Below are 288,358 nucleotides of genomic sequence, written 5' to 3' on the forward strand. Positions count from 1 at the left end.
TTCAGACCAGAAGACACGTCACTGCCTATGCAAGAGCACTGGATGTGGGGTTCCCCTTTCGTCACAAGTGCGAGATAGACAAAGGGCGCGCTCCGCGTGCAGCATGCATTTTGCTAGTACAGTCTGATCCACTTTGATGTTATTTTACAGCATGAAGCTCAACTCTCCCAACCGATACACAGTATCCTCTTAACTAAATACAACAAGAAACACACAATAACACATGCTGTCCTGATAGACTTGAATGTTTTTTTTATTATTAAGGCGGTAATGTGAAGTGGAGGGGGATCAATTGCGCTCCGCGGGGCTGCGAGCTTCCTCCCTCTCGTTCCAACTCCCTTATTTAGTCAGGATAGAGGACACAGTCACGCGGTAGTCTCGTGTAAGCGTCCCCCAGTGAGCTCTTCCAGCCTGCCTTCCGTTGTGAAACGCTTTCTCTCTCTCTCTTTCTCTGTGAGACCTCTTGTTTAAATATTACACGCCAATCTTTATAGAGACATGCAAAGGATATGTGCATATATTTACCAAATCTACTGGTATAGATGTCACATTCAGCAGCAAACATAATATTACATCATCTTTAAATATATATATTTTACAGAATAATACATTGAAACAGAAATGTTTTAATAAAAACCACTAGTGATTTATTAGAAAAGTAGCAAAACACTGTACAGTGCAAAGGATCTGAGAGTTTCAGAAGGCACTCTATGATTGTTGATACAGTGTAAAGGATTTGAGAGTTTCAGAAGGCACTCTATGATAGTTGATCTAGTCATATAATGACTATGGACCACAGGAAATCATGACACCTGGTCTGTCCACCCGTCTGTCTGTCTGTCCCTCTGCATACACACATCACTTGGCCTATACACACACACTCAGCGTCTGGACAGATCTCCCCCTGTGTATGAAAAGAATGCAAACACACCCATGAAATAAGAGGTATTGAAGATAATTGCTTTGTAATAACAATGCCAAATTATCATATATCGTGCTTCTACATCTGCATTGCTTGCAGTTTGGTGTTTTAGGCTGGGTTTCTGTATAGCGTTTTGTGACATCGGCAGATGTAAAAAGTCCCGCCTCTCCCATCTCCTCATTGGTTTTCAGGAGCATATACCCACGTGGGTGATTGAAAGATGGACTGAGGTCCACACTCCAGTCCAGTTGGTGGTGATAATGCACCTTAAAGTGTGTTGTCAATCGCCATATAAAGTCCAAAGAAGAAGAAGAAGCCTGAGGGAGGAGAGATTACCGGAAACAAACTCGGTTTACCTTTTTATCTGTAGATACATTTTCGGAATAGAGGACCTTGTGTACATCAGTTAAAATAACAACCCAATGTTAATATCCCAGAACAACAGCAAGCTAGCAACAGCAAGCTAGCTGGCTAAATTTCCATAAATGTTTAATGCTTTTCGATCTGTCCCCAAATCATTATAGTTGGTTCAGAGTTCGTTTTGATATTTCAAAATACATGTCCTGATCGTGTCTGGTGTGGGTGGACAAAATAAACATGCGTGCGATGCAGTGTGGTCAGCATGTAAGGCACTGCATCGCAGTGCTTGTGGCTTCACAACAGATCCGGGTTCGATCCCAGGTTGTGTCGCAGCCGGCCGCAACAGGGAGACCCATGAGGCGACACACAATTGGCCCAGCATCGTCTAGGTTAGGGGAGGGTTTGGCCGGCCGGGATATCCTTGTCCCATCTAGCTCTAGCGACTACTATGGCGGGCATGGCACATGCACGCTGACACAGTGTTTCCTCCGACACATTAGTGCGGCTGGCTTCCGGGTTCAGACAGCAGTGTGTCAAGAAGCGGTGTGGCTTGGCAGGGTCGGGTTTCAGAGGACGCATGGCTCTCGACCTTCGCCTCTCCCGAGTCCGTACGGGAGTTGCAGCGATGGAACAAGACTGTAACTACCAATTGGATACCATGAAATTGGGGAGAAAAAGGGGTAGGGTGAAATGTAGTCTTCACTGAGAATGTATTATATACATTATTTTATTACACATGTTAAACATGGAATTGCCCAATAAAAAAATCTGTCAGCAGACAATGCCATCCAAACTATATTATTGAAGAATCTGAGCGCTTTAAATTGCCTTGTGATATAAATATCAAATTAGCTAATGCAATCAGCCAGGTTGATTATGGATAACTACAATATTTGGTTGTTGTAACTGGGGTCCTGATTGAATTATGCATGTTGGGAAACGTAAACATACAGTACGTTCAGTGTGGGGATGCAGTCATCATGGCGTTTAAAGTGCATTAATGGAGAATGACAAAGAGCGGAAGAGACAGTGAGGGACAGTGGGACTGCAACTGGGTATGAGTGACAGAGAGAGTGGCCATGACAGTTGGGCGTGATGGGCTGATAGACAGCATGACTAACAGCATGGGCGCTGGCAGGAAGTGGGTGGGTGGGAGAGAGTGTGGAGGGCTGTTTGTGTTTGTGGGTGTGTGCGTGCGTGCGTGCGTGCGTGTGTGTGTGTGTGTGTGAGTGAGCAAGCATGTGTTTGTTTGCACATGTATGTTCGTTTGTGTGTGCACATCAGCTTGTGTGTCTGTGCGTGTCTGGTCATGTACTGTAGGCTATACATTTGTCTGTCGGTGTGGGGGAGGTTTAAAGAGGCTACTGATGAGGTGATAAGCAGGGGTCAATGTTTGCGTCAGAGTGTACTCTACCCACCTTGGCAGCTGGTGCACTCACAGCTGTGTATGACAGGCAGGACGACGGGCTCACTCTCCCCACTGTCACACAGGAGGCTAAGGAAGCGCACGGGGCTCTCAGGGTCCAACCGGTAGCTGCAGCAGTCACACAGCGACAGGAGGTAAGGCTCCTGAGAGAGGGAAGGAGGGGAAAAGGAGGAGAAAGAGAGGGACAGAGAGGTAGAGAAAGGAAGGGTGCACACGCGTGAGAGAGGTGAGAGTTCGAGTCTGAAACTGACACCAATCACCAGCTATTTTTGCTACCATGGTAACGGAAGGTAGTGAAACATTTAGCTGAGATCATGTTTGTTTTTACTTGCTCACATTTTCACAGTGATGCCATTACATTATTTTTCTACCACAGGAGTTTAAGAGTAAAACAAAAAATCACTGGGATGATTGGTCTAGGATCTCTCTGTTCTGGATGAAGTGCCAATACCTCTACATTTAACTGGTGAAAAAAGCACACAAATGGGGACTATTGCAACATTACAGAAAATTCCCATAGAAATGTATTGTAGAATAGACATGGTTCTTCTCTATCTTACAGGATATGGAATCAGGTCCACTCTACATATTACATTTCTGTCTGCAACACTGCATCCCAGCCCAGTGCATAAGAGTGGGTGAAAGCCGGCGACATCAGCAAACCTCCAAAATGACGTCAATTTTGGACAAACAGCGCCCTCTACAGTAGCTGACTTCCACGTTGTCAAGACGACAGTCTCCCTTAGTGATGTTCCTGACCTCCGTGTGACGGCGACACTCCGCTACGGGCTCCCCTGGTAAGATGAGAGGAGGAAATAGGACAGGGCAGGGAGATAAAGGGAGAGCGGGAGATTAAGAGGAGCGGTGGAGGAAGAGGATAATGATGGGGGCAGCATGGGGAGTTGAGAAAATAAAAGAGGGTTTTGTTTTGAGTTAATGAATGAAAGAGCGAGCTCTAGAGAGAGAGAGAGAGCTCCAAAGGCACATTGACTTTCAATGCCCCCTCACCAACTGTGCCATTATACAACATTGAAAGAGATAAATGCTGTCTTATTGTACATGCCTTGTGGACAATTTAGGACCTAAAGCACTATGTTTCACACTAAACATTTGTATAAATACAGGAAGAGAAGGACTAAGCATTGATTATGTTGAACTCTTACCAGGGAACTCCTTCCTGCAAACTGGGCAGCAGCTGCCTGGTTCCTCCACTTTCACTTGCCCCTGATATAAGAGGATAGGAGAGGAGGAGAGGAGAGGGGAGAAGAGAATGGATGGGAGGAAAGGAGAGGATGAAAGGGGATGGGAGGAGAGGGCCAAGGGCAGACAAGAGGGTAGGAAAAGGAGAAAAGACTTGTCACTATCTTAGCTTACTAATTGAGTCCCCATCATGTCTCGCTCTGAGAATAGAATAAAGCTGTTCCAGGAATAAATCATCTTCCAGGAGGGGTCTGCTGACAGGAGCAAGTGCATCACCACGCCCCCCACAATGCACTGCTCCAGGCCTGCCCCGGCCCCAGGGAGGCTGAACTTGAGCTCAGCCACTTAAAGGGGAGGTAAGTGGGAGCCTTGGTTATCTAAAGTGGAGGTAAGCGTGATCCCCAGTTATTTAAAGGAAAACTCCACCCAAAATCTTTTGGTACTTGTTTCTTTAGTCCATTGATATAGTCCCAAAATGTTTTACATGTCAGTGAGTATTGAAGATATATAACTTTCAAAATACAGAAATACAGATGGTAATGATGCATTTTGCATCATATGATGCTGCGTTTTGCAGTTATATACAGTATCTTGAAAACTTGATCGCTGACATGAAAAACATTTAGGGACTACAGTATATCAACAATGGACTAATGAAACCAATACCAAAAGATAGCTTTTGGGTGGAGTTTTCTTGTAAAGGGTAGATGCAGGTCTGATAGATGCACCCATTTTGTTTAATTTTCCTTGCCAAAGCTCACATCACAACTTTGCCGGTGTCGCAAAGGGGCAAACTGACAATATCACTATTATTGACCTTTGTGCTTTTGTGAATTGTTTGTTAGTATTGTTTCATCTTTTATTCTTTGAATTTGTTGTTCATAGATGTTATGTGCCTTGTCTGCCACCAGGTGGCATGTTATGTTTTGTCTTGCACAACAAAAAAATAAGCAAAACTCAAACAAAAATATTGAAACAAAGGGGAGGTAAGTGTTATTTTTGTAGCTACTTAAAAAAGGGAGGGGCAAAATGGAGGGTGAAACCAGTTATTTCAAGGACAGGTATCTATTGATAGCCAACTAGCGATAGCCTCTTAATCTGGAGGAGAGGGTGAACCCAGTTATTTAAAGGGCATGAGAACAGTCAACTGAGAAAGGGAAAAATATTGACTACTTTGTTTAAGTACTTTCATATCTATTTAGCTCTGGGCTTTAACTCACACAACCCCCCAAAACTTCTGGTGTTTTCTGTGAATTTCTCCAGCTGTAAGAATAACTGAGATGTCCGTAAAGTGCTGTTTCTTATCTCTCACCTCTTCACACTGCAGCAGTGGGCATCCTGATTGGCACCACTTCTGCCCGTTCACACAGCGGCACACCAAGCAGCCCTCCTCCCATTCAGAGCTAGCCTGTGAGACACATACACGTATGCACGCACACACACAAACACACACACACGCATAAAAGCATGCATGCATACACGCACACGCATGCACAAGCACACACACACCAACAATAAATATACTGCATTTGCAGTGGCTATTACAGTGCTATTGCCACTAATGATTGAGGTGGCTGATTATAACCCAGGTCTACTGTACTGTAGTAGAGAAACCTGAGGTCTATAATGCATCCCAAATGGCACCCTATTCTCTATATAGTGCACTACTTTATACCAGAGCCATATGAGGACTACACGACATAGGGAATAGGGTGCCATTTGAGACACACTCCAAGAGAGTTTATGGGACTATAAGGACAAGAGAAGACACTTCTAGAGCTCTACAAGATCTTCATGGACATTATTCACGACAACTAAAGAGGAAGAGGAGAAACCGACCCCCTGTCATCACATGATTAATCCTTCCTATAATATATTCTCATTAAATATTCCTATTATGCGTCTTTAAAGAGGTGGTTAATTTCTGTAGCACTATAATAGCTTTCAACAGTTCCCTGCGTTATTGATAGTGGGCCATTGTACTTTAATGTGGCCCAGGGGGCATGTCCGTCATCGTTACTCATCCCCACACACACACACACACACACACACACACACACACACACACACACACACACACACACACACACACACACACACACACACACACACACACACACACACACACACACACACACACACACACAAAACACAAAACACAAAACACAGACTCACACAATCCATCATCATTACTTAGCCCTCCTTTATGTATGAACACACAAAGGCATTGAAAGGAGTGCAGGTAAACAGACATGGAATGGAAGGATGTGAGTGAGAGTCCAATGGAGGAAAGACAATGAGGTACAATCTGTAGTGCAGGAGGGATAGGAGTTTATGTTGGGCCCTTTAGTTGTGTGTGTCTGGTGTGTGTGTGTGTGTGTGTGTGTGTGTGTTTCTGGTGTGTGTGTGTGTCTGGTGTCTGTTTATATGCATAGGTGCATATAATTATACTCTTTGATGTAACTTTGTGGGTGTATGTAAGTGTACATAAACATACTAGTTTGTTTGTTTGTCTGTGTGTGTACCTCTCTCAGCACCCCCTGGTCCTCACACGGGCAGAGTGCGGGGATCACACACAGGCCCTCTGCGTTTCTGTAGAGCCCCTCCTTACACATACACCCCTGGGTGGCGCTGCAGTTGAGTGGGGAGGTCAGGTAGATCTCTCCACAGCTCCTCTCACACACAGACAGAGCCTCCGATACACTCTTCCTCCATCTCTCTCCATCAGGACATGCTACAGGGGGAGGGGCAGGGGTAAGTAGTGAGAGTTGTAGGAAAAACAAGAAATAGGAGAGGGGGAGACAGTAACATTGTTTAATTATAGCTCCTACTCACCTGATTCAACAGATCAACTTAACATCAAGTGGTGTTTGTGCTGCATCAGAAGAAATAAATGTAACTGCCAAAATAAAGAAAACACTTCAGTAAATGAGGGATACAACGTATATTGAAAGCAGGGGCTTCCACACAGGTGTGGTTCCTGAGTTAATAAATTAACATCCCATCATGCTTAGGGTCATGTCTAAAAATGCCTCGTTGCCCATTATTCTAGCTACCATGGCTAGAAGAGATCTCAGTGACTTTGAAAGAGGTGTCTGAAAGGAGAATAGGGGGTTTAAAGTGTGTGTGTGTCTCAGTCACCAGATCTCAACCCAATTGAACACTTATAGGAGAGTTCCAGACACTTGCTGAATCTATGCCGAGGCTCATTGAAGCTGTTCTGGCGGCCTGTGGTGGCCCAACCCCCTATTAAGACACTTTATGTTGGGGTTTCCTTTATTTTGGCAGTTACCTTTATGCGCAACGAATAGGGGTCCCAGAGGACTGGGTTGGAAAACACTGCCCTAGAATGAAATGCAGCCCCAGTCTCTCACTTAGGGCCTACATACTAGACCTCAGACACTCACCACAATCAGGGGCCCTGCATAGCGCCGTACGCTGGGCCGGGCCCTCACACTCTGCCCCCTTGTATTGCTGAGGCTGGAAGACGGTCCGCCTGGAGTTCCGCTGGCCAGAACCACAGCTCACTGAGCACTGACTCCACTCTGACCAACTACCCCACTCACAGTCAACTGGAGACATGCATGGAGGAAGAGAAGCATGTGAAGGAGTGATGGAGGCAGAGAGAGGCATAGAGGAAGAGAAAGTGTGCGAGAAAGAAAGCAAGAGGAGGGAAAGATATGTTTGGTCTGACACATACTGTCCATTATAAAAGAGGTTCATTTCACAGAGGGATTCGGGCACTGAAATCCTTTGGTGATAGTCGGTAGTTGATAGTCTAGTAGGGGACATATCATTTAATTTGATAGTTTTGCTACAGTGGGAAACTACAGAGTTATCATATGCCACATGCTGGCACGTGCTGGCAGAGCAGATTTCTAGTTTCCTACACGCACTGGCTTCTGTATCAGGTCAACACTGTACACAGCTACTTAAACATGGTTGAAGAGCTACACTCACCATTACATGGGTCCTCAGTACAATTGAATACTCCTCCTTGACAAACACTTAGGAAGAGAGGGAGAAAGGGATTGATAAATACCTGACACATTAGGATCCAAAGATGAGAATCACAAAGAGGCAGTTAATCAAACAATCATGCCTCTCAGTCCCTCAGGCTTTTAGCTGTGTATCAAAACCCTGGGCTGAAAGATGAAATTACTTAACTCATGTCTGAATCTGACAGTCTCTCCATTACATAGTCTCATGTGACAGACATAAATACTGTACATAAATGTAGCTGGCCAGCACGTACGCAAGATCTGGTTTTGGGTGCCGAGACGATCAGTTACATTCCAAAGATGTGTAATACTGTACAGTATTTCAGGTCTAGGTACTGTACAGTTGAAGTCAGAAGTTTACATACACTAAGGTTGGAGTCATTTAACTTCTTCGATATAGGGGGCGCTTTTTAAATTTTTGGATAAAAAAACGTTCCCGTTTTAAACAAGATATTTTGTCATGAAAAGATGCTCGACTATGCATATAATTGACAGCATTGGAAAGAAAACACTCTGACGTTTCCAAAACCGCAAAGATATTGTCTGTGAGTGCCACAGAACTAATACTACAGGCGAAACCAAGATGAAATTTCATATAGGAAATGCCCCAGATTTTGAATGCGCTGTGTTCCAAATTCTCCTTATATGGCTGTGAATGCGCCAGGAATGAGCCTACACTTTCTGTCATTTCCCCAAGGTGTCTGCAGCATTGTGACGTATTTCTAGGCATATCATTGGAAGATTGACCATAAGAGACTACATTTACCAGGTGTCCGCTTGGTGTCCTCCGTCGAAATTATTGCGCAATCTCCAGCTGCGTCCACTTTTCCATTTAGTTCGGAGGAGAAAGGCAACTGCCACGAATGATTTATCATCGAATAGATATGTGAAAGACACCTTGAGGATTGATTCTAAACAACGTTTGCCATGTTTCTGTCGACATTATGGAGTTAATTTGGAAAAAAGTTTGGCGTTGTAATGACTGAATTTTCGGGCTTTTTTCTTAGCCAAACGTGATGAACAAAATGGAGCGATTTCTCCTACACAAATAATCTTTTTGGAAAAACTGAACATTTGCTATCTAACTGAGAGTCTCCTCATTGAAAATATCTGAAGTTCTTCAAAGGTAAATGATTTTATTTGAATGCTTTTCTTGTTTTTGTGAAAATGTTGCCTGCTGAATGCTAGGCTTAATGCTATGCTAGCTATCAATACTCTTACACAAATGCTTGTGTAGCTATGGTTGAAAAGCATATTTTGAAAATCTGAGATGACAGTGTTGTTAACAAAAGGCTAAGCTTGTGAGCCAATATAATTTATTTAATTTCATTTGCGATTTTCATGAATAGTTAACGTTGCGTTATGCCAATGAGCTATGAGGCTATGATTACGCTCCCGGATACGGGATTGCTCGACGCTAGAGGTTAAACTCGTTTTTCAACCACTACACAAATGTCTTGTCAACAAACTATAGTTTTGGCAAGTCGGTTAGGACATCTACTTTGTGCATGACAAGTAATTTTTCCAACAATTGTTCCAGACAGATTATTTCACTGCATCACAATTCCAGTGGGTCAGAAGTTTACATACACTAATTTGACTGTGCCATTAAACAGCTTGGAAAATTCCAGAAAATGATGTAATGGCTTTAGAAGCTTCTGGTAGGCTAATTGACAACATTTGAGTCAAATGGAGGTGTACATGTGGAAGTATTTCAAGGCCTTCAAACTCAGTGCCTCCACAAGTCTGCTTCATCCTTGGGAGCAATTTCCAAACATCTGAAGGTACCACATTCATCTGTACAAACAATAGTACGCAGGTATAAACACCATCGGACCACGCAGCCATCATACCGCTCAGGAAGGAGACGCGTTCTTTCTCATAGAGATGAACATACTGCGAAAAGTGCAAATCAATCCCAGATCAACAGCAAAGGACCTTGTGAAGATGCTGGAGGAAACAGGTACAAAAGTATCAATATTCACAGTAAAATGAGTCCTATATCAACAACCTGAAAGGCCGCTCAGCAAGGAAGAAGCCACTGCTCCAAAACCGCTATAAAAAAGCCAGACTACTGTTTGCAACTGCACATGGGGACAAAGATCATACTTTTTGGAGAAATGTCCTCTGGTCTGATGAAACAAAAATACAACTGTTTGGTCATAATGACCATCATTATGTTTGAAGCAAAAAGGGGGATGCTTGCAAGCCGAAGAACACCATCCCAACCGTGAAGCACAGGGGTGGCAGCATCATGTTGTGAGGGTGCTTTGCTGCAGGAGGGACTGGTGCACTTCTCAAAATAGATGGCATCATGAGGAAGGAAAATTATGTGGACATGTTGAAGCAACATCTCAATACATCAGTCAGGATGTTGAAGCTTGGGTGCAAATGGGTCTATCAAATGGACAATGACCCCAAGCATCCTTCCAAAGTTGTGGCAAAATGGCGTAAACACAACAAAGGCAAGGTACTGGAGTGGCCATCACAAGCTCTGACCTCAATTCTATAGAAAATACTGAAAAGCTTGTGTGTGCAAGGAGGCCTACAAACCTGACTCAGTTCCACCAGCTTTGTCAGGAGGAATGGGACAAAATCCACCCAACTTATTGTGGGAAGCTTGTGGAAGGCTACCCAAAATGTTTGATCCAATTTTAACAAATTAAAGGCAATGCTACCAAATACTAATTGAGTGTATGTACACTTCTGACCCACTGGGAATGTGATGAAAGAAATAAAAGATGATCTCTCTCCTACTATTCTGACATTTCACATTCTTAAAATAAAGTGGTGATCCTAACTGACCTAAAACAGGGAATTTTTACTAGGATGAAATGTCAGGAATTGTGAACAATTGAGTTTAAATGTAATTGGCTCAGGATTGTGTAAACTTCTGACTTCAACTGTATATCTGTCAATCAACCGCTATGACTTCTTAACACATGTAATAGGCTAGCTACATATCCCAATCAAATCTACCAATCATGGAATTGGATTGGGTGCAAATCTATCTTTACAACCGTTTTGAAGATATACTTAAAACTTTAGTAAGTAACTGTAATAATGAGTAATAATAATGAGGTGTTGACTACCATGTGTTGCACTGGTGTTGTAAGACCGTCCCAGAGGCCACCTCTCCTTCGGGGTCATCCAGGGTCATGTTCAGGGTCCCCGGGAGGGAGTGCGGAGAACAGGGACACGCATCATGAGGGACACATGATCCGTTGTACAGCACCTGCTCAAGGAAGACGATCAGGTGACACATAGATGTTGCGTGGTGGTTAGATTAGATTAGTGTCCTTTACAGTCATCTCTTGACCTGGTAACTACATAACATCTTTTCCCATTGTATTGAAATGTGCCTTACTCAGCAATAAGCAGACTGTCACTGTCTGACCATGCCTGAGTGTACTGACCATGCCTGAGTGTACTGACCATGCCTGAGTGTACTGACCATGCCTGAGTGTACTGACCATGCCTGAGTGTACTGACCATGCCTGGGGGACAGGTGCATCCAGGGATACAGGGTCCAGATACACACTGGTTCTCTGGCCAGAGGTCCTCACAGCTGTAGGGGCAGGAGCCAGCACACTGGCTGAACACCTGGCTGGATGGACACTCTGCACAGGGACACATGTTTCATGTCAATACACAGGACCAGTACGCTTCAGTTCAGTGCTTCAATATGTTAATAGTAAGTTATTAAGTGTACCAGGTATGTATGATGATATATGTCTCTACTTTCCACCTGTATAGTTCAAAAATAAAAGCATGCTCAACTTCAAGTTTTTGTGTTACCTGGTGTCATCTGTTTTACCTGGTGTCGTGTGTGTTACCTGGTGTCGTGTGTGTTAACTGGTGTCGTGTGTGTTACCTAGTGCTGTGTGTTTTACCTGGTGTCATGTGTGTTACCTGGTTCCGTGAGTGTTACCTGGTGTCGTGTGTTACCTGGTGTTGTGTGTGTTACCTGGTGTTGTGTGTGTTACCTGGTAGACAGCTGTTGGTTTGACAGGCAGTATGTTGTTCTAAGGGTGTAGGACACTCCTGTCCCCCGGGCTGGGGCTCCTGTAAGACGGTCTTGATACGCACTGACACCCCTCCACCACACGAGGCGCTGCACTCACTCCAAGACAACCACTCACTCAACACACACCCAGCTGGAAAGGAGGGAGGGAGAGAGAGAGAGAGAGAGAGAGAGAGAGAGAGAGAGCGAGAGAGAGAGAGAATGGTAATTTATTAAACTAACAAACAGATCAACTCCAACTTGTTTAAATGTTGACCATCTTCAGGTCATCTGTGTGGGACCAGCCATATTATTTGGTATCATGTATTGTATGTCACTGACCTGGACAAGGGGGCAGCACACATGTTTCAGTGTGGACCGTCTCAGCACAGGGTGGCCCTCCTTCTGTGTCATTGCAGGGACGTATCCTCATCCTCTGTCCCATCCCACAGGACTCTGAGCAGGCGCTCCACTGTCCCCAGGGGCCGTAGACGGGACACAGCAGGTCAGTGCACACCAGGGTGCCATTCTCACACACACTGGAGCACACAGGGACAGAGTAGAGATGGATAGATTGTTAATTAACCTCTAAAAGTCTTAGCCTTTTGGCGGGGGTTCTACTAAGCTAGCATATGGAAAATGTTCACACCATGGATCATATAGCTATTTGATTTTGAAGTGTCTATAAAGGAGATATTTGAAAGCTCAGGAAATATCATAGTCTTTTGGGCACAGATTTAACCCCTTTTGTTTTGTTGGCACCAAACTACCTCCATACCTCCATATATTTTTTGAACTGGTACCAGGTTAACTTCAGACGAGTTCCGTGACCCTTGTGGGGGTCGTAGAGCAAAACAGAGAACAGCTGTGTTTTTGTGAGAGTCTCGTCTTTCCACAGAGTGGTCATATTAGGCCAAACCGTTCGGACGCTAGAGACGTTTTTGTGAGAAGAACAATTTTCAGGATGTCTCATGGTCTGACAAACACGATGTAGCTTGGCCACTTTCCACCACAGATGCGGAAGGCTGACACAGGCGGATGTGGTGGATTGAGACGCAGCCCATGCAAAACAAACTAGATATCTCTAGCTTAAACTGACAGATTTTGATAGGGATATTTTTGCATTATGTTACTTAGATTGATGCACCTGTGCGTCAATAGACTATTAAGGTAGACTAAAACAATAGGTGTTGTCAATGTGAGGAGATGCCTCCACGAAATAGGCCATACAAGATGCAACAGATCACTTTACCTAAAGTTCTTCATCGGTCATGTCAGATTATCATATTCTGATTATGACTGTGGGGAAATCTGGCACCAAACCGTACTCATATAGTATGCAATAACTTGTATGTGAAAGTAATGATAGATGGCCAAATTCAAACTTGAGATCCACATGTGTAACTCACACATACAACTTCCATTGATGTCAGTGGGAGATATGTACAAAAAAAGTTACACATAAATTAAGATTTGGCCTATAATAATGATATTTCTAGTGTTGATCATTTTGAGGCTGTGTGGATATGAGGCTCCTACAGGTTCCTAACCAGGTTCCTAACCAGGTTCTTAACCAGGTTCCTAACCAGGTGTTGCAGTCCAGATCCTCCAGGTTCCTAACCAGGTTTCTCACCAGGTGTTGCAGTCCAGTGTGACTTTCTCAGCAGGGCTGATCTCCAGGGTGCCGTTGCCCATGGGAACCCCACAGCGACACTCCGTCACCTCAACACAGTCCCCGCCCTGCAGCAGCCAGCCCTTTGGGCACCGACACCCTAGGAGAGAGAGAGAGAACAACCGGAAGATAAAAATGGAGAAAGAAAAGGTTCAGATGGATATCCTCTTCTTGTTAGGGTAGCACACTGAAAGTCACAAAGTATGCCAGTATGTCACACTGATATAAGGGACACAGTGGCATGAGGTCATAGGTCCATTACCTGGGTGACAGACTCCCTGCAGACACTGCACATGCTCCCAGAGGTCAGTGCAGCTCCGGGGACACTGATTGGCACAAGACGCCTGGTAGACCCGCCCCCTGTCCTCACAGCGCTCGCCTAGATCACACAAGAAAGGAGTCAATCAGTACTGTCTCCTTGGAGACCACATTGTAAGATGTTTTAGGCACATACATTATAGGAACATTGTTAACCAGTTAAAATGTCCAGTAAAGGGTTAAAGTGTACCTGGACAGAGGCCAGTGTTGCAGCTCTTGGTCTGGGTCTGCTGTTTTTGACACTGGGGTCCTGGAGGGGAGGCCTGGGGCTGTCTGTGGCGCTGTCTGACCCCACCGCTGCACGGCTCCTGACACACACTCCACACACTCCACACACTCCACTGGCACAGGTCTGGGCAGGAAATGACATCAGCACGAACATCGTAATCATCGTCATCATCATCATCATCATCATACTGCAGAGTGTCAAGAGTCATGCCAGTTGTTTAGTACTGACTGAGTGTAGTGTATTCTTAGTGTACTGTACCACCCACCTCTGCATGCATTGGGGTCTGGGCAGAGCCTCTCCTCCTCCAGCTCCCCGGTACACTGTGCCCCCTCTTCCTCCCCTGAGACTGGCTGGCCTGAGTCCAGGTCCAGACATGCTCGGTAGCGCCGCTGGACAGACACCAGGGCAGCAGCGCCACCCTGTGGAGAGGAGGAGGACTGCAGGGAGGAGCCGGGCACACACGGAGAGCAGGGGGTCCACTCTGACCACTCACTGAGAATGACTGAAGGAGGGCGGGGGGTTTAGAGGGGTACATATATAGAGAGGGTGGGAGGGGAAGAGTAAGGTAGAGAGATGTAGGAGAGGGATGAAGCTTAGTGTTGGTCTAAAGTCAACTTATGTCAAACTCAAACTGTTCTAAGATCCATAAAAAGTACTCTCTCTAAACCCAGGAAATTAATGTACTACAGCAGGGTTTCCCCAACTGGCGGCTCACGGCCTGAATTGTAAGTGGTTTTAACTTCATTGGGATAGGGGGCAGCATTGGGAAGTTTGGATGAAAAGCGTGACCAGAGTAAATTGCCTGTTACTCAGGCCCAGAAGCTAGGATATGCATCTAATTACATAGAAAACACTCTTAAGTTTCCAAAACTGTTAAAATAATGTCTGTGAGTATACCAGAACTCAAATGGCAGGCAAAAACCTGAGAAGAATCCAACCAGGAAGTGGGAAATCTGAGGTTTGTAATTTTTTTTAAGTGATTGCCTATCCAATATCCTGTGTCTATGTGGTCAGATTGCACTTCCTAATGTTTCCAGTAGATGTCAACAGTCTTTAGAAGTTGTTTCAGGCTTGTATTGTGAAAGGGGATCGAATAATAGCTGTTTCAACAAGTGGTCAGGCTGAAAGCCTTTAGTTTCGCGCGTGGCCGTGTGCGTGATGCTCATTCTCTTTCCTTTCTAATGACAACGGAATTGTCCGGTTGGAATATTATTGAAGATTTATGATAAAAACATCCTAAAGATTGATTGTATACATTGTTTAACATGTTTCTACGAACTTTAATGGAACTTTTTTCACTTTTCATCTGGACTTTGTGCCCGCGCTTTGTGCATTTGGATTACTGGACTAAACGCGCAAACCAAATGGAGGTATTTGGACATAAAGATGAACTTTATCAAACAAAACAAACATTTATTGTCTAACATGGAGACCTGGGAGTGCCATCAGATGAAGATCATCAAAGGTAAGTGATTAATTTTAACGCTATTTCTGACTTTTGTGACACCTTTCCTTGGTTGGAAAATGGCTGTATGGTTTTCTGTGGCTAGGAGCTGACCTAAAATAATTGCATGGTGTGCTTTCGCCGTGAAGCCTTTTTGAAATCGGACACAGCGGCTGGATTAACAAGAAGTTTATCTTTAATCCTATGTATAACTCTTGTATCTTTCATCAATGTTTATGATGAGTATTTCTGTAATTTGATGTGGCTCTCTGCAATTTCACCAGATGTTTGTTTGAGACAATGCATTTCTGAACATAATGGGCCAATTTCAAATGAGGTATTTAGACATAAAGATGAACTTTAGCAAACAAAACACACATTGATCGTCTAACATGGAGTCCTGGGAGTGCCATCTGATGAAGATCATCAAAGGTTAGTGATTAGTTTTAATGCTATTTCTGACTTTTGTGACACCTCTCCTTTTTTGGAAAATGGCTGTATGGTCTTCTGTGACGAGGTGCTGACCTAACATAATCTCATGGGGTGCTTTCACCGCAAAGCCTTTTTGAAAACGGACACTGTGTCATGTCTTGTTATGTCTGTTCCTGTCCTTTCTCTTCACTCTGTCTCTCTCTGCTGGTCTTTTTAGGTTACCTTCTCTGTCTCTCATTCTTCAGCTGTTCTACATCACCCCTAACTAGCTCATTCACTCTTTCCCACCTGTTCTCTCTTCCCCCTCTGATTAGGTCTCTATTTCTCTCTCTGTTCCTGCTACTTTCAGTGTCTGATTCTTGTTTGTGTTTTTGATGCCAGAAGCAAGCTGTCGTCCCGTTTGCTTCCACCTTGTCCTATCCTGTCGGAGTCCGCCTGGCAGGTGCATCCTGCATTATACTAACGTTCTTTTTGTTCCATTGACTACGTTGGAAGAGGATTTATGCCATTCCTGTTTTTCATTAAATAACTCTGTTTTCTGTTAAAACCGCTTTTGGGTCTTCACTCAAGTACATAACAGAAGAATCAGACCAAGAATGGACCCAGCGGCTCCGGACCCTTTTCACTCCGCCGTCGAGATCCAGGGAGCGATGCTAGGCAGACACGAGGAGGAATTGTCTGCTGCTCGACATGCCGTTGAGACCCTGGCCGTCCAAGTCTCCGACCTCACAAGACAGGTTCTCCAACTCCACCTCGATCCACCGCCCACTTCCAGGGTTTCCGAGTCTCCGGAGCCCAGGATCAACAACCCGCCGTGTTACTCTGGGGAGCCCACTGAGTGCCGCTCATTCCTCACTCAGTGTGATGTGGTGTTCTCTCTCCAGCCCAACACTTACTCCAGGAGCGCAGCCCGCATCGCCTACGTCATTTCTCTCCTTACCGGACGGGCGCGTGAGTGGGGCACGGCAATCTGGGAGGCGAGGGCTGAGTGTATTAACCAGTATCAGGACTTTAAGGAGGAGATGATACGGGTTTTTGACCGTTCTGTTTTTGGGGAGGAGGCTTCCAGGGCCCTGTCTTCCCTATGTCAGGGGAATCGATCCATAACGGATTATTCTATTGAGTTTCGCACTCTCGCTGCCTCTAGTGACTGGAACGAGCCGGCTTTGCTCGCTCGTTTTCTGGAGGGTCTCCTCGTCGAGGTTAAGGATGAGATCCTCTCCGGGAGGTTCCTTCCAGTCTGGACTCCTTAATAGCTCTCGCTATTCGCATAGAGCGACGGTTTGATCTTCGTCGCCGAGCTCGTGGAAAGGAGCTCGCGTTCTCCGTTGCTCCCCTCTCCACATCACTGCCACCTGCCGCATCACTGCCACCCTCCTCCGCCGGCTCGGATGCTGAGCCTATGCAGCCGGGGGGTATCCGCATCTCGGCCAAGGAGAAGGAACGGAGAATCACCAATCGCCTCTGTCTCTACTGCGGCTCCGCTGGTCATTTTGTCACCTCATGTCCAGTAAAAGCCAGAGCTCATCAGTAAGAGGAGGGCTACTGGTGAGCGCAACTACTCAGGCCTCTCCTTCTGGATCACGCACTACCTTTCCGGACCATCTCCGCTGGCCCGGTTCATCTGCTTCCTGCAGTGCCTTGATAGACTCTGGGGCGGAGGGCTGTTTTATGGACGAGACCTGGGCTCGGGAACATGACATTCCTCTCAGACAGTTAGGGGAGCCCACGGCCTTGTTCGCTTTAGATGGTAGTTCTCTCCCCAAGATTCAGCGTGAGACGCTGCCTTTAACCCTCACTGTCTCTGGTTATCATAGCGAAACCATTTCTTTTTTAATTTTTCGTTCACCTTTTACACCTGTTGTTTTGGGTCATCCCTGGCTAGTGCGCCATAACCCTTCTATTAATTGGTCTAGTAATACTATCCTATCCTGGAATGTTTCTTGTCATGTGACCTGTTTAATGTCTGCTATCCCTCCTGTTTCCTCTGTCTCTTCTTCACAGGAGGAGCCTGGCGATTTGACAGGGGTGCCGGAGGAGTATCACGATCTGCGCACGGTGTTCAGTCGTTCCAAGGCCACTTCTCTCCCTCCACACCGGTCGTATGACTGTAGTATTGATCTCCTTCCGGGAACTACTCCCCCGGGGTAGATTATACTCTCTGTCGGCTCCCGAACGTAAGGCTCTCGAGGATTATTTGTCGGTTTCGCTCGACGCCGGTACCATAGTCTCCTCCTCCTCTCCCGCCGGAGCGGGGTTTTTTTTGTTCAGAAGAAGGACGGGTCCCTGCGCCCATGCGTGGATTATCGAGGGCTGAATGACATAACAGTTAAGAATCGTTATCCGCTTCCTCTTATGTCTTCAGCCTTCGAGATCCTGCAGGGAGCCAGGTTTTTCACCAAATTGGACCTTCGTAACGCCTACCATCTCGTGCGCATCAGGGAGGGGGACGAGTGGAAGACGGCGTTTAACACTCCGTTAGGGCACTTTGAATACCGGGTTCTTCCTTTCGGCCTCGTTAACGCTCCAGCTGTCTTTCAGGCACTAGTTAACGACGTCCTGAGAGACATGCTGAACATTTTTGTTTTCGTTTACATGGACGATATCCTGATTTTTTCACCGTCTCTCTCGATTCATGTTCAGCACGTGCGACGCGTCCTCCAGCGCCTTTTGGAGAACTGTCTTTATGTGAAGGCTGAGAAGTGCACTTTTCATGCCGCCTCTGTCCCTTTTCTCGGTTCCGTTATTTCCGCTGAGGGCATTAAGATGGATCCCGCTAAGGTCCAGGCTGTCATTGATTGGCCCGTTCCTAAGTCACGCGTCGAGCTGCAGCGCTTTCTGGGCTTCGCTAATTTCTATCGTCGTTTCATCCGTAATTTCGGTCAGGTGGCAGCTCCCCTCACAGCCCTTACTTCTGTTAAGACGTGCTTTAAGTGGTCCGTTTCCGCCCAGGGAGCTTTTGATCTTCTTAAGAATCGTTTTACATCCGCACCTATTCTTGTTACACCTGACATCTCTAGTCAGTTTGTTGTTGAGGTTGACGCGTCAGAGGTGGGCGTGGGAGCCATTCTTTCTCAGCGCTCTCTCTCTGACGGCAAGGTCCATCCTTGCGCGTTTTCTCTCATCGCTTATCGCCGTCAGAACGTAACTATGATGTTGGTAATCGCGAACTGCTCGCCATCCGCTTAGCCCTAGGCGAATGGCGACAGTGGTTGGAGGGGCGACCGTTCCTTTTGTCGTTTGGACTGACCATAGGAACCTTGAGTACATCCGTTCAGCCAAACGACTTAATGCGCGTCAGGCTCGTTGGGCTCTGTTTTTCGCTCGTTTCGAGTTTGTTATTTCTTATCGTCCGGGCTCAAAAACACCAAGCCTGATGCTTTATCTCGTCTCTTCAGTTCTTCTGAGGTCTCCACCGACCCCGAGGGGATTCTCCCTGACGGGCGTGTTGTCGGGTTGACTGTCTGGGGAATTGAGAGGCAGGTAAAGCAAGCACTCGCTCACACTCCGTCGCCGCGAGCTTGTCCTAGGAACCTTCTGTTCGTTCCCGTTCCTACTCGTCCGGCCGTTCTTCAGTGGGCCCACTCTGCCAAGTTAGCCGGCCACCCCGGCGTTCGGGTACGCTCGCTTCCATTCGCCAGCGTTTCTGGTGGCCCACTCGGGAACGTGACGCGCGTCGATTTGTCGCCGCTTGTTCGGTCTGCGCGCAGACTAAATCTGGGAACTCTCCTCCTGCCGGCCGTCTCAGACCGCTTCCCATTCCCTCTCGACCGTGGTCTCACATCGCTTTAGATTTTATCACCGGACTGCCTTCATCAGCGGGGAAGACAGTTATTCTTACGGTTGTCGATAGATTCTCTAAGGCGGCTCATTTCATTCCTCTCGCTAAGCTCCCTTCTGCTAAGGAGACGGCTCAGATCATTATCGAGAATGTTTTCCGAATTCATGGCCTTCCGTCTGACGTCGTTTCCGACAGAGGCCCGCAGTTCACGTCTCAATTTTGGAGGGAGTTTTGCCGTTTGATTGGGGCTTCCGTCAGTCTCTCGTCCGGCTTTCATCCCCAGTCTAACGGTCAAGCCGAACGGGCCAATCAGACTGTTGGTCGCATTTTACGCAGTCTTTCTTTTCGTAACCCTGCGTCTTGGTCAGAACAGCTCCCCTGGGCAGAGTACGCCCACAACTCGCTTCCCTCGTCTGCTACCGGTCTATCTCCTTTTCAGAGTAGCCTCGGGTATCAGCCTCCGCTGTTCTCATCTCAGCTCGCCGAGTCCTGCGTCCCCTCCGCTCAGGCTTTTGTCCAGCGTTGCGAGCGCACCTGGAAGGGGGTCAGGTCGGCACTTTGCCGTAATAGGCGCAGACTGTGAGGGCCGCTAATAAGCGTAGGACCAAGAGTCCTAGATATTGTTGCGGTCAGAGAGTATGGCTCTCCACTCAGAACCTTCCCCTTAAGACAGCTTCTCGCAAGTTGGCCCCGCGGTTCATTGGTCCGTTCCGTATTTCTCAGGTCATTAATCCTGTCGCAGTGCGACTTCTTCTCCAGCGCTATCTTCGTCGCGTTCACCCGGTCTTCCATGTCTCCTGTGTTAAGCCCGTTCTTCGCGCCCCCGCTCGTCCCTCCCCCCCCCCATCCTTGTCGAGGGCGCACCCATCTACAGGGTTCGTAAGATTTTGGACATGCGCCCTCGGGGCCGTGGTCATCAGTACCTAGTGGATTGGGAGGGGTACGGTCCTGAGGAGAGGAGTTGGGTTCCCTCTCGGGACGTGCTGGACCGTTCGCTGATCGATGATTTCCTCCGTTGCCGCCAGGTTTCCTCCTCGAGTGCGCCAGGAGGCGCTCGGTGAGTGGGGGGGTACTGTCATGTCTTGTTATGTCTGTTCCTGTCCTTTCTCTTCACTCTGTCTCTCTCTGCTGGTCTTTTTAGGTTACCTTCTCTGTCTCTCATTCTTCAGCTGTTCTACATCTCCCCTAACTAGCTCATTCACTCTTTCCCACCTGTTCTCTCTTCCCCCTCTGATTAGGTCTCTATTTCTCTCTCTGTTCCTGCTACTTTCAGTGTCTGATTCTTGTTTGTGTTTTTGATGCCAGAAGCAAGCTGTCGTCCCGTTTGCTTCCACCTTGTCCTATCCTGTCGGAGTCCGCCTGGCAGGTGCATCCTGCATTATACTAACGTTCTTTTTGTTCCATTGACTACGTTGGAAGAGGATTTATGCCATTCCTGTTTTTCATTAAAGAACTCTGTTTTCTGTTAAAACCGCTTTTGGGTCTTCACTCAAGTACATAACACACTGTGGCTGGGTTAACAAGAGGTTTATCTTTAAAATGGTGTATAAACTTGTATGTTTGAGGAATTTTAAGTATGAGATTTCTGTTGTTTGAATTTGGCACCCTGCAATTTCACTGGCTGTTGGCGAGGTGGGACGCTCACATCCCAAACGATCCCAGAGAAGTTAATTGGCCCTCCAAGTTTTCTGAGCTAAAAATGTAAATGATTTAATTAAGTGATTTTAAATTTGAAAATTGGTTCCGAAGCATAATAGAGAGACTGTATATAAATATAAGCAAGGTTCAAAACTGTTATGTTCTAGTCAAATGTTTTATCTCTTTGGGCTTCTTGTGATCAATTTACAGTCTACAAATGATTTGTAATTATGTTCCGGTCCCACGGCCATCCACCCAGGTAAAAAATGACCACGCGGCTAAATCTAGTTGATGATCCCTGGACAACAATATGTCTTACCTTCACACTCTCGCATGTCACACTGCAACGTCCCATTATGACAGAGGCTGGGAGGGAATCAGACAATACAAAGAGAGTCATAATACATTTACCTCTAAAACCATCTCATTGTACTATGCAGACTATTTAATTATATATAGACTACATCTTATTATTCTGTGTATGGGTCTATCTACAGAGGCCACAGGGGGAAAATGTAGCTTTAAAAATGCACATCTATTTAATGGTCTAGCTTAGTGTTCCTCTCTCTTGGCCTTTGCTTCCTTGTTATTATCTGTGTATATTCTGAAACTATGGGTACCATATTGAAACTTTGTATAGTTTCTCCTTCACTTGTTAAAAGAGTTAAGTCACTTACCAGGTGCTGCAGTCTATAGTGACCATGGTCCCCTGTGGCACAATCACAGAGACAGGTCTCCCTGAGGCCTGATGTTGGAGGTGTACACAGCCACACTGCTCTAGGGCCACACAGGTCCCATTCTGCTGCAGCAAGCCCTGAGGGCAGTAGCAGCCAGGGGTACACTCCTGTATCCCCGCACACAGTGCCTTCTGCCCCTGCAGTGCACACTGCTTCTCACAGGGGGAGCCACACTCAGAGTACTGGAACGGTTTCTCACAAGAGTCTGAAAGAGAGAAGATCTCATGTCACACACACACACACACACACACACACACACACACACACACACACACACACACAGACAGACCAGCTGGCTGGTGTGTTTACGGATATATTCAACCTCTCCCTATCCCAGTCTGTTGTCCACACATGCTGCAAGATGGCCACCATTGTTCCTGTACCCAAAAAGGCAAAGATAACTGAACTAAATGACTACCGCCCCATAGCACTCAATTCTGTCATCATGAAGTGCTTTGAGAGACTAGTCAATGATCATATCACCTCCACCTTCCCTGCCACCCTAGACCCACTTCAGTTTGCATACCGCCACAACAGGTCCACAGACGATGCAATCACCATCACACTGCACACTGCCCTATCCCATCTGGACAAGAGGAATACCTATGTAAGAATGCTGTTCATTGACTACAGCTCAGCATTTAACACCATTGTACCCTCCAAGCTCATCATTAAGCTGGAGACCTGGGTCAACAACCCCGCCGTGTGCAATTGGGTCCTGGACTTTCTGACGGGCCGCCCCCAGATGGTGAAGGGTGGAAACAACATATCCACTTCGCTGATCCTCAACACTGGGGCCCCACAAGGGTGCATGCTCAACCCCCTCCTGTACTCCCTGTTCACCCATGACTGCGTGGAAGTCAATACAACAGTAGTGGGCTTGATTACCAACAACAATGAGACAGCCTACAGGGAGGAGGTGAGGGCACTCTGAGTGTGGTGTCAGGAAAACAACCTCTCACTCAATGTCAACAAAACAAAGGAGATGATTGTGGACTTCAGGAAAACAGCAGAGGGAGCACCCCCCTATCCACATCGAAGGTACAGTAGTGATGAAGGTGGAAAGTTTTAAGTTCCCCGGCATACACATCACAGACAAACTGAAATGATCCACCCACACAAACAGTGTGGTGGAGAAAGCGCAACAGCGCCTCTTAAACATATGGAGGCTGAAGATATTTGGCTTGTCACCTAAAACCCTGACAAACTTTTACAGATGCACAATCGAGAGCACCCTGTCGGGATGTATCACCGCCTGGTACGGCAATTGCACCGCCTTCAACTGAAAAGCTCTCCAGAGGGTGGAGAGCACAACGCATTACCGGAGGCAAACTACCTTCCCTCCAAGACACCTACAGCATCCGATGTCACAGGAAGGCCAAAAAGATAATCAAGGACAACAACCACCCGAGCCACTGCCTGTTCACCCCGCCACCATCCAGAAGGCGAGGTCGAGAGACTGAAAAACAGCTTCTATCTCAAGGCCATCAGACTGCTAAACAGTAATCACTAACTCAGAGAGGCTGCTGCCCACATATAGACTCCACGTTAATAAATTGATCACTAGACACTTTAAACAATGACACTTTAATAATGTTAACATATCTTACATTACTCATCTCGTATGTATATGCTGTACCTCATACCATCTATTGCACCTTGCCTATGCCACTTAGATTTGTGTGAATAAGGTAGTTGTTGGGGAATTGTTAGATTACTTGTTAGATATTACTGCATTGTAAGAACTAGAAACACAAGAATTTCACTAAACTCGCATTAACATCTGCTAACCATGTGTATGTGACCAATAACATTTGATTTGACAGAGAAAACCCACTGAAAGCATTATTATGTGGCCTCACCATGACAGTGGTCTAGTGTGCAGGTTCTGCTCTGGGTGTCCAGACTGGAACAGTGCTGTCCCTTGGTGGCTGGTGAGAGTGGTGCACGGTGACGCTGCTGCCTCTGGGACACACAGTAGCAGGCGGACCACTCGGTCCACTCTGACATGGGACATTCTGGACAAACACACAGGGAAGAAGTCAAAGATGGAGAAAAGTATAGCCTTACTGGAAACTGTATTGTTTAGCCAAGAGAGGCTGCGATTGGCTCTTTGGGTTTGTGTCCTAATTGTTTACTATGTGGCAGAGCCTGGATAGCAGTCTTTCCTGGTCAGATTAAGTAAATCAAGTTTTTTATTATAGAATGTGCTTGGTGTCTAAGAGTATACATGAATACAGCCAGAGATATTATTGAGGTCATGCTACCTGGACAGGGTCTCTTATAGCACAGCTGAGTCTCCTCTCTGTTCCTCTCCGCCTCTACCTCAGGGGGGCAGGCACCCTCCCCCTCTCCTTCACACACACACACCCTGCGTCGCCACACCACCCCCGCGCCACAGCTGCGGGAGCAGCGGGACCATAGTGACCAAGGGCAAAGGTCATCTGGAAACAGGAGACGTGTGGTTCATAACAACAGTCGAAAACAAGAAGAGGGATAGAGGGATGAGAGAGGAACAGGTGTGTCCCTGTAGACCTGTACGATTACAGTTTCTACACGTGTCGAGTGCAAACCACTCCCATTGGTTCAGAGCCGAACCAGATGGAATAGGTCAGTTTTTGAGTATTATTTATTATGAATGAATCTGAATGGTGTCATCAACATGGTCCAATTCTGTCAGATCGACATTAAAGGCCTACAGGAAAGTGTTAGGGTTGGGTTTGTAATTGATCGACAGTAGTCTGTGTTACCGAGGCAGGGAGGTGTGTGACAGCCTTGACCGTCTCTCTCCGGTCCGCTGCAGACTGTCCCGTTGTTACGGGGAGGAGGGTTGATACAGGCCCGGCTCCGAATTTGAGTGCCCCGCCCACACGTCACAGGACAGTCCGACCACACCGACCAGGGCGTCCAACCACCATCCACTGTCAACCAGAAGAGGAGTGATTGGCAGGCTACACAGCCAATCACAATACTTGGAACGCAATTCATTGTTTTTATCATAAGTGAGAGGCATTCTCTCTGCAGTGATATGGTTGTATGTGTATTTTTGACTGATCAAATTCGATTTCGCAATCCATCAAAGAAGAACAAATTGACGCAAATGCATGACACCAACTTCATCAAATGTGCAGGTAGGTATAAGAACATATTGAACACACCTCGACAGTCAATATCTTGGCAATAGTCTCCCTCTGGGGTGCATGTGCTGAGAGAGAACAAACGCGGAAAATGTTCAAATTCAAAGTCAGTACAAAAATCTACTGTACCATTAATGCCCCTATAACACTATATCACTGAGCTATTTCATCATCTATATTGTAGTTCTACGACCTCACCATTGTTTACATTCTCCCTGCAACCACGTGTCTCCCACGGTCAGCTCCTGGTTGTCATGGACACAAAGGGGTGGGCAGGGCCCGGGGTCACATGACTTGTGCTGCACCTCCTCAAACTGGCAAACCGCTCCTTCACGCTCTGGTATTAGAGATCTCATAGGACACACACACACACACACACAATATCAATATCTGACATCCTGTGTATGTGTGTGTGTATGTGTGTGTTTGTGTGTGTCTCTTTTCTTCTTTTCTCACCTGAAGCGGGTTCTCTGGCCCCGCCCACAGGAAGTGCTGCAGGGCGCCCAATTAGACCAGGAGCTCCATGTGCAGCTGGCCTCTCGGCAGCTCTGATTGGTGCAGGAAAGCAGTCCGTCTGCGCAGCTGCAATTGTTGCAGTCCACCTGGTGCCAGCTGCCTGCAGCCCAGCTCTGACCCAAAGAGTCCACACAGTCACACTGCCATACCTGCACACACACCCCGTCCTGCTGCAGCTGACCTGGAACAACACACATATTTATAGTGTTATTAGTAGATTTATACATGCAATGGAAGACATCTGATCTGTGTACAGTACTTAATATAGCTCAGTATAATAGTTCATGTCAATTCATGACAGAAAGAATAGTTGACTGTGAAAATGTAACCGGTCACTCGCCTTTTGGGCAGCGGCACCCAGGCTGGCACTCTGTGTTGCCCTGACACTGGATGCCCTGCTGGAGGTCTGAGCAGCGCTGAGGACACTCGTTGGCACAGGGCACAACCTCCTGGCCCACTGGGCAACCCTTCTCATCTGGGACACATGTATGATAGTACAGCATGGTTAAGTATGTTTAAAAACACTTCTCCATCCATCTTTTTTTCTATCCAAGGGACATATTTTTTTAGTCTGTGACTGAGGTGAGAGAGATACAAAGAGAGAGAGAGAGAGCAGAGAGAGAGAGATGGAGAGAGAGCAGAGAGAGCAGAGAGAGAGAGAGATGGAGAGAGAGCAGAGAGAGAGAGATAGCGAGAGCAGATAGAGCATTGAGAGAGATGGAGAGAGAGTAGAGAGAAGAGAGAGAGATAGAGAGAGCAGATAGAGCAGAGGGAGAGAGATGGAGAGAGTAGAGCAGAGAGAGATAGAGCAGAGAGAGAGATAGAGAGATAGTGAGCCGATTGAGCAGTGAGAGAGAGAGAGAGATGGAGAGAGAGAGAGAGGGAGAGGGAGCAGAGAAAGAAAGAGAAAGAGAGAGCAGATAGAGCAGAGAGATAGAGATAGAGATATCGGTCTTACCACAGGGTTTGGTGTTGCAGGGTTTCACCTGGTTCTTCTCTCCCTCACACTTGCGCCCGCCATTTTTGGGCGGGGGGCTGAAGCAAGAGCGGGTTCGGATGGAGCGCCCGCCCCCACAGCGCTTGTCACAGAGAGACCAGGGGCTCCAGCGAGACCAGCCTCCGTCCACTGACACACAAAGAGAGGGTCCTTTAACTATGCCGCCACACTGGGGAACAAAATCAGCCCTACACCCCGTGCTTATCTATCAAATGTTTTCAGATATATCAGTGGCTATTAAGAAGTGATTCATTTCCACACATTCATATCAGATTAAATTAGTTTTAAATGGCATTTAGTGGACAGTAAAAATCCCAAATGCAAACAGCATGCAGAGTAGCTGCGTCTATTACAGTGTCAGTGCACCAACCTCGACAGGCCTTTATGTTACAGAAGCGATTCTCCAGGTTACCCCCCAGTATGTCTTCACACCAGGAACCGTTGACCCCGGGGGTCAGGAAGGTGCGTAACCTCTGCTGCTGACCCACGCCGCAGGAGCGCGAGCACGCCGCCCACTCGCCCCACTCCATCCACGTGCAGTTCCTCTGGGCGCAGTCGTCCCCTACACACACCCCACCGCCATCTGGTAACAGACAGACATACATGATAGCGAGGACTGTGGTATTTCAAAATAAGGGACAGTACTGACATGAAGGAAATGAAAAAGGAGCACTGAGGCCTGCAGCATGGTTTACATTATACATCTATGCCACAGGAGGTTGGTGGCACCTTAATTGGGGAGAACGGGCTCATGGTAAAGACTGGAGTGCTATCAGTGGAATGGTATTAAATACGTGACATTCCATTCGCTCCCTTCCAGCCATTATTATGAGCTGTCCTCCCTGTCAGCAGCCTCCACTGACCCATACTTAAAATGTTTGTCTTTTTTCACTTCCCTACTGTACTGAAAAAGGACACATTCAACCTGACAGAAAATACACATGGGACTACTGCATTAGAGCTAAGGGAACAGTAGCTGGACATTAGGATATGGGATTGGAGAAGAAAGGGGACATTACCAGGACACTGGGACAGGTTGCAGGCCTTCTCCTGACGGGTGTCCCCTGAGCAGGGGGGTCTGACACACCGCCTCTGACGGGACTTGAGGGCCGGTGTCAGGGAATCGCTACACGACCGAGAGCAGGAGGTCCACGACGACCACTGAGAGAAGCCTGCATCCTCATCTACAGGGAGGGAGGGAGATCAACTGAGCCTCAGCAAGTTTTTATTGTACAATTAACAAGTTCCTAGAACACAATAGTTCATACTGTAGATAGAACATTTAAAGTGGGGAAGTAATAAGTGAGAGTGAGTGGGGAGCCTCAAAAGTGAGAAAGAGGTCACTAGGGTAAGGAAGCCCTGTGGTGTGTGGAGTGTTACCTGGTAGAGAGGGCTCTTCTGTGGGGCCGATGATCACTGTAAAGGATTACACAAGGATTACAAAACATAATAGGTAACGTCATATTTTAGTATATTGCGTACCTGATGCTATTACATTCCTGGAGAGTACAGTTCAGTACCTGGGCAGTCTGTAGCCTGGCAGTAGGTGCTCTCTTGCTGGGGCCCCAGGCAGTCTCGTCCCCCGTAGGCCGGTGCCGGGTGGCTGCAGGCTCGGTTGCGGGTTTTCAGGCCCAGGCCCCCACAGGACAGGGAGCAGGGGCTCCAAGGGCCCCAGGGGGACAGACCCCCGTCTACGGGACACGGTTCCAAGGAACAGTTCCACAAACCATGTTGGCACCCGCTACAGGCAGACAGGAGGGTCAGAAAATAACTTAGGCTGTGAATAGTTCAACTATATATATATATATATATATATATATATATATATACCCCTTGACCTTTTCCACATTTTGTTGTGTTAGTCTGAATTTAAACTGGATTAAATTGAGATTGTGTGTCACTGGCCAACACATAATGTCCCCATAATGTCAAAGTAGAACTATGTTTTTAGAATCTTTTACAAATGAATAAAAAAATGAAAAAATTAAATGTCAATAAGTATTCAACCCTTTCATGGCAAGCCTCAATAAGTTCAAGAGTAAAAATGTGATCAACAAGTTACACAATAACTTGCATGGACTCACTCTGTGTGCAATAATAGTGTTTAACATGATTTTTGAATGACTACCTCATCTCTGTACACACACATACAGGTAATTGTAAGGTCCCTCAGTTGAGCAGTGAATTTCAAACTCAGATTCAACCACAAAGATGACATTGAATGTTCCTGAGTGGTATAGTTACACTTTTGACTTAAAACAATCTATGGAAAGACTAGAAAATGGTTACCTAGCCAGGATAAACAACCAACTTGAAAGAGCTTGAAGAATTTTAAAAAGAAGTGCAAATATTGTACAATCCAGGTGTGGAAAGCTCTTAGAGCCTTACCCAGAAATACTCACAGCTATAATCGCTGCCAAAAGTTGATTCTAAAATGTATTGACTCAGGGGTGTGAATACTTATGTAAATGAGATATGTATGTATTTCATTTTCAATAAATTTGCAAATATTCTAAAAACATGTTTTAACTTTGTCATTATGGAGTATTGTGTGTAGATGGGTGAGAAAACATCAATTGAATCCATTTTGAATTCAGGCTGTACCACAACAAAATGTTGAATAAGACCAGGGGTGTTGATTATGTAACAACATTTCCATGTTACAGGCACTGTCTTAGTATAAGGAGAAATGATATACCATACATACCACAGTTTATAACAGATTTACATTCTATGTTAAGGATAGCCACTGATTATACACAGATGTGTGCTTGATTAGATGTAACAAACATTTACATTCTATGTTACCAGTATACCTCTCAGTCCCATTGGTCTTAGTTTACAAGTATAGGAGAAATAACTGATGATAACAGATTTACATTGTGTACCAGTCCCATTGGAGGTTGATACCACTGATGATAACAGATTTACATTCTATGTTACACAGTATACCTCTCAGTCCCATTGGAGGTTGATACCACTGATGATAACAGATTTACATTCTATGTTACACAGTATACCTCTCAGTCCCATTGGAGGTTGATACCACTGATGATAACAGATTTACATTCTATGTTACACAGTATACCTCTCAGTCCCATTGGAGGTTGATACCACTGATGATAACAGATTTACATTCTATGTTACACAGTATACCTCTCAGTCCCATTGGAGGTTGATACCACTGATGATAACAGATTTACATTCTATGTTACACAGTATACCTCTCAGTCCCATTGGAGGTTGATACCACTGATGATAACAGATTTACATTCTATGTTACACAGTATACCTCTCAGTCCCATTGGAGGTTGATACCACTGATGATAACAGATTTACATTCTATGTTACACAGTATACCTCTCAGTCCCATTGGAGGTTGATATACCACTGATGATAACAGATTTACATTCTATGTTACACAGTATACCTCTCAGTCCCATTGGAGGTTACCACTGATGATAACAGATTTACATTCTATGTTACACAGTATACCACTCAGTCCCATTGGAGGTATACACTGATTTTTACATTCTATGTTACACAGTATACCTCTCAGTCCCATTGGAGGTTGATACCACTGATGATAACAGATTTACATTCTATGTTACACAGTATACCTCTCAGTCCCATTGGAGGTTGATACCACTGATGATAACAGATTTACATTCTATGTTACACAGTATACCTCTCAGTCCCATTGGAGGTTGATACCACTGATGACAACAGATTTACATTCTATGACACAGTATACCTCTCAGTCCCATTGGAGGTTGATACCACTGATGATAACAGATTTACATTCTATGTTACACAGTATACCTCTCAGTCCCATTGGAGGTTGATACCACTGATGATAACAGATTTACATTCTATGTTACACAGTATACCTCTCATCCCATTGGAGGTTGATACCACTGATGATAACAGATTTACATTCTATGTTACACAGTATACCTCTCAGTCCCATTGGAGGTTGATACCACTGATGATAACAGATTTACATTCTATGTTACACAGTATACCTCTCAGTCCCATTGGAGGTTGATACCACTGATGATAACAGATTTACATTCTATGTTACACAGTATACCTCTCAGTCCCATTGGAGGTTGATACCACTGATGATAACAGATTTACATTCTATGTTACACAGTATACCTCAGTCCCATTGTCCACTGATGATAACAGATTTACATTCTATGTTACACAGTGATACCACCCATTGATGATGACAGATTTACATTCTATACCACTTGACACAGTATATGTTACACTATACTCAGTCCCATTGGAGGTTGATACCACTGATGACAGATTTACATTCTATGTTACACAGTATACAGTCCCATTGGAGGTTGATACCACTGATGACAACAGATTTACATTCTATGTTACACAGTATACCTCTCAGTCCCATTGGAGGCTGATACCACTGATACCTCTCAGTCCCATTGGAATACAGATTTACATTCTATGTTACACAGTATACCTCTCAGTCCCATTGTGTGCCACAATGATTTACAATGTTACTATATTCCCATTGTGAAACTACAGATTTACATTTATATGTTACACAGCACCTCATGTGATTTACATTCTATGGTATACCTCTCAGTATTGGAGAGTGCACTCTAAATTCAATAAACAGCTTTTAGAGAACATATGTGCTTATTTGTGTGATGTGGTGTATCTCTCTCACCCACCAGACACTGCAGTCTTGTATGAACGTTTCCCCAGACTGGAACTCATCCCCCTGGGTTAGGTTATGGTGGGCCAACAATGGGGTCACAGACACATTCTGTAGTGAGGTCAAGAGCTCCTTGTCCACCAGGCACAGTATACCTCTCAGTCCCATTGGCCACTGATGACTTTACATTCTAAACATGAAACACAGAGCTTTACATTCTATGGTTTACCCATTGGAGCTCCACTTATTCAATACACATTAAGTAATTGTTTATTCATGTGGAATACATAAGAAGTAACTGTTTATACATGTGGAATACATATGCATTAACTGTTTATTCATGTGGAATACATATGAAGTAACTGTTTATTAATGTGGAATACATAAGAAGTAACTGTTTATTCATGTGGAATAAATATGAATTAACTGTTAATTCATGTGGAATACATATGAAGTAACTGTTTATTCATGTGGAATAAATATGAATTAACTGTTTATTCGTGTGGAATACATATGAAGTAACTGTTTATTAATGTGGAATACACTTGTTATAACCTTTTACTTATCTAAAATACACTAACGTAAAGTTTTCATTCATTCGGAATACGCTTGAAATAACTGTTTATTCATCTGAAATTCTGAAGAAGTAACCTTTCATTAATCTGAAATACACATTAAATAACCACTTTAACTGACCTGTACACAGGCTCTGTTGTGCTGGAAGGTCTGCAGGGGGCAGTGGCACCCCTCCTCGCAGCCCTCAGAGTAGCAGCCCTCTCGCCCACTGACCTGGGCACAACTGAAGGGGCATCCCTCGCCCCGCTCACACTCCCTGTACAGACGACCCGGAGGGCAACCCACCTCTGATACCAAGGCAGGGGTTTGGGTGAGATGGGCAGACAGGAGAGCAATTATCAAATTGTGTGCATAGAGTATGAGTTTCACTGTCAAATACTTTCATATAGTAGAAAAAGGATATTTCTAAAATACAGAATGAATCATTACTACTGATACTACTTGTACTACAACAACTACTTCTGTCTAGTAGCTCTACTTCCACCTTGGCTATAGTTACTACTGTTAGTAATATCACTACTACTTCCACCTTGGCTATAGTTACTACTATTAGTAATATCACTACTACTTCCACCTTGGCTATAGTTACTACTATTAGTAATACCACTACTATTTCCACCACTACTACTGTAAATGTGGAGAGAATTGTTCTATTCGTCTGGCAGTAAATCCTTTCCCATTCAACAGACGGACTCTTACTCAGTCCGAGCTGGAACGAGAGGCTGCATTCTCAGAGGACTATCACTCATACTAACGACACAGCGAACCAAAAATAACCTCAATGAGGAGACGGAAGGGGAAGCCAGAGTGAAAAAAGAAGACTAATCCACCGCCGCTGTGCTCTTTCACTTAAAGATGCACTTCACTTCAACGCTGCATTTCCTGGTGTGACAACTAACCTTCATTCTGGCACCTCGCGCTGGTCATGTAGTGATTGAGTGCATGTAGAAAGGCATCCTATTCCGTATATAGAGCACTATTTTTGACCAGAGTCCTATGGGCCCAGGGATCAGGGGGCCATTTCAGGCACAGCCATTGACTTCCATTGGCTCTGGGTAGTGGATGAATGAACGCAAGCAGGAAGTATAACGCAAACAAAATGTAGGTCCCAAAACACCTTGACACCATGCAAGGCCCTGCAGCCCTACAGTGGGTAGTCATCAGGGGTGTGTCTAAATGGCACAGTGCTATCTGATTGGCTGCGCTTCTGCGCACCTTATTGCATAAAACACCTAGCTATCTACTACACTTACATGGACTCTGAAGGGATACGGATTCTTACACTGTGTGCCAGTGGTAGCTGCAGCAAGGGAATTTGAACTGTACTTTATCTCACGGTCTGCTATTTATCGGGAATCGAACCCACAACCCTGGCGTTACTAGCACCACACGACCACACTCTTACCAACTGTACAACACAGGAACACATGTAACATCTACATGTACTCACCGAGACAGACCTGGGTGTTACACGTCTTGCTCTGCCTCCTCATGCCAGAGCAGGGCGGGAAGCTGCAGAGACGGGTACGAGACTGTTCCCCTCCTCCACAGCTCACTGAGCACACAGACCAGGAGGACCAGGGGGACCAGGTCGGCCAGAGGCCAGAGTCTGGATGGGGGCACAACACCAGAGATGGGACATCAGGTACCATGGTGTTTTGGAGGCAGTAAGGTAGTATCAAGTACATTACTGTATGTCCAGATATATGTTTTTGGGGGTTGTATGTAATGCAATCTGTTTAAAGGATATGCATACATCATCAGCATTCAACATTGTGTGGGTGAAGTCTACGATGATATGTCATGTTATGTTTCCACCAAGTCTGCCCCAGCGTGTACCTGTACAGGTGTGGTTGTTGCACTCTCTCTGCTGTTCAGACATGCCTGCACAGCCCCTCCCACCGCTCTGAGGGGCGGGGTTATCACACTGACGCATGCGGAGCTTGACTCCACCCCCACAGGGGGCCGAGCACTCTGACCAGCCTCCCCATTGGCTCCAGCCGCCATCGACATGGCAACCAGGGACTGATTGGCAGTGGAGAACACCCGCCTCACAGGTGCTGTGGTATGGGGAAGAGAAAGAAGACTGCATTACAGAAACAGTATTGATAATATGTGCTATGCTACCGGTGGGGAAACATGATGTTGTGTACTGTACCAGTTTTTACAATCAGCTATGATGGTCTCTCCTGGATTTGCGAACTGCCAATCTGACCTACCAGGCCATGCCCACGAGGTGTTACTAGAGTCTAGCCCACCTGGATGGATAGCGAGAGAGAGAGAGAGAGAGAGAGAGAGAGAGAGAGAGAGAGAGAGAGAGAGAGACAGAGAGACAGAGAGAGAGAGAGATATATTTGCTGACCTCACTGCAGCTTAGCGTAGCGTTAGGAGTTGAGACAAACAACAGCAGCAGTAGGACAGTAATTGCCAATTATGTTGTGTTAAAAGCATGTTGTCTAGGTAAGTGTTCTCCACTGGTCTCACCAGTAGTGCTGTTGTGGTATTTACAGCGACATTCCTCCTTTTCCACACACTGGCCATCCTGTAGCACGAGATCACCCGGGCAACCACAGGTCATACTGCACTCTGCTGTGTCCAGACACTCTGTGTCGCCATGGAGATCAGAGCAGGAGCGTGGACAGGGCTTCCCACATGGCCAGTCCACCTGCACGCCGCCACATTCTGAGAGAGAGGAGCATCATGGGAAAAATACGAGGTCACAACTCAACAACTGGTAGTAAACAGACACTAACAACCTAAAGAACTAAAGTAACCATGTTACTTACTACTGCAAGATATGCGTGAAATTCAATCCAATCATAATATCCCCAAGTCATTTTGAATCATGTGTCATGACAAGTACTTGAAATTACATTTTTGTAACATGTCTGCACTTTGGCACAGGCAAAATGTCACCCATGATGTCATCAGCTAACCTGAGCAGATGGTGACGTTGTCTTGGCAGCCGCGGCTCTGCCGGCTCTCCCCGTGGCAGGGCAGACCCCCAAACCTGGCAGGAGGACTGTTACACTCCCTGGTCCTCACAGACACCCCCTCACAGCCATCACACTCTGACCAGCCCGACCACAGGCTCCACGAACCATGGACTGATGGAGAGAGAGAGGGAGAGGGGGAGAGAGTGAAAGAGAGACAAGGAGAGAGTGGGAGAGAGAGGGGGAGAGAGTGAAAGAGAGACAAGGAGAGAGTGGGAGAGAGAGGGGGAGAGATGGAAAGAGAGACAAGGAGAGAGTGGGAGAGAAAGGGGGAGAGATGGAAAGAGAGACAAGGAGAGAGTGGGAGAGAGAGGGGGAGAGATGGAAAGAGAGACAAGGAGAGAGGGGGAGAGATGGAAAGAGAGACAAGGAGAGAGTGGGAGAGAGGGGGAGAGATGGAAAGAGAGACAAGGAGAGAGTGGGAGAGAGGGGGAGATGGAAAGAGAGACAAGGAGAGAGTGGAAGAGAGAGGGGGAGAGATGGAAAGAGAGACAAGGAGAGAGGGGGAGAGAGAGGGGGAGAGATGGAAAGAGAGACAAGGAGAGAGTGGGAGAGATGGAAAGAGAGACAAGGAGAGAGTGGGAGAGAGAGGGGGAGATATGGAAAGAGAGACAAGGAGAGAGGGGGAGAGATGGAAAGAGAGACAAGGAGAGAGTGGGAGAGAGAGGGGGTGTAAATAAAAGACAAAAGAGGGGGAGAGGCCCGAATCGACAAGTGGGGTGAGAGAAGGAGAGGAACAGAAAGGATATGTGAGACAGGAGGAGGTAAAGAAGGCAGAATCCATGTAATTCCACTAACCTCATACGATAATGTTGTCTACCTGTAAGTCACAAACCCTTTAAAGTGATTACTATGTTGTGATTACTATGTTACCTGGGCAGAAGGTGACCACAGGGCAGGGTTGTCTCTGGATCTGTGCCCCCACCCCACTGTGTACTTCCTGTTCCCCCTGGCAGGGGGCTCCTCCCGCCTTGGGCTCTGGACAGCCACAGCTGCGATATCTGGACACCCACTCTGCCCCACACGTCTTAGAGCAGGAGATCCAGCCAGACCACTCACACCACCCACCTGACACTGTCCACCAAGGGAGAGGGGGGGAGAATCAGGTTTGATCAGACATACATGTGAGTCCATATGCTTTTGTTGATATACTGTATTGAATGTGTGTCATGCATAGGTGTAATAGGTGGCAGGGAAGTCAGGCGCAGGAGAGTCAAATGGAGTGTAAAATGGAGTCTTTTAATAAAGTCCACGGAGTATGCTCCATAACACTAAAAGTACATAACAAACAAACAAACAAACATGGGTACAAGGACCTGACGCGCACCTATAAAACAAACACACTACACTGACAATAAAACAATCTCTGACAAAGACATGAGGGGAAACAGAAGGTTATATACACAACAGGTAATGAATGGGATTGAAAACAGGTGTGTGGGAAGACAAGACAAAACCAATGGAAAATGAAAAAAGGATCAATGATGGCTAGAAGACCGGTGACGTCGAACGCCGAGCACCGCCCGAACAAGGAGAGGCAACGACTTCGGCAGAAGTCGTGACAATGTGATTGGAAATTGGGTATTCAGACTGCACATATTACTTACCTGGACATGGGTCACTGGTGCAGTTGAGCCTCCCTCCTTCGCAGGTACTGAAACACAAATGATATCAATAACAACATGCACAATCTCAAGCCAGCAGGCAGGCACGCACCCACACAACCACTACTTTAAGCCCAGCTCAAGCTATGTCGCACCATTGAAGTTTTAATATGCACATGTCAAAAGACAACGTGACTAAGCTTCTCCACCTCTCTTCTCTCTCCCCTCCTTCCCATCTTTCCCCCTTCTCTCCTCTCTCTCCCCTCCTCCCCATCTTTCCCCCTCCTCTCCTCTCTCTCCTCTCCTTCCCATCTTTCCCCCTCCTCTCCTCTCTCTCCCCTCCTCCCCATCTTTCCCCCTCCTCTCCTCTCTCTCCCCCCCTTCCCATCTTTCCCCCTCCTCTCTCTCTCTCTCCCCTCGTCCCCATCTTTCCCCTCCTCTCCTCTCTCTCCCCTCCTCCCCATCTTTCCCCTTCCTCTCCTCTCTCTCCCCTCCTTCCCATCTTTCCCCCTCCTCTCCTCTCTCTCCCCTCCTCCCCATCTTTCCCCCTCCTCTCCTCTCTCTCCCCTCCTCCCCATCTTTCCCCCTCCTCTCCTCTCTCTCCCCTCGTCCCCATCTTTCCCCCTCCTCTCTTCTCTCTCCCCTCCTTCCCATCTTTCCCCTCCTCTCCTTTCTCTCCCCTCCTCCCCATCTTTCCTCTCCTACTCTCTCTCTCTCACCAGTTGTTGCAGCCATCGGGGGCAGTGGTGCTCTCTCCAGGGTACAACCTCAAGCCGGTGTTGAGGTCCAGACAGGGGCACTCCTCTCTCTCCACACAGGACCTCCCGTCGGAAGACAGCACCTTGCCCTCCGTGCAGTAACACCCCGCCTCACAGAGCCAGTCACAGTGCTGCACAGTGTGGCAGGGGGTATAGAGGGATATGGGGGGGGGTATGCTACCATCATTAGCATCACCACCCCCATCACCATCATCATGCTCATCCTCTTGCAAAGTTGACAAAGGAGTCAGCCAAATACCTACACGTCTTACTGACAGAGCCAGAAGCTGTGTGTTTAGATAATGTATATAGAAACAATTTGTGACACTCACAGACAGGTCATCACAGGAGCGAGGACACGAGGGGCCACAGCTACTGAACACTGTGCCAGGGACTTGAGAGCAAGGCGCAACTGAAAACAGACACAGTGTCAGTCATATAAACATACACACACACACAAACATAGTCTCTTTCGCTTTTTCTCCACATTCCAGTCCACTAGATGGCGGTACTGTACATTAGCTGGATTGCCAACCACCACAGAACAACCAAAGACAAATCCAGAAACGAAACTGTCCTGAATGAGGAAATCCAGAACAACAGCAGCAGTTCTCCCTGGATCCCTCATTTGGTGTGGAAAAGAAACTTTCAGGGCTGTTGAATAATATACGTGTTATAAATAGAAAGTCTGAAGAGGATAACAGAAGAGTGTATGGTAGGGCAGCCTTTCTAAGTAACGCTGTTGACTTCACTCTTCATTCTAAGAAAGTGAAAGTAAACATATCTGGTCAAAGGCTATTCCAGAGGAGTGTGAGAGTAAATGGCTGCTAAATTGTCTCTCCCAGAGGAGGATCTCTGCTGTCCTGTGTGCTGTGACATCTTCACGGATCCTGTTATCCTGTCATGTAGCCACAGCTACTGTCATGAATGCCTACAGGAATATTGGAGACAAAGAGAAGTGAATGAATGTCCCGTATGCAGGAAAAGATTCAGCTCAGGAGCAGCTCACTGTAACCTGGCTCTGAGAAACCTGTGTGAAGCCTTCTTACAGGAGAGAAGTCAGAAAGAGGAGGGTGGAGCTTCAGCGGGGTCTGAGATGGTCTGCAGTCTGCACGGTGAGAAACTCAAGCTCTTCTGTCTAGAGGATAAACAGCCTGCATGTGTGGTGTGTCAGACTTCCAGAAAACACGCAAACCATAAGTTCTGTCCTGTGGATGAGGCTGCAGGGGACTACAAGAAGGAACTCAAGTCTGTGCTGAAGGTCTTACAGGAGAAGCTGAAGGTCTTTAATGCAGTGAAACTAACTTGCGATAAAACAGAACAGCATATCAGAAGCCAGGCCCAGCACACAGAAAAACAGATTATGGAGGAATTTAAAGCACTTCACTTGTTCTTAAGAGATGAACGGGTAGTCAGGATTGCTGCACTGAAGGAGGAAGAGGAGAGGAAGAGTCGGCTGATGAAGAGGAAAATTGAAGAGATGAGCAGAGAGATATCATCCCTTTCAGACACAATCAGAGACGTAGAGGTGGAGCTGAGAGGGGAAGACGTCGTGTTTATACAGCGTTACCAGGCTGTAAAGGAAAGAGCCCTGGAGTGCACACCAACGGACCCAGAGAGGGTTTCAGGAGCTCTGATAGACGTGGCCAAACACCTGGGCAACCTGCAGTTCAGAGTCTGGGAGAAGATGCAGGAGATTGTTCAGTTCACTCCTGTTATTCTCGACCCCAACACTGTTCACCCCCATCTCATCCTGTCTAACAACCTGATTAGTTTGAGACATAGTACGGAGTCACCACAGCTTCCTGACAACCCAGAGAGGTTTGATAATTACCGATCGGTTCTGGGTTCTGACGGCTTTAACTCAGGGACACACAGCTGGGACGTTGATGTTGGGGACAGTATTTTATGGTCTGTTGGTGTGGTCACAGAGTGGAAGGGGGCCACTGCCTCAACGAGAGGACACTGGCGTTTAGATAATAACAAAGGAGTATTTAAAGCTCGCTCCTCATCGGATCAAAGCGTCCCTCTCTCAAATAGACTGAGACCACAGAGGATCAGAGTGCAGCTGGACTGGGAAAGAGGAACGCTGTCATTCTCTGACCCTGTTACTAACACCCACCTACACACGTTTACACACACTTTCACCAAGAGACTCTTTCCCTGCTTTTGTAGTAAGCATCTGAGGATTTTACCAGAGAAAGTCTCTGTTGTAGTGGAACAGCATAGTTAGAGCTGATACCACCTCTATCTGTAACAGTGGAACAGTAAAATTATGTGTCATTCCACAATATAGAGTGCCTTTTGGGTAATGTAATTTTGTCAAAAATATTGTATTTATTTCATCTAATTTTAAAATTTTGTCATAAAGATCACGTTTAATAAAAACATCTGTTTTTACTAATTTTACAATTTTTGGGGGGGGAATTAGCACGCACGCACGCACGCACACACACACACACACACACACACACACACACACACACACACACACACACACTACATTTACATTTAAGTCATTTAGCAGACGCACACACACACACACACACACACACACACACACACACACACACACACACACACACACACACACACACACACACACACACACACACACACACACACATTCTGATTGCGTACCAGGACAGTGGTCAGTGTTGCAGGAGATTACTTCTGTGCCAAGCCCCTCACAGTAGTCCCCCTCTCCCTCTGGACTGGGGCTATCACAATCCCGGCGTCTGCTCTGAACACCCCCACCACATGACTTGGTGCAGTCTGTCCAATTGCTCCACTCCCCCCAGCCACCATTACCTGTAAAGACCATGACACAACACAGGCTAAACCAAAGTTGTAAAAAAAAGGGGTGAGTACTGTACAGGACTAATGCTCAATCAAATTATTATTCTACTGCAAAAATGGTTGTGTGCTGAATCCTCATAGATAGTAATCCATAAAAAATGTCAAATCCAGCACCTCAAATGATACATTATGTGTCCTTAATTCAGGGTAACACTTTATTTGGATAGTCTATCTGTAGATAGTCCATCTGTAAAGACTATCAGTAACATTTCAACTTACTATCTACTAACCCTAGCTCTAAACCTTTAACCCTTATCCTAACCCTAAACTTAACCCTAACCCTAACCCTAAACTTAACCCTAACCCTTGTCCTAACCCTAAACTTAACCCTAACCCTTATTCTAAAAATAACCCAAACCATAACCTTAGCAAGCAGTTGCTTATCAACAGATGGTTTGTTGATTGTATGACCATCTGTAAAGCATTTACAGATGAAAAATCCGGACTATCCAAATAAAGATATACAAAGATCCCTCCATCAGGGCATTACTCACGATCACAGGGAGCAGTCATACACAGCTGGTCTTGGTGGTCGGGTCCGATACAGGGCAGACCACTCCCAGACTGCTGGGGACTAGAACAGAACCTATAGCGGGACTGGAGACCTGGTCCACACCTCACTGAACACTGACCCCAGGGGGTCCAGGAAGACCACTGGCCGTCCACTGTGAGATGGGGTGGTTATTGTTAGGTTTTGGTTCAAGCTATGGACCGCAACAATAACCAAATATAAAGCAAATTGCGAGAAATAACTATTCTGTATCAAAACCAATTTCCCCCTTGTGGTTTTCTCCTACTTCTCTCTACTTTTTAGTAAGCCAATGCCCCACTCACCATTACAGTTGAGCTGAGTGCAGTTTGCCAGACTCCCAGAATCACATGTGCTGTGAGGGAGAGGAGAGAAACAGTCAGAGGACTATTTGTTTCCGAGAGTTCTATTCAGGTTTAATTAAATTAAGTAATATAACGTACATACTATGTGATGCTATACTATTGTATACTACTGTATACTACTGTATACTACTGTGTAGCACCAATACCAGTTGTTGCAGTCCCTGGGTACGACATCACCAGGTTCATACTGCTCCCCATCCACATCACAGCGACACTGAGACACCCACACACACTTGCCATCCTAAGGAAGCAGAACGGTCAGTTTGCTCCTTGAGCTATTGCCCAGGCTTTAGCTCAGTGGGTTAACACCGTTTTGTGGCACGCAGAAGATCCATGTTCAAGTCCAGTGTGTGTGTGTGTATGTGTGTGTGAGCATAGACAGACAGACCTGCAGGACAGTGCCGTGTGGACACTGACAGCCCGGTGTACAATTCCTCTCATAATCCATACTGATGTCAGAGCAGGTAACCGGCCCCTTCACACACACCGTCCACACCTGTCCCCCAGGACAGTCCGTCCCATCACCTAACACAGGGCGGATGAGACGACAATGCATCAATCAGTCAATCAATCCATGCAATTTGAGGTGAAGTCAAAACTCATAGGAACATCAAGAAAGAAGCTCAGCAAAAAAATGGTGTATTGTCACAGTGAAATGGGCTGTTTTGCAGGGTCATCCATAGTAGTCCGGCGTCCCAGGCACAATAGGGTTAAGTGCCTTCGTCAAGGGCACGTCAACAGATTTTTCATCATGTCGGCTCGGGTATTCGAACCAGCAACCTTTCGCTTCAACGCTCTAACCACTAGGCTACCTAGGCTAGATTAAGTGTGAAAGACCATTGTATAGCTGCGTAGATTTATACAGCATAGTTCCAGTATATAGTTGCTTCTGGAGCTTGCTAGTGTGTCTGTAGGTCTTTTTGGTATGTCTATCTATGATCGTGAATCAATAAGGGTATTCAAGGTGGCCTGGTCTGCTTCAGAAAGAGATACTGTACTCGGTGTCAGCGAGAAAGTAATACATGAATATCAAAATATAGCATCCTCAAAGGTCACAAGACATGGTCATACTGTAAGTCAGAGTGTGAGATCAGAGCCTGCTACCTCCTTCCCTCTCTCTCTGGACTCACCACAGGGCTGCAGGTTACAGGCAGAGAACTGCTGGGCAGTACCATGGGTTCTCTGGGGCCCCCGTGTCCTGTTCCTGTACCCCCCTCCACACGTCACCGAACACTCTGACCATACACTCCATGGCTCCTTCACACCTGGCATAGGCGCATGCACACACGCACGCACGCACGCACGCACGCACGCACACACACACACACACACACACACACACACACACACACACACACACACACACACACACACACACACACACACACACACACACACACACACACACACACACACACAAACATACACACACACACACACACACACACACACATTGATGTAGACGATGTGGGTGAGACATTTACAGAAAAAGTATAGATATCTGGACCGGTGGCCAAATATGCAATGTTCACATTATCTCTCTGAATTCCTTCTGTTGCACCATCACAGTCATAGCCCATGTGGGATGTAGATCTACTGTTTGTCATTCCTACTCATAACCCATGTGGGATATAGATCTACTGTTTGTCATTCCTACTCATAGCCCATGTGGGATATAGATCTACTGTTTGTCATTCCTACTCATAGCCCATGTGGGATGTAGATCTACTGTTTGTCATTCCTACTCATGGCCCATGTGGGATATAGATCTACTGTTTGTCATTCCTACTCATAGCCCATGTGGGATATAGATCTACTGTTTGTCATTCCTACTCATGGCCCATGTGGGATATAGATCTACTGTTTGTCATTCCTACTCATAGCCCATGTGGGATGTAGATCTACTGTTTGTCATTCCTACTCATGGCCCATGTGGAATATAGATCTACTGTTTGTCATTCCTACTCATGGCCCATGTGGGATATAGATCTACTGTTTGTCATTCCTACTCATAGCCCATGTGGGATATAGATCTACTGTTTGTCATTCCTACTCATAGCCCATGTGGGATGTAGATCTACTGTTTGTCATTCCTACTCATGGCCCATGTGGGATATAGATCTACTGTTTGTCATTCCTACTCATAGCCCATGTGGGATATATATCTACTGTTTGTCATTCCTACTCATGGCCCATGTGGGATATAGATCTACTGTTTGTCATTCCTACTCATAGCCCATGTGGGATGTAGATCTACTGTTTGTCATTCCTACTCATGGCCCATGTGGGATATAGATCTACTGTTTGTCATTCCTACTCATAGCCCATGTGGGATATAGATCTACTGTTTGTCATTCCTACTCATAATCCATGTGGGTTTTAGATCTACTGTTTGTTATTCCTACTCATAACCCATGTGGGATTTATATTGTAATGACCAAGAGACCACCTGTAGAAGCCAATGAAATGAACCAGCCTATTGTAGGAGTGTAATGATGGTGTCTGTCTGTCACCTCCCCTACCCTGACAGGGCTCCAGACTGCAAGTGTCCATCCCCACCCTGTCGCCCCTGCAGACACGCCCCCCGAACGCAGCCGGTGGATTGGTCCCTGAGCGGTACCTCCTCCTCACGCCCACGTCACACGTCCTGCTGCAGGCGCTCCACTGGGTCCAGCTGCTCCAGCCACAGTCCACTGAGAAAGAGAGACACAGAGAGAGAGAGAGACAGGTTGACAGTCTCTCTTGATTATTTGGGGTGCTGCCGTCCAGGGCCGCACTGAGGAACACTGAGTGAACATATTTGCATATTTGATCAGGCAGCATTGGACCACACTCACCAGCGCAGGGTGCTGTTCCACACACCATCTCTCCATTATGGCATGTGCTAAGGACAAAAGGAAAGGATGCATAGACAGAGTCCTGTACGGTACTTTTTCACATTTCTTTCCTTTTCAATAACATTATGTTTATATTCTTCGATGGGAGTACCAGTTGTTGCAGTCGTCCAGTTTCACACTAGCTCCTCCTGGGTACATCTCTCCATGGTGGTAGCATGGGCACTGGGTGAGGGGCACACAAGTGCTGTTGAGTAGGTAGAGTCCCAGGGCGCAGTAGCATCCGTCGTAACACTCCGTGGCACACTCCACCTGTGTTGTCATGTCCATACACACCCGTGGGCACGCACCACCGTGAGCCTGGCACTGCTCCTTGCTCATGTAGGCCATGCCCTCTGGACACACTCCTATATGCCACACAGATAGTGGGACACACAGCAATGCGATGCAATTTAATTTGTCAAATGATTTGACCACTTTAAATCCCACAGATAATATGTAGTAAACTTGGCCTGAATACATGTTACTGTTTACCTGACCAGGTAGAACTAGGTGCACTAGTAGTAAAAGCCTTGTTATGATGAATTACAGAATGTGTGTATGATTCCAGAAAGTGTGTATGATTCCAGAATGTGTGTATGATTCCAGAATGTGTGTATGATTCCAGTTCGTTACCTGAACAGGGGTGGGAGTTGCAGTCTCGGGTCTGGATGTGAGGCCCTGGGCAGGTGCTGCCCCCGTGCTGTGGAGGAGGAGAACTGCAGACGCGATTTCTGGTCTGAGCCCCCGAGTCACACTCTGACGAGCACAGGGACCATGGGGACCACTCCGACCAGCCGCCATTCACTGGGGAGGAGGGGGAGAATCTCAATAGTGTAAAGTTCCATCCTTGCTTTCATCTACACAGATCTGCGACTACAGAATGGGTGAAAGCAACATGGTGGATGAAGGACAGAACATAAGGTGTGTGTATAGAGGATGTACCTGGGCAGTGCACGGTGTTACAGGGCTCCTGATCCTCTGCGTCCCCCTCACAGTCGGTGTGTGTGTTGGTGCGGGTGTAGCTGGGTGTGTTGATGTGTGTGTAGCTGTGTGTGTTGGTGGGTACGTTACAGGTGCGGAACCTCCTTCTCAGCCCCACCTCGTCCACGTGGTGGAAACAGGTCTTGCTGCACTCTGACCAGGCCGTCCACTTCCCCCACACTGCCTCATCCTTACCAGGGGGACAGGGGGTGAAGCACTGACGAGCCTCCGAGGAGTCCCCAGGACAGGGCTCGACTCTCGCCACTCCTGCAGGGCTCATAGGGGACCTGGGGGAGGGGACAGGGAGATGGTGGATAGAGGACAGAGGACAGGTGACAGAGGATAGGGAAAATATTATAGAGCATAGAGGATAGAGGATAAGGGACAGGGGATGGGGACAGGGGATAGGGGATGGGGATCGGGGACAGGGGACAGATGAAAGGGGATAGAGGACAAGGAACAGATGACAGAGGACAGGGGACAGGGGACAGAAAGCCATCAGAGACACATGATGAGCCACATAATGGTTTATATGTGTCACTGTTGGTGGGATGCTGGTGAGGTGAACCCACCTATAGCGCTGCTGTAGTCCAACCCCACAGGAGCTGTCACATGATGTCCAGGAAGACCAGGCTGACCAATCACAGCTGGCCACACAGCTGGAGTTGTCACATGAGACACGTCCATCTTCACACACACTGGTTAAGAGGCAGAACATGTAACAACATGACATGGCATGAAATTACAATATGACAAAACACGATTATTGAAAAGGAATGATGTGGGATGTATGCAGGCTTGGTGTGTGTGTGTGTGTGTGCCTCTCACCATGTGCTGCAGTTGTCCTTGCTGACCTCTTGTCCAGGCTGCAGTGGCAGTCCCTCCCATTGGCACCCACACTGACTGGCGTTCACACACCGGCCATCCTGTAGAAACAAACCAGCCGGACAACGACAACCTGGGTAGCGAGACAGAAGAGAGTTAACTACAAACAGACACACACAGGAATGCGTGCGCACTCGTGCTTACACACACACACACACACACACACACACACACACACACACACACACACACACACACACACACACACACACACACACACACACACACACACACTCACACACTTCATATACACCACTTAATACCTGTGACGCATTGGGAGGTGCAGTTGGGGTAGTGTAGGTGTGAACAGGTGGGGGACATGGCTCCACTCTACCAGACTGGCAGTCAGCCTCTCTTACCACCACCATGCCTTTAGTACAGCCTAGACAGCAAGCAATTTACATTATTAGAGCTTGACTATTACCAGTAACAGTTTAATGGGGTACTGCCCATTAAGTGTGTGTGCCACAGAATTAATCTTTTTTTAATAGCATGTTACAAACATACCATAGTCCAAGGCAACATGATCAAACCATAAGACAACATGATCACGTGTACACTCTTAGAAAACAAGGTGCTATCTAGAACCAATAAGGGTTCTTTGGCTGTCACCATAGGAGAGCCCTTTCCAGGTCGAACCCATTTCCCACAGAGTGTTCTACAGTACATGGAACCCAAAAGAGTTCTATCTGGAACCAAAAAGGGTTCTCCTATGGGGACAGTCGAAAACATAACCTATTTATTTGCAGCTCACCTGTCTGTGAGTCTGTGTTGGGGCCACAGGGCTGGCTGTTACAGCTCTGGGTCTGCAGTCTCATCCCCTCACAGTCACGCCCCCTGTTCTTAGGGGGAGGATTGGAGCAGGTCCGGTTCCTCCCCCTCAGCCCTCCCCCGCACTGCGTGTCGCACAGGGACCAGCCCGTCCACTCTGACCACTGACCGTCCACTGGGAGAGAGAGACAAGAGATGCAGGTATGGGGGAGGTGGGAGAGAAGGAGGAAGCAGAGGAACTTTGAATGAGCAGGGCTTGGTAGAGCACATTAGTGTAAACCAAAGGAGAGTGCAACGAGAGACTGGGAAATAATGAGTAGGGAGACAAGAAGCTAGAGAAAGAAAACAACAACTGACACAGATCTTGAGAAGAGGCAGTCTCAATAGAGGAAGGCACAGACGAAAACAGTCGAAATAGAGGAAGGCACAGATGAAAACAGTCAAAATAGAGGAAGGCACAGACGAAAACAGTTATAATAGAGGAAGGCACAGACGAAAACAGTCAAAATAGGGGAAGGCACAGACGAAAACAGTCAAAATAGAGGAAGGCACAGACGAAAACAGTTATAATAGAGGAAGGCACAGACGAAAACAGTCAAAATAGAGGAAGGCACAGACGAAAACAGTCAAAATAGAGGAAGGCACAGGCGAAAACAGTCAAAATAGAGGAATGCACAGACGAAAACAGTCAAAATAGAGGAAGGCACAGACGAAAACAGTCAAAATAGAGGAAGGCACAGACGAAAACAGTCAAAATAGAGGAAGGCACAGACAAAAACAGTCAAAATGGAGAAAGACACAGACGAAAACAGTCAAAATAGAGGAATGCACAGACGAAAACAGTGAAAAGAGAGCAAGGCACAGACAAAAACAGTCAAAAGAGGGTCAGATCTCAGGGTGCCCCCTCACCGAGACACGCCTTAGGGAAGCATGCTCGGCTGTCAAACTGGGCGCCCCCACACGTTCCCCTGGCCAGCGCCTCTCTCAGGACCTCCCTCTGGCGGAACAGGGAACCCAGGCCACATGTCACACTGCACTGGCTCCAGCCCGTCCATGCTGACATGATACAGTTTACTAGGGAACAGACAGACATCATCAATAATCATGTTTAATGATTCATTAATGAACATTACTGGACAATGACAGGGGACAATGTCACAGACAACGACAGATATTATTACCTTGCCCTTTATGGATGCAATGCAGCAGTTTTTTTGTAAGGACTCCATGTACTTTACATGGTAGTGTATGCAATGCAGTCTACTGGAAATCATACTGAAATGTAAATCAGCCCCCCAGTTTTGACCCTCCTGGCTTGCCGTACCACAGTCTCGCTCGTCTGATCCGTCAGCACAGTCCCTGTGCAGGTCACACCTCTTGTCAAGGTGCACACACTCCCCGCTGCCACAGGAGAACTGCTTGGGGGAGCATGGGCTGGGCACTAGGGGGCGCCGTGTCATTACTGTTGGCCCTGGTGTAGTACCTGAGGAAGAGCAGGAATATGAGCAGGACTATTCAGCAAGCAATAGGTGATAGAACACCCACCTGCAGTATGTCTGTCAATATAGGCAAGGTAATGGTAATAGTTAATACTGTGGCATTTTCAGGTCAACTCATGTAATCTGTCAGTGATGATAATGAAGAAGAAGATGATGGTGATGATGATGAGGAGGAGGAGGAGGAGGAGGAGGAGAAGGAGGAAGAGGAGGAGAGGAGAAGGGGGAGAAATTGAACCAGACTCTGGTGACATGTACTGTACCACAATGGTCTTCGTCAGAGCCATCCAGACAGTCCTGGTGACCATCACACACCACCGCAGCATCCACACAGCCAAACAGCCTGCAGGAGAACTGACCCTCCACACACAGGACTCTGGGTAGGCCTCCGTCATGGGTGGTCGTGGTAACCCAGAGAGCTGGAGATAAACAGACCAACGAGCACCTTAACATGTAGCTAGATGGCTAGTTAGTGTCGTACAGTGATGTCTCCTTTCTCAGGACTGAAGAAGCTGTGCTCCGGACTCATAAATACCTGGGCTTTTATGGGTCAACTGAGAACACTGGTTCAAATAGCAGATCAGCCATGTCAGAGATCATTACATGTAGTGTACACACACACACACACACACACGCACGCACGCACGCACGCACGCACACACACACACTCTTTGATAACAAGATAAAAGAGAGGCCACTCGTAACAGTGTTCTTTAAGAATCTCACCTGTTGTAGACTGCAGTCCAGGTATTCCAGGGTGGAGGGTGCTGGTCCCAATCCCTGGGTATCCTGTGGACCTGGATGTCCACTGACCTGGCCTGGGGGTGGTGAACCCATGAACCCCTGGGTATCCTGTTCCCCCAGAACTGTCAGGACTGAGACCCGGAGTACCCGTGGTGGCAATGCCAGGGCGGCCATCCTGGGGTTCCTTGGTGTGTACCCCGGGTTGACCCCTGGTGGGCACTGTGCCTGAAGTGTCGAGAGAGTGGTTCATTCGTGCATTTGACTTCATATCAGTTCCAGATATACTTGAGAAATTGAAGTGGTGGTGTAATCAGTTGAAAGATTGCAACAGTACAGATATGAGTGCCAATGTTTACATTGGAAAATAGAATGTCATCCTCTCAGTAACACGTGTATATCCCATGGTTCCGTATTCGAAACACATGGGTGACCCCCTACTCACCACAGTTGATCTCGTCAGAGTGGTCTTCGCAGTCCAGTCGGCCGTCACACAGCGCAGACACAGGAATACACTCCCCACTGTGGCAGGCAAACTGGCCAGGGTTGCAGCGCTTCACTGTCACCACACCACCACGGGGAGTCGTGGCACTGCTAGGGGTCACCAATTCCTCTGTCATATAGGGTGAATTCTTACGTTAGACTGACAGATGGAGAAAATAATTCGCACGTGTGATAAATGCGATGAACTCTGGATAGAGCATCTAGTTTGAGCTCAACAGGCAAGTTTTAAAGCGTTCCACTTTTCTACCGACTGATCCCAGAGCTCTTACCCCCTTTGCAGCCTAGGATCTCTGCACGGAGATAGAAAGTGTGTCGGAACTCTACTGGGATGATGCGGAGGTAGCGAGCTCGGACCAGCCTTCCAAGCCAACGCGTCACCGGGGTCCTGCCCACCATCCGCACCTCAAACACCTTGTACACAGACAAGGAGAAGGTGTTGGGAAAAAGGTTTTGCTTTTAAACCAATTGGTTCAAGTAAATTGTACAAGCTTCACCTTCGAGTTCTCTCCTGACTTTCAGGTTGTTATTGGAAAAGAGAATGTGTTCTCAATGACTTAACTGGTTAAATAAAGGCAAATAAATAAAAACGTGTTCTTTTCATCAAACACACACACAGTCTTGTACAGCTAACTTTGTGGGGACACACAATTCAGTCCCATTCAAAATCTTATTTTCCCTAACCCCTAACCCTAACCCGTACTCTTACCCTTACCCTTACCCTAATTGTAACCATAACCTTAACCCTAAACCTAAACCTAAACCTAACCCTAGCTTCTAACCCTAACCCTTAACGTAATTCAAACTCTTAACACTAATTCTAACTTTAACCTTAAGAAATAGCGTTTGACCTCGTGGGGACTAACAAAATTCTTATGGTCCCCACAAGAATAGTTAAACACTTCCACACACACACACACACACACACACACACACACACACACACACACACACACACACACACACACACACACACACACACACACACACACACACACACACACACACACACACACACACGTCTATGTTTCTCTATCTTTCTGTCCACTTGATGGACAATGACCCCCTAATACAAAAGCACTGATTTTATACCATTTTCTGTTTTTCCCATCTTACTGAAGCTCAATAAACATTGATTTTGAAGAAGAAAATCATAATTGTACTGCTCTGTCATTCCAGAGGTTTGTACCTACCTGAGATGTAAAAAGTACTTTACAAATAAAGTGTATTATGGACATAATCATTACTACCTTGGCAGGACTGCCCCTCTCTCCAGTCTCGGTGTAGTCAGTGAAGTGGCTCTGGACCAGGGCGAAGGCCAGGCGGTACTTGGAAAGGTAGCCCCACATCCTCTCAGTGCCCTGGGTCACCACGCCAGACACCCAGGTGGGCTCTAGGAGGTCCACCTGGAGGTAGGGCTGAAGGTCGCCTGGCAGGGGGCTCCATCCAGGCTCCATGATCAGACTATGAGATGATGAGACCAACGTAAGACGTGATAATGAGAATATTTGTCGATAACAATATATTTGAAGAACAAGAAAAGATGTCATTGTTGATACATTATCGGTTTTGAGAGCTCACACGTTAGGCACAATGTTGAGGCGCCCGGCATCCGCAGGGTTGTTCTCACGGTGGGTGGATGAAGTCAGCTGACCATAGCGAATCTTCCCGTCCTCCAATCCCAGTGCAGAGGAACAGATGCCTGCATGCATTCCAATTCAAAAACTTCAGTACCTCAAGCCACAATCTATCATTTTCATTTCTAGTTAAAAATGTACCCCTTTAAATAACAATTTAATATAAGCTAAATTCAACAATGGCACTATTCTGAACAACTTCATGCATCCATGTCCAACTGACCTCTATACCCAGGGCCACCTGCCTGTGGGGATTAGAAAAAACAAAAGGTTATTGTAACTTGAAAAACAGAAGACACACAACCTCAGAAAGCATGAATACACAGGAGTTATCAGGAGTGCCTTGACCTACTGTTGGTGTAGGGGTAGTCTTATGCAGAGTGACAGCGGCCATACTAGGGGTCCTTAGAGGAGCAGGTGTGGGACTGTTAGGCCTCTCTGCCTGGGTGGTTTGATCGTGAGGGTAGCATCCTATCTCGTCCTCTCCATTGGGACAGTGTGGGATTCCGTCACAGCGCAGGGCTGCATCAATACAGCCCCCAGGTGGCGGACAGGAGTACTGACCTCTGGGACAGCCCCGTGGGCTTGTGGGTGTAGGGGAGGGCTGAGTACCTGTAAAGAAGTTCAATGCATGAAAGCAATGGATTTGGTTATGCTTCTCAGCATACTGTGCCTTTCTTCATGTACAATGTCTGTGTCACGACTTCCACCGAAGGTGGCTCCCCTGCCTGTTCGGGCGGCGCTCGGTGGTCGTCGTCGGTCTACTAGCTGCCACCGATCCCCTTTTCCTTTTCTGTTTGTTTTGTCTTATTGGTTGCACCTGTCTATTATTTTGTTGTTGATTCAGTACTATTTAAGCCTGTTAAGGCTGCCTGTTTGTGTGTAGTGTTCCTGTCTGTTTGTACCCTGTGTAGGGTTGGACATTTTGTGATCATTTTCGCCTGTTGTTTTGGGCGTTAGCATTTGGAAACTAGTCTGGTTTTCCCAGTATCCTCTGCTCTCTGCGTTTGACTCCGCACCCACCACTCCAGGCGTTGTGACAGTCTGTCTAACTACTAACTATGATTAATGCATGTCACTACTATCAGAATATCACTACTATCACTATGTCACTACTATCACAATATCACTACTATCACCATATCACTACTATCCCCATATCACTACTATCCCCATATCACTACTATCACTACTATCACTATGCCACTACTATCACCATATCACTACTATCACCATATCACTAATATCACCATATCACTACTTTCACTATATCACTACTATCCCCATATCACTAATATCAACATATCACTACTACCACCATATCACTACTATCACCATATCACTACTATCACCATATCACTACTATCACCATATCACTACTACCAACATATCACTACTATCACCATATCACTACTACCAACATATCACTACTATCACCATATCACTACTATCAACATATCACTACTATGAATCAATGAGAGAGATCATCTAGCCAAGTCATGCTGGGTAAATATGGGAACTGACCACAGCGCAGCTCGTCAGATCCGTCCCCACAGTCATTGACCCCATCACATACAACCCCCTTGGGCCCCGTGGGGACACAGTGCCCATTACCACACTGGAACTCTCTATCTCTGCAGGGCCGGGCCGGGGTGACCGGAGAGAGAGGAGAGAGAGGAGAGGGGGTGGATAGCCTGCGGGAACCTACGGAGAGAAGGAGGAGTGTAGAGGGGGACTGTTATTGTTTTTACACCATTTGTACTTACATTGACTCTATATCATTTATTATTATTGTTTTGCTGCTGTTTGGTAGATTTTAATTTGTTTATCAAATGTAGAAAATGTATCAACTTTTCAAACCAATACATACACACAACTGTAAATACTTTGTCCAACACATACCATTTTCACAGCCCATGAGTTCCAAGCGGAGGTAGATCCCGTTCTGGAAGTCGTGAGGCAACACACGCACAAACTGAGCCGACACCATCCTGTCCAGCCTGGTGTAGGACACACTCCGGTCGTCACGGTTACCCAAGAACACCTGGGGTATCAACATTGAAGTTGATTGGATTTTTTGTGTGCCTTTATTTAACCAGGAAAGTAATTGAAAACACATTCTCTTTTACAATAACAACCTAAATTGGATGATGGGAAAGAAAATGGATTGCAAGTGAAATTCAACAGCAAATTTTAGTTTTTCTCTGTTCCAATATGTACACTAGCATACTTCCTAAAATTAAGTGGGCATGCTAGAATAGAATTTGGAAAGTAGTTGGTGCTAGGGTTGATGGGTAGTGGGCACCTTGGCTCTGGGGCGGGCATCAGCAATCAGCTGCTGGTAGGTGTACCACTGTCTGCCATCGTTACTGAATTGCAGGTAGAAACTGGACACGTAGGTGTCAAACACACCTCCCCCTTGAGTCAGCACACCTGGTGGACACAGAGAGGGAGCGATAGAGAGGGAGAGGTAGAGAGGGAGAGGTAGAGAGGGAGAGATAGAGAGGGAGAGATAGAGAGGGAGAGGTAGAGAGGGAGAGATAGAGAGGGAGAGATAGAGAGGGAGAGATAGAGAGGGAGAGGTAGAGAGGGAGAGATAGAGATAGAGGGAGAGATAGAGAGGGAGAGGTAGAGAGGGAGAGGTAGAGAGGGAGAGGTAGAGAGGGAGAGATAGAGAGGGAGAGATAGAGAGAAATAGTGAGGATGTAGAGAAAGAGAAAAGAAGCAAAAAGAGTGAGATGTTAGAAGAGAAAACTAACTTGTGCATGTACACATCCACGCATACTATCCTCCATATACTTTGGCTGCAAGCAATATGACCCCCTGATTTGATTTGTTTTGGTTTGATTTGGTTTAAGTGGTTCATTACCAGTGATGTTGTGGGGTCTTAGCAGGTCCAGCTGGAGATATGGGGCTTGCACAGCTCCACTGTGGCCCTCGGGGGCCCCTGTAGGAAGGTTCCTGTACTGCTCTGTGTCAGGGCTCCAGCCCTGCAGGTCCTTATGGGGGTCCCGTGCGTACAGACGCCCTGCCCGTGGAGGGTGACCCCACTGGTGTGAGGAGGCACTGAAGCTGGCGTCAGGGAGAGATTGGACCCCCAGGGGTGACCAGCACTCCTCTATACAAGCACAAACACAGCATACTTGCAAATATATTTGATAAACTACAAATACCACTGATCAACAGATTAAATCTTGCGTTACATTTTGGTAGATCTCCAACAATATTCATCAGTGGTCTTTACATCAGATTATTCATCAATTATTCATAAATCAGATGTAATGACAAAAAGCTCAAGGTAAAATGTGGGACAATGCATCTGATTATAGTTAAATCAATGAGTGTTTTCATTGTATCATTCCCTTATTCAAATAAATGGTTAAAAAGATCAACGATACTGACCTCCAGGTGGAAGGGGATACGTGGGGACCAAGGGTATACTGCCATCTGTTGGGGTGGAGGGTTGGACACTCACTGACACAGTAGCAGGTGTCGTTGCCACTGAAATGGTGCCATGGTCACCTGACAATAGGGAGAAATTCAGCACTGAAAAATACCATTCCCACTGGCATATCCTCTGTCTAGGTTAACTGTGTTTGGTTAGCCAGATATAACCCCTATCTAAGGTTTCCATTTCAAATACAGATTTCAACAGCTATCATATCAGCTAACATTTTAGTCAAATATTGATTTTTTTCCCAGCTTGATATCGAGCGTTGGAATCATTGACAAAAGGGGAACATATGGTTCGTAATGTACTAGATACTAGTTACCTTCACAATAACAACACTTGTCACCTTCCCCTGGAACCAGACTCTGATCCTGCAAGACAAAAGACGTTATTCGATTGTTGCTATGACACAGGGCCATGAAAGGAAACTAGTAAGTCGTGTGTCAACAGAACTATAGAGAGGCGGTTGAGGGAACACACATGCTAGAACATTTACTTTAGATAAGAACCCTCTAGTCACACAGTGGTATAAAAACACATTTTTAACATGATGTATTGTGACATGGGTGCACGCGAACACACACGCAAGCGCACACAGATGCACATACAAACACACACACGAGCAGAGTTACTGTAAACCTCAGTGTTCCTGACCTGGGGGCAGCCAGTGGCAGCATGTTGGCAGTAGGGGGCACACTGCACTGAGAGGTTGGGCAGACAGTGGCACAGCTGGCACTGGCCCGCCTTCCATCGGTCCCCAACTGCATGGGACTGGCCATGGAACTCACACTCCTCACAGGGCTCTGTCTGACAGCTGGGGACAGACACACACGCACACATGCAAGCACACACATACACAAACACATACACTGGGTCATTTTACCATCCCTCTGCCAGGCTCCAGAGTACAGGATGTTCCATACATTTATGGGTGTAAAGCAATTTCACTCTTTAACCATTTCTAAGTATCACTTTTACTTGCTGTGATGTTGAAATGGCTGTAAGTTGACAGGAAAGGCAATGTATTAAACAAACATTCATACGTAATGTATTGTATTTAGATGTATTTGTCATCATGTATAAACATGATGAATGTGATTGAATGTGTACGGTGTCTTTTACCGGCGAGCTTTCCTGTAGATGCCTCTGCACTTTCTCCCATTGCCATGGTTACTAGGGTTGTTAGGACTGCGGAAGGACCACTGGACACTCTGAACCCCACATGGTCCCAAACACTCCCCCCAAGCTGACCACGTCGACCAACCACAGTGGACTGACATACACACACACACACACACACACACACACACACACACACACACACACACACACACACACACACACACACACACACACACACACACAACGTTACATTGTAGTAATTTAGCAGACTCTCCTATCCAGAGCAATGAGGGCTTCGGTCCAACACAACCGCTGGGCTATGTGCCACCCACACAGACAGTCAGCGATGCAGCAGTGTAGTACAAACAACACATCTTGTCCAATTACACTCTGTATTACTTTCATACACCTTTACAGATGTTAAAGGAATTAAACAATTCCTATATGTGTTCATTAACCAATTCAATTTAAATCACTGTGTCTGTTTCTAAGAATTTGTAAGATCCTTATTTGCATAAAATGGACAGAAACCAGTCTACCAAGATTAGCCAATAGAATTTATTCTTGAGAGCGCTGATCATAATATCATGTACATTGGTTTATATACATCACATTTCGTCATCGCATCTTGAAGGCTCCTCCTACTCTCCGACAAGGACAAAGCTACTTCTAAAGTCCATTCCAACTCACTAGCGCACATACATGACACACAATATATCTGGATTATCTCCTGAAGTCTCACCACAGTTTATTACCACTTAGCAGACAGTTCCAGTCCCCCCCAGATACGGACAACCTGGAGGGGCTCTCGCTGTCTTATTTTATCTCCACAGAGTTATAGCCGGGTCGGTTCAAACATAGGTTAAGGATCCTCTTTGCTTACTTTAGACACACACACATGCATTCCCCCCCCCAACCTAGTTGGAGCTGTGTGTATTATTTTTTATTTACTCCTTGTTCATGCTACATAACCTCTAATCCCTAATGGTTAAGTTTCTGAGTAGAATTATTTAATCATTCATCTTAAACCTTGATAAAATATCTCAACAACAGAATATTGAATGGACAGTAAAAATGTTAACATGAACTTGAACAGAGGTGAAGCCTGGGGCTTGTTTAAGAGACAGGAAATGAGAAAAGATGTAGGGACTAAAAGTGCTTTTAAAATAGGAAGCAGTACCATCTCTCCATATAAGTACACTACTTTCCATCATCACATTTTTTTATTCTCCCATTTCTTCCAACTGAACACAACCTAACAGGAGGCTGTACTGTGTCGTGTTGTGTAGACTAACCTGTACATTCGCTGTTCGGCTGGCAGTGTTGAGGTCTGCCTCTCTCACACGTACAGATCTCACAGTCCTTCTTGACATGCTGTCCAGGCCAGTACCGCACCCCGGCCACCTCACACACACACTCCTCCGGTAACACACACTGCTGGGCATGGTTCATCACCCGACCCTCTGGACACCAGCAACCTGCAGGAGAGAGGGAGGGAGATAGACAGGAGGAGGAGAGAGAGGGGGAGAGGAGGAGAAGGGAGAGGGGGAAGTGAGTAAAGTGAAGAATAGTGAAGGCTAGGGCTTGGAAATACAACAACTCCCCAGCATGAACAAGTGTGTGGCTATACTCAGTGCTTTGCACACACTGTAGGTCAGCGAACTATTCTCTATGTCGGTTAGCGTTCTGTTCTCTTGGGATCTGAAGCCAATAAATGGGATATTTGATCAAGAAAATATGACTACAGAGCACATTCTCCTCTCCTGTTCTCTGACCTGAGAAACATGGTGCAGTCGGGTCACAGACAGAGCCACTGCTGATGTGGGCACAGGACACTGGGCAGGGGGCACAGCTGAGTCTCACCAGGCCACTAGGACATGTGATGTTGGCACAGCCATCTTGAGGGCAAGGCTCTGAAGGAGGGGAGGGGGGGGGTGAGAGAGAGAGAGTGAGTGAGAGAGAGAAAGAGAATGTAAGTTCATGGCACTTCATCAATTATTAGCCCTTCCATATCTTGTCAAATATATTTCAGTCTTAGTGGACTTACTGATTTCTGTGGCCAGGTTAGATTCTCCAGGGAGCTGGGTGCAATCTCTGCCCCCATTCTGGGGTGGGATGCATCCCCTTTGCCTTACCTCCACACCCCCACAATCCTTAGAGCAGTTAGACCACGTCACCCACGGCAACCAGTGCCCATCCACTGTTGACAAGAGGCAAGTATGTCACGCAAAGAGGGTTCACATTGTGATAACAATAACAAGTGAAATAACAAGTGATGATGATGATGATGATTATGATGTCGACAAAGATAACAAATCTAATGATGAAGATTCAAATGACAATGATGATGATGAAGATAATGTAGATGCTACTCACTACTGTAAGTCGCTCTAGATAAGAGCGTCTGCAAAAAAATGACTAAAATGTCAATGTAAAATATAATATAATAATATATCCCATTTAGCAGACGCTTTTGTCCAAAGCGTCTTACAAGTCGGCTGGGGCCACTACTTTTTTACATATGGGTGGCCCCAGCGGGAATCGAACCCACGACGCTTGGCGTTGCAAGCGCCATGCTCTACCGACTGAGCCACAAAGGATGTAATGATGATGATTGATGATGATGATGTTGATGCTGATTTTGAAGAGAAAAGTGATGATGATGAAGATACTACTGCCGCTGATTAATATCATGACGATAACAACAACCACCATATGGCTCATCTCTCCCATCTCTCACCAGGACATGACGTGCTGAAACACTGCTGTCTCTGGGTGTCGTCCCCTCTGCACTGACCCAGGGTGTCCCCCAGGGGGCAGAGTCTCTGCCTGCTCATGGAGCCTGTCCCACAGGAGAGGCTACAGGAACTCCAGGGGCCCCAAGGGGCCCAGCTCCTACAGCCCTGCTCATCAGAGGGCCCCCCTAAGGGCCCCAGTAGGGAGTCAGCACAGTCTGCCAAGCCATTACACACCTAGAACAAACACACATAACCAAAACTAGAACAACACCTAGATCACTCCACTTAAAGGCCCAGTGCAGTCAAAATGCTGTTTTTGTTCTGTGTTTTATATCATATATCACATTTTAATATCATACAGCTGATGAATCTAACATTGTAAAAGCTAAAAAAAAATGTATCAGTGTTATTTCCTGATAGTTACTGATTGAAAATACAATCTGCACATGACCTTCTAATCTGCAGGGTTGCATGGGCGTGAGTTTTGGCTTTCCATGGTGACATCACCATGCGGTAAATTGGTTAATAGACCAATAAACAAAGAGAGCTCCAAACCACTCTGCCAATCACAGCTAGTTTTCAGTTTTCCTCTCTCAACTCAGACAACCTCCAGACAGTTTTCGAAGATTTGTGTTTGAGAAATATTTTTTTGCTAAAAGATTTCTAATAGATTTCTTATTTTAATGGAAATCTTTTAGAGTAAGGTGCTTAGCTGTTACTCAGAAATTATTTGATGAAAAAATTACTGAATTGAGCCTTTAACATTCCTGGCAGCACTTTATTTGTAAAAAAAATATACAAGGGTTATATTCATCAGGCACCAAACAGAAGAAAAACTGAAACTGAAATGTTTTCTGTTGTAAAATGTTTTTACTGTTGAATGTCTTTATGAACACGACCCAGGTATATACAAATAAAGGACATGGTAAGATAATATACTGTGCTGCGTATTTTTGGCCCGAAGCATTTGTTTTGTTCAACGTCAGTAAGCACTGAAGTAAAATATTTGGTTAGGGGAATCTTACTGCTTTGAAGGAGACACACGATCCGTCCAGGCAGGTGAACTCAGGACAGATGTGACTGTTGTTCTTATCGCCAGGGAGAGCAGGGGATGGGCTGGTCTTATCTAGTTACAGGACAATACAACAACAGACTATGGACTCAATTCAATCAAAACAACATGAAATGGACCACCTGAAACGAGGTTTGCAGAGCTCCATGTCTCTAAGTGATGGTTTGTGCACCGCGGTAGATTCTCTTTTCCTCTCACAACTCACCACACACCAGCTCATCCTCTCCGTGTGGACAGTCGGCTACACCGTTGCACACTTGAGTCGCGTTCACACACGTGCGGTTGTCACATGGAAAGCTCCCAGGGCAAGGTGGGATCCTTGTAGAGCCTAAAAAACAAACAGATGGTGCTCTTTTTATAAACATCTGTTAAAATTCATTTATGGGATGCATGTACTCGTGTTGGTGTGTATATATTTGCTGTACATATATATTGCATATATTAGTGTTAATATGCATGTATTATACAGTATGGTTCCTATCCAGTAGGTGTCAATACGATATACAGTACCTTTTAAAAGTTTGGACACACCTACTCATTCATTTATGCTTAGTGTGTGCAAAGCTATCATCAGGGCAAAGGGTGGCTACTTTGAAGAATCTCAAATTTAAAATATATTTTGATTTGTTTAACACTTTTTTGGTTACTGCATGGTTCCATATGTGTTATTTCATAGTTTTGATGTTTTCACTATTATTCTACAATGTATAAAATAGTAAAAAAGAAAGACAAACCATTGACTGGTTCTGTATGTTTCATGTATTTTCCATCAGGTGCATTACTAACCGCAGTCATCCACACTCTCGTCGGAGGCGTCCCTACAGTGAGGTATCCCATCACATAGCTGCTGGTAGTCCACACACTGGTCACCACTGCGACATGGCACCTGGCCGGGGCCACACGCCCGGGGACAGCCCTGCTCGTCACTCCCGTCCAAACAGTCTGTCTCCCCGTCACAGTGCCACGCCCGGGGCACACACTGCCCATTGGCACAGGCAAACTCATAAGACTGGCAGGCTGGGGGAAGAGAGAGGGGGTGGTCAGTTTGGCCCTTACCCACAAGGCACCTAGCTAGGGAGGTCTTATGGATCTGAGAGATTAAGATGGTTGTATGAAGTATATTTGTATGAAGCAATATGGTTGTGTGAATCAATATGAAGTATATTTCACCCAGTAATCCAGATGAGTAATAAGTCCATACTGCAGATACCTATCTAATACTTTCAGCAGTGCCTTGTGGTAGGAGTTATGGTGGTGTTTGGAGTTGGAGTTGTGTTGCAGACACTGTTGAGTAACTCTTGGGCAGAGTGCCAGCCTTCCCTCTTGAAATTCTCAACAGTATTGTTGCTCTTACCAGAAGAGGTTGAAGTCGGGTTGATGGGTGTTGCTATGGTAACTGGGGCCATGGTGACTGGTTGACAGTTGTTCTGGTCCTCGTCCTCTCCGCTCTGGCAGTCTGTCACCCCGTCACATAGCTTGGTGAGTGTCACACAGGTGCCATCAGCACACAGGAACTGACCAGGGGCACAGGTCACTGTCACATAAACAAAGGTTTAGCCCCCACACAGGGGGAGTTTGGACATGCAAAAAACACATGAAATAGGAAAAATATAAGCACCCACCAGTTATTATATTTTTATCGCATTCACACAGGTACATGCATGCACTCACACAGACCCGCACGCCTGTCAGATGGTGTTTCCAGAGGCCTCAGAGCTCTCAATGCTGTTTGAAAATGTGTAATATCTAGGAATGTGTCATTCGTACTGTATCAGTCAATATCAACCTGCTTTAAATGAATTACACATTGCAGTCGAATGTATCATGTCAATATGTCTATTGTTTTCGAGTGATAGTGAGAACTGATTGTAAAGATTCATGTACCTTCGGTTGAACAGACGGCTTCATCGGTGCCAGAGGGACAGTCTTTGTGGCCGTCACACACCTTGTCTGCGGGGACACACTGGTCCCCAGGGCACTGGAACTCTCCCGGGGTGCACACACACCCCCTCTCATCACTCAGATCCCCACAGTCATCATGGCCATCGCAGCGGTGGAGGTAGAGCACACAGAGGCCCCCTGAACACAGGAACTCCCCCTGGCCACACACCACCCCGCACTCTGACCACACACAGAAACACTTGAACTTGAGAGGGAAATACAATAATAGACTCGTACATGTAAAGTATAAAATCTAAGGAACGTATGTATACACTAACAGAAATGGTTATAGACATGAACATACAGTGCATTCAGGAATGTATTCAGAACCCTTCCCTTTTTCCACATTATGTTACGTTACAGCCTTATTCTAAAATCGCAAAATAAATTGTAAATGAAAATGAATTTGCATAAATTGTCCCCAAGAACACAGTGGCCTTCATCATTCTTAAATGGAAGAATTCTGGAACCACCAAGACTCTTCCTAGAGAAGGCCATTCGGTCAAACTGAGCAATTGGGGGAAAGGGGCCTTGGTCAGGGAGGTGACCAAGAACCCAATGGTCACTCTGACAGTGCTAAAGAGTTTGTGTGTGGAGATGGGAGAACCTTCCAGAAGGACAACCATCTCTGTAGCACTACCCCAATCAGGCCTTTATTGGTAGAGGAACAGATGCAAGCCACTCCTTAGTAAAAGGCACATGACCGCCCACTTGGAGGTTTTCAAAAAAGCACCGAAAGGACTCTCAGACGATGAGAAACAAGATTCTCTGGTCTGATGAAACCGAGGTTGAACTCTTCGGCCAGAATGCCAAGCGTCACATCAAGAGGAAACCTGGCACCATCCTTACGGTGAAGCATGGGGGTGGCAGCATCATGCTGTGGGGATGTTTTTCAGCGGCAGGAACTGGGAGACTAGTCAGGATCGGGGGAGAGATGAACGGAGCAAAGTGAAAACCTGCTCCAGAGCCCTCAAGATCTCAGACTGGGATGAAAGTTCAACTTCCAATGACCCTAAGCACACAGCCAAGATGCAGGAGTGGCTTCGGGACAAGTCTCTGAATGTCCTTGAGTGGCCTGAATATACAGTGGGGCAAAAAAGTATTTAGTCAGCCGCCAACTGTGCAAGTTATCCCACTTAAAAAGATGAGAGAGGCCTGTAATTTTCATCATAGGTACACTTCAACTATGACAGACAAAATAAGAAAATAGATCCAGAAAATCACATTGTAGGGTTTTTTATGAATTTATTTGCAAATTATGGTGGAAAATGAGTATTTTGTCAATAACAAAAGTTTCTGAATACTTTGGTATATACCCTTTGTTGGCAATGACAGAGGTCAAACGTTTTCTGTAAGTCTTCACAAGGTTTTCACACACTGTTGCTGGTATTTTGGCCCATTCCTCCATGCAGATCTCCTCTAGAGCAGTGAAGTTGAGGCTGTTGCTGGGCAACACAGACTTTCAACTCCCTCCAAAGATTTTGTATGGGGTTGAGATCTGAAGACTGGCTAGGCCACTCCAGGACCTTGAAATGCTTCTTACGAAGCCACTCCTTCGTTGCCCGGGCGGTGTGTTTGGGATCATTGTCATGCTGAAAGACCCAGCCACATTTCATCTTCAATGCCCTTGCTGATGGAAGGAGGTTTTCACTCAAAATCTCACGATACATGGCCCCATTCATTATTTCCTTTACACGGATCAGTCGTCCTGGTCCCATTGCAGAAAAACAGCCCCAAAGCATGATGTTTCCACCCCCATGCTTCACAGTAGGTATGGTGTTCTTTGGATGCAACTCAGCATTCTTTGTCCTCCAAACACGACGAGTTGAGTTTTTACCAAAAAGTTACTTTTTTGGTTTGATCTGACCATATGACATTCTCCCAATCATCTTCTGGATCATCCAAATGCTCACTAGCAAACTTCAGACGGTCCTGGACATGTACTGGCTTAAGCAGGGGGACACATCTGGCACTGCAGGATTTGAGTCCCTGGCGGCGTAGTGTGTTACTGATGGTAGGCTTTGTTACTTTGGTCCCAACTCTCTGCAGGTCATTCACTAGGTCCCCCCGTGTGGTTCTGGGATTTTTGCTCACCGTTCTCATTTTGACCCCACGGGATGAGATCTTGCGTGGAGCCCCAGATCGAGGGAGAATATCAGTGGTCTTGTATGTCTTCCATTTCCTAATAATTGCTCCCACAGTTGATTTCTTCAAACCAAGCTGCTTACCTATTGCAGATTCAGTCTTCCCAGCCTGGTGCAGGTCTACAATTTTGTTTCTGGTGTCCTTTGACAGCTCTTTGGTCTTGGCCATAGTGGAGTTTGGAGTGTGACTGTTTAAGGTTGTGGACAGGTATCTTTAATACTGATAACAAGTTCAAGCAGGTGCCATTAATACAGGTAACGAGAAGAGGACAAAGCAGCCTCTTAAAGAAGAAGTTACAGGTCTGTGAGAGCCAGAAATCTTGCTTGTTTGAAGGTGTCCAAATACTTATTTTCCACCATAATATGCAAATAAATTCATTAGAAATCCTACAATGTGATTTTCTGAATTTTTTTCTAATTTTGTCTGTCATAGTTGAAGTGTACCTATGATAGAAATTACAGGCCTCTCTCACCTTTTTATGTGGGAGAACTTGCACAATTGGTGGCTGACTAAATACAGTGCCTTGCGAAAGTATTCGGCCCCCTTGAACTTTGCGACCTTTTGCCACATTTTAGGCTTCAAACATAAAGATATAAAACTGTATTTTTTTGTGAAGAATCAACAACAAGTGGGACACAATCATGAAGTGGAACAACATTTATTGGATATTTCAAACTTTTTTAACAAATCAAAAACTGACAAATTGGGCGTGCAAAATTATTCAGCTCCCTTAATTAAGTTAATACTTTGTAGCGCCACCTTTTGCTGTGATTACAGCTGTAAGTCGCTTGGGGTATGTCTCTACCAGTTTTGCACATCGAGAGACTGATATTTTTTCCCATTCCTCCTTGCAAAACAGCTCGAGCTCAGTGAGGTTGGATGGAGAGCATTTGTGAACAGCAGTTTTCAGTTTTTTCCACAGATTCTCGATTGGATTCAGGTCTGGACTTTGACTTGGCCATTCTAACACCTGGATATGTTTATTTTTGAACCATTCCATTGTAGATTTTGCTTTATGTTTTGGATCATTGTCTTGTTGGAAGACAAATCTCCGTCCCAGTCTCAGGTCTTTTGCAGACTCCATCAGGTTTTCTTCCAGAATGGTCCTGTATTTGGCTCCATCCATCTTCCCATCAATTTTAACCATCTTCCCTGTCCCTGCTGAAGAAAAGCAGGCCCAAACCATGATGCTGCCACCACCATGTTTGACAGTGGGGATGGTGTGTTCAGCGTGATGAGCTGTGTTGCTTTTACGCCAAACATAACGTTTTGCATTGTTGCCAAAAAGTTCAATTTTGGTTTCATCTGACCAGAGCACCTTCTTCCACATGTTTGGTGTGTCTCCCAGGTGGCTTGTGGCAAACTTTAAACGACAATTTTTATGGATATCTTTAAGAAATGGCTTTCTTCTTGCCACTCTTCCATAAAGGCCAGATTTGTGCAATATACGACTGATTGTTGTCCCATGGACAGAGTCTCCCACCTTAGCTGTAGATCTCTGCAGTTCATCCAGAGTGATCATGGGCCTCTTGGCTGCATCTCTGATCAGTCTTCTCCTTGTATGAGCTGAAAGTTTAGAGGGATGGCCAGGTCTTGGTAGATTTGCAGTGGTCTGATACTCCTTCCATTTCAATATTATCGCTTGCACAGTGCTCCTTGGGATGTTTAAAGCTTGGGAAATCTTTTTGTATCCAAATCCAGCTTTAAACTTCTTCACAACAGTATCTCGGACCTGCCTGGTGTGTTCCTTGTTCTTCATGATGCTCTCTGCGCTTTTAACGGACCTCTGAGACTATCACAGTGCAGGTGCATTTATACGGAGACTTGATTACACACAGGTGGATTGTATTTATCATCATTAGTCATTTAGGTCAACATTGGATCATTCAGAGATCCTCACTGAACTTCTGGAGAGAGTTTACTGCACTGAAAGTAAAGGGGCTTAATAATTTTGCACGCTCAATTTTTCAGTTTTTGATTTGTTAAAAAAGTTTGAAATATCCAATAAATGTCGTTCCACTTCATGATTGTGTCCCACTTGTTGTTTATTCTTCACAAAAAAATACAGTTTTATATCTTTATGTTTGAAGCCTGAAATGTGGCAAAATGTGGCAAAGTTCAAGGGGGCCGAATACTTTCGCAAGGCACTGTACTTTTTTGCCCCACTGTAGCTGTGCAGCGACGCTCCCCATCCAACCTGACAGAACAAGAGGATCTGCAGAGAAGAATGGGAGAAATTCCCCCAAATACAGGTGTGCCAAGCTTGTAGCATCATACCTAAGAAGACTCGAGGCTGTAATCGCTAAGGTGTTTCAACAAAGTACTGAGTAAAGGGTCAGAATACTTATTTCCATATTGTTTTACATTTTTTTTTACAAAAAACAGTTTTTCTTTGTCATTATGGTGTATTGTGTGGAGATTGATGATGTAACGTAATAAAATTTAGAAAAAGTCAAGGGGTCTCAATACTTTTTTCGAATGCACTGTACACACCTAGGCTTGTTAATACTAATATGAAATTAGACAATAATAGACACCTACACACATCGAGTACAAAAACACACTTATGGACACTAGACAGACATACATTTTCAATCACACCCACCTTGCTCATCAGACCCGTCAGCGAACCCACAGTCCAGGCGTCCGTCACACACGCGGCTGGCGGGCAGGCAGCGCCCACTGGCACACTGGAACTCCCCCAGCGGGCACAGGGGCACAGGGGTGGCAGGTCCACAGAACTCTTCGTCTGATTGGTCGGCACAGTCCGGATGCCCGTCACAGCGCAACGCCAGGTCCACACAGGGCCCGCTGGCACAGCGGTATTGCCCCGGGGCACAGGTTGATGGGCACAGCTCGTCAGAGCCGTCACCGCAGTCGTCCTCGTTGTCACACACCCATAGGGAGGGGACGCAGCGTCCCCCCGTGCACAGGAACTCGGACTCCTGACAGGGGGAGGGAGGTGGGCACGGGGAGCCCTCACATTGCCATAAGCCCTCAGTACATGAGCTGGAAGACCGCAGATATACAGAATACATCAAACCCATAAAAACACCTTCCAGGTACACATAAACACACAAGGCAAATCCTAACAGGACTTACTATCGAAGTTAGTATCCTTTCTATTCATTCACCCAGCTACAGAGCCTACCACAAAACCTATTCACACAACTAATAAAATGTTCCTCTCAGGTGTGTAAAATGACAAAATCAGTCGAGCTGAACTGAGAGACATGTGTTAGTAAGTATCAGTTTCGACACCCCAAATGAAAAGCCCACATGTCAAATTGGCCTCACGGGTGATGGTTTATGAGTTGAGCCTATAGGCGAGGGGACAGACTGACCAGTTCTGGCAGTGCTGGGTGATGCTGGCCCCGGGTGGGAAAACAGAGGCTGCCCACTCACACGGACAGAGTGCGGGCGCCACGCAGCCTTCACCTGTAGTTGGAGACAGAGTCAGGGCAAGGATATGATAAAACAGGGAGTTTCTGGGGCGTGCAGGGTTTTGTTCCAGCCCAGCACTGACACATCGCATCTTATCAACAACCCGAATGGAGGTCCATGATAAGTTGAACCAGGTGTCTTAATGCTGGGGTAGAATAAAAGCCTGCACATTCCCAGGCGCTCTCCAGGACCGGTGTGAATGATGACAGATGGAAGGAACTGGATTGAGATGTAGCCCTTGCTGTCTTACTGTGGTGGAGAGTGCCTGCAGGGCAGAAGCAGCCCTCCACACAGGAGAAGGCTCCACACTGGGAGTCAGGGCTCTGGGCTTCACTGGGACAGGTGGGAGAACAGGCCGGCCCACAGGCCTCATAAACCAGACCATTCTCACACTGCAGGGCTACACAGAGGAGGAGGTGGAGGGTGGAGAGAGGGAGGGAGGAATGGAAAGAGTTCATTTGCATTTTGTCACGCAGGGTGTAAACATGTGTAAAAAGGTCTATCCAAGGTCTACCCAATTCAAATGAATGTTGCTCAATCAGTGTCGTTGCTCAATCAGTGTCATTGTCCAATCCGTGTGTGTGTGTGTATGTGTGTGTGTGTGTGTGTGTGTGTGTGTGTGTGTGTGTGTGTGTGTGTGTGTGTGTGTGTGTGTGTGTGTGTGTGTGTGTGCGTGCGCGTGCAAGAGAAGCTGTACACACGGCAGAGTTCCTGGGACCGCCAGGGGATGTAGACACCACGCCGGTTACACTCCTCAGCGTAGGCAGCGATGGCTGTACACAGACACTCACAGTCCCCCCCAGAGTCACATCTAACCCACCCAGAGAACAGGGATTAACACATTGTGCTTCATAAAGAGTCATTAGTAGATTAAAAACCTGTATTGGAATAGGATACTGGTGTTCTAAACTTGACCAAAATATGTAATAACCTCTCTTACCTCTATTTAACCTGTTCTGCTATCAATTTTTGTTTTAGGACTTCTGACCCTTTAGGAATGATGCGTTGTTAGATTTGTGGAAGCTTTGCAATCCTTAATAGCACCTCTCCAGTCCTGTGATTTAAAGGTTAGCCACTCACCCACAAGCATCAAAGACACACCAGTCATAGTACTGCTGGTAGGGCACCTCAGGGTGGCACAGAGAAAATAGGTCCTGGGTGATGACAGCACACCTCTTTCTCCCCCACGTCACCCTGTGAGGGTTAATCTGGAACAGGGGACAAAGGTTAAGGTGTGTGTGTATGTATATGTGTCACTCACTTTGCCACTCTGTGTGTGTGTGTGTGTGTGTTTTGCGCGCGCGTGTGTGTGTGCCACTCACAGTACATGGGTCTCGAAGGTCCTGGTCTTGAACATCTGGGCAGGAGGGGCTGACCTTCCAGGAGTTGCCAAACAGCTCGGCTGTAGACTCCACGCTACCCTGACGCGTGGTGAAGTCATTCTCTGTGTCCCCGTCAAAGTTCCCACACAGGCCCCCAACTCGCCCTCTCAGATGAGCCGCGAGACGCACATATACACGCATGCCTAGAGGAGTGGAGAAGAATGGTCAGGACTTCAGACTGATAACTATGTTTGCTTTGTCAATAATCACAGTCAATAATCACAGTCAATAATCACAGTCAATAATCACAGTCAATGGTCACAGTCAATGATCGCAGTCAATGATTTATTTTATTTTTTATTTTACCTTTATTTTACTAGGCAAGTCAGTTAAGAACAAATTCTTATTTTCAATGACGGCCTAGGAACAGTGGGTTAACTGCCTGTTCAGGGGCAGAACGACAGATTTGTACCTGGTCAGCTCGGGGATTTGAACTTGCAACCTTTCGGGTACAAGTCCAATGCTCTAACCACTAGGCTACCCTGCCGCCCCAGGTCACTGTCAATGGTCACCGTCAGCGGTCACAGTCAATGGTCACATTCAATGGTCACAGTCAATGATCACAGGTAATGGTCACAGTCAATCAAATCAAATTTTATTTGTCATAAGCGCCGAATACAACAGGTGTACACCTTTCAGTGAAATGCTTACTTACAAGAACTAAACCAGCAATGCAGTTTTAAGAAAAATAAGATAAGATAGATAAGCAGATAAGTAAATATAAGTAGATAAGTAAATAGATAAGTAAAATAACTGTTGCGAGGCTATACAGGGTCAATGTGCGGGGGTACCGGTTAGTCGAGGTAATTGAGATAATATGTACATGTAGGTAGAGTTAAAATGACTATGCATAGATAATAAACAGAGAGTAGCGGGGGAGGGGGGGGGGGGGTGCAGGGCAATGCAAATAGTCTGGGTAGCCATTTAATTAGCTCTTCAGGAGTCTTATGGCTTGGGGGTAGAAGCTGTTTAGAATCCTCTCGGACCTAGACCTGGCGCTCCGGTACCGCTTGCCATGCAGTAGCAGAGAGAACAGTATGACTAGGGTGGCTGGAGTCTTTGACAATTTTTAGTGCCTTCCTCTGACACCGCTTGGTATAGAGGTCCTGGATGGCAGGAAGCTTGGCCCCAGTGATGTAATGGGCCGTACGCACTACCCTCTGTTGTGCCTTGCAGTCGGATGCTGAGCAGTTGCCATACTAGGCAGTGATGCAACCAGTCAGGATGCTCTCAATGGTGCAGCTTTATGACTTTTTGAGAAACAGAGGACCCATGACAAATCTTTTCATTCTCCTGAGGGGGAATAGGCTTTGTCGTGCCCTCTTTTTTTCACCTTTATTTAACCAGGTAAGCTAGTTGAGAACAAGTTCTCATTTACTGCAACCAGGCCAAGATAAAGCAAAGCAGTGCGACACAAACAACAACACAGAGTTACACATGGAATAAACAAGCGTACAGTCAATAACACAATAGAAAGAAAGTCTATATACAGTGTGTGCAAATGGCATGGGGAGAAAAGGCAAAAAATAGGCCACATTGGAGTGATAGATGAGCAGATGATGATGAGCAGATGATGGTGTGTAAGTAGTGATACTGGTTTGCAAAAGAGCAGCAAAGTAAATAAAAACAATATGGGGATGAGGTAGGTAGATTGGGTGGGCTATTTACAGATGGACTATGGACAGCTGCAGTGATCGGTTAGCTGCTCGGATAGCTGATGTTTAACTTCTTTGGGACTGGGGGGCAGTATTGAGTAGCTTGGATAAAAACTTTGTTTGACATGTTTCTACGAATTGTAATATGACTTTTTGTCTGAACCTTCGCCTGGACATTTATTGTGGAACTGGGATTCCTGTGAGTGCATTCTGATGAAGGTCATTAAAGCTAAGTGAATATTTATAATGCTATTTCTGACTTTTGTTGACTCCACAACATGGCGGATATTTGTATGGCTTGTGTTGTTGTCTGAACGCTGTTCTCAGATTATTGCATGGAGTGCTTTTTCGGTAAAGCTTTTTTGAAATCTGATACAGCGGTTGCATTAAGGGTAAGTGGATTTAAAATTCCATGCATAACACTGGTATCTTTTAGCAATGTTTATTATGAGTATTCTTGTAAATTCATGTGGCTCTCTGCAAAATCGCTGGATGTTTTGGAACTGCTGAACATAACGCACCAATGTAAACTGAGATTTTTTGGGTATAAATATGAACTTTATCGAACAAAACATACATGTATTGTGTAACATGGAGTCCTATGAGTGTCATCTGATGAAGATCATCAAAGGTTAGTGATTCATTTTATCTCTATTTCTGCTTTTTGTGACTCCTCTCTTTGGCTGGAAATAAGGCAGAGAATTTACCTAGCATAGACTTATAGATGACGAATATGTAGCAAGGGCCAGCCGATTAGAGCATACAGGTCACAGTGATGGATGGTATAAGGCGCTTTGGTGACAAAACAGATGGTACTGTGATAGACTGCATCTAATTTGCTGACTAGAGTATTGCAAGCTATTTTGTAGATGACATCGCCGAAGTCGAGGATTGGTAGGATAGTCAGTTTTACCAGGGTTAGTTTGGCGGCGTGAGTGAAGGAGGCTTTGTTGCGAAATAGAAAGCCGATTCTAGATTTGAATTTGGATTGAAGATTTTTGATTTGAGTCTGGACGGAGAGTTTACAGTCTAGCCAGTCACCTAGGTATTTGTAGTTGTCCACGTATTCTAGGTCAGATCTGTCCAGTGATGCTAGTTGGGCGGGGGCGGGTGCAGGCAGCGAACGGTTGAAAAGCATGCATTTGGTTTACTAGCATTTAAGAGCAGTTGGAGGCCACGGAAGGAGTGTTGTAGCGATGAGACAAGATAGTAACTACTAATTCTTGAATCCCACGAAATTGGGGAGAAAAAAGGGGGTAAAAAAACTGCACAATACTGTCTATTATCGATGGAGGTTATGATATCGTTTAGGACCTTGAGCGTGGCTGAGGTGCACCATGACCAGCTCGGAAAATGGATTGCATAGCGGAGAAGGTACTGTGGGATTCAAAATGGTCAGTGATCTGTTTATTAACTTTATTAACTTGTCTTTCAAAGACTTTAGAAAGGCAGGGCAGGATGGATATAGGTCTGTAACAGTTTGGGTCTAGGGTGTCACCCCTTTTGAAGAGGGAGATGACCGCGGCAGCTTTCCAATCTTTAGGGATCTCGGACGATACGAAAGAGAGTTTGAACAGACTGGTAATAGGGGTTGCAACAATGGTGGCGGATATTTTTAAAAAGAGAGTCTCCAGATTGTCTAGGCCAGCTGATTTGTACGGGTCCAGGTTTTGCAGCTCTTTAAGAACATCTACGATCTGGATTTGCGTGAAGGAGAAGCTGGGGAGGCTCTTGCAAGTAGCTGCGGGGGGTGCGTAGCTGTTGGCCGGGGTTGGGGTAGCCAGTAGGAAGCATGGCTTGCCGTAGAGAAATGCTTATTGAAATGTTCGATTTTCATGGATTTATCATTGGTGTTACCTAGCCTCAGTGCAGTGGGTAACCGGGAGGAGGTGTACTTGTTCTCCATGAACTTTACAGCGTCCCAAAACTTTTTGGAGTTAGAGCTACAGGATGCAAATTTCTGTTTGAAAAAGCTAGACTTTGCTTTCCTTACTGACTGTGTGTATTGGTTCCTTACTTCCCTGAACAATTGCATATCTTCACAACTGTCTTAGTGTGTTTGGACAATGATAGTTTGTTGGGGATGTAGACACCAAGGAACTTGAAACTCTCAACATGCTCCACTAATGATCACCAGTGCGTGTGTGTGTTTGTGTGTGTTTGTGTTTATGTGTGTGTGTGTGTGTTTGTATGTGTCTGTGTGTGTGTGTGGGGGGGTTGTGTGTGTCTTGGTATTCCCTACCTCCGTCCCAGAGCAGAGTGACCCCCAGGCGGGAGGAGAGGGACACAAAAAGACCCACTCTCTCCAGAGTCAGACCGCTGCCAGAGTACGACTTTGGGAGAGTCACAGGCATGCTATTCACTGTCACGGCTCTACCTGTCACACACAGAGACATAATGGTGAACTTCTTTAGTCTGTATTGTTTTCATCCTGATATGTTTATAGCTAACATCACGAGGAGTGACTTTATAACATGCAACATTGTATTTATATCTCTCAAAGTATCTTCTCTCACATACCATCCATCCACCCTCTAAACTCCACCCCCTTCCTCTCGTCACAACTCCCTCCTTCTACCCTCCCCCTCTATCCCTCATCCCTCCCTCTCATCCCAACTCCTTCCGTCTACCCCTCCCCCTTCCATCCTCCCTCCCTCTCTCCCTACCTCTACCCCACCTATCGTCCCTGGTCCCTCCCTCTACCCCTACCCCCTTCCATCCCCCTCCCCCTCTCTTCTCCCACTCCCATTCTGGCCTTCTCCCCCTCTCCCCCTCCCTCCCTTCCTCTCCCGCCCTCCCTCTCTCCCCATACCCTCCCTCCCTCCCTTACCTCTTAGCAGGTGGATGGCGGTGTTGCCCACACTGAGGCTGACTGACTTGGTGCAGGTGACCCCCGTGCTGCCACAGGGCACGTTCTCCGCTGTCACACTGAACAGACCGCCCACTTCCTGCGCCAGCACATACTCACAGTCGCCCAGAAAGGAGAAGCAGCGTCCGTCGAACGTCACATAGTGAGGGTCACCCGTTGCCACGCAGGTCCCCGCACATAGGGACTGGCCGCAGTGCCAGCGGCGCTCCTTGCATATGCTGTAGGGAAAGACCAAATCCCAGGCAATGAGGAGTTAAAGACACTGATGTGCATTTTGTTTTAAAGCGTTTAAAATATTGATACCATAGCGCCAATGTATTCTAATCATTTTGGATCGAAGCCTGCAGATTTCTCCTAATACATATAGTTTAATAGCTTCATCAGAACAGACATCATGGAAATGGACTTCAGACCTCTTCTGCACAGTATATAGCCAACTGAAAAACGTAGAATTTGGGTTGAACTATTCCTTTAAGATCCACTGTATTGCCATTCAGAGTTCAGTGTTCTTTATGGTTATAAAGTGAACTGTTTATTGCCTCCATGTGTTAAACACATGTTAACCTAGGTGCTTACCATGTGTTGCAGTCTTTGGTGATTGTGTCATTGTTGTAGTACAGTCGACCATTATGGTGACACGGACACTGCTCTGGGAGGACACAGTGATTACCCTGGGGTGGCAGGAAAATATATAGGGGAACGAAAATAATGCAGACAATTACATTGATAGAAGCCACAATCTATCTGCAAAATTAAAGCTGATTGTCTATAGCTGAGGGGTGACACATTTTAATGCTTTGTTTGTGTCTGGAGTTATTCACTGTAATCTTTAATTGCTGAGACATTTCTACTTCATTCTCTATGTGCTGAGATGGGAAGAACAAACATCCAGGTAGGAGGAGGGAGGGGCCCACCAGCAGGACGGTTCCCTGGGGGCAGACACAGCCTGCCCGTGGCTCTTGGCAGGGGGAGGTTGGGGGTCCAGGGGATGCCTGTCCCGGTGCGTCCAGACTGGAGCAGGTGAGTAAACATGAGCGGGGAGAGAAGACCAAAGAGCCTGGACACTGGGCTACCTCTGGACACACCTCCTTTGTGCAGTTCCATACCCCACGCTCACACACACTGCAATGAGGGGAGGAAAGTAGATGGGAGAGAGATAAAGACAGAAAAATAAGTGTGTACGTGTGTGGGGGGGAGGGGGGGGGGGCACTAGCTTGTGCAACACCACTGCTGTTCAGGGCTACATAACCAGTACGCACCAGCCCGTTGACTTGCTGTTATGTGGCAAAGAGATGCAATGAAATCAACCTATCCTGATGTAGCAGAGAGCAGACCATAGGGTGATTTCATCAGAGCTCTTACACCACTGAGATTGGATGAGGGACGAACAAACGGATAACACATTGGAAGTACACCCAGTTACATATCACAGTACCATATCATGCCACTGCTTGCAAAAAACCTTCACATATATGGAGACATATATCTAGGTATAAAAAGATGTATTCACTATTTATTAATGAACGCAGGTTTATAAATGGACCCCAATGGTAACGTGTCACCAGGAAGTGAATAATTTGCACAATGAATGCGCTACTGCGATAAACAATGGCCCATAACTAATTTGAGCTTGAACAACCACACAGTTGACACAATGTTTGCTTTCATCCGATTTTTAGCGAAAAACCGATTCTACAATGTCTACGGCGTCTACAAATTGCAAAGGTTATATTGGTAGACAAAGTATTTCTGTATCTGCCTTAGGCCTATCTGCGCTGAGATCAAAGATAACTTCTGCTGACTCATGCCTACCTTCCCTTTATGAGAGCTGTTCACCAGCTTCAGACGATAAAGACCTTCACATGCTGTGCCGCCTTCACAAGCCGTGTCGGTCACAAAGAGACACAGCATTTATGGCAGAGATTGTAAAAATCGACCGGGTAACTAAGTTAATTATTATGCCATTCTGTATCTAATTTTCCTTCTCTCTGCTTTTTCTTTCTTTCCGTCTCTCTCTTTTTCTTTCTCTCTCTTTCCATCTGTAAGGTTAGAATGATAGGGATATTGCTTGGGTCTGTATCTGGTGTGTGAAGAATGATTGGGCAGACACCAGGTCAGCCAAGTCACCTTGTGTCTCAAAAGAAAGTGTTGCAATGCAACATCTTCAGTAGAGAAAAAAAGTAGACAATGAAACATACTAAAAAGCACGAACCAGGTATTGCAGTTGTTATGGACGGTACTACCAGGCTGGTACAGCTTGTTTCCCCGCATGCATGGGCACATGGAGACGGGCACACACTGGCCCTTGTCATCCTGTGCCAGGCCTGGAGGGCACTGGCAGCCTGGCACACAGCTCCGGTTGCTCAGCTCACAGCTCCAGCCCTGCCGGAGGTCAGTACAGGAACCACCGCATGGCCGACCACACTCCTGGTACACCTGTCCCCCTGAACACTGCACCGCTGGAGGGGAGTGGAAGAGTATTGGAAAACGTACTGGAAAACGTATTGGAAAAAGTGTTCATATTTGATCGGAGTGTTTAACTACTCATTTTCAGAACCTTTGACATTACACAGATTGTGCCCCCAATATTCCTGACGATAGTCAAACCCCCTACTGACATTGGAACATTGTGTAGCGCATTAGGTATATAAACACTGGCTGTTACGGCAGAAGGTGTGGTTGCGCCAGCTGACAGGCACGCCCTCCTGGGCACAGTGGCGGGAGTAGGCGGTGAGGACAGTACACTGGCAGGGCCTCTGGGGGCCACAACCACACACCTCGGTCAGACACAGACGCAGGTAGGGCTCCCTCTCCACCACGTCATGACAGGCCTCCAGAGACCAGAGAGAGAGAGAGATGGAGAAATACACTCATTGTTGGAACGATCTTTACATTTCAACACTGTCAAAATTGACCATTTTACATGGAAGACAAGACAGTGCTTTTGTATTGAGCAACACATGCACGCACGCACACACACACACACACACACACATATACACACACACATACACACGCACGCACGCACGCACGCACGCACACACACACACACACAAACACACACACACACACACCTGGAACACAGGGCTGTGTATGACAGAGCAGACACTCTCTGCGTACTGTCTCCTCTGGCTGTAGGAGCCACAGGGGTCCGGCGGGGCATCCTGGGGGGGAAGACAGGCCCCTGTGGTGAACTTAGCAGCGAAGGAGGAGACAGTGTTCTCTACGTCCCCCTCGGGAGTGGTGAAGTCATCATGCTGATTCCAGGTCAATGTACCACACAACCCTCGGATCTGGAGGAAAACACACATCAATTCAATACCACCACAGAGGATGCATTTACACAAGCAGCCCAATTCTGAACTTTTGACAATAATTGGTCTTTTGAACCCATCAGATCTTTTGACAATAATTGAGCAACAGATCAGAATTGGGCTGCCTGTGTAAACACAACCATAGAGTCAGGACCTTGGTTTGGTAAAGAATTAAGTTAGAGTGGGAGCAAGGTAGAGTTTTACCTTGTGAGCAAAGCCAGGCTGCAAGGTGATGAGGGCCAGGGGCCCGTCCAGATGCCACAGGAGCTGTGCACCGAACGTCTGGACCACCAGGAAGGAGGATGAGGACCTCCGCACCACCAAGTCCCCCGTCACCACTGGCAGCGCCTCCCTTTGGCCATTCAGTGTCACTGCACCTGGAACAGGACAACAATGCACCACATATTTTGTTTTCCTGCATAGAGGGCTCTGCCCCAGCCAGTTCAAACTGATAGGTTGATTGAGTGATTGACTGGTTAAAAACACTGGTTACAGACAACACCAATGCAATGGCAATAAACAGAAGTAATGTCCGCCCACCTGTGTCGGTGATGGTCACTGTGGTACGTAGAGCGGTGACAGACATCTCTCTCAGACAGCCCTGTCCGCCACCCAGCACACACTCTCCACCTCGAATGCTCACTACCAGCTTCCTGTCCACAAAGTCCTGCATATACACAACAACTGTTTTCCCTCTAATAAACAGACTTCGACACACTAGCAAAGACACATAGATGTGTCTTAGTGATCTACAAATTGCAGGAAGAAAAACTTAAGATGTCTCCAATTAACTCACTGCTAATCAAAAGCCTGACTTTTCCCAAGAGCCATCGGAATATGATTACTGACAGATTCCGAAGGAGCAATATGTAATATAACAATGGAAAAATGTCAGATGATGTCTTGAGTGACACTTTCTACAGGAAATGTGCCTTTAACTTAGCATAATACACAAATCCCCATAGAAATCTGTCAGTTTATGTCAGTTTAGATGTTTGTTTTTGCATTGGTTGTGCCTCAATCCATCCGCCTACGTAACTCCTCCGCATCTGCGGTGAAAAGTGACAGAGCGAGAGTCTGTAGAGTCCGAACGGTTTGGCCTACAAGCACTTGTCATCTCTATGGAAAGATGAGACTCTCACGAACATGATGGTGGTCTCCGTTTTGCTCTACGACCCTCACAAGTGTCTTAGGACTCGTCTGAAGTCGGTACCGTTTGGGCTACATACCAATATGACTCCTCTGTGTAAAGGTTTCACTCTCACAAACATGTACATGTCGGATGTTTCTTTAAACAATTCCATATAGCTTACTAGCACCCCCTCCCCCACCCCTCCCCCGGCTTAGACTCTTATGGGTTAACTTTCAGTTATATCCAGTTACCATAGAGACGGTTCCTGATGGCATCTTACCTCTATGGCAGTGAAGCCACAGTCCCCTCCCTGCAGAGAGTACCTCTTCTTGTCGAAGGTAGACACCTGCAGACCACCCATCAGGCTGCACTGGGCAGCACACCTCTCCCCTGAACACTGCCACGCACCTGCTCGACACACACTGAGATGGGGGACACAGAGAGAGAGAATGAGTTTTAGAGGGAGCAAGTACGAGTGGGGGGGTTGTCAGAGAGGGGTGAGAGAGAGACAATGAAAGAGAGAAAAGAAAGGTATGAAGGGGGGTGATAGGGAGGGATGGGTCAGAAGAGAGGACATTAAAAAACAACATATTAATGAGGACCCCTTTAAGCTTTTAAGAATAACATTACCTGCCCACATTTTCAGGACACCTCCAGTAATGGACATGTAATTCCAGCCACTCACCATGTGTTGCACCTCTGTTGGATGGTGTTTCCTGACTGGTAGGTCTGTCTGCGGTGGAAACAGGGGCAGTCGTCCCTCCTCAGGCAGAGCCCCTGGTGCAAGTAGAGCCCAAAGGGGCACTCACACCCCCCTACACACTCCTCCCTGCACTGGCCCGAGGCAGGAGGCTGAGGGGAAGAGCAGCTAGGGGGGCAGGAGGACACGCAGTCAGAAAACACCTGCCCCCGCGGACACACACGCCCTGGGGGAGAGAGAGAGAGCGAAAGAGAGAGAGAGAGAGAGCGAAAGAGAGAGAGAGAGTTAAAGACAGTTCATCCCTAACATAGAATGGCTATTTCCTGGTACTTTCCAATACTGGAGGTCTGCAGGGGGCTGTGGGGCCTTACCACACAGTCCTGAGCTCCTCCAGCTGATGATGACGTGTTGTTGGGCACACTCGCGGGCATAGCTGGCCAGAGTATCACATGTGGCGTCCTCTCTTTCTCTGGTCCCCAGGCTGCAGTGCAGGTACAGACATGTGTCAACGTAGGCCGCTGGGTCCACCTGACCAGAAAGGAAAGTCATGGGTTTCACAGCAGGATTATTGGTTACCATTGTTATACCATTGCTGAAATATTATATTATATTGTTGGAAATCTGTTTGTGTAATATGGAAAGTGAGTTGTATGTGTTTGTGTGTGTGCATGTTGACACAAAGCATGACTTGTGTTGGGAGTTCCTCACCCTGTGGTGACACTGTGTAAAGGGGCTCTCCAGCAACCGGTGACACACTGACTCTGCCTCCCTGCGCAGAGCAGAGTCCCCTGTGACATCACAGCTGTGGCCTAGCTCTGCTGCGTCGTTGCAACCCTGAGAAACATGGAGGGTGGGAGAACTAAATTACCCAGAAATGCCTGAAACAGTCAAAGCTCAAGTCTTTCTGAAGGCTCTACTGTATATATTTAGCCTAGTTTTCAGATGGTACTATGCCTCAGTCTGATGGTCAGGCACTCGCCACGAATTCCCAAAACTGGCAGCGTACTCCGACACACTCCCGGTCATTGTGGTGAAGTCGTCTATGCGGACACAGAAAAGATAGTTGAAGGACCACAGAGTGTTCCAACATTGTCATAGCCTTACGATCAGTAAGGTGCAATCAGTACTTATGAAGGGAAGGAGATAAGGAAAGGAAGCTAGGAAGCCCCTGTCTGGTCCCCTCACCGTCTGCATTGTTGTTATAGACTCCACACAACCCTCTGGTGGTGGCAAGGTGTTCTGTGGTGACCGTCAGGTAGACGGTGTAGCCCATGTCGAATTTCACCCGCACCCCCAGACCGCTCTCCACAAACACAAAGTCCCCCAGCCAATGCACACTCACTCCTGTACACAGACACAGTGAGGGGAGGGATGGAAGGCATGGTAAAAAAAATGGTAATGGTACAGGCTAGTATTGTGTTAAGGTGAATGTGAGCTTGCTTGGCAACAATTTCAGAACTGACAGACAGAAGAAAAGGAATGGAGAAGTCAAGCTTTTCAACTGTTCTGACCAGAGGGTGTTGGAATTACCATTTTGAAAGAGCGGTTCTCCTTGAGGAACTAGCAATCCATTTAATGTTAAATTCCTGAGGTGAACAGAGACCAGGTCTAATCCCAGCATCATCCTCAGCGCCTGGGAGAATATGACAAATCAGAAATTATGCATTTTTATTCAACCCAAAGCGCTCCACACTCTATAGCATCCACCAAGCTAGTTTGTGGGAGAACACTCCACACACAGGCTAACACAGTGGAGAGACAAGGAGTGATAGTTCAGCTCATCGTAACCTACTGTACCTTGCTGCAGTCTCCCCGACCGTTACACACAGTGCTGATGTACACAGCCCATGTCCCATCTGTAGACGATGCTAGGACGTACGTACAGTCGCCCTGGAAATGAAAGTGCTTTCTGTCAAAGGTACGATAGTGAGCCCCTCCCCAGCTCAGACAGGTGGCCGAGCCCTGGGGGTTCCGGGCGCTCCCCAAATGACCCCCCCGCACGAGGGGAGACGACTGCGAGTCTAAGATGAGAGAAATGGATAGAGTCGGGGAGAGAAATGGAGAGAAATTAAGAGAAATGGAGAGAGGAAAAGTCAATGGAGAGTGTTAAATAGATTCATTGCTCTTCATCTTCACATGTGAATCATTATGTTGACTCAAAGCAGCTCCACGTCAAGGCCACACAGGGATAACTGCCTGTCTTTAACTGGCAGACATATTTATAACCAATCTCCTCTGATAAAAGTTCCCAAGAACCTCCGCCTTTAACCCACGAGACAAACATCTGACAGTCTAGACCTCCTAGTGATCTTTATCAAGTACATTAGACATTCAAAGCCATTAGAGAATATAGAGCAGTGTTTTGTTCTCAATTAGACAATTTTCCTCTGTCAAATTCGACCACTAACAAATGTTGTCCTCAATCAGTGTAATACTGTGAGTGGCAGAGAGGGCGGTGCTGTGGAGAGCGGTACATCCCTACAGCACTGACCGGCCAGCAGGGTGTAGGTACAGGACAGGCAGGTCTGGTCAGACGCGTTCCTCCAGCTCAGGCCCCACAGGCTGCCACAGCACTGCTCCATGGGCATCAGAGAGGAGTTGTGCACCCCTGGGAAGTCCTCGCAGCTCCATGTGGAGTAGCAGTGGCCCCGCACGCCCACGCCTGGTCCAGAAACGGGGGACAGTGTGAGAGAGAGAAACGGACAGAATGATGAGGAAATATGTTAAATTCTTCACAATATGCAGTCCATTTTTTTGTCCCTCCTGTTGTCAGAAGCCTACTAATAGCCAATGTAATCATTAAGATGGACACACATAGCGTCAATGGAAAGTGAATAGTACTACTGTATAGAAAGTTGTTATCACCCTGTGAACAGCGCGGTCCTCCCCAGCCTTCGCAGCACCCCCTCACAGTCTTATTCACCCTCTGGGGCTCCATCTCAGCGGGTCTGCTCAAAACACATACAGTATATGTATTACTGCACAAGGCAACACGCAATACACTCAATAGCTGGCATCTTCATTTTGTTCTTATACATTCATGTCATTGCAGCTTTCATATCATTATTGAACATTTTGGTGTTGTAGTACATTTTTGGAGTCATAGTAATCATCTCCTCACTTGTATAAGAAGCAGACAGCCTTGCGGCCCAGTTGTTTGTAGTACAGTGCAATGCCGTCATCCCCCCCGTGCTTGTGGCGCATCCTATCCACATCCAGCCTCCAGTCCTGCGTGTTGTATTGGTACACCTCGGAACAGTCCACCTCACGCTGAAGACGGGGGGAAATGATCCGATCCACTCTTTCCTCCACTGTGTGTTCACACCAGTGCCTGGGGTTTTGATAAACAACATGAAATGAAGTGAATAATATAATATAATAACAGATGCCATTTAGCAGACACTTTTATCCAAAGTGACATAGAGTCATGCATGCATACATTGTTTTTAACATATGGGTGGTCCAAGGAATCCAACCCACTTTCCTGGCATTGCAAGCATCATGCTTGTGTTCAGCTGGGCGGTGTTCTTAACTGGAAGGTCCAAGTAGGGAGTGTCTGCACCAGAGTCCAACAACGCCTCTATTTCCTACGTAGAAAATAATGCTCCCTTTCTAAAATGCGGTCAAAGAGATTATCCTGAGATGTGGCATCACAGTCTGGCTCGGCAATTTATCAGTCCAACTAAAATCTCAAATTGCCCCCCTGACACAAACTGCCACGAAGGCCAATGTGTGTGAGGCGGCATCCATCCCTGCAGACTATTCCTGGACAGACCGTCATCAGACACACGCAGGAACTTCTTTCAGAGCCCATCCCCTGTGCCTCACTCTGAGGAGGCTATCAGCTCCTCCCTTCAGGCAGACGCTATTGGGTCCCTACATGCTGAACAGGTGTAAGCACTCCTTCATTCCCATGTCCATCAAATACTTGAACAGCAATAAGTAATGCTGGGCTGTGTTAGTAGGTCACTGACTAAATGTGCAGTATGTATTATGTATATGGCTATATGAGAAGTGGAGAACGTGTATATTGGGAAACGGGAAATGTATGTATTACGTTTGCAATGTACAGTGTCTATTTTGAATACAGCAGTACTGGGTGTCTAAGACTATTTTTCCCCTTGGGGACATTAAAGTTCATCCTATCTTATGCTCTATAATCTAAACTGCTCATAATCTATACTGTATATCCTATCGTTTACATATCAGTTTATTACTTTGGATACTACCTTCTATTTTTTATTTATTATTATTGATTATTGTACTGCAATGTTGAGGGAGCTATCGCACAAGCGTTTCCCTGCACCTTTTATACATGCTGTAAACAGTGTAGCCCTACGTGATAAATAAAATGTGATTTTATTAGATTTTTTCTACCAACTGAGCTACAGAGGAGTGAAAAATAATTTAAGTGAAAAAGAGGGAAGCATGGAACCATGGTGTAAAAACAAAGGGGAAACGATTTGTAAATATGATTAACTTGTCGACAGAAAAAAGTACCCCTTCCAACAGATGTATAGTTTAGTAAATGTAATGTAAAGCAATATAATTTGTGTTTCCTTTCTCTTAGACTCTACGGTGGTCAGTTCTTACCCCATCACCATCACCACACGCAGTCCAAGCAGAGACATCAGTAGAGTCCACATACTGCTCACTCTCTCCGCTCTGTGATGCCTTGGAATAGACCTCTGAGGGAAAACATTTTCTCTCAATATGTATACACATACAGGAGTAAAATGTTAAACTGTGGTTGTGCAACCCTTTATTATATTGAGTGACGAAGGCAACAAATACATGTTTACATAGGCAGAGATGACACAGGTTACTCAGGAACTATAAGATAAACTGGGGATACAATACAGCCAACTGAAGGCAATGAGTAGAATAATAGAATTCTCACCTGGATATAACTGGTTTCAGATAGAGCTTGGCACTTCAATAACCTGGGGGTATTCCTTTGACTGTTGATCCTAATACGGTATACCCCTCATTTACTTCCCTTTCCTAGATCAAGGTATCTTCGTTTTCTTTCTCTCTGTCAGGTGCTGAAAGTATACTCTCAGCAAGGGGATCTGTTGCTTTATAAGGGGCGGGTGCCCCTTTCACTGGGTTTTAAACGGTGTCCGACTCCCGGAGGAGCACAGTGCCATCTGAGGAGCACGTCATTGGCTGAGAAGCCTGAGGGCCACAGCTGGGAGGGCCGCCATTGGCCACCAGGCGGAAGGATGGTGACACTCGGGCCTCCTGCCTGTTCAACGGTACAGGACCTAGCAGGAATGGGGGCTGAGGGAGGAAGGAGGAGGAAGGAGGAGGGGGAAGTGGATGACACTGGGTGACACAGAGGGGGTACAGGCAAAGAGAGAGAGACATCATCCATGATGGAGGGATATGTTTGTGCTGATACTAATCCTATAAAGAGGGGCGTATCGGGAAGGATGGCAGTGGCGTTTATTTAATAAAACATGTCAATGGACAGGAGCCAGGGTGTTTTCAACCCGGACAATATCCCTGGCCTGACCCTTTGACCCCCAGAGAAAGGAGACACAAACACAGCTGCCACCAAAGCCCCCCTATCTGTAGCTCTCATCTGGAGCATGGCAGGCATTTTGGATCCATTCGCGGCCACAGCCCTTCAACACACTTCACTAGTTACCAGAGAGAGAAAGAAGTGAGTTAACTCTCAGACCGAGTTTCCATCGAATGTGATTAATTGCTTGATTCAGCTAGTTCCGGTACCAACTACTTTGTTTCCACAGAACAGAAGTAGATAAGACATCAATCTCCCAGTGTTATGTGCCACTGGGCACACATTGGATGAATCAACATTGTTTCCACGTCATTTCATTGGGATATGTTCCGGGTAGCCTCTGAGAATAAAACATTGACGTATTTACGGACACGGTGACTGAGTTCATCAGGAAGTGTATAGGGGATGTTGTCACCACTGTGACTATTAAAATCTACCTAGTAGCATTTGCACAAAACTGAAAATGCGAACCACCGTGTTTAACCATGGCAAGGTGACTTGGAATATGGTTGAATACAAAAAGTGTAGTTATTCACTCCGTAAGGCAATCTAACAGGCAAAACATCAGTACTGAGACAGAGTGGAGTCGCAATTCAACAGCTCAGACACAAGACATACGTGGCAGAGTCTACAGACAATCACAGACTACAAAGGAAAAACCAGCCACGCGGTGGACACCGAAGTCCTGCTCCGGGACAAGCTAAACACCTTCTTCGCCCACTTTGAGGATAACACAGTGCCACAGATACGGCCCGCTCCCAAGGACTATGGGCTCTCGTTTTCCGTGGCCGACGTGAGTAAGACATTTAAGCGTGTTAACCCTCACAAGTCTGCAGGCCAAGACAGCATCCCTAGCCGCGTCCTCAGAGCATGCGCAGACCAGCTGCCTAGAGTATTTACGGATATATTCAATATTTCCCTATCCCAGTCTGCTGTCCCCACTTGCTTCAAGATGTCCACCATTGTTCCTGTACCCAAGAAAGCAAATGTAACTGAACTAAATGACTATTGCCCGCGTAGCACTCACTTCTGTCATCATGAAGTGCTTGGAGAGGCTAGTTAAGGTTCATATCACCTCTACCTTACCTGAAACCCTAGACCCACTTCAATTTGCATACCGCAGCAATAGATCCACAGACGATGCAATCGCCTGGAGAAAGGAGAAATACCTATGTATAGCTCAGTCTTCAACATCATAGTACCCTCCAAGCTCATCATCAATCAATCAATCAAATGTATTTCTAAAGCCCGTTTTACATCATAAAGTTTGGGACCATGGGTCTGAACCCCGCCCTATTCAACTGGATCCTGGACTTCCTGACGGGCCGGCCCCAGGTGGTGAAGGTAGGAAACAACACCTCCACTTCGCTGATCCTCAACACAGGGGCCCCACGAGGGTGCATGCTCAGCCTCCTCCTGTACTCCCTGTTCACCCATGATAATGCCCTCGAAGCCGGTGTTTGGACTTCGTCTCGGGCCTAACAACACCCGTGTCAATATATCCTCCAAACACCGGCTTCTCTGGCATTATTCATCAACAATCCATTGATTAATTAGTAGAATTGCAGAGGATAGAATGTTGTTGAAGGTTATTGGTTGCCAGAGTGATTTGTTGTGGAAACACATTGGTAATACCAGAACTAACCCAGTTGCTAGACCTGCAAATATATAATGTCCTATAACAGCTCCCTCATTTTATTGGCATTGTGATAATGAGGGGTTGTGGCTAGATGGTATACAGCTACGGATGGAAGTGACACATAAATTGTAGGTCAACATTCACAAGGTCACAGGGCCAGAAGGATTACCAGGACGTGTACAGCGAGCATGCACTGACCAACTTGCAAGTGTCTTCAATGACATTTTCAACCACACCCTGTCCGAGTCTGTAATACCAACATGCTTCAAGCAGACCAACATAGTCCCTGTGCCCAAGAACACTAAGGTAACCTGCCTAAATGACTACCAACCCATAGCACTCACGTCTGTAGCCATGAAGTGCATTGAAAGGCTGGTCATGGCACACATCAACACCATTGTCCCAGAAACCCAAACACTCCAATTTGCATACCGCCCTAACAGATCCACAGATGATGCAATCTCTATTGCACTCCACACTGCCCTTTCCCACCTGGACAAAAGGAACACCTATTTGAGAATGCTATTCATTGACTACAGCTCAGCGTTCAACACCATAGGGCCCTTAAAGCTCATCAATAAGCTAAGGACCATGGGACTAAACACGTCCCTCTGCAACTGGATCCTGGACTTCCTGACGGACCGCCGCAGTAAGGATGGTAAGGTTCGGTAACAACACATCTGCCACGCTGATCCTCAACGCAGGGGCCCCTCAGGGATGTGTGCTCAGTCCACTCCCGTACTCCATGTTCACTCATGACTGCACGGCCAGGCACAACTCCAACTCCATCATTAAGTTTGTTGATGACACACCAGTGGTAGGCCTGATCACCGACAACAACGAGACAGTCTATAGGGAGGAGGTCAGAGACCTGGCCATGTGGTGCCAGGACAACAACCTCTCCCTCAATGTGATCAAGACAAAGGAGATGACTAACATGGTCAAAGCACACCGGGACAGTTGTGAAGAGGGCCCGACAGAATCTATCCCCTGTCAGGAGACTGAATAGATTTGGAATGGGTCATCAGATCATCAAAAGTTTCTACAGCTGCACCATCTAGAGCATCACTGCCTGGTATGGCAACTGCTCGGGCCTCCGACCGCAAGGCACTACAGAGGGTAGTGTGAATGGCCCAGTTCATCACTGGGGCCAAGCTTTCTGCCATCCAGGACCTCTATACCAGGCGGTGTCAGAGGAAGGCCCTAAAAATTGTCAAAGATTCCAGCCACCCTAGTCATAGACTGTTCTCTATGCTACCATCTAGGTCTAGGTCCAAGCGGCTTCCACCCCCAAGCCATAAGACTCCTGAACATCTAATCAAATGGCTTCCTAGACTATTTGCATTGCCCCCCCCCCCTCTTTTACACTGCTGCTACTCTCTGTTGTTATCATCTATGCATAGTCACTTTAATAACCCTACCAACATGTACATGTTACCTCAACTAACCGGTGCCCCTGTACATTGACTCTGTACCGGTACCCCCCCCTGTACATATTCTCGCAATTGTTATTTTACTACTGCTCTTCAATTACCTGTTACTTTTATTTTTTATGTATATGTTTTTTAACTGCATTGTTGGTTAGGGTCACGTAAGTAAGCATTTCACTGTAATGTCTACATCTGTTGTATTCGGAGCATTTGACTAATACAATACAATTTGATTTGATTGTATTTGATTTGTGGGTCAAATCATCCCTTAAGAGCATACAGTGAAAGTGTTACATTCATTTTCCAGACTCCTGCATGTTAGGTGAACATTACTCATGTGTACTGAACCACTATCCTCTGCCAGGATAAATACTTGGACCACTAAGTAAATTGTCAGCGTACTACACTAATCAAATCATTTCAAAATCACCTGTTGCTCAATTACTCGTCGTGCCCCCCTGTGGAATTAATCATCTATACAGTAGACCTGAGATTTCAACACTTTTACAACCCCTCAGTGACCAATCCTGTTCCGCCGCTGCCAAGTTGAAGGCAAAATATAAGCAGCTGCTCATTGAGCCCTGTTTTCATAATACATCTCGTCCATCTGAACTGCAAAAGGAAGGATACAACTGCTTGGTCTGTTCTGGTTCTGGACAAAGCAACATTGTTTCACTCAGGGCTGGAAGCAGGAGTACCCTTCAAAGTTTGAAGTGCCTACTGTAGGTAGGTCAGTTTCTTTGTTACAAAGGCGTGCACTGCCTACAGTGCTCTGATTTGCAAGCTTTCCGTGTTCTGCCTCATTGCAGCATATCACAATATTACATAAATAGGGTTACATAAGCATGTTATAAAATCAAACTGTTTGAAAGAGGCAATCTGTAACACATAAGTCCCAGATTGAAGTGAGGACCCATTGGTGTGCTGCTGAGAACAGAACAGACTTGACAGGGGTCGATACACATGCAACATTAACAGAGACAGGGCAGAGGGGAGGAAAGGAAACATTGTACGAAGATCCCCATTGCATGGAAGCTGATCCATACTGTTAGAAGACCAGAAGGAGCGGAAAAAAGAGTGGTAAAGAAAGGAGGAGGAGGGGAAGAATGAGAAGGAGGAGGTTTGCTTTTCCAGCTGTGGAGAGAACCGGGGTGGGGAAGAAGAGATGGGGGGGAATGTGTCCCAATCTGGATGCTAATGTGTATGTTTCTTTTTTCAGCACTGGAGGAAACGGAGGAAGCACGCTATAAGATCAGTGTAGGGTTTACTCAAGCTCTTTTGTTAGATAAGCATTATACATAGCTCAATAACTCAAGTGCAAGGGTCATTTCAACAGGAAGAACAGGGTTGTCGGTGACTATAAGAGCACGTTCTTGATTAATTCCTGGCCGTCTTCTCTACTTGTTGTGTCTCCATAGATATGGCCAGGTGCTGCTGTATGCTGGTGCTGCTGGTTGCTCTGGGCGTGTGTGAAGCCTCTCGTGGCCGGGAGTGGGCTCACCATGGAGCCTCCATGTTCGCCGACCTGACCCCCCGTGAGATGCGTGACGTCCGGGACTACCTGCAAGGCAAGCCAGAGCTGGGTCTGACAGCGACCCGGGCCAAGGACCTGAAGAAGAACAGCATCCTGTTGATGGAGCTCCACCTGCCTCGGAAGCACGAGGCCCTGAGGACACTGGACCGGGGCCAGGCCAAACCCACACGCCAGGCCAGGGTGGTGGTGCAGTTCGGGAACCAGGCCCAGCCCAACATCACTGAGTTCATCGTGAGTCCACTGCCCTTCCCTACTTCGTACACAGGGAAGACTTTCAAGGGAGACCGGCCCATTCGGTTTGAGTCGAGACCCATCACGGCGGCGGAGTACTCGCACATCATTGACATCTTGCAGAAGATTACTGCCAAGGTCCACAAGGTCCTGTTTGAGACCACAGGCGGATTTTCCTTCCACAACTGCACCAACCGCTGCCTGACATTTTCGGACATTGCGCCCCGTGGTTTGGAGTCGGGTGAGAGGAGGACCTGGATCATGCTGCAGAAGTTCGTAGAGGGCTACTTCATCCACCCTGTGGGCTTTGAGGTCCTGGTGAACCATAAAGATCTGGATCCCGAGCGCTGGACGGTGGAGAAGGTGTGGTACAACGGCCAGTACTTTGACAACGTGGAAGAACTGGCAGAGCGATATGAGAAGGGAACGCTAGAGAAGGTCCAGCTTCCTGACCATGACGATGAAGACTTGTACTCCACTTACATTCCCCGTGGGCACAGCAACACGCGCACCGACATTCATGGGCCCAAGCTGGTAGAGCCCCAAGGCCCTCGCTACCACGTGGATGGGAACTTTGTGGAATACGCCGGCTGGTCCTTCGCCTTCCGAGTCCGCTCATCCGCCGGCCTCCAAATCTTTGACCTGCGCTTCAATGGAGAGCGCATCGCCTACGAGGTCAGCCTCCAGGAGGCCATCGCCTTCTATTCGGGTGACACCCCCGCCGCCATGCAGACCAAATACATAGATGCTGGCTGGGCCATGGGAACTGTGGACTATGAGCTGGCGCCTGGCATTGACTGCCCCGAAATCGCAACCTTTCTAGACCTGCACCATTACTACGACACGGACAAGCCCATGCGCTACAAGAACGCCTTGTGTGTGTTTGAAATGACCACAGGGATGCCTCTGAGGAGGCACTTCAACAGTAACTTCCAGGGGAGCTACAACTTCTTCGGGGGTCTGGAGAACCACGTGCTGGTGCTTCGTACCACCTCCACCGTCTATAACTACGACTACATCTGGGATTTTCTCTTCTACCAGAACGGAGTGATGGAGTCCAGGGTCAGTGCCACCGGCTACATCCACGCCACCTTCTTTACGCCTAACGGACTGCACTATGGCTCTAAGGTGTATAACTTCGTACTTGGTAACCTGCACACTCATCTCATCCACTACAAGGTTGACCTTGATATTGCCGGTGAGTTCTGTTAATAACCTGGTCGCGCGGTCACACTTCTAGGGAAGTAGATTCTAAAAGGTATTTTAGAACTTTGGTCAAATATTGCATTATGAGTGATGCTCCCAGCCAAAAACAATAACATGAGATTGTCAGTCATTTTGGTGAGTCATTGACAAGAAACACAAAATAAGCTCTCATTTCTGCACCATGGGCAATACAATTGATAAATCACACGTGAAATGGTATGCCTAGTCTGTGCAATATCTGCTTCAAAACTTGACATTAGTGCTTAGGTCAACTGCAGTTCAAATCAACAAATGGCAATAAAGGGAGGTTTTAATGAGGGAGGGCATAGGCCCAGCCACTTGTGAGCCAGTCCCAGCTAATCAGAATTAGTTTCCCCCCACAAAATAGCTTTATAGACAGAAATAAATATTCCTCAGCAGCTCCCCCTTTCTTGATATGTCACACATGTTAAGTGGATGGATTATCTTGGCAAAGGAGAAATGCTCACTAACAGGGATGTAAACAAATTAGTGCACCAAATTTTTGATAAGTAAGCTCTTTGTGCATATGGACATTTTTGGGGACCTTTTATTTCAGTTCAATAAACATGGGATCAACACTTTACATGTTGTGTTTATATTTTTGTTCAGTATATGATTGCTTTTGTCAAACGATCCAGGTCGGGAGAACAGCTTTGAGTCGATGGACCTCAAGTACGTGAACTTCACCAACCCGTGGAGCCATAAACATTCTGTCGTCCAATCCAAGCTCGTCAAGACGCAACACCAAACGGAACGCAGCGCAGCCTTCCGATTTGGCAAAAAGTTCCCCCGCTACGTGCACTTCTACAACCCCAATGAGAAGAACAAGTGGGGCCACCAGAAGGGCTACCGCATACAGTACAACTCTCACGCCAACAGTGTGCTTCCCCGTGGCTGGAGAGAGGAGAACGGCATCAGCTGGTCCAGGTAACAAAAACACACAGCTAGTTTAAGGGATAGTTAACCCTAAAAGCTCATTTAATCAAACGTTACTTTTGATACATCAGAAGAGGTCTAAAGTCAACCTCAGTTCATTCCACTCCATGTGTTGAGTAGTTCCCGCTGTAGAACGCAACCCAAAATGAATGGGAAAGATTGTCACCATCTAATTATATGGTGGGGTAGTAGGGATATCATCCCTTTAAACCCTAGCATAAAATGATGAATAAAAGGTACAGGTACCATGAACTACAGACAGTAATTCCATGATAATCCAGAGAATATGGGAAATGGATACTGTGGTGTATGAAGGGTACACAGATCATTATTATAAGAGATATATCAATGCTCTATTACCGATCGATCTATCTATCTATCTATCTGGACCCCTCTCTCTCTCTCTCTCTCTCTCTCTCTCTCTCTCTCTCTCTCTAATCATCTACTGTCAGAAAGTTCTGATTCAGTTTATCTAAAGCACAGTACATATGGTCTGTATTAGTGAGCGTGATAATGGATTAGTTTTCCTCTGTAGATACCCTTTGGCTGTGACCAGGCACAAGGACAGTGAGGCCACCAGCAGTAGTATCTACACTCAGAACGACCCCTGGGAGCCTGTGGTCTCCTTTGAGGACTACATCCGCAACAATGAAGACATCACCAACCAGGTTAGACCTGCTGCTACAATAACGCAACCCATTCTCAGATTTATGCTAGCAGCTTCTCAACCCTGGATGACATTACTGTGTATAATTCCTTACTTACACAGGTTATGGAATTATAATTGTATAACTCAATAATCAATCCAATTAATCAATTCATCAATCACCTTGACAATATCTTTTGTGTAGGACCTGGTTGCCTGGGTGACAGTGGGCTTCCTGCACGTGCCCCACTCGGAGGACATCCCCAATACGGCAACGCCCGGCAATTCTGTGGGCTTCTTCCTGCGCCCCTTCAACTTCTTCGATGAGGACCCCTCTCTCTCATCCCGCAGTACCGTCATTGTCAGGCCAGACAAAGAGGGGAAGCCGAAGGTCCAGAGATGGACCCCAGAGGTCGTAGGTCATTGTGTGACTGACAAGCCTTTCTTCTACAACGGCACCTACGCAGGAGTCTGAGGGGCTGGTGTGAGTGACAGGAAAGACACAAAATGGTGGTTCCATCCTTGCGTCTGAGTGGTGCCAAATTAATGTGAGCTGACATTTAAATCTTGACTCCGACATTTAACTTAAAAATCATTTAAATGCAAAAGAATGCATTATGACACAGGCATTAACAAAATTTATATTATGTTGATATCTTACCTGAACCTGTTGAAATGTGAAAAAATAAGAATATTTGGTATTTGTTTGTCGTATTACATTTTTTTTATGAGTACGCAAATTGATTGAAGCAATTTACCATTCTTATCCATAGGCAGATTTCAATAGAAATCCTCTATAATCATAACTCACAGACAAGTGTTGCCATGTATTAACTTATGTATCCGTCCCAGATCTAGCGGAATGATTGTTTCCTTTTTAATGTGGTTGTCATGCCAACCTTATTGTGTGTGAGGCCTGGGGGTCAAAGCACTCAAAAACCTGTTGGGTGAGGGTCTCCATGGACGGGGTTTAGTTGCTCTGAGCATCCAGGATGCAGGATGCCGGGATCAGCCACCGTCCGCCGGGCTCCTGGATCCCAGCAGGCCTGCATGGCGAGAATGTTTTCACTGGGAAAAAGTTAGCTGAGCAAACAGGCCGATCCGGAACTGCCCCACAAACAGTCCAGGATTCACCTGCGCCATTGTCCGGGGCAACCAGCTGCCCCCACGCAACATGCAGGGAGCGAACCGATCGAACATTCTACAATGTTTTAGAACTCAGTTTTCCCTCCAGTTGTTTTGTCTTTGGGACCGTTTTCCTTTAGGTACTCCTGACTACTTTTAATTAGATACAATAAATAACTAACTGCATTAAATCAAATGGTATAACATTTGGATTGTATCGCTTCTTTTCAATTGGGTGTTTTTAATCAAATTGATTGACTTGACCATGTATTCTCAAACTGTACTGGAAATTGGAAATCACATTAAAAGTAGGGAAAGGGTTAGTCTTCGAGCATTGACGACTGCAGTCACTTTTGTAGCTGTACAATCAGACAAAAAGCAACATTTCAACAGCAGGCCGAGAGAATATAGGGAATATAAGCCAACAATTGTTGTCTATGGTTTTTTACAATCAGAACCTTATAAAAGTGTGTGCCGACATTTTACGGTGTATGGTAAAAATGGGTACCATTAGAGTCATGCAAGCAGGAGGAAGAGACGACATGAGAGGAGAAAAAAAAAGCAGGAGAGGACAGATTATTTTAGAAGATGGGTGAAAAAGGGAAGGGCTTTAGGGTAAATGGCATTCCTGTGGCTTGCCATGGTAATGATGGCTTCGGTGTCATAATGAACAAACTGTAGGGAAGAAAACAGTGGCAAGTCTCACAGTGGGAAACGGTCAATACTGGCCTGTGACTAATACAGGAAATCACACAGTGGTCAGCTATAGGGGTTATTTCACCTGTTCTTCCCGGTTAGGCTTGGTCTGGAAGAGTCAACAAACATCTCCTACTCTTGATTTTTTCCTTTCTCATAGGTTCTGCAAGAGGAAACAAAAACAGATTGATGAAGGTTGTAAAAGGTACAAAATAACACTTGGTGAGTAAGAGAGCCAGTGCCAAGTGGGAAATTATGCTTGAGTATCACTGGGTCAAGTGTTTAGCCTCGTTAAAACCCCATCCCTGAGGCACAAAAAGTAACAACACCAAATGCCATCTAGCATAGTTAAGCATAATCAACCTTAGGATTGAGGTTCCCTGATGAAGGTTACTCCTTTATTCCACAAACTACGCACCTGAACTGGTAAATACTAAGACAAATATAGATTGTGACATAGTTTTGACCAGTTGTATAGCCATAAGGCTAAGCCGTAAGGGATGAAAGCAAACATGAGGTTTGTAAAGGACTGAAAACTCTTCCCTCAGATCAACACCACAGTATTCTAAGTGACATAAACATGACCATGTGTTCAGCAATAGAGTAAAAACCAGGGGAGGCTGCTGAGGGGAGGCTGCTGAGGGGAGGCTGCTGAGGGGAGGCTGCTGAGGGGGGCTGCTGAGGGGAGTCTGCTGAGGGGAGGCTGCTGAGGGGGGCTGCTGAGGGGAGGCTGCTGAGAGGGGCTGCTGAGGAGAGGCTGCTGAGGGGGGCTGCTGAGGGGAGGCTGCTGAGGGGGGGCAGGCTGCTGAGGGGGCTGCTGAGGGGAGGCTGCTGAGGGGGGGATGCTGCTGAGGGGAGGCTGCTGAGGGGGCTGCTGAGGGGAGGCTGCTGAGGTGAGGCTGCTGAGGGGAGGCTGCTGAGGGGGGCTGCTGAGGGGAGGCTGCTGAGGGGGGCTGCTGAGGGGAGGCTGCTGAGGGGGCTGCTGAGGGGAGGCTGCTGAGGGGGGCTGCTGAGGGGAGGCTGCTGAGAGGGGGCTGCTGAGGGGAGGCTGCTGAGGGGGCTGCTGAGGGGCTGAGGCTGCTGAGGGGAGGCTGCTGAGGGGAGGCTGCTGAGGGGGCTGCTGAGGGGAGGCTGCTGAGGGGGCTGCTGAGGGGGCTGCTGAGGGGGCTGCTGAGGGGGGCTGCTGAGGGGAGGCTGCTGAGGGGGCTGCTAAGGGGGGGCTGCTGAGGGGGCTGCTGAGTGGGGGCTGCTGAGGGGAGGCTGCTGAGGGGAGGCTGCTGAGGGGGGCTGCTGAGGGGGGGCTGCTGAGTGAGGGGCTGCTGAGGGGAGGCTGCTGAGGGGAGGATGGCTCATAATAATGGATGGAACGGAGTGAATGGCATCAAACACGTGATTTCCATGTATTTGATACCATTCCAACTATTCCACTCCAGCCATTACCATAAGCCCTTTCTCCCCAATTAAGGTGCCACCAACCTCCTGTGGTAAAAACATAGTGTTTATCATCTCCCTATATGTTTGGAGGGCAAAACAATACTAAAGCAGTATGTTGATAAAAACAAAACTAAATATCAGTTTCACTGACTCTCAAAGTGGTGGGGAATGTGAATGTGTAGCTGTAAACTCTGCTGAGTCCCCAACAACCAGATCGGTTTTCAGGGGAAATAGAAAAATACCCTGTGACGCGACTTCAGCTTTTGGACGTTAAAAGGCGACACTCCGTCCTGACTCCTTCTGAAAATGTGCTGGATTGGTTGAACAATCCAGCACAGATCAGTATGAAGGGATCCAGGAGCTTATTTTACGCATGCTATGCAATGTTAGTGTAGCTGTGAAGGGAAGATATGAGTAGCTACTGCCATCTAGTGGTTAGATGACAAACTACTCTGATTTCTGCCTTAGGAAATAATGTACATGACAGCTGGAAGAGGTAAATGCAGGCCTGTATGGTCCTTACAACACTTAAAGAAAACACATCTCCCATGTTTCACTGTCATGGATACAGCATATTGAACACCTCTCTACAGAAACCAGAAATACAGAGCCCACCACATACACCAACTCAGCATATTTTCATACTTAGCCAAGGTTGTTGTGGTCACATGATCAAAGCTCTTACTGTACAACCTGTTAGATTTATGATATTTTCAGTGCGTAGCTCTGTTGCTGACACTTGAGATGGAACAGAGCAAATTTCCTCCTACCGTATAATTCCTCCAGGCCAGAAATACTGTAATGTACTTCTCTTCCCTGTCTCACACAGGAAGCCAGTCTGAGAAAATCCTGGTCCTATCTGTTTCAACCTTGCTCTCATAGAGTGTGAGTACAGTCATTCTTTGAGAAAGTGGAATAAAAATACAATCTTTTTTTACCTATATTTTACTAGGCAAGTCAGTTAAGAACAAATTCTTATTTTCAATGACGGCCTAGGAACAGTGGGTACTGCCTGTTCAGGGGCAGAACGACAGATTTGTACCTTGTCAGCTCGGGGATTCGAACTTGCAACCTTTCGGTTACTAGTCCAACGCTCTAACCACTAGGCTACCCTGCCACCACAATCTATTCCGAAATACAATCTATTCCAATCCAATTCAAAATTAAATGTAGAATCGGCTTCTTATTCCGCAACAACATACCCTAGTAAAACTGACTATCCCACTGATCCTCGACTTCAGCGATGTCATTTACAAAATATCCTCCAAAATGCTACTCAGCAAACTGGATGCAGTCTATCGCAGTGCCATCCGTTTTGTCACCAAAGCCCCATATTCCATCCACCACTGCGACCTGTATGCTCTAATCGGCTGGCCCTCGCTACATATTCGTTGCTAGACCTACTGGCTCCAGGTCATCTATAAGCTGGAGACTTACCTTTCCCTCACTCATTTTAAACTATCCGATCAGCTAACCGATCGCTGCATCTGTACATAGCCCATCTGTAAATAGCCCATTCAATCTACCTACCTCATCCCCATATTGTTTTTATTTACTTTTCTGCTCTTTTGCACACCAGTATTTCTACTTGCACTTCATCATCTGCACATCTATCACTCCAGTGTTCATTTTGCTAAATTGTAATTACTTGCTACTATGGCCCATTGATTGCCTTACCTCGTCACGCCATTTGCACACACAGTATATAGATTTTCTTTTTTTCTATTGTGTTATTGACTGTACGCTTGGTTATTCCATGTGTGACTCTGTGTTGTTGTTTGTGTCATACTGCTTTGCTTCATCTTGGCCAGGTCGCAGTTGTGAAGGTAAATAAAAAATAAATAAAAAATATTATAAATGAATACATTTTAGACAGTGCTCCTCGTGGTGCTTACAGGCAGCATGCACCTGCTTGATTTAAAGATACATATCAAAGAAGAGAGATATGATAGGCCAATGAGTACTTCTAATAAAATGATTGACAATCATTACCCAACAATATTACTTCTTAAACTGCACTTTGTGTACTTTTAGAGCTAGTGATGTAGTGGTAAATAAAAGCATGGGTGAAATCTGATCTCCAGTCGGGGTGAAAGAAAGAAACGCTCCTTATACTTTCAATGCCTATTTTAGCAATAGGTTGGCGAACTGCTGGGCAAAAGCAAAGTGGGTACACTGCGTTTACTTGCGTTTAACCTCCGCGCTGTTTAACCTCACACACACACCACGGTTTAGCGCCACTGGGCCAAGTGGAAAACAGTCTCAGACAGCTTGTGTGAAGCATTCTCTTCACACTCACAGAGTTGAGTCAAAGTCTAGAATAGGTTCCTGTTTATTAGAGCAACACTTGATTTGTCACTATGACTCACACATGGAAGACCCACATACAGTATGTCTGAATGGTGAGTAACAGTAAAGTAATATATACTCATGGAAAAAGTTGAACAACAATCAACACCACCGTAGGACTTTAACCAGTGACACACGTTTTCCACAAGTGTAGGGTTATTATCAGAATTTAGACAAGGGAGATTTCTTTGACTGTAGGTACGGGGGTGTTCACTTTGCTGTAAGTGAGAGAATGGTTTCTTTTCTTATGGAGGTGAGATAATACCCTTTGAGACTATCGAATGACACCTATTTGTGAACCACAGAGGAAGGCAAACCTTGGGCCTGGCAAAAGATTAAAACTGCACAGTCATTGAGGAACAAAGGTTTCATATTTTACATTGATTTGCAGAATCAAAAACTATTCACTCATTTAAAAATAATAATAAAGTCTTCATCTTCAGCTTTATCTTACTGTGACAGCAAGTTGAGGTGTAGAATCAGCTAGAGGCACTTCGCATAGTAATCGACACAAGACTGGCTGGCAAGTGGCCAACAATTCTTTATTTTAATACCTACACTAATCTGAAGTAAACTTGTCCTTCTTTGACAGTCACACTTATTTCGATAGCAGTGTCACACTTTGACAATCTACACTGAACAAAAATATAAATGCAACATATAAAGTGTTGGTCCCATGTTTCATGAGCTGAAATAAAAGATCCTAAAATTTTCCATAAGCAAAAAAATAGTATTCTCTCAAATTCTGTATACAAATTTGCTCACATTCCTGTTAGTGAGCATTTCTTCTTTGCCAGTATAATCCATCCACCTGACATGTGTGACATATCAAGAAGCTATTAAACAGCATGACCATTACACAGGTGCACCTTGTGCTGGGGATAATAAAAGGCCACTCGAAAATGTGCAGTTTTGTCACACAACACAATATGACAGATGTCTGACGTTTTGGAGGGAGCATGCAATTAGCATGCTGACTGCAGGAATGTCCACCAGAGCTGTTGCCAGAGAATGTTATGTTCTTTTTTTCTACCGTAAGCTGCCTCCAACGTCATTTTAGAAAATTTGGCAGTACATCCAACCGGCCTCACCTGCAGGATCGTCTGAGACCAGCCACCCAGACAGCTGACGAACCTGAGGAGTATTTCTGTAATAAAGCCCTATTGTCTGGATAAACTAATTCTGATTGGCTCGGCCTGATTCCCCCAGTGGGTGGGCCTGGATCCCAAGTGGTTGGTCCTATGCCCTCCCAGGCCCACCCATGGCTGTGCCCCTGCCCAGTCATGTGAAATCCATAGATTAGGGCCAAATGAATTTATTTCAATTAACTGATTTCCTTATAAGAACTGTAACAATCTCTGAAATTGTTGCATGTTGCGTTTATATTTTAAAAGGCCTACTATATGGGACAATCAGGTCCCTATGTGCAAATATATTGTAAGTGGCTTCTATGTACAGTGTTTAAGCACGATTAACATGTAAACGTGTGAGGAGAGGAAAAGGTTGTGTGGGAACATGCTGTGCCCCAGCAGCCTATCGTTCCCTCCATGCAGTGGGGTTAGGTGGCCAGTCTGTCTCCTTTGGTATGTCAACCATCCCATTCCTCTTTGTCCACTTCTCAAAATAACCCAGAGCAGCTTAGACAAAGCCGGAGATACAGACAGCCAGCCAGGCAGATAGAATCCGGTCCAATCCACTCCACAGGACGGAAAACGGATTCAAAGACCGCTAGGGTCTTTTAGCCAGTAAAAAACTGGGATGTGAGTCAAATGGTTTTCATTTAAATGGGGATTCACAAGTGTCATGGCTGTGAATGGCCTAGTGAGTCAGGAATTATGCCACACACTGTAACAGAACATAACCAGCGCCTGGCATTCATTACCCCAGGGGAGATAACAGCGTAGGAGCATGTATGGCAGTCAATTTGGAAACACAGAGAAGGGTTGAGCCCTATTGCATCATTTCCATCACCCCCAACGGTTGTTTTGATCCATCTTCCATGCCTCTCTTTTCATTGTGACCGGGGCCATAACCACCGTCACACAGCCCCCAGAGATCGATGGGGGCTGGGGAATCAAAAGCCCACACTGACTCTACTGCTGCTGCTACTACTACTGGTAACTCGGCAGTAGTAATAGAAGGTAAATAGAAAGCTAAATAGAAGGTGCCATTCATGGTATATTGCTGACCCTGATTCACGCCTCACATTCTTGACTCACATTACACTTACATGAAACTTAAAGGTTAGATGCCCTTTCTATACAGTACATGACATATATGATTGTGTCACAGTAGATAAGTCAGATAGGATGTGGATCTTAGCAGACTCATATATAACCTATATCGGAGCACCCCCCTATCCACATCAAAGAGACAGCAGTGGAGAAGGTGGAATGTTTTACGTTCCTCGGCATACACGTCACTGACAAACTTAAATGGTCAACCCACACAGATAGTGTGGTGAAGAAGTCGCAGCAGCACCTCTTCAACCTCAGGAGGCTGAAGAGATTTGGCTTGTCACCCAAAACCCTGACAAACTTTTACAGGTGCACAATCGAGAGCATCCTGTCGGGCTGTATCACAGCCTGGTACGGCAACTGCACCGCCCTCAACCGTAGCGGCTCCCCAGAGGGTAGTGAGGTCTGCACAACGCATCAACGTGGGCAAACTACCTGCCCTCCATGACACCTACAGCACCCGATGTCACAGGAAGGCCATAAAGATCATCAAGGACAACAACCACCTGAAACACTGCCTTTTCACACCGCTACCATCCAGAAGGGGAGGTCAGTACAGGTGCATCAAAGCTGGGAATGAGAGACTGAAAAACAGCTTCTATCTCAAGGCCATCAGACTGCTAAACAGCAATCACTAACTCAGAGAGGCTGCTGCCTACATTGAGACCCAATCCCTGGCCACTTTAATAAATGGATCACTAGTCACTTTAAACAATGCCACTTTAATTAATGCCACTTTAATCATGTTTACTTATCTTACATTACTCATATCATATGTACAGTGGGGCAAAAAAGTATTTAGTCAGCCACCAAGTTCTCCCACTTAAAAAGATGAGAGAGGCCTGTAATTTTCATCATAGGTAGACTTCAACTATGACAGACAAAATGAGGGGAAAAAATCCAGAAAATCACATTGATTTTTAATGAATTTATTTGCAAATTATGGTGGAAAATAAGTATTTGGTCAATAACAAAAGTTTATCTCAATACTTTGTTATATACCCTTTGTTGGCAGTGACAGAGGCCAAACGTTTTCTGTAAGTCTTCACAAGGTTTTCACACACTGTTGCTGGTATTTTGGCCCATTCCTCCATGCAGATCTCCTCTAGAGCAGTTATGTTTTGTGGCTGTTGCTGGGCAATAAGGACTTCTTGGGCGGCAGGGTAGCCTAGTGGTTAGAGCATTGGACTAGTAACCAAAAGGTTGCAAGTTCAAATCCCTGAGCTGACAAGGTACAAAATCTGTCATTCTGCCCCTGAACAGGCAGTTAATCCACTGTTCCTAGGCCATCATTAAAAATAACAATTTGTTCTTAACTGACTTGCCTAGTAAAATAAAAAAAATAAACTTTCAACTCCCTCCAAAGATATTCTATGGGGTTGAGATCTGGAGACTGGCTTGGCCACTCCAGGACCTTGAAATGCTTCTTATGAAGCCACTCCTTCGTTGCACAGGCGGTGTGTTTGGGATCATTGTCATGCTGAAAGACCCAGCCACGTTTCATCTTCAATGCCCTTGCTGATGGGAGGAGGTTTTCACTCAAAATCTCACAATACATGGCCCCATTCATTCTTTCCTTTACACGGATCAGTTGTCCTGGTCCCTTTGCAGAAAAACAGCCCCAAAGCATGATGTTTCCACCCCCATGCTTCACAGTAGGTATGGTGTTTTTTGGATGCAACTCAGCATTCTTTGAGTTTTTACCAAAAAGTTATATTTTGGTTTCATCTGACCATATGACATTCTCCCAATCTTCTTCTGGATCATCCAAATGCTCTCTAGCAAACTTCTAATGGGCCTGGACATGTACTGGCTTAAGCAGAGAGACACGTAGTGTGTTACTGATGGTAGGCTTTGTGCCTTTGGTCCCAGCTCTCTGCAGGTCATTCACTAGGTCCCACCGTGTGGTTCTGGGATTTTTGCTCACCGTTCTTGTGATAATTTTGACCCCACGGGGTGAGATCTTGCGTGGAGCCCCAGATCGAGGGAGAATATCAGTGGTCTTGTATGTCTTCCATTTCCTAATAATTGCTCCCACAGTTGATTTCTTCAAACCAAGCTGCTTACCTATTGCAGATTCAGTCTTCCCAGCCTGGTGCAGGTCTACAATTTTGTTTCTGGTGTCCTTTGACAGCTCTTTGGTCTTGGCCATCGTGGAGTTTGGAGTGTGACTGTTTAAGGTTGTGGACAGGTGTATTTTATACTGATAACAAGTTCAAACAGGTGCCATTAATACAGGTAACAAGTGGAGGACAAAGGAGCCTCTTAAAGAAGAAGTTACAGGTCTGTGAGAGCCAGAAATCTTGCTTGTTTGTAGATGACCAAATACTTATTTTCCACCATAATTTGCAAATAAATTCATTAAAAATCCTACAATGTGATTTTCTGGATTTCTATTCCTCATTTTGTCTGTCATAGTTGAAGTGTACCTCTGATGAAAATCACAGGCCTCTCTCATCTTTTTAAGTGGGAGAACTTGCACAATTGGTGGCTGACTAAATACTTTTTTGCCCCACTGTATATACTGTATTTTATACCATCTATTGCACCTAGCCTATGCCACTCGGCCATTGCTCATCAATATGTTTATACGTACATATTCTCATTCACCTCTTTAGATTTGTGTACATTAGGTAGTTGATGGGGAATTGTTAGATTACTTGTTAGATATTACTGCACTGTCGGAACTAGAAGCACAAGAATTCCGCTACACTTGAATTAACATCTACTAACCATGTGTATGTGACCAATAAAATGTGATTTGATTTGATTTTATATAGCAGATATGCTACTGTTTTAGAGTTTAAGGCTATAGTATACGTGCTATGATTGGACTCCTCCTAAAACTAATGGAGATAAGTGTGATGCTTTAAGGGAGTGAAAGTTGTATGAAGACAAGCCTAAACTTTTTGTCATAACAACAGTGATATTGTATTTACGGTAAGGCATAAATCTCAAACAATTGTAATAACCACTCACTCACAGTGTAGCAAAATTAAAGTGCTGGGTTACGTAAGACAAATGTATCCTGCAACCACCTAACAATCCCCTATTAAGTTACGGGCTGGAAGGGCAATTTGTTTTATTTTCTTCTCTGACGAGAAGAGTCACTATGACAACAGCCATGGGAGAGCACTAGAGCGTCAAGAGAAACTTAGGAGGGCGCAAGCAGACAAAAGGACCAGCCAGCAGCAACCATGCTAGTAGGACTCCTCACTGAACAGTGCACGGTCAGAGTTATGAATAGTGACAGTGAAATATACACTCTTAGAAAAAGGGTTCCAAAATGGTTATTCTGCTTTCCCCATCGGATAAACCTGGTTCCATTTAGAACCCTCTGTGGAAAGAGTTTTTACATGGAACCCAAAAGGATTCTACACGGAACCAAAAGGGTTTTGATCTGCAACCAAAAATGCTTTTTCAAAGGTTCTCCTATGGTGAAAGCCAAAGAACCCTTTTAGGTTCTAGATAGCACCTTTTTTAAAGAGTGTATAGAAGACAGCACAATGTCTTAGGCTAGATTTTCTTATCAATACCTTTTCCAGTCTTGTAGTCCTAGATAGCTTCTGATCCTGCAGCTTCTGTTTGGCCCTATAGCCCACAGTCTCATCAAGAAAAGAAAGGGCTTGATTGTCTGTTAATAACTGTATAATTTCCCTAAATAATTGTGTGTTGAGCTAATGTCATTTGACCTTTAGAGATGCATTTCACACTTTTATCTGACACATTTAGATCAGGGTGTAGCCATCTGCAACCACTGGCTCATCTGTCCGTTGCCTGTTTACTAATCTCTATCACATAAAATATGGAACTTTTTACAGCCTACAGTAATTGATAACAGCTACCACTTTAAGTCTAATTGAGTAAACGTAATCATAGGAGTGGTGGACGACAAGCTACCAAAACGAAGGCCTTTATTGAGACTGAGGTCCACCCAGTACTACAGCAAATATTTTAGGAAGTAACTCACAGAATAAACCACGTCAAAATAAACTGTCTGGGTTGTAGTGGATTGACTCCCTCTGAATAGATCCAAAATGATCTATCTATTTCAGACATTTAAGTTACAAGCCCAAGCAGTCTACATCCAAGTGGTCTACTGGAAACCATCCAAAAGAATATTTCAAAAGTATAGGCCGAGTCTTGAAAACGGTCTACAATAGCCATGTTGGCCTAAATGTATTTGACTCAAACGCCAAACCTCACTTCTCACCACACACCTATTGAGGGGATTCAATTAATGCCCCGGGCCTGTCCCATGTGAACAGGTGTGGTGATACTGATGATTTGTCGCCACAGATGGTTTATTTAAATAGCAGGTTAGGATAACTAACGTAGCAGGTTAGGATAACTAACGTAGCAGGTTAGGATAACTAACGTAGCAGGTTAGGAAAACTAACGTAGCAGGTTGGGATAACTTACGTGGAAGGTTAGGATAACTAACGTAGCAGGTTAGGATAACTAACGTAGCAGGTTAGGATAACTAACTTAGCAGGTTAGGATAACTAACGTGGAAGGTTAGGATAACTAACGTAGCAGGTTAGGATAACTACCGTAGCAGGTTAGGATAACTAACGTAGCAGGTTAGGATAACTAAAGTAGCAGGTTAGGATAACTAACGTGGAAGGTTAGGATAACTAACATAGCAGGTTAGTATAACTAACGTAGCAGGTTAGGATAACTAACGTAGCAGGTTAGGATAACTAACGTAGCAGGTTAGGATAACTAACGTGGAAGGTTAGGATAACTAACGTAGCAGGTTAGGAAAACTAACGTAGCAGGTTAGGATAACTAACGTAGCAGGTTGGGATAACTAACGTAGCAGGTTGGGATAACTAACGTAGCAGGTTAGGATAACTACCGTAGCAGGTTAGGATAACTACCGTAGCAGGTTAGGATAACTAACGTAGCAGGTTAGGATAACTAACGTAGCAGGTTAGGATAACTAACGTAGCAGGTTAGGATAACTAATGTGGAAGGTTAGGATAACTAACGTAGCAGGTTAGGATAACTACCGTAGCAGGTTAGGATAACTAACGTAGCAGGTTAGGATAACTAACGTAGCAGGTTAGGATAACTAACGTAGCAGGTTAGGATAACTAACGTAGCAGGTTAGGATAACTACCGTAGCAGGTTAGGATAACTAACGTAGCAGGTTAGGATAACTACCGTAGCAGGTTAGGATAACTAACGGAGCAGGTTAGGATAACTACCGTAGCAGGTTAGGATAACTAACGGAGCAGGTTAGGATAACTACCGTAGCAGGTTAGGATAACTAACGGAGCAGGTTAGGAAAACTAACGTAGCAGGTTAGGATAACTAACGTAGCAGGTTAGGATAACTAACGTGGAAGGTTAGGATAACTAACGTAGCAGGTTAGGATAACTAACGTAGCAGGTTAGGATAACTAACGGAGCAGGTTAGGATAACTAACGTAGCAGGTTAGGATAACTAACGTAGCAGGTTAGGATAACTAACGTAGCAGGTTAAGATAACTAACATAGCAGGTTAGGAAAACTAACATAGCAGGTTAGGATAACTAACGTGGAAGGTTAGGATAACTAACGTAGCAGGTTAGGATAACTAACGTAGCAGGTTAGGATAACTAACGTAGCAGGTTAGGATAACTAGTGTGACTGGTTAGGTCAAATCAAAACCAAATCAAATTTATTTGTCACATACACATGGTTAGCAAATGTTAATGCGAGTGTAGCGAAATGCTTGTGCTTCTAGTTCCGACAATGCAGTAATAACCAACGAGTAATCTAACTAACAATTCCAAAACTACTACCTTATACACACAAGTGTAAAGGGATAAAGAATACGTACATAAAGATATATGAATGAGTGATGGTACAGAGCGGCATAGGCAAGATGCAGTAGATGGTATCGAGTACAGTATATACGTGTACATATGAGATGAATAATGTAGGGTATGTAAACATTATATTAAGTAGCATTGTTTAAAGTAGCTGGTGATATATTTTACATCAATTCCAAATCAAAATCAAATCAAATCAAATCAAATTTTATTTGTCACATACACATGGTTAGCAGATGTTAATGCGAGTGTAGCGAAATACTTGTGCTTCTAGTTCCGACAATGCAGTAATAACCAACAAGTAATCTAACTAACAATTCCTAAACTACTGTCTTATACACAGTGTAAGGGGATAAAGAATATGTACATAAGGATATATGAATGAGTGATGGTACAGAGCAGCATAGGCAAGATACAGTAGATGGTATCGAGTACAGTATATACATGTGAGATGAGTATGTAAACAAAGTGGCATAGTTAAAGTGGCTAGTGATACATGTATTACATAAGGATGCAGTCGATGATATAGAGTACAGTATATACGTATGCATATGAGATGAATAATGTAGGGTAAGTAACATTATATAAGGTAGCATTGTTTAAAGTGGCTAGTGATATATTTACATAATTTCCCATCAATTCCCATTATTAAAGTGGCTGGAGTTGAGTCAGTGTCAGTGTGTTGGCAGCAGCCACTCAATGTTAGTGGTGGCTGTTTAACAGTCTGATGGCCTTGAGATAGAAGCTGTTTTTCAGTCTCTCGGTCCCAGCTTTGATGCACCTGTACTGACCTCGCCTTCTGGATGATAGCGGGGTGAACAGGCAGTGGCTCGGGTGGTTGATGTCCTTGATGATCTTTATGGCTTTCCTGTAACATCGGGTGGTGTAGGTGTCCTGGAGGGCAGGTAGTTTGCCCCCGGTGATGCGTTGTGCAGACCTCACTACCCTCTGGAGAGCCTTACGGTTGAGGGCGGAGCAGTTGCCGTACCAGGCGGTGATACAGCCCGCCAGGATGCTCTCGATTGTGCATCTGTAGAAGTTTGTGAGTGCTTTTGGTGACAAGCCGAATTTCTTCAGCCTCCTGAGGTTGAAGAGGCGCTGCTGCGCCTTCTTCACGATGCTGTCTGTGTGAGTGGACCAATTCAGTTTGTCTGTGATGTGTATGCCGAGGAACTTAAAACTTGCTACTCTCTCCACTACTGTTCCATCGATGTGGATAGGGGGGTGTTCCCTCTGCTGTTTCCTGAAGTCCACAATCATCTCCTTAGTTTTGTTGACGTTGAGTGTGAGGTTATTTTTCTGACACCACACTCCGAGGGCCCTCACCTCCTCCCTGTAGGCCGTCTCGTCGTTGTTGGTAATCAAGCCTACCACTGTTGTGTCGTCCGCAAACTTGATGATTGAGTTGGAGGCGTGCGTGGCCACGCAGTCGTGGGTGAACAGGGAGTACAGGAGAGGGCTCAGAATGCACCCTTTTGGGCCCCAGTGTTGAGAATCAGCGGGGAGGAGATGTTGTTACCTACCCTCACCACCTGGGGGCGGCCCGTCAGGAAGTCCAGTACCCAGTTGCACGGGGCGGGGTCGAGACCCAGGGTCTCGAGCTAGATGACGAGCTCGGAGGGTACTATGGTGTTGAATGCCGAGCTGTAGTCGATGAACAACATTCTCACATAGGTATTCCTTTTGTCCAGATGGGTTAGGGCAGTGTGCAGTGTGGTTGAGATTGCATCGTCTGTGGACCTATTTGAGCGGTAAGCAAATTGGAGTGGGTCTAGGGTGTCAGGTAGGGTGGAGGTGATATGGTCCTTGACTAGTCTCTCAAAGCACTTCATGATGACGGAAGTGAGTGCTACGGGGCGGTAGTCGTTTAGCTCAGTTACCTTAGCTTTCTTGGGAACAGGAACAATGGTGGCCCTCTTGAAGCATGTGGGAACAGCAGACTGGTATAGGGATTGATTGAATATGTCCGTAAACACACCAGCCAGCTGGTCTGCGCATGCTCTGAGGGAGCGGCTGGAGATGCCGTCTGGGCCTGCAGCCTTGTGAGGGTTAACACGTTTAAATGTTTTACTCACCTCGGCTGCAGTGAAGGAGAGACCGCATTTTTCTGTTGCAGGCAGTGTCAGTGGCACTGTATTGTCCTCAAAGCGGGCAAAAAAGTTATTTAGTCTGCCTGGGAGCAAGACATCCTGGTCCGTGACTGGGCTGGATTTCTTCCTGTAGTCCGTGATTGACTGTAGACCCTCCCACATGCCTCTTGTGTCTGAGCCGTTGAATTGGGATTCTACTTTGTCTCTGTACTGACGCTTAGCTTGTTTGATAGCCTTACGGAGGGAATAGCTGCATTGTTTGTATTCAGTCATGTTACCAGACACCTTGCCCTGATTGAAAGCAGTGGTTCGCGCTTTCAGTTTCACGCGAATGCTGCCATCAATCCAAGGTTTCTGGTTAGGGAATGTTTTAATCGTTGCTATGGGAACGACATCTTCAACGCACGTTCTAATGAACTCGCACACCGAATCAGCGTATTCGTCAATGTTGTTATTTGACGCAATACGAAACATGTCCCAGTCCACGTGATGGAAGCAGTCTTGGAGTGTGGAGTCAGCTTGGTCGGACCAGCGTTGGACAGACCTCAGCGTGGGAGCTTCTTGTTTCAGTTTCTGTCTGTAGGCAGGGATCAACAAAATGGAGTCGTGGTCAGCTTTTCCGAAAGGGGGGCGGGGCAGGGCCTTATATGCATCGCGGAAGTTAGAATAACAGTGATCCAAGGTTTTGCCAGCCCTGGTGGCGCAATCGATATGCTGATACATTTTAGGGAGTCTTGTTTTCAGATTAGCCTTGTTAAAATCCCCAGCTACAATGAATGCAGCCTCAGGATGTATAGATTCCAGTTTGCAAAGAGTCAAATAAAGTTTGTTCAGAGCCATCGATGTGTTTGCTTGGGGGGGAATATATACGGCTGTGATTATAATCGAAGAGAATTCTCTTGGTAGATAATGCGGTCTGCATTTGATTGTGAGGAATTCTAAATCAGGTGAACAGAAGGATTTGAGTTCCTGTATGTTTCTGTGATCACACCACGTCTCGTTAGCCATAAGGCATACCCCCCGCCCCTCTTCTTTCCAGAAAGGTGTTTGTTTCTGTCGGCGCGATGCGTGGAGAAACCCGCTGGCTGCACCGCCACCGAGAGCGTCTCTCCAGTGAGCCATGTTTCCGTGAAGCAAAGAACGTTACAGTCTCTGATGTCCCTCTGGAATGCTACCCTTGCTCGGATTTCATCAACCTTGTTGTCAAGAGACTGGACATTGGCGAGAAGAATGCTAGGAAGTGGGGCACGATGTGCCCGTCTACGTAGTCTGACCAGAAGACCGCCTCGTTTCCCTCTTTTACGAAGTTGTTTTTTTGGGTCGCCGGTGGAAACAGTCAATCATTTTTTTTACATTTATTTAACTATGCAAGTCAGTTAAGAACAAATTCTTATTTACAATGACGGCTTACCCCGGCCAAACCCGGACGACGCTGTGCCAATTGTGCACCGCCTTATGGGACTCCCAACCACGGCCGGATGTGATCCAGCCTGGACTCAAACCAGGGACTGTAGTGACGCTCTTGCACTGAGATGCAGTGCCTTAGACCGCTGTGCCACTCGGTAGCCCACTTTATGTTGTCAAGGGGTGTGAATGCTTTCTGAAGGCGCTGTATGTGAACTGATGTATAATAGTCTAATCGTTTTCTGTACAGTGAGTGTTTTGTCCTTCGTGTGATTGAATTGGCCCAGCGTCGTCTAGGTTTGGCCAGGGTAGGCCCTCATTGTAAATAAGAATTTGTTGTTAACTGACTTGCCTACTTAAATGACTTGCCTAGACAGCTGATGTTCTGAAAGAGCTGCAAAATCTGGATCCCTACAAATTAGCTTGCCTAGACAATCTGGACCTCTCTTCCTAAAATGATCTGGCGCCATTGTTGCGACCCCTATTACTTGTCTGTTCAACTTCTCTTTCATATCGTCTGAGATTCCTAAAGATTGGAAAGCGGCCGCGGTCATCCCCCTCTTCAAAGTGTGAGACAGTCTAGACCCAAACTGTTACAGACCTATATCCATCCTGCCCTGCCTTTCTAAAGTCTTCGAATGCCAAGTGAACAAACAGATCACCGACCATTTTGAATCCCACTGTACCCTCTCCGCTACGTAATCTGGTTTCCGAGCTGGTCACAGGTGCACCTCTTCCACGCTCAAGGTCCTAAACGATATCATAACCACCATCGATAAAAGACAGTACTATGCCGCTGTCTTCATTGACCTGGCCAAGGCTTTCGACTCTGTCAATCACTGTATTCTTATTGGCAGACTCAACAGCCTTGGTTTCTCTAATGACTGCCTCGCCTGGTTCACAAACTACTTCTCAGATAGAGTTCAGTGTGTCAAATCGGAGTTGTCCGGACCTCTGGCAGTCTCTACGGGGGTGCCACAGGGTTCAATTCTTGGGCCGGCTCTTTTCTCTGTATATATCGATGATGTCGCTCTTGCTGTGGGTGATTCTTCGATCCATCTCTACGCAGATGATACCATTCTGTATACATCTGGCCCTTCTTTGGACACTGTGTTAACAAACCTACAAACGAGCTTCAACGCCTTACAACACTCCTTCTGTGGCCTCCAATTGCTCTTAAATACTAGTAAAACGAAATGCATGCTCTTCAACCAATCGCTGCCCTCACCCGCCAGCCCGTGTAGCATCACTACTCTGAACAGTTCTGACTTAGAATATGTGGACAACTATAAATACCTAGGTGTCTAGACTGTAAACTCTCCTTCCAGACTCACATTAAGCATCTCCAATCCAAAATTAAATCTAGAATCGGCTTCCTATTCCGCAACAAAGCTTCCTTCACTCATGCTGCCAAACATACCGTCGTAAAACTGACTATCCTACCGATCCTTGACTGCTGCGATGTCGTTTACAAAATAGCCTCCAACACTCTACTCAGTAAATTGGATGCAGTCTATCACAGTACCATCCGTATTGTCACCAAAGCCCCATATACTACGCACCACTTGCGACCTGTATCCTCTTGTTGGCTGGTCCTCGCTACATATTCGTCACCAGACCCACTAGCTCCTGGTCATCTATAAGTCTTTGCTAGGTAAAGCTCCTCCTTATCTCAGCTCTCTGGTCAACATAGCAACACCCACCCATAGCAGCGCTCCAGCAGGTATATTTCACTAGTCATCCCCAAAGTCAACACCTCCTTTGGACACCTTTCCTTACAGTTCTCTGCTGCCAATGACTGGAACGAATTCTAAAAATCACTGAAGTTGAAGATTTATATTTCCCTCACTAACTTTAAGCGTCAGCTTCCAGAACAGCTTACCGATCGCTGCACGTGTACATAGCCCATTTGTATAATATAGCCCATCCAACCAACTACCTATCTCATCCTCATAATTTTAGTTTTTCTGCTCTTTTGCACACCAGTATATATACTTGCACATCTTCATCTGCACATATGTCACTCCAGTGTAAATTGCTCAATTGTAATTACTTCGCCACTTTTGGCCTATTTTTTTCCTTATCCCCTTACTTCATTTGCACACACTTTATACAGATTTTCATTTGCGCACACTGTACGTTTGTTTATCCCATGTGTAACTCTGTGTTATTGTTTTTGTCGCACTGCTTTGCTTTATCTTGGCCAGGTCGCAGTTGTAAATGATAACTTGTTCTCAACCTGGATAAATAAAGGTGAAATAAAAAAAAATAAAGGTTACATTAAAAATAAAAAAAGTTTAATCAAACTCTGTTCTTTACATGCTTACTGACAAAAACAACATAAAGGTTGAGAATGACAGAAATACTCTGCAGGCTGTAGTGATGTTGACATGCAATCAATTACCACACAGTAAGAATCTTTGTGGACTCCATTTAATCACATATGTTATGATTATACGTTGCACAATCACACATAATGATGAGGAAGGTACAAAGGCATGACATAATAGCAAACAATAGAGCATATCCCACGTGCTACAAACACACCTGTGTTCTCGTTCTAGTAGCCTGTGCACGCACTACCAGGTCATATTTTCAGAAAAACATCACAAATATACAAAACCAGTCTGTGACTGTTAGAAAGAGCTTGTGCTGGTAACATTAGGAAATTCGGGACACTTATTTCATAAATAACCATATTCTGAATTATAATTTGTGCGGTTTGACACCGGTACGCGAGGCCCCCAGCCAATGAAAGGACACTATGCGATGGACACGCCTAGAGTGTTTCAAACCGTGGGTCAGCGCTCGTGTCCCATACAGACTGTCATGTGTACCTGATAACCCGTTGCCGATTAGACTGCTTGAGTTTGAATCACAGCACAAACCGAGACCCGAGGTTTTTCTCCGTCGTAAGAAGTGTGATAAGGGAGGACGCAGAAGGGAATGAGCGACAGGTTTGTGGTGGTCCCTGTCGGTCAGGGCAACGAACAGTGCTCTGAAAGCGAAGGGGCAGAAGGCTACACCATAGAACCGCAAGACGCTGTTCCTGTCCTCGAGTACAGTAGGGAGCCCAACAGATACGGTAAAGTGATACCTGTCTCCTACTCAATCCGTTATTATCCACTGGGGATTAGCTATGCATTTCACTACGGGTTGTTTATGCTTATCTAACCCTGTGGTTTGTATAGAACTTTATGTATGTTTCTTCCCATACATTAGGAACGAGCTGAAATGAGCGACAGCTGTATTATGTGCACGTACATAGGGCCTACATTTTAAACACATATTCATGTTTGCGATCACTCATGTTTGTGAGTGATCGTAATTAAATAATTCCCTAGCTAACGTTAATTCACCTACTTCTCCATGACATTCAAAGCTGTTTTTCTTACATTGGTTATTCTGTTCTGCTGCTATTTTGCACAACTGTAATAATTGATGATGGTCATGTTTAATAATTTTGCAATTATGTATAAGCTTCTCTTTTTAAAGCTGTTTGTGTCCCTCTCCTACCACCAGTCGGGTGTTGCATGGCAACAGGTTGCAGTGAAAGTGCACTCCTCTAAAATTAGACAAGACATTGTCAAGCAAGCATCTCCAGGGATAACCATTTAAAGAATAGATCATTTACAACTTTACCCCATTTCAACCAATAGTTGTACACCTGAATATAGAAAGGTGCGCTATCAGTGAGATTCTGAATGACATACTTCATGAAGATGTTCTCGCAAATAAACAACGTTAACGTTACTCGTTTAATTTTGGGAAGCTATGCAAGGCATTGCCTGTTCATGAGTAGACGTTCCACTATTTCTGAATATAGAATCAAAAGCAGTCGGCAGCTCTGCATTTGAATTGGTTTTTCTTAGTGTGGTTGTGATCGCACGAGACTGTATAGGTGTATTGCAGCATGGAAAATATTCTTATAGAGCTGTTATTATTAAAAGGGCAAATTCAAATTGTGATCTGCAATGTCAAGAGAGCGCTCCAAAACAAGTACATTTGAGAGAGAGAGCGCGAGGGAACGAGCGCGCAGTGCATTATGTTCGTGCATGTGTTTCAGTGAGAGAAGCACATTTACTATTTACAATAGTTATCTCAGCTGGGATTCTCCAATTCACCTGGGTTTGGAATCTGTTTCCTCTATCTTTTTACTTCCACAAGCTTGATATTTTAATGTATTCTTTAATAATAGCTTAATTCCAACATTTCATTTATTGTATTGCATTTAGTAATACGGGATACGTTAGAAGATAGGATAATGATGGGTGGGGTACGGGATAATGATTTCAATGCCAAGGTTTCATTTTATCATCTGACTCCATAGATGGACATTTTCCCATATTACACTGATGGGGAATGGTCTCTGGGTTCGTTTCAGTGCAGGAACTATATGCCTATGTGGTCAAAAAGGCTTCAGATACCCCACGTTGAAAATAATAGTAGGTTATTTCCAATGATGCTAGTATTCGCCAATGAGAGGCTTTAAAGCCTCTGGTCGGCCATATTGGCACTCCCCAGAAGAAGCAGTCCTCCAAAGGAATGAATGTAATTCAACAGTATTTCAATTAACGTTTCAATGACAAAATTACATGTATTTAAGTATTTTGTTTTAGTGGGGACATTAACACTCATACTTTCTAAAATTATACTTCAAGGAAAATGTTTTTATACATAAAACAATTATATCTCACATTCTTTAAAAGTATGCATTAATGTATCTTTATTAGAACACACGTGGCAAAACCAAATGTAGACATTAATACATGTATTTTATAGCTTTTAAATTATTATTATTATTATTATTTTTACAAAGGTGCCAAGATGGAGGTGCGGTGGCTTCAAAACAGCGCCCTCTATTGTCATCTAGTGTACGTATGTGTATATATAAATCATTGGTAATTTCCATGTAAAAAGAGCCATTAGCTCCAACGTGAAGTTTTTAAAGGAGCATATCACATTTGGTGTCAAATGAAAGCTAAGATCCTATGTGTTTTGCAAATGAAAGCATAGATATATTTTCCATCCTAAAATTAGGAATAAGCCAAAGCTTTGATTTCATGTCACAGATGGAAAAGGAATCTTAAACATCTACTAGAAAAGGTCTTACGGTATTAGAAAGCCATTAAAACACATTATGTTGAGGTAAAGGCCCCTGACAATATCAACATTTATATTTAGTTTTGTAGAAATGATTTGCCTTCTGTAAGACAAAATGCCTAGTGTCTTGTCATTCTGTTACCAAAACCACACATATCTTTAAGATATTTTCTAATTTCTCGCCCTCATGAGGAGAGAGGATTGTGAAAGTTCACAGAAGTAACAAGTAAAGGTAAATTTACCAAATAGTTAGTGTTTTTACTCATAATAATTGTGTTTTATGGGTATCTACTAGCATGCTAACAAATACTCGTAGACATCCAGTCATTGCTGTATGCCAATGCTAGTTAGCATTGGCACACAACAACCTCTAACTTCCTTCATCCTGGATGCAGAGACATAAAAGTGTATCCTAAATTTCATCTGACTCTGGTGAAGTACTTAAAGGGCATAATTGCCAAAATCCTGAAGTATCACTTTAAGTGATTAAAACGCATCACTCTGTTACCAACTCGGCAGACGCGATCATAGTAGTCACAAACCACAGTTGCAGTAGAGCAAAGTTGAGTTCATACAGTAAAGTAGAGCACACTTTAATTTTTTAAAATTGATTTAAATGTTACCCTTTTTTTCTCCACAATTTCGTGGTATCAAATTGTTTAGTCTCATCGCTACAACTCCCGTACGGGCTTGGGAGAGACGAAGGTTGAAAGTCATGCATCCTCCGATACACACCCAACCAAGCCACACTGCTTCTTAACACAGCGCGCATCCAACCCGGAAGCCAGCCGCACCAATGTGTCGGAGGAAACACTGTGCACCTGGCAACCTTAGCACGCCTGCCACAGGAGTTGCTGGTGCGCGATGAGACAAGGATATCCCTACCGGCCAAACCCTCACAATGCTAGGCCAATTGTGGACCTCCTGGTCACGGCCGGTTACGACAGACCCTGGGCGCAAACCCAGAGTCTCTGGTGGCACAGCTGGCACCCGCACTTAACCACTGCGCCACCCGGGAGGCCAAGTAGAGCACACTTGAGTAGAGTACAGTATTATGAAATGTATTGTACTGAACTATACTGTGCTGTACTGTACTCTACTGTGCTGTGATGTCCAAACTTGTGAAACATAGATGTCTAGGATTGGTACAGATTTGGTCTGGTCTTGACCAACCAAATTTGATCTTGTTTGTTTTAATTTATTTAACCGAAAAACTGTAACCGAAAAACAACTTGCATTTGGAAAGTTTGAGTTGAGGGAGAAAGTGTGGTGGAACAAGTATTGTTAGCATTGTTAAGTATCTTGCTATAGTAGTGGTAGCTGGGTCGAATTCTCCATTAGCTAGCCAGAAAAATGTTGAGAAACATTAGCCAACTTAGCTAATCAAATAATTGAGTTTATTGTTTGAAAAATAGCTGTCTAATGAAATCAGACAGCTAGCTAGCTAACGTTACAACATCAGATGAGCTAACATTAGTAACCTAACCATCTTGCTATAGTATTAACTGGTATACGACTCCTTGCCGTTCCTCAAGTTATAATGTGTTAGTTGCTTACTGGACCCTGGCAATCTGTGTAAAATGTTAACTAGCTAACGAACTATCTGTGAACTAATGTTTTCCCTCTGCAGTATGTGGTTCATTTTCAGAATGAGAGAATTAGGTGAAAATGAGGCGTTGCTCATTAAACAAGTGGATTCAGGGAACAAGTGTAGCTGGAGCTGGACCTGGTTTAAGCTGGATGCCACTATGGAGTTGAAAGACACGCCAAACAATTTCTCTCTTTCAATACAGTGGATAAAAAGAAGATGCCAGGTGTACTCTCTGCCTGAAAGAGATCAATTATGCCAACAAAGGGTATCATGCTCTGCTGGCACATTGTAGAACAGATGTCCACAGGCAGAAAGTGTACAATGTAATAATGTGCAGTGTAGCCCAAAGATATTGCTTTTGTTGTGTTGAATTTGACAGTTAATCCCCCCTCACTGACAGTTGATTACATTTTTTACTCTGTGAACATTAGTTTTGCACAAATGTAGCCACTTAATTGATGTCTGCTATAATGGCCACTATGGCCACGAAATGGAATACCTGTTTGTTTCATTATATTTCTACATTAAGATGTTTTTTCCCCAAGTGCAATATTTAGATGTGTGTGGGACCACAAGCGTTCTATTATAAAGGCTGTCATGGCTAACTGCAATGTTAGTGTATTGTGTTTTTCTCAAGACTTGAGTGTCATTTTTTGCAAAGTGTAGGCAACAAATAACATTGGATTGCGTTCCTTACATTCTTTAGCTGTGAGTTAGGTTCACATGAACCACTTTTTACTTTACACACAGAGACTGATCATACAGATCATATTTTTGGTAGTTTAATTAGTTAACCTGCATGTCTCAGTGAAACAACAACAAAAAAGTATCACCTTTTTGGGCCCTTGCCTGTTTGCATCCCTGGTCAGTAAGAGTGTCCATGATTAAGTCTTTGAATGTATAGATGGAGATAAAACTGTCCAGTTTGAGTGTTTTTTGCAGCTCGTTCCAGTCGCTAGCTGCAACGAACTGAAAAGAGGAGTGACCCAAGGATGTGTGTGCTTTGGGTACTTTTAACATAATGTGACTGGCAGAACGGGTGTTGTATGTGGAGGATGAGGGCTGCAGTAGGTATCTCAGATAGGGGGGCGTGAGGCCTAAGAGGGTTTTATAAATAAGCATCAACCAGTGGGTCTTGCGACAGGTATACAGAGATGGCCAGTTAGCAGAGGAGAATAGAGTGCAGTGATGTGTCCTATAAGGAGCATTGGTGGCAAATCTGATGGCCGAATGGTAAAGAACATCTAGCCACTAGAGAGCACCCTGACCTGCCGATCTATAAATGACGTCTCCATAATCTAGCATGGGTAGAATGGTCATCTGAATCAGGGTTAGTTTGGCAGCTGTGTCGAAAGAGGAGGAAACCAAGTCTAGATGTAACCTTAGCCTGCAGCTTTGATATGTGCTGAGAGAAGGACAGTGTACCATCTAGCCCTACTCCCAAGTACTTGTATGAGGTGACTACCACAAGCTTTAAACCCTCCAAGGTAGTTTGGGAGATGAGCTTATTAGAATAATAGCCAGTGTGTAGAATAATAGGAGAATTTGACATTTTTCTACCTTTGTGTATCCATTCAGGATATATCACCATGAAGAAATACAGTATGTTCATAATTATGCATTAATGTATAGTACAGATCAGTGACTCATGTCATTCTGTTGCTGTCATTCCATAGTTCAATAACCAAAATAGATTTTTCAAACTCGAGGTGTCACATAAAAAAACGAGGGAGATTTTACTGTCATTTTGTTACCAAACTTAGTATCTGCACTGTTCCTCAAGTAAATGTGTTTTAGTAACATTTTCAGTGGCAATCAACATTTTTTGCCTGGCATACATTTTAAAGTGAAAAGGTCTCAGTGTTACTGTGCAATTGCCCAGTACTTTTTCAGCTTTTTTTCCTGAGCACACCATACTAAAAACAAAAAACTTTCCAGGGCTGTTTCTTAGTCCTTAGACATTGGAGTTTGGAAATAGAGAAAATATGTGACTACAAAATGTCAAAGATAATGTCTTAACTCTCTTGAGCCCTATCTAATGTGGTGTTCAACATGCTTTGACCAGCAGTTATGGCAGATTTTTATCAGTTATCCATAGACTTAATTCATAGAGCTTCTTTAATAGGGATTTCAATTCATTTCTGGAATAGATGGATTTGAAATGGAATTGACCATTCATCTCAACCATGCTGCTCTCCCATTGAACACTGCACATTTGGGATTGGGAGAGACTATAAATAGGATACATCCTCCAGATGTCAGGGATGCCAGAGATTACAAAGGGATTGATGAGGACTCAGTCGTCTGGATGGAGTGCTCAGCTCTTACTGATGGCTCAACACAGTCACTGTCATTAGACACATACTGTGTTGTGACTCACTTGTTTCACAGAGCTTCCTGTAATTTAGCCTGTACATACAGTTGGCCCTGCCCATGGAGAGAGAGACCGGTCTCGAGTGTTTTGAAATGGAATAAACGTGTTTTTCCACAGCCTGCAATCTGTAATCTTCACAAGGGGAAATCAGTGTGAGGCCACACATTTGTCAGCTGATTGTTTGGTTAGTACTATTCGGGATCCTTGAGATGACTCTTCCCTAAACCTTAACCCCTAACCTTAACCATAACTCTTACCTAACAGTTTTTAATGTCAACTTCAAAGGGGTGACGTCAGATTTGGGACATTTCTGGGTGACACAATAATCCAGTAATCTGTAGACTGTAAAAGAGGAAGCCTAACAAATATTTACTGGATTGATTGGTCTGGTGTCTCATTTCGTGTCAATTTAATTGGCTGGACTTGAGCCCTTTTCAGCTTTGGGCTGATTTTATGAGTCTTGTTCTCAACATGTAAAAATGTCATGCAAATGTTGCCAACAAACAGAACCAAAGAGCTTTTTTATTTCGCCAGTAAACCTGTGGAAAATTTGACTTGGGATAAAACTCATATGCCAGCATGGATTTGTTTTTCAAATGAAATATGAATGCTTCTGAATTATGGCTGGTCCGCCTGGCAGTTAGTTATGCCTACTGCCGTTTTTCCTCTGTCATTTTTTCCGGGGAATTGTATTGAGTTTTATAATATACACCATAGCCAATAGATTGTTTCCATTGTATTATTGCAGGGTTCCATTGAATGTATTATCTTTCCTCATTTTCCACCAGGATGTGACGAGAGCAGATATATATAATGGCTAGCTGGTGAAGGATGGTACAGTACCAGTACATATACTGGTGGTGTGATTCTCCTCATGTCCAGAGAGGAGCAGCAGTGTGCCACCATTCATCCCAAATCCTGCTCTGGTCCTGTTTACTCTTGAGGATAGGGGGTGGCTAAAACCTCCAGCATAACGTCACATGGAATATTTGTTTTGAAATGGAGAACCACCTCTGTCTGTACAATATGTTAACATAACAATATGTTATGTTCTTATAGAGCTGCTGTCAGACACACTGTAGCAGATTACAGCTGAGGGCTTATTTGCTGTCACAACAACTCCCCTGTACTGTCTCTTTGGGTTACAGATCTCAATGCAGGGACCTCTTGATATTGGGGAAAGGGGTAATTGACTTGGCCTGTAATCTTGTCAATGGGCAGGAAGGAAGTGTAAACAAACATTGAGAAAGCTTTTAGTCTATAGACATGGCCAACTGTCCTTGGGTTGTACTTTGACGTGGAGCCATTAGAAACCCTATCTCTCTCTGTGTTTCTGGTTTTTCCCCGTCGCTCGATATTCCACATTCCGGCCAGAGCAAGCAATACGATACAATCTGCTGTGCCAGGAATGGGCAATAGATAGTATTTTTAGATCTTACTCTGAAAGGTAGTAACCTTCTCTTGAAGTCCCATCCCCTACACCCTCCCCTTCCATTCAATGCATGGGCTTCCAGCTTCAATTTATATTTGGTATGCTGTTCATGTAGCCTATATACCACCTACTTAATCATCACTTTGACCACAGGAGGTTGGTGACCCCTTAATTGGGGAGAGCGGGCTCATAGTAATGGCTGGAGCGGAATTGGTGGAATGGTATTAAATACATCAAACACATGGTTTTCCAGGTGTTTGGTGACATTCCATTCGCTCCTTTCTAGCCATTCTCCCCTCAGCAGCCTCCTGGGAATTTGACATCAATAAAATCTATGGAAATGTTACCAGAGCGCAGGAGAAATTCATAGTTCACCTCAAGTACATGACAGAGTAATGCAAAATAAGATGGCTGATAGCTTCTCATGCTGCCCTGCCTATTTAAAGGAGACACAGGTGCGGTAGAGGTTATTGGTAATACACAAGGAATAATAATACCTTAGGGAACAGACCTTGGAGTTACTTGTTGACCTACATTGGATGGCATGGTGTGACCTCAACACATTGATCTGTGACACTGTTTAACCCTTTGGTGACCTTTGACCCTTTTGGCCACATAGCCCTGTTCAGTTGTTTCCAACAGTGTCGTAGATTGTTTGTTTTTAGAACGAGGAGGCCCGCACACTCTTAAAGCTCCCAATTCACTGCTTTATTGACAACGCTTCGACACGGATCTTCGTCAGGTCAAACACACTGAGTGTTCACGTCCCCAATATACACATTTCACCTCACGTGACCATCGCGGACATGACGCAAGGTTGGTGCAAAAAACATTTGTATACCTCCAAAAATTTGATCAGGACGTGACAGTTTTTTGTTTCATCTGTCCTTGTGATTGTCTCCACCCCCTCCAGGTGTTGCTTATTTTCCCCAGTGTATTTATCCCTGTGTTTCCTGTCTCTCTGTGCCAGTTCATCTTGTATGTTTCTAAGTCAACCAGTGGTTTTTCCGTTCTCCTGCTTTTTGCATTCTCCTTTTTTTAAGTCCTCCTGGTTTTGTCCCTTGCCTGTTTCTGGACTCTGTACCCACCTGCCTGACCACGAACCTGTCTGCCACTCTGTACCTCCTGGACTCTGACCTGGTTTTGCCTGTCCATGACCATTCTCTTGCCAACCCCTTTTGATTAATTAACATTGTAAGACTTCAACCATCTGCCTCCTGTGTCGCATGTGGGTCTCGCCTTTTGCCTTGATATAACAATGAGATGGGTGCATGTAATGGTTTCAGAAAATAATATATCTTTACAAAATGACCAAGTGGGTAACCTGGAAGTCAAGACAAATCAAAGTAAATTAACATTCAGGTAAGAAATCGTCTGATATCAAACTCTTGATTCAGACCTCTAGGAGACATGGTACACAAACAGTCAATCCAATACAATTCTCTTCTCAATAATAGATGATCAGTATCTCTGCCTCTCCTAGGAGTCTTAATGTGTTCGATGCTAATGTTGTGACGAGCCTCCATGACATGCGCAGGCACCGGGTTTCTCTGATCAAAGGGTCCTGATATTACTCCTGTGTTCTGCTATCCTTGTTTTCATAGCAATTTTTGTTTTTCCTACATGGCATAGACCACAAATACAAATATATCAAATTTTCTGTTGAACATGTAATGATGCGCTTAATCTGTATGGCCTTGCCCGTAATAGACGTGGCATTTGAACGTGACGTTACACTGGGTGCATCCGCCACATCTATAGTCACCGTAGATTGTTTGTTTCCCAGGTATTTTCCAATATCCCCCCCTGATTGCCTTTCCTTACCCTCCAACCACTCTGGAATGACTTCAGAATGCGAAGAGGGATTCTCTCCGTACACAAAGTCAAATCCTTCATGATTAGACATTCCTCTAGTCTCTAAGATGGATCATTTATGATCTCCCTCTCTGCCCCTCAGGCTGTGGCACACTGACAGACTGTGGAACTCTGGATCTCTGAAGCGTTTTACACTAAGACAGCCTTAGGTAGTCTGCATGCTACAGTCAATTCTCGAGTCCTCAATAGCACGGGATTCCTTGAAAAAAGGATTTGCTTTCTCAACATTATCAGACCAACTGATATGGATGAACATGGCTATGCATGTGACCATTCTGTACTGGTGGAAAACACTTGTGAGATGTGGACAGAAGAAACCGAGCAAAGCGTTGGTTAGCTTCTGCCCGTCTCCATCCTCTAGGCTACCTCCCAGTTGTGTTAGCCTAGGTAGCTAAAGCCCTGCTGAGGCCTATTCTTCTTTACTGGAAGAGGAGGAATATTATCCTCTCCTGGCCACCCCTGTCAGAGCCTGCCTCACTGCTGAGGCCTATTCTTCTTTACTGGAAGAGGAGGAATATTATCTGCTCCTGGCCACCCCTGTCAGAGCCTGCCTCACTGCTGAGGCCTATTCTTCTTTACTGGAAGAGGAGGAATATTATCCTCTCCTGGCCACCCCTGTCAGAGCCTGCCTCACTGCTGAGGCCTATTCTTCTTTACTGGAAGAGGAGGAATATTATCCTCTCCTGGCCACCCCTGTCAGAGCCTGCCTCACTGCTGAGGCCTATTCTTCTTTACTGGAAGAGGAGGAATATTATCCTCTCCTGGCCACCCCTGTCAGCCTGCCTCACTGCTGAGGCCTATTCTTCTTTACTGGAAGAGGAGGAATATTATCCGCTCCTGGCCACCCCTGTCAGAGCCTGCCTCACTGCTGAGGCCTATTCTTCTTTACTGGAAGAGGAGGAATATTATCTGCTCCTGGCCACCCCTGTCAGCCTGCCTCACTGCTGAGGCCTATTCTTCTTTACTGGAAGAGGAGGAATATTATCCGCTCCTGGCCACCCCTGTCAGCCTGCCTCACTGCTGAGGCCTATTCTTCTTTACTGGAAGAGGAGGAATATTATCCTCTCCTGGCCACCCCTGTCAGCCTGCCTCTCTGCTGAGGCCTATTCTTCTTTACTGGAAGAGGAGGAATATTATCCGCTCCTGGCCACCCCTGTCAGAGCCTGCCTCACTGCTGAGGCCTATTCTTCTTTACTGGAAGAGGAGGAATATTATCTGCTGACCCCTGTCAGCCTGCCTCACTGCTGAGGCCTATTCTTCTTTACTGGAAGAGGAGGAATATTATCTGCTCCTGGCCACCCCTGTCAGCCTGCCTCACTGCTGAGGCCTATTCTTCTTTACTGGAAGAGGAGGAATATTATCTGCTCCTGGCCACCCCTGTCAGCCTGCCTCACTGCTGAGGCCTATTCTTCTTTACTGGAAGAGGAGGAATATTATCCTCTCCTGGCCACCCCTGTCAGAGCCTGCCTCACTGCTGAGGCCTATTCTTCTTTACTGGAAGAGGAGGAATATTATCCTCTCCTGGCCACCCCTGTCAGAGCCTGCCTCACTGCTGAGGCCTATTCTTCTTTACTGGAAGAGGAGGAATATTATCCTCTCCTGGCCACCCCTGTCAGAGCCTGCCTCACTGCTGAGGCCTAATCTTCTTTACTGGAAGAGGAGGAATATTATCCGCTCCTGGCCACCCCTGTCAGCCTGCCTCACTGCTGAGGCCTATTCTTCTTTACTGGAAGAGGAGGAATATTATCTGCTCCTGGCCACCCCTGTCAGAGCCTGCCTCACTGCTGAGGCCTATTCTTCTTTACTGGAAGAGGAGGAATATTATCTGCTCCTGGCCACCCCTGTCAGAGCCTGCCTCACTGCTGAGGCCTATTCTTCTTTACTGGAAGAGGAGGAATATTATCCGCTCCTGGCCACCCCTGTCAGCCTGTCTCACTGCTGAGGCCTATTCTTCTTTACTGGAAGAGGAGGAATATTATCTGCTCCTGGCCACCCCTGTCAGAGCCTGCCTCACTGCTGAGGCCTATTCTTCTTTACTGGAAGAGGAGGAATATTATCCTCTCCTGGCCACCCCTGTCAGCCTGCCTCACTGCTGAGGCCTATTCTTCTTTACTGGAAGAGGAGGAATATTATCTGCTCCTGGCCACCCCTGTCAGAGCCTGCCTCACTGCTGAGGCCTATTCTTCTTTACTGGAAGAGGAGGAATATTATCCGCTCCTGGCCACCCCTGTCAAAGCCTGCCTCACTGCTGAGGCCTATTCTTCTTTACTGGAAGAGGAGGAATATTATCCTCTCCTGGACACCCCTGTCAGAGCCTGCCTCACTGCTGAGGCCTATTCTTCTTTACTGGAAGAGGAGGAATATTATCCTCTCCTGGACACCCCTGTCAGAGCCTGCCTCACTGCTGAGGCCTATTCTTCTTTACTGTAAGAGGAGGAATATTATCCTCTCCTGGCCACCCCTGTCAGAGCCTGCCTCACTGCCTGCTTGATGCAATTTGCTATCACTGATTCCCAGAACATGTATCGGACACGACAGACGAGTGCAACTGTTTGTGCACGTCAACTCACAAGTGTGAAGAACACATAAGCGGAACAGATCAATGTTCAGTCAACAGGACATTTTCAGGATATTCTACATGCTGGGACTAAAGACAGGAAAAACGTCATTACCTGCACATACTCAGTTTTACAACTGACAAGCAGTTTGAAGTAGCACCATGGACAGATTCTCTTTCTTGCCACTGTTGGCTAGTCAAATGCAACAGAGCACCACTTGAACTGAAGAAACACACTGATCCTGAGCAGTCATTGTGTACGTGACTACAGTACCCTTTGTTTTTCTGAAACGGACACGGGCTGCTGCTTCATATGCAAGTGAGAGTGCTGCTCTCGTAACATCTATTCTCTGGACTTCCAGAGGAGGCACCCCTCCCCTCTGACTTCCAGTATTCAGAGCCGGTTTGATCCTCCTGAACATTGGTGATATTCTGAGGAGGGGTTCCGGTTGTGTTTGACTCGGCTGTGAGAGAATAGGCCAGATGTGTCCTTGTTGCCAGAACTCTCTGTCAGCCTCCTTTGGGGCTGAAGCTGGCCTGGGGCTGTTATTCTACCTGCTGAGGGAAGGGCTGTTAAAATACTAGAATGATTTAACAGTAACACAATACTTTTCTGTGGTAAATTATGTGAAGTGAGAGTTCCCATGGCTTCACACACAGCAACGCTGTAGACAGTGGAGTCACATGGGCACACTATCTAAACCTCTCCAAGCCAGGCGCCATGGAGGAGAGTGTGTCCTTCCATCGCTGCTTGAAGGGGCTGTCTGGGAGGCATTGCTAACCCCTCTGAATCACACTGGAGAGATAAGCAGGACGATCAGTTTCACCAGCGGCTACCCCTCTCACTGGGGCTGATAACCCCACATAGGCTCTTATTCCAAACCCTCCTCCTCCTCTTTGTGTGTCTGTGACACAGCCCAGCTCTCTCTCTGTGAGGGTGTGTGGTTTAGAGGACCAAGGAGAGGAAGTAATGTCACCCCACCCCCGTCAGTGTAACTCCATTATCAATGCTGTCCGCTTCCTTTTTCTGTGCTCTCACACAGACAGTACTGTGTTGTGCAGTGAGTATGTGAAATACAGCTGACCCCGGGCAGATCGAGACGTTACGGTGTGTGTCGAGCCGTGCCTTCCTCTACAGGGCGGGGCAGTTTAGCGTTTCCGTATTTGGAGAGGGAGGGCTGGTCACATTGGGCACCCGGTATCCAAGCGATAGGGGTAAAAACGGAGAACTTCGAACCAACGGCAGAGCACGAGCCCAGAGGGACAGCGAGGGAGATACCTAGAATAAAAACAAAGCAAACAACTGAACAGAGGAGTCGAGAAGCAGAACCAACAAGGAGAGAGAGATAAGAGAGGGACAGGCAAAACGCTGAGAGGCACATGGTGTGAAAATGCCTACAAACTTCACAGTGGTTCCTGTGAAGGATGGCAGGAAGTCCCGGGAGGACGAGGATGTGGATGACAACAATGTTTTCAGAGAGGAAGACGAGGATGCCCCCTTCCCAGGTGAGAGAAGGATTTTGGGGGCTTTTGCTCTCCACACAACTCACTCCCTCCACCCTGCAAGGGAGATGAGCACGTTACTTCAATGGGCTAGAGTATCTGTTGCTAAGTTGCGGCTGAGCATGACTCTGTAGTTGTGTTTTGTCGTATATTGGATGAACATGGTTGTGTTATCAGATACAAGTATTGGATCATGTATATTGGAAGGTGATGGTTGATAAGGGAAAGGTTGAAGCACGTCATTTTCTTGACCCTAATAAAGAAGTGGCCAGGTCATTTTAGGGATAGAATTGCTTTGGCTGTACATTTGGGCTGAACTGGGTTTTTGTTTAGTGTCATTAAGGCTGTGTTTCTGCGGGTTTTGGGAATGAAGTAGATGGAGTCACACCCTTCTGGACCTCTCAACACACTCAAGTGAGAGAAGTGCTTCCGATGCCTCTTTTTGTTTTTGCCACGACTCCCACTTATCCTCTTTTCTCTCTCTCTCTCTGATCCACTTCAACAGTGCTACGCTGCCACACTTCTTCATCTCATTGTTCCCTGCCCTCAGTCGCTCTACAGTCACGTTTGGTAGAAATAATTAGCCGTAGCATCCAGAGGCATAATAAGACACAAGTGTCTTTTTGTTCCATGAGCGTACTGCTACAAACTACTATGTGTTGCTACTATACAGCTTACCCCAGGGATGCCATGTGCTCTTCTGTAGCTCAGTGGGTAGAGCATGTAAAATGTATGCATGCGTGACTAAGTAACTTTGGATAAAAGCGTCTGCTAAATTGTATTATTATTATATAGTATGCTGTTCCACTGCATCATCTTTCCCATGTTCAACACCAGAAGCAACTCTTAATTACAAGCCCTAACGAGGGAAGGTCATTAAGTTTAACTTCCCACAAGTCTGTGATAACGAACTGCACAGAGCCCCCATTGTTGTGCCAAACAGTTGTTACTGTTTTTTAGTTTTCCTACTGTTTCACAAGGCGAGGGCCAATCAGGGTCCTCCTCCCTAATTTCCATCGCAACGCACAATTACGGCCGCCCACTGTGTGAGATTCTACAGACTGGGAAGAAGAGTGGTGTCCATTATGGTGGGTTATATAAGCTGTCTGGCAGGGGTCTGTCTGTTGGGAAGGGGTTTGAAACCCCATGCGTTGATGTTGTTGACTCTCAGACTGCGAGAAAGCAAGAGTCAGATAGCAGCCAGTGTTATTGATTGGTCTAGTTGTTGGCTAATGGGTCTGGTTTCTGCTTTATAGTACATATATAACACTCCCCTTTAATAACAATACTAGACTTTGGTTAGATCAACATGAAAAACATGGGGAAATTTGACACAATCATGACCTCTTCTTCAGGTGTTTGTGAGTATTGTCTTACCCCCAATATTTTGTGCTCACATCCCCACCAGATATTTTGGGAAGGCAAGCAACACCTCTGTCTGTCTCTTTCTGCCTCTCCCTCATTCTTTAGGAGTATTTAAACTGGAACTGAACACAAAGCTGACATCTGTGTCAAATTATTCCTGAGCTCAACAAAAAAAGAAGGGGAGAAAAAAACATTTGAATAACAGGGTACAAGTAAACCATTTCAGATGTAGCATGCACTTATGCATTGCACTCAAAGGTTTACGAAGCTAAAGTCATCGTGCTTTTAGCATATTGCACTAGCCAGCCAAACTAAACAACTGGGCAAGTTCCATTGGCCTTGGCTTGGAAAAGACAGCCCTTTCTATAAACAGGTATCTTTTGTGGTTTGGATAAAACAGAATTTTGAGCTGAGCTAAATGTAATTCTCCCCAAATGAGAAGCAGTGCCTTTTCATGTTTGTCCAAATAGGATTTACATTGACCAAAATAACCTGTGCTGATGGCATGTTTTCTCAGTGGACATGAAAAACAATGCAGTTGGATCATTTTTAACATGAGGTTGCCACTAGCTGATTTACCATGCTTGTGTATGGCCTTCCTTGATATGGATTGGTTATAACCTACCAGTATGGACAGTCACTGTACAGAGCAGGTGAAACATTCTGTAATGCAAAAAAACAGAAGGCACAGTGTTCAATCTCTGCAGGCATGTGCTTCCTGTTTTTCCCAGGTCTGGTATAGTTTAAATCCAGGCTACCTCGCCAGACTCTCTGTTGCAGTGGTGGTGTTGTTATCTCTAGCAGTACTCATGCTATGTACTGTAGATGTGCAGTAACCGTTACCGATTGATAAGCATGCAGCCAGAGTCACACTGTCTGTCTAAAGTCCTGTGTAGTACAGTATCCCCGATGTGTATTTTCACCCTGAAACTACTGTAAGATTTATCTTATGTACAGGTAACTGCCAAAATATTGGACACGCCAACATACTGTATCCTAATAGGGAATTGGGCCTTGACATACAGTGGGGCAAAAAAGTAATTAGTCAGCCACCAATTGTGCAAGTTCTCCCACTTAAAAAGATGAGAGGCCTGTAATTTTCATCATAGGTACACTTCAACTATGATAGACAAAATGGGAAAAAAAATCCAGAAAATCACATTGTAGGATTTTTAATGAATTTATTACTGCTCCTCTAGAGCAGTGATGTTTTGGGGCTGTTGCTGGGCAAGTGCAAATCAACTCCCTCCAAAAATGTTCTATGGGGTTGAGATCTGGAGACTGGCTTGGCCACTCCAGGACCTTGAAATGCTTCTTATGAAGCCACTCCTTCGTTGCCCGGGCGGTGTGTTTGGGATCATTGTCATGCTGAAAGACCCATCCACGTTTCATCTTCAATGCCCTTGCTGATGGAAGGAGGTTTTCACTCAATCTCATGATACATGGACCCATTCATTCTTTCCTTTACACGGATCAGTCATCCTGGTCCCTTTGCAGAAAAACAGCCCCAAAGCATAGGTTTCCACCCCCATGCTTCACAGTAGGTATGGTGTCCTTTGGATGCAACTCAGCATTCTTTGTCCTCCAAACACGACGAGTATAGTTTTTACCAAAAAGTTATATTTTGGTTTCATCTGACCATATGACATTCTCCCAATCTTCTTCTGGATCATCCAAATGCTCTCTAGCAAACTTCAGACGGGCCTGGACATGTACTGGCTTAAGCAGGGGGACACGTCTGGCACTGCAGGATTTGAGTCCCTGGCGGCGTAGTGTGTTACTGATGGTAGGCTTTGTTACTTTGTTCCCAGCTCTCTGCAGGTCATTCACTAGGTCCCCCCGTGTGGTTCTGGGATTTTTGCTCACCGTTCTTGTGATCATTTTGACACCACAGGGTGAGATCTTGCGTGGAGCCCCAGATCGAGGGAGATTATCAGTGGCCTTGTATGTCTTCCATTTCCTAATAATTGCTCCCACAGCCAAAATAATGGCCTGCCCGGTATTTTTCTACATTACCGTAAGCATAATGGGATGTTAATTGATTAATTAACTCAGGAAAAGATACCTCTGTGTGAAAGCACCTTCCTTCAATTTAGTTTGTATCCTATAATGACCTAATGTGTCGAAATTTGGATGATCATTACAGCCAAAATGACGTTCTTTTCATCCTCGCTATGTTAAACAAAGCTGATTTCCGCGATAATTTAGCTGTTTAGGTAATGATGATAACATTACTTCAAACCACTTTTGGTGCCTTGTTAACATTTCAACAACATGAAATCAATGTCTTAAACATTGGAGGGAGAGGAGCGAGAGTTAAAGAATGAGGAGAGAGAGAAGAGGCAGAATCAAGAGACTGGTGCGGCAGCTAGTTCTTCTTGTCCTTGACAGGCAGCCAGTCTCAGTCGGGGGTGGGATGGAGGAGAAAACAAAAAGGATACTTAATGTTCAATAACATGGGCCTGGTTTAGTTGGAAGCTCTCTCACTACGTCAAGGTACAGGCCGACAAGGTTTTTAAAATGTATATTTTTTTTTATTACGGCCTTTAACCCCCTAATTACGGCCTTTAATCTTTAGTGTTTGACCTGATGGGACATGGATAGGTGTAGTGATATGGTGATGACTCAACCCTGCTGTGTAATGGGCTCTGGGCCATATTACATACACAAATCTAGAACCTCCAGATATGCAAACGTTAACTAGAAACCAATGTCCAATTCCATACCAACCCTGGCCTGAAGTTTGATTTGGAATTGGGCACAAAATATGAATGGCTAGGGAGAAGGGGTTAAGGACCAGTAAGGAACTAGGCAGCTGAACAGTCCATTTCAGTCAATTGAAAATGTAACTTCCATTGAATACATTTAGTATGCAAATGTCTACATTTACAGCCAATTCGAGCAAGTTTCAACATTTTACCAGCAAACTAGTGGACAAAATGTACAAATATTTACATGCTTGTAAACATTACTTGCAATACAAGACAGATACATGTGCTATATACAGTTGAAGTCGGAAGTTTACATACACTTAGGTTGGATTCATTAAAACTAGTTTTTCAACCACTCCACAAATTTCTTGTTAACAAACTATAGTTTTGGCAAGTCGGTTAGGACATCTACATTGTGAATGACACAAGTCATTTTTCCAACAATTGTTTACAGACAGATTATTTCACTTAATTCACTAAATTGACTGTCTTTAAACAGCTTGGAAAATTCTAGAAAATGACCATGCAGCCGTCATACCGCTCAGGAAGGAGACGTGTTCTGTCTCCTAGAGATGAACGTACTTTGGTGCAAAAAGTGCAAATCAATCCCAGAACAACAGCAAAGGACCTTGTGAAGATGCTGGAGGAAACGGGTATAAAAATATCTATATCCACAGTAAAACGAGTCCTATATCGACATAACCTGAAAGGCTGTTCAGCAAGGAAGAAGCCACTGCTCCAAAACCGCCATAAAAAAGCCAGACTACAGTTTGTAACTGCACATGGGGACAAGGATCATACTATTTGGAGAAATGTCCTCTGGTCTGACGAGATAAAAATAGAACTGTTTGGCCATAATGACCATCGTAATGTTAGGATGAAAAAGGGGGAGGCTTGCAAGCCGAAGAACACCATCCCAACCGTGAAGCACTTGGGTGGCAGCATCATGTTGTGGGGGTGCTTTGCTGCACGAGGGACTGATGCACTTCACAAAATAGATGGCATCATGAGGCTGGAAAATGATGTGGATATATTAAAGCAACATCTCAAGACATCAGTCAGGAAGTTAAAGCTTGGTCGCAAATGGGTCTTCCAAATGGACAATGACCCCAAGCATACTTCCAAAGTTGTGGCAAAATGGCTTAAGGACAACAAAGTCAAGGTATTGGAGTGGCCATCACAAAGCCCTGACCTCAATCCCATAAAGAATTTGTGGCCAGAACTGAAAAAGTGTGTGTGAGCAAGGTGGCCTACAAACCTGACTTCGTTACACCAGCTTTGTAAGGAGGAATGGGCCAAAATCCACCTAACTTATTGTGGAAAGCTTGTGGAAAGTTACCCGAGTTTGACCCAAGTTAAATAATTTAAAGGCAATGCTACCAAATACTAATTGAGTGTGTGTAAACTTCTGACCCATTGGGAATATGATGAAAAATAAAAGCTGAAATCACTCTCCTATTATTCTGACATTTTCACATTTTCACCTCCTGGCAGTGGAGGTTACTTACCGTGACCCAGTGGTTAGCCTTGAGATTGACTATCTGGGCAAACCCCTGGGCCAGTGTTGGTACTGCTGACAGCATGGCGATGCCTCCCACCGTGAGGAAGCCTACTTCTGGATGCTGCTCCAGCAAAAGAGCTTGAGCATGATCAATTGTAAAATTGTCTAATCAGGAGTGTGATGGAGGAACGACCTCCAGAAGGTCCTCCATCCGGCCACAGAGAGCAGCTGGACTTACCTGCCCCTGTTGGACACTAGTGATGAGAACCTCACTCGTGTCTTCTAGTCCAGTGACTGGACTTACTTGCCCCTGTTCCTCCAGTCCGACACAAGCCACCTGTGAGAACATTTGATGAATTAGTGAAGTATTATGAAGGGGAGATATGTACTTTTCAACCGTTTTTGAAAGTATAGCCCACTTTAAGCTTGTCCCCTTCTGACACAGTATCAGACAGATCCGAACTGGATCTGGTGGATGGGATACCTCCTGGGTGTCTTGGACAGTTGATGGTAGAGTTGTTGAAATACTAAAGTTTAAGTAAATTTGTACTGCTGTCTTTGTTTCTCTCTCTCCAAATATTGCTGTCTTTCACTCTCTTCCCACCTCTCTCTCTCCCTGTCACTTTCTTTCTCACTTTCTTCCTCTCTCTCTCTGTCGAGCGAAGACAACGTGTTAAGGGCAGTTTAAGTTACCATAATTGCTTACACCTATCCATTTGATTGATCAGGGTTAACTTATAGCTAGATACCTCAATATGACAGACATACAGTATAACTAAATGTATAGCTAGCAACATGTTGATGACCAACTAGCTAGATGAAAAATGTTTGTTAAATGGTTGTATTTAACTCCTTCCAGATATCTAATAGAAATTAACTGCTTAACGTTACCCTGAATTGTGAATTTCCCTGCCCCCTTACGAATGTTGTGCCTCTTGTCGAGATCAGTGATGCCTTCGTAATACTTCGTCTGGTTGGAAAGATAAAAATAAAATCTCCTCGAGGGATACCATTAAAGTGCAAGCTACATACAAACAGAAATGTACTATAATACTTAGCAAGCTATATAACGTTAGCTAAATCAAACTGTCTGTCTGGATAGCTAGCTAGCTGACTATCCAAAAACAGCTTAAATCATTTCTTCCTATTTAACAATATTTTTCTGAAGCAGCAGGTAGTCAGCAGGTTGTCACCGTCAAAAACACCGTCCTTGGAGAGCAATTCTGAGGTAATAATTTTGTGTGGACTGAGTGAGCGTTTATGTGGTGAAATGGAACTAGAACTGCCCGCGTCCTCCTTCCTTCGCTACATCTACGAGGTCAAATAGAGCCAAGCAACCAGCATAGCAACGGACGCTTTGGTTCATTACGCAATCCGGTCCAAATTTTGCCAGTTTTATCAACAGCCCTAGCAACAGAAGCTAGAACACATCGAGCACTTTTTGTCAGGGGGACTTTATTTGACATGACAGACCCAGTGGTGTTAGAGCAAGTGATTGGTGTGTTTTCTATGAACAAACACACCGATGCAAGGTGTTTCTGTGAGTGCCTTCCCTCGACTGAGGATTGCGTAATCTGTGTTCATTGGGATTGTTTGCAGTTGGAGAAAGGGAGGGAGTCACATGTCACAAAAAGAGCATGGCCTCTTACACTTGTTTGCTGTAGGGGAAGTGTGTGTACTTGCACAGGAAGCTGGTTGTGTATGCGGTTATGAATGAAGAGTCTCTCTTTGGTATCTCTGTTCTCTGAATAATGGGCACCCACCCTCAAGCCTTTCCCCCTCTCTCCCCCCTAACCCGGGCCTTGATCCGTCGGACCCACCACATCCCTTCATGTCATCAGCACTGAGGCTTTTCCCACACACAAGCACACAGCGACAGGTTACACAACCCCATCCAGATTCACAGAGTAACGTTGGTACAACATGGCTGCGAATGCTTTCACACTCATTTGATTGACAGGCTCTGTATCACTGTGGTTTGTTGGTAAAAAGCGGTTGAACGGATTTGTTGAGAGTCTGGGACGAGAGAGCTACGGTGGCCTCCTCCAATCACACATTCTGTTTTTTTAAGCCCTATGAACCCGCCCCACAAAGCCCCCCTCCTGGGTGCTTGACCCTCAATGTGGCACAACTGATAAGCCTCCTGCATGTTTCTCCCCCTCACATTGGCAGACTATGACTTAACACAAGTTGGTTTCCATGCTATATCCTCAGGAAATGGCTCAACACCAACCTGCTCTGAGTAGAACATATTCAACAATAGCCTACATTTGATTGAATGACCATATCTCTACATGCTTGAACCCTTTGTCATAAGGGCTTACATAGTCTAGCAGATGTCATAAACAGCTAATGACGGCATACGTCAGCTCATAGCAACCGTATGTAATGTCATTATTATGATGACAGAATTATAGGCCTTATAAAAGAGGGTTAAATTACAAAACGGCCATGTAACCTACTTCAAAAACAATCAAATGCACTTCATCCTCCACTGGTGAAAGTGAAAATGACTCAGTCTGGACTCGGTCTCTCTCACTCCACTAGTTTCAGACTGGCCCGAGGGTTAGGAGAGAAATGAGATGTGTGTTCTGTACTGTACTAGGCGGCAGTGAAGGTGGGAGAGAGAGAGAGAGAGAGAGAGCCATGTCTCTTTTGGTGCATAGCTTTTCATCATCTCATTATCTCTCCTGGCTTTGTCTGTCCTTTTTTTCTCTTTCTCCCTTCCCTATTTCTCTTTATCCCTCACCGGTTTCTCTTTTGCCCTCACCGGTTTCTCTTTCCCCCTCTCCCGTTTCTTTCTTCCCCGGTTTCCTTCTTTCGCCCTCTCCCTGTTTCTCTTTCGCTCTCCCTGTTTCTCTTTCGCCCTCTCCCCTAAACTAAAAACACTGGGCAGTGTTTTTAGAGTCTTACCTGGGACTGAAGGTGGGAGAGAGAGAGAGAGAGAGAGAGAGAGCCATGTCTGCCGGTTGGTGCATAGCTTTTCATCATCTCATTATCTCTCTGGCTTTGTCTGTCCTTTTTTTCTCTTTCTCCCTTCCCTATTTCTCTTTATCCCTCCCCTATTTCTCTTTCTCCCTCCCCTATTTCTCTTTCGCCCTCCCCTATTTCTCTTTCGCCCTCCCCTATTTCTCTTTTTCTCTTTCGCCCTCTCCCCTATATCTCCTATTTCTCTTTCGCCCTCCCCCTATTTCTCTTTCTTTCTCTTTCGCCCCCCCGGTTTCCTTTCCCCCTCCCCTATTTCTCTTTCGTTTCTCTTTTGCCCTCTCCCCTATTTCCCTATTTCTCTTTCTCCCTCCCCTATTTCTCTTTATCTCTCCCCTGTTTCTCTTTCGCCCTCTACCCTGTTTCTCTTTCGCCCTCTCCCCTGTTTCTCTTTCGCTCTCCCCTGTTTCTCTTTTTCTCTTTCGCCCTCCCCTGTTTCTCTTTCCCTCTCCCCTATTTCCCCTCTCCCCTCTATTTCTCCTATTTCTCTCCCCTCCCCTGTTTCTCTTTCGGTTTCTCTTTATCTCTCCTCTTTTCTCTTTATCTCCTCCCCTATTTCTATTTCTCTTTCCCCCCTCTCCCTATTTCTTTCCTATTTCTCCTATTTCTTTCTCCCTCTCCCCTTTCTCCTATTTCTCTTTCTCCCTCCCCCATGTTTCTCTTTCTCCCTCTCCCCTATTTCTCCTATTTCTCTTTCTCCCTCCCCCTCCCCTGTTTCTCTCTCTTTCTCTTTCGCCCTCCCTTTCGTTTCTCTTTCTCTTTCTCCTATTTCTCTCCCCCCTATTTCTCTTTCTCCCTTTCTTTCTCTTTCTCCTCTCTCCTATTTCTCTTTCTCCCTCCCCTCTCCCCTATTTCTCCTTTTTCTCCCTCTTCCCCATTTCTCCTATTTCTCCCTCCCCCTATTTCTCTTTCGCCCTTATTTCTCCCCTCTCCCCTCTTTTCTCCTCCCCTGTTTCTCTTTCCCCTGTTTCTCTTTCGCCCTCCCCTGTTTCTCTTTCGCCCTCCCCTGTTTCTCTTTCGCCCTCCCCTGTTTCTCTTTCGCCCTCCCCTCCCTCCCCTATTTCTCTTTCCTATTTCTCTTTCGCCCTCTCCCCTATTTCTCCTATTTCTCTTTCCCCCCCTGTTCCCCTATTTCTCTCCCCTTTTCTCTTTCGCCTCTCCCTCCCCTGTTTCTCTTTCGCCCTCCCCCTGTTTCTCTTTCGCCCCCTCCCCTGTTTTCTCTTTCGCCCTCCCCTGTTTCTCCCTTCTTTCGCCCTCCCCTGTTTCTCTTTCGCCCCTCCCCTGTTTCTCTTTCGCCCTCCCCTCTATTTCTCCCCTCCCCTGTTTCTCTTTCGTCCTCCTCTGTTTCTCTTTCCCTCCCCTATTTCCCCCTCCTCTGTTTCTCTTTCGCCTCTCCTCTGTTTCTCTTTCGCCCTCCTCTGTTTCTCTTTCGCCCTCCCCTGTTTCTCTTTCGCCCCCTCCCCTCTGTTTCCCTCTTTTCCCTCCCCTCTGTTTTTCTCTTTCGCTCCCTCCCCTGTTTCTCTTTTCTCTTTCGCCCTCTTCCCCTATTTCTTTCTCCCATATTTCTCTTTCGCCCTCCCCTCTTTTCTCTTTCGCCCTCCCTCCCCTATTTCTCTTTCGCCCCTCTCCCCTCTTTCGCCCTTTCTCTTTCGCCCTCTATTTCTCTTTCGCTCCTCTTCCCTGTTTCTCTTTTCGCGCCCTCCCTTCCCTATTTCTCCAATTTCTCTTTCGCCCTCTCCTGTTTCTCTTTCGCCCTCTTCCCTGTTTCTCTTTCGCCCTCTTCCCTATTTCTCCTATTTCTCTTTCGCCCTCTCCTGTTTCTCTTTCGCCCTCTTCCCTATTTCTCCTATTTCTCTTTCGCCCTCTTCCCTGTTTCTCTTTCGCCCTCTTCCCTATTTCTCCCTTTCTCCCCCTATTTCTCTTTCGCCCTCCCCTCCTGTTTCTCTTTCGCCCCTCTCCCCTATTTCTCTTTCGCCCTCCCCTATTTCTCCCCTCCCCTATTTCTCTTTCGCCCTCTTCTCCTATTTCTCCCCTATTTCTCTTTCGCCCTCCCCCTATTTCTCTTTCGCCCTCCCCTCTCCTATTTCTCTTTTCTCTTTCCCCTCTTCTCTCTTTTCCCCCTTTCTCTTTCGCCCTCCCCTGTTTCTCTTTCGCCCTCCCCTCTCCCCCCCCCTTTCTCTTTCGCCCTATTTCTCTTTCGCCCTCTCCCTATTTCTCTTTTCGCCCTCCCCTGTTCTCTCTTTTAGCCCTCTTTTCCCTATTTCTCCCCTCTTCCCTATTTCTCTTTTCTCTTTCTCCCTCCCCTATTTCTCTTTCTCCCTCCCCCTGTTTCTCTTTCGCCCTCTTTTCCCTATTTCTCTTTCGCCCTCTTCCCTGTCCCCTTTTCTCTTTCGCCCTCTTCCTTTTCCCTCCCCTGTTTCTCTCTCTTTTCTCCCCTGTTTCTCTTTCTCCCTCTCCCCTATTTCTCCTATTTCTCTTTCTCCCTCCCCTATTTCTCTTTCTCCCTCCCCTATTTCTCTTTCGCCCTCCCCTGTTTCTCTTTTTCTCTTTCTCCCTCTCCCCTATTTCTCTTTCTCCCTCTCCCCATTTCTCCTATTTCTCTTTCTCCCTCCCATATTTCTCTTTCTCCCTCCCCTATTTCTCTTTCTCCTCCCCTATTTCTCCTTTTCCCTCCCCTTTCCCTTCCCCTATTTCTCTTTCCCCTCTTCCCTATTTCTCCTATTTCTTTCGCCCTCCCCTATTTCTCTTTCGCCTCTCCCTATTTCTCTTTCTCCCTCTTCCCCTATTTCTCTTTCGCCCCCTCTCCCCCTCCCCTGTTTCTCTTTTCGCCCTCCCCTGTTTCTCTTTCTCCCTGTCCCTTTTCTCTTTCGCCCTCTATTTCCCTATTTCTCTTTTCGCCCTCCCCCTGTTTCTCTTTCGCCCTCCCCTGTTTCTCTTTCGCCCTCCCTCTTTCGTTTCTCTTTCGCCCTCCCCTGTTTCTATTTCTCTTTCGCCCTCCCCTGTTTCTCTTTCGCCCTCCCCTGTTTCTCTTTCTTTCTCTTTTCTCTTTAAGCCCTCCCCTATTTCTCTATTTCTCTTTCGCCCTCCCCTGTTTCTCTTTCCTATTTCTCTTTCGCTCCTCGCCCCCCCTATTTCTATTTCTCCTTTTCTCTTTCCCCTCCCCTATTTCTCTTTCGCCCCTCCCTATTTCTCTTTCGCCCTCCCTCCCCTATTTCTCTTTTTCTTTTTCCTCCCCTGCCTTTTTCGCCCTTTCCCTATTTCTCTTTCGCCCCCCTATTTCTCCCCTGTTTTTCTCTTTCGCCCTCCCCTGTTTCTCTTTCGCCCTCCCTATTTCCTTTCGCCCCTCCCTATTTCTCTTTCGCCCTCTTCCTATTTCTCTTTCGCCCTCCCCTGTTTCTCTTTCCCCTTCTTTCTCTTCCCCCTCCCTATTTCTCTTTCGCCCTCCCCTGTTTCTCTTTCGCCCTCCCCTCTTTTCGTTTCCCTCTTTTTCGCCCTCCCCTGTTTCTCTTTCGCCCTCCCCTGTTTCTCTTTCGCCCTCCCCTGTTTCTCTTTCGCCCTCCCCTGTTTCTCTTTCGCCCTCCCCTCTTTTTTCTCTTTTCTCTTTCTCCCTCTCTACCCTGTTTCTCTTTCGCCTTTCGCCCCCCTGTTTCTCTTTCGCCCTCCCCTGTTTCTCTTTCGCCCTCCCTCTCCCTCTTCCCCGCCCTCCTATTTCTCTTTCTCCCTCTTCCCTATTTCTCCTATTTCTCTTTCGCCCTCCCCCTGTTTCTCTTTCGCCCTCCCCTATTTCTCTTTCGCCCTCCCCTGTTTCCCTTTCGCCCTCCCCTGTTTCTCTTTTGCCCTCACCTGTTTCTCTTTCGCCCTCCCCCTGTTTCTCTTTCGCCCTCCCCTGTTTCTCTTTCGCCCTCCCTCTTTTGTTTCTCTTTCGCCCTCCCCCCTCTTTTTTCTCTTTCGCCCCTCCTTTCCTATTTCTCTTTCGTTTCTCTTTCGCCCTCCTCTCTTTCGTTTTTCTCTTTCGCCCTCCCCTCTTTTTCTCTTTCGCCCTCCCCTATTTCTCTTTCGCCCTCCCCTATTTCTGTTTCTCTTTCGCCTTCTCCCCTCTTTTTCTCTTTCGCCCTCTTTTCTCTCTCCCTCTTTTTCTCTTTCGCCCTCCTCTGTTTCTCTTTCGCCCTCCCCTCTCCCTATTTCTCTTTCGCCCTCCCCTGTTTCTCTTTCGTTTCTCTTTCGCCCTCCCTGTTTCTCTTTCGCCCTCTTCCCTATTTCTCCTATTTCTCTTTTCTCTTTCGCCTCCCCTATTTCTCTTTCGCCCTCCCTGTTTCTCTTTCGCCTCTTCCCTATTTCCCTATTTCTCTTTCGCCCTCCCCTCTTTTCTCTTTCGCCCTCCCCTCTCTTTCTCTTATTTCTCTTTTCGCCCTCTCCCCCTCCCTTTTCTCTTTCGCCTCCTCTGTTTCTCTTTCGCTCCGCCCTCCCTATTTCTCTTTCGTTTTTCTCTTTCTCCCTGCCTTTCGCCCTCTCCCTCCTTTTCTCTTTCGTTTTTCTCTTTCGCCCCCTCCCCCTCTTTTTCTCTTTCGCCCCCTCCCCTGTTTCTCTTTCGCCCTCCCCTCTCTTTCGCCCTCTTCCCCTATTTCTCTTTCGCCCTCCCTATTTCTCTTTCGCCCTCCCTATTTCTCTTTCGCCCTCCCTATTTCTCTATTTCTCTTTTCCCCTATTTCCCCCTCTTTTTCTCTTTCGCCTTTCTCCCTCTTTCGCCCCTCTTCCCTATTTCTCCTATTTCTCTTTCGCCCTCCCCTATTTCTCTTTTTCGCCCTCCCCTCTTTTCTCTTTCGCCCTCCCCTCTTTTCTCTTTCGCCCTCACCTATTTTTCTCTTTCGCCCTCCCCTCTCTTTCTCTTTTCGCCCTCACCTATTTCTCTTTCGCCCTCACCTATTTCTTTCGCCCTCACCTATTTCTCTTTCGCCCTCGCCTATTTCTCTTTCGCCCTCTTCCCTATTTCTCTTTCCCTCCTCTTTCCCTCTTTCGCCTCTTCCCTATTTCTCCTATTTCTCTTTCCCTCTCTTTCGCCCCTGTTTTCTCTTTCGCCCTCGCCTATTTCTCTTTCGCCCCCCTCCGCCTATTTCTCTTTCGCCCTATTTCTCTTTAGCCCTCCCCTGTTTCCTATTTCTCTTTTCCCTCTTCCCTATTTCTCCTATTTCTCTTTCCCTCGCCTATTTCTCTTTCGCCCTTTTTCTCTTTCGCCCTCCCTGTTTCTCTTTCGCCCTCTTCCCTTTCTCTTTCGCCCTCACCTATTTCTCTTTAAGCCCTATTTCTCTTTAAGCCCCTATTTCTCTTTTCTCCTATTTCCCTCCCTATTTCTGTTTTTCTCTTTCGCCCTCTTCCCTATTTCTCTTTCGCCCTCCCTATTTCTCTTTCCCTCGCCTATTTCTCTTTCGCCCTCTCCCCCCTCCCCTGTTTCTCTTTCAATATATAATAATATATCCCATTTAGCGCCTTCTTCCCTATTTCTCTTTCGCCCTCGCCTATTTCTCTTTCACCCCCTATTTCTCTTTCACCCTCGCCTATTTCTCTTTCACCCTCTCCCCTATTTCTCTTTCACCCTCACTCAGTCTCCCTCCTCTCTTTCGCTCCTTCTCTCTGGAGGCCAGCCTGGGTGTTCTCTTTCGCCCTCCCCTGTTTCTCTTTCGCCCCTCTTCCCTATTTCTCTATTTCTCTTTCGCCCGCCTATTTCTCTTTCGCCTCCTGCCTTTACTATTTCTCTTTCGCCCTCAGCCTCTTTCCCCTCCCCTGTTTCTCTTTCGCCCTCTTCCCTATTTCTCCTATTTCTCTTTCAATATATAATAATATATCCCATTTAGCAGACGCTTTTGTCCAAATATAATAATATATCGACTTGCAAGCGCCACTACTTTACATAGCAGTCAGGGCGCACGTGAGAATCACGTGCTTCTTCATCAGATTCCCGACTTGACACACACACCACCACTCTTCTGCTTTCTCTGTCCTCCCTCTGTGCTCTTCTGTTTAGATTCCTGGGTGTGGCTATAGTGCTGGCTATACTACTGGTGCTGGTTTATGTCTCCTCTGACATTGACTCCACTCAGGGCCTGTGGATGGCTTTAACTGCATTTTAATGTGGACAGTATAGACGCCACACACTGCCATTCTTACTCTCCCACCACTAAGTGGTCTTCGATCGACACTGTTGACATTCTTCTGTTGTTCATTCTCACTAGATAGTTTTGAGTTGGGAAAACAAGAGAACCGGAAGTGTTATGGGGCATTAGGCAGTAGGTTTTACATCCATTACGCCCACTAATGAGATCCACTGACTGTGGATAATGCAACCAAATGAAGTGGGAACTGTAGTTCTCTTGTTTGTTGCCTTAGTTTAACAAGTTCAAATCTATTAGAGAGGAACATCCACTAGTTCTCCTGAGTCCTGGTAAATTTGCTGATTCACTCCGTCCATTGCGTCAAGTTATTAAAGTGGTCAGCCCGCAGCTTGTTTTCCTACGTTTATGGTTTGGCTGCTGTGACAACCATGGGTTCTGGAATTTAGAAGGGGAAACTGGAAAACACCTGGTTCCTACTTGAGCTGATCAAATCCCTGTACGTTGCTTTGCCAAATACCGTTAGGAAGTGTACATTGCATTGATGCTTATTGAGAGGGCAATCTTGGACAAAAAGTAGCCTTGGTTTTGGTGCAATCGTGCTTTTCATCAAGATCATACAAAGGACGATCTCTTGTTAAGGTGTGTGTGTGTGTGTGTGTGTGTGTGTGTGTGTGTGTGTGGTGTGTGTGTGTGTGTGTGTGTGCGTGCTTGCACCAGGGCCACGTTCAGTTGAAAAACACTCTCGAACATTGCAGATAGAAATGTCATTAATAGAGCCGACCTTATTCAACAGTCCATTTCTATCTGAAGGTTCCAAAATGTTGTGTCCTGCTGAACGCGCCCCAGTACCTGAAGCATCTCCGACCTACCTAACAGTGACACCCTCTGGAGAAGCCTGGACTTTTCTCCATCCCGTCCATCTCTCCATTAACCTTTGTGTTTCAGAATCTATTGAGAATGAGTGGCATACTGTGACTTTTGTGTAAACTTCTTCCTTACCACTCTCAGGAGTTAATGACAAGATGTTCTGAAAATCTTTAAATAAAGTATTGGGGAGAAAAAGAAAAAGAAAAAAATATTAAAAAAATATGATTTTTATCACGTGATGAGTGTGACTTCACCAGTTTAAGGAACTACACTTTTTCCCACAAATGCAATGGCAAATTTCACAATCATTTTATTTCAGCATCTCAATCATCAGTTGACGTTACAAGCTTTCATTGCTGGCTTATTTTTCCAAACACAGTCATGACTTTATTTAGGCCTATTGTTTGTTGAAGAATTTATCTTTTAACAGTTTTTATTGATGGAATATTTTATTCCTGTGAATGAAAGAACGTCTCTTGTGGTATTAATAAAACAATGACTTTTTCACTGAACAAATTCATGTTTTAAATGTATCCAATTTCATGCAATTTATATTAGTAAATTAGATCATAGCTATCATGGTCAAATTGTATTTCATAAGAGGCCACAAAGTTAATCAAGCCAGTATGTGAACACTTCTCTTAGAGGAAACCATAGAAACATTGTGTTCTATCCGTGAGTTGAACAAAAGCATCACGGACGTTTTAATTTAGCCTGAACACTTTCAACAGACCCTACATCCTCTTCGGATCAACCCTCACCTGGGCAAAGGGGAGAGTGGTTATTGGTTTGTTTGGCCTTAGTAATGGTCCACTCGTCTCTGCTCACATAACGCTGGCCGGACACATCTCTCTCTCTGACAGACTAACTAAACGGCCCTGAGACAACCTACTGCCCTGAAATACCTGTAGCAATTGCCTAGGATCCATTCAGTTGCATCTCTATGTAACGTTACAAGGAGGAGCACTATGTAACATTACAAGGAGGAGTTTTGGGATGATATACGCTAGTAGATATATTAGGCTATGTACCTTCTTTATAGTCGATGCTGCTTGCATTATGATGTATGTGTGAGTAATTGATGTCAGTTGGTTTAAGCATCATTGAGCCTCCAGCTCATCGCCCCTCATCGCCCCCAGACCCACCCTCTCTCTCTGTCCTTCCATCCCTTCTCACTCACTCACTCACTCACTCACTCACTGTTACGTAATGGACAACAGTGATTTACCTGATAGTCTTAAAAGCTTACAGCTTCACAGAGTACAACAGACCTGACAGAGCCTCAGTAAGCCAAGCTCCCTCCCTCTACTCACCAAAACATCCCTATTTTTTGTATTTCACTTTTGGTGACCGCACTGTGTCTCTCTTTCACCTCATTATATATGCACACTATGCAGCACAGCCTATACTTTAGGTTGAGAGTCAAACTCTCCTCAGTTTTGCTTCAATGACAACGTGTAGGTAGTTCATCCAAGGCCATTTCAGAGGGCACATCAAGATGCAGTCAATCCAGTCCCAGTGACTGGATGGCAAAGCCTGGTCGTTCTCGTACTACTGTTCAGCCTCTGACCAGTGACCACCATAGTTCCCACCATAGCGTTCTATGGTGTTCTATATTGCCTGTCCCTACCAGAGCACAGAGTTCAGTGGTGTGTTTTATTAAAAGGACAGGATTTGGCTAATCTGGTTAAGTGATTTACTGTCTAGTTCACATGGTTTTAGAGAGGTGATTAATGGGCATTGGACTTGGGCATTACAGTTCTCTCTCTCTCTCTGCCTGGTTACAGGTACAACGCTTGGCAAACCAGTCCACCATGTTGGCATCCGTTTGAATTCTAAATCTCAAACCAGATTGGTTAAACTCTTCCTAGGACGACTTAGGCTATGGGCTGTTCTGACACTCTCATTGACAGCCCTTTTGCTTGAAAAGTCAGGTAAAAAAGTCCTTAGAATATGCAACTGTTTCTCATGGAAAAGTTATAGGGAAACAGTTTACCAGACCATGTCCTCTTGCTACAGGTAATACTATTAGATGGGGTTCGGTTGTTTTGCACAGAAGTCTGTTGCAATGCATCGACTGATTTAAAGAGAGTGTCAAACGGCAAAGTCATGTTTTATCGTATCGTTGTTTTACTGTGTGGTTGTTTTGACCACAGTGATCTAAGGTTGGGATTAGGCTCATCTCACTAAGTCCCAGTAGTGAGGTTACAGCTCAACTGTCCACCTCCGACACCTACAGTACCATGTGACTAAAGTACAGTCCAGGAGTAAAGTTGTCATATGTAGAACTTGCATTGATCAGCTTTAGCCGGCACTCTAGCTCAGGCACCGGCACCCTAGCACAGGCACCCTAGCACAGGCACCCTAGCACAGGCACCGGCACCCTAGCGCAGGCGAAGGCACCGGCACCCTAGCGCAGGCACCATACACTAGGCATCATCCCCTTCTATACTCCAAACATCCAACTTCACATCCAACTGCAAAGTCAACTGAAAGTCCGACAGTTAAACTCAATGTTCTCAAACCCAATTCTCCACTTCACTCTCACATTATTCTTGCGATAAGTGCCCTTATTTTATCAACCTTGCTTGATGCAAAATATTCAGTCATTGTTTGCACTCTAGCTTTTGCTGTTTTGTAATGAATCTGACCTGTCATGGACCAGAGGCACTTGCTTAGCCATGCACAGGGCTTTCCCACGAAGGTCTCTGTTTCGTTTCAAGGCAGGCAGATCGTGGATAATATCCCTTGTGGGCATTTAGGACAGAATGTGTGTTACCATATAGGCAATTGTATTTGTGTTCTGAGGATGCGAGTGTCTGTACTGTCTGCCTGCAGGATGTGTGTGGTAATGTAAACCCTTGTTTCTGCTCTGTTCAGAGGCTTGGAATATAATGGAGCGCTAGCTGTTCATGGGTAGAGGAGCAGCTGCACATCTCTCCCTCCCTCCTCCTACTTGTCTCTCTCTCACTCATCCTCTCTCCAGCTCTCACTTTCTCCCTCTTCCTGCCTTCCTCTGGCCCTCTTTTGCTGCTCCTCCCCTCGTGTGTGTGTGTGTGTGTGTGTGTGTGTGAGAGAGGCGGTGATCAGGAGTGGGGTGGGGGCTGGGATGCGTGGCTGTTGCCATCTCCATCAGCCAGTGTCTCTCTCACTCACACACACACACACACACATATATGCACACACACACACACACACACACTGAGCTGGTCCTTACTCACAGAGCGCTCAGCGACGTAGCGTCTCTACCATAGCCACACAGCTCCCGTCCTCTCCTCCATCACCTGGGACCCCCGTAACAGCAGCAGCACTACAGGGACGTCTCCCCTTCAGCCCCTCTCCACTCCAGCATGGAGCAAGGGGAAGGCTCGCAGTCGCGACGGAGGGGTAAGTGCCTGGGCGACTCTCACCTGGAGGATTGTTTTTTACCCCCTAGAGTCTGACTTCTATCTCGCTCCGCATGACTTTCTTACCCCCCTAGATGCAGGCTGCTACCTAGTTATCATGGGCTGCAAAGGCTGCTGTACTAACCTATTGATTGGCTATTGACGGAGCGTTCTATGGTGTTCTATAGATTTTCTGTAGTTGTCGGCTTTATGTTTTTGTTTTGTGTTCATTTCTCTCTTGTAGAATGTTTTACATTTGCATTTTATTCATTTAGCAGATGCTCTTATCCAGAGTGACTTACAGTAGTGAGTGCATACGTTTTTTCCAAACTTGGTATTTTAAGTGGATTTATTTACCTGGGATGACATTTGATGTCTGTACTGGGCTTGAGTTGGAGTAAGGCGAGGTAAAGCGATTGAAGGGAATAGTTTCTGACTCTCTCTCTCTCTAGTACCGTGAACCATAGGCAAACTAACATTGGGAGTGCTAGGAAGCTTACTGTACAGCGCTTCCACCGAGGGGAGCTTAGCGGTTATAAATAGTGTGTGTGTGTGTGTGTGTGTGTGTGTGGGGCCATTTATTACCATAGAGACTGAGACGCTTGGCCTCCCTATTAGTTCACTGCTACCTGAAGCTCAGTCACACAGCACAGGTGCACGGTTTCCCTTCTGTCTTGTCTTCCTACTCGTCTCTGTTTGAAGGAAGCATAAATATTGACTCGTTTTGCAGAGGGATGTTCACCAATATTCCTGGTTTCTGACTTGGAAGGTTTCTTTTGCTGTGGGTCGGTTGCTGTTCCAATTTTGATACTAGCTAAACATAGGACTTAGAATGAGGTAATGCACAGTGTTGGCCATGTATTGCATTCTAAGGTGGCATGCAATTGTGGATATTGGAACATAGACTTTATAGCATGGGTATTCAAATCTTGCCTCACGAGGTCTGGAGTAATGCTGTTTTTGTGTGCACCCACCTGGTGTCTCAGGTCTAAATCTTTCCCTGATTAGAGCAGGTATTCCCAAACTCTTTCACTCAGGCCGCCCTTCCAGCACTCAGGCCGCCCTTCCAGCACTCAGGCCCCCTCGGGTGTCTATTTCTATGGGAACAAGCACTGTTCATGACACACTGTTCACACCACTCCTGTAGGCGGAGAGAAAATTTAACAGGTTTTAAGCTTATTTCCTGCAATTCTACACATTTTGTCATGGGGTGCAGAGTATATTGCAGTTTTAAAAGTACATTTTCTTGCAATTCCATACATTATGCCATGCCTAATGTGTATTCATGTGATATTTGAGTGACTCAAACGTTACAATAAAATCTCATGTCTAAAAAAAACATAGCTAAAAAACATGAGCTGACATGAGCTCGTTGATCTGGACATTTCTGACAAATGATAAATATCTCTCTATGGTATGTAATGGCTGACATGACAAGAGGAAAACGGATTATGTACTACCCAATTTCAAAATGACACGATGTGCGTTCTACTACTACAGCGTTCAAGACTAAGTTGAAAGCCGGACTGAGTAATGGAGTCTATGGAGTCTCACTTCCTTGTTGGCAACTCATTTGGCTACTCACAACCTTTTTCAACTCAACCAAATTTTTGTGGGACATTGCTTTGTAAAAAGCTAATTTTCCTTGACACAAATTGACTAAATGAGTCTTGATTCTGGTCTCTTTCTCAGTTCATTAGTGCTGTTTACAGTAGACTTTGTTGCCATTGTATGCTTCATTGGAGCACATTGGTTAGGTTTTACACAACTTTCACCAATGGCACAACAGCAAGACGGCAAGAAATATAGACGATTATTTGCAGAACCTGCCCCTTCATTGTCTGACCCTCGGGTCATTGTTTTGAAAAAGATGAATGTGTCCTCAATAACAAACCTGGTTAAATAAAGGCAATAATATTGTCAACCTTCGTATCAGAAATCTGTTGTGCAGCCTCTCGCTCTGATCAAAACATTTGGGAATAGAAAAGTTGTGAGAACTGGAGTTAAAGGGAATGTCGGCTACTGCTGTATTCCTGGCTAAATTCATGCAGTGCAAGTTATGCAACTTCTTTGATTGGATGGACTGGGATCGCATGGGTAGTTCTGGCATGTCTGCCTGTCGACACCTTGTAAATTGAATTTGAACAGCTAATCCTGTCTCACGATTGCAATTGAACTGTATAAATTCACCTTAGACTCCATTATTCCCATACCATTATTACAGAGAATCAGACAAAGTATGCTACCCTCTGCCTATTGGCTACTTAGCTTATTCAAGTCTGTCTCAAAATAAATAAAAAAAAGCTGTTCACCTGACTCGCCTCTCAAATATATCTAGAAATACACACGTTTTGTGCTCTTGTAGCAAGCAATCACCCCCCCATTGCTGACCACAAATGATCTATAACTGGGCTAATAACTAACTAGCAAAGGATATGAACAAATGTACAAATGTGGTGGCTAGCTCTCGCTTTGATCTCAACAAGCGCAGCTACTCACGACGGCTGATGCTGTAAATACAGTCCAGTTCGCATTGAATGTCAGATCCATACAATGGTCTATTTGCATATAAACCTACCGCAGCTCTGAGTCGTGCCTGTCAATGCAATAGAATCCTCCTCCGATGCGCTCTGCCTGCAATAAAATCTCTTGTATAGTTAGTTTTGCATAGTTCATTTTGTTTTCGGTATGTTGCACTAAAAGTGGCTAATATTGCGTTGATTCGATCACAATTCCCACAGTAAACGGACACATTGATAGTGTTAACTAATAGGGAAAACTCTAGAAAGTTCAGTGAAGTTCAATCTTGTGCTTCTCTCCGCGGGCTGATATTTCTTCTGGGCGGCAGTTCCAGGGGAGCTTCAATGGAACATTTTGATGTAGGCCTTCATCCACAGCCTCAGTAAGATGTCTGCTGTAATAACAAGAGTTTTGACTGGGATATGCCTTTCTCAGTCCCTATATACACACAGTGCTGCAAAGGGTAGGCCCAATGTAAGACTCTTACATTACGATGCAGAAGAGACTTGTTTAATGCATGGCCAGGCAAAGCTCTGCGGTAGTTTGACTTTTATACTACGACGTAGATGCATCAATCCGTACTATGCAGTCTCCGACCAAGAGAACACAGTGCACCGCATGGGTCCCATATCTTCTATGTGAGCTGAACTGGGTCCGGACATGACGTGTGAGCATTTGTTGTGCACAGATTTAGAGAGGAATGACGAGGATTCAGGTATTCTTCTCGAGCAGCCAGCCGAAGTTATGCAACATGGGGAGACACGCAACATCGCTGCGGAGAATAACAACCGCCTGCCCCATCAATGGACACAGTATACTCTTTCCCGAACCGCACCCTTTTAGACCTCTGTGTGTATCTCTCTCTTTCTCTCTCTCTCGTTAGTTAGTTCTCTGATTTGAAGAGGTAGACCAGTCCATTGGTAGCTGCCTATCTTGAGAAGGGATGAATAGGCACGTACGACGCCAGCGATGATGTGCCCACATGTCCATAAACTAGGTCACCAGTTTGGCCCTTAGTAGGCTAGCCCATATGAAACTGGACCGTGTCTCCTGGGACTTTTCCAACTGCTCCCTCCACGTCCCTCCCCACTCCCTCCTTCAACACCCCCCCCCACACACACACACACGCATGCTCAAACTTTTAGATTCCTACATATTGGTCTTGACAGGAAGAAGAAAAGAAAAAATAACTCTTCTGCTGTCCTACCAATCCAGTCAATTTAAAGGAGGAGTTAGGACGGAGTGTCACCTTGTTACCGTCCAAAAGTGGAAGTTGCATCACAGGCTCTCTCTCCGTTCCCATGAAAACCGGAACATTCAGTTGTTGGGGACTGGGTACAGGCTAGTTGGCACATGGATCTATCCTGTGAGTGTCAGGGATCAGTGTCAATTCCTTTGGCATGGTGAGTATGTTTTAATGCTCACTGTAGGACTTTGTATCTTATCACCTGCTGTGATGTCTGCTGGGATGTCTCATGATTGGACATGATACAGGTTTTCTGCAGAGTCTTTGGGATTAATCGCTTAAGCAATAAAGCTTGAGGGAGTGTGGTATATGGCCAATATACCATGGCTAAGGACTGTTCTTGCGCACGACGCAACCCGGAGTGCCTGGATACAGCCCTTAGCCGTGGTATATTATATCTACCACAAACCCCAGAGGTGCCTTATTGCTATTATAAACTGGTTATCAACGTAATTACAGCAGTAAAAATAAATGTTTCGTCATACACGGCTGTCAGCCAATCAGCATTCAGGAGCTCGAACAACCCAATTTAAAATCTACATTTATAGCTCTGGGAAACTGGGGATCGGTACAATGCGTTAGGTGTTTTATGTTGATTTAGATTTATGAACTTCACCTGAACCTTTTTGAAGGTGTTCTTTTAATATGGACGGGCTTATGACACCAGAACATGAATAACAAATGTTGAATTGACTCTGAGCAAATGATCCCGTGTCGCTTGCAACACCAGGGTTGAGGGTTCAATTCCCACTGGGGAACAAGTATGAATTAGTTTGACTTACAGTAGTGAGTGCATTTCAATCTGGATAAGATCCTGCTGAATTACTCAAATGTTAATGTATGCCATTTTTACTTTCACTTTCCATAGGTCATAGAACCACCTGCTATTGGAGCCATAAATAGTTGCTATAATCCCCCATTGAAAAGCAATCCTGACTTCCAGGATTCTTGCTGGATCACTCCTCCGCTGACATCCTTACACTGTGGTTCTCTTACACACGTGGCATGCTGCAAGTAGAAAAGTACCACACTAATATTAGACACAGCACACAGGAATTAACCCTCGGTTCAAAGGGGATTTGATGACATTGGGATTTAGCGTCATTAAAGTCTGTAGATCGTACTGTCTGTCAGTGCAAGAGTGTGACATGGAATCGCTTCCTCTTGCCTCGGACGCCGCCACATATTTACTCACATTCCCTATATTTATGTTATCCTTCCCCACACACACAATCCATTTATTTGCCATAATATCTCTGCCGTCTAGTCCGCTTTAAAGGCCCCTGTCACACAATGACATTCTGACTTTCTTTACAATTACCACAGGGTTTAGACTGCAAGCTTCTTATTCCCAGCAGCTGGATCAAGCAGCAAAAGTTACACCGATGAAAGCACACAGGTCACACTTCACCGGGTCTGAATGAATGAATTTGGTTGACTCACATTCTCACATAAATGGGTGCGGAAAGGAGACACTGGCTATTGAGTGTGCTGAAACGTGAGATGCTCGCAAATGGTGGCTCGGTAGCGCCATACGTAGACCTACGGTATCTCAACCCCCATTTAGAGGCGGTCTGCTATTCCGCTTACTCTAAACACTTGCTCTGCGCGATGCTCTGCAGAAGGCTGGGTAAAGGGCCGGCTCGGCTCACAGTTTGGTGCCAGAATGTTCTGTCCCCACACGCTGTTAGGCCTCAGGTGGGCGGAATGGCAGCGTAAGCTGTGGCCAGACACATGAAAGCAGCCAACTCTGACATTCCAGTCTGCTGTGTGTTGATATACAATTCCTCACAAGAGGAAATGTCATACTCTTAGCCTCTGAAAACTAACATTAGCTAAAGTAGCATTAGATAAAATATATGGGATGAATTATGCCTGCATGTTTAAGATGACTATTTTAGTGTTGCAATGTAGAGCCTTACATTGCCAAATAAATAGTGTAGTGATTGCTTAATGCAATTTAGTAGGCCCTAAAACATCTTATCAACCCTTTTTGAGGGAACTTTATTTAGCAAAACAGAATCCTAAGATTGTGTAATTTGCTACAATTATCTCTTATTTTCTTTTGAGAGTTGTAACAAGTCGGCTGTTAGGCCTGCTTTTGTAACACAGACCAAAATAACTAATTTCCATTGTTTGTTTAGTCTTCACGCACTGTCTGGGTCTGTAGTTTTTCCTCTGTTGATGGTATCGGCTAGCCAGGCTGACGCTAATGCTAAAACAGAACCCATTGGAAATGAGTGGCTAAATAAGAATCATCTCCACTTGTCACTGCCCTCTGTAGCAGTCATCATTTTAGATTTTTTTTTAGCCAACTTTATTTTTAACCTTTGACCCAATGTATTCAATTAATATTTGTTGCTTCTAGCGAACTATAATTACATACTCGTACTACATGTTTTTGAACTATCTCAACCATGAGGAGGATATGTGTGTGTCCATGATTCATCCAGAACTCCCATTACAAGCTGTAATAGCTGGATCAATGACCCATTACCACCAGACATCGATCACCATCATGGCCCCCCAATATCCCAGTAAAGAAAATCTACGGGGCTGAGCTGAAACTCAGTGAAGTGAAAGTTGGATTCATTTTCTTGTCTTCCAAACAAACTGGGTCCGTTTCCCGATAATGATGGAATTTAGGCGTACGAGTGTATTTTACAATGGCCTCTATCCTACAGTGGCCAAAGATTTAACATACATTTCCCAAAACACCACGCAGAGAGAATGTTCGCTAAGTGCGTCGTTTGAACATGTCGATACAGATGGGATCGAAAGAAGGGGAACGCTGCTTTTGAATCAGACTTGAATAGAGAATGCGATCTTAACATTCAATTTTTTTCACAGTACTGATGACGGATCCGCTCCTCCAGCGACGGTATAACCTGCGGCTGAAAATATAACTCAATTGATTAAACATGAAATGTATTTCAATATGATTAAAATAGGCCTATAGCCTACTGTTTATCTTCTAATGCAGTCAGCTCGGTTTTCATTTGAAGAATTTTTCAACTGTACGTCGTTTGTTTGTATCAATTGAAAACATATTGGCAACTTTGTATTTCTAAGTCAACTTTCTTCTGAAGTTATCTGTGGTCACAGAGAAACGGATAAACCATATGATTCTATGTTTAGTGGAGATCTTCCGTGTATAAAGTGACACGGGAGGGTAAAAGTTATCTACCGGTGCACTTAGCTGTTCTACGAGTGGCCTGAGGCAGGGGAAGATTACGAGTCGCTTTCAAGTGCAACGTTAATAACGATGGTTTTGGGAAACAGCTTTGAGATTTACAAATGCTCCTATAAAGATTCTAGCAATTTAGCTTTTGGGAAACCCCTGGTTGGTTTGAGCTTTTACCACAAGTTTTCTGGTTGATCTCTGGTTGCTCTCTGGTTAACAGCCAGTTCACCTACCTCAGCCGATACAGTCATTTTAATATTATCTTTTCCACTTCAATTACTTTAATGGAGGTTTGTTTTTTCAAAAAGTCTCTTCTGCTTCCACAGGCGATGGCATGCCAAAGGAAAGCAGTCCGTTCATAAACAACACAGACCATGACAAAGGGAATCTATACGATGGAAAGAACATGGCCCTCTTTGAGGTAACTGTCAACATCCAACAGCCTTGGTTTATATATAATGTTATCTGTAGTATTTCATTTGACCTTTGACCTAAGCTTTGACTTAGGTCTGTTGGTCAGGGATTCAATGCTAAATGGAGTGAGACGACAACTGTGCGGCAGGGGCTTTCTCTGTTATTTCTATCCACTGTCTAATGCCATTTGGCTGCTCTAACCTCTCTATGCTAGTGATACATTATATTGAATCCTATGAATAACATGAATTATGGACTTTCTACTTATCTACTATAATTTGATCCAGCAAAGATGTTCTAATCTCCTTTGATTTCTCTGCAGTTTCTAAATTCCTCTTGACCGTTTCTCCCATCATTGCAGTTCTCAAGTTATTTCCTTGACCCTTATTGCAGAGAGCTTGAATGCTAAGAGGTGTTATGACACTTTTTGTGTTATGGTATTTTTTTCTCACAGGAAGAGATGGACAGCAACCCCATGGTGTCTTCTCTGCTCAACAAGCTGGCTAACTACACCAACCTCACCCAGGGGGTCAAAGAGCACGAGGAGGCAGACGACGACGAGGGGTCAGCCAAGACTAAGAAACCAGTCAAGGTAAGCTTGTTGTCTCCACACTGTGTGGACAATAACGTTTAAAAATTCTAATTCTAAATTCTGAGATCCACTTAGTGACAAACCACTTCTGTGCACATCCGACTCCTACTGCCCGAGTTTGGTGATAATGACAAAGCAAATGTAATCCTCTCAACGTGGGGACTTTGTGGGTGTTCTGAAGTGTGGAGGAAATAGCTTTGTTTGGACTGTTGGTACTGTAGATGGAACAGCCTATGGTTTCAAGACTATACAATGTCTTCAATGTAGTGTATCCCATCATGCATATTTTCTGCTGATTTATTGTACCCTTTAAAAACGGCTGAATGAATGATTGCAAAACAGGGTCTTTGACCAGAGCAAACATTCATTGTGCAGCACGTGTGCAGCACGAAGGACATGCAAACATTCCCACTTTGTTTGTCTACACTGTGATTGATCAGTGTTGCCTTTATACTTACTAACACAACTTCTTCTATCTATCCTAGACTATGGTGACCTCATGTATCAAAACACAAATAAGACCTTACTTTGTGGATCAGATGTCATTTATAACTATCTTTTGCAGATGAATTACCATTATAAGACATCATTGCACAAAATATGGATGACTGAATTGTCTGTCACTCCCAAACAGAAGACAACTGCATTGGTACCCAATTTATTTTTGAATGTGTCAACTTACATTTCCCTGTATATATTAACGAACACCTAACTTTACAAGAGTCACACTACTCCTTTCGACAACAGCAGCAATTACAAGGGTACATCGTGAAGTTAGAGCAAGATCTTTCAGATACAAGGCCCAACTGGAATACTTTACCTTCAGAAATCAGGGCATGACAATCACACAGTGTTTTAAGGAAGCCCGTTTTCACCTGTTAAGAACAAAGTGTTTGTGTTTTTAACTAATAGAAACATCATGTGCAGATATTTGTAAATAAAAATGTATGTACTATGACTTCAGACAGTATTGATACTCCTTATTCCACATTTTGTTGTGTTACAGCCTGAATTCAAAATGGTTTCCTTCCTCTCCGGCCACCAAGTTAGGAAGGACGCCTGCATCTTTGTAGTAACTGGGTCTGTTGATACACCATCCAAAGTGTAATTAATAATTACACCATGCTCAAAGAGAGATTCAATGTCTTTAAAAAAAATGTTTTACCCATCTTCCAATAAGTGCCCTTTGCAAGTCATTGGAAAATCTTCATGGTCTTTGTGGTTGAATCTGTGTTTGAAATTCACTTCATGACTGAGGGACCTTAAAGATAATTGTATGTGTGGGGTACAGATATGAGGTAGTCATTAAAAAATCATATTAAACATTATTATTGACATAGAATGAGTTCATGCAACTTATTATGTGATTTGTTAAGCACATTTTTACTCCTGAACTTATTGAGACTTGCCATAAAAAAGGGGTTGAATACTTACTGACTCAAGACAGTTCAGCTTTTAATGTTGTATTCCGCTTTTGACATTATGGGGCATTGTGTGTAGATCAGGGACACATCATTTTAAAATTCAGTCTGTAACACCACAAAATGCGGAATAAGTCAAGAGGTGTGTATACTTTATGTATTATAGGTACTTCGTTTTATTAGTTATAGCAGTTGTTTTCATTAGTTTTATTGGTAGTTGTTACAGTTGTATTTATTGGTAGTTGTAGCAGTTGTTTTTATTAATTGTAGGCCTATTAGTAGTTGTACAACTTGTTTATGCTGTTAATGTACAGTACCAGTCAAAGGTTTGGAGACAAACTCATTCAAGGGTTTTATTTTTACTATTTTCTACATTGTAGAATAATAGTGAATACATCAAAACTATGAAATAAAACACATGGAATCATGTAGTAACCACAAAAGTGTTAACAAATCAAAATATATTTTAGATTTTTGATTCTTCAAAGTAGCCACCCTTTGCCTTGATGACAGCTTTCCACACTCTTGGCATTATCTCAACCAGCTTTCCCTGTAATGCCTTTCCAACAGTCTTTATGCTGAGCACTTTTTGGCTGCTTTTCCTGGTCCATCTCATTCCAAACCATCTCAATTGGGTTGAGGTCGGGTGATTGTGGAGGCCAGGTCATCTGATGCAGCACTCCATCACTCTCCTTCTTGATCAAATAGCCCTTACACAGCCTGGAGGTGTGTTGGGTCATTGTCCTGTTGAAAAATAAATGATAGTCCCACTAAGCGTAAAGCAGATGGGATGGCGTATCGCTGCAGACTGTTGTGGTAGCCATGCTAGTTAAGTGTGCCTTCAATTTTAAATAAATTACTGACAGTGTCACCAGCAAAGCACCCCCAAACAATCACACCTCCTCCTCCATGCTTCACGATGGAAACCACACATGTGGAGATCAACCGTTCACTTACTCACAAAGACACGGCTGTTGGAACCGAAAATCTCAAATTTGGACTCATCAAACCAAAGGACAGATTTCCACCAGTCTAATGTCATTTGCTTGTGTTTCTTGTCCCAATCAAGTCTCTTCTTATTGGTGTCAGGATTTGGCCAGGGTTGTTCCGGGTTTTGGTCAGTAGATGCCCCCATTGTGCTTTTTGTCCCTATGTTTTTCCCTTGATCCCCATTATTATTTGCACCTGTGTCTCGTTTCCCCTGATTGTATTTAAACCCTTTGTTTCCCTCAGTTCTGTGCTCTGTGTTTGTATGTTAGCACCCTGCCCTAGTGTTCTGTGTGCTCTTGTCGATTCCGGGTGACGTTCTTGTGGTATTCTGTTTTTTGTTTTTGTTTATTTTTGGTGAGTTTCTTTTGAGGTCTTTTTGTGTTTTTCCTACCACCTTTTGGATTTGCCATTTTTTGTATTTTAGGATTTTTTCTTTATTAAATACACCGTCTTAAGTACTGCTGTGTCTGCCTCATCTTCTGGGTTCTGCTGTCTATTCGTGGCTCAGTTGGTTAAGTGACTGTTTCTCACTCCGGAGACCCAGGTTCGAAACCGGGTCCTGACAATTGGTGTCCTTTTACTAGTGGTTTCTTTGTAGCAATTTGACCATGAAGTCCTGATTCACCCAGTCCCCTCTGAACTGTTGATGTGTCTGTTACCTGAACTCTGTGAAGCATTTATTTGGACTGAATTTTTTGACGCTGGTAACTCTAATGAATTATCCTCTGCAAAAGAGGTAACTCTGGTTCTTCCTTTCCTGTGGCGGTCCTCATGATAGCCTGTTTCATCATAGCGCTTGGTGGTTTTTGCGACTGCACTTGAAGAAACTTTCAAAGTCTTGCAAACTTGTCTTAGAGTAATGATAGACTGTCATTTCTCTTTGCTTATTTGAGCTGTTCTTGCCATGATATGGACTTGGTCTTTTACCGAATAGGGCTAACTTCTGTATACCACCGCTATCTTGTCACAACACAACTTATTGGCTCAAACTTATTAAGAAGGAAAGAAATTCCACAAATTCACTTTTAACAAGGCACACCTATTAATTGAAATGCATTCCAGGTCACTACCAAAGCTGTCATCAAGGCAAAAGGTGGCTACTTTGAAGAATCTCAAATACAAAATATATTACACTTTTTTTTGGTTACTACATAATTCCATATGTGTTATTTAATAGTTTTGATGTCTTCACTATTATTCTACAATGTAGAAAATAGTTCAAATAAAGAAAAACCCTTGAATGAGTAGGTGTCCAAACTTTTGCCTGGTACTGTACGTTTTTTAATTGTTATTGTTATTAGATAGTAGTTTACATTTTTATTGTTACTGTGTATGTGTATGCCAGTTAGGATCACCACTTTATTTTAAGAATGTAAAATGTAAATAATAGTTGAGAGAGTGATTTTATTTCAGCTTTTATTTCTTTCATCACATTCCCAGTGGGTCAGAAGTTTACATACACTCAATTAGTATTTGGTAGTGTTTCCTTTAAATTGTTTAACTTGGGTCAAACATTTCAGGTAGCCTTCCACAAGCTTCCCACAACAGGTTTGGTGAATTTTGGCCCATTCCTCCTGACAGAGCTGGTGTAACTGAGTCAGGTTTGTAGGCCTCTTTACTCGCACACGCTTTTTCAGTTCTGCCCACAAATTTTCTATGGGATTGAGGTCAGGGCTTTGTGATGGCCACTCCAATACCTTGACTTTGTTGTCCTTAAGCCATTTTGCCACAACTTTGGAAGGATGCTTGGGGTCATACTTTGGAAGGATGCTTGGGGTCATTGTCCTTTTGGAAGACCCATTTGCGACCAAGCTTTAACCTCCTGACAAATGTCTTGAGATGTTACTTCAATATATCCACATCATTTTCCTGCCTCATGAAGCCATCTATTTTGTGAAGTGCACCAGTCCCTCCTGCAGCAAAGCACCCCCACAACATGATGCTGCCACCCCCGTGCTTCACGGTTGGGATGGTGTTCTTCGGCTTGCAAGCCTCCCCCTTTTTCCTCCAAACATAACGATAGTCATTGTAGCCAAACAGTTCTCTTTTTGTTTCGTCAGACCAGAAGACCTTTCTCCAAAAAGTACCATCTTTGTCCCCATGTGCAGTTGCAAAATGTAGTCTGGCTTTTTTATGGCGGTTTTGGAGCATTGGCTTCTTCCTTGCTGAGTGGCCTATCCGGTTATGACGGAATCTAAAACAAAAATCAAGAAAATCACATTGCAAGATTTTTAAGTAATTAATTTGCATTTTATTGCATGACAAGTATTTGATACATCAGAAAAGCAGAACTTAATATTTGGTACATAAACCTTCGTTTGCAATTACAGAGATCATACGTTTCCTGTAGTTCTTGACCAGGTTTGCGCACACTGCAGCAGGGATTTTGGCCCACTCCTCCATACAGACCTTCTCCAGATCCTTCAGGTTTCGGGGCTGTCGCTGGGCAATACGGACTTTCAGCTCCCTCCAAAGATCTTCCATTGGGTTCAGGTCTGGAGACTGGGTAGGTCACTCCAGGACCTTGAGATGCTTCTTACGGAGCCACTCCTTAGTTGCCCTGGCTGTGTGTTTTGGGTCGTTGTCATGCTGGAAGACCCAGCCACGACCCATCTTCAATGCTCTTACTGAGGGAAGGAGGTTGTTGGCCAAAATCTCGCAATACATGGCCCCATCCATCCTCTCCTCAATACGGTGCAGTCGTCCTGTCCCCTTTGCAGAAAAACATCCCCAAAGAATGATGTTTCCACCTCCATGCTTCACGGTTGGGATGGTGTTCTTGGGGTTGTACTCATCCTTCTTCTTCCTCCAAACACGGCGAGTGGAGTTTAGACCAAAAAGCTCTATTTTTGTCTCATCAGACCACATGACCTTCTCCCATTCCTCCTCTAGATCATCCAGATGGTCATTGGCAAACTTCAGACGGGCCTGGACATGCGCTGGCTTGAGCAGGGGGACCTTGCGTGCATGGAGCCCCAGACCGAGGGTGATTGACCGTCATCTTGAACTTCTTCCATTTTATAATAATTGCCTTCTCACCAAGCTGCTTGTCTATTGTCCTGTAGCCCATCCCAGCCTTGTGCAGGTCTACAATTTTATCCCCGATGTCCTTTACACAGCTCTCTGGTCTTGGCCATGGTGGAGATGTTGGAGTCTGTTTGAGTGTGTTGACAGGTGTATTTTATACAGGTACTGAGTTCAAACAGGTGCAGTTAATACAGGTAATGAGTGGAGAACAGGAGGGTTTCTTAAAGAAAAACTATGTGTCTGTGAGAGCCGGAATTCTTACTGGTAGGTAGGTGATCAAATACTTATGTCATGCAATAAAATGCTAAATAATTACTTAATCATACATGATTTTCTGGATTTTTGTTTTAGATTCCGTCTCTCATAGTTGAAGTGTACCTATGATAAAAATTACAGAATACATGCTTTGTAAGTAGGAAACACTGCCGATTTTGCAGGTTATCAAATACTTGTTCTCCCCACTGTAGATACTTTTGTACCTGTTTCCTCCAGCATCTTCACAAGGTCCTTTGCTGCTGTTCTGGGATTGATTTGCACTTTTCACACTAAAGTACGTTCATCTCTAGGAAACAGAACGCGTCTCCTTCCTGAGGGGTATGACGGCTGCGTGGTCCCATGGTGTTTATACTTGCGTACTATTGTTTGTACAGATGAACGTGGTACCTTCATGCATTTGGAAATTGCTCCCAAGGATGAACCAGACTTGTGGAGGTCTACAATTTATTTTCTGAGGTCTTGGCTGATTTTTGTTTTGATTTTCCCATAATGTCAAGCAAAGAGGCACTGAGTTTGAAGGTAGGCCTTGAAATACATCCACAGGTACACTTCCAATTGACTCAAATGATGTCCATTAGCTTATCAGAAGCTTCTAAAGCCATGACATAATTTTCTGGGATTTTCCAAGCTGTTTAAAGGCACAGTCAACTTAGTGTGTCTAAACTTCTGACCCACTGGAATTGTGATACAGTGAAATAATCTGTCTGTAAACAATTGTTGGAAAAATTACGTGTCATGCACAAAGTAGACATCCTAACCGACTTGCCAAAACTATAGTTTGTTTATTAACAAGAAATTTGTGGAGTGGTTGAAAAACAAGTTTTAATGAATCCAACCTGAGTGTAAGTGTGTGTGTGTGTGTGTGTGCTTTTTTTTTGACACGGTTGAAAATGCATCTCATGAGATGTCATCCTGTAAAATGTTAAATAAGTAAATACTTGTTATGCTCCAAGAAAGCCACCACCACACCCACATCCTCCCATAAAGAAATCAAACGACTCTGGCCACCACAACGACATCAAAAACACATTCTTGTCATATTTTTCACAGACCGTTGTTTTCTTCAGGAAATGTGGTCAAAACAGCAAGAATTGAATGCAGGTCAGAATCTGAAGTGGAGCCCTAGTTCTTTATGTGGTGCAACTCATTTTAACCAGAGCTCTGGTCACAAATAGTGCACTATATGAGATAAGCTTTCATTTCGGACGCATCCTAGGTCTGGGTGTTGTGCAAAAGGCTTTGCAGCGCACCCCCTCCTGAAACAGTGTGATCGTTGAAGGGGCTTGTTTTTTTGTGTGTTCTTTTTGAACATTTATTTAACTAGGCAAGTCGGTTCAGAATAAATACTTATTTACAATGACCGCCTACCCCTGCCAAACTCTAAACCGGACGACACTGGGCCAATTGTGCCCCGCCCTATGGGTCTCCCAATCACGGCCTGTTGTGATACAGCCTGGAATTGAACCAGGATCTGTAATGACGCCTCTCGCACTGAGATGCAGTGCCTTAGACCGTTGCACATCTCGGGAGACCCAAGGGGCATGTGGTCCCATGGGGTGAAAAGCATGGTTGATAATCATTCATGCAATCTCTTTTCTAATGGGCTGAATTCATCTGGTGTTCTGTTGCGTTATCTGGTGTTGTCCTTTAAAGGGGCAATCTACAGTTTGAACAATAACAAAGCTGACACCCCGCCACTGACTTGATCAACAGCTGAGGGATGGGGCTGGAGAAATATAACCACTCTCAAAGTCATGGACTGACCATCCATGATATAAACATTATAGGTTTAACCATGTTTTGAGCTCCTCAGTGTTTTGTTTAAAATTACATTGTTTGCAAACAAATGCTTTTATTTGGGGTTTTGATGGTGTGACAGTTGAACTCAAGCTCATGAAGCTTCTAAGTTATTTTCTTCAAGAATCAATGGGTATTTACAGTGCATTCGGAAAGTATTCAGGCCCCTTGACATTTTACACATTTTGTTACGTTACAGCCTTATTCTAAAATTGATAAAATAGTTTTTTCCCCATCAATCTACACACTGCCCCATAATGACATAGCAAATACAGGTTTTTAGATTTTTTTGCAAATGTCTAAAAAAAAACATCAAATTTATTCAGACACTTTACTCTGTACTTTGTTGAAGCACCTTTGGCAGCGATTACATCCTTGAGTTGTCTTGGGTATGACGCTACAAGCTTGGCACATCTGTATTTGGGGAATTTCTCCCATTCTTCTCTGCAGATCCTCTCAAGCTCTGTCAGGTTGGATGGGGAGTGTCGCTGCACAGCTATTTTCAGGTCTCTCCAGAGATGTTTGATTGGGTTCAAGTTTGGGCTCTGGCTGGGCCATTCAAGGACATTCAGAAACTTGTCCCGAAGCCACTCCTGCGTTATCTTGGCTGTGTGCTTAGGGTCGTTGTTCTGTTGGAAGGGTGAACCTTTGCCCCAGTCTGAGATCCTCAGCATTCTGGAGCAGGTTTTCACTTTGTACTTTGCTCCGTTCATCTTTCCCTCGATCCTGACTAGTCTCCCAGTCCCTGCCGCTGAAAAACATCCCCACAGCATGATGCTGCCACCAACATGCTTCACTGTAGGGATGGTGCCATGTTTCCTCCAGATGTGACGCTTGGTATACAGTCCAAAGAGTTCAATCTTGGTTTCATCAGAACAGAGAATCTTGCTTCTCATGGTCTGAGAGTCCTTTAGGTGCCTTTTGGCAAACTGCAAAAGGCTGTTGGGCCTTTTACTGAGGAGTGGCTTCTGTCTTGCCACTCTACCATAAAGGCCTGATTGGTGGAGTGCTGCAAAGATGGTTGTCCTTCTGGAAGGTTCTCCCACCTCCACAGAGGAACTCTGGAGCTCTGTCAGAGTGACATTCGGGTTCTTGGGCCCCTCCATGACCAAGGCTCTTCTCCCCGATAGCTCAGTTTGGCCGGGTGGCCAGCTCTAGGAAGAGACTTGGTGGTTCCAAACTTTTTCCATTTAAGAATGATGGAGGCCACTATGTTCTTGGGGACCTTCAATGCTGCAGACATTTTTTGGTACCCTTCCCTAGATCTGTGCCTCAACACAGTCGTGTCTCAGAGCTCTACAGACAATTCTTTCAACCTCATGGCTTGGTTTTTGCTTTGACATGCACTGTCAACTGTGAGACAGGTGTGTGCCTTTCCAAAGCATGTTCTGTCAATTGAATTTACCACAGGTGGACTCCAATCAAGTTGTAGAAACATCTCAAGGATGATCAATGGAAACAGGATGCACTTGAGCTCAATTTTGAGTCTCATAGCAAAGTGTCTGAATACTTATGTAAATAAGTTATTTGGTTTTTTTTTTAGACATTTGCAAACATATTTAAAACCTGTTCACTTCGTCATTATGGGCTATTGTTTGTAGATTGATTGAGGACAACATTTATTGAATAAGGCTGTAATGTAACAAAATGTGGAAAAAGTCAAGGGGTCTTAATAATTTCCGAATGCACTGTAGCATAAATTTACAAGTAAAAAAAAGAAAAAAAGAAAAGATTTTTAAGAACAAACCTCATTCTCTTTCACGGGTCTGACACAACCCAGCCCTTTATACTTCTTCTCTCACGGTTTCAGCCTGGAGGAACCTTATATTAAGTTGTTCTTCCAAGTCAGTTTGTTGCTAAAAATCTAAAGAAAATACCCACACTGTTTTCCAAGTGGTGCTGCAATTCCACAGCCTCTGTCCCATGCCAATTGCCCCATCACATTTTCTGCATGGAGACAGATGCAGATAGACATTTCTGATTGGTGCTAGAGTGCCAAGGATGGAGTGAGAATAACACCCCTGGCCTGTCCAGGTCTCCACTCTCAGAACAGGATAGTGGGACTTTCCTTTAGTTATAGATTGAGATGGTCGAAGAAGTAGCTACAACTTTGAAGAAATAGGAGACTGTACTCTACTTTCAGGTCTGTTTTAGTTTCTTTTAACAATCGCGGAACCCCCTCCTTTTTTGAGCTGTTGCGAAACTTCTCATTTTTCTGGAATGGATCTGTGAGGGCGATACCTGTGATGAAAGTTCTGGAAAGTTTAATCACGGTGCAGGGTAGAACTGTTTGATTCGCTGTACGTTTTCCAGGAGGTGATAAGGTCAAACTACTGATTATACTCTGAGAATGGGACATTTTCCTCTAGCAACAATGTTTGTACTGTATCTCCATGACTCCTAGGTATATTTTTGACCTTGAATGCATGTATTTATCAAAAAACACAATAATTGGTGGGGTGTTTGATTTCAATTGCGGGAAACAAGGATTTAATTTATCTTACAAACGTGTTATTCAGCTCCTGGCCAAGGCAATGTGCCATATAAGGCACCAGACCAGGCAATAATATTTTAATGGTTGCAGAAAAATGCATTTTCCGATGCTTTTCACTTGGGCATTTTGTCCTAGTAGTGGGTCTGAGTAATATTATAGTTGCGTGGTACACTATGATGGGGGATGGGATTACCCCCATATCAAATTGTCATGACGGATAATGAAAAGCAATATCTTAAATGTAATCCATTTCTAAATGCTACAGTAGTTGAATATGATTGATATAGTGAAACTGATCTCCTTTACCTGTCGTCACCCTGCCCCCCTCCCTTCTCAGAGTCCTGCGTTGGGCACATTAATCGGGGTGTACCTGCCCTGTCTGCAGAACATCCTGGGGGTCATCCTGTTCCTGCGCCTCACCTGGATCGTTGGCACCGCTGGCATCATGGAGTCCCTGGCCATTGTGGTTATGACCTGTTCCTGTGTAAGTAATATCATTATTTATCCAAAGCGACCGAGTCATGCGTGCATGCATTTTATGTATGGGGGCCCCGGGAATCAAACCCTCTATCCTGGCATTGCAAGCGACATGCTCTACCAACTGAGCTACAGAGGACCATTACCTAACCAGAGACTGAAGACTGTTAGGTTGAACGAAGACCGCAGTCCTGTGGTGTGCAGATATAAATGGATGAACGTGGCATTTCGGCAGCTTTTATATCGGAATGCTCCCACCTGATCTTGCCTCCTCTCGCCTGCCTTCCATCTTTGAGGACATGCATTTCCATTGTTCAAGTGGTAACTCGACCATCTTGTCAATATAATAGATAATCTTTGATACTATTTATTTCAAAAGCTCCCTTTGTACAACTTCTTTGAAGGCTGTGGTCATTGATGTGAATACTAACAGTATGTATATTATAAACTGTGCAGACAAAGCCATCAGAATCTGCTAAATTACCAACCCATTATGAATTAGTGGGGTGGTGTTGTGTTAGTGTGAGAAAGAGAGCGGGAGAAAGATTGAGAGGGAGTGAGGGATTTAGTCAGTCCTGGTCACTGATCCCCCTATATTTAGCTGTGAAGCTCGACTTAGAGCGACGTAGAGCTCCCGCTACTGATGACACCTGGCAGCTTGATATCTAATCTTCTCTGTCTTGTCTCGCCACAAGCCTCGCTGACACACAGGGGCCTGGCTATATTTATTAACCCAGCCCCCTCAGACAATGGTTTCTCAAAGCCTTGGTGCGGCGGGAGAGAGAAAGGCTTAAGGCTCGGCTCAAGATTGAGCCCTTCCTGTCTTTGCGCTATCGGACGGAAGTACTCTCCTCCTCGCCCATCGGCTTAAGAGCTATGAACAATAGAAGCCACGCGACTCCCAGTGTGTTACCTAATGACTGTAATGGATTGAGCAGCTTTTGTGTGTGTGTGTGTGTGTGTGTGTGTGTGTGTGTGACACGAGTCTGTTGCTGTCTCTATGTCATCGAAGAGCCACTGCTCGTCAAAATGTGTCGACATGATCACTAAATAATAGTAGGCTTTACTAAGTAATAGTAGGCTTTAATTGTGATTGGCATACAGTTTAGCAGTGGTGTGAACCAATATTGTTTTGGACATGTGGAAGATAAGTTCACACAACTACGAATAAATGCATTCTGTCCTCTTGTAGTAATAATGAAGAAATGGTTTCTAACTTTCTACATGGCTAAATGCAAAGTATGTTAGTAAAGAATTGAAAGAATAGCCTACAGGAGAGGTGAGCCAGTGTACAAAGCTCACCTATTCGATGCAATCACAACTGCATAAAGAACCTTAATTTACTGAGTTTAAGGTTGTTGTGGAAAGGGTTCTACATGGAACCAAAATGGTTCTACCTGGATCCAAAAAGGGTTCTTCAAAGGGTTCTCCTATGGGGACAGCCGAAGACCCCTTTTTAGGTTGTTGATGGCACCTTTTTTTCTGAGTGTGTCGTTTGTGTCTTCAAAGATACACACATTCATCCTATTCACTTCCACCTGGCTAGACATACACTGGACAGCACTTTTCATTTCGCTCATTCCACACAACAGACACCAATGTAGCCTTCTGTTGAATGTTGCTTCCATTCAAATGGATAAGCTGTTTTTAGGGGGTAAATTACCAGCTAATTGGCTTTTCTCCAGTTCAGCACATGGCCTGAAAGAAAAGCAGGAAGCAGGGGACAGGGATTTATTTTGGTCAATCATTGCCACCCGTGTCAGCTCACGGGCAGGAGGAGTGTTATGTAACCACCAACCAGTTAGATACAAATATCCTTGAAACCCGTTAAACACTCCCAAACAGACCAATTTCACGAAAACGGTTTCAATTACCCAGCCGCCCACGATTGTGTTCCCAAAGATTTATAAGCCATAGCTGAGACATTTAGCCACTAAATATAGGATAAGCTCCTGTAGCGGATGTGAAACGCTAGCTTAGTTAGCGGTGGTTCGCGCTAAATAGCGTTTCAATCGGTGACGTCACTTGCTCTGAGACCTTGAAGTAGTAGTTCCCCTTGCTCTGCAAGGGCCACGGCTTTTGTGGAGCGATGGGGTAACGATGCTTCGTGGGTGTTGTTGTGTGCAGAGGGTCCCTGGTTCGAGCCCGGGTATGGGCGAGGGGACAGTCTAAAGTTATACTTTTACACTCCCCTTTTGATTATTTTTCTGTGGATTCCATGAGGTTTAGATTCAAAAATACTGCTCCTGCTGAACCTAATCTAATATATAGAGATTTTTTTCGCTCTTTGCAGACAATGCTGACCGCCATATCAATGAGTGCCATTGCTACAAATGGTGTGGTTCCAGGTAGGTTTCCAACATGGATAATGGTACATTTCCACTTTTTCAAAATACAATTGAGCTGCCCTATAATTCCCTTCATCTCAAGACATTACGTTGAATTTCAACTTCAAGTGAAGATTAAATCGATTAGCGAGTTAGGTTCCAGCACCAGAGGGAACAATATATACCACTACACTACACCCTAAAGTGAGTTCCCCAAAGGCTGTTGTTGTGACTGACTCTGTCCCCCGTTGTTGGTCTGTAGCTGGAGGCTCCTACTACATGATCTCCAGGTCCCTGGGGCCAGAGTTCGGCGGGGCCGTGGGGCTCTGCTTCTACCTGGGGACCACTTTCGCTGGCTCCATGTACATCCTCGGTACTATAGAGATTCTACTGGTGAGTATACTTGGACCACCTGCTCTGGACCGATAACAACACTGCCAGATAAGGCTGGTTTTTGAACGTGCAAAAACGCTGTACCTTTACTGAACTGAACTTCCCTGATGACACCCCATCTCCCTTCTCTTCCCAGACCTACATTGTGCCTAGCGCGGCCATCTTCAAGGCAGAGAAGAAGGAGGATGAGGCTGAGGCACTGCTCAACAACATGCGGGTGTACGGCACCTGCTGCCTCACCCTCATGTCCCTGGTGGTGTTCGTGGGTGTCAAGTACGTCAACAAGCTGGCCTTGGTCTTCCTGGCCTGTGTCATTCTCTCCATTCTGGCCATCTACGCCGGAGTCATCAAGACCGCCTTTGAACCGCCAGACTTCCCGTGAGTCTAAACTTGTATAAAAATACAACCAGAAACCTCTAGAAGAGATCACACACATTACTCTTACCTCGGATCATACGTCTCCTCAGAACGTCTAAGGTCTCTGTTTTTTTTGTTTGTGAAATGTAATATTTCAATGTTTCGTTCTATATCCTCCTCCCAGCATTTGCCTGTTGGGGAACCGCACGCTGCAGAACCACAACTTCGACCAGTGCTTGAAGACGATGGAGGTGGACAACGTGACGGTCACCACCAAGCTGTGGTCCCTGTTCTGTGACTCTCCAGACCTCAACGCCACCTGCAACGAGTACTTCACGCTAAACAACGTCACTGTGATCCAGGGCATCCCTGGCCTGACCAGCGGTGTCATCAGAGGTGACGGGCTACCTTTACAAAGATTGTTTTAGACGGTGGCTATCTGCTCTATTCATGAATTAGCATTTTGTTACGGCAGGAAACGTGATCCATTCCTGAGATCCAACAGAGTGATGCTTGAAGAAAGTCTTGTCGAAGTGTTCCCTGGCTTATTTACTGACAGGATCTTTTTTATATGACAGATGGGACTGTCTTCAATTCAGTCAGCCCAGGATCATCTAGATCCATCATAGATTTATGCTGAACTGCAGGGTTACCACAGCCGCCAGAAGTTATAGTTTTGGGTTACCACAACGTCCAAGATGTTCAGGACATTCCAAATCTCTGACATTAATGTCCACTCCCCCATCATCACTTCCAAAGTCCTCAAATTCCCAAAGTTATGGAATTGGCCTTGTGCTGGCAGGTGATTGATGAGTTCCATATGAACTCTGTGTTCTTCCTTCAGAGGATAGGGACTAGTGATCTTTCTTTCTCCCTTCCTCTCTCTCTCTCTCTTTTTCCCCTTCCTTCTCTTCTCCCTCCCTCTCTCTCTCTCTTAACCACCCCCCTCCATCTCCCCCATCCCTCTCCCACCGCTCCATCTCCTTCTGCTCCATCCCACTCCCTCTCCCACCTCTTTTCTCCTAACCATCTCCTAACCACCCCTCCTCCCCCTCATATAGATAACATCTGGGGGGACTACGGTCCTAACGGCATGCTGGTAGAGAATAAGCACCAGGCATCAGAGCCGGCTGCAGACACATCCCAGGACATCTACATGCCATATGTGGCCAACGACATCACCACCTTCTTCACCCTGCTGGTGGGGATCTACTTCCCCTCCGTCACTGGTACGTTCACATGGATATCCACTTGTCAGAGAAGCGTTGCTAGGGTACACAATGGTGGATCTTTGTAGGTGGAAGGTGCTCTTTGGGAAAGGGATTAAGACCAAGGCACATTCACTTGTTTCAATTGGTTATTCACTTAACACTTTAGAAGAACTTTCATTAATAAGTAGTAAGTAAGCATAAGTAAGCTATTTATAACTTTTTTAAATATTAAAAAAAAATATATATTTACATGAACTGTTGTTGCCGTGTTGATGGTAGACAGTAACCCGACCTCGACCCACCAAAGTACAAGCTGCAGCACAGCTCTTACACATCTCTTACTCTCTTACTTTAATGTTATAATACTTGCTTTCCCCTCTTCACAGGAATCATGGCTGGATCCAACAGGTCTGGTGATCTGAGGGACGCTCAGAAGTCCATCCCCATAGGAACCATCATGGCCATCGCCACCACCACCTTCATCTGTATCTTTAATGACAGCAACAACAGCCCAACCATACACGTGTCTAATAGGACACATTTAAGCACCTACCAAATGATTCTAAAACATGACAAGTCAATGTGTTGTTATATGTAAACTGTAAAGCTAGGTTGTATTCATTTGGGAACTCCATAGCAAAACATTTTGCAATGGTAATCACAATTGAGAATTCCTTGTTGGACAAGTCCAGGTCGTCTCTCCCTGCTATACTCTAATCCATGTGGTACTCAAATGAATGTGACCCTGGTTGGTTTTTCACCTATGGTCCTCTGGAGGCCAATTTCCTTAATTGCGCCACCCAGACATTTCCTCTGTCATACTGTTTGGCGCCTGCATTGAGGGTGTGGTGCTCAGAGACAAGTAAGTGCTGTTTCACTTTTCGCACTTGGTATGAAAGCAGCACAAATGTTTTGTTTATTTCTTGAGCCTCATCTGGATATTCAATCTTTGCTTGAATTATTGTAGTTACCTTAACTCCTGTTTTCTTAAGTAGGAACAGACCACGGGTTAAGGTGTCTCCTCGTTAAGCGATGAGAAGCCCAAATAGTTTTTTGGGACATTGAAAAATTGGTTTGAAAACATCATAGTTTCCCCTTAAAAAAGCTATTTGTCTGTGACACATAGTAGCCCCTTGTTGCACATAGCACTGTCAGGTTAAGAGTTCAAGGTAATTACACTGGGCACACAATGGTCAAAGGGTTTCTGTCTAGCTGGCAAGGTATTTTTCTACTTTCAGCAGCATGTGTCTGTGTGTATGTGCGTATTGTCTGAGTAATTTTCTGATGAGTGTGTGTGTGTGTGTGTGTGTGTGTGTGTGTGTGTGTGTGTGTGTGTGTGTGTGTGTGTGTGTGTGTGTGTGTGTGTGTGTGTGTGTGTGTGTGTGTGTGTGTGTGTGTGTGTGTGTGTGTGTGTGTGCCCGTCTGTCCTAGGTTTGGGGACTCGGTCAAAGGGAACCTGGTGATTGGCATCCTTGCTTGGCCTTCCCCCTGGGTGATTGTGATTGGCTCGTTCTTCTCCTGCTGTGGAGCAGGTCTACAGAGTCTCACTGGAGCCCCCCGGCTGCTGCAGGCCATCGCACGAGACGGCATTGTGCCATTCCTACAGGTCAGAACACACACACACTGTAGACACACACACTGTAGACACACACACAGCAACACGCACACTAACTCTCTGGAATTTCCCTGTGTCCCAGGTGTTTGGTCATGGCAAAGCTAATGGAGAGCCCACCTGGGCCCTGCTGTTGACTGGTGGGATCTGTGAGATCGGCATCCTCATTGCCTCTCTGGACGCTGTCGCCCCCATCCTCTCCATGTGAGCACACCCATTTACTATCATCTCCATCTCCTCCCTCTTCTCTCCTGGTCTCAAACCCCTCTCCACTTGTCTGTCTGACTTTCTCCGCCCCTTTCTCACAACTTCTTTTCCCATCTACCTCTCCCCCTCCCTCTCTACCTTTCCCTTTCTTTCCCATCTACCTCTCCCCCTCCCTCTCTACCTTTCCCTTTCTTTCCCATCTACCTCTCCCCCTCCCTCTCTACCTTTCCCTTTCTTTCCCATCTACCTCTCCCCCTCTCTCTACCTTTCCCTTTCTTTCCCATCTACCTCTCCCCTCCCTCTCTACCTTTCCCTTTCTTTCCCATCTACCTCTCCCCCTCTCTCTCTACCTTTCCCTTTTCTCTTCCCCCCTCCTCTCTCTACCTTTCCCTTTCTACCTTTCCTACCTCTCCCCCTCTCTCTCCTTTCCCTTTCTTTCCCATCTACCTTTCCCTTTCCCCATCTACCTCTTTCCCATCTACCTCTCCCTCTCTCTCTACCTTTCCCTTTCTTTCCCATCTACCTCTCCCTCTCCTTTCTCTCTACCTTTCCCTTTCTTTCCCATCTACCTCCCTCCCCATCTACCTCTCTACCTTTCCCTTTCTTTCCCATCTACCTCTCCCCCCCTCTCTACCTTTCCCTCTTTCCCATCTACCTTTCCTCTTTTTCCCTTTCCCCATCTACCTCTCCCCATCTCCCTCTCTCTACCTTTCCCTTTCTTTCCCATCTACCTCTCCCCCTACCTTTCCCTCTCTACCTTTCCCTTTCTTTCCCATCTACCTCTCCCCCTCTCTCTCTACCTTTCCCTTTCTTTCCCATCTACCTCTCCCCCTCCCTCTCTACCTTTCCCTTTCTTTCCCATCTACCTCTCCCCTCCCTCTCTACCTTTCCCTTTCTTTCCCATCTACCTTTCCCTTTCCCCTCCCCCTCCTCTCTACCTTTCCCTTTCTTTCCCATCTACCTCTCCCCCTCTCTACCTTTCCCTTTCTTTCCCATCTACCTCTCCCCCTCCCTCTCTACCTTTCCCTTTCTTTCCCATCTACCTCTCTCCCTCCCTCTCTACCTTTCTCTTTCTTTCCCTTCTACCTTTCTCTTTCTTTCCCTACTTCCTTCCATCCCTCCCTCTCACACTTGCTTTCCCATCTATTGTAGCCTAAAGGTAGTGTTGCAGAACTGGTCTCTGGAGGTTTACTGACAAATGGTAGTCGTGTGTAATCTTACCACTTCCTCATTGTGTATCTCTCTCTCACTCTCAGGTTCTTTTTGATGTGCTACCTGTTTGTCAACCTGGCCTGTGCCCTCCAGACACTGCTGCGCACCCCTAACTGGAGACCCCGCTTCAAGTTCTACCACTGGTAAACGGGAGCCCCCTCTCTCTCTCTCTCTCTCTCTCTCTATATGGTGCCTACTGGCTGTTCGAATGCCCTCTCAAATTAGCTTTACTGTTTTCTCCTGCTTTCTCAAGTACTATAGCAGTCTCTGTTAGCCTAGCAGCAAACCTCCTTACTCTACCTGAGAATGTTGTAATTGAGCTGAGTGGCAGACCCCCCCCCCCCCCGAGACCACATTCTCTTTCTCTCTATCTTGCTCACTCTCTCTCTCTCTCTCTCTCTGAGATGCTGAAACATTGGACCAACACTTTATACATTGCATTTTATAATTTGTTAACTTCTTTGCAATTCGCCTCATTCACCCGCGCTCCTGCCGTTCTGGTGGTCGCTCACGTGCCGTTTTCCTCACACAGCTCACCGCCCTTCTCCTGACCGGCGGCACTAGCTGCCAGTCGGAAGCAAGATGCTTTTTTGTAGCTATTAAGAAGTAAAATGCCTAATAAAAACATGTCCCAAGAACTCTGCTCATCACTACTCAAATTACAAAATCATCAGTACTGACTTACCACTCGTGTATGTAGTAAATAAGTAGTGAAACAGCATATTATTGAGTAGAACTTGTAAGAACTTGGCCAGGTCGCAGTTGTAAATGAGAACTTGTTCTCTACTAACCTACCTGGTTAAATAAAGGTCAAATAAAAAAATACTAAGTTCATTTTTTTTCATGAGTTTTTGGTGATATACTGGCACCTGGTGGCGACTAGAAGCAATTGCATAATATGAACTATTACGAATTGATGGTCCTTTAAAATAATTATTACTGCTTGTAAAAGTTCTTGAAAGTCCTTGAATTTGACTTTCCACTGCCTCCACCCCTACTCAACAGCATAAAACTCATTACCCTAAACTGGCCAAGTATTCAAGGTCCACCCTTCGGCTCGTGTAAGCTTGTATAGTGAATGCACACACACGCACCTGTATGGCGTGTCCAGCGATAAATGGATCTGTACTAAAACAGAGAGGTTTTTGCTGTCTGGGATTAAGGTTTCACAGTAACAGTAACTATATACCACAGTAAAGCTCAATTGTGAGCTGCTGAGCTATTCCATGGAACGAGCTCAGTTGTTTGCAGTGCTATGGTGCATTCCGATTTCTATGGGCACATTAACCAATCAATCAATTTTATTTATAAAGCCCTTTTTACATCAGCTGATGCCAAAAAGTGCTCTCCAGAAACCCAGCCTAAAATCCCAAACAGCAAGCAATGCAGATTTAGAAGCACGGTGGCTAGGAACAACTCCCTAGAAAGGGAAAGTCAGGAACCTAGGGAAGAAACCTAGAACGGAACCAGACTCTGAGGGGTGGCCAGTCCTCTTCTGGCTGTGCCGGGTGGAGATTATAACAGTACATGGCCTAGATGTTCAAACATTCATAGATGACCAGCAGGGTCAAATAATAATAATCACAGTGGTTGTAGAGGGTGCAACAGGTCAGCACCTCAGGAGTAAATGTCAGTTGGCTTTTCTTAGCCGAGAATTCAGAGTTCGAGACAGCAGGTGCGATAGAGAGAGAGAGACAGTCGAAAACAGCAGGTCCAGGACAAGGTAGCACATCCAGTGAACAGGTCAGATTTCCATAGCCGCACGCAGAACAGTTGAAACTGAAGCAGCAGCATGACCAGGTGGACTGGGGACAGCAAGAAGTAATCAGGCCAGGTAGTCCTGAGGCATGGTCCTAGGGCTCAGGTCCTCTGGAAGGGGAGGGAGAGAGAGGGAATTAGACAGAGCATACTTAAAGCACGACCCCCACACCACTAGAGGGATATCCGCAAACCACCAACTTCCTACCCTGAGACAAGGCTGACTATAGCCCATGAAGATCTCCCCCATGGCACGAACCCGAGGGGGCGCCAACCTGTACAGGAAGATCACGTTAGTGACTCAACCCACTCAAGTGACTCACCCCTCCTAGGAACGGCATGGATTGACATGTGCTATCTTGTTTTGAACCGAGTACCCTGCAGAGTATCTGAATTAATATGATAGGTTTGATTACTTAAGGAATCAGCTTGTCATTTTTGGGCTGTCAAAATGTACTCCTATATGACTGACTGTGACCTCCATTCTCTCGTCCCCCATAGGGCTCTGTCTTTCCTGGGCGCCAGTCTGTGTCTCTCCCTGATGTTCATCTCCTCCTGGTACTATGCCCTGGTGGCCATGCTGATCGCTGGCTGCATCTACAAGTACATTGAATACAGAGGGTAAGAGTTACCGGATTCCACAGTAGCATGGTACATTGGTTCCCTTATCACAAACAGGACGCATGTTAGATTGTGTTTCTGAGTCCTCCTTTTTCTTGTTCTCTCAATCTCCAGGGCGGAGAAGGAGTGGGGTGATGGTATAAATGGTCTGTCTCTCAATGCCGCCCGCTACGCCCTCATTCGCCTGGAGGAGGCGCCGCCCCACACTAAGAACTGGAGGTGCGTGTGTGTGCTAGTGTGTGCGTGTGTGTGAGTATGTGTGCGTGTGTGTGTGGGATTAGGTTTATGTGCAAATACATTTGTTTGTGCCATTATTGATGCCGCATTTCTGAACAACCAGCAATAACCAACTTTGGGGCTGAACAACCAGCAATAACCAACTTTGGGGCTGAACAACCGGCAATAACCAACTTTGGGGCTGAACAACCGGCAATAGCCAACTTTGGGGCTGAACAACCGGCAATAGCCAACTTTGTGGCTGAACAACCGGCAATAGCCAACTTTGTGGCTGAACAACCGGCAATAACCAACTTTGTGGCTGAACAACCGGCAATAGCCAACTTTGTGGCTGAACAACCGGCATTAGCCAACTTTGTGGCTGAACAACCGGCAATAGCCAACTTTGTGGCTGAACAACCAACGTGGCTGAACAACAATAGCCAACTTTGTGGCTGAACAACCGGCAATAGCCAACTTTGGGGCTGAACAACCGGCAATAGCCAACTTTGGGGCTGAACAACCGGCAATAACCAACTTTGGGGCTGAACAACCGGCAATAACCAACTTTGGGGCTGAACAACCGGCAATAACCAACTTTGGGGCTGAACAACCGGCAATAGCCAACTTTGGGGCTGAACAACCGGCAATAGCCAACTTTGGGGCTGAACAACCGGCAATAACCAACTTTGGGGCTGAACAACCGGCAATAACCAACTTTGGGGCTTTCTCAACAGTATAATTCTATGCTGGAGAACGTAGTGAATTGGTACCATTTGTCATTTGAGTAATCCAAAGAAAGAGTTACTATTTCATGAATCGCTGAACCTTCGATGTAATCTCACTGTAAAAAAAGATACCAGTAAGCCTAAGCATAGCAGCCGCAGGACTGTGCCTGTCCAAAAAGTGGAGCATTTACATCAGGAAAGAATGAGGTCAGTCTTTGGTCATCTCCCTCATGCACCTAGCAACACCCACAGTCCCATTTCCAGGGAAAGCCCTAATCTACAGCGTCAAAATCAATATTTCTCCCTGTGCCATCTGGCCTGATGAGAATGGCAGGCTACCAAGTACTTACTCCCATACATCGCCCACGCTCGGCTCGCGACGCACCCCTAAGCCTCTTTACACAGTAACTGGCAATGTGCCACCAGCCTTCGACAGCAGGACCAATACTGGAGCCGTTAGGAATCCTCCATGTCTGACAAGTAGTATGGAGCTGCGGCTCAGAGGATTGTTTCTTCATTCTATGTAATGTTTTCTCAGGGAATTTGGTGATGTTTCTTTTCCCCTGTTCAGAGAAATTAGTAATTCAAGTTGTTAGGTGTATGTCCCATCCTGCATCCTGATATTACCAGGTTCTGACCACTAGATGGTGCTGTTCCTGGTGATTTTATTTATATGGGCTGGTGTCCATAAACTTCTTACAAGGTAAGAAAACCAAGAGTTGGAACCGATTCAGGGAACAGCTGGAAAATAGCTAAATTATTTGAGGAACGAACTCGAACTGAAATCAAAAGTGATCTATACTGTTCTGGAACAGAACCATTATTTTAAAAGCATGGGAACCGGTTAATAACATTCTTTGATGTGGAGCATAACTAGCTAATGTTTTCTCTGGTCCAACATTAAACCAACTCTGAAGTTCAACGATATTCAAAGTTACTCCACAGAAGCCGCTCCTCTGTGTATAATTCCGTGGGCCTAATTCAGATAATGCATGTCATAACAAGGTACCCAGCTCTTCAAGGCAATCTTCCTCCATCCTCTCTCGCCTCTCACCCTCAAATTTTCAGTTGCATCTTGCACCCTACACTGTGATTAGAAGCACTGTATGTGTGTTTTTGTCTTTCATTATGACTAACCCATGCTGTTACTGCAAAATACAATTTGCTCTTAATTACTTTCCTATACAGATGAAATCGCTTACCCACTCCACAGCACTGATTGGTGAAGTAATGTAATGTTGAGAATCACCTAACAGCACCATCTAGTGGTCAGAACCTGGTAATAACAGGATGTAGGATGGGACATAAACCTAACAACTTCAATGACTAATTACTCTGAACAGGGGAAAATAAAAATCACCAAATTCACTGAAATCATTACACAGGATGAAGAAACAATACTCTGAGCCGCAGCACCATTCTACTTGTCAGACATAGAAACATGATACTGAAAACTGGGTGGGATTGGCGTGGGTGGGATTGGCGTGAGGTGTGGGGGGTCCGTGGGTGGCTTTTGACCGTTTTGTTGGATTCCTCATATCTTACTCATCGTCAGAAAAACGTTTGGTCCAAATCGGATGTTAGGTACTATATTTATTTCATATTATATGAATCCTAGAAATTAAAATGGCCAATTTGGGTGCAATCAATTAGGTCAAATTATATTTCAACAAAATAATGTTGCAGGAATGCTAATCTTATCTGTTTCTAACTACAGAAATTATTTCCGAAAAATCTGAGATGCTTGGTGTCATGGCTTGCTGAGATGACATGGAACGACCCATTACTTAATCCAATCAGCTGCAGCCAGCAGGAATCCCATCAATAGATGTGTTTAAAAGTTCACCTTTTAGCCGTGCAGGCTTATGGCAATCTAATTTTGAACTCAAATGTCTGTACAAATGTCACTGCAATGTTCCCAGGTGTTAATACAGATAGCTAGACAATAATCTGAAATTCAATGCCCTTTATCATCTCATCATCAAAGCAATGTGTTGGACCAGTATGGGTCTTGGTCAGCCTTGTATAATACAATACAGTATGACTTGTCTGATGGTTCACCGCACCTGTCTTCCCGGGTCGTAGGCCCCAGATGCTGCTGCTATTGAACCTGGATTCTGACCACGCCGTGAAACACCCACGCCTGCTCTCCTTCTGCACCCAGCTCAAAGCAGGCAAAGGCCTGACTATCGTGGGCTCCGTGCTGGAGGGCACTTACATGACCAAGGAGGCCGAGGTCAAGAAGGCCGAGCAGGTACTGTAGTCACGGGCTCAGCTCATACACCGTGGATACGTCTCAACAGTCGTAAGTTAGATGTGTCTGAGAAAGACCTGTTAAGAGAACCAACCAGAGAGGTTTAGTGGCTGTTGACATTTCCAGTCTTATTCCTCTGGCAGAGACTGCCTGCCTTCTACTGGTAGACCAACATAGACATTAATTACCAGGTTGAGTCCATTCCGATTGTGTCAAGTCAGTCTGGCTGTGGTAACTAGTGGAAACCTTTTCTCACTCTTCGTGACTTTCTCCAACAGAACATCAAGTCGTCGATGACGACAGAGCGTACCAAGGGCTTCTGCCACGTGGTGGCGTCGTCCAACCTGCGTGATGGTTTCTCCCACCTCATCCAGACAGCAGGCCTTGGGGGCATGAAACACAACACGGTCCTCATGGCCTGGCCCGGCACCTGGAAACAGTCCAACGACCCCGTATCCTGGAAGAACTTCATCGGTGAGTCAGTGTAACCCACTTGGATTTGAGACCACACCAAAACTGTCTTAACATTAGCTCAGGACGTTTACTTGTCATGTGAGCATAACCCCTATCACATGGTACTAAACCCCATGCAATACCATTACTGAGATGGCGTGCATTCGCTAATTTAACAGCATTTGTCTCTGTCCCCTCCACAGAGACTGTGCGTGAGACCACAGCGGCCCATCAAGCCTTGCTTGTGGCCAAGAACGTGGACAGCTTCCCCACCAACGCGGACCGCCTGGGCCAGGGCACCATAGACGTGTGGTGGGTTGTCCATGATGGAGGACTGCTCATGTTACTGCCCTTCCTCCTTCGCCAGCACAAGGTATCTATAGTGGCGCCATTCACAGTCTGTTGGGGTGGAATATTACAAACACGCATGCACTGCCAAACGCGCTAACATATGCCCACACTTAGTTATTAACACACACAAATAGGGGAACGTATCATTATACACCCATACCCTAGGCTAGGGATGACTTGTGTTCACACTTCCCTGCTCTCTCTTCCTGTCTCCCCACGCATCTCAGGTGTGGAGGAAGTGTAAGATGCGTATATTCACGGTGGCTAATATGGATGACAACAGTATTCAGATGAAGAAGGACCTGCAGATGTTCCTCTACCACCTTCGTCTGGACGCAGAGGTGGAGGTGGTAGAGATGGTGAGCTTACCTGTAGACCTCTGGTGCACTGACATCTCCCTATTGACCGATAGCTTGAGATGACGAAACCTGAGGTGTAGCTCAATCAAGTCAAGCACTCATAAATGTCTCTCATATTTGTCAGTTTCTTTTGATATCCTTAGATATTAAAAGGAAGAAACTCTCGTACTCTGAAGATCTTGGAAGTGCCTCAAACACTTTAAAACGAATACAATGTTTAATTCAAGAGAACTTCATCAAGGGTCTCCTGAGGGGCGCAGCGGTCTAATGCACTGCATCTCAGTGCTTGAGGTGTCACTACAGACCCGGGTTAGATCCCAGGCTGTGTCTCATGAGTCGGCGCACAATTGGCCCAGCGTCGTCCGGGGTTAGGGGAGGGTTAGGCCGGCCGGGATTTCCTTGTCCCAATGCGCTCTAGCTGACTTCGGTCGCCAGCTGGATGGTGTTTCCGCCGACACGTTGGTGCGGCTGGCTTCAGGGTTAAGCGAGCGGTGTGTCAAGAAGCAGTGCGGCTTGGCAGGCGTGTTTCGGAGGGTGCATGGCTCTTGACCTTGGCCTCTCCCTAGTCCGTAGGGGAGTTGCAGTGATGGGAGAAGACTGTAACTACCAATTGGGGAGAAAAAGGGGTAAAAAATAAAATAGTTTCATCAGGGTTTCATTAAATATAAAAAATGTGTGATGTTTAGTTTACCCTTTGGATAATGTGTGTGCGTGTGTGTGTGAGTACAGCACGACAGCGACATCTCAGCCTTCACCTATGAGAAGACCCTGGTGATGGAGCAGCGCTCTCAGATGCTGAAACAGATGCAGCTGTCGCGGACAGAGAGGGAGAGAGAGGTAACACCGCCCCCTGTCTGCAGGGCACACTCATTACAACAGTGCAGCAATCGCCCTTCAACATTGTGCCCCAAATGGCACCCTATTCCCTTCATAGTACACTACATTTGAACAGGGCCTATAGGCTCTGGGTAAAAGTAGTACGCTAAATGCGGAATGGGGTGCCATTTGGGATGCACTCCAAGTCAATATGGGAATTAAGCGAGTATTGATGTAATCTGTTATTGTTTTGCAACACCTGTATCAGAAAATGAATGGTATTTTCCTTTAGAACTTTATCTTGTAGTCTTTTAAATGCAATGCGATTGTTTCAGGTCTTTCTTGAGTGCACTTACTTTAAGTTGGTCTGTAAAGAGAAAAGTGTCATGGGAATGTGATTTAGTCTGTCAGTGCTTTGGGTCACATTGAACAGCCATGGATGTACCCTGACCTCACTTGGTTGGAAAGCTCTGATATTACCTGATATTACATTAGGGAGGTCTTATAAGCATACAGTAAATAGATAGGACATACAGTACATAGATAGGACATACAGTAAATAGATAGGACATACAGTACATAGATAGGACATACAGTACCTTCAGAACGTATTCACAACCTTTGACTTTTTCCACATTTTGTTGTGTTACAGCCTGAATTTAAAATATATTTTTTTTTTATCTCTGGCCTGGACAAAATACCCCATAATGTCAAAGTGTAATTATGTTTTGTTTTTTTCAAAGTAATTAAAATGAAAAGCTGAAATGTCTTAAGTAAATAAGTATTCAACCCCTTTGTTATGGCAAGTCAGAATAAATTCAGGAGTAAAAATGTACATAACAAACCACATAATAAGTTGCATGGAATGTGTGCAATAATAGTGTTTAACATGATTTTTGAATGACTACCTCATCTCTGTACCCCACACATACAAGTATCTGTAAGGTCCCTCAGTCGAGGTGTGATTTTCAAGCACAGATTCAATCACAAAGACCAGGGAGGTTTTCCAATGCTTTGCGAAGAAGGGCACCTATTTGTAGATGGGTAACAAAAAGCAGACATTGAATATCCCTTTGAGCATGATGCTATTAATTACACTTTGGATTGTGTATCAATACACCCAGTCACTACAAAGATACAGGCATCCTTCCTAACTCAGTTGCCAGAGAGGAAGGAAACCGCTCAGGGATTTCTACATGAGGCCAATGATGATTTAAAATAATTAGAGTTTAATGGCTGTGATAGGAGAAAACTGAGGATGGATCAACAACATTGTAGTTACTTAAGGCAAAGCCAATACAACACATAACTGAGTACCACTACCCATATTTTCACGCGTAGTGGTGGCTGCATCATGTTATGGGTATGCTTGTAATCATTAAGGACCGGGGAGTTTTTCAGGATAAAAAAACAAAACGGAATGGCGCTAAGCACAGACAAAATCATAGAGGAAAACCTGATCCGGTCTGCTTTCCACTTGACACTGGGAGATTAATTCACCTTTCACCAGAACAATAACCTAAAACACAAGGCCACATTTACACTGGAGTTGCTTCCCAAGAAGACTGTGAATGTTCCTGAGTGGCCAGGTTAGTTTGTAAATCTATTTGAAAATATATGGCAAGACCTGAAAATGGTTATCTAGCAATGATCAACAACCAATTTGACAGAGCTTGAAAATTTTTTTAAATAATAATGGGCAAATGTTGCACAATCTAGGTGTGGAAAGCTCTTAAAGTCTTACCCAGAAAGACTGCTGTAATCAGCTGTAATCGCTGCCAAAGGTGCGTCTACAATGTATTGAATCAGGGGTATGAATACTTATTATTTCATTTTCAAATAAATTGCTACAAATGATAAAAACATGTTTTCACTTTATCATTATGGGGTATTGTATGTAGATGTATGAGAAAGCAAATCAATTTAATCCATTTTGAATTCAGGCTGTAACACAAACAACTGGAATAAGTCAAGGGGTATGAATACTTGCTGAAGTCACTGTATTGTTTTAAACATTTGTCATTTTAGTTATTTAGCAGACACTCTTATCCAGAGCGACTTACGTGAGCAATCAGGGTTAAACACCTTGCTCAAGGGCACTTTTTTTCAACTAGTCGGCTCAGGGATTTCGAACCAGCAACCTTTCTGAAACTAGCCCGACACTCTACCTGCCACCCCTGTATGTTATTGGTTTGTGTGTATCAGGGCTATCCTAGCCCACCTTGGCCTAGTGTTCGTTGTATGACCTTTGGCCCCCTCTCCTGTCTGGCTGCGTATGCGGTATGGGGCAACACGGCCCTCAGATTCAGAGTATCACTGACTCGTCACGTAGCTCCATCAGGAGGAATAACCAAACCGGAGCCACGGGCTCAGAATCTGGCCCCAGTCGAGAGCTGGAGGACACACAGGAGGACGAGGTAGCCAACACCCACCATCTGTACCCCCAATGCCCTTGTGACCCCTCGACCCCACTGAGACTACCATTACACCCCAGTCACCAACCCTCAGAGACCACACTTACACAGCCACATCCACAGCTTCTAACAGTCCGGGACCTAAAGTAAGTTAAAGCCCAGTCAAAATGTCCAGTTAAAGTCATCCCCGGATAGACCCTCTATGGTAGATGGTGACCGTGGCTGTGTAACTGTGCAGGTTACTCACCGTAGTGGCATAATGGACGTCATGGACTCCCCTCATTCCGCATGCGTGCACTGTGGTGTAATCCTCCATTTTGTTCATCTCTCCTTTCTCCACTCATCCCTCTCCACCTGGTTAATTCTCCATGGACGTCACCATTACTCCATCTCACTGTGTTTTAGCTCCAGACAGTACTTTGTGCCTCACTCCTTATTAAAGGGATATTGGCCTGTTTAGAGAACACTGGTGTTGTTTTGCACGTCATGGATTTTGATTTGATTGTGTTAGTCAGTCATAAATGCTTTTACAATGTTTGTTGATTGTCTTAGCGGTGTTGTTGTTGCTACCAGGCAAGGTTATTATAGTAACTGAAACTAAAACTAATTAGGAAAAAACTATTCAGTAAACTGAAATAAAATCATTAAAAACCTGTTCGGAAAAACTACAACTATACTGAAACTATTATCTTTAACTCCAAAACTAACTAAATAAAATAAAAAAATTCTGTTCATTAATTAATTTTCAACTTTAGGCAAAAATCTAATGTGGTGTTCAATAAGGTTTTCATGCTTTTTGAGGGTTTTCAAGCTACTGAATCTGAATGGTAAATGTGGCCGGGAGATGTCGATGTTTCTAATAGGCCTAGCTTGTGCCTCACTATCACTAGCTCTCACCAGCTATAAGGGAAAGATTTGGCTAGATAGCTAACTTGATTATGTTTACATGTCCTCCTAAAAAGCATTAGATTGGTGTAAACATGGGCGAGAGAGAGTTCTCTTCCACCATACTTTTTGAACCAGTCTGTGCTGTTATTTTGAAATCCAAGTCGCATTGAGATTGAATTTATAATTTAAACCTAACTAATGACCTGACCCATCACCTTAAGTATTACTGCCCCTCATTTGCAAGAAGTGACATCCTAAATGACACACAAGTAACTGTACAACACCAATGGCCCCGAGCGTCCCATGCATGCTTTCTGTCTCTAAAACTAAATCATATAAAAAAAGAAATATAAATATTTTTTACTTAACCTAAGTAAAAATGAGTAAATCTAAACAGAATTTTCCCAAAAATTGAAAAAATGAATAGAAATAAAAACAAATATAAAAACACAACTATAATAACCTATCTTGTTTGTTCAACTCCTGTAGTGTTTCTCTCTCTCTCTTCTTCTCTCTTGCTCTCTCTATCACTCTCTCATCATCTCCCTCTCCTTCAGGCCCAGCTGATCCATGACAGAAACACGGCGTCTCACGCCGCACTTAACGACAAGGCCGACGCTGGCCCTGACCGGGTCCACATGACCTGGACCAAGGATAAGTTCCTCACCGAGCGCAACCGCAACCGCGCCGAGGCCAGCATGGGTGTGCGCGACATCTTCAACATGAAACCGTAAGTCAGGTGCTACGTATGAACCCTCTTATCCTTAAACCTTCCAGAGCCAAAATGGAGGAGCCAAGTGGACAGTTGCTCACACTGCAGGAGCCCCAGAGTCTGCCGGTTTGAAATGGTTACATGGCCTGCATGGTGTGTGTTCAGGCTGCGTTGGCATGTTCCATGTTGACCTGTTTGACTGTGTGTGTGGACACATCCAGTGCATGGCCCCACCACGCAGACCACATGCATTGTCTGAACTAATGATCATCATGTCTTTGTGTCTCAGAACCCACCATCTCAAAAAAGCAGATGTAACCACTAGTACATAGCCCAAAATTGTAACAAGCCCAAATATGATTTGGATACTATAAAGACCGTTTTTAAAGGGAAAATTCACTTCCAAATCAAAGTTTGTCTGATGTTTTTGCACTTCTTGACTACTTTTGAGTAATGAAAACATCTGACTTTGACCATCCCTTTAAACTGAGGGAAGTGTTTAACTGTGGGATGGTTGTTATGTGCAACAGTAGACATGCAAGGGGTTTCTATAAAACATCTAAGTCGGTTTCTGTTGTTTTGTCTCGTTTTCCTCCTTCTAGAGAGTGGGAGAGTCTGTAAGTCAAATTTCTCTTTGCCATAGTGCCTTAGGCTGTGTGTGTGAATGTCTGTGGACAGTAGTCCTTTTCTGTCTCCTCCATATTGTTGACCTCCCAGCCACTGGGACTATGTGTGTGTAAGTGTGTGTGCATGCAAGTGTGTGTGTTTGTCTGTGTGTGCGTACCTGTGTGATGGGAGGGTACACATGTCATGTTATGTAGCATGTGCAATCAAAATTGCGCTTTCCATACAGACCTTAGCCGTGTAAACAATATTGCTTTATTTCCCATGCATCTGTTCTGTATAGGAATAGAACCAAAGAATTAAAAATCAATTTCAATTGGTCATTGCAATCAACATGATATTGTCCTTAAACTTCAACTGGGTGGAAAGCGTATGTTTTTTTGGAAGTGCCTCGTTGTATTTGTGATGTGGCGATTTCTGCTTCAAACCATTTGCATATCATGCTCTGCATTTTTGGTGTTGCTGTGCACTCTAACTCAAGAAGGGCTATCAATATTACACCCAATATCACATTGAACTGGTCAATTGAATATTGGAATACTGTGTATACAACGCAGTGCTAGGAACCAGGTAGTTTGACTCCTGGATGCTAATTGGCTATATCAGACAATATACCACAGGTATGATGCAAAACTACTTGTTTACTGTTCTTTTTATGTTGGTAACTGGTTTACAATAGCAACAAGGCACCTCGGGGTTGTATGGTATATGGCCAACATATCACTGCTAAAGGCTGTATCCAGGCACTCCTCCTCAGGCCTTATTGCTTAGTTATACAATGGAATGTTTCATACCCACAGGCTTGCCCATTGTATTTGTCAGCATACCAGGTCTACAATAGTTTATCCTCTCTACCACCCTACTGCCATTGCCACTGTTTGAAGTGTGACGCTGCTTTGACTGCCCATCCTGAGCCTTAATTCAGAGTGACATAACTCCCAGGGCTTCACTATCATAACCACCAGCTGACCTGCTTCATGTTCTCATCTGTGTGCTAAAGGCTGCCAATCTGACAAGGGCACTGTAATTGTTCATTAAAAAAAAAACATGATCAGGAAGTGTTTTGTCAATCATTAATGAATGCTTAGACTAATCAGTGTTACGTGAGAAGAGTGACAGATATGTTAGTTTTACTTTCCATGATTCTAGTTAGGATTCAATGTAAAGAGCTTTGAGCTTCTGAAAAAGTGTTATGTAAATCCAGTCCATTTAATATTATTGGAGAAGTCAGGGACAGAAGTTAGAGGGTCAGGGTTGTGTTGGGTTGAGCCTGCTCTTCTTCACTGTCACCCTTGTGTGGTATAGGAACCAGTCCAACGTGCGCCGGATGCACACTGCGGTCAAGCTGAACGAGGTGGTGGTCAACAAGTCACAGGGAGCCCACCTGGTCCTGCTCAACATGCCGGGACCGCCCAAAAACAGAGGGGGCGACGAGAACTGTATCCTTTACAGCCAAATGTCTGTTTATTCAAATTTGACTATGCATGTGTTTTGAATTGTGCGTTGCTTAGTTGAATATGTTTAGCCCAAGTTAACTTGAATGACATCTTAATCAGCGGTCTGACGAGGTCGAGGATGATCTCTTTACAAAGGTTGTTTAGTTAATAGTTAAGTTGTTGATTGTACTCTATATATACAAAGGTATGTGGACACCCCTTCAAATTAGTGGATTTGGCTATTTCAGCCACACCCGTTGCTGACAGCAGTGTTCTCTCAAACATTTTTCCGCACTGAGAAAATTTCAGTGCAAACTTGAATGTGTGAAAATTCTGTGCAACTACAAATGATCTATAACTGGGCTAATAACTTACTAACTAGCAAAGGACAAGAACAAAATGTGCACGTGACTACATGTTGCTCTCGCTTGGATCTCAAAACAAGTGCATCTACTCACAATCGCTCATGCTGTAAACACAGTCCAGTTCAAGTGAATGGCACAGATCCATATATGGCAACGGTCTATTTGCATACAGGCCTACAGGAGCTCTGATTGTGTATATGCCACACAGGTCTGTGTAGAGTATGGGTTGAGTAGTGCCTGTCAATGAAATAGAATCCTACTCCGACGCGTTCTGCCGACAACAAAATCTCTTGTGTAGTTAGTTTTGTTTCATTGAAAGCGGTTAATATTGTGTTGATTCAATCACAATTCCCACAGCAAAGGGAAACGTTAATAGTGTTAATAGGGAAAACTATAGAACAATGGTCACCAACCTTTTGTCAAGAAGATCCCTTTGAGTCAAAATGCAAACCGAGATCTGTTCAGATTTATATTTTAACATGACTTAAAAAGGTAAGCCTATGCAACATTAACCAATTAAAAACAGTACTGTAGCAACGAGGTTTGTGCTGTAAGCTATAGGCCCAATACATTATCACCACATACAGGCTTTTCTTGAATTGCCCTGCCAGTGCATTGATGTTCGGGTAATTTCCAAATTTGAGGTTGGCTATATGACACCATATCAAAAAATAGGAACACAAAGTTTTATTGTTGGGTTTTTTACAGAAATGTTTAGCAATCGACTAGGAATGCCTTGGAGATCGAGTGGTTGGTGAAATTCAATCCTGTGCTTCTCTCTTAGAGGGAACATTGGCTGACAGACATTCAAACGTGGCACTATCATAGGATGCCACCTTTCCAACAAGTCAGTCCGTCAAATTTCTGGCCTGCTAGAGCTGCCCCGGTCAACTGTAAGTGCTGTTATGGTAGGCCACACAAGCTCACAGAACAGAACTGTCGAGTGCCCGTAGCACGTAGAAATCATCTGTCCTCGGTTACAACACTCACTGCTGAAGAAAGTCCCCGCAGCAATGTTCCAACAAGCCTTCCCAGAAGAGTGCAGGCTGTTATAGCAGCAATGTTCCAACATCTAGTGGAAAGCCTTCCCAGAAGAGTGGAGGCTGTTATAGCAGCAATGTTCCAACATCTAGTGGAAAGCCTTCCCAGAAGAGTGCAGGCTGTTATAGCAGCAATGTTCCAACATCTAGTGGAAAGCCTTCCCAGAAGAGTGGAGGCTGTTATAGCAGCAATGTTCCAACATCTAGTGGAAAGCCTTCCCAGAAGAGTGCAGGCTGTTATAGCAGCAATGTTCCAACATCTAGTGGAAAGCCTTCCCAGAAGAGTGCAGGCTGTTATAGCAGCAATGTTCCAACATCTAGTGGAAAGCCTTCCCAGAAGAGTGGAGGCTGTTATAGCAGCAATGTTCCAACATCTAGTGGAAAGCCTTCCCAGAAGAGTGCAGGCTGTTATAGCAGCAATGTTCCAACATCTAGTGGAAAGCCTTCCCAGAAGAGTGCAGGCTGTTATAGCAGCAATGTTCCAACATTTACATTTACATTTACGTCATTTGGCAGACGCTCTTATCCAGAGCGACTTACAAATTGGTGAATTCACCTTATGACATCCAGTGGAACAGCCACTTTACAATAGTGCATCTAAATCATTTAAGGGGGGGGGGGTGAGAAGGATTACTTTCTCCTATCCTAGGTATTCCTTAAAGAGGTGGGGTTTCAGTTGTCTCCGGAAGGTGGTGATTGACTCCGCTGTCCTGGCGTCGTGAGGGAGTTTGTTCCACCATTGGGGGGCCAGAGCAGCGAACAGTTTTGACTGGGCTGAGCGGGAAATCTAGTGGAAAGCCTTCCCAGAAGAGTGCAGGCTGTTATAGCAGCAATGTTCCAACATCTAGTGGAAAGCCTTCCCAGAAGAGTGGAGGCTGTTATAGCAGCAAAGGGGAGGACCAACTCCATATTAATACCCATGATTTTGTAATGTGATGTTCAACGAGCAGGAGTCCACATACTTTTAGTCATGTAGTGTATCTTTAAAGCGTATTAGAACTAATAGCTTCAGAGCTAATGTACTCCCCTTGTTACGTGACCTGCATAAACCCCTGTCATGTGATGTGACTTGTTTCCTCTTTGACCCCTGGCGTCTCAGACATGGAGTTCCTGGAGGTTCTGCTGGAGGGTCTCAACCGGGTCCTCCTGGTCCGTGGGGGCGGACGCGAGGTCATCACTATCTACTCTTAAACGCTTGCGGCCACAAAACCTTGGGGTTACTGGAGGATTGTCAGAGGGGGGGCCATGTTACTGGACAGAGGGCTTTTTAACCTCGGAAGGGATGACCAATCAGGGCAGTGTGATGTCATAGCATCAGCCTGATTCGTGGAAAGAGCACATGTATCCTGGGGCCTATCTATCACGTCGACCGACTGGAGGATAGAGCATTCTGACACTAACATTTTAATCTGACACGTGTTAATGTTTATTGTATGGATGTTCTTCCTTTTTCCCCCCTTCACTCCCTCTCTATGTTCAGTATTCATGTCTGTTCATGGTAATTGTGTATCATGATCAGCAGAGGACCACAGGGTTAATATGGACATGGGCTGTGTCTGAAATGGCATCCGAGTCCCTATATAGTGGACTATTTTTGGCCCTTTGGCCCAATATCATTTCGGACACAGCCATAGTCTCTCTAGTTTGTCCATCTTTGCCCTCGTTTTGGCTTTGTCCTCATATTTCAAGTACGATTCAGATTGAGGAGGCACAAAGTCAATGTGCTGCCTTTTCAGATCTCCCTTTGCTCAGAAACCAAATCGACTGAATCCTGAAAGAGATGAATACGGTTCCTGCTCTCACCTATTATCTAAAAACTCAATAGGAATGTTATCTAGAATAATATGCTTCTGTGACTCTTTCCAGTATCCTAGCCCACAGCGGAGCTCTGTTAGAACGGAAGGAGGCAGCAAGTCCAGAAAAAGCATACTTGTATTCTGTTCCACAGATCAGGATGATGCTATGGCTTTTCCAAAGCTCCATTGTCCCTTGGTTATTAAAGGTGGGGTCATATTTTGAAGGTGTTCTGCCCTACTGGTATCCTCGTATACCCCTGAAGCTACTCACAGCGGAGTTCAGTCAACCTCAATTCTAATTGAGGAAGTTAGGGGGTCTAACGCAGAAGCGGATCCACCTTGTTAATCCATACTAGGACTAGGGGGAACTAGGTTTATCCATGTATTTAATTTGTTGTTAATTGTCGTCTTGTTGTTGAGTGCAGCACAACATCTGAAAGAGGTCTGTGTATGGGGTGGGGAGCTTTGGCAAGGATAGGCCCAAGGATTTTAATGTGCAATAGATGCTGTTGATGTGGTGAATTGCAGACAGGCCTGAGACACAGAAGGTGGTCCACCTTGCCTGGTGGGGTATCATTAATTGACCCTGTTTTATTGGCTCTGTAGCATTGGTCAAAGTCCCCGACTTCAGCCATTGCTTTAAGAAATAGCCGTAGTATATATCCTAGTATTTAGCCTGTGTTAACTGTGTTACACCCAATACACAGCATAAAGCATATTTATTTATGTTGGGATTATTGGAAATTGTATGCAAGGGTGCAGGGAATGAAAGTAGTTTTTTGTAAAGAGCCTATGTTCAGGTACAGGAGTGCTGCTTTAAATTCACGTACCGTTCCACAGCTTCACAAATCTAGGACAACTGGGGTCATCAAGGTATTTCACCTACCAGAGCCCATTCGATATATACATCAACATATAGGAAAATCACGAGATGGTTTGACACTAACACTGAATCTGAATTAATCATCAACTCAAGAATTTGTCCACTTCTTTGTGACCCTCAAATCGGTCATTGTGTTGCTTGACAGCTAAAACAGAAGGAAATGTGCTTGTTGGAGTCATCCTCTGATGGCCTAGCCACTGTTGACTGTTCCGGTACTGTAGGCTCATTTTCAGCACGGCGTCGTTAGAGACATCGACACTCAGCGTTTTGCACAGTCTTCGATGTACAGTACTGCGCTGATACGGTAGATTGCATTGCATTGTTTGGCTCTGATAACAGAAGCATTTAGGCTGAGATGTTGTAATACAGTGATGCCACCACATTCAAATGGCTGTGATTTGTGAGTATCACGTCTATCACCGGACACCAAACCAAGATTCTGCAGTGGAATAGAAAAGTCTCATTATGAAATTGCTATGCCCCATGTTGTGCTCCGAACCATCAATGTTTTCTCTCTCTGATGAGCACCATGCAGGGTGGGTAGGTGAGTAGAGTTTGTGAAAACATGCGGTCTCATAGGTCAATCATATAGGTGTGTTCTGTAGGTATCAGTTGATCATACTGTTCAATGTCAGGATTTGTTCTTATGTTATTTGTGTTTTAACTGTACGTGCATATTCTCTAGGTTTCATGTTTTCAACTGACCATGATGAATCATTTTGACTTTGTATAGGAAGAAACGTGCCAAAAAGACTGAGGCTGAAAGTATATGCTTGTCAATGTCAGCCACAGTACACGCGCCAACTGTCGCCCGTGCTTGGAGGGTGGGGGGAAAAGCAAGATCACTTTCAAATTGTAAATACAATATACGTTATTATAACCAGTTAATGCTTTTGATTTGGAGACGCACAGAGGTCAACACATTTGAACTCAAATTCTTACCTAGCAGACCATTTTGATGAGCAACACTGAGTTTGTGGATACAAAATGAGTTCCTTTTAGGCTACATATCAACAGTGGAAGGAATGGCATCTGTGATTTCTAGGGCATGTGAAGCCCAGTTTTATAGGAAGTAGGAAGTCACCAGATATAAGAAACTATTGGGGCAAAGAAAGGAAGGAATCACTCATCAAACTCTTCTGTATTTACATCCACAGTTTATTTTGAAACCTTTTCGTAGCTGTGCAGTATTTTATAACCAGAACATTGTATTTTTCTACAGTATGTCATGAAAACAACCTGTCTTTTGTTGTAGCGTCGACCATCAGACAATGTTTTTATGTTTCCGGTGTGTTTTTGTTTTGTTTTTCCGACATACACCTGTGTAACTTGTAGTCATAGTGTCTGTTTGCACTTAACTGTTATGTTATACTTGATTTTCTGATAACACTCTTTAAGTGTTACTTTTCAGGACTGGAGTATTTTGATTTTATGGAGTTGTGGGATGGATGGGGGGGGGGGGGGGGAGGTATATATTCAAAGTTGTTTGCAGATCTGTTTTGTTTGTGTTTTTCTCAAACACATTGGAAACACAGACTTTGGCAGAGATTTCACCGAAAGGATTTTTGAGGAGCCAGTTGGAGGATGGGTTATGTTACTGATTTTAAGTTAATTGAAAATGTATTTTTATTTTAGGTTTTTAGCCACCAAAGATACAATCTTTGAGTCTGTGATATGAAACGTCACATTGTTAATAGTGTAAGAAATAAAGTTGAACTAAAAACAGCACAGCTTGCTTACTTGAGCTGAATAGCAGCAAAAGAGATGACTTCAAACCTTTTTCGAGGACACAAAACTAAGACTTCTGGGTGACAGTATAGCAAGCAGTATATGTTCCATTTACCTGGTTAAAGTGACGAGAGAATGTAATCTACCTCAAGGGGGCCATGGAGGCTTCATCGAAGGAGAAGCAACCTGACGAATCGCTTTCTCTTTTCTCTGTACATAGTTACAATCTTTTATATGAAGCGATTATTAGCGATTGGGGAGTGAGCCTCCATTCTGAGGGAGAACCAGCATGTGTGTGTGTGTGTGCACACCTCACATATTGTACTCTAGTAGGAGTTACTTTTGGGAGCATGCGTAGCGAAGGGTAGCCCTTTAAATTATATCTGTGCCTCTGAGTAATGAATAAATAAAAGTGCTGAAATATGTCTGAACTGTACAAACTCCTGTCATTTTATGTTTTTCACTATATTAAAGTATTTATTTTAACATTGTAATATCTCCTAATCCAAGTAGTGTGTTGAGATAAGTATATTGTGTAGAATGGACATAGTGCATTCGAGAAGTATTCAGACCCCTTGACTTTTTCTACATTTTGTTAAGTTACAGCCTTATTCTAAAATTGATTAAATATATTTTTTTTTTTCAGCAATCTACACACAATACCTCATAATGACAAAGTGAAAACAGTTTAAATACATTTGCAAATGCATTACAAATACAAGATAACTTATGTACATAAGTATTCAGACCCTTTGTTATGAGACTCGAAAGTGAGCTCAGGTGCATCCTGTTTCCATTGATCATCCTTGATGTTTCTACAACTTGGATTGGGGCCCACCTGTGGTAAATTCAATTGAGTGGACATGATTTGGTCACTGTAGTTCCTCTGTGGAGATGGGAGAACCTTCTAGAAGGACAGCCGTCTCTGCAGTACTCCACCAATCAGGCCTTTATGGTAGAGTGGCCAGACGGAAGCCTCTCCTCAGTAAAAGGCACATGACAGCCTGCTTAGAGTTTGCCAAAAGGCACCTAAAGAATCTCAGACCATGAGAAACAAGATTCTCTTGTCTGATGAAGATGAGATTGAACTATTTGGCCTGAATGCCAAGCGTCATGTCTGGAGGAAACCTGGCACCCTCCTTACGAGGAAGCGTGGTGGTAGCATCATGCTGTGGGGATGTTTTTCAGAGGCAGGGACTGGGAGACTAGTCAGGATCAAGGCAAAAGTGAATGGAGCAAAGTACAGAGAGATCCTTGATTAAAACCTGCTCCAGAGCGCTTATGTAACAGTATAACTTTAGACCATCCCCTCGCCCATACCCTGGCGCGAACCAGGGACCCTCTGCACACATCAACAACAGTCACCCCCGAAGCATCATTATCCATTGCTCCACAAAAGCCACGGCTCTTGCAGAGCAAGGGGAACCACTACTTCAAAGTCTCAGAGCAAGTGATGTCACCGATTGAAACGCTATTTAGCGCGCACCACCGCTAACTAGCTAGCCGTTTCACATCCGTTACACTTAGGACCTCAGACTGGAGTGACCTTCCAATAGGACAACAACCTTAAGCACAGAGCCAGGACAACGCAGGAGTGGCTTCGGGACAAGTCTCTGAATGTCCTCAAGTGGCCCAGACAGAGCCCGGACCTGAACCAAAAGGTGCTTCAACAAAGTACTGAGTAAAGGGTCTGAATACTTATGTAAATATGATATTTCAGTTTTTAAATTGTAATACATTTGCTACAATTTCTAAAAAACTGTTTTTGCTTTGTCATTATGTGGTATTGTGTGTAAATTGATGAGGGGGAAAAAAGCTATTTAATACATTTTAGAATAAGGCTGTAATGTAAAAAATAAAGATGGGAAAAAGTCAAGGGGTCAGAATACTTTCCGAATGCACAGTATGCTACTCTGACATGGAGAGTAAGGAATCATGTCGGCTCTGTTGATGGCATTTCTAACCGTTGGACAACTTTCAGTACATTGCACCATCCTGTCCTGAACGTGACCCAGGATATTGCATCTGTCACATGGAGACAGAACACTGTAGAATCTCTCCACCAGGGGGCAGCCAACCCTTTATACATCTATGTAGTCTGAAAAGCCACATAGATAAGCCACATCTTTTGCATGCTTATTTTGCAACAGCAAAAATGTGTCCCACTGCACGAATCAGAGTTGATCAGATGTCTGAGTTTGAGTATGTGTTGTTAGATCAAACCTTTTTCTGTATCCAAAAGGGGTCATCAAGACTTCTATAACATCCAGAAATCACTTATCTTGTTTAAGATGTAGTGGTTAAGTAGTGCCATTTGTGTAACCTTTTGCGACCTTCGTCACCTCTGATAGATACTGCTGAATTGTGGTTTCATTCGTCTTTGCATTAAATGCCCCTGTGATGAACCCCAAGTTGCTTAACAGGAGAACAAAAAGGGAAGAGAATGCTTTGGATAGTTTCAGTGGGCATGTCGTTCTGTCCCTGTCATGATGCTGCTCCTATCACCTTTTCTCTCACTAACTGGTAAATACTTATCTTTGAATTTGCATTTGTGTATTTACAGTGTACTATGTGAATGATACATTAATATATTGTGGGTTAGAGCATTGTCTGTAAAACACGCAATTGTATAGTCAGAGGAATTGTTCGTTATAGTACAATCATGACAAGCCATTGGTGCTGAAAAACTGTCCAGTAGGAGCCTGCTAAGTCCTGAATGAGACCGAGGTTACTGGATACTCGGGTGACACAGTAACCATCTCTCATTATATATTTTTTGTGTGTGTGTGCGCTGACACTCCTATATTCTCATGCTGATGGACGGAAAAAATATTTTGAGAGTACATTCAGGCCTCCATACTTGTGCTCCTAACTCTGGGCTTCTATCACCAACAGGTCCTAACCAGAGCCAAGGTACATGGTACTGGTCACTCCTCCTAGCCAGCCAGCCAGACCGACCAGACACCCCAGTCAAATGACCCACAGCAGGACGTGACCGCCGTCTGTCTGCAACAAATCAACGGCACGAGCATCTCATACAATGAGAGAGAGACACAAAGACAAAGTGAGTTGCAGTGTTATTCAGTCTGTTTGTGACACTGTGTCATACCACCCACACAGATGACTCACCTTGACATGACCCTGCTGGGCTGGCCCTCTTGCTCAGACATGAGAATGGGTAGTCATGATGAGTGTGAAGATGCACGTAGCCTACGTGGACTGCTTTGGTCTCTGTTACTGTAGGTGGGTTAAAACAAGCCTGTGGTTGTAACTTGTAAATGATGCCCTTTACTAGTCTGTCTTCCTATACCTACAGGTTTATATGGACGGTCACCAGATGGATTATCTTTGCCATCCTGCTAGCCTGCACTGTGACTGCTTCAAGCCCTGCACCCCTCACTCCCCGGTTGAGTTGCCCTTAATGCTTGGCTAATGTCAGGTATTCTCCTTTCCCTAGAAGATTAAGGTTTGCATTGGGGTTAGGGTAATCTGATCCTAGATCTGTGGTTAGAGGCATCTTTTCAAATTCTCACTACACTGGGCAAGGAAAGTACCAGAACCTTGAACTTTGGCATTGAATGACCTTTGACCTCCTCTCTTACAGTATATGAATCGTCAGCACAAGCTGGGCAAAGTACTGCCACAGTTTTCCACCTCAGTTTGCTCTGTTGTTTACAGAATCAATGGCACACTCTGCAAAAGAAAAACTGATATAGACACTGTGGATGATGTCAGCTGTGGATTATGTCAGCAAGTTCAGTGGTTACAAAATAAATGGAAGATGTGGTGCTGAAGGCTGAACTAATCTGTATATTGACTTATTAGGCTTATGTGACATTCAGCTTTGTCCATTCAGACAGAGATTTTATTTGATTGTTGTTGTTGACTTATGTCAATTCCACAGCCTGTCAGTTCAACATAGAGATAGTGATCACACTATGCAACATATGCCAAAGCAGACAGCTCTGTGCGCTCGCTCTGTAGGCCTAGAAATACACCATATATACAAATGTATGTGGACACCACTTCAAATTAGTGGATTTGGCTATTTCAGCCACACCCGTTGCTGACAGGTGTATAAAATCAAGCATACATCCATGATATCACCATAGACAAACATTGACAGTAGAAGGGCCTTACTGAAGAGCTCAGTGACTTTCAATGTGGCACCGTCATTCCAACAAGTCAGTTCGTAAAATTTCTGCCCTGCTAGAGCTGCCCCGGTCATCTGTAAGTGTTGTTATTGTGAAGTGGAAGTATTTGGTAGCAACAATGGCTCAGCCGTAAAGTGGAAGGCCACACAAGCAACACTTACTACCGAGTTCCAAACTGCCTCGAGGAGCAACGTCAGCACAAGAACTGTCCGTCTGGAGCTTCATGAAATGGGTTTCCATGGCCGAGCAGCCGCACACAAGCCTAAGATGACCATGCGCAATGCCAAGTGTCAGCTGGAGTGGTGCAAAGCTCACCGCCATTGGTCTCTGGAGCAGTGGAAAGGCATTCTCTGGAGTGATGAATCACGCTTCACCATCTGGCAGTCTGATGGACAAATCTGGGTTTGGCAGGTGCCAGGAGAACGTCACCTGCCCAAATTCATAGTGCCAACTGTAAAGTTTGGTGGAGAAGGAATGATGGTCTGCGGCTGTTTTTCATGGTTTGGGCTAGGCCACTAAGTTCCAGTGAAGGGAAATCTTAATGCTACAGCATACAACGACATTCTAGAAGATTCTGTGCTTCCAACTTTCTGGCAACAGTTTGGGGAAGGCCCTTTCCTGTTTCAGCATGACAATGCCCCCATGCACAAAGCGAGGTTCATACAGAAATGGCTCGGTGTGGAACAACTTGACTGGCCTGCACAGAGCCCTGACCTCAACCCCATTGAACACCTTTGGGATGAATTGGAAGGCCGACGGCGAGCCAGGCCTAATCGCCCAACATCAGTGCCCGACCCGGCAGCAATGTTCCAACATCTAGTGGAAAGCCTCCCAGAAGTGTGGATGCTGTTTTAGCAGCAAAGGAGGGACCAACTCTATATTAATGCCCATTATTTTTGGAATGAGATGTTCAACGAGCAGGTGTCCACATACGTTTGGTCATGTAGAGTACCTCCATATTATCATTTTAGAGTGAGTAGCAGTAAAATATAGCGAACTGATAAAATCCGGGAGATGACGCCCGCTGTGAGGTGTCCATGCCGAGGAGCAAGACAGCGTACAGCGAACTCAATCCTGATAAAATTCCAATCCTCGCTGGCACCCAGGGCATTGTGCTCTGCTGCAGAATTCAAAGTAGCTCAAGTCTGTCATATGATAAGATATGCCAACTGCCAATGAGGTTCTAAGATTTCTCTTTTTCTTTTGCTTAAGTCTGTAGTATTATCCAGAATTGCAGCGTCACATGGTTTATCAGTCTCTCTGTGACATCCAATAACTTCACAACAAAGTTGACTACAAATGCAAAGTTGCCAATGTCTTTGTAATTGTTACAAACAAGCAAGACTGAGATGACTGCATTTAAATATAAACAGTAGGCTATAGGCCTATTTCAGTCATATTGAAATATATTTTATGTTCAATCAATTGTTCTATTTTGCAACTTATAGGCTACTGTCTGTAATTTGTCTCGATATATTTCATGATGTGAAGCCTAACGTGTGCAATGACATGCCAAATCGGTGGTTTAGTGCCTTTTTATTAGGTAAGTGTTAGAATAACCCGCCTCGATATTTGCAGCTCTCTAGGAGCTGATCCATTGCCAGTATTGTGAAACAATTATAATGTTAAGGGAATATTTGAATAGAGAAGGATGATCGGAGAGCAGCATTCCCTTTCAAACACGTATGTGTACATTTATTTTGCATGTCTTGTGCACACAACGCGGGCGGTCTGGTTAGCATGTTAGGCTTATGCTTGTTTTAACAATGCATAGCAACAGCAAAAGACGTAACATTAATTTCCCAAAACACCACACTCCGAGAACAGTTGCTGCGTGCGCCGTTGGAGCATATGTTGATACTGATAGGATCGCAAGAAAGGCAGTGCTGCACTCGGATCAGCTTTTATAATTAAAATCTTACCATATCATTATTTCGCAATACTGACGACGGATCAGCTTCTAGAGAAATACAGTACAGTGGCTTCAGAAAGGATTTACACCCCTTGACTTTAGTGCTTTGTTGGAAACAGGATGCATATTTTTTAATATTTGTATTCCATACTGGCTTCTTTCTTTTCACTCGGTCAGTTATGTTAGTATTGTGGAGTAACTACAGTGTTGATCCGTCCTCAGTCTTCTCCTATCACAGCCATTAAACTCTGTAAGTGTTTTAAAGTCACCGTTGGCCTAATGGTGAAATCCCTGAGTGGTTTCCTTCCTCTCCGGCAACTGAGTTAGGAAGGATGTCTGTGTCTTTGTAGTGACTGGGTGTATGTAATTAATAACTTTACCATGCTCAAAGGCTTGTTAAACAAATTTTTACTCCTGAACTTATGTTTGCTTTCCATAACAAAAGGGTTCACTACTTATTGACTTTCAATTTTTTATTAATTTGTAAAGATTTTGAAACATAATTCCACTTTGACATTATGGGGTATTGTCTGTAGGCCAGTGACAAAAAGTGGGCGTGAATAATTTCTGAAGGCACTGTATTACCTCCTACGGCTGCAAATATTGATGTGGCTTGTTCTAATGCTTACCCAATAAAAAGTAACAAAATCACAGATTTGGCACATCATTGCGGCTGCGCACATTTTAGCCTGAAATGAAATAGAGACAAATTACAGACAGTTTACAAAGTCGCAAAATAAGGCGGACAAAATAAAACACGACGCATTTAGCTGTTCTACGAGTGGTCTGAGGCAGGTGTTAGATTACGAGCATTTTCAAGTGCAACGTTATCATAACGATGGTTTTGGTTAACAGCTCGGAGATTTAACGATACTCCTACTAAGGTTCTAACGATGATCTTAGCCGTAAAATGCTTTTTGGAGACCAGGCCCTGGTTTTTAATAAACTATACTCCGTTATTGCACCTGCTGCGACTATGATGGGCGTCAAATTCGAACCACTTCACACCAGGAGCGAGAGGGTTAAAACTGGGAGGGGATCACTCTCTGGAGCCTGACGTATCCAGCACAGTCATTGCAGAACTGGGTTGCAACGTTATTAAAAGCTGCATAATACCGCTGGATCATCGGCGTTGCATGCATTTAAATACAGGCATCCTCCCAGGCCTATTGAAGGCGACTGGAAGGCTTTTTCACACCTCTACAACGTTAACAGGAAATTCGGACTTATTTACTTGGTTTCTATATCTGCACAGAGGGCGTTGCAGGAAAGACAGAAAGTGACATGCCCTTCATTCGTCGCCGGACGCGGTTAATTCAGAATGGTGCGTTTTAATTTGTGTATCTAGAATACGCGGATTTTTTGGTATAATTGTTGTGATAACGGCGGATACGACAATATCTATTACAAATCGATCAAAACGGATGCTAAAATGCGAGGTGCCAGGTCGATTTGAGCGGGTGGATGGCCAATCTGATGTTAACAATTGCGTTTCTCCCCGCGTCTGCCGCGTTGCTATGCTGTGAAGCTGGTCGGGAAGACCGGGCACTCGAGCCATGCTTCCCGGGGTCGGCGTGTTTGGCACCAGCTTGACCGCGCGTGTGATTATCCCTCTTCTGAAGAACGAAGGATTCGCCGTCAAGGCTCTATGGGGACGGACTCAGGAGGAAGCAGAGGAGTTGGCCAAGGAAATGAATGTACCGTTTTATACCAATAGAATCGACGACGTTTTGCTGCATCAGGATGTGGATTTGGTGTGCATTAACCTGCCTCCACCTTTGACGCGGCAGATTGCTGTCAAAACATTAGGTGAGTCGGGGATGCTGTGACATGAGCTTCCTTGGTGTGATAGCCTATATATTGCGTTTGACTTATTCCCCATTGAGTTCACAAGGACAGTTATACAGCTTATTTCAACATTGCTATGTATTATTTTCAATGAACAGACGTAGAGTAAGGTAGGCTATTTGCGGAGAAGTGTATCTGATGTTGCCGACAGCTGTGGCAGTCTCTCCCAATCAGCTGCAATCCAAATGAATGAAAATGAGCAGCCTATACTTCTGTATAATCACTTTAAAATCCCTTACTAAGAGGCCAGGGTTCGGGACAAAATGTCCGCGCTATCTTAATTACGTCTTCTTCAACATGAACCAGTTGACATTTGGTAAGGCAGGAACTTTTGCAATTGAGTCTACAGTTATTCCATAATTATGACATAAATGACTGGCTGACTATTTGAGAAGGGTGCAACTGCAGCTGCAATTTGGGGTGTTCCTGCATGTGGGAATTCCTGCATCTGCAGGAACCCCTCTTTTTTTCAACACTACATGACTAAAAGTATGTGGACACCTGCTTGTCAAACATCTCATTCCAAAATCATGGGCATTAATATGGAGTTGGTCCCCCCTTTGCTGCTAAAGCAGCATCCACTTTTCAGGTAAGTCTTTCCACTAGATGTTGGAACATTGCTGCGGGACTTGCTTCCATTTACCGACGAGCGTTAGGGAGGTTGGGCATTGATGTTAGGTGATTCGGCCTGGCTCGCAGTCTGCCTTCCAATTCATTCCAAAGGTGTTCGAAGGGGTTGAGGTCAGGGCTCTGTGCAGGCCAATCAAGTTCTTCCACACCGATCTCAACAAGCCATTTCTGTAAGAATCTCGCTTTGTGCATGGGGGCATTGTCATGCTGAAACAGGAAAGGGCCTTCCCCAAACTGTTGCCACAAAGTTGGAAGCACAGTATTGTCTAGAATGTTGTATGCTGTAGCGTTAAGATTTCCCTTCACTGAAACTAAGGGGCCTAGCCCGAACCATGAAAAACAGCCCCAGAACATGTTCCCTCCTCCACCAAACGTTACAGTTGGCACTATACATTGGAGCAGGTAACGTTCTCCTGGCAGCTGCCAAATCTGCCTTTCGTGCACTGTTTTCCTGCAGTTCCGTTAACGACGGCAAGGGCAGGTGTTCAGGCAGGCGGGAGCGAAGGACACTGCGCTAGCTTAACCAGCTAGTCCTAAAGAGGACTCCAGTAAACGGGAGGTGGGGAAGGCTAGCACATAATGTCGCTAGCACACAGTGTCGCCCCCGCCTGCTCTGTCCTGGAGTTGCTAGCTGTAAGTGGGGGGCGACACTGGTATACCGTGTCCTTCGTCCCAGCCTGTCGGTTACGGTTTTCTATGGTACACAGCAGGCGGGAGGCGGGGGCGAGAACTAACTAGTTAGCACACAGTGTGGCTCCAGACTCCTGCCTGCTTTACTAGCAAGAGGCGGGGGTAACCAGTAGACCGTGTCCTTTGCCACTGCCTGTCGGGCACTGTTTTCCTGCAGTTCTGTTAAAGACGGTGAGGGCAGGCTGGGGAGGGGGGGTGTTCATGCAGGAACCAATGGGATACTCGAGGTGGGGGTGTTCCTGTAGATGCCCACAGCCAGGAATGCTCCGAATTGCAGGCTGCAGTTGCACACTATTGGACTATTTGCCTCTAGTCTAGACCATGTGATAATGGATAAATCAGATGGACAGACTGACACATGCAGGTGTCCAGTGACGATGATGAAATAGGAAATAACCATGGGACGAGACATGGGAGACCTAAAGATAACCCCACGCTGGCCGAGCCAGCAGAGGTCAAAACGCATCACTAAGGCAACATCGCAGAGGATGATACCCTTAATAAATAAACCCCTCTTAATAAGTCTACTTTCTGCGGTTCTTGGAGCTGTGGCCTTGTTACATAAGTAGAGGCTGAATATAGTTACATGATGTAGGATCTTAATTTGATCACTCTTTTGTTGGTAAGAGTTTTCTTACATAGTAGGAAATGCAATATTGTAGTGTATTCAAGGTTTAAAAAGACTTCTAAAGTTTTTAATTTCCACAATTTTTTTTTCTTTTACATTTTTATTATTATATTTCTTGGTATTCAATTGGTAGTTACATTCTTGTCTCATTGCTGCAACTCCCGTACGGACTCGGGAGAGGCGAAGTCGAGAGCCCTCCGCGTCCTCCAAAACACAACCCAACCAAGCCGCACTGCTTCTTGACCAGATGTCGGCTTAACCCGGAAGCCAGCGGCACCAATGTGTCGGAGGAAACACTGTACACCTGGCGACCGTGTCAGCGTGCACTGCGCCCGGCCCGCCACAGAAGTTTCTCGTGCACAATGGGACAAGGACATCCCTGCCGGCCAAACCCTCCCCTAACCCGGATGACACTGGGCCAATTGTGCGCCGCCCCATGGGTCTCCCGCTCATGGCCGGCTGGGACAGAGCCTGGACTCAAACCCAGGAATCTCTAGTGGCTCAACTAGCTCTACATTGCCTTATACCACTGCGCAACTCAGGAGGCCACCACTTTAACATTTCAGACATGATTTGCCCTGATATAAAATGTATCAATCATTTTACTCCATATAATAATTCACATTTCCTGTTGCTGCAGGATTATGTCCCTGCTGTAGCAAACTGGCTCACATTAAGATCCTACATCTGTAGCTAGCATTAGGGTCAGACTCAGCAGATAGGAAATTATGGACTTTAAGAGGCAGTTTAGCAGAGTTAAATTCGTAGTAATTACAGTCTAACAGTGGCGTTTGGTGCAGTTTTAAGATGAGGGAAGACAAAAAAATGTTTTTCATGAGCATAGCCTTATTTCTATTAAAGCATATAGCTAGTTCTCTCTCTCTTGCTTCTCCTTCATTTTTGAAGAAATTTATTTTTTCAAAACTGTAACTATTCTTTCTCTCTCTTTGAGTCAAATACTTACCAGATTTTATGCATTGCACTGATATCTAGCTATAACTACTGCCTTCCAGTAAGATTCATTCTCTGATCCTTTGATTGGGTGGACAAAATGTCAGTTCATGCTGCAAGAGTTCTGATAGGTTGTAAGATGTCCTCCGGAAGTGAATTACTGTGTAAATCTATGGAAGGGGGTGAGAACCATGAACCTTCTAGGATTTGTTTTGAAATCAATGTACCCAGAGGAGGACGGAAACTAGCTATCCTCCGGCTACACTATGGCGCTTACCCCACAGAGTGCTTTTGAGGCAACTGTTTTGTAATGAAGGTCTACAGTGTGTTTTAGAGGGGTTGGGTTAAATGCGTAAGACACGTTTCAATTGAATGCATTCAATTGTACAACTGACTAGGGAAAGGGAGATACCTAGTCAGTTGTCCAACTGAAATGTCTTACGCATTAACCCAACCCTTCTGAATCAGAGCGGTGCGAGGGGGTTGCCTTAATCAACATCCACGTCTTTGATGCCTGGGGAACAGTGGGTTAACTGCCTTGTTCAGAATGACAGATTTTTACCTTGTCAGCTCAGAGATTCAATCCAGCAACCTTTCGGTTACTGGCCCAACGCTTAAAACCACTAGGCTACCTGCCGCTAGGTATCCCTCTTTCCCTTTCCTTAATCAATTAATTGGTGACGTGAATATTTTTATTTTACTAGGCAAGTTAGTTAAGAACAAATTCTTATTTTCAATGAAGGCCTAGGAACAGTGGGTTAACTGCCTTGTTCAGGGGCAGAACGACGGGATTCGAACGGTTACAAGGCCATCGCTCTAACCACTAGGCTACCCTGCCGCCCCTATTTAGTATAGTTTTATCTTAAAATTATAGCTTTTTTTAATGTTTCACTATTTTATTTTTATGAAGTCCACTGAGGAGGAGGGTCCTCCCCTTCCTCCTCTGTACTCTGAGGAGCCTCCACTGCAGTGTCAGATACTACACAGGTATAAAAGCAATGTGAAATGTTGCCCAGATGAGTACTGGCCAGTGTGTGTTCAACATATGCCCATGTAGCTGATGTCAACCCTTCCTAACCTGGAAGGCTTGTGCTCACTGTCCAGACCAATGTATTTGTTTATCGTTAATGTGTGAAGATGACATTTTACTTGTCATTTACCTTTCTTTGAACTGTGACCAAAGCAACAGCAGCAGCTGACAGGAGCACCAGATAGCAGCCTCAAGGACACAGCAGTGGTAGAACTGGGTGGCGGTGTCTCTTCGGTAGAAAATGCTTGGGGTCTTAAAGGTTCATTGACCGTAGTAAAAAAAGATTGGACAATTGAAACAGATGTTTCACCGGATGTATAAATCTGAAGCATCCGGTTGTCGTTTCTACTCACCACCAAATATGGTGATGAGAGGAGGCCCAGTGGCCGGCAGTGGGAGAAGATGGAGTGAGATGGATTTTGCCCGACATTCTGCACGTTTTCGCATTGATGAAACATTTGAGCTCAATACAGTTTTCTGTTCCCAAAACTTGAACCTGTTACGAACAAAGTGGACTCAGTTTTGTAGACTTTACCCTTTGCCAAAGTTTTTTAAAAGTGTGTCATTTAGGAGTTCAAGGGCTAATTGAGTTATTGCACACTTAACAGCATAGGCGTTCCCTACCCTTTTTGTGGTACCTTAAATCGTCATGCTGGCCATGTTAGAAAAGGATATCTTCAGGCTCTGGTTATAAACAGTCACTACGCAGCTGAGTAATCAATGTGTCATCATTGTAACTTTTGGAGTGAATTCATTGTACTAATTTGTTAAAGGTGTGCCGATTATGCGTACAATGGTCTTTGTCATAACTTGAACTTTACTCTGGCATGTGTAAATAAAGTTGCCACCAACCGTGACCACTCTGGTGTAAACATGTCATCTAGCTTCTGTTTTGACAGTCTTTCTTAGAGCCCCTTATTACATTTCCCACCCCAGTTTTGTTGGTTTAGGTTAATTTAGTGACGGTGCTAGCTGATGATTGATTGAGAACAAGGCAAGCCTCTGTTTACTCCATGACTGGGCTAATGTGAAATATTAGAAAGTGTGACCACACACCACCTAGGATTTTGTTCCATTTATTGCTGTGGTGACTGTCTTCATGTTCCCTCTCCACCTGAACAGGTACTGACATTTTGAGTTACTTTACGTTCTCATTTCTCACTATGATGTCAACCTGGAACGCTGTAGCCCTGCCCCTCCTCGACCAGTTTCCTCCATGGCTCATTGTGTCAAACATTATTTCTGGAACTCTGTGTCTCTCTCTCTCTCACTCTCTCTCTCTGTCATGAGGAGGGTCAAGATACAGCAGCCCATGATGGCTCAGGAAATTGCTTTGGCCACCAACCCACGCTGGCTTGGAAGAGTGGCCGTTGAATGCAAAGCTACTTCCCCTTTTCAGGGTGTGTGACAAGGCAATGCTTATCTCTCTAACACCGGCTTGTTTACCTCGTGCATCGTGTCGATAAGCTCTAATCAGACGATTGCAGAACTGGAATTTGCACTTGGAAGGTATTTGCCGACTGTCTAACCAAAATCATGGATGGGGCCGGCCTGACAATGGACGTTGAACCAAACTAAGGGGACCAGGGTAAAACACTGGCATGAGGCAAGTGATGTTTCCCAAGCAACTGGTAGTGTTATGCGGTTTTACCCCTCGGTGTAACAATCTTGGTCACATTACAGCAAACTGGTCTAACCAACAAGGCCACATCTTCTTCAAAAGGAATTTCTTCTTTGTTTTTTCCCCTTCCTCCTTCCTACTACAGCGTTACTACGGCATCTGATGTTGGGCGTCTGAGACATTTCTCAGGGAATTGGCGCGCTGGTTGTGATTAGTAGCTCATCTTACAGTCTTCAGTTAAAGGACATGCGTTAGCACCTAGAATGTATTGCCCGACAGTGTAAAGTGCATCAGTGTTTAGGCTGTTAAGGATTAGAAACTCCCTCACTCAAGTTTTACCCAAATTCATTAGCATTTCTTCTGCACTCGAGCCCAAAGAATTTCCATTTGCTGCTGTGCATTCTAGCAAGGAGATGGAGGATAAGATCAGATTGTGTGATGTAGGACAGATGCTAGATGCAATCAGAGACTGGAAGCAAATGTATTTTGAGGAAGAGGTGCTGGTGCACTTTCCCTCCCTTTTGCAGATGTGTCTTGTAGGCGGGAAGAAAATGTAGACGGGAAGCCATTTTGAAACCTGTTTTGATGCACACTCACCATCTAGCGCGTTCATCTGGTGTAGAGCCTGTGACACAGGTAGAGCCTTGAGGCTTCCTGTGAAATTCATGAATGAACACAAAGAATACAAAGCCATGTAGTGAAACCACAGTGTTGACTTGGTACAATAATTAGCCCACAAATGGCATCTTATCAGTACATTGACCAAAGTATCACCTGTTAATCGTTTGGCCTATTTGTCTCTTCTTTCTATGGCATGTCAATCTGTCCGTCTATTTCTAAGTGTCCCTGGTTAGTTTAGACTGCTCACTCCCACTATGAAGTAGTTTCAAAAGAACAGAAACCCTACGGAGACGTGATGGGTGAACTAGTTGGGCCTGGGAGGGAGGGAGGAGGTTGACAGACTTCTCGTCTTCTCCACATCCCATTTTCCTTTGACCTATATGGCGTTATCAAAACGACACAATACGGTGCAGAGTTTGATTTGACTCCTGGGGGGGCAAGGAGACCCACAGCTCCTCTGAAACCATTGACAACTACGTGCTGTTTTCAAGGGATTGTTAAATAAATGTTAGCACTATTGGGTTTTAATATCATCACTTTTCAAAGAGCATAGTCAGAACAACACATTTTCCCATTATTCCACATTTCGCTCTATCAGAGTTTACAGCAAGCAACTGCATGCTTTTCATGATCAGTAAACATCAATCGATCATGTAATTTCAGATACGTGAGGGTTGCCTATCCATTTGGCATGTAGCTAGCTCGCTCAGCAAACATGTCATTTAGCTTCCTTCATCAGAGGTTAGGCTTTTGGAAAGAGCTTGACATCGGCAAGTCCTTGTCCTGGTAAAGTCAGACTACTGTTATCACCACTAGCATGGCAAGCAAATCTAACAATATTTGGATATCGCCATCTAGTTTATCTCCTGAAAGTTAGCTTGTTAACGAGCCATATTGAAGTGATCTGTTATTAGCTAGCTAGCCAATTTGACGTGGTCCATCAATCCATGTAGCCTATCATATCTGTCAGCAGCAATCGTGATGAAATAACCTTAAAAGCAATGTTGAAAGTGGGATGTTAGCTAATTTTGCTAGGTAGACCTCCATTGGTTGGAGGACAGAGTACATTAGGTCTACTTACCAATATGTTTAGCCAATTATACAAAGTTTCTACCGGTAGCTTGCAAGGTGAACATTATCAGCTGACAGTAAATCAGCAACACAGGAGGCTACTGAGGGGAGGAAGGCTCATAATAATGTCTGTGACACAGCAAATGGAATGGCATCAACCACATGGAAACCATTTGTTTGATGTATTTGATACCATTCCACTAATTCCGCTCCAGCCATTACCACAAGCCTGTCCTCCCCAATTAAGGTGCCACCAACCTCCCGTGATCGGCAAATGTGCCCTTCTGCTGCTTGGCAGGCAGAGCCAACAAAGGATGGGAAATTAATCCTAAACCACATACTTGTCAGTTAGTTACAGTTCACGTTTTATTTTTATACCACTCAAATATCTAATTGTAATGAACAAAAATATATATGAAACATGCAACAATTTCATTGGTTGTACTGAGTGACAGATTTCCTTATATAAACTGTAAATGTAAATAAATTCAGTAGGGCCTAATCTATGGATTTCACATGACTGGGAATACAGATATGCATCACAGATACTGTACCTTAAAAGAACGGGTCACACAATTGGCCTTAGGATCTTGTCACGGTATTTTTGTTCATTCAAATTGCCATCGATTAAAATGCAATTCTGTTCGTTGCCCGTAGCTTATGACTGCCCATACCATAACCCCACCACCATAATGTTCACAACGTTGAAATCAGCAAACCGCTCGCCCACACGACACCGTGCACGTGGTCTGTGGTTGTGAGGCCGATTGGATGTACTGCCAAATTCTCTAAAACAAAGGAGGCGGCTTATGGTAGAGAAATGAACATTAATTTCTCTGGCAACAGCTCTGGTGGACATTCCTGCAGTCAGAATGACAATTGCAAGGTCCCTCAACTTGAGACGTAACATTGTGTTGTGTGACAAAATTGAACGTTTTAGAGTTTCCTTTTATTGTAATGATCATGCTGTTTTGTCGCTTCTTGATATGCCAAACCTGTCAGGTGGATGGATTATCTTGGTAAAGGAGAAATGCTCACTGACAGGGATGTAAACAAATTTGTGCACAACATTTGCGAGAAATTAGGTTTATGTGCATATGACAAAATTCAAGGATCTTTTATCTCAGCTCATGAAACATGGGACCAACACTTTACGTGTTATGTTTATATATTTGTTCAGTGTAATTGTGTCCAATATTGAGAGATATCGTGAGGCTACCCTCACATCTGAAATTACATGATCAATTGATGTTGACTGATCATGAGAAGCATGCATTTACTTGCTGTGTAACTGATTACAGAACAATTTTTTTTTGCATGGAATAATCAGACATTTGATGTTCTGATCTATGCTCTTCAAGGGGTGATGATATTGCAACCAAATAGTTAACATTTATTTAACAATCGCTTGACAACGGCACAAAGTTGTCAATGGTTTTAGCGGAGCTGAGGTCTCCTTGCCCGCCAGCAAGAAATTGAACGCTCTGCACTTTATTGTAACATTTTAATGATAACGACCTACTCCGAAATTGTCTTATCAGTGCATGCAAAGGAGAAGAGATAAGGAAAGGAGGCCACTTTATTCTATTGAGATGCAGCCTCTGCTCTCTGGCTCAGTGTTGGGGTCTATGATGCAACTGACCTTTGCAGCACCGTGTGAGCCTGCCTGCACTCCTATGCCTGACCCTGGTTTCAGCGGCTGTGGCTATCGGGTAACAGATCAGCGTCCTCTGAGAAGCACAGACAGAAACTTCCTCATCAATAGAAGAAGTCCAAGCGGAGCTACCTGCTAGTGGTGTGCAGCTGTAGTGATTTATAAACTGGGTGGTTTGAGCCCTGAATGCTGATTGATTGACAGCAATGGTATATCAGACTGTATAACATGGGTATAACAAAACATTTCTTTTTACTGCCCTAATTACATTGGTAACCAGTTTTTATAATAGCAATAAAGCACCTCTGGGGTATGTGGTATATGGCCAACTGCTTTGCGTCGTGCCTAAAAACAGTCCTTAGCCGTGGTATATTGGCCATATACCACACCCCCTCGGGCCTTATTGCTTAATTATATCCTATTAGAGTAGGCCTCACTTCCAATACATTTGGTACCTACCAACTCTGCCTGGATTGGATATCATCATGTACCCTGCAGTTACCTCACATGCTTGTAGGTTATGCTAGCTGAAACCGGCTGACCTCTGTGACACTTTCTGTGGGCTTAAAGCCTTGCAATTGCTCACCCTAATCTGGTGGATATACTACAGCCACCTATCATGCTGTGGAGAAGTCTGAAGGAGGTCTTTCTAGGGAGCTTGGTTATGTGAATTTAACAGTATAACTTTAGACCGTCCCCTCGCCCATACCCGGGCGTGAACCAGGGACCCTCTGCACACATCAACAGTCACCCACGAAGCATCGTTACCCATCGCTCCACAAAAGCCGCGGCCCTTGCAGAGCAAGGGGAACTACTACCTCAAGGTCTCAGAGCAAGTGACGTCACCGATTGAAACGCTATTTAGCGCGAACCACCGCTAACTAAGCTAGCGTTTCACATCCGTTACATGAATGTACTAGAGCAGCCCTCCACAGGATATCTTCCTCTGAGAGAATGATGATGTCCAAAATGTAATGTGACAAGCCTTCAGGGCACCCAGAACATTGTGGTCTAGTTTAACTATTGGTCTTCCCCTTCCTTCCATGCCCTCTGTTCTAGGTCCCTATTGTCAGGACTCAAGCTGTGTGTGTTTGTAGCTCTTTTGGCTCGGTGTTAGCCAGACCTATAGGAGACCGAATGACAGTGCCATTCCCATGCTTTTCCTCAATGCCGCTACTTGTTTTTTGGGAGTTTCCCGGCCCTTCATGTTCCATCCTGTTGGACGTCCATTTACATGCTAATAGAAGCTGCAGAGGGAGAAAGAGAGAAAGGGCCCTGGTCTTAAGGTCCTGTGAAATTGCCTTTGTTTGCGAACTGAATCGCAAAACAGGAGCTCTTTCAGGATACCTTCTCCCGGTGCTGAAAAGTGAGCGTTCCTCAATTGGGGGGAAGAGTTTACTCTTCGAAGCCCATCTGTCTCTATGAAATGAGGGTCTGTTCTCTCGCTGCTCTGTGCCTCCACTTGTTGTTCGTGTTTTTGAAAGTGCCTCAGTGGCTACATTTGGCCATGCACCCCACAAACGCAGTGATGTCTGGATGCATAATTACTTTTTTTTGCTGCCTCCATTCCTTACTTCTTCTATTCATGTTGTGACACGCTGCACTAATCGCCAGAAATTGTGCCCGTCATCCAAATATCCATCCAAAAATGTTCTGCAGGATTGCCTTGTTGTTGCCAAATAATGTATCTGCTGACTTTTGTGGGGGCATCTTGATTGATGTTCCTTTGACCAGAAGTGAAGCGTAGAAATTTGCCATAAACCAATCCTTCTAGGTGAGGTTAAACAGGGATAATCTTGTCTACACAAAGTACAGACTTGAAGCTACTGTACCAGTTGGTAAGAAATCAGGGATGTCATTTTTCTGCACCGCAAACACTCATAGACACAGAACCTATTGTTTCAAGATTTTGAAAAGTGATTTATTGTTGATAGGATTTTTTTTTTTTGCTGATATTATTATCATTACCAAGGTGGAATCCTCACGTAACAGAGATTCCATGCCAGCACATCAAAAATATTTTCTGACTATCTCCGATTGTTCTGGCAATTCTTACATAGAAAATTCATTGGGATGTTTGACATGCTTTTTCCATTTGTATCACTAACCATTTTTGAGAGAATCATGATGAAATTGGCCATTTTACGGCCCTTTAAGACCATATGATCTGTGAACTGTACATGATACAGACATCTTGGTGTCATTATACTCCTTAGTGTGCTCTATAATATGGAGTATGTCTTGATTCTGAAATAAAAATGTTCACAAATGTATTCAGCATAAATATTAATATCAAAAGTACTCTTTTAGTTTTGGTCATTTTATGATATTTTTTGGAACAATATACTGTACAAGTACATCACATTTCCAGAATGGGCTCTCTGCTAAATCTAATCAATTTTATGAGCACCACCAACACTGTGAATGGGAAAATGGATTCAAATGGGACTTGCTGAATGTGCAATCCTAAAAGGCTGTGATTGGTTAATGACCTATAAAGTAATTTTCTATCAGTAAACTGGGTGGTTCGAGCACACAATGCTGATTGGCTGAAAACCGTGGTATATCAGACCATATACCATGGGTATGACCCCAAAATATTTTTACTGTTCTAATTACGTTGGTAACCAATTTATAATAGCAATAAGGCACCTCGGGGGTTTGTGGTATATGGTCAATATACCACGGCTAATGGCTGTATCCAGGCAATCCGCATTATGTCTTGCGTAAGAACAGCCATATACCACACCTCCCCGGGCTAAGTATGGGTCATTATAATTAAAAAGTATCAGAAAGCCCACTCTGGAAATCTTAACTTGTTTGAAGCATAAATTGTTACAATGTCTAAAAATAAACAACAAAAAGGGTACTTTTTGAAATATTATTATATTTTGATGTTGAACAGATTAATGTGAAAAATTTGATTTCAGAATCTAGATGTACTGGATATTTGAGAGGACACTAAGGAATATAATGACACCAAGATGTTGTCATTGTCTTGCACGGTTGACAGATCATAGGGTCTTACAGGAGGCATGTATAGGTCTAAAAAGGCCACGTTCATCTCATAAATAAAGCATGTCAAACAATGAAGTTAATATGTGCGAATTGCCAGAACAATCTGAGATACCAAAAATATTTTTGGGCTAAGCTGGTGTGGAATCACCCCCAAATGTCTTAAATATCCTTTTTGTGCATTTGCACAGGAGCAGCCACACTTGTGTTTCATAATTGGACAATGGGGAATAGAGACAGGTGGCAGTCCCATGAGGGGAGAGCAGACTGCTCTGGAAGGCCACCAACATTCACCTGCATTCCTAAAGAGCCTTAACATAAGATTTGGTCTGACAGTGCGGTAGGTACCCCAGTCAGATTAACAATTATAGGATGGTATCAGTAACGCGTCTACAACTGTGTTTTAATGCTTATAGATGGGGTTTGTAACTCCATTGAAAGAAGAGACTTCTTTTAAGACCTACTGTAAGAACAGGAAGGCCATGTTTGTATCAGATGTAGCCGCAGTACATATCTCACTTCCTGTATGAGTGTGTTTTTGTGTGGTCATGCTCTGGTATTTGAGAGAAGTGTGAATTCAAGTGCACCTTTGCAGGGTGTCTTGCTAGCAGCAATGAACAACAGGAAAAAGGAAGTTCCCTGCTATGACAATGCTAATCATGGCCACAACCTACATACACCATGGGCGGCTGTCGACGAGAGCCTATTCGGGGTGCGACATCCGAAGAACAATGCCTCAGTGCCATACTCAAAAACATCCCTCTTGAGTGATTCGTATTTGCATACCCTGTTCTTGCTACTTGGGCCTAGCTGTCCAATTTCTCCACCAAGACGTTTTCTTCCAATCTACCAGCAACACAATTCTTCAGAACGTCTACTTATATTCCATTTCTGGTCCTTGTCACCCTCAACCCATTAATTTCCATCCTACATAGACCAGTAATTGTGTTAAGTTTCTCTCATTGAAGGTCAAGCATCCTGGCAGTCCTGCATTGTAGCAGTACCGTGATTTCAGGTCTCCATTGTCTTTATGCCGCCTCAGAATGCAGAAGACCAGTCTCAGGGGTCCTTCTGTCTACTCCGACTCTACAGCACAGGCTGACCCAAGTAACCTGCAGTCATCCCCAAAGCTGAGAGGGAAGCTTCTGTGCTCACATCACACACGTGCCCCCCTCTCCCGTGAAAGACAGACATGTGGTTTCCCCCTCAAAGGGATAGTCTTCACGGGGGGAGAGTCCAACATTATGTATATGCAGATTTATTTTAATTTGTAGCCGTTGTGGGATGCAAAATAATAATTTTCTATTAATGGTATTCAGTGACTATGTAGGCACTTACTCTTAATTTCCCACAATCGTCATTGCTATTGATGCAGAGTCACTTCACTTTTTCCTCTGTCTCACTCGTGTAGTGTTATTTTAATGTCAAGCCTTTTTGAAGGGTGCCCATCTCCAATCCTCGGTACTACCATCACATGCTAGGCACAATGGCCCTTTTCCATGAAGGGCTTAGTAATGAAGCAGTCCTAAGTTCTGTCCTCTGATACACCGACCTGCTGTGCATTGATATCAAATGTTATTTGTCACATGCACCGAATACCGCGAAATGCTTACTTACAAGCCCTGAACCAACAATGCAGTTCAAGAAATGGAGTTAATGAAATATTTACTAAATAAACTAAAGTAAACATAAATAAATAAAGTAACACAAAAAAATGACAACAATAACGAGGCTATATACAGGGGGTACCTGTACGGAGTCAATGTGGGGATACATGTTAGTAAAGGTAATTTGTACATGTACGTAGGGGTAAAGTGACTATGCATACATAATAGCTTTGGGGTAGAAGCTGTTAAGGAGCCTTATGGAGCTAGACTTGGCACTCTAGTACCGCTTGCCGAGCGTTAGCAGAGAGAACAGTCTATGACTTGGGTGACTGGAGTCTTTGACAATATTTTGGGCCTTCCTCTGACACCGCCAGGCCTACCACTGTGTCGTGAGCAAACTTAATGATGGTGTTCTCACAGGTCTTCCTTTTGTCCAGGTGGGAAAGGGCAGTGTGACCTTCACATTCTTGGGCACAGAGACTATGGTGGTCTGCTTGAAACGTGGGGAATACAGACTCTGTTAGGGAGAGGTTGAAAATGTCAGCGAAGACACTTTCCAGTTGGTCTGCGCATGCTCTGAGTACACACCATGGTAAGCCGTCTGACCCCGCAGCCTTGTGAATGTTGACCTGTTTGAAGGTATTGCTCAAATCGGCTACGGAGAGCGCGATCACACAGCTGTCCGGGAACTGCTTGCCTCAAAGAAAACATAAAAGGAATTTAGCTCGTCTGGTAGGCTCGCGTCACTGGGCAGCTCGCGGCTGGGTTTACCTTTTGTAGTCTGTATTAGTTTGTAAGTCCTGAATTGACTCTTTGCCCGTTTGATGGTTCGTCTGAGGGCATAGCTGGATTTCTTATAAGCCTCCGTATTAGTGGCCTTTAGCTCAGTGCGGATGTTGCCTGTTATCCATGACTTCTGGTTAGGATATGTATGTATGGTCACTGTGGGGACAACATCGTTGATGCACTTATTGATGAAGCCAGTGACTGAGGTGGTATACTTCTCACTGCCATTGGATGAATCACAGAACATATTCCAGTCTGTGCTCTCAAAATAGTCCTGTAGTGTAGCATCCGCGTCATCTGACCACTTCCGTATTGAATGAGTCACTGATACTTCCTGCTTTAATTTGAGTTTGTAAGCAGGAATCAGGAGGATATAATTATGGTCAGATTTGCCAAATGGAGGGAGAGCTTTGTATGCCTCTGTGTGGAGTTAAGGTGGTCTATAGTTTTTTTTCTTCTTTCCCCTCTGGTTAACCTCTTAACTCTAGGGGCGCAATTTCATTTTTGGATGAAAAACGTTACCGTTTTAAACAAGATATTGTGTCACAAAAAGATGCTCGACTATGCATATAATTGATAGCTTTGGAAAGAAAACACTCTGAAATTTGCAGAACTGCAAAGATATTGTCTGTGGGTGCCCTAGAACGGGAGCTACAGGCAAAACCAAGATGAAATGGCAACCAGGAAACCAGCAGGATTTGAGGCTCCGTTTTCCATTGTCTCCTTATATGGCTGTGAATGCGAGAGGAATGAGCCTGCCCTTTCTGTCGTTTCCCCAAGGTGTCTGCAGCATTGTGACGTATTTGTAGGCATATCATTGGAAGATTGACCATAAGAGACTACATTTTCCAGGTGTCCGCCCGGTGTCCTCCGTCGAAATTGGTGCGTCTTTTTCAGCTGCTGGTATTTTTCCATGCGATTCTGAGGGGAAAGCAGGCTTCCACGAACTGCATATCAATGAAGAGATATGTGGAAAAAACACCTTGAGGATTGATTCCAAACAACGTTTGCCATGTTTCGGTCGATATTATAGAGTTAATTCGGAAAAAGTTTGACATTTTGGTGACTGAATTTTCGGTTCGTTTCGGTAGCCAAATGTGATTTTCTCCTACACAAAGATTCTTTCAGGAAAAACTGAACATCTGCTATGTAACTGAGAGTCTCCTCATTGAAAACATCCGAAGCTCTTCAAAGGTAAATTATTTTATTTATTTGGTTATCTGGTTTTTGTGAAAATGTTGCGTGCTAAATGCTACTCAAAATGCTAAGCTAGCTTAGCATACTCTTACACAAATTAGTGATTTGCTATGGTTCAAAAGCATATTTTGAAAATCTGAGATGACAGTGTTGTTAAGAAAAGGCTAAGCTTGAGAGCAGGCGCATTATTTTCATTTTGATTTTCAGAAATCGTTAACGTTGCGTTATGCTAATGAGCCTGAGGCTTTATTCACGATCCCGGATCCGGGATGGGGAGTATCAAGAGTTAAACATGTCACATGCTGGTAGAAATGAGGTAAAACCGATTTAAGTTTGCCTGCATTAAAGTCCCCGGCGACTGAGAGGGCCGCTTCTGGATGAGCATTTTCTTGTTTGCTAATGTCCTCTCACTGTCAACTGTGTTTATTTTCAGCAAACTTAACATGTGTAAATATTTGTATGAACATAAGATTCAACAACTGAGACATAAACTTAACAAGTTCCACAGACATGTGCCTAACAGAAATGGAATAATGTGTCCCTGAACAAAGGGGGCATCAAAATATAAAGCAAAAGTCAGTATCTGGTGTGGCCACCAGCTGCATCAAGTACTGCAGTGCATCTCATCCTCGTGGACTGCACCAGATTTGCCAGTTCTTACTGTGAGATGTTACCCCACTCTTCCACCATGACATCTGCAATTTCCCTGACATTTCTGGGGGGAATGGCCTTAGACCTCACCCTCTGATCCAACAGGTCCCAGACGTGCTCAATGGGATTGAGATCCGGGAACTTCGCTGGCCATGGCAGAACACTGCCATTCCTATCTTGCAGGATATCACAAGACGGCTCCAAATCAATCCCACTCCAGAGTACAGGTCTTGGTGTAACTCTCATTCCTTCGACAATAAATGCGAATCCGACCATCACCCCTGGTGAGACACAACCGCAACTCGTCAATGAAGAGCACTGTTTGACAGTCCTGTCTGGTCCAACAACGGTGGGTTGTTGCCGTTGATGTCTGGCGAGGATGATTTCATCCTGTAGCGCTGTCTTAGGCGTCTCACAGTACGGACATTGCAATTTATTGCCCTGGCCACATCTGCAGTCCTCATGCCTCCTTGCAGCATGCCTAAGGCATGTTAACCAGGGTCCCTGCTCATCTGCGTGATCTTTCTTTTTGGTGTTTTTCAGAGTCAGTAGAAAGGCCTCTTTAGTGTCCTAAGTTTTCATAACTGTGACCTTAATTGCCTACCTTCTGAAAGCTGTTAGTGTCTAAACGACTGTTCCACAGGTGCATGTTCATTAATTGTTTATGGTTCACTGAAGAAGTGTTTAAACCCTTTACATTGAAGATCTGTGAAGTTATTTGGATTTTTACAAATTATCTTTGAAAGACAGGGTCCTGAAAAAGGGGCGTTTCTTTTTTTGCTGAGTTTAGATGAGAACTTGGTAGATAGTGTGGTCTACAGCTTATCATGAGGAAGTTTACCTCAGGCGAGCGACAACTTGAGACTTCGTTAATATTAGACATCACGCAACAGCAGTTATTGACAAATAGAAAAACACCCCCGCCCTTCATCTTACCAGATTTAGCTCCTCTGTCCTGATGATTGGAAAACCCAACCAGTTCTATATTATCCGTGTCGTCGTTTAGCCATGACTCTGTGAAGTTATTACAGTTTTTAATGTCCATTGGTAGGATAGTCTCGATCATAGATCATCGAGTTTGTTTTCTAGTGATTGCACTTTGGCCAATAGAACTGATGGTAATGGCAATTTACTCACTCGCTTGTGAATCCTAACAAGGCACCGCTCCCTTCTCCCTCTGTATCTTCGCGCCAATGACGGGGATTCGGGCCTGTTCTCCAGAAAGCAGTATATCCTTTGCGTCGGACACAATCTTTGTCCAGTTCGAGTATCGTTTTTCTGATGTCCAGAAGCTGTTTTTGATAATAAGAGACGGTAGCAGCAACTTTATGTACAAAATAAGTTACAAACAATGCAAAAAAACAAACAAAATGGCACAGTTGGTTAGGAGCCCGTAAAATGGCAGCCATCCCCTCCGGTGCCATTACAGGCAGACCCTGATTAACATTCTATAGAAGTAGTGCAAGCCTCTTATATAAACAAGGCAGGTTGCAGTCCAACAGACACCCTATAGAAATGGTAGATTCTGTTAGGAATAGAAAGACGATTCATGCTGCAAGCTTGAAACACATTTCCTGTTTTCTTTTTCTGTTGTACCGTCATCTAATTTACTTACCGCCCTGACATGGACTTTTTATTTTAACAGTTGAGTCAGGTTGACATCCTCTTAGGAGGATCGTTTTCGTCTGCATAGCTCTGTCAGAATGAATTGTGTTCCGTATATATTTTAGACATTCAAGAAGTGATTGGTGCTTTAGTAAGTACATGCGCAGTATTGTTTTTCTCACAGCCTTCTGGGTTGGTCTGCATTGGAGTTGAAAGGCAGAATTTACACAGTGGAAAATAAATCAGGGCCGTATCCTAGAGAAGCTACCAGAGAGGGGGGTAAGCCTGTAATTTGAGTGTATGATTGTTTTTATTTTCACTCTGCACTGTGACGCTGAGCACGTAAAGGCCTCTCTGCTGTCACAATGGAGCCTCGAGGCTGCAGAGTAGAGGGATGCGGCTGCAGAGTAGAGGGATGCGGCTGCAGAGTAGAGGGATGCGGCTGCAGAGTAGAGGGATGCGGCTGCAGAGTAGAGGGATGCGGCTGCAGAGTAGAGGGATGCGGCTGCAGAGTAGAGGGATGCGGCTGCAGACCGGAACGACACAAGCGATAATGCATGAACAGGAGCGAGGAGGGTTTTCTCATGTTGGCTATTTATCTTGCTCACGGATTATCTAGCCATTCAGATGCATGCAGGCCCAGAACCATATCGTTCAAAAGCACAGCGTTTCTTGGAAGATAAGGATGTTGATTCATATGTTGAAGACAAGCCATCTTCCAGTGTTGAGCCCTGTGAATAACTGCTGCGTAACACAACTCATTTTTTGTTGTTTTGTTTTACTCTTCTAAATGATCCTCTCCCTGAGGTGCAGTGCATATGTCATCATGTTTAGCCGACATCTTGAGGCAGGAACCACACAAATGATTAATTGTGGCGTTCCTGTCAGCAATGCTTTTCTTTCTCAAAGGCGGAGCTATCTGCAGAGCTCTGTATCATAATGCTCTGCCAAGGCATTTAAGGATGGACAATCCTGATTAAAATTGTTGCTGTAAGTTACCAAATGGCCAAAGCAAGAAGAGCAATTAAACCCAACCTATAATATATAAATATCTTGCAATGTGTCAAGGAGGTTATCTGGGGTCATTTCCATCCAAAATCAAAGCTTATCTTGAAGGGCCGGGAATTGCCAGGGACCTCGCGATACGATATTATCATGATACTTTGGTACATATTGTAAAGTTGTTATATGTTTTTAAATTCGATACTGTGATTTTATTGCGATTCAATTTCCAAACATATTGCTCACCATATGTCTGCTGCAGAGAGACAGGAGAGAGCTTTGAGAACCAGTTTTGATCAGTCATGGAGATCAAAGTGCTGAAAACGAATTGGCTCCCTATTTAAAAAAAGAAGAAGATGGAGAGCATCTATGAAGGACCAATAATGGAGTTTTGGTGCAGGTACATCCAGCTAGCACAACAATAATATTGTGATATTGTCAAAACTATACGATATATCGTCAAAAAGAATATCCCAATATGTAACTGTAGATTTTTTTTTCCACCATCACTATTATCTTGTGACCTCTTAACTTTAGCCTCTGAGAGAATAATGTCTCTGTTCTCTATGTGGTAGTAATCAGTCATCCTAAATGGTTGTTGTCCTCAGCACTGATTGTCCATAGAGGCTGAAAGATTGCCAACCCTCTTTCCCATAGAGATATGATATCTGTGTACTCTCCCTCTCTTGCCCTTTAACCTCCCTTTGTTTCTCTCTCTCTCCCTTTTGACCCTGAGTGGGAGAATGACAGAGGGCATCACCATGTCGATGATGACTACCCCCCCCCCCCCCCTTTCCCAGTTACCCCGCCGAGCGTTCGTTGTGTTTCTCTCCCCCCTTGAGAAAGCCATCTTTGCAGAAAGGACTGGCAGTGAGGTGTATAAGGCAAGCGAGGCTGTATTCAGCCATAGCTGTTATACTGCCTTTCCCCTGCAGTCACTGTGAGTTAATAGAGATGTCTGGCTCCGTTGCTCAGACCTGGCTGTTCCATTCAGTTGCCTGTAGGCCTTTTTGACATCGACGGTTATTAATGAATGTCTCTATACTAACATCAGATGGATTTATTGAACTGTGTAAATATCCCTCTGAGGGTGAGAAAGTTTGAAAGGCACGGTTGTTAGTAAACCGTCACTGTGGGATCTGTCTTCTAGGATGATACCATTTCCCAGCAGCCTGAATATGTTCCTCCTCCACGCTGCACTGGACTGTTTCCCCCCCCCCCCCCCTCTCCTCCTTTGCCTTTTCCTGTAGTCCCCCTCTCCTCCTTCTCGCTGGACTGGACTGTCCCCCCCCTCTCCTCCTCCTCGCTGGACTGGACTGTCCCCCCCTCTCCTCCTTCTCGCTGGACTGGACTGTCCCCTCCCCCTCTCCTCCTTTGCCATTTCCTGTAGTCCCCCTCTCCTCCTTCTCACTGGACTGGACTGTCCCCCCCCTCTCCTCCTCCATTTCCTGTAGTCCCCCTCTCCTCCTTCTCACTGGACTGGACTGTCCCCCCCTCTCCTCCTTCTCGCTGGACTGGACTGCCCCCCCCCCTCTCCTCCTTTGCCTTTTCCTGTAGTCCCCCTCTCCTCCTTCTCGCTGGACTGGACTGTCCCCCCCTCTCCTCCTTTGCCTTTTCCTCTAGTCCAACTACTATGCTGCTTTTACCATATTTTTAAATGAGTTTAGGATTGAAGTGAATGAGAGTCACATGTGAGGGAGCTAACAAAGTCACATGCCCAACCGGCCCTTGTCTAAGGAGAAGGATGAGGGTCCTAGAAGGTCACTTTTGTTTTTCTTTTAATCTCATTACCTCCAGCCATGTTTGGAGGACAACTTTATTGTTGATTGTATTTTATTATGTTAAATAGTGTAGTACTATAAGTTTTTGTTACTGGAAAATGTCACTAAGCTGTGAGGGACCAAAGCTGTTCCTGTAGTCCATTGTTCATCTTTGCCTTTGCATTCAAGTCACCACTCTAACACCTCAGACACCTTCATTTATTTCTGGAACAGTTTTGAAAGCCGTTCCACTACAAAGATGTCAAAATGAGGGTTGAGTTAACTTCACGTGACGCACGGCTTGTCCCAAAAGATGGGCCTTAACGTGCACATTGGACGGTATCCTTAATTGACCTAACATGCTCCTTGTCTAGCCTGTTCTCTGCTGGTGAGCAAGTTGCACACCATCATCTCCTGTGAAAGGATAGACACTATTTCCCAGTAGACAATGGAACTGATCAATCACCTAAATTGTTCAAGACGACTGGCAACCACGACACCACTATTATTTTCAACATGGGGGTTATGTGCGAGGCCCCCCCCCCCCCAAAAAAAAAAATGTTGTGGCCAATAATTACTCACTCTCCGCTTGGCCATAACAAACAATTTACCCCCTCAAAGTAGCCTATAATTGTTTTGACATTTATGCTGGCAGAGTAATTAAATGGAGAGCGCTTAAGGCCAATATAGATAGCTAATTTACATAGCTAGCGCCTGCCCGACATGCGTTCATTAGCATGAAAATGGACAGTGTGACTCCCTGAATAGTAGATATATTACGGTATCATTATTTTCCTTTGTGTGGTTACATGTTTTCAGAGATATGTGTAATGCTGTTCCACGGGAGATGGCATGAAGGTGGGTCTAATGATTAGGTAGGCAGGGGGGTTAGCGCACATGGCTAATTGGTCCCTCAGGAATAAATCAAAATGTTATTGGTCGCATACACATATTTAGCAGATGTTATTTCGGGTGTAGCGAAATGCTTGTGTTCCTTGCTCCAGCAGTGCAGTAATATCTAACAATTCACAACAATATGCACAGATGTAAAATAATGAAATTAAGAAATATATCAATATTAGGATGAGCAATGTCAGAGTCCGAGGGTTTGAATAAATATATACACTACCGTTCAAAAGTTTGGGGTCACTTAGAAATGTCCTTGTTTTTGAAAGGAAAGCAATTTTTTTGTCAATTTTAAAATAACATCAAATTGATCAGAAATACAGTGTAGACATTGTTAATGTTGTAAATGACTATTGTAGCTGGAAACGGCAGATTGTTTTTTAATGTCTATATGGGCGTACAGATGCCCATTATCAGCAACCATCACTCCTGTGTTCCATTGGCACGTTGTGTTAGCTCATCCAAGTTTATAATTTTAAAAGGCTAGTTGATCATTAGAAAACCCTTTTGCAATTATGTTAGCACAGCTGAAAACTGTTGTCCTGATTAAAGAAGCAATAAAACTGGCCTACAAGTTCCCGCTACAATAGTAATTTACAACATTAACAATTTACACACTGTATTTCTGATCAATTTGATGTTATTTTAATGGACAAAAAATGTGCTTTTCTTTCAAAAACAAGGACAATTCTAAGTGACACCAAACTTTTGTGTGTGTGTGTATATCTCTCAGAAAAAAAAGTTACGTCCTCTCACTGTCAACTGCGTTTATTTTCAGCAAACTTAACATGCTATGTTCATACAAATATTTACACAAGATTCAACAACTGAGACATAAACTGAACAAGTTCCACAGACATGTACCACATGAGGGAGGAGGATGCCTTCCCTGTAACTCATAGCGTTGCGATTGCCTGCATTGACAACAAGCTCAGTCCAATGATGCTGTGACACACCTCCCCAGACCATGACGGACCCTCTACCTCCAAATGGATCCCGGTCCAGAGTACAGGCCTCAGTGTAACGCTCATCCCTTTGACAATAAATGCGAATCCGACCATCACCCCTGGTGAGACAAAACCGCGGCTCGTCAGTGAAGAACACTTTTTGCCAGTCCTGTCTGTTCTACCGACGCAAAGCTGTCATCAAGGCCAAAGGGTGGCTACTTTGAATCTCAAATATTAAATATATTTTGACGTGTTTAACACTTATTTGGTTACTGTATGATTCCATGTGTTATTTCATATTTTTGATATCTTCACTATTATTCTGCAATGTAGAAAATAGTTAAAATAATGAAAAACCCTGGAATGAGTAGGTGTGTCAACTTTTGACTGGTACTGTATATGTGATGGGATGTATAAACATTATGGACAGTATGTGGATAGAATATTTAGTATATCTGTAGGATAGAATAGTGTATATATACAGCAATAGTTAGGATGGCATTGACTAGAATACAGTATATACATATAAAATGAGTAAAACATTATGTAACTATTGCTTAAGTGACCAGTGATTCCATGTCTATGTACATAGGTCAGCAGCCTCTTAGGTGCTGGGTTGAGTAATCGGGTGGTAGCCGGCTAGTGACAGTGACTAAGTTCAGGGCAGAGTACTGGGTGGAGGCCGGCTAGTGATGGCTATTTAACAGTCTGATCCCTTACAAAAAAAAGATAACCGTTTTGAAACTGCAGTAAATGTGCAGTAACTGCAGTCGACTGGTTTTTTTGACGCAGTATTTGCAGCTTGGCACAGTTATACTGCATTCTAACTATAGTGTACTACAGTGTACTGCAGCTATATTGCACTCTGACTGCAATCTTTTTTTCGTAAGGGGATGGACATGAGATAGAAGAGGTTTTTCAGTCTCGGTGAACAGGTTGTGGCTCGGGTGGCTGATGTCCTTGATGATATTTTTGGCCTTCCTGTGACATCTGGTGCTGTAGGTGTCCTGGAGGGCAGGTAGTTTGCTCCTGGTGATGCGATAGGCAGACCGCACCACCCTCTGGAGAGTCCTGCAGTTGTTGGCGGTGCACTTGCTGTCCCAGGCGGTGATATAGCCCGACATGATGCGCTCAATGGTGCATCTGTAAAGGTTTGAGGTTCTTAGGGGCCTTGCCAAATTTCTTCAGCCTCCTAAGGTTGAAGAGGCGCTGTCGCGCCGCCTTCACCACACTGTGTAGGTGGATCATTTAAGATTGTCAGTGATGTGTACGCCGAGGAATTTAAAGCTTTTCACCTTCTCCACTGCGGTCCCATCGATGTGGATGGTGGAGTGCTCCCTCTGCAGTCTCCAGAAGTCCACGACCAACTCCTTCATTTTGTTGATGTTGAGGGAGAGGTTATTTTCCTGGCACCACTCCACCAGGGCCCTCACCTCCTCCCTGAAGGTTGACTCGTCATTGTTGGTAATCAGGCCTACGAGATGTGGCCAGGGCAATAAATTGCAATGTCCATACTGTTGAGACTCCTAAGACAATGCTACAGAGAGACAGGACGGACAGCTGATCGTCCTCGCAGTGGCAGACCACGTGTAACACCACCTGCACAGGATCAGTCCATCCGAACATCACACCTGCGGGACAGGTACAGCTTGGCAACAATAACTGCCCGAGTTACACCAGGAACACACACTCCCTCCAATAGTGCTCAGACTGTCTGCAATAGGCTGAGAGGGCTTGTAAGCCTGTTGTAAGTCAGATCCTCACTAGACATCACCGGCAACAACGTTGCCTATGGGCACAAACCCACCGACGCTGGACCAGACAGGACTGGCAAAAAGTGCTCTTCACTGACGAATCGCGGTTTTGTCTCAACGGGGGTGATTGTCAGATTTGCGTTTATGGTCGAAAGAATGAGTTACATTGAGGCCTGTACTCTGGAGCGGGATCGATTTGGAGCTGTCTTGTGATTTCCTGCAAGACAGGGATGTCTGTGTTCTGCCATGGCCAGCGACGTTCCCGGATCTCAATTCCATTGAGCACGTCTGGGACCTGTTAGATCGGAGGGTGAGGTCTAGGGCCATTTCCCCCAGAAATGTCTGGGAAATTGCAGGTGCCTTGGTGGAAGAGTGGGGTAACCTCTCACAGCAAGAACTGGCAAATCTGGTGCAGTCCATGAGGAGGAGATGCACTGCAGTACTTAATGCAGCTGGTGGCCACACCAGACACTGACTTACTTTTCATTTTGACCCCCCCCCCCCCCCCTTTGTTCAGGGACACATTATTCCATTTCTGTTAGTCACATGTCTGTGGAAATTGTTCAGTTTATGTCTCAGTTGTTGAATCTTGTTAAGTTTGTTGAAAATAAATGCATTTGACAGTGAGAGGACCTTTAATTTTTTTGCTGAGTTTCGACCCATTGTATCAATCAAATGTATTTATGAAGCCCTTTTTACATCAGATGTCAGAAAGGGCTTATACAGAAACACAATTTGTAACCCCAAAGAGCAAGCAATGCAAATGTAGAAGCAAAGTGGCTCGGGGAAAAACTCAATAGAAAGACAGGAAACTACTGTAGGAAGAAACCTAGAGATGAACCAGGCTCTGACGGGTGTCCAGTTCTCTTCTGGCTGTGCCCGGTGGAGATTATTAGAGTACATGGCCATTAAGCCCCGATCGTTCTTCAAGAGGTTCAAACATTCATAGATGACCAGCAGGGTCAATGCCTGTATCACTGTATGCTGCTACTAAATGCAAAGGCATATGTTGTGGTAGTGCTTCATCTATTATCAATTCACTGTCCTTTTAAATTGATCAGTATGCACCATCTATGCAATGTAATAGCTGCACTCTAAGCATGTGGGAAGGCTCTGTTAATGGCTCTGGGGCATTAGTGGGAGTAAAATCTGTCTAATTGCTTATGCCCTCGATCATCATCCAGACATAGCTAGCGGTCACGGGCCATCCTATTGGAGCTCCTAGCATCATCCATACCCTTTATGAGCACAGCCAGATGTAAATAGGTGTTACTTTTCAAAGCCAACCTGTTTGAATATTCTGTTCTAGCAGAAAATGTCCCAGACCTATTGACATTGGACGCTCTAATATATTTCCCATTTAATTTGTAATACAGCAGTAAGGGCCTGTGTGACTTGGTTGGTAAAGCATGGCAAACGCATCGGCAGGGTTGTGGGATCGAGTCACACAAGGGACCAGTATGTAAAAGTATGGTGTGGGTATGTGTCTTGTTTTGTTTACTTGGTTAGTTGTGGTGGAAAAGGTCAGTTAGTGAGCGTATCCCAGCACCAATGGGCACAGATTAAGAGGGTCAGAGCCTGGGAGGAAGGAAAGTGGTTTGTTGGGTAACGTTTCCCACTGCCATTGGAGATACCTTTGCTGTGTTGTTTTTTGTTTCAGGGCCAGTTAAGCAAACATTGTTCTGTCCCTGGAGATAGGCCTATCCATCACTCCTTGGATGGACCATTTACATACTGTCTGACTGGGCACTGGACTGGAGGAGGCAAACCCAATGGAACAATGAGAGCAAATTAGTCAGCAGGAAGCTCTTTGTTTGAGGATCGAGCGAGAATAACTTGTTTTCTTTTTGCTCAGTAATACCTCCTCCCTCTTGTAATTACTTCAAGACAAATTACATTTGGGCAAACAGCAGAAAGATGAGCTTGTTGCCGGGTGTCTGGTTTTCGTCTTTCTGTCGTATCCTCCGTCCTCTGACAGCTGATGTGTTTTCTAAACGTGTCCTATTTGTAGTGACCTGATGCCCAGTTTCTCGGCATATCTGACACTTCCAGTGAAATACAGTGACTGGCTGGCTCTGTATCATTCCACCTTTTCTGATAAACATGGTTACAACATGGTTACAACATGGTTACCGCAGAGGTTTGTAGCTCAACTTGGTTGATTTCTTTTCACTTCAGATAAATCCCTTTATCAGCATGGCCTCGCAAAGCCGCTTGATCTCGCAAGCTTACATGATCGTTCGCTGCGCGGTGATCAGTCTGGTAATTACAAGGGTAGTATCAAATCACATTTTATTAGTCACAAGCACTGAACACAACAGGTGTTCAGTGAAATGCTTACTTACGAGCCCCTAACCAACATTGCAGTTAAAAATGTATAGATATGAGTAAGAATAAGAAATAAGAGTAACAAGTAACTGAAGAGCAGCAATAAAATAATAATAGCGAGACTATATACAGGGGGTACTGGTACAGAGTCAATGCTCGGGGGCACCGGTTAGTTGAGGTAATATGTACATGTAGGTAGAGTTATTAAAGTGACTATGCATAGATTATAACAACAGAGAGTAGCAGTGGTGTAAGGGGGGGGACCCAGGGACCCATGCCAAATCTTTTCAGTCTCCTGAGGGGGAATAGGTTTTGTCGTGCCCTCTTCACGACTGTCTTGATGTGTTTGGACCATTCTAGTTTGTTGGTGATGTGGACAACCAAGGAACTTGAATCTCTCAACCTGCTCCACTACAGCCCCGTCGATGAGAATGGGGGCGTTCTCGGTCCTCTTTTTCCCTGTAGTCCACAATCATCTCCTTTGTCTTGATCACGTTGAGGGAGAGGTTGTTGTCAGCACTTCCTCAGAGAAATAGTTTTCTGTCCTACTGACCGAGAATGTTGCACATTCTTAGCATACGTTTGATACAGTTCATTGCCATCTACTGTTTGGCACTCCATTAGCTAGTCTATCTTTGTCTTTGCTTTGAGTTAAAGCCACTATCTTTTGTTTGTTTGCCCTCCTTCTGCAGCTTTTTATCGTTACCAACGATATCAGCACCTTCTCTCCCATCCACCAGTGTACGTTGATAATGAGTCTATAAGCTTCTGAAAAAAGCCTTGGTTGATTTAAACACTGATTGGGCAGAACATTGTGGCCTTGTGTTCAATGGCTGGGCTAATTACTTTTCCACCGGGTTGCTAGCAGACGACACACTTTGATCTTTGGAAGCCCACTCATTCCACTTAGTCTTGTACACTGTCACCACACACACACACACACACACACACACACACACACACACACACACACACACACAGTCATATAGCATCCACAAGTGAAAAAGACTGCAAGGTAACAGCGGGTTAGCTCCTGTACAACGGCAGCATAATTCCACTGGCGGCAGGTAGCATAGCGGTTAAGAGTGTTGGGCCGCTGAGAGGTTGCTGGTTTGAATCACTGAGCGGGAAAGGTGGAAAAAATGTTCCGTTCTGCACTTCAGCAAGGCAGTTAAACCCCCAACAACTACAGCTCCCTGGGCGCCGATGATTTGGACGACAGCGACCCGCACCGCTCTGATTCAGAGGGGTTGGGGTTAAATGTGGTTGAATGCAACTGATCTGGTATACCCTTTCCCTGTTCCACACTATAAAAGCTGGCATTTTCCTATCTGAAGATCAGTCTGTCTCGCAGACAGACACGTTGTCTTGACTCTGTCTCAGAGAGGCATGTGCACATGACAGCGTTCATGATTGACCGGTTTTCCCCGTTTTTGTTTATTTTCTCAGCCGCTTCTATTTTCGGCATCCTAAAGTAGAGGGGCCTTGTGTTCAGCCGTCAGCTCTGGTTATTAACTGTGTGGAGGTGAAAACACAACACAACTACCAGCTAAATTCCAACCATAATTAGCATTAGCCTTACGGCTCTCTGTCCAGTATCCCAGAAGAGAGGTTGTTGACCTGTCTTGTGTGCCTGGATGTGGACACTCCTCTCTGGGTGTGTTTGCTGCTGCAGCTGAGTGTGGATCAATGGTGCAGGGTGTGATAGGCTATGTTGCCTAAGGGGACCTGTAATTCAATACCACAGACACAGACTGCCTCTAGCTTCTGCACTCTCTGTAACAAGCTTCCTCCACCACCACCTAAATCCCATTTCCCCCCCTCTACAGTCACCCTCCTCTGGCTTCCTTCCTCAACCTTATTGTTAATGTGCACGAACGCTGGATAAGTGTGTTTGTGCGTAATTGGACTGCAATGCACTTCGGTGTACATATTGTCATTTTATGCAGCTTGTGCATGACACGTGCTTTTGCCTTATTGTGCTTTTGCATCATGAATTTGCACTACATATTTTGTCAATATACGCTACATGACCTGCTCTTCAAACATCTCATTCCAAAATCATGGGCACTAATATGGAGTTGGTCCCCCCTTTGCTGCTATAACAGCCTCCACTCTTCTGGTTTTTGGAACATTGCTGCTGGAAAGGTTTTTGGAACATTGCTGCGGGGACTTGCTTCCATTCAACCACAAGAACATTAGTGAGGTCGGGCACTGATCTTGGGCGATTAGGCCTGGCTCGCAGTTGGCCTTCCAATTCATCCCAAAGGTGTTCAATGGGGTTGAGGTCAGGTCTCTGCAGGCCAGTCAAGTTCTTCCACACCGATCTCAACAGACCTTTTCTGTATGGACCTCGCTTTGTGCATAGGGGCATTGTCATACTGAAACAGGAAAGGGCCTTCCCCAAAGTGTTGCCACAAAGTTGGAAGCACATAATCGTCTAGAATGCCATTGAATCCCCTTTCATGAAGCTCCCAACAAACAGTTATTGTACTGACATTGCTTCCAGACATTGCTTCCAGAGGCAGTTTGGAACTCAGTAGTGAGTGTTGCAACCGAGGACAGGCGATTTTTACATTACTCGCTTCGGCACTCCCGTTCTGTGAACTTGTGTGGGCTACCACTTTGAGGCTGAGCCGTTGTTGCTCCTACACATTTCCACTTCACAATAACAGCACTTACAGTTGACCAGGGCAGCACCAGCGGGGCTGAAATTTGACGAACTGACTTGTTGGAAAGGTTGCATGCTATGACGGTGCCACATTGAAAGTCACTGAGCTCTTCAGTAAGGCCATTCTACTGCCAATGTTTGTCTATGCAGATTGCATGGTTGTGTGCTTGATTTCATACACCCATCAGCAGCGGGTGTGGCTGAAATAGCCGAATCCACATACTTTTGTTTATATAGTGTCTATGCAGTGTTTGTGCAGTTGTGTGCGTCTGTATGTCACTTTCGTACCATCATTAATACCAAACACACTATTCCCAGGGCTTATCTTGCTCCTGTCACGCCTGCCCTGGCTCCTTGATGTACATCTGGTGGGGATGGGTTGGTCATTAGAATATTGGGATTTATCTGGCACAGTGGAGCGGTAGGTAGAACAGCTAGCGGCGCCACGGGAAGCCCGCCGGCCCTTTGTCATAATGATGCTGCTGCTGCATTTCACCCTTCTCTGAGCGCACAATTCATTTACACCCACCTCCCATATTCTCCCATAATCCCCCTCTCTTTCAATCAGAGTGCAATCTGAGCAAGCCACTGTGATAGGCTAAGTGGCGTCTATTGTGCATCACACGTCTTCGTTTGCCCCATAGAAGAGACAGAACCAATTTTACCTGCCTCTGTTCCAGGGGGAGATGGAATGATGATACGCAGGTGTGTATTTTAAGCCCTGAGGTAATGCGGTCAGCAGAGGGATTTAGGAGGCATGGGGTGTCTCACTATGGTGAGGTGTGGCACTACTATCTTAGTCTCTGGCCACACTTGTGACAGTGACACATCTGGGACAAGTCTAGTGATTGGGGGAGGGGAAAACCCTCTCTGCTGTCACTCTTCCTGGTCTGATCACAACCCCTAGTTCCTGAACTAAACTCAACAAAAAAAAGAAACGTCCTCTCACTGTCAACTGCGTTTATTTTCAACAAACTTAACATGTGTAAATATTTGTATGAGCATAACAAGATTCAACAACTAAGACATAAACTGAACAAGTTCCACAGACATGTGACTAACAGAAATGGAATAATATGTCCCTGAACAAAGGGGGGAGGGGGGGGTCAAAATCAAAGTAACAGTTAGTATCTGGTGTGGCCAACAGCTGCATTAAGTACTGCAGTGCATCTCCTCCTCATGAACTGAGATGTTACCCCACTCTTCTACCAAGGTAGGTGCCTTGGTAGTTCCCAAACATTTCTGGGTGGAATGGCCCTAGACCTCACCCTCCGATCCAACAGGTCCCAGACATGCTCAATGGGATTGAGATCCAGGCTCTTCGCTGGCCATTGCAGAACACTGACATTCCTGTCTTGCAAGAAATCACACACAGAACGAGCAGTATGGCTGGTGGCATTGTCATGCTGGAGGGTCATGTCATGCAGGAAGGGTACCACATGAGGGGGGAGGATGTCTTCCCTGTGACGCGCAGCGTTGAGATTGCCTGAAATGACAAGCTCAGTCCGATGATGCTGTGACCCTCCACCTCCAAATCGATCCCGCTCCACAGTACAGGCCTCGGTGTAACTCTCATTCCTTTGACGATGAACGCGAATCTGACCATCACCCCTGGTGAGACAAAACCACAACTCATCAGTGAAGAGCACTTTTTGCCAGTCCTGTTTGGTCCAGCGACGGTGGGTTTGTGCCCCTAGGCGACATTGTTGCCGGTGAGGATTTGACTTACAACAGGCCTACAACCCTCAGTCCAGCCTCTCTCAGCCAATTACAGACAGTCTGAACACTGATGGAGGGATTGTGCGTTCCTGGTGTAACTCAGGCAGTTGTTGTTGCCATGCTGTACCTGTCCCGCAGGTGTGATGTTCGGATGTACTGATCCTGTGCAGGTGTTACACGTGGTCTGCCACTGCGAGGACTATCAGCTGTCTGTCCTGTCTCCCTGTTGCGCTATCTTCGGCGTCTCACAGTATGGACATTGCAATTTATTGCCCTGGCCACATCTGCAGTCCTCATGCCTCCTTGCAGCATGCCTAAGGCACGTTCACGCAGAAGAACAGGGACCCTGGGCATCTTTCTTTTGGTGTTTTCAGAGTCAGTAGAAAGGCATCTTTAGTGTCCTCAGTTTTCATAACTGTGACGTTAATTGCCTACCGTCTGAAAGCTGTTAGTGTCTTAATGGCCGTTCCACAGGTGCATGTTCATTAATTGTTTCTGGTTCATTGAACAAACATGGGAAACGGTGTTTAAACCCTTTACAATGAAGATCTGTAAAGTTATTTGGATTTTTACAAATTATCTTTGAAAGCCAGGGTCCTGAAAAGGGGACGTTTCTTTTTATGCTGAGTTTAGATAGGTGGAAGTTAGGTGTAGCCATCAGTTTGCATGCTCTTCTCTCTCTTTCTCTCTCTCTCTCTCTTTTTCTCTCTCTCTGAAAAGGCAGTTGTATTCCTTTCTCCAGCGTTGATGACTGGAGGGATGTGTGATTACCTCTGTGGCGTTAAGTGGGTTCCCCCCTTCTTTCTCCTTTTTCATGTTTTAATTCCTCCCAGTGACAGAAGATGGGTAATTGAGAATGAAGATGCGATTCTTGGAGCCTAGTGACAATTAGGCTGCTCATTCATATTAGATCTGTTTGAATGGTTTTATTTTGAAGAGAAATGGGCACATCGCCCATTGGAAACCATGACTGATCTTGAAGCTGTGTGGTGTCCACATGCCAGTGGCTTACTGCTAATCAGTGGTCTTAGTGTTCGCTGCTCATTTTCCATGCTTGAATTTGTGGGTTTTGTTGGCCCAGATTTTGAGGTTTTTGCTGCTGCCTCTCCTATCAAACAGTCCTTTATCGTGCTACTGTATGATGTAAGAAGTTGTCATTGCTTAAGTGCTGTTAATATTGAATGTGTAGAGGATGGGAGATGTTCCAGTAGGTGCTTCCTTATTAACCAGAGCTATAAGACCTCATGACTCACTCTGATTTAAACATGGATTTGCGTTAATGCCGTCAACATTTCTGTGTTGGTGAACAGTAGTAGCTTATATTTAAAAAAATATTTAAAAAAAAGTTTCTGCCTATGACAGGCTATTGAGACTGTGATGAAAAATGTATATTGAGACTCAATATGTCTCTGTTCACCTACAGTCCTTGTCTAGTAAATTTAAAGTCATAGACTGGGTGTCTCTAGGGATGCATGAGAATCATTGAGATGACGGGATTGTCTCATGTACAGTAGGTGATTCTGACAGGCGTCTTAAAATCAAAAGCACCCAAGGATGTTTATGGCTACTCATGACACTTGATGACTTCAAAACATCAAAAACCCAGGTTAGGTTTAACGAGAAGGGCAGTGTCAGCTCTGCCCTCTGAAATGGCAATCTGGTGTCGACCACATGCTTAGCATGGGGTGGAATTCCCACTACCCACTGCCAGCTTCCTCACTCTGTCAGGCACAGCTAGTGGGTTCTTTGAACTACTGTATGCCTGGCGCTTAACATGCATTATAGATGGTAAGGGGCTGTTCTGTGATGCCAGAGGCTTTTTCTGCTCCATTACCGGACTCCCACTGGGACGTAGACACTACCTGTGAGATTCAAACTTCACCCCAGCTAGCATTGGCTAACACGGTTAGTACTGTATTTCTACTAGGGGAAACTTCACTTTAGTTAGCATTGGCTAACACAGTTAGCAATGACCTCCTCTATTTCTATGTGCCCTGGCTGTATGAAGCCTCTGGTCTGCCTGTTGCAAAGCTTTAGTCATTAGTGCTAGACTGGCTTCTCTAATCCGCCAGCAGCACCCTGGGGACAACTGCAGGAAGTGTGTACCGCAGGCCACATGATGGAATAAGCTCTCCACCTTTCTCGCTCTCTCTCTTTCCGTCTCTTGGTTGATTTCCCTTTGCCACTTTAGCTCTCTGTCTCACTCACATGTGCACCTCTCTTTCATTCTCTCCCCCTCTCCATGTCCTCTGCATACTCTCTTCCTCACACTCAATCCCGCTCCCTCTAGCTTTGCTCTCATACACACACTCCCCTTTCCACTCAGGTGCTGTTGAGCTCGACTGATGACCTTCAGTGTGACCTCCAGAATCTAGCTAGCAACCTTTCAGACAGGAAGTGAGGGGAAGTCAACTCATGACTTGAAGAGCTGTCTGCAAAGTAGGCCTCAGACGTAATGCATCAACACAGCGTGAGCTGGTGTGAGAATGGATTTGTAAAAGGGACGCTTTTCATAGGCGTGAGAAATTGTGACAGGAACATTATAGGCTAGGCTAAGACCGGCTCAGTTTAGCTTTTCGCTAGCAGCCTGGCTGTCTGTCACTAGCTCTCACTCATCGCAGGCCTATGTGCCAAGTTGTTTAACTGAGAGCCGACGGCGCTTAACTTTTCGCAGGGGTGCAGACCTGGGGTCAGGCCTCCTCGATAAGGGTGCACTGTAGCCAGCCTCGGTGCCTTTGTCCAGTGGGAAGGCTTTTTCCATCGCACCGGAGAACTGGGTCAAGGGGATTAATTTCCTGGCCTGGCTGGATCTAGTCGTTCGGCGCTAATGGGAGATTAGCTGGGAAGTTTCAGTTCCAAAACGTCTCTGGGTGCCGCCTGCCTGTTCTTCACATGGATTGGGGGGATATTTAGGAAGTGATTGGTGCCTCTAAATAGGGGTGGTTGGGATGTGGAATGGGCAAAGGAGGGGGTTTGAAGGGGTTGGATGTTTTCCCACCCCTGCTGTTCATCAATGTGACTGGATTAATTACAGGGGGCATTGTGTTCATGGGGGGCAGGCTGGCCAGGAATCAGGTGGTGTAGGGGGTATCCATTGGCCTTCTATTACCAGAACGCTTTCATTACCATTGGGTGGTGGAGGGTCTTTTTAAAAAACGTTTTTGTATATACAATCTTTTGATTGGCCACCCACAATTCCCCATCGCTTTTATTTTATTGGCTGTCTGGTGTCCATTTTTGTTTCTCAAAGTCACTGCAGACACGGAGTTATGAATAGGGTAATTGCTCAGCTCGGAGTAATGTGCCCTTGAGCGTAATAGTGTAATGGGCTATTAGCGGCTCTATGTTAATTGTTTTAGCCTTTCTCGCGGCACAGTCAAGGCAGTGTGTGAATAGCCTCTCTCTCTTTCTCCCTCAGTCTGCTCTGCTGTTACATGGTTCATAGAAGCTATGTTTTGCCCAGCGTTCTTTTTGTAGCAGCTGTATTCCTCATAGATATCTGTAATGAGGTTGTGAGCACAGCACCACTGGGGGTTTGGTAAGTAGTGGAATTAAAAGAGGGCCTAATGAGGTTTCTCTCTCTTTCTCTCTGTCTCTCCACTCTCATTTGCTTCCCACAGCAGTCTAAAGTCAAACCTATCTGTACAGTAGGTACACTCATGACAGACTGACTGACTCTTTCCTCTCAGAAAAACAACAGTATTGACAAAGCTTCTAGAATGTTTTCTCATGTTTCATTTTCAGAATCACTTGTTGACCCGTGGGTTTAAAATAGTTTTGGAGAGGCTATGTTAGAATATTTGTGTCAGCTCGTCGGGGGGGAGGGGTATCTGTTTTTTGCACTGATTTAATGTCTCTTCAGGTGATGTTTTCATGAAGAAGAGGATATTATGTCTACGTGTGAGTAACATTGGTCTCTCTCTCTCCCACTACCTAGGTATCGGTAAGAATGTGATCTGTGACCGAACGGCCACCCCACTGGATGCCTTTCGCATGATGTCGGCCGCCCAGTACTACCCCAAGCTGCTGAGCATCATGGGAAACGTACTGCGCTTCCTTCCCGCCTTTGTACGCATGAAAGAGCTAGTGGAGGAGGGCTACGTGGGGGAGCTGCTGGTCTGCGAGGCCCAGGTCCACAGCGGCAGCCTGTTGGGTAAGAAGTACAACTGGAGCTGTGACGACCTGATGGGCGGTGGGGGGCTGCACTCGGTAGGCAGCTACATCATTGACCTGCTCGCCTTTCTCACGGGCCAGCGGGCGGCCAAGGTGCACGGCTTCCTCAAGACTTTCGTCAAGCAGACGGAGCACATCTGCGGCATCCGACAGATCACCAGTGACGACTTCTGCACCTTCCAGATGGTGCTGGAGGGCGGCGCCTGCTGCACCGTCACACTCAACTTCAACGTGCCTGGTGACTTCCGCCAGGAGGTGATCGTGGTGGGCACGGTGGGCCGGCTGACGGTCAGCGGCACGGACCTGTACGGCCAGAAGAACACCATGGAGGGAGGGCCGGAGCTACTTCTGAAAGACAGCACCCCTCTGGAGAAGGCCTCCCTACCGGAGAAGGCTTTCAGTGACATCCCTTCGCCCTACCTGACAGGAACCATCCGTATGGTGCAGGCGGTGCGTCAGGCCTTTGAGGACCAGGACGACCGGCGCACGTGGGATGAAAGGCCGCTGACTATGGCGGCCACCTTTGAGGACTGCCTGTACGCACTTTGCGTGGTGGACACCATCAAGAAGTCCAACCAGTGCGGCGAGTGGCAGAACATTGAGGTAATGAAAGAGGAGCCCGAGGTAAGCCCGGCGTACCTGATCAGCGAGGCCATGCGGCGCAGCAGGATGTCGCTCTACTGCTAAATAGCACTGGCACCTAAATGGCTGTCTGGTGCTAGAGACTGGGGGTGAGAGAGCTGTCACTGTGCCCTCATTGGTTCGCTACCCTAAAAAAGATGTGAACAGTGATGATCTCTCTCCAATCTCATTGTCCTCTCTTCTGCATGATCTATTCTGGAATCACTACGCCGCGCATCGTGACTCTGAGAAAGTGGAGGAATAAAGAGCACCTCCAAAAAGAAAAAGGCGTTGCTATGGATGCTATGCTACAACAGTGGTGTAACTGTACCTCTAGAGAGGTGAATGTTTAATCCCCAGGGGGCTTCGGACCCTGTCTCTGTGTATGTCTGCTGTGTGTGAAACCAGAGAAGAAAAACGCAGAGAAATCAATTGTTTGTCTGGTAGGGCTTTTAGTGAGGTCCCCTCCTCCGGTGAAGTATGCAATAAATCCAATCAGAGCTCCAGGCTCGTGGAATTAAGTCATCCTAAGCAAAAAAAAAGTGTGATGGGTCCCCACTTATTCGCACTCAGAATTATGTCATCCTGCCTGAATCAAGGGAATGCCTTTTTTTTGCCTGCTTCTCGTTTTTGTAGTAACGTCCATATGCAATAGACCGACACATAATCTGTGGATGGTGGGGCAGTCCCATGCTATGCTGTGAGTAAAACCTAGGCACATGTTTTCAATCTCAAGGTCATGCCTGTTGCTAAGCTAATATCCTTAGCTTAGCCAGCCAGGTTAGCGGTGCATGCGATAAAGCCTCTTACACAACAGCAACGATGTAGAGTGAAACAATCAGTAATAGTGTCCCTCTGGGTTCGTGCATGAATGGGACACTTCCACGCATGAAACATTCCCATCTGCTTGTAAAGGCTAGTGTTTTGTGACTCTTTATAGTCTGTGTGAATATGTAGCTTAGTACTACTAACAGAAGGGCAAGTAGAACATGGCCTATTTTTTTTTTTTTTTTGAGAAGACCTCTGGTTTTCACCTCATCACTATCCACATCACTATCCACACAGGTTACAAGAGATAATGGTAGTACAGTAGCATAAATTCACGAAGCCAAAACATTTTTGTATTTTATTCAAGCTCGATCTTATTGTTTCCCCAATGTTGATTGTGTTCTCAAATTATGCTACTGTATATCACCATCTGCATTTGCCTACTTTTCCATGGTCTTGTATAATACAAAAAGTTAATATGGTTTAGAATGTGTCGTGATATAAATGTACTGTATGTATTTTATTTGTTTTTAAACTATCTGCAAAAGACAGGAACATGTTTTGATATACACACACACACACACACACACACTGTTCAGTATAAAATTATTTATTTTTAATTTTGGACTGATTTCGTACTGTGTCGGGAGAAGAAATCTAGTTTGTGGGCGACAGTTGAGGTAAGAGAGGCCTTTTTAGTATTCAGTTTCTCTGTGTGTTGGTCCATACTGTGGGATGTCTGGAGACAATGACTACTTTGGTTGGAGTATATAGACATTTCTTTAATCATGTGATCTTAATTTGTAATAAATGTTGATAGGTGCAGCTATTTTAAGATTTGTAGCTATTTAACCGTTATCTGTCCAGTTGGCCATTTTGCCCTGTATTCATGTTTCATCGATGTGATATATTGTGTTTGACACTGGGTTTTGGAACATTTCATATTTTTCTGACCATGCTCCAGTTAGTTTATTTGGCAGTTGTCGTGCAAGTTATTTTTTTCTGTAGCTTTTCAACCAACAAGACAAGCTTCTCACATGCCCGCTGACCTTTCCCAAGTTCTGTAAATACTATCTCACTCTGTTGGGTGACTATGATGTGTTCTGCATAGAAACTTGATGGACTTTGCCATTTAAAGGATGGAGACATAGAGCAATGTCTAAAGATGTGCTCTTTCCAACTCTCTCTGTTAGTCCCCTATATTCCTATCCCGGGTCAATGGCCTTGTTTCAAACAATGCTCCTCTAAAGCTGCACCCAGAGAACAGGAGAGGAAGTCCCCTGTTGAGGCCTTATAGGGAGGACATGGGAACCGTGGTTTAGTCCCCAGTCTTTCAGTCTGGATGAAACTCTATAGCTTTACATATATGACAGGAAAGAAATGGGGACTAAATTAAATCAAACACTTGAAGTAAACCCTTGTGAACACTTCACATTATAATGTATGCTGAATCAAACTTATTATCATGTAATATCAATGTAGGGGAGAAAGGATCAATGCAAAGTAGAGCGGAGTCTCTTTGCCAGTTTGATCCAGCACCCATGTGTATTTAGGCTTAATCCTACATCTTGCTAAGGTGCTGTAGAGCACTCCTCCTCAAACCTCTCCTCTGGAACCCCCAAATGTTTTCCTGATTCACCTCGTCAAGGGTTGCGTTTCTCTGCCCAGACATTGATGACGCATGCCAGTTATTACAATGCCTGGATGGGTATTTTGCGTCTCAGATAACCACATATGTTAGAGCAATCTGGTGCCCGACGGCACAGTTGATGAGGTGGCATGTGACCATTGGTTGATTCATGCAACTTCTGACCAGGGGAATGCAACCAAGGGCTTGACGATTAGTTGATAAGTTGAATCAGGTGGAATAGATCAAATACGCGGAATGGCTGGTGGTCCCTGAGGAGAGGTTTGAGGATCACTGCTCTAGAGGCACCTTACCATTTTCTTCTACACTGAACAAAAATATAAATGCAACATGCAACAATTGCAAGGATTTTACTGAGTTATAATTCATGGAAGGAAATCAGTCAATTGAAATACATTTCTCAGGCCGTAATCTATGGATTTCACATCACTGGGAATACAGATATGCCTCTGTTGGTCACAGACACCTTAAACGAAAAGGTTGGGGCGTGGATCAGAAAACCAGTCAGTATTTGGTGTGACCTCCATCATGCAGTGCGACTCCTTCGCATGGAGTTGAATCAGACCGTTGATTGTGGCCTGTAGAATGTTATCCCACTCCTCTTCAATGGCTGTGCGAAGTTGCTGGATATTGTCGCAACCTGGAAAACGCTGTCGTACACATCGATCCAGAGCATCCCAAACATGCGCGACCTGTCTGGTGAGTATGCAGGCCATGGAAGAACTGGGACATTTTCAGCTTCCGGAAATTGTATACAGATCTTTGTGACATGGGGCCCTAAATTCTGCCAGGTCGCAGTTGCAAATGAGAACTTCTCAACTAGCCTACCTGGTTAAATAAAGGTGAAAAAATAAAAAAAATCTCATTTTGAAACATGAGGTGATGGTGGCAGATGAATGGCATGACAATGGGCCTCAGGATCTCGTTACGGATTCTATGTGCATTCAAACTGCCATCAATAAAATGTAATTGTGTTAGTTGTCCGTAGCTTATGCCTGCCCACACCATAACCCCACCGCCACCATGGGGCACTCTGTTTACCACGTTGACATCGGCAAACCACTCGCCCACGCAACGCCATACGTTGCCATTTGCTTGGTACAATTGAAACCGGGATTCATCCCTGAAGAGCACACTTCTCCAGTATGCCAGTGGCCATCAAAGGTGAGCATTTGCCCACTAAAGTCGGTTACGACGCCAAAATACAGTCGGGTCAAGACCCTGGTGAGGACGACGAGCATGCAGATGAGCTTCCCTGAGACGGTTTCTGAAAGTTTGTGCAGATATTCTTCAGTTGTGCCAACCCACAGTTTTATCAGCTGTCAGGGTGTCTGGTCTCAGACGATCCCGCAGGTGAAGAAGCCAAATGTGGAGGTTCTGGGCTGGCGTGGTTACACGTGGTCTGGACGTACTGCCAAATTCTCTAAAATGACGTTGGTAGAGAAATTAACATTACATTCTCTGGCAAAAGCTCTAGTGGACATTCCTACAGTCAGCATACCAATTGCACGCTCCTTCAAAACTTGAGACGTCTGTGACAAAACTGCACATTTTAGAGTGGCCTTTTATTGTCCCCCGCACAAGGTGCACCTATGTAATGATCATGCTGTTTAATCAGCGTATTGATATGCCACACCTGTCAGGTGGATGGATTAGCTTGTCAAAGGAGAAATGCTCATGAACAGCGATGTGAACAAATGTGTGCACAACATTTGAGCGAAATAAGCTTTTTGTGCATATAGAACATTTCTGGGATGTTTTATTTCAGCTCATGAAACATGGGACCAACACTTTACATGTTGCGTTTCATATTTCTGTTCAGTGTAAATATCAGGCCAGTTGATGTAAAATGGGTTGGGTATTTATAAGTTGTTGAATATTTAATGTCTGAAATTATAAGATTTCATGCATCTGATGTCTGCTGATCGATTTATACATTTGAATTTAATCCGGGGGTGTCAAACTCATTCCACAGAGGGCCTAGTGTCTGCAGGTTTTGTTTTTTCCTTTCAATTAATCCCTAGACAACCAGGTGTGGGGAGTTCCTTACTATTTACTTAATTCATCAGTCAAGTTCAAGGGAGGAGCGAAACCCGCAGACACTCTGCCCTCCTTGGAATGAGTTTGACACCCATGATATAATTTCTTTGTCATTTATTTTTTTTTATAAAGTGTATGTTTCAGGTATCAGCTAATATTGGTTATGTTTTATGATAAAATGGATATGGATTTGAATGGACAACTGCTGTATTACCATCAAAGCTGCAACACCTGGAGTATTACTACTGCGGTCAATACAACTGGAAGATGTGTATCACTGTACCTGAAGGTATTACCCTGAGAGCACTGTAGGGGTGCCGTTGTCTGAGACACTGTAGTCACTGTCTGTCTAGTATGGGGGGGGGAGAAGACCAGTCACATTACTTATTGTCATTGCTCACTTCGCTTGGGGGTTCTTACAATGCATCCAGCTCTTGGCTTCAAAAAAAGAACAAAACTTGAAACACGGTGGAGATGTTACAGTTCAAAATGTTAAGTGTGTGTGTGCTTTTTCTGCATTGTTTGCTGAAATGTATATATTTTAGATCTCCTTGCTGTGCCAGCGTTTACAAAAACATGAGGAGATTGGGGTTTCCTGCTTCAGTATAGCTAGTAATCTAGCTATGTGTGATAGATTTGGGAAACAAAGACTCAAATGTGGTTTGGCCACCTGACTCTGCAATTCCTCTCCCTGCCCTCAGTGCCCTAAGGGGGTCACTCTGTTCATAATGAGAGAAGCAACCTCAAAGAAGGTGCTTCTTGTGCACCCTCAGTTCGTCACCTAGCAACCACTGTGGCAGCCACTGTGCCAAAACTCAGCCCATCTTGGATTTTTTTCCCCCTACTCATTCTCTCTCCTTTTCCTGTCTCTGTTTCTGTCTGTGTTTTGTGTTTCACTGACACACTTTCTTCCTCTCTCAACATTTCTCTCTTCACTCTCTTTTATTCTCTGTCTGTCTGCCTCTCTTTCACACACACTCACACACACACAGACAGCCTGGAGGAGAAAACTCACTTGGTGCTTCTGCAGACCTCTGCTACCTTAGCATTTAGTTCACCATTCTGTTTAAAGAGCCTCTTTATATTTAAGCTGTAAGAGGACATATGATATTGATATATTTCACCTACAATACAAAGTGTCCTTTGTCATTCATTATGTCACAGACAAAGCAACCACTGGGCAAGGAAGCTTACATTAAGCCTGCTTATTTTGATGAAAAAATAGTTGTAATTGTATTGATGATGATGACGATGGTCATTTGATATGTTATGTCTTATCTCAATGTAGACATGATGGCAATAGTCAGTTAAGCAAATGACTACTGCTGTTAGTTGGGTGACTGTTTCCCTTCATACTGAGGAAACCCTAAACTCGACTCCTACTTGCCCTAGTGTCCATTTTCTTGACTCCAGGCTGGAGTAGCCAATCAGGCAGTAGCCAATCTGGGAGTCCCAGACTCCCGGCCCCTTTTGTTTACTGGGCTCATTAGGTCAGAAGTGGTGACTATGGTGACCGCTGAAAAGGGTGACACACGCACACCGGAACCCTCCCCAACAGGTTAGTAAATGCTGATAATCACAGTTTGCTGTACCGTTCAATTGCTTAGTTCATGTTGAAGGAAATATCCGTCTTGATGCTGTAATGATGTTTGTTGACTATTTATTATACTATAAGTATATCGTGGACGCATGGACCTTTGTAAATATTTTGAACCAATAGGCTCATATTAATCAGTCTTAAACTAGAGAATGTACTGTAGGAATATATTTATATCTATATTTTCTATATATCAGAAAATGACAGTTGTGATTTGGGAGTTGGGTTGAGAAGAGTTGGTGGGTGTCACATTAATAACGGTCCTCATTTCTCTCTTTGTGGAATATGGAAAGGCATGATCATGTGCATCTGTTAATGGAGTCTTCATTCATTCCTTGGGCTGGCCCTTTGTCAGTGTTCTACTGTTTGATCTCCCCGCTCCAGTGCTCTGCATCGCTATTGTGTATGTGTGTGTTAATAGTAAGCGAAAGTGTGTGTATGTGTTGCTGGGGGGGGAAATGTGTCTTGTTCTGAACACATCACCCTGGTGTTCATGAAAGCCTGCAACATGGTTTACCGCTTTAAAATGTGTCCGATGCTGCAGTTTTAGGGATAATAAAAAAAATTGATACCTACCTACACCTTGTCATGGTTTCCTTTCTTCACTGCATCACAGCCTTATCACTGCATCACAGCCGTATCACTGCATCACAGCCGTATCACTGCATCACAGCCGTATCACTGCATCACAGCCTTATCACTGCATCACAGCCGTATCACAGCCGTATCACTGCATCACAGCCGTATCACTGCATCACAGCCTTTTCACTGCATCACAGCCGTATCACTGCATCACAACCGTATCACTGCATCACAACCGTATCACTGCATCACAACCGTATCACTGCATCACAGCCGTATCACTGCATCACAGCCGTATCACTGCATCACAGCCGTATCACTGCATCACAGCCGTATCACTGCACATAGTCTGGAAATACTCAGACATATCAGTAGTTACTCAGGCCCTTCATCACACTCCTCTCCCTCCATCTCTTCACACACATTAGCCTTTTCCAGTTGCGGCAAACCAGAATGGTACGATTAGCTTGAATACTGACATACACATTGATGTTTTGAACCTCCTGATATCAGTAAAGACCATCTCTAAGGAGGCGCTGACAGAGGCCTTCTGCTGCCACCTAGTGACTGGAATAGAAACTGCCTGTTATCTCCACAACCACTATCAACATAACGCAGAACTATTTAATGACACTATTTTAGGGCTTGTGGTTTTCCTTCCTTCTAATCTGGGACTAAATCTGATGTGGGACATGTGTAAGCAATGACTGTAAGCTGAAAGGTTTCTGCCTCCTTATTTGCAGCTCTTGTAAAAGCTGTCTCCCTCATTTTTCACCCCAGATAACCTATTCAACTCGGTAGAAAATGTGAAGGGGAAACAACCAAAAGGAATGAATTAAGGCCCACACCCACAGTTCCACCAAACAACATCAAACAGACAATTTCCCTGCAGCATGGCGTATAACGTGGTTTCCATATGTTAGATGTAAAATATCACTAGCCACTTTAAACAATGCTACCTAATATGATTACATACCCTACATTATTCATCTCATATGTATACGTATATACTGTACTCTATCATCTACTGCATCCTTATGTAATACATGTATCACTAGCCACTTTAACTATGCCACTTTGTTTACATACTCATCTCATATGTATATACTGTACTCGATACCATTTACTGTATCTTGCCTATGCTGCTCTGTACCATCACTCATTCATATATCTTTATGTACATATTCTTTATCCCCTTACACTTGTGTATAAGACAGTTTTGGAATTGTTAGTTAGATTACTTGTTGGTTATTACTGCATTTTCGGAACTAGAAGCACAAGCATTTCGCTACACTCGCATTAACATCTGCTAACCATGTGTATGTGACAAAATTTGATTTGATGTGTTTAACACCGTTCCATATATCCCCTTCCAGCCATTACAATGAGGCTGTCCTCCTAAAGCTCCTCCCACCAGCCTCCTCTGGTGTGCAATGCATAAGAAGCAGGTTAAAACCCGCTGTAAATTCACATCAATGAAATGTGTGGCCGTGGTACTTTATAAGGAGCTCAAGGGGGGCTAGAGCAATCTGCTGGTAATGCAAGGTACATTTAAATGGCAGTGATCTGGAGAGAAAGAGAGAGATGGTTTGATGCCCCTGCAGAGAACTGTAGCAGAGTTTTACACCCCCCCCCTGCTTTATCTGAATGCTTTAATAGCCACATCAATTTGGGTTAATCTCATCCTGTCATAGTGTCAGAGGATTGAGACGGCTTTAATATGGAGAGAATGATGCCCCGTGGGGGAGAGAGATTGGGAGCGAGAGAGACTGTACTGCACATCAAATGTATAAATCAAACGCACCAAAAAAAACATGCTGTGACTGATTTACGTATTTGATGTGCAGTACAGTCTCTCTCGCTTCTTTCTATTGCTTCCAAATCTCTCTCTCACTCTCCATATTAAAGTCGTCTCAATCCTTTGACACTATGACAGGATGAGATTAACCCAGATTGATGCGGCCATTAAAACATTCTGATAAATTGGGAGAGTGGGATATAAAACCCTGCCACGGTTCTCTGTAGGAGCATCAAATCATCTCTTTCTCGCTTTCTCTATTTCCAATATCACTGGCATTTAAATGTACTTTGCATTATCCGCACATTCATTTTTCTACCTTTTAATTCCACTCAACCACACACACACTTACTATACACACACTACTTTGAACACACCGTCTCTCCTTTCACTGTGAGTGACACTCAGGTAGTGAGACACTGGTTCACATTTCTCCCCCTCGGTTTGAGATTGTGTGTGCGTGTAGCAAAGCCTGAGGGGATTATGATGTATTGTAGATACTTTAATATTTATGTTTCACTTTCATGGTCTGTAGCTAGATTATAAAAAGCAGCTCTCCAGGACGGTATCTGTGTGTGCAGGGTTTTATTTCTGCCCTGCAACAACATACTGGATTACACTTAGCTGCTCATCAGAACTTTGACTGAATCAGGTGTGATAGGAGCTGGAGCAAAAGCCTGCACATCCAGTAGTTCTCCAGAAGGGTTGGCCACCACTGCTGTAAAATGTTCTTTCATCGTCAACGTGCTTTATAACATGTCACCTTATAATGCTGTTCACCGCTGTAGAACCTCGTGGGAGGAGCAGTGTCCATTATTGTTCATAAACATTTTCAATTCTTAGTCAGAGAGGGCCTCGCACTTACATCTGATAACATTGATGTTGAATCTCTTTTCATAGAAAATCAGTCCTGTTCATTTTTTGATGGTAATTGGTAATTGGATGCATATCCCAATTCTGACATTGGATTAATAATGAAGATAGCAAACAAATGTTATTGGGGGATTACAACATACATTTATTTAAAAGTGAGAACCACCCACTGACAATGACTTTTTGAATACTTTATACTCCAGCTAACTATATCCCCTCATCTACGGTGGAAAGAAAAAGTATGTGAACCCATAGGAATTACCTGGAGTTCTGCATAAATTGGTCATCAAATTTGAGTCACAAGTCACAACAATAGACAGTGTGCTTAAACTAATGGCAAGAAAAATACATAATTTAAACATTCACAGTATAGGTTGGGGAAAGTATGTGAACCCCTAGGCTAATGACTTCTCCAAATGCTAATTGGAGTCAGGAGTCAGCTAACCTGGAGTCTAATCAATGAGATGAGATTGGAGAGGTTTTTAAAATTGCCTTGTCCTATAAAAAAAATTACAAAATTTGAGTTTGCTATTCACAAGCATTGCCTGATGTGAACCATGCCTCGAACTAAAGAGATCTCAGAAGCACTAAGACTAAGAATTGTTGACTTGCATAAAGCTGGAAAGGGTTACAAAAGTAGCTCTAAAAGCCTTGATGTTCATCAGTCCATGGTAAGACAAATTGTCTATAAATGGAGAAAGTTCAGCACTGTTTGTACTCTCCCTAGGAGTGGCCGTCCTGCAAAGATAACTGCAAGAGCACAGAGCAGAATGCTCAATGAGGTTAACAAGAATCATAGTGTCAGCTGAAGACTTACAGAAATCTTTAACATGCTAACATGTTGACAAGTCTACAATATGTAAAACACTAAACAAGGAGGGTGTTCAAGGAAGAACGTCACGGAAGAAGCCACTGCTATCCAAAAAAAAAACATTGCTGTACATCTGAAGTATGAAAAAGTGCACCTGGATGTTCCACAGCGCTACTGGCAAAATATCCTGTATAGGAAGGAACACACAACACTGTGGAGAGAGAAAAAGCACAGCACACCAACAACAAAACCTAATCCCAACTAAAGTATGGCGGTGGGAGAATCATGTTTGGGGCTGCTTTGCTGACGGAAAAATGAATTCCCAAATTTATCAAGACGTTTTACAGGAGAATGTTAGGCTCTGTGTCCGCCAGTTGAAGCTCAACAGAAGTTGGGTGATGCAACAGGACAACGACCCAAAACACAGAAGTAAATTAACAGAATGGCTTCAATAGAAGAAAATACGCCTTCTGGACTGGCCCAGTCAGGTTCCTGACCTCAACCCAATTTGAGATGCTGTGGCATGACCTCAAAAGAGCAGTTCACAATACTGCCTAACTTAAACCGTTTTGTAAAGAGGAATGGTCCAAAATTCCTCCTGACAGTTGTGCAGGTCTGATCCACAACTACAGAAAACATTGGGTTAAGGTTATTGCTGCCAAAGGAGGATCAACGAGTTAAATCCAAGGGTTCACATAACATTCACAGTGCAGGGTGGGAAAAGTTACACAGTGTGTCCAATAAAGACATGAAAAAGTACAATTGTTTGTGTTATTAGTTTAAGCAAACTGTGTGTCTATTGCTGTGACCTAGATGAAGATCAGATTTTGACCAATTTATGCAGAAATCCAGGTATTTCCAAAGGGTTCTTGCCACTGTATAAGCCCACAAGAGTGACCATGTTTTTTGAGATGTTTTTACAACTTGGAGTCCACCTGTGGTCAATTCAATTGATTGGACATTATTTGGTCTATATAAAGGTCCCAAAGTTGACAGTGCATGTCAGAGAAAAACCAAGCCATGAGGTTGAAGGAATTGTCCGTAGAGCTTAGAGACAGGATTGTGTCAAGGCACAGATCTAGGGAAGGGTACCAAAACATTTCTACAGCATTGAAGGTCCCCAAGAACACAGTGGCATCCATCATTCTTAAATGGAAGAAGTTAGGAACCATCAAGACTCTTCCTAGAGCCTGCTGCCCGGCCAAACTGAGTGATCGGGGGAGAAGGGCCTTGGTCAGGGAGGTGAGCAAGAACCAGATGCTCACTCTGAAAGAGATCTGGAGTTCCTCTGTGGAGATGGGAGAACCTTCCAGAAGGACAACCATCTCTGCAGCACTCAGGCCTTTATGGTAGAGTGGCAAGACGGAAGCCACTCCTCAGTAAAAGGCACATGACAGCCTGCTTGGAGTTTGCCAAAAGTCACCTAAAGACTGTCAGACCATGAGAAACAAGATTCTCTGGTCCGATGATACCAAGATTGAAACCCGTTGGCCTGAATGCCAAGCATCACTTCTAGAGGAAACCTAGCACCATCCCTACGGTGAAGCATGGTGGAGGCAACATCATGCTGTGGGGATGTTTTTCAGCAACAGGGGCTGGGAGACTAGTCAGGATTGAGGCAAAGATGAATATTGCAAAGTACAGAGCGATCCTTGATGAAAATCTGCCCCAGAGTGCTTAGGCTAGGGCGAAGTTTCACCTTACAAAAGGACAAGGCAAGAGTGGTTTTGGGACAGTCTATGTCCATGAGTGGCCCAGCCAGAGCACGGACTTGAACTCGTTCAAACATAGCTGTTCAGCAACGCTCCCCATCCAATCTGACAGAGATTGAGAGGATCTGCAGAGAATGGGCGAAACTCCCCAAATACAGGTGTGCCAAGCTTGCAGCATCATACCCAAGAATACTCAAGGCTGTAATCACTGCCAGAGGTGCTTCAACAAAGTACTGAGTAAAGGGTCTGAATACTTACAGTGCCTTGCGAAAGTATTCGGCCCCCTTGAACTTTGCGACTTTTTGCCACATTTCAGGCTTCAAACATAAAGATATAAAACTGTATTTTTTTGTGAAGAATCAACAACAAGTGGGACACAATCATGAAGTGGAATGACATTTATTGGATATTTCAAACTTTTTTAACAAATCAAAAACTGAAAAATTGCGCATGCAAAATTATTCAGCCCCCTTAAGTTAATACTTTGTAGCGCCACCTTTTGCTGCGATTACAGCTGTAAGTCGCTTGGGGTATGTCTCTATCAGTTTTGCACATCGAGAGACTGAAATTTTTTCCCATTCCTCCTTCCAAAACAGCACGAGCTCAGTGAGGTTGGATGGAGAGCATTTGTGAACAGCAATTTTCAGTTCTTTCCACAGATTCTCGATTGGATTCAGGTCTGGACTTTGACTTGGCCATTCTAACACCTGGATATGTTTATTTTTGAACCATTCCATTGTAGATTTTGCTTTATGTTTTGGATCATTGTCTTGTTGGAAGACAAATCTCCGTCGCAGTCTCAGGTCTTTTTTAGCTGTAGATCTCTGTAGCTCATCCAGAGTGATCATGGGCCTCTTGGCTGCATCTCTGATCAGTCTTCTCCTTGTATGAGCTGAAAGTTTAGAGGGACGGCCAGGTCTTGGTAGATTTGCAGTGGTCTGATACTCCTTCCATTTCAATATTATCGCTTGCACAGTGCTCCTTGGGATGTTTAAAGCTTGGGAAATCTTTTTGTATCCAAATCCGGCTTTAAACTTCATCACAACAGTATCTCGGACCTGCCTGGTGTGTTCCTTGTTCTTCATGATGCTCTCTGCGCTTTTAACGGACCTCTGAGACTATCACAGTGCAGGTGCATTTATACGGAGACTTGATTACACACAGGTAGATTGTATTTATCATCATTAGTCATTTAGGTCAACATTGGATCATTCAGAGATCCTCACTGAACTTCTGGAGAGAGTTTGCTGCACTGAAAGTAAAGGGGCTGAATAATTTTGCACGCGCAATTTTTCAGTTTTTGATTTGTTAAAAAGGTTTGAAATATCCAATAAATGTCGTTCCACTTCATGATTGTGTCCCACTTGTTGTTGATTCTTCACAAAAAAATACAGTTTTATATCTTTATCTTTGAAGCCTGAAATGTGGCAAAAGGTCGCAAAGTTCAAGGGGGCCGAATACTTTCGCAAGGCACTATATGTAAATGCGATATTTCCATTTTTTTAACTTTTTTCTTTGTCATTATGGGGTATTGTGTGTAGATTGATGAGGGGAAAAAAATATTTAATCAATTTTAGAATAAAGCCGTAACCTAACAAAATCTGAAAAATTCAAGGGGCCTGGATATTTTCCGAAGGCACTGTACATGTAGAATATTTGACAAAAGTAATTGTGAGTGTTTATAGATCCGGCTGATGTGGAGTCTGCTTTCAAGACTTTTCTCACATCTTTCAACTTTGTTTCACCACTGCTTTCCCTTAGTTAAACCATGTAAGAGAGCAGCAGAAGGGTTCTGGAAACATTGGTTTCCAACAGGTCTCAAAGAATCCTCAGTATCAAGTTGTATAAAAAGTATAAGAACAAATTTACTCACCTACTTCAGATATCCACAAAAATAGATTATTATACCTCCTAAAAAACAATTCATATGTTAACAAAAAATACTTAATCATTTGTCATGTCCAATGTTATGTATGGAGACTTGATACCTATAGTGTAAGTACTTTTAAAGTTACTGTATTTCCTTTATACATTTGATGACATCACAAAATAAAAACCAATATGACATTAGTTTTCTACAGCTCATTTCATTCCTCACGCCCTTAAGTTAGAAATATTGATCCAGTATTCTCTTTTTGAACGTGTTAAGAGTTTCAGCGGGAAGACCGTTAAAGACATTCCTTTGGGTTGGGATTAAAGAACTTATGTAATGTATTATTGTTGTGACCGTTTTAAATTAAAGTACCATGCATGTAAAATGTGTATGCAAAATATATCAAATATACAGCAGAAAAGCTGTAAAAAAACATATTTGTCCTCCAAAGAAGGGGGGTGGTGGAGGGGTTAAAAAATAAAGACATTCCTTTGGTTAATACTGGAGGATTTTGGAGAGGGAGAGCTCTGGATTTCCTCTCCTTTAATTTATGACAGGGTGCAAGCTGTCAAACCGGCCCAGTTTCCTCCTCTCCTCTTCTGTGGGTGAGAGAGGTCTGGTTACTGTCGACCATTGCCAAGCTGATCTGATCCATTGGTTTATTTTTTTGTGAATGCTGATCGGTTCATTTGTAATTAGTAGGTTTTGTTATGTTTTGACAAACCTTTTATTTTTGTACTATGTATTGTAAAAAAAAAAAAAAAAAATTGTGGTGTGGTTTTTATAGAAACCTTGGGGTTCCAACAACACTTGTATACCGTTTATGAATTTATTTTTATCTGTATTGTTGTTTATCACTTTTCTTTGGTGCAAATAAATTAAACCTTAAACCATGCCCGATGGGGCTTCACAATAGCGTAATATTCAAAAACATATTATAAAAAACACATTTAGAGATACTAAATGTTAAAGGTGTTTTATTGACAGAACCAGCAAACTCCACTGAGCTCATGAAGCCTTTTCCTGAGTCCTCAACATCAGCTATCCCACCAAGAGCCCAGGCTTCTCAGTCCAAGGCCCACATTGTATACAGGCAGTGAAGTAAAGAGACCAGGCGGATATTATTTGTTTTTAGGAGGATTCCTTGGTGGGGAAGGGCAGCTTCAGGTACTGGTACCACTGTTTGAGTTGCCGCGGCAACAGCAGCAGGACTTTCTCGGTGAGGAAGAGCAGTGCTTCCTGTATGGCTGGTCGAAGCAGCTGATTGGCTGGCATGGAGAGGACCAGGAGACAGAATTTCTCCTTCAGAGGTAGATGAGAGACCAGGTCATGTTCATTAGGCCCCAAATAGGGAAAAAAAACAGACAAACAGGGTGATTCTTGTCTAGTAAAAACCGCTTGTTCTGAGTCTCCGTTACGAAACATTTTACTACGGTATGCACTAATGAATACAACCCAGGTTGAGTATGTTTTTGTGTCTTCTAGGAAGATGCAATACATAGATCGGACACAATTGCCTATTCTCTGTGACAAAGACTTCCATACCTGGGAGTAGGGGACCCTTTTGTTGGAGAAGCTTTGAAACGCTGAGATCTTCTGCAGTATGCTGTTATATTTGGGGTCTCTGTCCCCTGTCAGTTCTGTGGCCTCACTCTGCAGTGTTGCAAACCTGTTCATACATGATTAACATTCATTTTGTTCCATTTATAATTCTATAACATTTTCTTACAGGAAGTGAAGAAAAGCAGTCAAGGAGTTTCAAGCAACTTGAAATGGTTGAGTTACACCACATGATGTTTGTATGAGAGAGGGGAGAAAGCACCTACCAGAGACCAGTGGTGGATTTGGGCTCCTTCAACTCACTCTTCAGAGAGGCAAGGAGCGAAGACAGCCCAGCATCGGTCTTGGAAGCCATTAGAGCATCGAAAAGAGTTCTCATCCTTTCCTCACGGTACCTAAGGACAGAGAATGGGACTACTATGAGTCGCCGAGTGGGGCATTTTGACGACAAAGTATCACTTTTTGGTCATTACATTTTAATCCATAAATTTGATTCCTAGTGAAAAGGTGGGCCTGAAACCAACTCCTTTTATGTTGTTTACAAATTGGTTGTGTTTCTACTTCCTGTCATTGCCATAGGGGACAGAGAACTGATCAATTGTTCCTTGAATGGTTTCCTATTCATATACCCTCTATGTCAACAGGTGTGGTACTGTGTGGCTCAGTCAGTAGAGCATGGCACTTGTGACACCAAAGGTTGTGGGTATCGATTCCTGCTGGGACCACCCATACATAATGTATGCATGCATGACTAAGTAGCTTTGGATAAAAGCCCCTGCTGAATGGCATGTATTATATTAACAGGAACATCCAGAACAAATGATCCTCTATAAAAAACAACCTGACTGACATGTAGATACTTGAAACTTTCTGTCCCAGAGGGCAATTGGTTTTCACAGCAAAGGGGCATAAAAACAACATTGAACATAAAATCCACACGGATCACAATGTATAGTTCTAGTGAATACAATGAGCTACTACAGCAAGTCATAGGGCCGACAGTGTCCTCCTCACTTTTTCTTTTCAAACACTCCTGACTTGACCTGGATGTTTAGAACCTTCTTCACATTCAGGTATTGGACCTTGGCTCTCTCCAGCATGGCTGACTGGTCTACTCTAGGCCTAGGTGAGGGAATGAAAAGAGCAGCTTAATCTTTACATCTCTACCATGTGAATAGATGATCCATTTTACATACAGATAAATACATTTTGTTGGTTTGTTTCACACTCACTTGACTGTTTTCTTCTCTAGGGATGCTGTCGGAAAAGAAAACAGGTGACTATAGAAGCAAAACGTGAGAAATACTGTATTCACAACAGTGAACGGATTCGTCTTTGTAGAACACATTGTAAAAACACTGGCTCAAACGAAAGCCTTGCCATTCCCAAAACAAACATATAATTTTGCCATTTCAAGGGATTTGTACTGAAGTGATGTGTTTGGCAAAGTGTCGCACGTAGTTAGTGAGGCACACAAATGCCACAATCCATCAGGAATTCATGCTGTGGCAGAATCCAAAAACCCACAATGTAACCAGGGTGACACTGCACATGGAGTCTAGTCTCACTATGATACTGTTGGCTGCATGCATTTCCTGTGCCTTAGGGCAATAATCACATCAATAAGTGTTACAAAGCCACAATGGCTGTGTCTGCTAAGTGGGAACATGGCACATCGTTGTTGTTGTGTGTGGTATTGTATAGACTGACTGTTCTCATCCAGCAGCAGTAGTAGCCATGGGGGTATGTCTCCATCTCCATCTGGATCTCGCTGGCCAACCTTACGCCTGGGCCCAGACTGCAGAGCTTTATATCTGTGATTATAGACCAGCAATGTACTACAGTATGGAGGGATAGATCAGCAATAGCTGATGTTGTCATGTCAATTATTGTTCATCATTCTCTTACCCTGTGGTTCGGGTGGTGGTCATCTTTGAGGGCTCTGAAATCCACAAGAGAGTTTAATGATTGGCTAAGAGGCACACTCAAAGCTATTTAGATATCGCAATTCATGAGACATGCAATAGGTGGTCCTATGATCCAATTGATTAGGTCAGCATGTATTATTGTTTAATTGAATTTATTTGCACACCAAAAAAGTGAAAGACAAACAGTGAAGATAAAATACAAACAAGGTATGAAGGTGTGCAGGTGAGGTTGGAAACCAAGAGGGCTTGTATGAAAACACCACAAAACAATATACTGTATATAGAAAACAGACTGTCACCTGCGGCATCCTGGTGACCGATGAAGGTGTCCCACACGTCAGGGGTGCCGTTGTGACAGTCATCGGGGGCCAGAGACACCAGGCGTCCGATGGCATTCACTGGAGGGTTGTAGTAGCTGTGTGACTGCTTCAGGATGATTTTGGTCTTCTCTGTGTCCTTCATGATGACATTCACATAGTTGCTGTTGAGAGGAACCTGGAATACAGGCTGTCAGTATTAAATCACCAATCAATCAAATGTATTTCATAAAGCGCTTTTAACATCAACAGTTGTCACAATGTGCTTTACAGATACCCAGCCTAAAACACCAAAGAGCAAGCAATGCAGAGGCAGAAGCACAGTGGCTTGGAAAAACTATATTAACAATACCTATATTTAACAATACAACATACAGTAATAATAGATAGGGTTGCAAAATCCCAGGAACTTTCAATAAATTCCCTGGTCTTCCAGAAATCCTAATATTACGTCACACACGTTGTTTTATCGTTTGTCTTGTTTATTTAGTTGTTTTTGTTGTACGAGCTGAGTCTCACCAGTGTCTTCAGGTCTTTGTTTCTCATGTGAGAGATGCCACACAGGACCATGTAGATCCACTGCAGTTTCTCTGAGAACAGCTTCTGCTTCCTGTACTGTATCCTCCTATGAAGAGAACAGGGAAATACAACATGCTGTATGTCAAGCAGGGGAAAAGGCCACCAGAAAGTCCCAGACAGAACTATGAGGAACATTTCTTATCAATAAGAAAAATCCAGCATTGCATGGGAGTACGATGGATAAAACTGCAGCAATCTATGTGTCGTAGCATTATTTGGTTTGATTACAAACTTCATTCAGGAGAAACAAACAGGGACAGTGCACAACGTACTGTAGGTTCTCCTCTTCCTCTGGGTCCAGTGCCTGTTGGTTCATGGTCATGGGAGTTGGTGGCACAGTCTCTTTATCAGCTGAAGTGAAAGAAGGATCAGAGTGCATGGATGGGGTCAACATAGTAGAATGTAGTAGTAGCATTGTAATTCATTCTGCATTGTGCTTTAGGTGACCAACCTGACATGGCTCGGTCACATGATGTCATTAGCGATGACTGTTTATCCTTTACAATGAGAACATAGTAGAGACATGTATTCTTCGTGTTACAGCAAGTGGTCCTAACATTCTACACAGTTCAAGAAGAATGAGGTTTTCAACAGTGAATAGAACCCAAAAGGCTGGAATTCATCGCCGGAAGTCCAGAACAAACAATCACATCTCAGTGCCATAATAATACTCAGCAACAATTCTAATAACTAAGAGGAACTAAACAAAAACACATTTAGAAGTTTCCTGAGTTGTGTTTTCCTGCAGTGCATTACCTGGTCCCTGAGGCAACATATGAGGGGGCGTCCAGCGTGGAGAGCACGTCTAATGGAGGCCATCTCCCTCAGGTAGTGCTTCAGCTGGAGGAAGCCATCCAGGGTCTGGCTCTCCATTGGAGGGGCTGTGACGTTCTCCTAAAGAGTGTTGAAACATATACTATTCAAATATCAAATACACAAATGTGATAATGAAGAAGGATTTACTACATGATAATGAATTATGTTTGGTCACAATTCTAGAGTTAAGTCCCTCCCCCGTCTCCCTCTCTCTCACCTTTTTAGCCTTCTCCTGAGTGAATTTGCTGGAGATCACTCCACCTCCTGACTTTTTGCCAAACTTCTTGTCCCAGTGTGTCTGCCATAGAATGACTGAGTGAGGACCAGTCATTTTAAACAACTACTGTATAAACAAAACAATGAGTTGATTATGTGTGTGTTTCCGTGAATACGGATGTGTGTGTGTGGGTGTGTCACCTTCAGTGACTCCTGATCCTCTGACGTTAACCAGGTTGAGAAGAGATCAACGTTGTCAGAGAAAAGCATTCCCACTGTTTTGTATGGTCTATCCAAGGGACAAGGCATTACTTGAAGTTGAACGTTTATACCCACACACACACACACACACACACACATCACGGATACCATCACAGTTGAAAAGGAATAACATTTAATTCATACTATACAGTGCCTTCAGAAAGCATTCAGACCTTGAATTTTTCCACATTATGTTACATTACAGCCTTATTCTAGAATGGATTATATAAATAAAAATCCTCAGCAATCTACACACAATACTCCATAATGACAAAGCAAAAACAGGTTGAAGAAATTGTCCGTAGAGCTCCGAGACAGGGTTGTGTTGAGGCACAGATCTGGGGAAGGGTACCAAAACATTTCTGCAACATTAAAGGTCCCTAAGAACACAATGGCCTCCTTCATTCTTAAATGGAATAAGTTTGGAACCACCAAGACTCTTCCTAGAGCTGGCTGCCCGGCCAAACTGAGCAATCGGGGGAGAAGGGCCTTGGTCAGGGAAGTGACCAAGAACCCGATGGGCTCTCTGACAGAGCTCTAGAGTTCCTCTGTGGAGATTGGAGAACCTTCCAGAAGGACAACCATCTCTGCAGCACTCTACCAATCAGGCCTTTACGGTAGAGTGTCCAGACGGAAGCCACTCCTCAGTAAAAGGCACATGACAGACCACTTTGCGTTTGCCAAAAGGCACCTAAAGCCTCTCAGACCATGAGAAACAAGATTCTTTAGTCTGATGAAACCAAGATTGAACACTTTGGCCTGAATGTCAAGCGTCACTTCTGGAGGAAACCTGGCACCATCCTTAAGGTAAAGCATGGTGGTGGTAGCATCATGCTGTGGGGATGTTTTTCAGCAGCAGGGACTGGGAGACATGTCAGGAAAGAGGGAAAGATGAACAGAGCAAAGTACAGAGATCCTTGATGGAAACCTGCCTCAGAGCGCTCAGGACCTCAGACTGGGGCGAATTTTCACCTTCCAACAGAACAATGACCCTAAGCACAGTCAAGACAACGCAGGAGTGGCTTCAGGACAAGTCTATGAATGTCCTTGAGTGGCCCAGCCAGAGCCTGGACTTGAACCCGATCTAACATTTCTGGAGAGACCTGAAAAATAGCTGTGCAGCAACGCTCTCCAGCCAACCTGACAAAGCTTGAGAGGATCTGCAGAGAAGAATGGCAGAAACTCCCCAAATACAGGTGTAGCTTGCAGCGTCATAGCCAAGAAGACACTAGGCTGTAATCGCTGCCAAAGGTGCTTCAACAAAGTACTGAGTAAAAGGGTCTGAACACTTATGTAAATGTAATATTTTAGTTTTTTATATTTAATAAATTAGCAAAACTGTCATAAAATGTTTTTTCTTTGTCATTATGTGGTATTGTATGTTGATTGATGAGGGGGAAAACAAACATTTAATCAATTTTAGAATAAGGCTGTAACCTACCAAAATTTGGAAAATGTCAAGGGGTCTGAATACTTTCAGAAGGCACTGAACTTTAAAGTGTAGGAAATGGTCAAGGATATAATATGTCATACTTGTTAACAGGGGAGAAAAAGCCTTTTCTGAGCATCTCCTGTCTCCTGTCATAGTTCTTCTTGGCCTGACCATTTTGTATGAGGGAATACTTTGTGTCACTGCGGGTGACAACCTTCTCAGGTAAGTAGCTGTGCGCTTGGAAAACACAAAGCAAAATGTGCTAACAGTCAGTAATTCATTGCATTAATTCAAACGTCATCCATTTTCTCAAGTGTCATTTTCAAGTATTGTGACACATTGTACAGTAGCCTAGTAGGGCCATTCGCTCACCTTTTTTGAAGTCGGTGGTAAACTTGTGCTTGATGTAAGTGATGAGCTCTTGGTCTCTCTCAATAAGAGCAGCGATTCTCCTGATTTCTTCAGCCATGAGGACGGAGGGGGACAGGAGGCTGGTTGACAAATGAAGGTAGTAATGTATGCGTATTTATATTGCAAATCAGTGGTCATTTCTACTTGTTTAATTTATCGTGTGTGTGTGTACATGCAAGCCTTGGAAAGTAAAACATATATGCTGTATTACTTCAATAAACGCAATCTCAAATAGCTGCCTGTCCTTTTTAATAGCCGGCCAACAGCACACATTTCAGCTAATAAACTTCTGCTTCAAATAAAGGTTGGGCCTACATTAACTGTTTACAAGATTACCACGAGTCATTAAATACGAGTCTTGTAACATTCTATATTTGTGAATTATTATTTGTGCTCAAATAATTGTGTAGGCATAAACAGTAGGTGAAGCACCTGGCCAAAAGATTACATTTGGCCACGCTCTTCACACGTCAATTACCTTACATGAGGTGAAAATTAAATAGGCCTGCAAACATAAGTTTTACAACAAAAATAAACTTTAGGAAAATCCTACCGTTTGGCAAGCGTGTTGGTAGTCATCTGTTAGCAATTTGGAAGGAACGTCAACAACGTTCTTTACATTCACCGCGTCACAAAGCGTGTTCTGTCATTCAGATTATATTTCGATTATCATACCGGTGAACGCGCGCCACTCCTTTCCCTCATTAATTTGACCTACAATGGAATAAACATTTTCCAGATGAAGGTGTCAGTGTTGCGCTTAAAAATATTAAGTGGGTGCATTGACAAATTGGAAAATAGCCCATGATATGACACTGCCCCTAAATTGGTATGGTAAAATAATGAATAAAATTTTCATTTTCATTGGTAATGAGTAGTATTCCAACAATGTACAGCAGGGGGAGCAAAATTTAATGCAAAGATTGTCAGTAAATTGGACTATGAGGTTTATGTCCTGGCCGAAGTTTTACACTTGAGAGTTGCTCAAATATACCTCAAATCACACACCGCAAAAAAGTGGAACACTTTATATGTTGTCACTTAGGACATTCTTTCTGTCATTTAATGAGTCTGTCAAACTAGGTCCAAAGTAGCTTACTGCAGCCCCAAGTTAGGTTACTGCTCTCAAGGTAGGCTACTGAAGCCCAAGGTAGGCTACTGAAGCCCAAGGTAGGTTACTGCTCTCAAGGTAGGCTACTGAAGCCCAAGGTAGGCTACTGAAGCCCAAGGTAGGTTACTGCTCTCAAGGTAGGCTACTGAAGTCCAAGGTAGGCTACTGAAGACAAGGTAGGCTACTGAAGCCCAAGGTAGGTTACTGCTCTCAAGGTAGGCTACTGAAGCCCAAGGTAAGCTACTGAAGCCCAAGGTAGGCTACTGAAGCCCAAGGTAGGTTACTGAAGCCCAAGGTAGGTTACTGCTCTCAAGGTAGGCTACTGAAGCCCAAGGTAAGCTACTGAAGCCCAAGGTAGGCTACTGAAGCCCAAGGTAGGTTACTGAAGCCCAAGGTAGGTTACTGCTCTCAAGGTAGGCTACTGAAGCCCAAGGTAGGCTACTGAAGCCCAAGGTAGGTTACTGAAGCCCAAGGTAGGTTACTGCAGACCTTTTGAATTAGTCTGACTCTTCTTCAGGATTCTTTGAGACTATATCTTGTATTGACACCTCTGCAGGCCTAACCAAAGAAATTACCTTTGTAGTGGAGACTGATAAACAGTAAAGACAAGTCATTCAATCATGTCACATTATCCGTTTTGTCACCAAAGCCCCAAATACTACCCACCATTGCGACCTGTACGCTCTCGTTGGATGGCCCTCGCTTCATACTCGTCGCCATACCCGCTCCTCCGCTCTCTCCACTGGCTTCCAGTTGAAGCTCGCATCTGCTACAAGACCATGGTGCTTGCCTACGGAGCTGTGAGGGGAACGGCACCGCAGTACCTCCAGGCTCTGATCAGGCCCTACACCCAAACAAGGGCACTGCGTTCATCCACCTCTGGCCTGCTCGCCTCCCTACCACTGAGGAAGTACAGTTCCCGCTCAGCCCAGTCAAAACTGTTCGCTGCTCTGGCCCCCCAATGGTGGAACAAACTCCCTCACGACGCCAGGACAGCGGAGTCAATCACCACCTTCCGGAGACACCTGAAACCCCACCTCTTCAAGGAATACCTAGGATAGGATAAAGCAATCCTTCTCACCCCCCCTTAAATGATTTAGATGCACTATTGTAAAGTGGCTGTTCCACTGATGTCAGAAGGTGAATTCACCAATTTGTAAGTCGCTCTGGATAAGAGCGTCTGCTAAATGACTTAAATGTAAATGTAATGTAATGTAATGCCAAACCCACTGGCTCCAGGTCATCTAAAAGACCCTGCTAGGTAAAGTCCCCCCTTATCTCAGCTCGCTGGTGACTGGTAACATGACCGAATACAAACAGTGCAGCTATTCACTCCGTAAGGCTATCAAACAAGCTAAGCGTCAGTATAGAGACAAAGTAGAATCTCAATTCAACGGCTCAGACACAAGAGGTATGTGGCAGGGTCTACAGTCAATCACGGACTACAAGATGAAATCCAGCTCAGTCACGGACCAGGATGTCTTGCTCCCAGGCAGACTAAATAACTTTTTTGCCCGCTTTGAGGACAATACAGTGCCACTGACACGGCCTGCAACGGAAACATGCAGTCTCTCCTTCACTGCAGCCGAGGTGAGTAAAACATTTAAACGTGTTAACCCTCGCAAGGCTGCAGGCCCAGACGGCATCTCCAGCCGCTCCCTCAGAGCATGCGCAGACCAGCTGGCTGGTGTGTTTACGGACATATTCAATCAATCCCTATACCAGTCTGCTGTTCCCACATGCTTCAAGAGGGCCACCGTTGTTCCTGTTCCCAAGAAAGCTAAGGTAACTGAGCTAAACGACTACCGCCCCGTAGCACTCACTTCCGTCATCATGAAGTGCTTTGAGAGACTAGTCAAGGACCATATCACCTCCACCCTACCTGACACCCTAGACCCACTCCAATTTGCTTACCGCCCAAATAGGTCCACAGACGACGCAATCTCAACCACACTGCACACTGCCCTGACCCATCTGGACAAGAGGAATACCTATGTGAGAATGCTGTTCATCGACTCCAGCTCGGCATTTAACACCATAGTACCCTCCAAGCTCGTCATCAAGCTCGAGACCCTGGGTCTCAACCCCGCCCTGTGCAACTGGGTACTGAACTTCCATGACGGGCCGCCCCCAGGTGGTGATGGTAGGCAACAACATCTCCACCCCGGTGATCCTCAACACTGGGGCCCCACAAGGGTGCGTTCTGAGCCCTCTCCTGTACTCCCTGTTCACCCACGACTGCGCGGCAACGCACGTCTCCAACTCAATCATCAAGTTTGCGGACGACACAACAGTGGTAGGCTTGATTACCAACAACGACGAGACGGCCTACAGGGAGGAGGTGAGGGCCCTCGGAGTGTGGTGTCAGGACAATAACCTCACACTCAACGTCAACAAAACTAAGAAGATGATTGTGGACTTCAGGAAACAGCAGAGGGAACACCCCCTTATCCACATCGATGGAACAGTAGTGGAGAGGGTAGTAAGTTTTAAGTTCCTCGGGAAACACATCACAGACAAACTAAATTCGGTTTGTCACCAAAAGCACTCACAAACTTCTACAGATGCACAATCGAGAGCATCCTGGCGGGCTGTATCACCGCCTGGTACGGCAACTGCTCCGCCCACAACCGTAAGGCTCTCCAGAGGGTAGTGAGCTCTACACAACGTATCACCGGGGGCAAACTACCTGCCCTCCAGGACACCTACACCACCCGATGTTACAGGAAGGCCATAAAGATCATCAAGGACAACACCCACCCGAGCCACTGCCTGTTCACCCCGCTATCATCCAGAAGGCGAGGTCAGTACAGGTGCATCAAAGCTGGGACAGAGAGACTGAAAAACAGCTTCTATCTCAAGGCCATCAGACTGTTAAACAGCAACCACTAACATTGAGTGGCTGCTGCCAACACACTGACTCAACCCCAGCCACTTCAATAATGGGAATTGATGGGAAAGGATGTAAAATATATCACTAGCCACTTTAAACAATGCTACCTAATATATAATGTTTACATACCCTACATTATTCATCTCATATGTATACGTATATACTGTACTCTATCATCTACTGCATCCTTATGTAATACATGTATCACTAGTCACTTTAACTATGCCACTTTGTTTACATACTCATCTCATATGTATATACTCTACTCGATACCATCTACTGTATCTTGCCTATGCTGCTCTGCACCATCACTCATTCATATCTTTATGTACATATTCTTTATCCCCTTACACTGTGTATAAGATATTAGTTTTGGAATTGTTAGTTAGATTACTTGTTGGTTATTACTGCATTGTCGGAACTGGAAGCACAAGCATTTCGCTACACTCGCATTAACATCTGCTAACCATGTGTATGTGACAAATAAAATTTGATTCGATTTGATTTGATAGCATCACCAACCTGTAGCACATGCTCCAGCAGGTATATCTCTCTGGTCACCCCCAAAACCAATTATTTCTTTGGCCGCCTCTCCTTCCAGTTCTCTGCTGCCAATGACTGGAACGAACTACAAAAATCTCTGAAACTGGAAACACTTATCTCCCTCATTAGCTTTAAGCACCAGCTGTCAGAGCAGCTCACATATTACTGCACCTGTACATAGCCCATCTATAATTTAGCCCAAACAACTACCTCTTTCCCTACTGTATTTATTTTATTTATTTATTTATTTTGCTCCTTTGCACCCCATTATTTTTATTTCTACTTTGCACATTCTTCCACTACATATCTACCATTCCAGTGTTTTACTTGCTATATTGTATTTACTTTGCCACCATGGCCTTTTTTTTGCCTTTACCTCCCTTATCTCACCTCATTTGCTCACATCGTATATAGACTTGTTTCTACTGTATTATTGACTGTATGTTTGTTTTACTCCATGTGTAACTCTGTGTTGTTGTGTGTGTCGAACTGCTTTGCTTTATCTTGGCCAGGTCGCAATTGTAAATGAGAACTTGTTCTCAACTTGCCTACCTGGTTAAATAAAGGTGGGGGAAAAAATAATTATGAAGCCCTGATGCTCTCCGTGTAATCTTCTGTACGGTACTGAGGGTTTTTACGAGAACAGCCACACATTGAGAAAGCCCGGTTCTGTTTTTTCGTTTAGGAGCTCAGGGACGGACCTCTGGGCTAGGAGCCCCGTGGAGGGAGGGGGGGTGATTGTCCTGAGGCGACCCCTCCAGGCAGCATTGATGGTTTTTCCCACCATCTCTGGGCCTCTCCAGGTGCAGGGGGTAACATGGTAACATTGTAATCCCACGCAACAGGATGGATCCTTTCCTGGTGAGTACTGAGTACCAACCTTTCCAAGCCTCCCACCACCTCCCTCTCATCCTCCTCTTCCAGCCTCTGACTCATGGTGCAAATCCCAGCTGCATCTTTTCCCCTCTCACAGTGCTGGGAATAGTAAGGGAAATGTTATTGTCTTGTATAGCGCATGGGAATGTTTGATAGTAATACAAATCGTTTGGTGCTTAGCAACTGCAGTCTCATGTCCATAAGGGGAATATGTATTTCTTCACATGTAAGCTTTGCCAAAGTTAATCTCTTGAGAGATATCACTCTATAGAATGGAGTAATTATTTTTCCAATGACTGCTGAAATACAGTACACTCCTTATGCAATAGCTTGGGACAGTCCGTAGCTGTTCTAAATGCACGCAGATACATTAAAAGAATGTAATCTCTGGTGTTCAGTAGTCGACTGTATACATTCAATCATGTATACATGATGACTTCTAAAATAGTTGCAGTCTTATACCTCCTGCGCTATACAATCACACCGCTTCCATTTGGGGTTGTTTATTATTGTAATGTCTGCAGACAGTGAGTACTACTATACCAAACAAAAATATAAACGCAACATGCAACAATTTCAGATTGGATTGAGTTATAGTTCATATAAGGAAATCAGTCAATTGAAATTAATTCCTTAGGCCATAATTTATGGATTTCACATCACTGGGAAAAATGTAGGGACATGGAAAAAATGTAGGGACATGGATCAGAAAACCAGGGAACTGGAACACGCTGTCGTACACATCGATCCAGAGCATCCCAAACATGCTCAATGGGTGACATGTCTGGTGAGTATGCAGGCCATGGAAGAACTGGGACATTTTCATGCGATATGGGGCCGTGAATTATCATGCTGAAACATGAGGTGATGGCGGCGGATGAATGGTACGACAATGGGCCTCAGGATCTCATCACGGTATCTCTGTGCATTCTACTTGTCATTGATAAAATGCAATTGTGTTCATTATCCGTAGGTTATGCCTAACCATACCATAACCCCACCGCCACCATGGGCACTTTGTTCACAACTTTGACATCAGCAAACCACTCGCCCACACATACACGTCATCTGCGGTTGTGAGGCCAGTTGGACGCACTGCCACATTCTCTAAAACAACAAAGCAGGCAGCTTATGGTAGAGAAATTAACATTCAATTCTCTGGCAGCAGCTCTGATGGACATTCCTGCTATCAGAATGCCATTTGCACGCTCGCTCAAAACTTGAGACATCTGTGGCATTGTGTTGTGTGACAAAACGGCACATTTTAGAGTGGCCTTTTATTGTCTCCAGCACAAGGTGCACCTGTATAATGATCATGCTGTTTAACCAGCTTCTTGATATGCCACACCTACCTGGTGGATGGATTATCTAGGCAAATGAGAAATGCTCACTAACAGGGATGTAAAAAATGTATGCACAAAATTTGAGAGAAATAAGCTTTTTGTGCATATCGGACATTTCTGGAATCTTTTATTTCAGCTCATGAAACATGGAACCAACACTTTACATGTTCATCTTTTTTGTTCAGTGTACATGCTATAGACATTAAGTATTCACAGAACCCCAGTGCCACCGGAGAATGTCAGGCGTCCTCTATCAGAAGGCCTTGTCTCTTTGGCTGAGCTGCACCACTCAGTGCTGACGGCCCTTAATGTCTCACATGAGGTTTCACTAAAAAACATAGTTTCCACTGGCAAAGAGACTCTTATCATGTGGTTTGGAATTGCCCTGTCGTTCATCACCTCACACTTTCCACAACTATTTCAGCCAGGCAACACAAGACCGGCTAGTTGTAGTGGAATTATAGTTATCCTTTGAACTGTATGATAAAAGCTTCAAAACATGTTATGATTTACACTGAACACACTTAGGTTTGGATCGTAAATACTTTAATAAAACCATATGGAAATATTACTCCTAATCCAACATTACCTACAACTTGGAACCTCGTCAGGGGATTGAACTTCATAAGAATTTAAGCTTTGGCATCTTATTTGCCTTCATATAACTGAGGCCCCAGAGGGGAAAAGTGAGAGGGTTAGTGATAAAGTTTGATAGAGCATCTGTAATGATATAACCATATAGTATGAATTTATTATTAATGGACCCCCATAAACTCCTGTTTATTATCACTGGACTCCCCCGTAAACTCCTGTTTATTATTCATGGACTCCCCCATAAACTCCTGTTTGCCAATTTGGTGTTGTTGTAGTCATTGTTGCCATAGCAACCGACAGGACCCCAAGGAATTTCAAGAGGAAGGCAGAGCACTGAAAATGTATGTATGGTTTGTGTACTTTGAAACTGTAAAATAAGATTTACTGTAGTTTTCTAAAATACTCAGTGCACACACTCATGCATGCACACATGCACACACACAAATTAACCCATGCATTCTCACTCTCTATCTCTCTATTTGTCCCTGTCACAGAATATTATTCTATATTATTTCAATGTATTTCAAGTCGACTCAACTACAAACGATTTTGCTTCTCCAAAAGCCCCTTTTTATCACTGCTCCTTTATGAGTCATGACAGACACTCAAAGATATCTGTTGAAAAGGACCAATAGTCGACATGTTGTCCACGTTTGGACAGAAGTAAAGATGTCTTATTTCCTCCGTGTAAAATTGTAATCGCTGCGACCTAAATTATAACCAGAGCTAATGAAACCTAATGCAAAACACTACACATTAAAGGTGAAACTTTCCCTAGCAGTCATATTATCCACCAGCAGTCAATATGTTTGATATTTCCCTGAAGCTTCTGGTTGTAGCTCAGTGACTATTGTCTCAGCCTTGCCTTGCATTAAGGTAGGAAAGGCCTCCCGGGAGAGACAGAGTTTGTTTTCATGCAAAGTCTACCGGTGTCACAGTGTCACTTAATCCCATGCCAGGAGAACTAACTAAGACTCTCAAATCGGAATGTTCGCCGCTTACATCCACAACTGAGCCTTGCACATCTTTCTTGTCTGCCGAGAATCCCATTCTCCAAGCCAAAGTGTAGCATAGTCATGGCTCATAGCACACATTCTGTCACAAAGGCGAACATATATAAAGATGGTAGAATTCAGATATGATGTCATTGTTTTAGCACTATCCACTGAGTTTTTAAACTAAGGCATGTACATTGTACAATAATAGTGAAGACTGCAAAACTATGAAATAACACATGGAATCATGTAGTGACCAAAAAAGTGTTAAACAAATGAAATTATATTTTATATTTGAGATTCTTCAAAGTAACCACACTTTGCCTTGATAACAGCTTTGCACACTCTTGGCATTCTCTCAACCAGCTTCATAAGGTATTCAACTGGAATGCATTTCAATTAACAGGTGTGCCTTGTTAAAAGTTAATTAGTGGGATGTATTTCCTTCTTAATGCATTTGAACCAATCAGTTGTCTTGTGACAAGGTAGAGTGGTATAAAGAAGATAGCCATATTTATTAAAATACCAAGTCCATAACATGGCAAGGACAGCTCAAATAAGCAAAGAGAAGCAATAGCCAATCATTACTTTAAGACATGAAGGTCAGTCAATCCGGGAAATCTGAAGAACTTTCTTCAAGAAGAAGTTTCTTCAAGTGCAGTCTCAAAAACCATCAAGCGCTATGATGAAACTGGCTCTCATGAGGACGGCCACAGCAAAGGAAGACCCAGAGTCACCTCTGCTGGAGAGGATAAGTTCATTAGAGTTAATTGCACCTCATAAATTGCAGTCCAAATAAATGCTTCACAGAGTTCAAGTAACAGACACATCTCAACATCAACTGTTCAGAGGAGACTGTGTGAATCAGGTCTTCATGGTCGAATTGCTGCAAAGAAACCACTACTAAAAGACACCAATAAGAAGAAGAGACTTGATTGGGCCAAGAAACATGAGCAATGGACATTAGACCGGTGGAAATCTATCCTTTGTTCTGATGAGTCCAAATTTGAGATTTTTGGTTCCAACCGCCTTGTCTTTGTGAGACGCAGTGTAGGTGAACAGATGATCTCTGCATGTGTGGTTCCCACCGTGAAGAATGGAGGAAGAGGTGTGATGGTGTGGTGGTGCTTTGCTGGTGACACTGTCAGTGATGTATTTAGAATTCAAGGCACACTTAACCAGCATAGCTACCACAGCATTGTGCAGCGATATGCCATCCCATCTGGTTTGTGCTTAGCGGGACTATCATTTGTTTTTCAACAGGACAATGACCCAACACACCTCCAGGCTGTATAAGGGTTATATGACCAAGACGGAAGTGAATGAGTGTGGCATCAGATGACTTGGCCTCCACAATCACCCAACCTCAACCCAATTGAGATGGTTTGTGATGAGCTGGACCGCAGAGTGAAGGAAAAGCAGCCAACAAGTGCTCAGCATATGTGGGAACTCCTTCAAGTCTGTTGGAAAAGCATTCCAGGTGAAGCTTGTTGAGAGAAACCCAAGAGTGTGTAAAGCTGTCATCAAGGAAAAGAATCTCAAATAGAAATTATATTTTCAATGGTTAAGCAAGTTTTTTGTTACTACATGATTCCATATGTGTTATTTCACAGTTTTGATGTCTTCACTATTATACTACAATGTAGAAAATAATGAAAATAAAGAAAATAAAGAAAAACCCTTGAATGAGAAGGTGTGTCCAACATTTTAACTGGTACTGTAGTTCAATGTGCCAGTAAATCAGCACAATCTACTTTTTCTTTTCTTTCATTGCCGGCGTCTTGAAGATACAATTTACATCATATATACTCTGCTAATGACCATACAAAAAAAACAGTATCGGAGGGCAATGTACAATACGCCGTCTTTATGGACCTCCGCTACTGGACATTTGTCAGACATAGGGCTGAGAAGTCTGAACCATATGCTCGATGCACGCTTGTCGAGAAGAAAGAGTAGGTGAGGGAGAGAGGAGACCAGGAGAGGAGGATACAGGCCATTTGTTGCATTTTTATGTGTTTATACTTTGGACCCCTTCCCCCCACTGTCTGATATGGGAGAACTATGTTACTGTAGGCTCATAACTCCCCACTTGAAAGGCTATGGTTGAAACTGACAGCAAGTTCAACATATATACTTCATGACGAATGAGACTCGAAGCAGGGGAATAAAGGAATGATCTCCTGTGGAAGGATGTAGTGCAGGTGTGTGTGTGTGTGTGTGTGTGTGTGTGTGTGTGTGTGTGTGTGTGTGTGTGTGTGTGTGTGTGTGTGTGTGTGTGTGTGTGTGCATACCATGCGTGTGCACGTATGTAAACTTCCGTCACCTGTGCTCGTTCATTCTCTCTATTTGCGTGTGTGTGTTTATTCCGATAATATGTGTGTCCATGCTCAAATGTCTGTGTTTACGTGTCGCACACACGTGTGTAGTCCAATGTGTACACATCTGCTTCCACATGTGTGCAAGGATATTGCCATGGAGGAAAGGGGGTATCATGCTTCTGCTGCAGGGCTGTTTCCCTCCCAGGCCTCTCTGCCTCCACACAGCTCTTTAAATGGGAGGTTTGTCTCCATCAGTGTCCGCCTACAGGCTTCTGGAAAGAAAGAGCAGCCAGGGGGGACTAGATTCTGTGGAAGTACAGTTTAGGGTTGCTCAAATCCTTGAATTTCGATTCACACTCCTATCTTGATCAGGCCCTCATTTGAATGTGGTGATTTGAAGGTGATTTGTTAGTCTGCAAGAATGACAGATATCAGGAAATACAGCATTGCATCCTGTGTAGTTCATGCATCGGTGTCTATTGATGATTTGCTGAGCACTGAGCAGTACACCAACACAATAAGGTCAACATATTATAGACTACACATTTTCTAAAGGCTTTGGCTTACAAAACCCTCATCTGTTTATTATAGTGCCTTCTTCCATTAACTAGAGTGGCTACTGGCTACCTGGCCGTAACTGTGATCTAATCACGTCCATAAGTGGTATTTCCTTCCCCTCTGTCACGGATCCCTCCGGAACTTTCATTACTCACACCTGTCCCCTATTCACACTGATTAGTACCTTTATAAGTGTGCCCTTTGGTTTCCATTGGGCTGTCGATTATTGATACTATGTCCGTTGGTGCGTGTGAGTACCTGTGCTGTGTGTTTTGGCTTTCGTGCCATTGTGGATTGAGCAGATTATTACGGGTCTCGTCCCATGTGTTAATCGTTGTGCGCGTGTGTTATTTATCCGTCCAACGACGCAACATCAGCAGCTGCAACTGGCCCGTCCGACACCGCCACAACCGGTCCGTCCGACGCCAGTGCTACTGGTCCATCCGACGCCGCCTCAACTTCGGCCGCAGCAACTGGCCCGTCCAACGACGACACTTCAGCAGCTGCATCAGGTCCTGATCGACCCGCACTGCGTTCCTGTGATCACCCTCAAGACCGGTGTCGTTGCGCTGCTGGTGCAGAGCATCGGGGGGAGGTACTGTCACGGATCCCTCCGGAACTGTCATTACTCACACCTGGTCCCTATTCCCTTTGATTAGTAATTGCATAAGTGTGCCCTTGGTTTACCATTGTCCTGTCAATTATTGTTCCAATGTCTTTTGGTGCGTGTGAGTACCTGTGCTGTGTGTTTTGGGCTTTCGTGCCACGTATACTGTGCAGATGATTACGGGTCTCGTCCCGTGTGATAATCATTGTGTATTTATTTGAGGTACTCCTTGCTCTTCTGTTTGGGTTTCTACCCTGTGCTTTGCATACGTGTTTGTTTGGTCTTCGTCCCCGTGCCTTTACACGGCACACTGTAATTTGGGAAATAAAAACCTGTATTATGCATTCCTGCTCCTGTCTCCCGATCCCTTATACCAACATGACACCCTCTCCCCAAAGCCTGTCATATAAATCTTGCTCATCAGTAGCCGTCTTGTTTGTGTATCAGACGTCAAGCAAATACTGTGGGATATCTGCTGTGAAGATCATCACGGGGGTGAGATGGACTAACCATGTACCGTTAGACTCAGCGGACCCCCGCCTCCCTGTAACCAGAGAACTTCCGAATCGGGAGCCCCCGCAGGCTACTGTACCCTGCCAGGTTGCCAAGACCCAATGCCCAGGCCTGCTGCGTCAGGCCCGTTGCTAATTCTGATCACACTGTGGAGGGGTTTGTGTGTGTGTGTGTGTGTGTGTGTGTGCATGCATACCATGCGTGTGCACGTATGTAACCTTCCGTCACCTGTGCTCTTCCGTCACTCAAACCAAGCCCCTTGTATCATCAGTGGTTTTCATTGAGTCCCTGGACAGCAGGAAGTCACAGAGTATGAAAGAGCAACTCGCGGCTGCTGAAGTGGGGCCCGTTGTCCTTAGGGAGCTGTAGTGGGTGTACGTGTTGAGGGCAATCTGGGTAGGGGCAACATTCATTATGTTGAAACGATATCCCCAGGACTTGAGAATACAGGCAAACCTGCTGAGAGTCATGCATCAATTCAGGCCAACATACTGTATGAAATCCAGGGCAGGTTGGCTGATTCACCGGTTAACATGTTGTATTGCCATAAGCTGCTGATATTAGTCCTATTGTTTGTATTACTGCAGTCTAAATTTCCTCCATTACAGATGGTTATCCTGCTACACTTTTACAGGAGTCCCTCGGGCACAGTGTTCCTCAGGCACAGTCTCCCCCAGGCACAGTGTAGGGGTAGAGAAGTTAGTAGGTCTAACTAAGCTACCTAAAAAGCAGCGTTCCCCAAGAGAGGATGGCTTTCACTTCAGCAGTGATAAATTCATGAACTTCTTTGAGGAAAATATCTTGATTATTAGAAAGCAAATTACGGACTCCTCTTTAAATCTGCCTTATTCCTCCAAAGCTCAGTTGACCTGAGTCTGCACAACTCTGCCTGGACCTAGGATCAAGGGAGACACTCAAGTGTTTTAGTAATATATCTCTTGACACAATGATGAAAATAATCACAGCCTCTAAACCTTCAAGCTGCATACTAGACCCTATTCCAGCTAAACTACTGAAAGAGCTGCTTTCTGTGCTTGGCCCTCCTATGTTGAACATAATAAACGGCTCTCTATCCACTGAATGTGTACCAGACTCACTAAAAGTGGCAGTAATAAAGCCTCTCTTGAAAAATCCAAACCTTGACCCAGAAAATATAAAAACTATTGGCCTATATTGACTTTCCCATTCCTCTCAAAAGTTTTGGAAAAAGCTGTCTTCACTGCCTTCCTGAAGACAAACAATGTATAAGAAACGCTTCAGCCTGGTTTTAGACCCCATCATAGCACTGAGACTGCACTTGTGAAGGTGGTAAATTACCTTTTAATGGCGTCAGACTGAGGCTCTGCATCTGTCCTCGTGCTCCGAGACCTTAGTGCTGCTTTTGATACCATCGATCGCCGCATTCTTTTGGAGAGATTGGAAAATTGGTCTACAAGGACAAGTTCTGGCCTGGTTTAGATCTTATCTGTCAGAAAGATATCAGTTTGTCTCTGTGGATGGCTTGTCCTCTGACAAATCAACTGTAAATGTTGGTGTTACTCAAGGTTCCGTTTTAGGACCACTATTGTTTTCACTATATATTTTACCTCTTGGTGATGTCATTCGGAAACATAATGTTAACTTTCACTGCTATGCGGATGACACACAGCTGTACATTTCGATGAAACATGGTGATGCCCCAAAATGGCCTTTGCTGGAAGCCTGTGTTTCAGACATAAGGAAGTGGATGGCTGCAAATGTTCTACTTTTAAACTCAGACAAAACAGAGATGCTTGTTCTAGGCCCCAAGAAACAAAGAGATATTCTGTTAAATCTGACAATTAATCTTGATGGTTGTACAGTTGTCTCAAATGAAACTGTGAAGGACCTCAGCTTACTCTGGACCCTGATCTCTCTTTTGACGAACATATCAAGACTGTTTCAAGGACAGCTTTTTCCCATCTACGTAACATTGCAAAAATCTGAAACTTTCCGTTCAAAAATTATGCAGGAAAATTAATCCATGCTTTTGTCAGTTCTAGGTTAGACTACTGCAATGCTCTACTTTATGGCTACCTGGATAAAGCACTAAATAAACTTCAGTTAGTGCTAAACACGGCTGCTAGAATCTTGACTAGAACCCCAAAATCTGATCATATTACTCCAGTGCTAGCCTCTCTACAATGGCTTCCTGTAAGGCAAGGGCTGATTTCATCCTTGTCTCAGGATGGTAAGTTGGTGGTTAAAGACATCCCTCTAGTGGTGTGGGGGCTGTGCTTTGGCAAAGTGGGTGGGGTTATATCCTGCCTGTTTGCCCTGTCCGGGGGTATCATCGGATGGGGCCACAGTGCCCCCTGATCCCTCCTGTCTCAGCCTTCACTATTTATGCTGCAGTAGTTTATGTGTTGGGGGTAGGGTCAGTCTGTTATATCTGGAGTATTTCTCCTGTCTTATCCGGTGTCCTGTGTGAATTTAAGTATGCTCTCTCTAATTCTCTCTCTCTTTCTTTCTTTCTTTCTTTCTTTCTTTCTTTCTTTCTTTCTTTCTTTCTTTCTTTCTTTCTTTCTTTCTCTCTCTCTCGGAGGACCTGAGCCCTAGGACCATACTTCAGGACTACCTGGCATGATGACTCCTTGCTGTCCCCAGTCCACCAGGCCGTGCTGATGCTCCAGTTTCAACTGTTCTGCCTGCGGCTATGGAACCCTGACCTGTTCACCGGACGTGCTACCTGTCCCAGACCTGCTGTTTTCAACTCTCTAGAGACAGCAGTAGAGGTAGAGATACTCTCAATGATCGGCTATGAAAAGTCAACTGATATTTACTCCTGAGGTGCTGACCTGTTGCACCCTCGACAACTACTGTGATTATTATTATTTGACCATGCTGGTCATTTATGAACATTTGAACATTTTGGCCATGTTCTGTTATAATCTCTACCCGGCACAGTCAGAAGAGGGCTTGCCACCCCTCACAGCCTGGTTCCTCTCTAGGTTTCTTCCTAGGTTCTGGCCTTTCTAGGGAGTTTTTCCTAGCCACTGTGCTTCTACACCTGCATTGCTTGCTGTTTGGCGTTTTAGGCTGGGTTTCTGTACAGCACTTTGAGATATCAGCTGATGTAAGAAGGGCTTTATAAATAAATTTGATTTGATTTAGGACAAGGTTTTGTTTTATCCATTGAACAGAGATATTAGTTTGTTCACACTATTCAGATACTGTATGGGAATAATGTGATATAGTTTGAAACCACAACCAAATTCAATTTAATGATCATTGAAGGTAATCTCTCAATTTATCAGATTGAAGTGTGTGTTCCTATCTTACATTGGACAGTGTTTAGTCTGACAAAATCTGACAGCAATTCAGAATATGTTTTAATGCGGGACAAACTGCAAACACCCTTACACCCCAAGACGTTAGTTCAAAATACAGATCAAAGCCAATGAGCTCATTAAGTTAACTTCTCCTCTGAACAAGAACGTAATGCCCCCACTTCACCCTCCATCAGACCTGGTTTCAAATGCTATTTCAATTATTTCAAATATGTTTAGTTTTTGCACAAGCCTGCCTCGAGTGCTAAATGGATGGAGTTTGCCGTTTGCAACTATTCTTTTGGTTCCATTGCCTCAGACAAGCTCAATCAAGCCCAGCTAAAGTTGTTGAAAGGATTTCAAATAGTATTAGAAAAATCCAGACTGTGTCCAAAGCCAACATGAGGAACATGTAAGTCAACTGACTGATATAGCGCTGACAAGACATTTATCCTCCAAGCCCTAAATGGTTTTAACAGAGATGTAATTGGAGATGTCCTGCCTATCTGTTTTTTTCTGTTGGTTCGCTCTCCTCTCCCAGTTCTGACAGGAAGAAGGTAGTTTATCTGTTATCCCAGACTCTGAGACGTGTGTGTGTGTGTGTGTGTGTGTGTGTGTGTGTGTGTGTGTGTGTGTGTGTGTGTGTGTGTGTGTGTGTGTGTGTGTGTGTGTGTGTGTGTGTGTGTGTGTGTGTGTGCGTGTTACCCAGTTCTTAATTGCCTCTATCTAGGATGCTACTCATAGAGTAAACAGGAACAAACAACGTGCTTTACTTTGCCAGGGCTGAGTCACTACATGGTCATTATGGAGTTTATACTACCGGTTGTGAATTATTTGTGTTCAATTACAACAGTGTATTTAGTTTGGAGAGAGTTGATTACACTGCAGATCTCTGGGAGAGGAAGTGCAAAAGACTTTAATCTTTAACCCCAGAACCCTACACACATGCACACGCACTCACACACACACACACACACACACACACACACACAGTCTTGTACAGCTAACCTTGTGGGGACACATAATTCAGTCCCATTCAAAATCCTATTTTCCCTAACCCTAAACCTAACCCTAACCTGTACTCTTACCCTAACCTTAACCCAAAAACCTAACCTTAACCCTAACTCTGGATCCTAACCCTAAAACTAACCCTAGCTCATAACTGCTAGACCTTAATGTAATTCTAACTTTAACCCGAAACTCACTAGAAATAAAATTTGACCTTGTGGGGACTAACTAAATGTCCCCAGTTGGTAAAAAAAAATGTGTTTGCCTTTCTTGGACTTCTGGTCCCCACAAGAATAGTTAAACACATCCACACACACACACAAACTCCACCACCCCAGAGACTTGTCGGAACTAGAAGCACAAGCATTTCGCTACACTCGCATTAACATCTGCTAACCATGTGTATGTGACAAATAAAATTTGATTTGATTGATTTGATTTGGGATTTGAGTTCAATGTAATTTATATCCCCATCCACCTGAAGATTAGATCTACATGGACAGGATCTATGTGTTGACATTCTTCTGTAACCTGTTCAGTAATAGTTTTCCAGCATGACACACCATAATGGGCCAAATGGAAAGACCACCTGTACTGCTCTATCTTACTCTATTACAGTGAACCTACGCTAGTTTTATCAGTGGCGCCTGGCTTTCCTGCTACCTCCAACTATCAGTTTCCTCCCAAAGGTGGAATGGAAAAACACTAGCGAAAGAGACAGGCAGGCAGTCCAGCTAGCCCACATTGTTCACTTCTCAGTAGGCACTCACTGATGTGTTATTCATACACCATTTATATAGAAACAGATCAGCTGTATTGTAATAGCAAAAGCAAATGGGCACATTTGTTAGGAAGAATGTTATCATTACTAAAATTTAGCAGCAACTTCTCTGTCATATAGTTTCAAGTATTTATTAGTAGCAGAGAAATTGTTTGAGGGATAAAGGGGTGATTTGCAGTTCACCAAGGGCAAAAGAAGCATAAAAAGCCTTCCAGATGTCAGGTCACTTTGTCCCAAGTAACTAAAGCCAGCAGTGGCGGACTGGGACCAGCAGTGGCGGCACTGGATTTTATTTTTTTAACTTTTTTAAATATTTTTTTTTAACCCCTTTTTCTCTCCAATTTTGTGATATCTAATTGGTAGTTACAGTCTTTTCCCATCACTGCAACTCCCGTATGGACTCGAGAGGCAAAGGTCGAGCCACGTGTCCTCCGAAACACGACCCTGCCAAGCCACACTGTTTCTTGACACACTGCTCGCTTAACCAGGAAGCTAGCCGCACCAATGTGTAGGAGGAAATACCTTACAACTGCCGACCGTGTCAGCGCATCGGCCCGGCCAGGCAAAGGAGTCGCTAGAGCGCGATGGGACAAGAACATCACGGCCGGCCAAACCCTCCCCTAACCCGGACGATGCTGGGCCAATTGTGCACCACCTCATGGTTCTCCCAGTTACCCAGGTCTGTAGTAACACCACAAGCACTGCGATGCAGTGCCTTACACTGCGCCACTCAGGAGGCCCACTGGCCCATTATTTTCCTCCAGGCCCACACACTGGCTAATTATTTTCCTTCAGGCCATAATTAGCCAGATAATTATAATTTTGCTCAAAAAATCCAAGTTAGACAGGCCCACTGGTCTAAAAATGGATCAGACCATCTGGCATTTGCCCAAAATGCCAGATGGCCAGTCCGCCCCTGAAAGCCAGACATCATTCTCAGATGCCATGCATCATTTTTTATTGATGAGTGTTGATCTTCTTATGTATCTTCTTATGAGATCTTCTTATGTATCCTCATAGACCTGCATGACTGTCTAGAAGTAGCTTTAATTGAACTGCTTTTGAACAGAAAGACTGAGTTCTCTGTTGTGTAGCTGTTATGTAGCTGTTGTGTAGCTGTTATGAAAAAGGCCCCTAAAGGCATGATAGGGTTTGCCAGGCTAATATGCCCTGTTTGAATGTCTCATTACCATTGCCAGACACATCAAAGCCAATGTATATACAGTGAACACACACACAGCCTCATGCACACACAGCACACAAAATACAAACACACAGTGAACGTGTGTGTGTGTGTGTGTGTGTGTGTGTGTGTGTGTGTGTGTGTGTGTGTGTGTGTGTGTGTGTGTGTGTGTGTGTGTGTGTGTGTGTGTGTGTGTGTGTGTGTCCTCCGGAAGGAGTGTCCCTCCCACTGCCACCCTGCCTGGGGTCTGGTTTACATCCGTATGTCCCTCCCTATCCCTCCCTGCTGTGCCCTTAAACAAAGATGGGAGTAGTGTGTGATGTGAGGGGTGTGTGTGTGTTCAGAGTCCCTGGTGTTCACGGAGAGGGGGAGTGTGTGTGTTCACAGTAGCATCTGTGGACAAACACTAAACTTAATGTCTAAACACCCCCTGAAGGGAACCCGACCAGGAAGCTTAGATCCATTGATATGGACCCACCCCCTGTTCTCAAGGCATTCCCATTCGACTGGCTCAGACTGTTGCTCCACAGACAAACTGAATTTCAACACAAAGGTTGTGACTTGAGGAGAAAGTGCTGTCCACAGTCAAACTATGAATGCAGATGTTGCTATATTTAAAAAAAGAAAAGTTGGTCAAAGGGCTGACTGCATTAGCAACAAACATTTTAGCTGATGGTATCAACATTGCTGCCCCAGTTTTTGTCAACCAGACAAGGTCCCCACGAATCATTAGATTGTTGTGTAGATTTTGACGAATTTGAGGATGGAAAACACAGATGCTTTCACTCCTCCTCCAGTCCTCATTTCAGAGCGAACACAAGGTGTCTCCAAATGACTGTACGGCACAGAGGGTGCCTTACATGTGACTGGGATGGCTTCAGGAATTTATGATGCGTTTTAAGCCTGCATTCCTGTACAATCCATGTGGAGGGTGGATGGAAAAGCCTGTTTCCTCAGGGAACTCAAGGTACAGAATGGCAGGCAGGCTCAGGGCAGGCAGAATCGTCAAGACTGGGAAAGCTAGAAAACAGAACTAGAGAAAACCGCTGGTAGGCTTGACGAAACAAAACAAACTGGCAACAGACAAACAGAGAACACAGGTATAAATACACTGGGGATAATGGGGAAGATGGGCGACACCTGGAGGGGGGATGGAGACAAGCACAAAGACAGGTGAAACAGATCAGGGTGTGACAGGCTATGATTGGTTAAGCATGTCAATTTCTATGTATAAAGTCAATCATATCATTTAAAGTACCAGAGAGCCCACTCTGGAAATATGACATGTTTGAAGAGTATATTGTTACAAACAATATGTTTAAAAAAATATCCAAATCAAAAGGGTAGTTTAAAAAATATTTTTTTGTGTGTTTTATAAGTGAATGCGAAAATTGGATTTCAGAATGTGGACATACTTCATATTATAGAGCACACTAAGGAGTATAATGACACCAAGATGTCTGTATCATGTACAGTTCACAGATCATCTTACAGGAGACATGTATAGGTCTTAAAAGGGCCTAAAATGGCCACTTTGATCATGATTTTCCAAAACATGGTTTGTGATACAAATGTAAAAAGCCATGTCAAACATCCATCCTCCCAACGCAGTTACTATGTGAAATTTGACAGAACAATCTGAGATAGCAAAAATATTTTAGGACTTTTAGGCTGGTGTAGAATCGTCCATTAATGGTCTCAGAGTCGGTTGGACCCTTTAAAGCAGCGGAATAAACGGTGTGTAGAGCCTAGGTGGTACGTGGGAAATCCTGCCATTATGTTGACAAACCATGGTGTGGAATTAGGCAACCATCCTGGAGATATGACAGAGTGGTGGGAAGACTGCATGTGGTCCCCTTAAACCGGGCAGTATATTGGCTAATATGCTAACAGGGGAGCATGCTAACATGGGTGCTCCTACCACTTCCATTGTTTTGCATTCAACTGTAGTTTGGTAAATCAACACAAAGCTTTGGTCCATGATTTGGGGCAGGTTTCCTGGGAACAGATTAAGCCTAGTCCTAGACTAAAAACTTGAAATTCTGATTTTCTATCGAGACATTTTTTTGTCCAGCACTAGGCTTAATCTGTGTCCAGGAAACTGACCCTTTAAGTCCATAGAGTACTTAGTTACTACTTTAGGTATCTAGTAGATGAGGTCAATTGTAATTTGGGTGTTCTATCGATTTAAGTATACACTGCCAGTGTTAAGGAAGGAGACTCATTTAATATGATCCAAGGTGGTTTAAGTGGAGTTAGTGGGCTATTGTGCCACTGAGTCAAGTTGACCAGCTCAAATGAGTAGATGACATCATATCAACAGGCTACGGTTTGGGTGGAAGCCATTTGTCATGCTGTGGGTATTAGTAAGTCTTTCTGTGGGATAAGGAAAAATAACATGGGGTAAAAAGTCTAAATGTAATTCAGTGGGAGAGGATATGACTACTGAATGGAGGAAAGTAATCCCTGAGACAATGAACTTTCTGTTGGACACATTATCCTGTGCTAAACTGGGATAGTGGTTTTGAGCTATTGTGCTCTCTTCCCCAGACCATTGAATTAATCACAATAACATGTTCTTCATTTAGTCTCATCATGCTGTACTGTATACAATAAGAGGGATTACTCACCCCATCCACCACACATTTTTACAATAACACCCACCTGGTTGGTGCATGGTGACCATTTTACATAAGAATGCCCACCATAGGCTGTGAATGATGAGGTGCTCATGCAGTATGAGTTGCCCCATTGGGAATTTAGCCAGGACACCGGGGTTAAGATGGTATGACCCCTAGTTTTGCAGTAAATGTGGAGAGAGTCTCATAGAACTTCACCAGAGTAATCAGACAAAGGATTGGTCCTTTGGGCTGTGTTCATGCTTGTCAGGTCTCACTTCACACAGGCTGCGTTGGAGTTTTAATGTCATCACGATCAAAAGCATTCCAGAATGATTCTGAAGAAATTGACATGAAACCAGTTTATTCTGGCTTGTTGTGTAAAAGATTTGGTAGATAGGTTTTTCTGGGACTCTTCTGATTACTGCTACGAAGTTCAAATTTCCAATTTAGCAATTCAGCATAATAACTTTGGTTTCCCAAGTCACTACCTATTAGGTCTACAGCGTACATGGTCCCCACTGTGGTAAGAGTCCCTTGCTTTTCTGTCTCAATTGTCTTTGACTTGGTAGCACTTTTTCTAATTTTCGGGCTCTTGTGGAAACACCTTTTGCAGGTGGGAACGAACTCTGGACTCTTGTTTTAACAGGAGAAAAGAGTTGGCGTGGGGTAAAAGTAGCTATAGCTCCTATTAACATCTGCTGTGTTTGTTCGCCAGAAAAATAATCCATATGCTGCATTTGTGCTCCTTTTTGAGGGTCTGTGTGAAGTGCGCCGACAGAGATAGTCGGTTCGCTTCGCATTCTTAGGAAACTATGCAGTATTTTATTGTTTTATGTACTATTTCTTACATTGCTACCCCAGGAAACCTTAAGTCTTATATATAATAATATATCCCTCTAGTGGTGTGGGGCTGTGCTTTGGCAAAGTGGGTGGGGTTATATCCTGCCTGTTTGGCTCTGTCCGGGGGTATCATCGGATGGAGCCACAGTGTCTTCTGACCCCTCCTGTCTCAGCCTCCAGTATTTGTGCTGCAGTAGTTTATGTTTTGGGGGGCTAGGGTCAGTCTGTTATATCTGGCGTATTTCTCCTGTCTTATTCGGTGTCCTGTGTGAATTTAAGTATTTTCTCTCTAATTCTCTCTTTCTCTCCTTTCTTTCTTTCTTTCTTTCTTTCTTTCTTTCTCTCTCTCAGGGGACCTGAGCCCTGGGACCATGCCTCATGACTACCTGACATGATGACTCCTTGCTGTCCCCAGTCCACCTGGCCGTGCTGCTGATCCGGTTTCAACTGTTCTGCCTGCGGCTAAGGAAACCTGACCTCTTCACTGGACGTGCTACCTGTCCCAGACCTGCTGTTTTCAACTCTCTAGATACAGCAGTAGCGGTAGAGATACTCTCAATGATCGGCTATGAAAAGCCAACCGACATTTACTCCTGAGGTGCTGACCTGTTGCACCCTCGACAACTACTGTGATTATTATTATTTGACCATGTTCGTCATTTATGAACATTTGAGCATCTTGGCCATGTTCTGTTATAATCTCTATCTGGCACAGCCAGATGAGGGCTGGCCACCCCTCATAGCCTGGTTCCTCTCTCTAGCCACCGTGCTTCTACACCTGCATTGCTTGCTGTTTGGGGTTTTAGGCTGGGTTTCTGTACAGCACTTTGAGATATCAGCTGATGTAAGAAGGGCTATAGAAAAACATTTGATTTGATTATTATATACAGCCTGGATGAACTATTTGATATTAGAGCGACGTCAGCTTACCAACATTACGACCAGGAATATGACTTTCCCGAAGCAGATCCTCTGTTTAGACCACCACCCAGGACAATGGATCGGATCCCAGTAGGCGACCCAAAACAACGACGCCGCAGAAGGGGCAGACGGAACGGTCTTCTGGTCAAGCTCCGTAGACGGGCTCATCGTTCACCGCTCCCAAGCATACTACTTGCCAATGTCCAGTCTCTTGACAACAAGGTAGACGAAATTCGAGCAAGGGTTGCCTTCCAGAGAGACATCAGAGATTTAACATTCTCTGCTTTACGGAAACATGGCTCACTCCGGATATCTTATCAGAGTCGGAACAGCCACCCGGTTTCTTCACGCATTCCGCCTACAGAAACAAACATCTCTCTGGTAAGAAGAAGGGCGGGGGTGTATGCCTTATGATTAAGTCGTGGTGTGATCATAACAACATACAGGAACTCCAATCATTTTGTTCACCTGACCTAGAATTCCTTTACAATCAACTGCCGACCGCATTATCTACTGATAGAATTCTCTTCGATTATAATCACAGCCGTGTATATCCCCCCCAAGCAGAAACCTCGACCACTTTGAAAGAACTTCATTGGACTCTATGTAAACTGGAAACCATATATCCTGAGGCTGCAATTATTGTATCTGGGGATTTTAACAAAGCTAATCTGAAAACAAAACTCCCTAAATTTTATCAGCATTTCGAATGCGTGACACGGGCTGGCAACATTCTTGATCATTGTTACTCTAACATCCGCGACGCACACAAAGCCCCCCATCGCCCTCCTTTCGGCAAATCTGACCATGACTCCATTTTGTTGCTCCAAGCCTATAGACAAAACCTGTGGGTTCTCCTTCACCTCAGCCAATGTGAGTAAAACCTTTAAGCATGTTGACCCTCGCAAGACTGCCGGCCCAGATTCCTTCCCGAGCCGTGTCCTCAGAGCATGTGCAGACCAGTTGGCTGGTGTGTTCTTGGACATATTCAATCAATCCCTATCCCAGTCTGCTGTTCCCACATGCTTCAAGAGTGCCACCATTGTTCCTGTTCCCAGAAAAGCTAAGGTAACTGAGCTAAACGACTTCAATTATCATGAAGTGCTTTGAGAGACTACATACTACCTCATTCAGCCCGACTAACCGGTGCCTGTATGTAGCCTCGCTACTGTTATTTTTCACTGTCTTTTTACTGTTGTTTTATTTCTTTACATACCTGTTGTTCACCTAATACCTTTTTTGCACTGTTGGTTAGAGCCTGTAAGTAAGCATTTCAATGTATTCGGCGCAATGGACAAATAAACTGATTTGATTTGATTAGTCAAGGATCATATCACCTCCACCCTACCTGACCCACTCCAATTTGCTTACTGCCCCAATAGGTCCACAGATGACGCAATCGCAATCACACTGCACATTGCCTTACACTGCACATTATCCTGGACTTTCTGATGCTACGCCCCCAGGTGGTGAGGGTAGGAAACAACATCTCCACCCCGCTGATCCTCAACACTGGGGCCCCACAAGGGTGTGTTCTCAGACCTCTCCTGTACTCCCTGTTCACCCATGACTGGGTGAACTCAATCCAACTCAATCATCAAGTTGCAGACGACACTACAGTGGTAGGCTTCATTAACAACAACAACGAGACAGCCTACAGGGAGGCGGTGAGGGCCCTCGGAGTGTGGTGTAAGGAAAATAACTCACATTCAACGTCAACAAAACAAAGGAGATAATCGTGGACTTCAGGAAACTGCAGAGGGAGCATCCCCCTATCCACATCGACGGGACAGTAGTGGAGAAGGTGGAAAGTTTAAACTCGGCGTATACATCACGGACAAACTGAAATGGTTCACCCACGCAGACAGCGTGATAAAGAAGGCCCAACAACGCCTCTTCAAACTCATGAGAATGTTTCTGTGGCAAGCCAAATTTCTTCAATCACAAACTTTTACAGATGCACAATCAAGAGCATCCTGTCGGACTGTATTACCGCCTGGCACGGCTACTGCTTCGCCCACAACTGTAAGGCTCTCCAGAGGGTAGTGAGGTCTGCGCAACGCATCACCGGATGCAAACTACCTGCCCTCCAGGACACCTACAGCACCCGATGTCACAGGAAGGCCAAAAGGATCATCAAGGACAACAACCACCCGAGCCACTGCCTGTTCATCCCGCTATCATCCAGAAGGCAGGGTCAGTACAGGTGCATCAAAACTGGGACCGATAGACTGAAAAACCGCTTCTATCTTAAGGCCTAACTGGGCCCAGATGTGTTCCATGTCAAACAACGGCAGCCACGGCCATGACGTTGGATCAGTGGAAAGAGAGTGGCAGGCCAATGTTGGGCCCAGGGACGGCCATGGGGCTCCTGTGAAAACAAACTCATTGCGGGAAGACCTGGCAACCCAGTAATGGACTGAATGACCTTTACCAATGTCTGTCTGAGTGCTATGTAAGCCTACTTATTTTACTTTGGGGAGTCAAATTCATGTACAGGAGATCAATCCATCCTACTCTCACTCACATATTTATGGGCCCCCAGGGGTTCTGTTCTGGCTTACACTATGGTAACACTGCCATTCATCAACATATAAAACCAACTCTCCCTCCCTCCCTTGCACTGAAACCTATGAAACCTATTTGGCTGGAGTTGTGACTCCCAGTTGACGCATTGTGTAAACCATTTCCATATCCCTCTGTTTCTGAGATTCTCTTCCTATGGTGTGGATGTGTCATGGAATCAGAGATGGTGTCAAAGATGTGGTCACTGGGAAAGAGATGTGGTTACTGGGTAAAGAAGAGGCCATCTATCATCATCGCCATGACGATATCCTTGCCCCTGCCTCTTCTCCGAAGGTTCCACGTGGGTGGTGGGGCAGGGGGGGGGGTTGGACCATTATTATAAATTTTTTGTTTATGTTAGAACTTTTGGAAGAGTGCCAAACCTCTATTGTTTCAGGCATATACTATATGCTTTTGTTTTATAAGTGTATGTTATGCTATATTTTCCCGGTTAGCAGGGTCAGCTTAGCATATACAGTGAGCTCTAAAAGTACTGGGACAGTACAACGTATTGTCATCAATAAAGAAAGATCACTTTTGTGATATTCTAAACTAGTCTTGATCTAGAAATATGTTTTGATTCTATTTTGTCATAACCTACCCTTGAGCTGAGAGTGTGGAATTCCAATGATGCCCCTGCTGACACATTCTCCGTTCTCTCATTTTGAATAACAGGGTCGAGGTCTAGTTCACGGGGTATGTGAGACAAAAGTGACAGAGTGTAGATGGCCATGCCTCCGGTCTCACCTCCTGCAGAAAGAAACATAAGCCTTTGGAGGAACCCCTTCACCCCACCCGAACTTAAACTGGCTACTGACACATGAGTCAGAACAATAACAACCCCCTACTCACTTCATTACTTCTCCCGAGATAAAGAGGAGAAGTGCTCAAAGTTGGTTAGACATAATAAGACGCTGTTGCCTGTTGAATGACTGACCTGGCAGGTGATTTAGAGGGGCTTTCAGATTACTTAGAACATGGAGTTACCTGATAGCCTTTGAATAACATACTGTATATTGAATAACACATGTATTTAGGCCTTGGAGAGAAGTGGGCATAATGGAGGATAGTAATGGGGGTGACACACTTGTTGAATGGTGGTCATGGAAGGGGAGTTAAACACAATGAAATCATCGGCTAGCATTACGTGCATGCGTGCCCATGTGTGATACGTGCGTGCATGCGTGCCCATGTGTGATACGTGCGTGCATGCGTGCCCATGTGTGATACGTGCGTGCATGCGTGCCCATGTGTGATACGTGCGTGCATGCGTGCCCATGTGTGATACGTGCGTGCATGCGTGCCCATGTGTGATACGTGCGTGCATGCGTGCCCATGTGTGATACATGCGTGCATGCATGCCCATGTGTGATACGTGCGTGCATGCGTGCCCATGTGTGATACGTGTGTGCATGCGTGCCCATGTGTGATACGTGCGTGCATGCGTGCCCATGTGTGATACATGCGTGCATGCGTGCCCATGTGTGATACGTGTGTGCATGCGTGCCCATGTGTGATACATGCGTGCATGCGTGCCCATGTGTGATACGTGCGTGCATGCGTGCCCATGTGTGATACGTGCGTGCATGCGTGCCCATGTGTGATACGTGCGTGCATGCGTGCCCATGTGTGATACGTGCGTGCATGCGTGCCCATGTGTGATACGTGCGTGCATGCGTGCCCATGTGTGATACATGCGTGCATGCATGCCCATGTGTGATACGTGCGTGCATGTGTGTGAAGTGGGACCAATGCTTTACCTACCTAATGCTCCTCATCTGTGACCTTGACCATCATCCAACAACAATATCCGTCTATCTCACTTGAGAATTACAGGTGTTGTCTTAGCTGCATGCACATTTACAGAATCTCATTCCCATTCACACACACAGTTATGCTTTAATTGCTTGAATGCACTGAAGCTCATCATCCTCTCAGTTAATTTCAAGCCTCTAAGAGAGGCCGGTTGCTTCCTTGCCAAGCTATACACAGTGTTCCATCACAGCTTGTTAGCAGTGAAAATGCAGGGTTCCTTAAAGGATTCTTCGGCTGTCCCCATAGGAGAACCCTCTTTGGTTCCAAGTAGAACCCTTTTCGGTTTCAGGTTGAACCCGTTTGGGTTCCATGTAGAACCCTCTGTGAAAGGGTTCAACATGGAACCAAAAGGGTTCTACCTGGAACCAAAAAGGGATCTTCTAAGGGTTCTCCTAATGTGACAGCCGAAGAACCCTTTTTAGGTTCTAGATAGCAACTTGTTTTCTAAGAGTGTGGTATAGATTTGTGAAACCCCTCTGTGTTATTTTTCCTGTTTGATTCTGCTTCTGTTCCCCGCCTGGAAAAATGTCTCCTGATCCATTATCAAGTATGAGTCAGAGTCACTATAGAGAATAAGAGATCAACTATACTGCCTTTCCAGTGCCCGCTTTACAGTGATGGAGAACTCATTCATGTATGATTCCAGGCATTGTTTCAGAACATCAAGCATGAGGTAAAGAGGTTTGGTTGTCCAAAAAGAGATGTCTGAAGCAGTGGTTTGGATCACACACCATCCAAAAACGCCTCCCTGAAGATTCAATTCATCAATCTCACTAAGTTCTAATTGTTTGTTTTCGGGAAGATGGATTGAAGCAATATGGTGCACAAGATATGTTGCCACGCCAAAAACTCTTGCAAAGTCTCATAGAAATTGGAACAATAATATATACAATTTGGTGTACTTTGCAGTCTTTTAAAGAACTCACACCAAATGTTGTATCCAAGGAATTCTCTAATGGCCGTGCATTGTTTTGTGATCTGTGAGATTGTTGCCTAAGATAATTGCTTCATTATGTTGCCTGCTGTATACAGAACTATGTGTATGACAATCTTGACATTGCTGAGAAACAGCCTTCGGTCAACTGCAGAAGTCATGAAGTATAGACCCTATGGACATGTTAGTAAGATTATACAAATTCAGCTGAAGGGTCATTCATTCAAAATGGCATTGGAGAACGTGTTACTCTCTTTTCAGAGTAATTTATAACTTCTGTTTTGAATCATTGTCCATTTACATTATTTCTGCATTAAATGTTATGTTTGCTTACATGTTAAAATGGTTATTCAAATAAACTTTCTGATTGCAATGCAATCATGTTCACTTGTAAAGCTAACCAAAATAAACTGTTGTACTACATGTACTGTGGGTGATATAGAAATCAAAACAGCATTATAAAAGAAAACAAAATCAGAGTTTAGGTGCGGGGGTTACAGCATTTTGAAATCAACATTCCTTCTGACCCTGCCTGCATGTAGGGATTGAAAAAGAAATGTGTGTTTGGAACACTTTGAGAGAAAAATTGTTTATTTTCATCATGAAAATATCCCGCAAATGTTTCGGTAACGACTTTAATCGTGTGGAGTAGAGGGAGGGGTTTGTGAGGAAAAGCAGTGAATATATTTTCCTAATGCCAGGGCAGGGGAATCTCTCAGTCTCTCCATGTTTACCAGTTCTGTTTTCCTTAGCCTTAGTGGTGGGATGGAAGCAGGGGCAGCTAAGGTATGTGTCAGCATCTGGGCATAACTTAATGCTTGGGCCAAGGTGATCTCTCCCTTGAAGAGTTCATGTCCACCCACTGACTGGAATGAATGGTAGCCAAACATCAGTTATCACAGAGAGGGACTTCAAAAAACACTGCTGCCCCCGGAGCCAGAGCTGGCTGTTAATCTGGCTGCCCCTTCTGGGGTGTGTGTGTGTGTGTGTGTGTGTGTGCACATGTATGTATGTATGTCTATGCCTGCGTGGGTGGGTGCAGTGTGTGGGCATCGGACAAGGGTTTGCTTGGTCGTGGAGGGGCGTTGAGCGTGGCCGTCCTCTCCCCTTCAGCAGGGCAGAGCCACAGGCAGCTGTGGAGGCAAAGCGAGGCCAGGATGAATGAACAGTATCTGGCTGCTCTCCTCACTCCTCCCCTGACTCCCATTCCATTACGTTAAGAAGCCTCTCTCTCTCTTTCTCTCTCTCTCTCTCTCTCTCTCTCTCTCTCTCTCTCTCTCTCTCTCTATATATATATATATATATATATATATATGTACAGTATATATCTTTATCTCACTTTCTCTCTGACAGAGTAGCATAGCTTCAGTTAAATTGTATTTAAATGTCCCTCTGACAACATAGGTTATCCAGCAAAGAAACGGGTTGAAAGATCACCTGCCTGTGCAACCATAGCATTGAAATCTTGTTTAAAAGTTTTAGAACATGCTTGGCTTGCCTAGTTCAAAGTTCCATTGAGTGGAAATACATTTCCACTGTTTGGAACACATGAGCTATCAAATACTCAGATATAAAACAGCACTTCTGCAGCATATGCAAAAAAGAAAAGAGGACATGTCATATTGTTTATGAATTTGGACTAAATTTACCTCATGCAATTATGTTTTGAGGGCACAATTTGTACAGTGTTACAGTGTTGAAACCATTACCTGAAAGGCTTGCAGGTTAAAATGACACTCTTTCGATTACCCGAGTCATTACTATCACAAATACAGACAAACCACATAGCCAAGCGAAGGGACTTCCATGGTACCGTGTCTTATTGAGATACTTCATTAAAAAATATAGATTTAACTAGGCAAGTCAGTTAAAAACAAATTCTTATTTACAATGACAGCCTACCTCAGACAATGCTGGCCGGATGTGATACAGCCTGAATTTAAACCAGGGACTTCAGTGATGCCACTTGCACTGAGATGCAGTGCCTTAGACCACTGTGCCACTCGGGAGCCTTCTTGCCCATGAGTAGCATCCAATGGAAAAGTATTCCTCACTAGCGCAGTCTAACAGGAAACAAAGCTATGTTATTATCGTACACCTTATCTCCACTGGTTGAGGGTGGGGGTTCATCCCCATGACATGAGAAACACAACCCCTGACCCCAGAGAGAGTGCAGCTCTGTCAAATGACTTCATTATAGTGCAAAACAACTTACTCACAAAGGGGTTGGGGGGTCAAGCCAATTCACGCACGGGGTGGGGGGGGGTCCCTGTTATTCACAGAGAAGGGGTGAATGGTGTGGGAGGAGACAGACAAGAGAGCCCCAGCCAAAAGTTGTCACATTGTCCACTTCAGGACCAACTTCTCTCCCTTCCCTTATTAAGAAAGATAGATATACAGTGAAAGTATTCAGACCTCTTGACTTTTTCCACATTTTGTTATGTTAGAGCATTATTCTAAAATGGATTTTAAAAATCCTCCTCCCATCAATCTACGCATAATGACAAAGCAAAAACTGTTTTTTATAAATTTGTATTAAAAAAACCTCAAATATCACATATACATAAGTATTCAGACCCTTTACTCAGTACTTTGTTGAAGCACCTTTGGCAGTTATTACAACCTTGAGTCTTCTTGCCTTTGACGCTACAAGCTTGGCACCCCTGTATTTAGGGAGTTTTTCTCCCATTCTTCTTTGCAGATCCTCACAAGCTCTGTCAGGTTGGATGGGGAGCGTTGCTGCACATCTATGTTCAGGTCTCTCCAGAGATGTTCGATCGGGTTCAAGTCCGGGCCCTGGCTGGGCCACTCAAGGACATTCGTAGACTTATCCTGAAGTCACTCCTGTGTTGTCTTAGCTGTGGACTTAGGGTCATTGTCCTGTTGGAAGGGGACCAATCACCCCAGTCTGAGGTCCTGAGTGCTCTGGAGCAGGTTTTCAACAAGGATCTCTCTGTACTTTTGATCTTTGCCTCGATCCTGACTAGTCTCCCAGTCCCTGCCTCTAAAAACCATCCCCACAACATGATGCTGCCACCACCATGCTTCACCATAGAGATGGTGCCAGGTTTTCTCTAGATGAGACACTTGGCATTCAGGCCAAAGAGTTCAATCTTAGTTTCATCAGACCAGAGAATCTTGTTTCTCATGGTCAGTCTTTAGGTGCCTTATGGCAAACTCCAAGTTGGCTGTCATGTGCCTTTTACTGAGGAGTGGCTTCCGTCTGGCCACTCTACCGTAAAGGCCTGATTGGTGGAGTGCTGCAGAGATGGTTGTCCTTCTGGACGGTTCTCCCATCTCCACAGAGGAACTCTACAGCTCTGTGAGAGTGACCATTGGGTTCTTGGATTGCTCAGTTTGGCCCGGTGGCCAAATCATGTTCAATCAATTGATTTTACCACAGCTGGACTCCAATCAAGTTGTAGAAACACCTCAAGGATGATCAATGGAAGCAGGGTGCACCTGAGCTCAACTTCAAGTCTCATAGCAAAGGGTCTGAATACTTAAGCAAATAAGGTATTTATCTTTTAAATTTGTTATTACATTTGCAAAAACTTCTGAAAACCTGTTTTCACTTTGTCATAATGGAATATTGTGTGTAGATTTCTGAGGATTGTTTTGATTGAATCTATTTTAGAATAAGGCTGTAACGTAACCATGTGTAAAAAAGTGAAGTGGTCTGAATACCCTCCGAAGGTAGCCCGAGCAGAACAGAGTAACTATTGTCAGCATTATTTGTGACCCATGAATAACATCCTTTCTATTTAAATCCGCTGTCTGTTGAATTCAGTGAAACCAGCCTTTGCGTCAATGTAAACCACGCATTTCTCAACCTCCACAGGATCATTAACCAAGTTTCCATCCAACCATTTTATTGTGGATGAATTACCTGACGCATGAAAAAAAGTCACAACCAGGCTAATGGGAACATGAAATGTTGATGAAATTGAATATATTTCCACAGACAATTTGTTCGTTCAACCTGGTAAAATAAGCTTTAAAAAATGGTGGGATCTTTTTGTGTCTGAAAAGTGTTAGCGGGGGGGACACTTTTATGATCAAATATAATAACCATCATATCGAAGTAAACTTGGAGACACGCAGTAATGTGTTGTGTGGTCCTTCCTCCCACTACGACTCAGGAAAGTATGGAGTTTATTAGACTACAAATTAAATGAGTTGTAAGGAACTTCACAGGGTGATGAAAGTACATGGTGATGAGCTTGATGCTCCTTTCCAATAAATATCGAGGGTCTTATTGTGGTGACATGATGATCGATGCTTGGCTGCCATTTTACAAATACAAATAATCTTTCTCTTATCTCTAATCATCTCATCATGTAGGCCTAAACTAGTCTATACCCGTACTGTGTATCTGCGAGCTGTTGGTTAGAGCGCGCATGCCAAGACCAGAGTGTTATTTAATGCAACAGTTGTTAGACAAAACCATCGGTAGAGTTGAAAATACGATGGAAACCAATTCAACTTCCATTTTTTATTCGGTACATGGTAAATTAACAAAAAAAGTCATTTGTATGTGCACTTCATCATCACACACAGATTCTTATCTGCAACAAGTCAGTTTGATGGAAACATACTGTATCTGTGGTGGGAAAATACGCATATTGTTTTCATGCAAATGCTTGAATATTCACATGAAAATCTGTTGCCAATTGGATGGAAACCTAGCTAATGAGAGAAACAGATTTGTCTATTGGGGAAGGCTCCTGGCATGTCCCTAATCACATTTGGCTACCTATTTATAGCATATTAATTATGCCACATATTGCAGTCACAGCTACAGTGCTGAATCCTTTGATTGAAAACATGGGAGCTATGGTGCAACAGTAGGTGGTGTGCAAGATTTCTGAGGGCAGTTTGAATTACACACACACACACACACACACACACACACACACACACACACACACACACACACACACACACACACACACACACACACACACACACACACACACACACACACACACACGTTTCACTCCAAGCTACACCACCGTTCAAAATTTGGGCTCACTTAGAAATGTCCTTGTTTTTGAAAGAACAGCACATTTTTTGTCCATTAAAATAACATCAAATTGATCAGAAATACATTGTAGATTGTTATGTACTTGAGTGAAGACCCAAAAGCGGTTTTAACAGAAAACAGAGTTCTTTAATGAAAAACAGGAATGGCATAAATCCTCTTCCAACGTTGACAATGGAACAAAAAGAACGTAGTATAGTGCAGGATGCACCTGCCAGGCAGACTCCGACAGGATAGGACAAGGTGGAAGCAAACGAGACGACAGCTTGCTTCTGGCATCAAAAACACAAACAAGAATCAGACACTGAAAGTAGCAGGAACAGAGAGAGAAATAGAGACCTAATCAGAGGGGGAAGAGAGAACAGGTGAGAAAGAGTGAATGAGCTAGTTAGGGGAGATGTAGAACAGCTGAAGAATGAGAGACAGAGAAGGTAACCTAAAAAGACCAGCAGAGAGAGACAGAGTGAAGAGAAAGGACAGGAACAGACATAACAAGACATGACAGTAGATATTGTTAATGTTGTAAATGACTATTGTAGCTGGAAACGGCAGATTCTTTTAAATGGAATATCTACATAGGTGTACAGAGGCTCATTATCAACAACCATCACTCCTGTGTTCCAATGACACGTTGTGTTACCTAATCCAAGATGATAATTTTAAAAGTCCTGGCTGGGGTCTGTGTGGTGTTGTATATTTCACCACAGAACGCTTTCAGGCAGACCCCGTTTACCTCCAGAATACACAATAATACACTTTTATTTACAGGTCTACATCCAAATCCTAGTGTCACCGTCTCTAATACTGCAGTTAGATTTAGTTTATCTGGCAACTTTTTTAGGTTAACCCATTGTATCAAACAGCTACCCATTCAAACTTTTAAGTTCCAAGCAGCCATTTCTAACAGATAGGTTTTGTTCTCCTATGCCTCTTGATGTCAGTGAAGGCTACTGTATATTGTCCCAGATTCCACAGTGGTCCATAGAGAGATGAGGGTGTTGTGTCAGTGTGTCCTGTCTGACTCATATAGGCCTTGGATTTCCACGTTAATCTGCAGCAGCAGTTTTACTGCCCCACAGCGCCTCTCTCTCTCTTTCTTTCTCACTGTCTCTCTCTCTCTCTCTCTCTCTCTCTCTCTTTCTCTCTCTCTCTACCTCTCTCTCTACCTCTCTCTCTCTGACTCGCTCTGTCTCTCACTATCAACACATTCTCTCAGACACTGTTTGTTTCCCTCCATTAACATACAGGCTACCATGGCGATCCCCTAAACTTGGCTTTGTGTGAACTCCCTTTCTCCCTCTCAAAGTCT

The 288,358-nt window shown here is 44.7% G+C and overlaps 5 protein-coding genes across 10 annotated transcripts; 4 read left to right on the forward strand and 1 right to left on the reverse strand.

Moving 5' to 3' along the window:
• Positions 1 to 245: 245 nt before the first annotated feature.
• sspo (SCO-spondin) lies at positions 246 to 83,645 on the reverse strand. Its single transcript, XM_064941019.1, is given in 112 exon segments — positions 246 to 904; positions 2,701 to 2,851; positions 3,372 to 3,502; positions 3,872 to 3,932; positions 5,221 to 5,316; positions 6,434 to 6,642; positions 7,316 to 7,480; positions 7,869 to 7,915; positions 11,002 to 11,144; positions 11,402 to 11,529; positions 11,896 to 12,066; positions 12,255 to 12,451; positions 13,546 to 13,684; positions 13,847 to 13,963; positions 14,093 to 14,254; positions 14,397 to 14,633; positions 21,746 to 21,792; positions 22,104 to 22,368; positions 24,026 to 24,181; positions 24,431 to 24,607; positions 24,914 to 25,084; positions 25,322 to 25,368; positions 25,499 to 25,651; positions 25,757 to 25,997; positions 26,157 to 26,291; positions 26,775 to 26,942; positions 27,184 to 27,396; positions 27,833 to 27,997; positions 28,194 to 28,229; positions 28,334 to 28,554; positions 31,520 to 31,658; positions 32,196 to 32,366; positions 33,530 to 33,688; positions 33,919 to 34,139; positions 34,238 to 34,337; positions 34,564 to 34,761; positions 35,016 to 35,186; positions 35,946 to 36,146; positions 36,680 to 36,726; positions 37,396 to 37,565; positions 37,767 to 37,846; positions 40,075 to 40,245; positions 40,788 to 40,958; positions 41,128 to 41,177; positions 41,334 to 41,428; positions 41,576 to 41,712; positions 42,318 to 42,452; positions 43,710 to 43,880; positions 44,025 to 44,071; positions 44,176 to 44,428; positions 44,697 to 44,867; positions 45,006 to 45,331; positions 45,617 to 45,742; positions 45,873 to 46,002; positions 46,193 to 46,240; positions 46,243 to 46,311; positions 46,684 to 46,875; positions 47,610 to 47,774; positions 48,025 to 48,183; positions 48,460 to 48,615; positions 48,923 to 49,165; positions 49,383 to 49,550; positions 49,711 to 49,852; positions 50,689 to 50,902; positions 51,020 to 51,140; positions 51,299 to 51,320; positions 51,428 to 51,687; positions 52,600 to 52,779; positions 52,978 to 53,119; positions 53,381 to 53,508; positions 53,945 to 54,193; positions 54,478 to 54,597; positions 54,849 to 54,897; positions 55,181 to 55,340; positions 55,649 to 55,799; positions 56,944 to 57,126; positions 57,424 to 57,561; positions 57,696 to 57,848; positions 58,389 to 58,620; positions 59,412 to 59,512; positions 59,664 to 59,786; positions 60,245 to 60,475; positions 60,813 to 60,992; positions 61,343 to 61,579; positions 66,150 to 66,553; positions 66,889 to 66,982; positions 67,239 to 67,388; positions 67,690 to 67,799; positions 68,069 to 68,196; positions 68,311 to 68,513; positions 72,268 to 72,402; positions 72,856 to 73,112; positions 73,471 to 73,565; positions 73,809 to 74,016; positions 75,107 to 75,353; positions 75,560 to 75,725; positions 75,969 to 76,187; positions 76,413 to 76,585; positions 76,749 to 76,875; positions 77,621 to 77,762; positions 78,026 to 78,208; positions 78,381 to 78,568; positions 78,749 to 78,874; positions 78,995 to 79,080; positions 79,226 to 79,384; positions 79,571 to 79,673; positions 79,838 to 80,061; positions 80,532 to 80,702; positions 80,906 to 80,988; positions 81,162 to 81,310; positions 83,159 to 83,368; positions 83,559 to 83,645. Coding segments are annotated over 112 exon segments (17,355 nt in total). The 3' UTR covers positions 246 to 881.
• On the forward strand, positions 37,950 to 39,829 carry LOC135517355 (E3 ubiquitin-protein ligase TRIM35-like). Its single transcript, XM_064941575.1, has one exon. The coding sequence runs from the start codon at positions 38,255 to 38,257 to the stop codon at positions 39,665 to 39,667; it is 1,413 nt and encodes a 470-aa protein (XP_064797647.1). The 5' UTR covers positions 37,950 to 38,254; the 3' UTR covers positions 39,668 to 39,829.
• Positions 83,646 to 87,276: 3,631 nt separating the features above from the next.
• aoc1 (amine oxidase copper containing 1) lies at positions 87,277 to 92,541 on the forward strand. 2 transcript variants are annotated; one of them, XM_064941576.1, is made up of 5 exons: positions 87,277 to 87,362; positions 88,055 to 89,599; positions 90,267 to 90,555; positions 91,100 to 91,232; positions 91,416 to 92,541. In XM_064941576.1, exons 2-5 carry the CDS (start codon positions 88,057 to 88,059, stop codon positions 91,683 to 91,685), a joined length of 2,235 nt encoding a protein of 744 aa, XP_064797648.1. In that variant the 5' UTR covers positions 87,277 to 87,362; positions 88,055 to 88,056; the 3' UTR covers positions 91,686 to 92,541. The 2 variants fall into 2 exon arrangements, with proteins under 2 accessions (XP_064797648.1, XP_064797649.1); XM_064941577.1 differs by lacking the exon at positions 87,277 to 87,362 and adding an exon at positions 87,542 to 87,716.
• A 31,780-nt stretch (positions 92,542 to 124,321) lies between these two features.
• Positions 124,322 to 189,353, forward strand: slc12a7b (solute carrier family 12 member 7b). 5 transcript variants are annotated; one of them, XM_064941578.1, is made up of 26 exons: positions 124,322 to 124,804; positions 151,000 to 151,094; positions 151,542 to 151,679; positions 162,022 to 162,168; positions 164,455 to 164,509; positions 164,751 to 164,881; positions 165,018 to 165,259; positions 165,423 to 165,634; positions 166,300 to 166,467; positions 166,836 to 166,934; positions 167,254 to 167,311; positions 167,881 to 168,055; positions 168,147 to 168,265; positions 169,525 to 169,623; positions 171,740 to 171,859; positions 171,974 to 172,078; positions 174,889 to 175,057; positions 175,336 to 175,531; positions 175,714 to 175,883; positions 176,089 to 176,220; positions 176,950 to 177,057; positions 179,340 to 179,453; positions 180,896 to 181,068; positions 181,653 to 181,667; positions 182,980 to 183,113; positions 185,615 to 189,353. In XM_064941578.1, exons 1-26 carry the CDS (start codon positions 124,690 to 124,692, stop codon positions 185,704 to 185,706), a joined length of 3,381 nt encoding a protein of 1,126 aa, XP_064797650.1. In that variant the 5' UTR covers positions 124,322 to 124,689; the 3' UTR covers positions 185,707 to 189,353. The 5 variants fall into 5 exon arrangements, with proteins under 5 accessions (XP_064797650.1, XP_064797651.1, XP_064797653.1 ...); XM_064941580.1 differs by lacking the exon at positions 124,322 to 124,804 and adding an exon at positions 143,458 to 143,724; XM_064941579.1 differs by lacking the exon at positions 181,653 to 181,667.
• Positions 189,354 to 196,038: 6,685 nt separating this feature from the next.
• LOC135517359 (glucose-fructose oxidoreductase domain-containing protein 1) lies at positions 196,039 to 237,289 on the forward strand. The gene is made up of 2 exons (XM_064941583.1): positions 196,039 to 196,797; positions 231,618 to 237,289. Exons 1-2 carry the CDS (start codon positions 196,545 to 196,547, stop codon positions 232,538 to 232,540), a joined length of 1,176 nt encoding a protein of 391 aa, XP_064797655.1. The 5' UTR covers positions 196,039 to 196,544; the 3' UTR covers positions 232,541 to 237,289.
• Positions 237,290 to 288,358: the final 51,069 nt, after the last annotated feature.

This window comes from Oncorhynchus masou, chromosome 28 (assembly GCF_036934945.1).
Source record: "Oncorhynchus masou masou isolate Uvic2021 chromosome 28, UVic_Omas_1.1, whole genome shotgun sequence".
Classification (NCBI taxonomy): domain Eukaryota; kingdom Metazoa; phylum Chordata; class Actinopteri; order Salmoniformes; family Salmonidae; genus Oncorhynchus; species Oncorhynchus masou.

Coding starts and splice junctions, on each gene's coding strand:
- LOC135517355 (XM_064941575.1), top strand. CDS start 38,255: ATGGCTGCTAAATTGTCTCTCCCAGAGGAGGATCTCTGCTGTCCTGTG.
- aoc1 (XM_064941576.1), top strand. CDS start 88,057: ATGGCCAGGTGCTGCTGTATGCTGGTGCTGCTGGTTGCTCTGGGCGTG. Junction 89,600..90,266: donor GGTTGACCTTGATATTGCCG/GTGAGTTCTGTT, acceptor CAAACGATCCAG/GTCGGGAGAACAGCTTTGAG. Junction 91,233..91,415: donor ATGAAGACATCACCAACCAG/GTTAGACCTGCT, acceptor TCTTTTGTGTAG/GACCTGGTTGCCTGGGTGAC.
- slc12a7b (XM_064941578.1), top strand. CDS start 124,690: ATGCCTACAAACTTCACAGTGGTTCCTGTGAAGGATGGCAGGAAGTCC. Junction 169,624..171,739: donor CGCTTCAAGTTCTACCACTG/GTAAACGGGAGC, acceptor CGTCCCCCATAG/GGCTCTGTCTTTCCTGGGCG. Junction 171,860..171,973: donor AAGTACATTGAATACAGAGG/GTAAGAGTTACC, acceptor CTCAATCTCCAG/GGCGGAGAAGGAGTGGGGTG.
- LOC135517359 (XM_064941583.1), top strand. CDS start 196,545: ATGCTTCCCGGGGTCGGCGTGTTTGGCACCAGCTTGACCGCGCGTGTG. Junction 196,798..231,617: donor GATTGCTGTCAAAACATTAG/GTGAGTCGGGGA, acceptor CCCACTACCTAG/GTATCGGTAAGAATGTGATC.